Below are 277,387 nucleotides of genomic sequence, written 5' to 3'. Positions count from 1 at the left end.
GGCGTTTGAAAATTAAATCTTATGGGAGAGAAGCACTTAAAAGTAGTGTCCACCACCCAGCCTGATCGCAAGTGGAGGGTCAGGACCCACCTTACCCTGCCTCCCCGTCACCCACAATTTAGGCCACTGAATTTAACGCGGGTGTACTCAATGTTGATAAAACACATACAGCGTAAAACGAGATTGCGTTAGGCGAGTTCATGTAAGTTCATATATGATTCAAGGTGCGGAAAAGCGCAAACACCAAAAAGGACACGAGAACGATATAATCAGTGGCGCTCTGTTCCGTGTCATGATTGTAAAACAAATATAAAGCATAGAAAATATTTAATCCATATGTATTACTATAAACATAACAGCGTTGTTCTGGTGTGATACACGGTATGCGAGAAGTTACAGATTAATTTCAGCATAAAGAAACATGTATGGCTTCATTGGGTTATTATGCACACTTGCTTTGAGCATGCTTAGTGTGACATTGAAAATTGCTGTGTCTCTAAACGTTGTACAAGTATTTGCATGCGATATTTTATCTAAACTCTACCGTAGGTCTGATTGGACCTATTCATCGCTCATATCGGTTCAATTTGAAGCATACTTGCGCACGGGTGGTGGGTGAGTGGAAGGGAGGTGGCAGTGAAGGGAGAAGATGGCACTATATTACTATCTCATCTCACCCTAGTCTGTTTCATACCTGCACTTAGTCTTACTTGTGACGCAATATTTTAATGTGACCAGACACCCCGAATGCTGCGTTTCAAGAACGCTTTACTTGCCATCTTTTGCCCAGGAGGAGGAGGAAGAATAAACTTTATTATAAGAAACAAGCAGGTTTAGGTGGCCGGGCCTAAGCCTCCCATGAGGGTTTTGCCCAGGAAAGCCAATTTTAAAAGACACTCCGCTGTGTGGGCCACGTCAGCGTCTCGATTGGATCGATAACCAAGCTTGTCTAATTTCGGACTCTACAAACAAGCCGGTGCAGCGGAGCAGGGAAAGGCAACGATCTTTGCCCCTTCTCCCCTACTCCCCCCATCATATCGAAGAACCCTGCACACGTTTATGGTCTTAAGCATCTGCAAAAACACTGTTATCTTACAATGTTTATCTAGAAACACTAAGTCTTATAATCAACAAGTGCGTGATGTTTTTTCCCCTGTAGATGCTTACGTGTACACAGGCTTGATGAGTACAACCACAGTCTGTCCTTCGTAGAACCAGCTTGAGCGAGCATGTTCAAATCAAAACCATTCTTTCATTATTTCTCACGTAGGGTTGGTAGGTAAGTAAAAAAAAAATTGAAGGATGCTTGAGCTTTGCCTTCAACAGTATCTGGAGTGTGCCGGCGTTAAGGCTATAGCATCACAAACTTAGCGACACCCTTCGCAAACTCAGCGGCAACCATTCGTCCCTCAAACTTAGTGACGCCGTGTACCAAAGCCACTACGAGCAACTAAATCTTACCCTCCTTCTCACCCTCACCTTTCCTCCTCAACTCATTAGACACGCTGGCATCGCTGGCGATCGCAGAGCTCTCATGATCGCATTCGACAACTTTAGCCTTGTTCAGTCATGACCTCCGAGATTGTACGCCGACTTGCGTGCAATCTCGGAGACCATAGCCCAGTGCACCCGGCAGCGCGCACGCCGTCTGGCAACTAAGACGAAGATGGCGGAGTGGTTGAATCTGCTCTGACTGTGCCGCCACTCTATGAGCCAATCTAACGTGCATTCCACACCCATTCAGATCAGCAGCCAGGATGACGTCACGCTTTCAGTGGATGTCGTACTGTAAATGGGTGGTTGAAAACGTGTTTGGCTGAGCCTCAGAGATCTTCAACGATTCACACCTGTAAAGCGTTGTAATTATTCACACAGTTTACTCGTAGAGCTTAAATCAGTCTGTAAATTTCCCCTAGGACTTTGTCTACCAGCCCAATGTGTTCGTACAAAACCAAAAACTGTTTCGGGGTCCCTTTACCGTGCCGCAAGAAAAAAAATAATTTGTGCGCGTAAGACTGGCGGTTTGAAACAATCCTAGAATGTCGACCGGATGTATGAATTCGAAACTGACATAATACTTCCTTTGCAAGTTCGCGATGTATCTACTAGGCGAAAGGTGTAGCGTGCACCTGCGCATATGCATACCTTGCAAAGATGGGCAACTTTAATTAACCCACTTGTTTCGCAATTCAACATGCTTCAACGCCTGGCACGAATTTACGATTCTCCCACGCATGATACACTCATAGCGTTTCTTTACGCAACAGTTTACGTTTAGAGCAACTCCTTGTCACGCAGAACACCTGGTTTTGGTTTGCACCCGTATCCTACATTTTTACTATTTATTTATGTGCGTACATGTTGAAGTGTCGCTCACGAACAACGCCAATTTTTTGCTCGCAAGCAACGACATTGATACCGACACCAGAATTCCTGCGGAACAAGCTCTTCAATGCGATCAGGTTCATCAATAACGTAGAAGCCCTGCAGAAGCGTGCTGTGCGATTCTTTTTTCCCCTGATTATTCCCATTACAGCAGCATGAAAAACTTTGTCGTTAACACTGTTCTATAAACTTTACCATCATCATTCTTTCCACTATAAATTATTTTAGTCACCACTAGCTATTTTCCCCCATCGTGAGCATACATATAAAGTCATACGTATAAACTGCCAGTCTTCACATTATGCTCATTCTTTTTTGCCACGCGCAATAACCGTGTGGAACACATAGCCATCTGAAATTGCCACGGAACACAACCTTAGCAAATTTCCGGATATCCTTCATGCTTAGCTAATCACCTAATCATAGTATGCTAATTTTCTTTTCTTGTCATTTGAGGTGGCTATCTGGTGAACCTGGTTGCTGTTTCATGATGTTTGTGTTTGAAAATGAGTTTCGTACATGATCTAATTTCTCTCCATTTATTTTACCATTTTTTTTTCAACTTTTGAAATGCTTAACAAAATGATGTCTGTCCCTCTCATGAAATGCCCTTTGGGGGTCTTCTAAAATTATTAAATAAAAATATTAACTTTATAATTCAAAAAGAATCATGTGAGGAAGAGAAGGACGGAAGAAGGAAGGGAGGAAGAGCGATGATGGTCCTTCGAACTGCTCTAGATGTCCAAACCCTTTGGTGCCTTGTCGACCCATCTGGCCTGCTCCAGCCCACTGTCCGAAGTTGTAGACCTAACAGACAACATTTTTTTTGTCCTACATGCATGTAACAAAAATTGCATTTCTACCCGGGGTTGAACCGCGGACCCGACGATTGTGAGGCGCTTCTAATGGGCACTTTACGCCACGGAAATCACGGAACTCGACGAGCTTGTGTGTTACAACACCGCATGAGATGTGGGCATCCTTTTAAAGACTGCGCCTTAATGCGGAAAGTTTTTCTCCACATTTCGACTGCAATGGAAAGTGCGAGTACCGGGAATAAATGTGCAGTGTGAGTACCAAACTCTACATTTGTACGTGAATACAGCAGCCTCAATAAGCTTTAGAGCAAGAAGACAGACAGACAGACAGACAGACAGACAGACAGACAGACAGACAGACAGACAGACAGACAGACAGACAGACAGACAGACAGACAGACAGACAGACAGATTGATGATGATGATAATGATGGGGATGATGACGATGATATGAGGGTCATGATACGGAGCACCTGTGTATAACATTGAAAGTACGCACGCCTGTTAAAAATGGCAACAATCATTTATGTGTGAAAAGCGGTTCTCTATATACCGATGAACATTGATGGGTGCAAGGGTATCTGTTGTCGGTAGCACAATAAAACGTGCTTTCTTTTGAGATCATCTAAATCACTTCACTGAACGAGAATATGGGGAACCATAAGCGGCTCTCCACATTTCTCACACAATTATATCGCCACCAGACAAAAGGTGTAAATGTGTTGAGTGATCACTCTCTATTTGTAGTGTGGTAAGTGTGACTTGTGTGTAGCCTGATCTGAATGCTGTTGGCCTACTTTCAAGTCTTGGCTTGATAACATGCAATCTGTTATTCGTTTGTCTATCTCATAGGCGCTGCCAGCACGCCCCGTGCTTCTGTCGTAGGAAAGGTTTCATGTAAAGTGCTGGGGCGGCCATGTGCAGACGCAGCTAGCTGGTCCGCCACCACATTCCCAGCGATCTCGCGGGGCCCTGGCACCTAGCACACAACGACATGTCGTTGGAAGCCATAGATCGTGCATAAAAGAGAGTAAAGTGATACAAGGACAGAAGTTTGACGTTTTTTCAAAGTTTTTGAAGCTCTTGCTACGGTCAGTGAGTCTGTGTATACAACCACGCGTTGCAGTTGTAATTCTTTGATATGCTTGACAGCCAGAGATATCGCATGCGCTTCTGCGGTGAAGATGCTTGTTTGTGGGTGCAGAATACCGGATCTGGAATAAAATGGGTCAACAGCTGCACAGGACACACCTTTATGAGACTTTGACGCATCTAGAAGGAATTCTGGGCAAGCGTATTTATGTTGCAGTTCGAGGAAGTGTGTGCGGATGTGTGCAGTGGGTTCGTGCTTGGTAACTTCCACGAAGAAGACGTCGCAGTCAACAACCTGCCACTGCATGCCACGGCGACGGATATGCTGCGGGAGCCACCAAACGGTGTCCTAGAATTAAGTGGCACGCCTGTTTCCTCAGCGAGGCTCGTCCCACGGAAAGAATTATAAGGTTGTCTCAGCGATGGACGGTTGCTGAACAAGGCAGTATTGGACACACCATTAATTGTGGAGTGACTGGGATGTTTCCTGCCTGCATTAACCTTGTGATAGTATATGACGGACATGTACCATCTCTGCAGATGAAGTGACCATTCATTTGATTCTACTTTCAGGCATTCCACGGGGAAAGTTCAAAAGGCACCCGTAGAAAGGCAAATGCCGAGGTGGTGGACGGTGTCGAGCATCTTTAAGGACGATGGTGTCGCAGGCTGACAGATTATAACACCGTAATCTAGGCGCGCGCTTACGAGGCTCCTATACACAAATCCATCGTATTTACGGTCACTATACCCCACGTAATGCGTGACAACACTTTCAAAATATTCATTGTCTTTAAGCGCCTGCGTTTATTATACTTTATATATGGATGAATGTTAGTTTTGCGTCCAGTATTAGGCCCAGAACTTATGCTCCTCAGACTTAACAGACAGACGTCCGCGATGCAGGTCAATCTTGCAGGGGCCGATGCAGAGCACTTGCAGTGGCCCTGGGTCCAACAGAATCGGTAGTCTGCTGTCCCTTTTGAGCAGGAGGCGGAGCAGTACAGACTGCTCCAGCTGGAGGCACTGCTGGCGCAACCGTGGTCACACTTGGAGTGAATCTCGCAGGCACCGAAAAACGTGGCGCGGCGCCCCGGCGCGTCAGGTCGGTGAACGAAGGATCAGAATGATTTTGTGCAGAAAACAGTTGTCGTGCCTGTTGAAATGACAGGCTGAATTTGACCTTGAGTTCTAATATTTGTTTCTCTTTTCTCCACGGAGCATGATCGGGAGTAGGCGGGGTGATCTCCTTCACAGTTAGCGCAACAGGTTTCTGAAGTGCTCTTGTACGTCGGATGCATGGCACTTGAAGCATCGGCGGGGATTCGGTACATAAGGTCTGACACGAAGTATACAGTAATCGGTTTCAATGGAGTCTGGGAGGTGTCCTTTTCCGAAGGTAATTATGATGTGCTTTGTGGGTTTGTCATCTGTTTGTCATCTCGCCTTATTGTTTTTCTTTGTACTTTTACTACACTCTGTTCCTGCCGTCTTTCGAGCAATTCACTTTTAGATAGCGCGAGGAAGTCATCATCCGATACGATACCACGCACTGTGTTCATTGACCTATGTGGGTCCCTAATACAGGGATGTTACCAAATGCTACGAGTTTCGAGAGCTTGTCGTACTGGGTCTTGTCGCGAACTTCTAGAAGGAGATCGCCACTCCCCATCTTCGTTACTTTGTAGCCTGCCCTGGGCCAATTTTATCTGTGAGAGTTTTCGAGACAATGAATTGTGAAATGGATCGAACTGTTTTCTGTTCGTTCTGACTGTGCATTACGTAGTATTTGGGGAAGGTTTGTTTGGGCTGTGCAAGAAAGAAGCTTTCATCGGTGCGCCACCTTTTCAGGAGACGATCAGGAAGAGTGGGAAAAGGGTTTTCCATAGAAAGCATTTAAAGTTCGGTGGCGATAATGGCCACCCACCAGCGATTCCAACAAGGGGACGCTACAAGGTTGAATAAGGAATACTTGGAGACTCCAGCCATGCATCACCGCTAAAAACAAATGTACCTGTCCCAGGCAGAACAACTACACAGAGTTAACTCCTGCCACCAGGAAAACAAAAAGTAAATGAAAAAAGTAGAAGAAAGAAAAGAGTAAAACAAAGATAAAGGCGAAGATGTAGGGAGAGCGAGAGAGATAGGAAAAGGCGACTGCCAATTTCCCCTGGGTGTGTCAGCCCAGGGGGGTCGTCTACGTGTAGGCACTGCGCCGTGCTCCCGACCGGGTTGCAGAAATTAGGTGCCTTTTCTTATCTTCTAACCACTACCACCACCACCACCACCATCTACGTGAAGCCGAGGCCAAAGTCTTGCCTCTGCCAGGGGGGCCTTAAAGGTCCAATCACCCAGCGTCAGCTCAACGATCATCTTTTCTATGGACAGGCTCAGCCACGCACGGCTAGGCGTGGGAGAGGTCGAAACCCCCCTTAGCTCGAGTCCGTGGTGTCGCTACACACCAAACGCCTGCTTGCGCAGACGCCCCTGCGGGGATAGATAGATAGATAGATAGATAGATAGATAGATAGATAGATAGATAGATAGATAGATAGATAGATAGATAGATAGATAGATAGATAGATAGATAGATAGATAGATAGATAGATAGATAGATAACCTTATCAACGTCTAGCGATTACACCAGCGTTTTATTCGGTAGTATCGCGCATTGTTTTACAATAGTATGGAGGACATTCTTAACGCCGCGTGGTGGTCCTTCTGGGCAGCCTTAAGTTGTGGTACTGGGTGTTGGATTTTGTTAATAGAATAAAGCTTGTCTTCAGAATGCTCTTGAAGCTTTTCTTGGAAATAATTATACTTTCATTGTATGTAATAATGATCCCACCACGCGATGCTCCTCATAATGGCATCGCAATATCAGCACATGAAACCTGCTAACTTAAAAAAAAACAGAAAAAAACTATTGTTTCCGCCCGGGATCGAACCGGGGACCTTGCGCGTGTGAGGCGCACGTGATAACCACTACACCACGGAAACAACCACGACTGAGATGCCATCTAGACTGATGTAAATGATTTGAACAGAGTCTAAAGTTATCTTTGAAGTCAAAGGTAAGTACAATGGGGGCATAATTAGGCTAGTTGGTAATCCATCTTCAACAAACCACGCAAGAGCGCAGAACGGAGCAAATTGGAAACAAAGGTAGGCGCTGACATCCATCCAAATGAAGATTTATTGAACGCACAAGTGTACGTTCCCTGACAAGGCCACGTGAGCCCATGCAACCGGTGATGTGACTAGCGTCAAGAACTTAAAGAAATAACTTGACAGTCGTAACAAATTTTAGTTTGAAACCGCACAAAGCAACAAAAAGGAAACCTTAACGACTTAATTTAGGTGCTAATTAAAACAGGCACAGAAGGGACGAACACGATGAAGCTACGAACAACACGTCCAACTGAATTGTGGCGACACTAAGGGCAAATACTCAGTCGACGTTGATTCCATAAACAGCCGTGCAGAAACCTCGAAGTGCCACTTTTATGCCAAGGAAACGCCTATTTTGAAAGAGAATCACGTTTTAGTGGTCCGCATCGCCTTAGCGCACTTCAAGTCACCTGCCTAAAAGCGGACCGTTTGACGTCACAGTTGATATGCCAAATGTTGCAGGCTTTTACTGCGTGGCCGCCGACACTAGTAGCAGTAAGGCGAAAGTTGCTACAACCACAGCAGCAACAACGGCCGTTGAAAACTTTTCTGGTTTCTTGGTTGAAGTGGGCCCCACTAGATAGCACCATTTATCCAGCTATAAGCCTAACCAGGCTAAAATTCCAGTTTTGAACCACTCGCGCCATTGCCAGGAGGTTCTTTTTTGTACGAATGAAACAGAAACTGAGAAGCCGAGTTTTGTTACGCGTTGTAACGAGAGGTTGTTTTAATTTACTGCAGCTGGTTGGATTACCAATGATCGATTGTTGTCAGGTGCTTTGACGTCATTAACACAATTTTAAAATGTCCCATTCGAGGTGCATATGGTGTCGTACATTTTTAATTTCTCGATTAGTACAGCACTGCTGTTGACAATATTCACATTTTAGATGTTTCCAAACATTGATCTATCACTTTGACAAACGCTGTTATTTGAATTTTGCGTCCCTTTAAACCATAAATAAATAGACAATAGAGCAGGGCGTCTTTGAACTTCTCAAGTTTTATACAGCTGAAGCCTGGTGTGTGACCGATGGCGGCAATGCTAACGGTGCTTGTTTCAACATCGGCATTCGCACGCATTTGTTTTGAGGCCTGGCCCCGTACGCAAACCTTCATGCGCGATAAAGCTCGACAATGAAGCAGTTTAGTTGGTTATCTGATGTGCGGTGGCTACCGCCGCTGTTCGAACAACCGTGGGTCTACGCTTTTAACTCGTTTCGAAAGCACATCGCTTTGTTTCACAGAACTGCGTGCGGCCGCTTGTGTGCGTGGCGAGTGCTGCGCAATGTTGGAGGTTAAATGCTACAATGGACTTATCAATCATGTTAAGTACATTATATTGCAATTTTATTGATATTCCCAGGTTCAAGCCTGGGCATATCCTCTAGAATATTCATTCCCTACCTCTAGAATATTCACCTCTAGAATATTCATTCATACTCCGCCTCTCCAACATGCATGCCTCATGTTGGCAATACAAGTTTTAAAGCTGTAAATTGATTGATTGATTTGTGGGGTTTAACGTCCCAAAACCACCATATGATTATGAGAGACGCCGTAGTGGAGGGCTCCGGAAATTTTGACCACCTGGGGTTCTTTAACGTGCACCCAAATCTGAGCACACGGGCCTCGACATTTCCGCCTCCATCGGAAATGCAGCCGCCGCAGCCGGGATTTGAACCCGCGACCTGCGGGTCAGCAGCCGAGTACCTTAGCCACTAGACCACCGCGGCGGGGCATTAAAGCTGTAAATTATTTATGGTCTCTTTTTATTAACAGGAATAGCAAAAATGTGTGGCGCCGCACTTCAATATATTATTATTGGGTTAAGAATGGCAGCAACGTTGAATATTCGATCCAGTTCGGAGTCGTAAATGGGTTCCTAATTTAGAAACATTAATACGATGGAAAATGTGAACTTTACTACTATGTTAGATTACACGAAGACATTGCCTCAACCTAGTTTATACACGTTAAATGCGTAGGCACTGCCTCATCCTGATTTGCACGAACAGCGAGCATTCACCACTTCGCCACAGTCGATCACGACGGAGACGTTATGGTGACGGGTTTGCAAGTCCACCTGCTTCACGGACGAGAGCCACGATGGCCATGCGGTCTCCGTTGATAGCTTCGACCGCGCATTCAACAACGTGGCCTGCGTCGTACACCGCCTCAACCTCGATGAGACACTGCGACGTTTCGCAAGCTTTATCTACATACTTGCAGATAGTGCAGAAAGGCACAATGACTGAAACATAAAAAAACGAAAAAAACCCACCCGAACAAATAGCATTGTACGGCGGAAAATGTGATAACAAGCGAGAACACACACAGTTTCACTTTCTTATCCGCAAAGCGGTCGATGGCTTCGGCAGCTTCGGCGCACTCGTTGGCCATCCGGGGGCATTTCCTGGCCCTGTCAATTGGGTTGCAACCGAAACAAAATTATAATCTCACTGTAAAAGAGTAGTTGAAGGCGTTCGTTGACCATCGCAAGGCTGTTACTTGGGCGAAGTTTCTGTCGGGAGCAGACGATCTGCGAGACTGCGTGCAGGAGCTGCGGCGGCTGCAAAGCAGTTAAATGTGCGGAGTCCTCAAATTGTCGTCACACGCGAGGGGGCGCCACTTCAAAATCTCGAGGCCAATAGCTGTCTTTGCTAAACTTTCTTCGTTCTGCCACACGCACTAGCTGCTTTCCATGGCATTAAATATGGTTCATTAACATGCTACGCCACCATATGCCAGAGCACCACTACATTGGGGCGCTGTGTGTCTCAAGACGCGTTCAAAGCGTGCAAAAAATGGCGCATACTCGTCATCCATTGTTTTAAGTGAGTGCGTAAGTTATGTCATAGAAGCTTGCAAGGACTTTCTTGTGCATATTCACCGTCTTTATTCATAGTGACCGAAACATGGCAGCCAATCGTGCTTCGAGGGTGTTGGTTAACTCTCACCACTCTTGGTTCTTGAATGTGTCAGACGCATACTACAGCAGTGTATTTGCGTTCTTTCTCGACCGCAACGCAGAGAGCTTAATATTAAGCCTTGAGTCCTTCCGCACAACTCCACTGACACTGGGACAGGTGAAAAAGTTTTATAAAGCGGTACACTTTGAGGCAAAGCATGGATGGATTCATTATGCTCCTATTTAAATGAGTACAGACAACTGCACATGCAGATACATATACAGCCGAAAGTGGGCGTTGTGACGGCTGTCATCACAACAAGCAAAAATAGAAAGCACGAGATTATGCAGGCCACGACAGAGAAACAATAGAAGTTTAGACACAAGAAAGTAGCCAAGAGTGACCGATAACAGAAATGGCGAGGCGGCGCAGAGTCGGCACGTGCACACATACGCTGAGATAGCGGCCAGATAAGGATGGGGCCCACACACAACAGAAATACAGTCAGTCGGCGGCCTCCTAGCAACGCAAAAGAGTCAAGGTCGTCTCAGGCTTTCAGTCTGAATTGCTTTGTGAATGAAGAGCCGACGTACACACGCTACAGACAGCAAACTTTTGCTGATAAATGCACTCGAGCCTTTATATTGTTAGCTGTTTCCACACAGTATGTTTAATGTTGACAGAAAAACCGCAGTGTAAAGTTCACAGTTACCTATTAATGACGCCAGTCACTACTAACGCGGTTTCACCAGCCAACATAGACATAAGCTACAAAGGTATTTTGACATGCAAAACATTATGTGCAGGTTGCTGTTGCACAATGTACAGATCGTGTGGGCCAGCATTAAAAAGTGGCAACTACATTTTTTGGAAACATTTAAATTTGTGCATAGTATTAAAGGAGCAACGATCTGTATTTTCTACTGAACCTATAGAGGTCTAATTAGGTGGTCCATAAAAATTGGCCTTTGCACTATGAGCGAGAAGCAATTGCTTGACGAGCAAAGTTTGAATGTGAAGTTTTGTGTTAGTCATCTGTACAAGCCAGCTCGGTGTACACAGGTCTGCGTGGAGATGGGAAAATGGCAGTGAACCGTGCCCCCTAGTCTGCTAGAACTACAAACAAGTAGGGCACAAGTGCACCTCTAGTGCCTCGTATCACATGGACAGAGACGAGTGGAGGAGATTCACTGTTTCAAAGCACTTCGCATTAGTGTGTGCACACTCTTGAGAAAGATGCATATGAACATGATGCAAAAATGAAAATAGACTACACACGTACAACGAGAAATGAGGCTGGCACTTATTCTCATCTAGGCTTGCTCAGAAAAAACCTAGTGATGGATATATTATACAAACAAACTGGTCAAGAAGAGCATTTTTCAGACACTCCTATTGCACTCAATGAAGGTGGCTGAGGGATACAGATAATTTCACGCTTCTCGATCGTTTACGTATCAGTTTTGCTTGCGAATTACTTTGGTTGAATATTTATTTATATATTTATTCAAGAATACCTTACAGGCCCAAAGCCATTGAGTAAGAGTGGTTACAGTGAAAATCAGAAATAAACCTATAAACAACAACACTACAGTGCACGATAATAATAACGACAAAGCACTTTGTAAAAAAAATTAACAATGCATTCAGTCATTGCAATTCAGCCGTTAATAAAAAGCATATCAAAATAACATGCATCATTTCACACTATCAAAGAGCTTGAAAGTTGAACGATAAAGGAGAAAAAGAAATGAAAAAAAACTTACAACGAATATCGTAAAAATTTTATTTCAAGTTTGTGTCAAAATGAGTCAGGGTTATTATCAGAAGTTATATCATCGGGAAAATCAGTCCACATGCAGATGGCTTGCAGTAGTCCTGATGTGTTAAACACGTTTGTGTTACCAAAGATGCGGGTGAAGCTGAGATGATTATGTAACCTGCCTGATGTGAAGAGGGGGCATTCAAGCTGTAGTGATGATGTCTTGCTACTGTAGATGTACTTATAAAACAGATATAAGAAGGACACTTGATGATGAACATATAATGGTTGTAGTTGATGATCCAGTTTAATCTGAGTCATACTGGAATAACTGCAGTAGATACTGGAAATGTGACGGGTGGCTTTGTTCTCAATAGTTTCAAGCATATTGTTTGATAATGAGCGGACGGACGCCAAACTGACAAGTTGTATTCAAGTTCTGGGCGGACAAAAGTTAGGTAGGACAGTTTGCAAACGTTAGGCACTGATGAAGGTTTTGGCACTAATAGCCTAATGTTTCGGAGGCTTTTACAGAAACAGCAGTAATGCGTTCAAGCCAGAAAAATGTTGGTGTAAGGTGGATGCAGAGATATTTGTAGGAAGTTGCGTGGGAAAGCCCATCACTCTATATACAAGTAAAGTTAGAAATGACTTGTTTATGTGCAAAGGAAACAACTTCACATGTACTATTATTTGGAGTCATGAGACAAGTCTTACACCAGTTAGAGATAATGTTAAGATCATCTTGAAGAATGAAATCACTATTAAGCCAGTTTATAGGTATTTAGAGCATGCAGTCATTTGCAAAGATTTTGATATTTGATGATATGTTAGATGGGAGGTCGTTGATGTAGATGAAGAAGAGTAATGGGCCAAGAACGTTCCCTTGTGGGATGCCAGAAGAGACATAGGAAGAAGAAGAGCAAGAATTATTAACGGTTGTGAACTGTTTGCGAATGAAACGAAAATTTCATAGCCTAGATAAAGTGAGGGAGTCTAATCGGAGGGAAGATAATTTAGAAGTAAGATGGCAATGGGTGACACGGTCAAAGGCTTTGAAAAAGTCCAGAAATATACACTCAGTTTGCAGGCCATTATTTATGTTGTAATGAGTGTCAGTAGTGAATTATAGTAAATGTGTTTCACATGACATGCCCTTTCTGAATCCGTGCTGGTTAAAGAAGAAGACTATGCTAGTCTCGAGGTGGCTGTAGACGTGCAAAGCGATTATGTGGTGAAGTATTTTACAACAAAGACATGTGAGTGAGATTATATTGTAATTTTTGAGTGAGTTCTTATCTCCAGACTTAAAAATCTAAATAACTTTGGCAATTTTCCAGCCATATGGCAGTTTTCGAGACAACAGCGACTGTCGAAGAATGTGGTGTAATGTAATAATAAATATGGGAATGACATTGTTTTATCATCTTAGGGTTGATATCATCAATGTTGACTAATAAGGATACCTTATTTTTGTTTTATTACACTCGTGAAACCATCCACCATGATTTCAATGAGGTGCATGTATTGAAACTCGTATTCAGCGATATTTGGCACATTGGAACGATCTTCCCAGCTAAATGCGATCAGAAAAAATCACAGCATATCCACGGAGTGAATGATGATGAGTGGATATAAAGCGTCCGTCCATCCATCCGTCTATCTGTTCGTCCATCCATCTATCTGTTTATCGACACATGGATGGATGGATGGATAAGGCTGTACCCTTTAGATCGGGCGGTGGCTAGCGCCACCAAGCCGTAATACTTAATGAACTCAAAACTATATTTATTTATTTTTTCCTTAAAAAGTGAGTTTGAGGATTCGTACTTTGCAGTGAAGAGTTTATTTTCACTCGTGCCTTGACTTTAGAAACCAATCAGATAACCTCCTTCTAGTTAAGTCTACTTGCTTTTTAAAGTCTATTTTGCCCTCCCGGTCCCTAAACCCCAGTGCTTTGAAAAACTCTGCGCCATCATCCTGAACTATAGGGTGAAGCCCTTTACAGAACATTATCAAGTGCTCGGCCGTTTCTTCTTCCTCTCCACACGCACTGCATACTGTGTCTACCCCTGCGTATTTGGCCCGATATGTCTTGGTTCGCAGTACTCCCGTCCTTGCCTCAAAAAGTAGAGAACTACCCCGAGTATTATCATAGATCCTTTCCTTGGCAATTTCCTGCTTAAAAGTTCGATAGATCTCTAGTGCGGACTTCTTAATCATGCCCATTTTCCACATGTCAGTCTTCGTTTCCTTCACTTTCTTCTTAACCGATAGTTCTTTTTGGTTTGGCCACCTGCTGTTTTCTAAATATTTACCAGTCAACTTCTTGGTACGCTTCCTCCATTTTGTATCGACATTCTTCATGTACAAGTAGCTGAAAACCTTCCTAGCCCAATGCTCCTCCTTCATTTCTCTCAATCTCTTCTCAAATTTTATCTTGCTGCTAGCTTCCCTGTCCTCAAATGATGTCCATCCCATATCACCTTATACTCCCTGATTTGGTGTATTCCCGTGAGCTCCTAAAGCAAGCCTACCTATTCCACGTTGCTTAATTTCTAATCTTGCTTGAACTTCTGATCTCATGCACAATACCGCATTGTCGAACGTCAGCCCAGGAACCATGACCCCTTTCCATATTCCTCTCACAACATCATACCTATTGTAATTCCACAGTGCCCTATTTTTCATCACTGCTGCATTCCTGTTACCTTTAGTCGTCACGTATATTTCGTGTTCCCTCAGGTACTCGGTCCCATTGCTTATCCATACGCCCAGATATTTGTATTTATCTGTGATCTCTAGCGTGACGTCCTGTATCCTAAGCTCCCTACCTTCGTTGTCATTGAAAATCATGACTGCTGATTTTTCCTTACTGAATCTAAAATCAAACCTATCTCCCTCATTACCGCAGATGTCCATCAATCTCTGCAAAACTTCCTTGTTGTTGGCCATTAGCACTATATCATCTGCGTACATTAATGCTGGTAGTGCCTGATCAATAAGTTTTCCTTGTTTGACTAAAGAGAGGTTGAAGCCCAGCCCACTTCCCTCTAATTTTGCCTCTAATCCTTGTAGGTACATCATGAATAATAAGGGTGACAGGGGGCACCCCTGCCTAAGCCCCCGTTTTACCTCTGCAGGCTTGAATTCCTGTTTTTCCCACTTTATAACTACCTTGTTACCTTTATTAATACCCTTTAAAAGATTAGTGACTACATGTTCCACGCCTAGTGTGTCTAGTATTCCCCACAATTCCTCTTGAACCACGCTATCGTACGCTCCCTTGATATCCAAGAATGCTAGCCACAGGGGCCTGTGTTCCTTTTCTGCTATTTCGATGCACTGCGTCAGTGAGAACAGATTGTCTTCCAACTTCCTGTGTTTCCGAAACCCATTCTGCAGTTCCCCCAGCACCCCCTCATCTTCTATCCATGCCTGCAGTCTTTCCTTTATAATCTGCATCGCCAGCCTGTAGACCACTGATGTCACTATTATAGGACGGTAGTTGTTTATGTCAGCTTTGTCCCCCTTTCCTTTATAGATCATGCTCATCCTGCTGAGTTTTCATCCATCGGGAAATTCACCATCGATTATTATTTTGCTCACTGCCTCTCTCAAAGCCTGCTTAGACTTCGGACCTAATGTCTTTATCAGCCTAATTGGACTGCCATCTGGGCCTGTTGATGTACTACTAGGAACCCTTTTCTCAGCCCTTTCCCACTCTCATTGTGAAAATGGAGACATTGCACCACTTGATTCGTCCTTGTCTATTGTGGTGCATAAAGTACTTCTTTGTTGAAATTTTTCTGTCACCCTTGCTCTTATATATTCAATAGCTTCGTCCCCTTCTAGCCTGGCACCTTGGGCTGTAGTTATAAAACTCTGCTCTAGGCTCGTCTCATTTCTTAGGGAGTTTACAAGGTTCCAAAATTTCGCAGCTGCCTTTCTTTTTTTTTATGTACTTCTGCCAGTCACTGAGCTCCCTTTCTTCTAATCTTTTCATTTATCAGAAGGGATGCAGCCCTTCTACAGCTTAGAAAGGTTTCCCATTTTCTTTCAACATCATCTGTCGGTTCACCCCGCTGCTTAGCATGTCTGTGTTCCCTAGAGGCTTCCTGACTTTTTGCTATGGCTCTCTTAACTTCCTCATCCCACCAACTTTTGGGTTTGTGTCTTCTTTTCCGGGGTGACTTGTTACGCGTCTTAGCAAGCTCTAGCTCAAAGAGTCTAATTAGATTCACGTATGTCCACACTGTCTTATTATCCTCCGTGATTACTTTCTCAATTTGTTTAGTGGCTATTTCAATTTGCCTTTCTGAATAAAAATTTTCCTGTAGTTGTTCATCTTGTCTTCTTCCCACTTTCACTGCTCTTCCAAAACTTAGCTTGATACGTTTGTGATCACTACCCAGACTTCTGGAGCCACCTTCATCTATGTGCATTCCCCTGAGCTTATCATACATCCTATGTTACATCAGTGCATAATCTATCGTCGACTGCAGCCTTCCTACCTCCCATGTTATTTGCCCTTCACACTTCTCGGTACTGTTGCAAATGATCAAATCAAGCCTTTCACACATGTCCATGATCATTTTTCCTGTCAGGTCGGTATACCCACCTTTATCTTCTATGTGCGCATTCATGTCTCCTAGTATAATTATCTCACACTCTCTTCCTAACTCCTGAATGTCCTTTGATATACACTCTACCATTGCCTGGTTTTCCTCTCTGGCCTTTGCTCCCGTCCACAAGTACACGAAACCAAGGAGTGTCATTTGACCTGCCACTTTCCCTTTTAGCCATAAATGTTCCTTGCACTCCTGCTTGACCCTTTGCCAGTCTGTACTTTTATGAATGAATGCCCCAATACCACCTCCCTTTCTGCTGCCTTCTGTTCTATTACAATATTCTCACGCGTAGTCCGGATTGTTCGGAGGTTGTTCCATGTCCCTGAGATGTGTTTCTACCAAACCCGTATACCATCGGCCTCTCTTCCCTTAGCTGTTCTTCTATCTCTTCCCACTTCAGCCTGTTCCTACCACCCTGCATGTTAATATACCCTATGTCTGAATGGGCTCGGCGCTCGTGGCTACGTCTATTTATGCCCCAGACTCTACCTATCTTAGACATTGGTGCCACTTTGGAATCGTATCTGTCCATAACACCTGTCGAAGAGTCTCCCTGGCTGTTTTCCTCGTTACTATCTATCCTGCACCCAGAAGGGCTCGCTTGCCCCCCAAAAAAAGCTACTGCGCGTCCTGCAAGTCACCAACCCACCTCATGACCTAGTCGCCCATCGAAGTGAATTCTGTCTCGTTGAAAACCACCCCACCTATGCACCTCTGTCTCGTTGAAAACCACCCCACCTATGCACCTCTTTGTTTATTTCCACCACCTCAAAGCCTTTCTCTCGACTCATCCGCCATATCTCTTGGTTTGCGTTGACAACCGCTCTTTGCAGGTTGCTATCCGCACAGGTACCTCCGGTATCGTGCATATCACTACCTGTACCTTAGCCTTAGGAGAAGTGGCGCGCATGTCATCGACGCCTTTCGCCAGTGTGGCTGCTAGTCCTGCTGTATCTTCATTTAAGACATCGTTTAAACCGCCTGAAATTATACGAGGTTTCGTCTATCAGCTGTAGTTTTGAGTTTTGCGCTCGCTTGCCTCATGACTGCTTCAAGCTTGCGTCCTGGAAACGTCCCTACTGCAACCCTCTTGTCACCTCTTACCCTCTCTGATGGCTTCTGTGCATCGATTTAAATTCGAGTCCCCGGTGATCATCACATGCTGTGACTTTTCAGCTGGAGCGTCCTGCACCTGGGGGCTACTTGCACCTGTGACGCCGGCTGCTTTGTCCCCTCCCAGCCCCACCACTACCTCGCTGAAGCTGGGCCTTGCGACAGTTGAACCGGCTAAACCTGTTTTTTCGAACTTGCTTGTTCTTCCTTCTTTACCGTTCTGGTTGCCGGTTCTCTACTGTTCTCTCCGTAGGCCGCTTCTTTGTTCAGCTTCGCTAGTGCTTCCTCGGTGGACTTCAGTCTTTCTCCTATTGCCCTCGTTTTCTCTTGCTCTGTCGCCAACGCCGTCTCGAGCTCATCGATTCTCACCAGCAGTTCACTTTGGGCAACCATCATTTTCTCCATTTTTTCCTCGACCTCACATTGCCTACACTTCGCGTCAGCCTCTTCTCCATCTGCTTCTATGCTTGAGTCCACTTTCAAACCCACTCCACATCCTGAACACTTTACAGTCTTTTTAACCATGTCTTTCTGACACCAATTGTCCCTATACTCGATAATTAGTAAACTCGAGCCGTGCACTACGAAAAAAAAGAAAGTCTAAGTTCTACTACAAAAATTTGCGTGTTCCATGTACGCGCACCTCCCCCACGGGGTGGCAAAAGAAAGAAAAAAAAAATTCAAACACACACACCCGCACTAACTAATAAATACCTGGTGACTGGCCCCCGAAAAAGCCGTACCATAAAATTAGTGCTACGAAGATTTCAACCGCTGCCTTATAATTATAAAGACAAGCTCAAAACATGCAAAAACACTTATCTGCGCAGTCGATCCGGAGCGCTCGAAAAATGGCGCTCACATCTCGAATGATGTGAGCGCCATCTAGAGAATATTTCGCGTACAAGGGGTGGCTACGGCAGACAACTACAGCCGACAAGCCGACGCTTTAAGAAGCTTTGATTGATATGTATGGTTTAACGTCCCAAAACCACCATATGATTATGAGAGACGCAAGAAGCTTTGCCCCTAAAAATGTATCAAAACTAGCAAAACATTCGTAATCTTAAAGTGTAAGATTATGTTCATCAAGTAATTATAGCTGGTTAGAACCGTGGTCAGAGGATATAAGGCAAGAAAATTTTTGGGATTTTTTTTTTTTTTTGCAAAAGAGAGGGTACGACGTTTTTGAAATATTTGTCCTTAGCATTGCATATTGTTGTATAAGTCCTCTTCTATTTCTCATTCTGTGTGTGTTGGCCTTTCCCACTGTTTTATCATTTTGATACACCAGCTCACCTAAATTTCCAATCTGCCTTAAGATCAGTATATTGCAGAACTTGATTGAGCATCACACATCCGTCATCATTTTTCCTACCTTTCTGCATGTACTGAGGAAGCTTGTCTTGTTACTCTACTCCAGTGCCAAACATGCCTCTATTATATACATTTGCTCTTCAATTCTCATAAATGATAAACATCACCAGAAGGCAAGTTTCATGTTTGTGATGGATACGACAACTTTGCAAACGTGTCTCTGAAGAGCTTTAACAAAGATATTGCAATCAAACTTGCACAGAGCACTGACAAATTCATAAATGTGGAATGCCTCTAATGGCCCCTCAATGCAAACTGTATCAACGAAGCACGGCCCGTCTTGCACGGCCAAACTGAAGTCACTAGTCTAGGACACAAAACACTATCATGAAGCTTTTTTATCAAACAGCGTGTGTACTAAGAACTGGGAACGCACTGACAGATTTTGCGGTAGGTTAGTCTTGGGCAGTGAATAGCTACTGGTAACCCATCACTTGTAACTGGTTACTTTGTTCAGTAACTTGTAACTGTAACACAGTTGCCTTTTACATAGTAAATGTAACAGAAAATATTGTTACAGTTACTTTTGTTTTTGTAAAATGTTATCCAGCAGCAACACTCGTTAAAGGCAAATGTTAAACACTTTCACTTGGTCGAACTTTCTTCTTTACTGTATACTCTCCACAATAGGGCTCCCCTCAAAAAGATGCCGCTAAAAGGAGCATGTTCAGTGCGAAAGACCGTATTTGGTGTTCACTTGTAAAATGCATGTCATAAATCAACCATGTTGCTACTGAAAAGCTTTCCAAAGTTCACATCTCTTTTTTAAGAGAGTGGAGTGGTGATGGGAAGCACATATATTCTATTTGTCACTTGAGCATCAAGCTCTATTCTCGGTATACTGGTGGAGCATTCCTTTGTCCCGAGGCTCCGAGCTAATCATGTTTAAAGTTGGCTGAAAAACAGCAGTGAGAAATGGCTGACAATCAGAAGACCAAGAAGTAGCGAAGCAATCTTTTAAAACTTATTTGTAATTGATTCTCGTAGATCTGTCTTCACTAAACAATGAGTAACAACATGACGAATGCTTCGCCTTCCGTGCAGGAAAATTGAGCAAACATCAATCAGTCTGTTAGTCCCACATGTCCTTAAAATGTTTTCAAAAGTCTCCCCCCTCCTCCCACGCTCTTTCGCTTCCATTCATGAGGCAGCATCATCTTATTGCTTAGGTCAAAGCTATACCCCGTCCAGCAGCGTTCAACAAGCTCAGTCTATCAAAGCATTGCATAGCTGATTTAGCAAACTTTCCGTTCCTGGTCCTTTCTCTATCCACTGCTGCCGATTTCACCAATGTACTTATGTTGCTTTGCAATCCCAGCATCACACTTGTAGATGATAGAACATTGATTGCCTAAGGGTGTGTTGTCATTGGGACTTGGGGAACCCATGTCCCAATGGTTTGTATGCTCAGTGGATGCAAATCTCTCTGTACAGGGTCTGGTACACCTTGAAGAATATAGGGAATGGAAGTGGACTTCATTTTGGCTCGTTACACTTTCCATACCTTGTTGTACGTTTTCATTAAATTAATTCTATCACTTGCTAGCATCTATTACTCATTTTATACGGTAACAGAAAAGTAACTTTATTACTTTTTCCAGGTAACTGTAACAAGTTATTTTTGGAACCTTGGTAACCGTAACAGGGTTACTTTTTTTTAGCTGAGGTAACTGGTACTCTAACACTCTTACTTTTTACTGGTAACGTGCCCTTGGTTGCTGTAGGTATACCGAGGTGTTACATTATTACGTTGATGGTGCATGACAAACTTCTAGGTAAGACTAGATCTGACAGAAGACTGTGGCAAGCATGCCCTTCTTGTCTATACAAACCATAAGTTGCTGCAGCCGTAAACAGCACTTAACTATAGGAATGCCAACAGGTGTGCCTTGTATTCCAAGTTCAATATCTAAGTTCAACTCTTGCTGTTTACCTAACTAGAAATGTAGAGTTTCATAGCACAAAACTAACTAAAGCTACAAAGCTTTCTCTATTGCTCAAAGGATAAGCAATAGAGAAATAGGGACAGACAGGATGTGACACCTGACCTACCTATCTTTTTTGTACTCTGTGTATTGCGAGTTCAATATCTGGATTCAGCTCTCATTGTTTACTTAGCTAGCAATGTAGAGTTTCATGGCACAAAAGTAACTTAAGCTATGTCATGCATACTGCATTATGCTTGATGGCATTTAGACAAATTGAGGAATAGGGACAGATAGGATGAGACACCTGACCTACCTATCTTTTATGTATGTTTTGTATAGAGAGTTAAATATTTGTATTAAACTCTTAGTGTCCACCTACTTAGCGATCTAAAGTTTCCTGGCACCAAAATAACTGAAGCTATCTCATGCGTACTGCATTATGCCTCATGGTTAATAGAGAAATTGAGAAATAGGAACAGATATGCTGAGATAGCTGTCCTACTAATCTCTTTTGAATTTTTTGTATAAGGCGAGTTCGATAGCTGAATTCAACTCTTAATGTTTACTTAAAATGTGTAGTTTCATGACACAAAATTAAATAAAGCTGCGATGCATACTACTTAAATGATAAGCAATAGAGGAATAGGGACATACAGGATGAGACACCTGACCTACCTATCTTTTTTGTATGTTTTCTATTTCGAGTTCAATATTTGCTTTGAACTCTCATTGACTGCCTAGCTAGCGATGTAGAGATTCATGGCACAAAAATAACTAAATCTATGTCATGTGTACTGTATTACACCTCATGGCTATTAGACAAATTGATGAATAGGGACGGATAGGATGAGATACCCGTACTACCTATCTATTTTGTATTTTTCTTATATAGTGTCACGTGCGTCCCGCGAAAAAGACGAAGGCGACAGCGCATACGCGCATCTGCACGCTTTTATGCAGAACGCAACAACGAGAAATATGAGGAACTTTCTCTCACGCGGTTAACAAAAAGACCGACCCGCTGCTGTTTTCTCAGCATCTTCGAGTACGACCTCTCTCTTGACGTCGCGACACTGGTGGAGGTGCTGGAGCCTGCAACCTGATGCAAGAAAGCGTTGTTCGGGACCGTACACCCAGTCCGGAGCCTCAACGTCTTGTTGCGACTCCAGTACACCGATTCAGCCGGCGCCTATTAGGCCTAAGCCCAGAACTCTTGACGGCATCTCCTGTTACCAACATGGCGGCCCCTTCAGCGTCTGCGAATCTTCCCCTGGCCCAGACGACTCACCCTTACCAGGTAACTTTTGAGACTCCTCGTGTTAACGAAGTCTTCCGTGGAGAACCGTATGAAGATGTCGAGGACTGGCTCGACCAGTTCGAGCGGACCGCTGTGGTGAATCGTTGGAGCGTGCAAGAAAAACTTGGCTGTGCCTACTTCGCAATGGAAAATAGTGCTCGCACATGGTACGAGAACAGGGAGCCTACTTTCCAAACCTGGGACAATTTCCGCCAAAAGCTTCTCGAGACGTTCCTGAGTGCAGACCGACGGGATCTCGCACAACAGATGATCGAAGCCCGCATGCAAAAGCGGAACGAAAGCGTGGCCATGTTCGCTGAGGATATGGCCCGCCTATTTCGCCGCGCTGACCCTGACACGCCCGAGGCAAGGAAAGTTCGTCATCTGATGCGGGGAGTTAAGAAACCGCTTTTCGCCGGCCTTGTACGAAATCCACCAACAACAGTGGATGAATTCATCAAAGAGGCGACTGTCATTGAGCGGGCGCTCCGGCAACGATGCCGCCACTTTGACCGCCTGCCCGACCAAACGCCTGTTGGTGCCGCCGCTCAAAACGCTGCCGTTTCCGAAAACTCTTTACGGCAAATGATTCGACAAATCCTGCGGGAAGAGCTGCGGGCCCTCGGCCTTCCATCTACCGATCCCCCAGTTGCTTCTGTTGCAGAAATCGTGCGCCAGGAACTACGGCAAGCCTTTCCCTCACCGGCGCCACCACCCGAACCACATCCACTGACCTATGCTGATGCCGTCCGCCGTCATCCACCTGCCCCAGAAGAAGCACCCTTTCAGCCACAACCCGTTACCTTGCCGTGGTGGCAGCGTGAACCTGTGCGGCGACCACCAGTACGTCGGACCGACTTGTGGCGCACCGCCGACCGTCGACCCCTTTGTTTCCACTGTGGCGAACCAGGCCACATCTCGCGCTACTGCCGTCATCGAGAAACCCGGTTCGGAAACTTTTCTCGGCCCGCTTCTTTTTATTCTGAAGACCCTCGTGACCATGGTGCTGATCACCTACCGACCAACCAAGCGTCTTCACCAAGTCGTCGCTGGCGGTCTCCCTCACCTGCACGAGGTCAGAATTCCCCGAATTGCCAAAGATATGCGGACGCCTTCAGAAACCGCTCCCCAAGCCCGTGCCAGGGAAACTAACTACCGCGACCTCCGGGGGCAAGGTTGCCAATTGCCGAGACGCCAAAAAGACCCCCTTGCCTCTACACAAAGACGACGTGACGACGGTGATGACGAAGACGACAACAACCACGAGTACTACTGCCAATGAATTTGTACGTGCCGACCTCAGCGTTTTTATAGACGGACACCACGTAACAGCACTGGTTGACACTGGTGCTGACTTCTCTCTTATGCGACAAGAGCTCGCCGACCCCCTTAAGAAGGTTAAGACGCCGTGGAGTGGGCCAAGCATAAGGACAGCTAATGACGCCAACCGGTAAATGCACCGCTCGGCTCGTAATCGATGATTCGAACTGCGTCGCCACTTTTGTCATTTTACCGGACTGTTGTAAAGAGTTGATTTTGGGTATGGATTTTCTGTGAGAGTACGGTGCTGTCATCAACATCCCAGAATGTATCGTCACCTTTTCCGCCCATCCTTACGTCGACGCCACCACTGAAGAACAACTGCAACGTTTACGTGTAGCCGATGATGTGATGCTCCTGCCGAGATCTTGCTGCCTTGTGTCGGTGTTGTGTGAACGGCCGTGCCGTAATGAGGCGATAGCGGAGCGAATAGACACGCTATTGCTTACGCAAGGTGTTTCAATAGCGAGAGGCATTCTGGCACTAATTGATGGGCGGGCAGAAGTCCTCATCACCAACTTCAGCAACGAGCCTCGTCACATCCAGAAGGGCACCGTGATTGCCTACTACGACGACGTGGACCAAGCCAGAGATTGCTTCGCTTTGCAACCGGACGAGGCGACCATCCCAGCCTCGACACCTTTGTCTGTCAACATTTGCTCAACCCTGTCAGCCTCGGAAAAACAGCGCCTACTAGAGCTGATACACCAGTTCAAAAATTGTTTTTCGTGCACGTCGAAAGTCAAGCAAACACCACTGACCCGGCACCGAATCATCGTTGAAGAAAATACGAGACCGATCCGTCAAAACCCATACCGTGTTGCTCCGAAAGAACGTGAGGAGATCCAAAAGCAAGTTCAGAAGATGCTCCAAGTAGACGTAATACAGCCTTCCAAGAGTCCCTGGGCATCCCCGGTGGTATTGGTTAAAAAGAAAGACGGCAGCTTGCGTTTCTGTATAGATTACCGCAAGTTAAACCAAGTAACGAAGAAAGACGTCTACCCACTGCCACGTATAGATGACTCTCTTGATCGGCTGCGGCATGCACGCTATTTCTCATCGATGGACCTGCGAAGTGGATATTGGCAAATAGAGGTCGACGAGAGAGACCGTGAGAAAACTGCTTTCGCGACGCCCGACGGTCTTTATGAATTTAAACTGCTTCCATTCGGGTTATGCTCAGCGCCAGCCACTTTTCAGCGTTTAATGGACACTGTGCTATCAGGACTTAAGTGGCAGACATGCTTGGTTTATCTAGACGACGTTGTCGTCTTCTCAGCTACATTCGAGAAACACCTAAGTCGATTATTCGCAGTTCTAGAAGCTATACGTTCGGCTGGCCTGACTTTAAAGCCAGAGAAGTGCCATTTCGGTTTCAACGAACTTTGCTTCTTAGGCCACGTGATCAGCCACGAAGGTGTTCGACCTGACCCGGGCAAAATCAACGCTGTCGCAAAGTTTCCCGCACCGCATGACAAAAGAGCAGTGAGACGCTTCTTAGGCCTCTGCGCTTATTACCGACGATTCATCGCCAACTTTTTGTCTATTGCGGCGCCTCTGACGCGGCTCACACGAGAGGATGTCCCCTTTCTTTGGAACGAAAAGGAACAAACAGCGTTCAACGAATTACACCAACGCCTCCAAACACCTCCGGTTCTGGCGCACTTTGACCAGGAAGCGCCAACAGCACTTCACACCGACGCAAGCAATGTAGGCCTGGGTGCCGTACTGATACAATGGCAACATAACTCCGAGAAAGTGATAGCCTATGCCAGCAGAGCTCTCTCTCGCACGGAAGAGAACTACTCGACTACCGAGAAAGAGTGCCTTGCCGTGGTTTGGGCGGTTCTTAAATTTCGACCGTATCTGTACGGCCGCTCATTCAAGGTCGTCAGTGATCACCACTCGCTTTGCTGGCTCACTAACTTGAAAGACCCATCCGACCGTTTAGCACGCTGGAGCTGTCGGCGTCAGGAGTTTGATATGACCATTATTTATAAATCAGGAAAGAAGCACACTGACGTAGACTGTCTCTCGCAGTCACCCGTTGAGCCTGCCGCTATTAATGACGAGTCTATGGACGCCGCATTCTTGGGAGTCATCAACGCGGCCACTATCTCACAAGAGCAGCGCCGTGACCCTGACCTGCTTTCGCTTATCGATTTCTTAGAAGGACGACGGGAAGACGTGCCGCGAATTTTTGCGAGAGGAGTGCCATCTTTTTGTTTAAGGAACGATGTCCTATACAAGAAAAACTTTTCTCCCACCGGCAGCCCATGCTTGCTCGTCGTCCCTGCATCACTGCGAAAAGAAATTCTGGAAGCCTGCCATGATGAAGTCACCTCTGGTCATCTCGGTTACACTCGAACATTGTCCCGTCTGCAAAACAGTTACTACTGGCCTAACCTACCTGCTGCTGTGAAACATCACGTCCAAACATGTGCCGACTGTCAAAGACGCAAACCACCACCCGGCAGGCCGGCAGGCTTATTACATTTCGTTCAAGTACCAGCAAAGCCATTCGCCCAAATCGGAATGGATTTCCTGGGCCCATTCCCAACTTCTACCACAGGGAACAGATGGATCATTGTCGCCACTGATTACTTGTCTCGCTACGCAGAAACTAAAGCCATGCCGAGGGCCACAGCAGCAGAAGCGGCTCATTTCTTCATAGAAAACGTCGTCCTTCGGCATGGTGCTCCAACAGTTCTCATCACGGATAGAGGAACTGCGTTCGTGACAGAACTTTTGGAGTCGGTTCTCAGGCTCAGTGGTACAGCTCACCGGAGAACAACCGCGTACCACCCACAAACGAACGGACTAACAGAGCGGCTTAATAAGACCCTCGCAGACATGCTCTGCATGTATGTCGACACAGAACACAAGAACTGGGACGAAATCTTGCCTTATGTGACCTTCGCCTATAATACTGCCCGGCAGGAAACTACCGGAATGACGCCGTTTAGTTTAATACACGGGCGCGAAGTCACTACAACGTTGGACGCTATGCTGCTGCACGAGTGTGACGACACTCACGCTGACGCCGAAGAATTTGGTCAGCGTGCCGAAGAAGCCCGACAGCTAGCCCGCGTGCGTATTTGTCACCAGCAACACAAAGATGCGAAACGGTACGACCTACGAGCGAGTTCAACAGCTGGGTTCGAATTTTATTGTGTAAACACATTGTGAGGACGAACCATGCATTTTTCATGATAACAACTGAAGCATTAATATAGTAACTTCTTTAGTACGTTCACACTAGTAATCCCCCAGCTCAATAAAAAGAAGTTCTTGAAGCCGATATGCGAAGCAGATAGCTAAAGCACATCACAGATCAATTAAATAAGATTTTATTTACCACTTGATACTATAGGTACTTCACTCGAGAGATCAATTAAATAAGATTTTATTTACCACTTGATACTATAGGTACTTCACTCGAGCACTCAGCCAAGCTATGTAGTGTCACACTGCCTCATACAGTCTCTTATGACCAAACCATCACAAATGTTTCACAACACTAACACTCAGCCAGTAACCATGACGAACGGTTCCAGCTGTTCATCGGGAGGCAGCAGTCGATTAAGTTGATCCAGCTGCTCGATTGTTTTTGCCAATGCACTCTCCGTCGTCTGCAGGAGGTTTGAGAGTTCATGCACCTTCAGCAGTTGCTCCACGTACTTGCCAAACTTCTTTTGTCGCTCTGTCATCATCGTGCTGAGCTGTGACACCACATAGTCAATCTGCAATGAACAAGACCATTCGTTGCAACATACCAGTGCCCAGCAAGGCATTCAACAACAGAGTGTAACTTGAATGCAAATACTGCACAGTAGAACCTCGCTATTATGTTGCTTACCATTACCTGTACATAGAATTACGTGTGCATAGAAACCATTATGTGTGCATAGAATTCATAGTGCGCAGCCCACCAAAGAGTGTACAGACATCCATATATTAGCAGCCCCTTCCCGCAGATCCTTCACGCAATGTTCTTATCAAATACATTGCGGCCTGTTTCTGTGCCAAGTGTGCGGAGGAGGAACATAAATGAGTTTTGTGATCACTGATGTGCTCAAAGATCAAGATCACTGATGTGCTCAAAAAGTGTCTGGTCCAGGGAAAGGTGTGAAAGACATTCCAGATTTCATTCAAGGACTTACTCTAGCCATAAAGTGATGAATAAGTTATTCTCAACAAGAGCTATGTGCTGTGCCTTCATTGTCACCTTTACCAGTACTTTATCCCAATTTTAAACAGCTTTGCATTATACATTACTAGCTACCCTGTTTGCTTTATTTTTTAAGGATCCCTCAAAAATATTAGAGGTGGTGTTCTGCATTGCAAACTCAGTCTGCTTGAAACCAATCTTTTCGCTGTATGCTGATATACTATGACACTGGGGATTGCCCCCGGGTATTACTAAATGTAGGCATTCTCATAAAAAAAATTGCAAACAGTATGGAAAAGGCAAAATTGCAATTTATATTTTCTTTTGTTGGATTCATTATGAGAGAGTAGTAAATTACCCTTAAAATGATATTGACACGATTGCAAGACTCAGGCCTAAATGATATAGTCTTCTTGCTACTATTTCTCAACTGGCACGGAAGTGCATGACTCGTGCACTTAATGGTTGCCACCATGATGTAGGGTTGAGTTACGTTGCCTCAGAGATGTACGTGCACTCCTTATTTCTGAGGTAAAACTGGAGAACTGTGCGTCCAGTCTGACCTTTGCAATGTGTCCCATTAAAAGTAAGCTAAGATCCTGGCATTTTCTTCAGTCTCATAATATAAGAAAGGCTACTGTTTCAAGTTTTTATGTGACGCTTATGTTTAGTTTTATTCACATTTTCCATGGAGGCCCACGCTCTCCACAATGTGAAATTAGTTTTCATGAGGTCTGAAATTTCGTCACAGTCGACCACTAATACAGTCCAGACACACACTTAAGAAGTGGTGGAAACAGTGCCACACGCTCTTCATACATGCAGATGTGACACTTAACTAGTAAAAGAAATGTTGCTGATGATATTTAAAAATATTCTTATGAGATAAACAGTAGAGCATTTTTTCTACTTGTTTTCCTGAGAAGCGGTGGAGCAAAGTCTGCTGTAGAGATTCTACTTTTATATGTCACACAAGAAAGTGGTTGTTGCAAAATTTGCTTGCGGCGATGTAAGTTCTAGTAAAAGCGATCATGAGCTTTCGAGATATAGCATTTGTTGATGCCTGCCGAGAGCACTCTTTTTACAACCTGCCCAAAAATGCTTTGACGTTAACTTGATGCCACAGTCTACCTCTAAATGCTGGTATCCCAACTGGGGAGTTACAAGACCTGAAACCCTGTAACAATGACACGAGATATAAAAAGCAACCAGTATTTTGCACATGTTTCCACTAGCACACAGTAGCTGCTGCAAAAGCCGTAATTAATCAAGCCAGTGAGTCAAGTCTTGTCTAAGTGAAGTGAAAAGTAATTTGTAGAAAGTGAAATTCAGTAAGCTATTCAGTGCACTCTGACATTAACCAGTATGTAGCTCACCTTGGAATTAGAAGGTAGAGGCCTCTATATGACAATGAAGCTTCACAAGCTAAAGATGCCATGTCAAAGTTGGACAAAGGCAAATATTAGGCATAGTAGTTGCTCAGTACATTTGAATTGTTATCATTTAACTGCCTCACGAATAAAATATGTGGCATTATCTCCTGCAACATGTTTGCTGACTGTTCCTTACAGAGCTCTGCATAAAGTTATTGAAACCACTCATAATGATATCAGTTTGAACAACATATTGTTTGAAACAATAAGAGGCAACTACATTGTGAACTTCTATGAGTTTTCTACTGTATGTTTACTACTTACGGAAACAACCACACGCTGTATTATGAGTTATAACAATGAATTCTGGCTGTTGGGTGTTTATGCCGCACAGCATAGTGACATTATGGCAGAGCTGACATGAAATCCATTAGGGTGCGAAAACTTCTATTGAAAAATGCAATTTGAGTGAAAAGTTGAGCCTTCGAACCATTTCAATGTCTACAACTTCAGATGTTGCACATTGGCTCTAAAGGACTTGTGGCGATCCCGTGAAAGCACCCAAACTTGCAAGCATCTTCGAAAAATCGGCAGCTTTGTCATCAGTCACTCGTGATCACCTGGAATGTTCATTTATTGTTGAGCTCATTGCTGTGAATGTGGATGACTGGCTAAGATCTGTACAGCTCCATCTTTCACCCCCAGGACGTGTCTTTTTCCTGAACCTCAATATATGATTAAGAGCCCCTACAACTTTTTGACTGACTGTACATCATACGAGGATAATAGAGAGCTGCTGCCCATTACGATTTGATATCCAGCCCCTCTGTTCTGCAAACTATTTTCATTGTGTAAGTTTTCTTTTCCCATTATCAGATCATCTGGTGAGAAATCATCCTAGATAGAGATAGTACTCTTGCACATATTCTATAGGCCCAACAGCCAATGGTGGATATTTTTTACATTGTGAGGTTATTAGCAGTATTTTCATTCGATGCACACTAAGCTTCAACCTTTGCACATAATGTCCTCACTGATATGTTGAAACTAGGGCGGTGCGAATATTAAAAATTTCAAATAACAAATCAAATAGCGTTCTATTCGATTTGGCACTGCAAGCGAAAATGGAACATTCGACATACTGAATGTATTCCCGATACTTTTGGAATAATTAGAACCAATGAAAAACCCCGAAGGAACAACACATTGGAAGAGCATGATGATATATGGTGTTTTTTGGCGCAAGGGCCATTTGATGGCCAAAGAGCGCCAATTCATGCGACAAGGAATGTGGACAATGATTGTGATTAGCGGCTGTATAAGGGCCATAAAATTCCTCGCGGTAAGGCGGGTAAAAACATACAAGTAATAAAATCATGACCATGCCGTGAAAGGTGTGTGTGGTGTGAATAGATAACAAAAGATGGTGATAATAAAAAACGATGGTGTATATGTATGGCATTAGCACAAGTGCCTCACTGGTTCATACCCTTGCGTGCAAGGGCCGTGAGGCAAGTGCTTTCCTGTGTAGCCACCGCAGCAAAGACCTCCCTGGAGAGGTCGTGCTACGGGATGCCCGGGTATATGATATGAAAATTACGAATTTCTTTTAAAAACGCTAACAATGATTTATGACTAAAAAGCGGTTCCCTACCAACGAACATTGCAGGGTGTAAAGGTATATGTTGTCGGTAGGGTAATGGAAAATGCTGTTTTCTTATAGTTTCTAAGTGTTTACACTGGATTAACACGTGAAGGACGGTTAATGGTTCACCACATCTGTCACACAATGGTGAATCGCCACCAGACAAAAGATAAGTGTGTGTCGTGTATATGTGTCCTATCCTAAGTCTCGTTAGTATAACCTCTGTATGACGCGATTTTGATACTGGCAGCCAATGACCAAGGTGTGGCTTAATAATGTGTAGTTTGTTTTGTGTGTGTGTATCCCACTTGCTCTGCCAGTAGTCCCTGATGTTTCGTTTGAGAGACGGCTTAAGATCAAGGGCCGGGATTAATATGGGTGTAGGGCCAGTGCTTTTGTGGACGGATGCAGCAAGCTGATCCGCCCTCACATTGCCTTGGATCTCACGGTGCCCTGGCACCCAGCACACTACAACATGTCGGTTGAGTGTGTAAAGTGTGCATAAAATGGAGTAAAGTGAAACGAGGACAGGGTTTTTTTGTTTTTTAAGACTATGCAGAGCCGTTACCGCACTGAGGGAGTCTGTATAAATTACTGCTTTTTGTATTTGTGATTGTTTGATGTGTTTAGCTGCCACAAGTATCGCGTAAGCTTCCGCTGTGAAGATACTTGTGCCTGGATGTAGAGGGCCAGCATCCGAAAAGGAAGGGCCAACAGTAGCGTAGGACACAGAGGAGTTAGTCTTGGAGGCATCTGTAAAGAACTCAGGACGTGTGTATTTGTGTTGAAGTTCCAGGAAGTATGTTCGAATATGGGCAATAGGTGCATGTTTTGCTACTTCTAGGAAAGACACATCGCTGTCTATAGTCTGCCATTGCCACGGTGGCGGGTATGCTACAGGAGCCATTAAACTGTGTTCAAGTGACACTCCAGTTTCTTCAGCTAGACCCTTCAGGCGAACTGAGAGGGGCTGCCTCATCGAAGGCCTGTTTTGAAACAGAATGTAGCTCGACAGATCATTAATAGTAGAGTATGAGGGGTGCTTCTTGTCTGCTTTCACCTTAAGGGAATAAACAAAGGACATGTAAGTTCTCTGCAGATGAAGCGACCACTCATTTGACTCAACATAAAGGCTTTCTACGGGGCTGGTGCGAAAAGCACCCGTAGAAAGGCGGATGCCCAAACGGTGTACGGGGTCCAGCATCTTCAAGGCACTTTGAGTAGCAGACTGATAGACAACGGCCCCATAATCTAAACGGGTGCGAATGAGACTTCTATAGAGGTTCATGAGGCATTGCCTATCACTACCCCACATAGTACGTGACAACACTTTTATAACGTTCATGGCTTTTAAACATTTTGTTTTTAAATACTTGATGTACGGTACGAAGGTCAACTTGTTGTCCAAGATTAAGCCTAAGAATTTATGCTCGGCTTTGACGGTGTGATATGTGTCGTGCGCGAAGCTTCAAAGTGCGCGCCATACAAAGTGCGCGCTTGAAGCAGACAACGACGAAGGTAGCACGAGGGCGGAGTAGCGTGGCGGCGAAGGTACGAGAAGGAACGAGGAAGACGGGGCTCTCGACTCGGCCGACCTGCCACGTTCTACCTGCCACGGCCGTGCGTCGCTGACGTGCTGCGGCTTCAAGGCATCCTGTGCTTGAGGACACGCGGAGCTGTCGGGCTACGGGCACGAGTTCCAGCAGAGGTGTCCGGCCGGGACGCGGCCGGTGGTAGTGCCTGGTCTACCGCGCCAACTGGTCCACCTGGTCTACCGTGCGAGCAACGCGGAGCTGTCGGGCTACGGGCACGAGTTCCAGCGGAGGTGTCCGGCCTGTACGTGGTCGGTGGTGGTGCGTATACCCTTCAAGTTGCCGCCTCGTCTACCGTGCGAGCAACGCGGAGCTGTCGGGCTACGGGCACGAGCTCCAGCAGATGTGTCCAGCCGCGACGTGGCTGCGGGGGCGGAGCCTACCCATCAACTAGTCGCCTGGTTGACCGTGCGGACAACGCGAGCCAGCTCAAGACGTAGCAACGAACCTCGGTGAGACCGACCTCATGTCTTGTGTCCATGTTAAAAAGGAGGGACGGTTAGTTTAGGACTTTGATAGTTCACAGAGACAGTGAAGGATTCTTTAAATAGCCTGTCCATGTTATGTGTGTTCGTTTTTCGTGTGTATAAAGTGTGGCGTACAAACGGCCTCGTCTTTTCGTGGGAGTCTGGGGCGACGGCTCGGACACCCATTAACTAAGAACCTGCACGTTGCTATAACACCCACTGCAATGTAACACTGGCGTCCGCGACAGGACGAGGCCATTTGTATCGCTTGAGTCAGGCTGACGATTAGTGAGGAAAAGATGAGCTCGACAGATTTAATGGCGTTAGCCATGCGCATGGGTTTGGAAGGTGCGGAATTGAAAACTTGGATTGATGAGCGAGAAGCTCGAGCTCGTGAGGAAAGGGCGGCAGAAAGAGAGGCGAAGAAGGAACAAATGCAGTTGCAATTACAAGTCGAGGAGCAGGCCCAAAGGACGATCCAATTGCGCCTTCAACTGACTCAGACTGAAACCGCCAGAGAGCCTGTCGGGGCAGACATAGGTCGATCATCAAGGGTGTCTTCCAACGTCAATCCTCATAATTTTATACCAGGATTTGATGAAAACCGGGATGACCTAGATGCGTACTTAAAAAGGTTCGAGAATGTGGCGACAGGGCAAGAGTGGCCTAGAGACAAGTGGGCCACGGCTCTGAGTTTGTGCCTAAGCGGAGAAGCGCTAAAAGTGTTTGGTCGCCTATCCCCTGAAGATGCACTTGATTACGAGAAAGTGAAACTGGCTCTATTTCAGCGATTTCGCTTCACAGCGGAAGGGTACCGTGAGAAGTTCCGGCACAGTAAGCCTCAAGAGGGAGAAACCGGCCGGCAGTACGCTGCACGATTAATGAGTTTTTTCGACCGATGGGTGGAAATGTCGAAAGTAGACAAAGAATACGCGTCAGTTCGTGACCTGATTGTAGCTGAACAGTTCATCAGTAAGTGTCATGATCGAGTGGCGCTCTTTTTGCGTGAAAAGAATTGCCGTAAACTTGAAGAAATGGCTGAAGCGGCAGATCAGTTTTTAGAGGCACAGCGACAGTCTAACCTGCTTGTTTTCCGAGAAAAGGCTGAAAACGGCATGGCTGTGAAAAGTGGGAGCACGACCTCAAAAACTTCAGTGCAATGTTTTGTTTGCAACAAAATCGGCCATAAAGCCTCAGATTGTCGCGCTCGGACGAAGCAAACTTACTGTGGGCATTGTCGTAGGGCAGGACACGATACCCAAGTTTGCACCAAGAAACCCGCCACGTATAAAAAGGCTTCATGTATATTGTCCGAAGAGAACTCTAAAGACAATGATAACGCATCCGGCGGCGGGCCCGAGAATAATGTGTCGGGGGCAGTAAACACGCAACAAATGGCAACGAAATATCAGATGCCAGTTCTCCAGGGTCTCCTATTTGGTAAGCCTGTCTCTGTTCTTCGGGATACAGGAAGTAACACGACGGTTGTGCGACGTTCCCTCGTGCCCGACGAAGGGCTGACAGGAGCTATGACGACAGTATTTTTAGCCGATGGGAGCAGAATAAAAGTTCCCGAAGCAAAAGTGGAGATATTTTCGCCCTATTTTTCTGGCACGGTGATCGTTAAATGCATGACTTCCCCATTGTATGACGTCATCGTGGGAAACGTGCCAGGATCCCGTGATCCCAATGATCCAGATAGCAGGTGGAGCGAGGGACTGTCGGAAAGGAAGACGAAGTCTAAAAGCGTCAAGGAGAGATTAGGGGTGATGAAAGCAGATCGCTACGAGAGACCAATGATCAGCGTAGTCAAGAATTCAAGTACTTCGTTGGATTCGGTGAAAGCAACCGCTTTGAATATCAACCAACGAATCTTCAAGATTGAGCAGGCGGAGGACAAGAGCCTAGATCTCTGTAGGAACAAAGTTGGGCAGGTGTTTTTTGGGAGAGGATCGACAGAATATTCGTTTGTTATGCAAAAGGGAGTTTTATATCGCCATTATCGATTATCCTCCGGCAAGATAGTACAGCAGGTAGTTGTTCCTCGCAAACTGCGGAGCCAAGTACTGCAGCTAGCTCATGAAAGTCTGATGGCGGGCCATCAAGGCATCAAGAGGACAATTGACCGAGTACTAGGATCATTCTATTGGCCAGGAGTTCAGGAACAAGTAAAGAGATACGTGCGATCCTGTGACATTTGCCAAAGAGCATATCCAAAAGGTAAAGTGGGCAAGGCGCCTCTGGGCGTAATGCCGTTGATCGACACCCCCTTCGAGCGAGTGGCAATCGATATTATCGGTCCTTTAAAACCTGTGTCGAGAAACGGAAACCGCTACATATTGACCATGGTGGACTTCGCCACGCGCTACCCGGACGCGGTGGCCCTGCCAGCAATCGATTCGGCGACAGTAACAGAGGGCCTGGTGGAGATGTTCTCACGCGTAGGATTCCCGCGTGAAATTCTATGTGATCAAGCATCTTGCTTTACTTCCGAACTGATGAAAGAAGTCAACGAGTTACTGGCCATTAAGCACCTCAGTTCTACACCTTACCATCCTATGTGTAACGGGTTGGTGGAACGATTTAACGGTACGTTAAAACAGATGTTGCGGAAGCTCTGCCAGGAGGAACCAAGATCCTGGGATCGGTTGCTTGCCCCACTCCTTTTTGCCTATCGTGAAGTGCCTCAGACCAGCACGGGATTTTCTCCCTTCGAACTTATTTACGGGCGTGACGTCAGAGGACCACTTAGTTTGTTAAAAGAATTATGGATTGGAGAACACATCGGCGACGAGGCGAAGACAACTTACGGATATGTATTGGATCTGCGAGATCGTCTTGAAAAAACACTGCAGTTGGCTCATGAGAACTTGACACGAGCAAGAAAATCACAGAAGCAATACTATGATCAGCGAAGCACGAAACGTCAGCTTGAAGTAGGCGACCGGGCCCTTATTCTACTCCCTACTACGGAAAATAAATTACTCATGCAATGGAAAGGACCTTTTAAGGTCACAGGGAAAAAGGGCAGTCATGACTACTGGTTGGACTTGGGACGTGACACCAAGTTGTTCCACATCAACATGTTAAAGCGTTACGAGGATCGCGAACCGGAGAGGTTTACACAAACAGCGTCATTCGTAGTGATGGAAGAAGAGGAGGCAGATTCACCTATACCAGTTTACACTATTGACCAAGGGACTGGGGTGGAGACAATTAATATAGGTGAAGGGCTGGCTGAAGAGGAAGCTGCTGAGCTCCAGCGGATTCTGACCAAATACCAAGATGTGTTTTCCGAAATGCCAGGAAAGACCAATTTGCTGGAATGCCCGCTTCGACTGACAACACCGGATCCGATTTGCACTCCGCAGTACCCACTACCACTGGCGATGAAAGAAGTGGTTGAAAAGGAAGTTCGAGATATGCTCAAGCTCGGGGTGATTGAGCGATCCAATTCGCCATACAATTCCCCCTTGGTGCTAATTAAGAAGCCAGATCAAACTTATCGGACATGCATAGACTTTCGTCGCATCAACGAGGTGTTGATATCAGATGCGGAACCCATACCACGGACGGATATGATGTTCGCAGAGGTTGGGACCAAGAGGTTTTTCTCGAAATTCGATCTTACCAAAGGATACTGGCAAGTTCCACTGGAACTGGAGTCGAGATCGGTAACCGCATTTTCAACTCAGACCGGACATTACCACTTTATCTACATGCCATTTGGAATCAAAACTGCGTCTGCAGTGTTCACGCGTTTGATGAGAACACTTCTCCAAGGCCTCCCGAACGTAGCGCATTATATCGACGATGTTCTCATCGCTACTATGACATGGAAAGAGCATTTAGACACATTGCAGCAATTCCTGCACAGAGTGAGAGAAGCAGGATTGACTATCAAACCCCAGAAATGCGAAATCGCTATGACTTCCGTCGTATTTTTAGGCCATCGTTTAGGAGGAGGGACCATCCGAGCAGTGGATAGTACTGTCGAGAAGATTGCCAATGCACAAAAACCTCAAACAAAGAAGCAGCTTCGATCGTTTCTTGGATTGGCGGGATATTACCGCGATATGATTCCCCATTATGCGGAGAAAGCTCAGCCTCTCACCGAACTAACTAGGAAAAAGGAGAGAAATAAGATTCGTTGGAATCCTGAAAGAGAGGCAGCATTCGAAACACTTAAGCAAGCCCTTGCTTCTGGACCAATTGTAAAGGCTCCTGATCCGGAGCGAAGGTTTGTACTTCGGTCGGACGCATCTGACACCTGCATCGGAGCGATATTAATGCAGGAACATGACGGATTGTTACACCCTGTATCTTATGCAAGCCGCCAGTTGCTGCCCCGGGAAAAGAATTACTCTACCATAGAGAGGGAGTGTTTGGCATTGGTATGGGCGGTACAGAGGTTTCACATTTTTTTGTATGGGAACCAGTTTGTTGTACAAACAGATCACCAACCTCTACAGTACTTAGCCCGAGCCAAACACTTGAACAGTAGGGTCCTGAGGTGGAGCCTGGCATTGCAAGAATACTCATTTAGCATTCAGCATATAAAAGGGTCGGAGAATACCGGTGCGGACTTCATGAGTAGATTGTGAGCCAAGAGTTCGGACTTCATGCACTGTGATATTGGGTGTTGGACACTCAAAGTATGTCAGTGTATTTAACGGTGTTCTTGTGTGTTTAGTAAATATTGGACCTCGACAGGTGAACTATACAGAGGACATATACAGTGAAGGGGTTTACAGACCGCGCACGTGTCAGCAGTTTTTTTTTTTTTTAAAAAAAAAAAAACTCATTTAAGGGGGGGCTTTTGTGATATGTGTCGTGCGCGAAGCTTCAAAGTGCGCGCCATTCAAAGTGCGCGCCATACAAAGTGCGCGCTTGAAGCAGACAACGACGAAGGTAGCACGAGGGCGGAGTAGCGTGGCGGCGAAGGTACGAGAAGGAACGAGGAAGACGGGGCTCTCGACTCGGCCGACCTGCCACGTTCTACCTGCCACGGCCGTGCGTCGCTGACGTGCTGCGGCTTCAAGGCATCCTGTGCTTGAGGACACGCGGAGCTGTCGGGCTACGGGCACGAGTTCCAGCAGAGGTGTCCGGCCGGGACGCGGCCGGTGGTAGTGCCTGGTCTACCGCGCCAACTGGTCCACCTGGTCTACCGTGCGAGCAACGCGGAGCTGTCGGGCTACGGGCACGAGTTCCAGCGGAGGTGTCCGGCCTGTACGTGGTCGGTGGTGGTGCGTATACCCTTCAAGTTGCCGCCTCGTCTACCGTGCGAGCAACGCGGAGCTGTCGGGCTACGGGCACGAGCTCCAGCAGATGTGTCCAGCCGCGACGTGGCTGCGGGGGCGGAGCCTACCCATCAACTAGTCGCCTGGTTGACCGTGCGGACAACGCGAGCCAGCTCAAGACGTAGCAACGAACCTCGGTGAGACCGACCTCATGTCTTGTGTCCATGTTAAAAAGGAGGGACGGTTAGTTTAGGACTTTGATAGTTCACAGAGACAGTGAAGGATTCTTTAAATAGCCTGTCCATGTTATGTGTGTTCGTTTTTCGTGTGTATAAAGTGTGGCGTACAAACGGCCTCGTCTTTTCGTGGGAGTCTGGGGCGACGGCTCGGACACCCATTAACTAAGAACCTGCACGTTGCTATAACACCCACTGCAATGTAACAGACGGACAGACGTTGCCCGTTCAGTGGAATGTCAGGTTTCGAGTGCATGCCTCTCTTTCGAGAGAACAAGACACACATGCTTTTTTGTGGGTTAAGTCGAAATCCGTTTTCATCTGCCCATTTGGAGACCTTATTTAAACCAAGCTGAACCTGCCGCTCAACAATGGCCAAGTTGCATGACTTGAAGCCAAGCTGAACGTCGTCGACATATGTACAATAGAACATATTGCGGGGAATGGACAAGTGCAAAGAATTCATTTTGATAATAAAAAGTGTGCAACTAAGCACGCCACCTTGTGGCACGTCTGTTTCCTGGACAAATGTTTGGGAGAGCACACTGCCCAGACGGACACGGAATGTCCGGTTTGACAGGTAACTTTCGATTATATGAAACATTCTTCCTCGCACACCAAGGTGGGACAGGTCTCTTAGAATTCCGAAACGCCATGTTGTATCATACGCCTTTTCGATATCGAGGAACACAGAGAGAAAATATTGTTTATGGACGAAGGCGTCTCTGATCTGTGCCTCGATACGAACAAGGTGGTCTGTGGTGGATCTACTTTCTCGGAACCCGCACTGAAATGGGTCGAGCAAATTGTTTGTTTCAAAGATATGTACAAGTCGGCAGTTTATCATTTTTTCGAATACTTTGCACAAGCAGCTTGTAAGTGCAATAGGCCTATAACTTGAAGCTAAAGAAGGGTCCTTGCCCTCTTTCAAAATGGGAATAATAATAGCCTCTTTCCAGGAGGTAGGGATAGTGCCAGAAAACCAGATAGCATTGTACAAACAAAGTAGGGTTTTTCGTGTTTTGGCTGGTAGGTTTTTTAACATTTCATACACCACACGGTCAGAACCTGGGCAGAAGTACTGCAGGAGTTTAGGGATGTTCGGAGCTTCGCTAGACTGAAAGCTTGGTTATATGCCTCGTATCTAGTGGATTTGTGTTCGAGTTTCTGCTTTTCTATTCTTGTTCTGTATTTTTGGAAAGTGTCAGTATAGTGGGACGAGCTGGATACCCGTTCAAAATGTGCCCCGAGGAAGTTTGCCTGATCTTCCAAGGTATCACCTTGAGTGTTTACGAGTGGAAGTGTGTGTACTTGTTTCCCTGCTATCCTACCGACCATGTTCCAGACTTTAGCCTCCTGTGTGTATGAATTAACCCCTGATAAAAACTTCTGCCAGCTTTCTCTTCTGGCCTGCCGACGGGTTCTCCTGCCACGAGATTTTATTTGCTTAAAGCTCTCAAGGTTTTCCGCTGTCGGTGAGTTGCGCAGCAACCTCCATGCCCTGTTCTGTTCCTTTCGCGCATTACGACACTCCGTGTTCCACCATGGGACGTGTCGTTTGCCGGGCATTCCAGATGTTTGCGGTATGCACCTGGCTGCTGCGTCAGTTAGAAAAGCTGTGAAGTACTTCACAGCTTCATCTATGTTTAACCTACATATGTCTGTCCAACTCAAACGTGTAGTGTTATGGAACTGTTCCCAGTCTGCTTTGTTTATCAGCCATTTGGGAACGTGTAGAGGACCTTCATATGTTGTTTGTGAACTTAACACTACAGGAAAATGGTCACTACCATATAGATTATTTATGATTTTCCATTTGAGTAGGGGTAGGAGTGAAGGTGATACGATGCTGAGGTCTATAGACGAGTAAGTTTTGTTGGCAACGTTATAGTATGTTGGCTCTTTCCTATTCAACAAACAGGCACCGGAAGAGAAGAGAAATTGTTCAATAAGACGACCTCGTGCATCACAGCGAGAATCGCCCCACAGTCCACTATGTGCATTTAGGTCCCCAAGAAGCAAATAAGGTTCTGGCAGTTCGTCTATTAAAGACTGAAATTCACGTCTTTCAAGACGGTGGTGGGGAGGTACATACAAAGAGCAGATGGTGACGAGTTTGTTTAAAAGTACCGCTCGAACAGCCACCGCCTCAAGAGATGTCTGGAGTGATAAATGTGTACACGCTACTCCTTGGTTGATAATAATGGCTACGCCACCGGATGACGCCACAGCATCATCTCGGTCCTTTCGGTATATGACGTAAGCGCGTAAAAAATTTGTATTGGAGGATTTTAGGTGTGTTTCTTGTACACACAGCACTTGAGGTGAGTATTTGTATAAAAGCTCTTGTACGTCGTCGAGGTTCTTAAGCAGTCCTCTGACGTTCCAATGTATAATTTGTGTGTCCATATTGGAAGTAAAGTAGTGCTGTGTGTACGTTAAGGGTGTGACTTGTTTAAGCTGAAAGGTCAAGCTCAAGTACCAGGGCCATTGTCAGGCCCTGTTATGGGCTTTTTAGTTTTCTTGGCGCGCTCCAGAGAGCCGCGCCGTTCTTTTGGCACCAGGGGTGCCGCCGTATCCATTGCCTCCTCGGAGGCACTGGATGCCCGCTCATGCGAGCTGGTTTTTCGAAGGTTGGGCCTCGCCTGGCGAGGTAAGGCCTTGAGACCCGAGGACCCTGGAGTCCCTGGTCTCTGTTCAATAGTAGGCGGAGTAGACTCAACTACTGCCGCCTTGGGGGCAGGCGCCACAGCCAATGGCTCGCTCTGCGCAGGCCGCAGGAGTGGCGAGGGCTGGTGCGACACTGCCCTCAGGCGCATCGTATCAGCATATGTGGGGCCATAAAATGGCGACACTCTTTTTCTTGCTTCTTTAAATGTAATGTTTTCTTTTATCTTTAAAGTGATGATCTCTTTTTCTTTTTTCCAGAAAGAACATGAACGTGAGTACGCGGCATGATTTCCACCACAGTTCACACAGTGTGATGGTTCTTCGCAATTGTCAGAATTGTGGCCTGACACTCCACATTGTGCACAAGTTTGGTGACCACGACAGCTTTGTGAGCCGTGGCCATACTTCTGGCATTTAAAACAACGACGCGGGTTAGGTATGTATGGTCTGATTGACGTCTTTGTGTACCCTGTTTGAATACTTTCTGGCAGATTACTGGAAGCGAACGTGAGTATCAGGTGTTTCGTTGGTGTTACCTTGTTGTCTCTTCTAATGGTGATCCTTTGTACATTGGTCACATTCTGACCCCTCCAGAAGTTCCTCTTCAGTCAAGCCTAGCAAATCAGCATCAGATACTACTCCACGGGTTGTGTTCATCGATCTGTGTGGCGTTACAGTGATGGGAGTGTCACCAAAAGTTGATAGATTCTGTAGCTTTTCAAACTGTTCTTTTTCTCGAACTTCAAGGAGGAGGTCTCCGCTGGCCATTTTGGTAACTTTGTACCCGGCTCCAAGAGTTTCTGTGAGACATCTGGCTACTACGAAGGGGGATACAGTTCTGGCTTGCTTGCTGCTTATCTCACTATGTATAACATGAAAATGGGGGAAGTTTTCAATTGATCGGTTGAAAAAGCCTAAGTCTTCGGTGCGTACACGCTTTAAGGCGGTACGATCACTTAATAAGGGAAATGCTCTATGCATGCCAGTTTAATTTTCTTCAGAAGCGTTGGCGGCCACCCACCACGGAGCCCAACGAGGGGACGCTACAAGTTTGTGGATGCTAAAACCTGCAGACGCCAGCCGTACAACGCAACTATAACCCAATGCACCTAGACCAAGGTAGGCTATTTGCACAGGGTTAACCCTAGCCGCCAGGAAGTTTGGAAGTAAACGGAAGAGAGTAGAAGACAGGACAGATAAATAGTAAGAGATAAAGACGAAGATGTAGGGAGAGAGGGATAGGAAAAGGCGACTGCCGATTTCCCCTGGGTGGGTCAGCCCAGGGGTGCCGTCTACGTGAAGCTGGGGCCAAAGGGGTGTGTTGCCTCTGCCGGGGGGCCTTAAAGGTCCAATCACCCAGCATCAGCTCAACCCCCAGGATCCCCCTTTCCCCGGACACGGCAAAGCCACGCACGGCTAGGCGTGGGAGGGAGTAGAAACTCCCCCGTTAGCTCGGGTCCGTGGTGTCGCTACACACCAAACGCCTGCTTTAACAGGCGCCCCTGCGGGGACATTGGAAGAGCAAACAATGCTTTTTGTTAGAAAGGGAAAAAGAGAAGCAGCCGTTTGTCGCACGAAGCCACAAGGAATTCCATACGGAGTTCTCTGGAAGAGCAGCTTCTTCATTGCCGAGAAATTCGTCCTGGTCCGGGGATCAAGCCAGGGTCCAACGCCTTTCTGGGGCGGTCTCTCTACCTATTTAGCTAATCAGAAAGCCTAGTTTTATCAGATCAAGAGAGAATTCATCAACGATTCGAAGCCCATGGCCGTAAGTAATGCAAATGAGTTCTCCAGAGACTCGCAAGGTGGCGAAATGATTGAAAGAGGGAAACAAAATTACCGAATACTACATTTGAAAAAAGAAAATGAATTACTTTGTTGTTCTATATGACCTTCACTCGTGTACTGTTTCGCCCATAACTGATCATTTAATGATTCTGTGATCAGTCATGTTTCATTTTAACATAAAAAAAATGTAATGATAGGCTCCAAATGTGTATGCATTTAGAATTTTGTGGTGTCCTTTTTGAGGAAAAAAAAGTTATGCTTTTGACAGTGGTTCTGAAACGTCACATGATAGACGTCTCGTCGAAAATTACAGAGCCTTCACCAAAGTCAACCGCTACAGTCATATGCCATACACTGGGGTTAGGTCGTGACATAGGACTATGTGGAAAGTTCGATTCATCCCATGGGCAATGAAGCTCGCTCTCTTTCGGAGATAACTTGATAAATCTGCAGTGGACTCTCATTAAACAGAACCTGAAGGGACCAGAAAAATATGTTCCATTTACGAGGAATTCGGTTTACTGAGCTATGCTGCAGAATTCAAGAACGAAACCCGTCTTGTCCGATGCACTTGTTCCATTTAGAGAGCACTTCCATTTAACAAATTTCTGTTTATTGAGCTGTGAGCATTCTGTTTACAGTACTACAGACAAATAATCTTAGAGGCCTCTTAACATGAAATTCCAAGCTCAGTTCCCCAATTTAGGAAACAGCTGAAAATGTATTTGTTTCATGCACACTAACTATAAGAGTTACTTTTTCTTCCATTTGATGTGTACTTTATGTTTGGTGTTTTTTTTATAAATATTTAACTGTTCTATCACTTGCTATTTCTTTCTTCTCTGTTTTATACTTTTTGCTTTGAGTTGATTTATCAACATTATACTATTTCATGCATTAATTTGTACATTTGTCTACTATAATTTTCGTTTGACTGATATCATTCGCTACTATTGCTATGAAGTCTTTGCTAACACATTGCTTTTGTACAGGAGGTCCCGATAGAGTCTCCTGACCATGGAATTTCCTTCTGTATACTTGACTAGGGAATCTGCGCCTGTGATTGTACCCAACTTTTATTATTATTAAGAGACGCTAATGTAGGTGATAAATGGGTATAAAAGACACCAGTGTGCCTACAGTAAAATAGGTGTTGACAAAAAAAAAAACCATGCATAGTACTCTGCTTATGAGAGACACCTTATATAAAAGAAAAAGATTGCTGCCCAGTGCATGTCTTTTACAAAAGGGTTCAACTGTACAAAGAAGTTGCATACACAAGCTAGCCACCGCCACTGAAGGGGATATTGAGTAGCATGATCATACCTCTCGAATTCTCGCCGCCAGTGCATTTTGCTCAGTGCTGACCACTTCGGCACACTGCCTCAGGTGCTCCTGGTACCGCGAGGCCAGTCGGTTGACAGCGCGATGGTCTAGCCTCTCTCCCACGTCGCTGTCACATATGATGGGGCTGTGAAGGCTGCCCTTGAGGATGGGCCAGAACTGCGGTACAGACTGACAAAAAAGATGGAGAGAACAGCATTATCAGCAGGCGAGCGTTTCACGATTTTCTGTCTGTTCAAGCTGGCTGACAAATAAAGATGAACAAATTCAATTATTACAAGGGTGTCGTAAAAAAGGCAGAACAGGAGCAGCCCACATCTAAAAAAAGAAGAAACCCCACAAGTGTTGAAATGAAGAAAGCTAAGCATAACGTAAATCGATCGTTCTTTAAGATACCAAAGGCAATTTAGATATATACTCGATGCTTCAAAAAGTAATAAAAGGGTAAACTTTAAGTTTATTTTTCATAAAAAAAAAGTCACAGCTTTGTCGTAAAGATGAATTAATGAACATGATAGCAACAAATGGGAAGGTCATGCACAGAATGGCAAGCAGATCGAAATGTGCCCTGCGTTTCTCACGCACAAATGATGCACGAAACATACTCACAGGTACAGATGAATGCGAATAAGCGTCTCAGTTGTTACTTCACTGTGTCTGAAAGTGCACCCTTTTTGCGAATGAAGACTGTACAATGATTGCAGTGACCATTGTGTACCCGGTAACTAAACAGAATCATTCCGGTGAAAGCCCAAGGCCAGCGAAGACATACGATTATCCCCACCATGAGATAAGCACATGCCTGATCATCCGTCTTGCCCCCTCTCCACAGGGCAAAGTACACACGGGAGATGAGAGTGCGCGCCACCGCGTCGTGACGATGTGGCAATGCACGCTCATTGTGTCATCTTGCTGGTTATGCTGAAAACATGATAGTTTTTCCTGAGATGCCCGTCACAAGGAGTAAGTGGTAGATATAAATAGCTTGCAATTTGAACGTTGAAAGAGGTGCTCCTTCGTGGCTCAATGGCTAATGCCTCGCACTCACAATTGAGAGGCCGCCCGTTCGATTCCACGTGCCAGAGTCTTATTCTGGATTATTATTCTTTCTTGCATTTCCATATATGTAGATACATATACATATACACTGAGTGATGGCGGCGCTGACGCCGGTTGAAAAATTTAGCCGAGAGTGTACATAAAATCGCTATTGCAATAAAAAGAGGCCAGGTCTTTAGGAGTATTAAAATTTTGGCAGATAACATCTACCGTGGGAATGGATCTTATGAGAGCATGCGAAGAGAAGGTGACTGAGGTGTAATTTCTTGTTCAGCAAGACGTTATGGAATGATAAGTACCAATGCTTTACGCAAAGACATACCTTAAACAGTGGCATATGTTTTGTATAACCACTTGTTTAAAGTTACGTAACAATGCTGAGAGCAACATGAGTATTGCCAACACCAGAAGTGGTAAGCTGATATGTAGCTTTTGTGCTTGAGAGGATGGTAGCCCTGGACAGTGGTACATAAACGAACTTCAGTGCGTGGCACTTAGATATTAACCCAAAGAGATGCCTGCATCACAGGAGTACGTATTCAAAGCTTACTGAATCATAAAGCTTCCACTGCAACCACAATTGACATTTTACAAACATTAGGCCTGCATAGGATCTTCATTGCCATGCACAATGCTTAGGTTTGATTCCTGCTGGGACCCTGATATTTCCAATGTTGCCGATGTGAGTTTTTCATAACGCTCTCGCACTTAAAGTAACAATGTCTGTTCTTGCCATTCTTGTTCTTGTTCACCAATTGACCGTGGTGCATATACACTATGGGGGATCGGCCAAGAATCGAGTGGTTTTAAAAATTATATTTCAGATTTAGAATAATAGAGATATAATAGAAAGATTACTGATAACCTGGGAAGGTGTGGTGCTTGATCTAACGTATACAATTATTTAAATAAACGAATTTATTCTTAACGTTGGGTAATAATCTGACTTTTATACGTATATAGTTTTATAGACACGTTAGGGTAACGAAATGGATTAATTAGTCAACCTATTAGTTTTATCAATATAGTCCCGGACGGCCACGCATACTGTCCCATTGGAGAACCCAGAAATGGAAGCTCCAAAAGACAAAATGACAGGCACAGATAAGTCAATATCAATACTACATAAAGGTATTTCTAAAAGGGTTTTTCGTAAAGTGTTAAACGGCCTGCAGGTCAAAAAGAAATGATCTATTGTTTCAAGTTCATCACAGAATGCGCACAGAGACAAAGGTGCCTGAGAAGACCTATGTTTATAGAAATATAGATTTGGTACCGGGCAACGCAGCCTTTTGATAGCACCTTCTTGTTTACGAGTGCGGCAAAAGTCTCTTCACCAGGGATATAATAAATGACGATATTCGGTAGAGTATGTTAGTGCTGTATCTCTAAAGACTTCCTGGGTAGATACAAATTATCTATCACCTGTGGCCCATACCCGCGACCCAAGGTATACGGGCATGTGCCACATATACCTTGAGGAAAAAGTTAAACGACTTAGGTGACAGAACTTTCATGTTATTTTTGTCATGACCAATCAGACAAATTTGTCAAACTGTTACCCATCCTAATTTTAATGTTGGTCCACACCAAGTTAGGGTGGCTAAATATCTATACATAGAGAGATACATGGGTAGAAAGACAAAGACATCAGTAGAAACCCTGAAAGTGCCTGAAGTTAACTAAGAAAATGCACTGGTAAGCATGAGTATGCCTTAAAAAATTATTACATGCTTTAGGTACACAGCCCCTTCGTTGCTCAGCTTGTCGGTGTCTTCTGTCATCACAGTGTGTCATGTGATGACAGCCTATAATTAAGTAAGCTTCATGTGGTGACGTCATTCCATCCGGGCATCACGACAACACAAGGTCGACGAAATTTGTGATGCAACCATGTAGTGGCGAAGCACTTTAGGGTCTCGAATTGTCGGCATTTATTGTCGTCACATCGTGTCATGTAGTCATGGTTTATACTAAAACTGGTATGCACCAAAAAAATTTAATAAATCTTACTACTGATCACCGGTCCACTAAAGGTGAAGAAGACAACAGATCAACAAATAACCGATGACAGTGGAGCTAAAACATCTTTCCCTACATGCTTCACTCTTTGCCAGTTTTTTTAAAGCTAGTTGCGGTTCTTAAGCCTGTTTCACAAGCGAGGGATTTTGCTCCGAAAGCGGAGCGGCAGCCGGTGCACGAAGCCAAAACAGGTTTCTACAGTGACGACTAGTCGCTGTAGTGAAATTCTCCAGAGTTGGAAAACTTCGCTCCAACAGAAGCGGCAGAGCGACAGAAGCGGCAGAGCGACCAGTGATGTCGTTTCTTGGAGGAGAGTGTGGCTTTTAGATACCACTGAAAACAGTGCCTTTCGCGGACAACACCGCCTGCCAGAGTGGTGGGCCTCGCGCAACAGCAGCGGCGCAGGTGAAACGAACGTGCGTCCACAGGTCCTCCGCTGCTCTGCCGCTCGCATGTGAAACAGGCTTTACTGGGCCCCGATGTCATGGCTCGTATGAGCTTCTCTTCATGTTCTCCTGCAAGATATCATAAAGTTTACATGGCCACTCTGCTAGGTGGCTGTGTTAAGCACAAGCAGCCATTTTGCAAGTTTTTTTACCTGATGTCACTAGCCCAACTGGATCATGAAGTCAACAAAATTAGCACTGTAGCCCAGCATCACACTACTGTTGATGTCACTAAGTGCCCCAGGCAAAACGTGATGTTCATGTGAAGACTGAATAACTAATCAGCATTTCCCAAGTTTTTTACTTGTTGACAGCGTCTCTGTATACAAGATATCCGTACGGCGGAGTAAAATCAGCTTCGAAAAGTGGGGTTATTACACAATTACGTGCTATCTATGTGGTGTTTCATGGCAGATGTTTCTTAAATTGGCAGGCAATGTATAGGAAAGACATCTAGTGGCCTGTTAGGACCTGTGAAATGGATAGTAAGGACCTAAAAAGGAAGCTGAGAACAGCAGAGAACTATCTAAACAATGGATTGAAGACGTATGAAATGGAATCAGCTCGTAGAAGATAGGGTCAAGGAGAGGTGGTTGGAAAAGGCCTTACTGCAATGTACAATATTTACCTACTAAAACAGAATGATTTCGGACTCAGTAATTCACTTACTTTGGTTTCCACTACCCCTGATATGGGTTTTAGGCATAATTTTGACTCGCACGCGTTGATCAGAGCCAACATTATATTTAGAATCAAGATTCACCTTGACAGGACGTGGTTATTTCAAGCTATAATTTGCACGTACCTGTTGTTTCACTAGAAAAATTGAACGTTGCACTTGGATTTGTGAGCACTGTACATTGCTGGGGATGATTATGTAATTCATTCAAATGGAAAGAGAGGTTGAGGTGCTGAACTTTTCCAACGTGAGATCCATAGGCATGCCCAGGGTTCCCCTTTGAAGGAAGCGAGTGGGGGGGGGGGGGGAAGGTCCATTGTGATGCCCCCTTCTCTTTACTATGTCTATGTAAGAGGCTGGCTTTCCACCCCCCAGCTCCGATGACTGAAAAGGTGCCTCCCCCCCCCCCGTGGGTAGGGTATGTCTATGTTGAGATCCACCGCCATCTACTGGCATATTATGTCCAAATGAAGTAGGACAGCAAGGGAGCTACCTGGAAGGTCATGATGTTTCCCCCATATAAATTTGACATTTTGTTATTTCGATATATACCACACAAGTAAAAACATGCACGAACAAATATAAATGGAGGTTCAAAGCATACTGCTGACATTGATAATGGTGCTCTAGTTGCAGTGCTGCTATCACGTTATGATCTACAACTTTTTAATTTATGGAGTTTTTTAGTATATTCCTTCATTAACTTCTCTTTTTTGCTGCACAAAACAGAATAACGCAGAAGTGGAAGAACTCTGAACTTCTCTGCAAAGACTTATGTGAAAACAAATCGCAGAGATAGCGTGTTTTACAAAGGCCAGACAAATTACCGGCAATAAGTTTTTGTCGACGGTCTGACGACGGCCGTGGTTATCACAATGGAATAAAGCAAGCATTGACAATGGCATAAGAATGGCTACGCATGCCTTATTTCTTCTACACTTTTCTGCCCCGCAAAGTCATATGCCCTTTCAATCGCGCAGCTAAAAAGACAAAATTGAAAGTCCCTTTACATGGAGGGCCCAGGCAAGAACCGATACTCTAGTGAGACACTCATTAAATCACCCTGATGTTGTGAGTTGATAGCATGTTAGTTAATGTTTAATTATAAGGTGCAAATAAATACCTACTTATCCTGAACTCAGTCATTTCATACTTTCTTATCAGAAAAAATTGTATATTAAGCTTGAAATACATGTGCAGTTTGTCGTGGGTTATACTAATTTTGACCAAATGAAAATTACAATTTCATTATTTCTCTCACAATACAAAAAGTTGAATGGCTCATTGAATATGAGAAATCCTAGACTGTCGGCATCATTAGGCAGCCCATTTAAAAGGGTATGAACATGAGCTAGTTTATGTGGTTTCATAATGGTGAACAGCGTGGACACACCGGACAAGAAAGACTGACAGGACTTGGCACTAGTGAACAACGTTAGCATACATTTAGTGGGTACAACTTATGTCTACTTGACAAGGACCTTCCTTTATTTGTACCTGTGAAATAGACACAAATTTTACCTACGCAATAAACACTCATGTTGTTGGCCAGTACCAAGTTCTGTCAGTCTTTCTAGTCCCGTGTGTCCATGCCGTTCTCTTTTATGAATTTCAAATGTTCACTACATTGTGGCTTACCGCTGGGTCACGGCCCGTGTTTCTTCTATGAAGCCACAATGTTATGAGCATGAATCTGTTGGTTGATGGAAACACTTCTTTGCACTCCTCGAAGTGCTCTTTGAGGACTCTAATGTCACTATTCTTACCATCATAGGTTCATTATTCGAAGGGAAAATCAAGAGTTAAGCACCATTTTTAAGTATTGCACCGAAATTCACGCACGACACACAAATTTCAAAGTGTGTTGGACATTCTGCAAACACTGGCTTGATGAAACGTCATGAAATGTGATATCTTAGGTCTCTGGCCCAACCAGCCATTATGCTTTTTACCAATTAGGAGTTACGTAGGCTTTACAACACAACATTGAAATTTATGACGTCACAGCATGTGAAGCAGGAATTTCAAGGTGGCGTCGCCTCCGGCATTATCATTTTGCGTGTTTTATTGCTTATCAGGTCTCTTCGAGGCGGAGTGATTCTGGATCTATGAAAGGGTAATTTACTGATGATAGAAAAATCGTTTTAATCCTTAGCGTCTTTTTAAAAGCACTACTTACTTTGCAAGCACAAATCATGTCCACATATCTACAAATTTGTAAAACAATGACCAGGTACTGTTCTGTCATCACTTATTGGAATACATCTGGTCTTTACCTGCAGCTTGATGAGGTCCTCGTCGTTTTCCACCGTCTGAGCATCCACGCTTCCCTCCTTGACAACCACGATGCTGTGACCTGAAGTGCCCGCATAGGAGTGAGGTCGCGGTTTAGGCGAAGGTCGCGGCGAATTTCGCAAGAGGTGCGCCGGACTCTTGCTGCTGAGTTTAGGGGAGTCTTTGAGAGGAACAGCGCATGCGGTTACCAGTGTTGCCAGAAGCAGGTGAAGAGAAACGAGCGAAGTAGCAGCATGAGAAAGACAAAAGAGGAAGAAAGCGTTAGGAACATGAAAGCAGGTATTATCAGCAAATATCAATAATGGAGGGGGGGGGGGCGAGTTGGTGGGAAGTTCCTGATATAGCTTTCTCAAGCGGCCTCAAGCACAAAAATACCCAGGCCTGTACAAACACCTTTTACATCCTCACGGAACTTGTTCCAATACCTGAATCACAAAATTCCTTTAATGAAAGCTCCTTGTATTTATCGTTTCTAACAACTTTATTATGTTTGATGAAAAGGTACTGAGATAAGCTTCCGCTGAGTTATGAACGAACTAAAGTTTTGTTGCAGTTTTTTTTTTGTTGTCATGTAATGTACACCCTCCCAATTTTTGAAATGCTATCAATAGGTCTTTACTGCTGAGTCAATCACTGTCATAGAATGCTATACAACAGTGCCGCACAAAAAAAAATGGAGCCTGTGCATGATGAATAACTGGGCAAAAGTATCTTCTGATCATTCTTTTTTTCCTATGAACTCAACTTCTGCATCTGATATCACTTGAAGTTTTTTTTTTTGCATGATACCACGGCATAACAAAAGGTAATGTTTTGCTGCCTAATCGTAATGGAATGTGATATGCCTACCCACTGGTTGTGCTACTTACATGTTAGTCTTAGATTAGGTGGCAGTCTCCTGCCGTATGTTTTTTGGGATAAATGCCTAGGTTCATCTTCAAGGCTATTGAAGCAACCGATTCCCAACAGCATTCAATGAAAACATCCATAGAAGAGCACCGACTTCCATAAAAAGAAAAAAAAGAAGGTCGAGGCTACAAGCTTGCAATCCACCTTTTTAACTGCTTCAGCTCAGTTTTGTTCAAGTTGAAATGCTGCACGGTCCCGTAAAGGTCAGTGTCTGACAAAAACAAAAGCTACCTTTACGTTGTGCAGGCACACAATGCACTTCTAAATTTTGCAACATCTGTGACATCTTGTGCACAGCTGTGTATTTACCTGTAAAAAGATCTCAATGGCAGTATTGTGTTTGCCGCTACACTAAATATTTGCACCAAGTACAATTTAGATGGCTTATTATAAAAAACAGTTTGTCTACTACTGCTGAGCTGCACGTAAAAGATAAAGGCAAGAGATGAAAGACAGAGCAATGCATGGAATCAGCTTGGCTCTTGAGTGACAAGACATCATCAAGGCAGGAAAGGAAGTGAATCTGAGGGCATTGCTACAAGGCTGCTCCTTGAATGCGGGATGTCCAATAAAATTTACATGTAACCATCACCAAAGGAGTTTTTTCAAGCATGTTTAACGAAACACTAAAGAGCAGCAATGACACACAAAGAGCAGTAATATGCAGCAATGAGATTCATAAACTGCACTTTGAAAACTCTAATGCCATATGTCTAACTCTCATAAGTTCATCATTAGCGGAGAAAATCAAAGTTGAAGTTTCCTTTTTCCATTTCGCACCTAAATCTTTACGCATGACGTAAGAAATTTAAAAATCTTTTTTCAGTATTCTCGTAGCATTGGCTCGATGACATTTTCTGAAACTTGAATAGTGAAGCCTACGGCCCCAAGATGACAATGTACTGAATTTTTATCGATTGGAGGCTACTTAAGACCCAGTACATGCCTTCAAAATTTCTTACATCATGGTGTTTGGTGCGTGAATCTGACTGTGGCATTGTCACATGTTTTTTTTTTTCATGTGTTTAGTCGCTTACTAAGTGTCCTGTCCTGGTACAAGTGGTGTTTTTGGGATTGTCAAATTGTACTTTACAAAGGCAGACAATTATTTTGCTATTTATTGTCCCTTTAAGCAGTTCTAACTTTTACATAATTCACCTGGCAGCATATAACCACCTGGCAGCATATAACGGCGAACAAAACAGCATCTAACCCTTAATAAAGCAGTACAAGTGAATTGGACACTTCTGGATTATATCAGAGCCATCCCAAGCCAAGTCGAACCTAATCACATGCATACGAACTTTATCGTACTTGTTGAAACTGCTATCAGGCCTTATCAACCTCGCTCCATTCAATTTTGCTTCATATATGTTTGCATGTCTTTTCTGCACCATTTCATGTGCTTGGAATATTGTCAAGCTTAATTGAAGCCATGTAAGCCTTTATCTAAACTTATGAGTCGTCAGTTGTTTGCATGTATGGATTTCTTAGCCATGAATGGGGCATGTAACTATGACTCGGCACTCATATATCTGGGTGCAGTGCATACGCCAGTAGAGCACACAAATTGTCATTAGGAAGTGTATACTGTGTCACACTTTATCAATGGATTATTATACTAGGAGAGTCTATCGAGATTGCCTTAGAATAATAAAATGTACTCATTGTTAGTAAGACATGGTAAGTCACTTTGAAGGTATCAATAGGGAATAAAGGTACAAAGGTAGTGTACTAGCGTTACACATGATCCTAGCCATCATTTAAGAAAATATGTGCTAGCATGGGGGTATAAACAAGCCTCGTGAATATGTGATACTCGAACAAGACATAATCATGGAGTGAATGACTCAGTTTACTCATGCAAGTCGTACAGATAGAAATCTGAAACTTTAGAACAGCACAGATTAGTGTGCACCACTTTGTTCCTGCCTAATTAAGAACAGCACTGTGACAAAGACGTAGTTGTTACTATTGTCAAATTATAACTGGCTGTGATAGCTTTGCAGGCCTAGCTAACTCGCACTGTCCAGACATAATGCCCCATCAGAAGAGGAAAAAGTGGCAGCAAGCTATCTATACGAGATGAAACACACGGTCATTGACCAAGCATAGTCAAATAATTTGATGTTTCAGAACCGAACATAGGTTACTTATTCACTCTTGCATATGGGTTCCCCTTTCAAGCCCTATGCAGTTTTCAAACGTCAGACCATTTCATCGGACTTGCTCACTCAGAATGTTTCATCTCATCCAATGCCTAGCCAGACGAACTTTCATCAAACTGTTGACTAAGCTATTCATATCTCACTGATAGTATGACACAGTGCGTAAAGCTTACGTCAAAGTCTCATAAGAACATACCTCCGATCGGGTTGTTCACCGTTGACGAGACGTAGGGGACGTCGGAGTCCGAGCTAATTGAGGGGCGAGGTGAGGATGCCTTGGTGTGGCGGCCCTTTCCGACTTTCAGGGAACCGCCACTAGAGTGACTGCTCTGCTCCAGTCCCATTTGCTGAAATGACAATGGTGATTTGCTGAAACGATACACAAATATCCAATAAAGTAGATGAAAAGACGACTGCCGCTGTAGCTCAATCGGTGCAGCATCAGGGGCCTTAGTCAAAGGTTGCAGGTTTGGTCCATGCCAGTGCAAGTTGTCTTTTCATTCACTTTACTTTCTTCATATTTTTATCATAATTACTACAATTTGCTCAAAACTGTGCAATTAACATCCCCCATACCTTCCTTTCCTTCACTGGTGGTTTTCACTAAGGTTGTATTAACAAGGAACACGGCCTTAAAATTTACTTCTTGCATTCAACGGTATCGTTAGTGATTTCATCGAGTGCCTGCACATTTAATTCTTTCCGAGTTCCCCTACAGTTATGGGATTTCAATGATGATTCTAAGCCTATTTGTTGGCGGGTAAGCTTGCTAAGAAAATTTACTGCCTGTGTAGTGGAAGCGGGCCCACTAGCGATTGAAAAAAAAAAACATCAAAACAAACCCGCCGGGGCACTTGCATAAACTGAGCGCAGAAATAAAAAACGCTTTACATTAAATCGCCACTGAATGAGCTTCACCCCGGCCTGTGAGCTGCTCCTCGTCAAACCGGTATGCCTTCAAGCCGAATAGAGGTCATGACTAAGACAAACAAGCACATAATTATCAGAGCGAGCATCATGTTTGAGAAATTATATATTGCGCGATCTGTAGAGGCACAATTTATGAACAGTTACTTTATTACTATTCGGGCGAATTGGTGAATATTACAAAACCAGCAGAATATTAAAAACCATACTTATCTTCCAGAAATGAAGAATACCTTTTTAGATCGCACTTAGGATGTAGATACAGATGTTCTTAAGCTTTACAACATACCTTTTATGAAAAGCAAACACTGTTCGTGGCGGTGGTTGTACAGAATGTCATCACTCATCTTGCATGAATCAGTCAGGTGTTTCGAATACTCCACGGGTATTCCCTTATTTTCCGGACATGTCCAAATTGACTGGCAACAACTGCTTTACCAGGTTAGTAGACAACCTATGGTCTCTTCGTTTTGGCTGCACCGGCTGAACCAGTTCAAAGGGTGCAGCACCTTCGTCCTCGTTTTGCCGGAGCAGCGCGCGCCCTCTGTCGCACCCTCTGCACTGGCTCCCTCGTTTTGTCTAGGTGTAAGCCTAGTTCCTGACGAGTTCTGTACCGGCGTGCACGCACTCCAAAGCAGGTGCAGAGTAGTGCAGCATGGCGGGCGTCCCCCCAAGGCCAGAGCAGACGACGTTGCAAATAGTTGTTCAGGGCGTTCAAAAGGAAGTTAAGGCACTTCACAATCCCGACGGGTCATTTATGACGGACGCCAACGGTTACGTCTATGAGGCATCAGGTAAGTCAGGCTGCATGCATTGCCAAAAAACGTGGTTAGCGGCCAGGAGTCGTAGTCGGTCAGCAAACAGCCTCGTAGCATTGCTTATGCTATGTCGGTATTTTTAATCTTGGTTTTCGCCCTTGCAGACGGCAAGCGCGTTACGTTGCGGTTCATGGCAGGGAATCGTGAAAATGACCCCCCTCCGGCACAACCGCCGACGCCTTCTCCTGCCTGCGACGGCGACGTTGACAGCGATGGGGCTTTAGCCGCATTTCCAGCAGCAGCCGCGTCGGCTGAAGATGTGGAAGAGCTTTGGAGCGCCCGAAAAACAAGGTTATTCATCGCCAAATACTCGGAAATGAAGGACTTGGTGGGAAAAACCAGGGCACTTCGGTATGTCATCCTATGTCCAAAATTATTTGCAGCTTTTTATTATTCCGTTTCACTCTAGGCAAGCACCAACAAGATAAGGGCGCATGAAGTTCACAATGGCGATGGTTATTGTTGCCTACATTTTACTGCCAGCAATTTACATTTTACTGCCCCCCCCCACTGAAAAAAAATTTTGGCTATGCGCCTGACTGTGACATATACGTTTACATATACACACAAACAGTATGTATAGTCACGCACATATATACACAACGAAGGCATTCGTAATGTTTCATTAAGTCAAGTGATCTTCAAAAACAGCGACGGTGCTTTTGTGTTGGGCATTGCACAACCGCTGTCTTGCCGAAAAGGTGCAGCACCTCCAAGCTCAAGCCATGTTGCAAGTGTAGTGCTGCCTTGAGAATTTGCACTAGAGGGAATTGCATGTTGTTATTCTGAGGCACATCTCTAGCAAGTCTCGCCCTGCAGTCCTTGTGTCTTCACTGTCTGTCCGCATTTCTCTCGCACTGCCACTTTTCAAGATGGTGCAGCTCATTGTTAAAAGAGATATGCTTCTTGACACGTGCTACCCTATCTTTGAACCTAGACTGCGCCGTCGTGTCAGCAAACAAGGTTGCGCAGCTGCATGTTTTACAATGCAAAGACAGGTTAGAATATGGCTGTCTCCTTAGTGAAGCTTTATGATCCAAAAGAGTGATTTACACAATGTTCAACTTCTCCAACATAATGCTTCCCGCACAAAAAGAACGTTCGCAGTTATCAGAAGTGTGTGAATAGTGAATTTCGGAACCTAATCAAGTAAGAGTCAAATAGTAATGGCACCAAATAGAATACAAATAGTAATTGAATACTGTTTGAATAGTAAGTAGACCATTTTCAAAACAGCCTTAGAACAGAACATTTTATTTGAAACAAATAGTCACAAACTTTCGACAAAGGCCATTACAGTCAGTTTGAATCTACTCAAAATACCACAATTACGAAAACTAAGGTAATCTCGTATGCAGCAGGAACTAGAATATTCGTAACATTTTGTAATTGTAGGTTCAACTACGGCATTGACTAGCGTTATCAACGTGAGACTTTGTCACCTCACTTTAAATAAAATTGGGACACAAAAACAAAACAATTTACAACCAAACATTGCAGATACAACTAAATATGTAACGGAGCAGATCAACCCGTCATCACAACATGGCCTGCGCACTAAAAGCGGATAACAATGGGCGTTGAAATTTACATCTGCAAGAACAATTTACGCAAACGCAAAACTTGTATCTGTTGCTAGTCGTGAAGCTGCAAGCACTCGTAGTTCCCACCTTTGGTTATTACAAGACGAAGACAGGAGCTGATAAATGCGATACAGCTAAAGTGCAGTAAAAATTGAGCAAGAATGGAGCTTTCAGAAGCGCATTCATTCGACAATCAATATAGTGTAGGTAGTCTTGCAAAAGCTTGGGCTGCGTACAGGTCACATTAGGGATTGAAAGAATGACTTGTAGCTGTTTCGTTGTTTTGGGGTTCTCCCGCCAGTGCCGATTATTAAAAGAATATTTGTTACTTAGAATATGTGCAATTCGATTCGACTTAGGAACCGAATACAGTGCTGTTTGATTCATTATCCAAAATTTTCGAATAATCGAACATCCCTAGCAATTATCCCTGAAAGCTACACATATGAAGTACTAAGGAAAGGTTCATGTGCTACTGCAAGACTTGGGTCACGTTACGTCGCTTCCTTCTTTCCTACTAACTGTGCTTTGCTTTTTTGTTTAGCACAAGAAGGCTTCTGTGGAAGAAGTTGGCTGAGGCCATCAATACGGAGTTCTTGTGCAACGTGACTGCCACACAAGTGGAAAACAAATGGAAGTCGCTGGACAGAGCATATAAAAAGTCAAAAAAAGACAACAATTCTTCAGGTCACCACCGTGTGAACTGTGAATATGAAGAGTAAGTTACGATTGTGTCTTCATATCTTCAGTGATTCTCATAGTGTCTATTACAGAGAGCTGGCAGAAGTCTTGGAAAAAGAACATAGTGTAAATCCAAGGCTGCTCTTGGAGCCTGGAAAAACAATCCTGCCTAGTGCAAGTCCAGAGTAAGTAAAAATTACTTAATTTGTGCTGTAGCCTGGAAATGACATGGCACCTGTACAATTACTTTCAACAGCACCAGCATCACTGAAGCACCTCAAGATGCAGCAGTCCCAGTCGAGTGCAACACAGCATCCAAAGTTCGGAGCAGCACAACGCCAAAAAGGAAGCGCCAGAGTAGGTCCCAAGTCACGCCGCTCTTGGAGGCATTAGAAAAAATGCAAGCTTCGAGAGCTAAGCAAGAGGAGGCAGCAGTGAAACAACTGGAGGAAAGAAAAAAATGGGAAGAGGCAAAGGCAAAGCGGCATGATGAGCGCATGCAGCGATTCGATCGGTTGATCGACGTACTCTCAAATAAGGACGGGTTATTATATGGGCAATAAACTTTTATAACACTAGCAGTGTCTACTCCATCTAATTTGTTAAAAAAAAACATTGCTTCTAGACGCGGCACCCCACTTCGCAAAACATTTGCACACTGAATAAATCGCGAAGCAAAGATGAACTTCTAGCACTGTTCCTTTGCAATGAACTCTCGCAGAGACTGACTGTAGCCTGGCAGACTGCAATCAAAATCTCCTTCACTTTCATCATTGCCCACATCTTCTTCTTGGGGAAGCGTTGCAAGTTCCTCAAGGAAGTCCCTTTCATCGTTGCACATGTTGTGTAGCACACACGCAGCCATAACTATATAGCAGCACTGTTGCACACTTTTTGCATCAACAAGGTAGAGCCTCCTAAAACGCTGTTTAAGCAGGCCGAAGGTGTTCTCAATAAGCACTCGTTGTTGACTGTGTCGTTTATTGAAGCTCTTTTTCCACGTAGGAAAAGAACTTCCATTGTCCTTGAATGGGGTCATGAGCCATGGCATCAGTGGATATGCACTGTCACCCAGTATATAATTGTCTTCACATTCCTGAATTGCGCGTGCAAAGAAGGGGCTCTCCCTCAGGACACGGGCGTCGTGAACCGAACCTGGAAACCCAATAAACACGTTCAGCAACTTGTTCCTGTCGTCGCAGATTCCTTGCAGGATTATCGAAGGCCACTTTTTCCGGTTGAAGTAAGACTGCGTAGATTCGCTTGGAGTGAGTATCCCGATGTGTGATCCATCGATACAGCCGATGGTGTTTCTTGGGCCCTTGCCTTTACTTTTGGCGAGGAAGCCGTTCTTTATGCGGGTCACTTCCGCGCTACTAGGCCAGCAAATTATCTCATCGCTAATAGCGTGTAAGAAGTGAACGACCCGTGTCACACAAACATGAACAGACGACTCGGTAACATCGAATTTGTCGCCTATGGCGTACATAGATATTTGTGAGCCTAGGTACACAAGCGCTATGAGGCATGTTTTTTCGGCACTGATTTGTTGGCGGCCTTGCACTGCCCTTGGGTAGAAGGCTGAAGTCTTGAACTTGGCCCTGAAACTATCAAAAGTCTCCCTGGACAGCCTGAAGAGGCGCTTGAATTCATACTCATGGTACCTGCCGATAATGCTTTCGTACCCGGGTACACGGTTGGCATCGTCGCGCACCAACGCGCACGCGACCAAGATGCACGCATCGTCGTACTCATCGTCGCAGTCACTGCAAACGGCACCGCTGACGGAATCGTCGTCGCTGCTCGAGTCCAGCAATTCCATCGCAGTCACAAGAAGTGCCATCACGGCCGTGTATTGATCGGACAAGGCGGCGGAGGCGGCTATTTTAGGCTTACACTACAAGGTGTTCTCCGGCCTGCACTCACGTCAACTCACGCCTTCGTTTTGGCTGTAGCCGTCGCGCGCTAGTGTCGGCTAGTGCCGAGGCGTGGTTGAGGCTGCACCTGCACTTGCTCGACCGGCGCTGCACGCTCACTGCACCGCTTGGCACCGCTTTTTCTGCACCTGCACTTTTCTGAACTAGTGCAAGCCAAATCGAAGATTTCACCAACGTTTCAACCAACGCCTCTTAGAAACAACCATCGGGTGATTTCTTCCAGTGGCACCACTTTCGGCAAGCGCTGATTGGCTGGTTAAAGAAATCAGGACATGCACTCACTTCCATCACTGGATGCGCGTGATTCTACGTGACGTAATGTGACATTGCCACCGAAAGTGAGCGTCTCAGAGGCCTCATCGTTTTATGAGCACAGTAACAGGCAGCTGTCAAGCGTCGGTGACGAAAGTGATACGACGAGTGATACTTACGATTGTTTACTGCTTCAAAGGAATATACAGAGTTCCGTCACTCGCCGCGTAGGTTGAAGGGCGTAAAAAATGGGAGCACAGACTTCTTTAGACGAAAGACGTCGAATAAATTCGAATAACTTGAGGGAATCGCATCAACAACATTACCAAAGATAGCGCAGTACAACTACAACATGGACGCCGCCATGTTTGCTGTCATTGTTACTAGACGAGCAACACGATCCCGCTAGATCTGACTATTAACCTACCGTAACGACGCGTCAGTGGATTCATATAGTGGGACAGTAGCTCTTGTAGTTGCATGGGTACGCTATGAGCTATGGTAAGCTAGATTGCCTGAGTTCTGGGTATCACTCACTTTTGCCTTACACGTAGCATCCATAGGATGTGCTTAGCATCCCTAATACAACAAAATACCGCAGGGAGGTCAAACGTTGGGGAGGTCAGTGTCAATAAGGTTGATAACTGGGCTAGTTGGTGAATAATCATTTTGACGTAAGGTTAAGTAGCACAATTTCTAACATAGACAAGAGGGATGTAGCGAGTGTCGTGTCCTTTTTATCACTCTTGTCCATGTTAGAGACTTCGTTACTTAACCTTACGGAAAAATGAGTTCGTTGTGTGCCACCATATTTAAGTAAGGGCCGTACAGAGACTTTATATTTAAGTATTTAGGTAGAGTGCCTTGATTCATGTTTTATCCCCCTCTATTTGGAAAACTCGGCGAAGCAACACCATGAACTGCCATGCCTACAGACACTCCGCAAATCAAACGCGGAACTTCTCCCCACTTGACCCTAGTGTGGTTGGAAACATCACTAAACATGGTCGTCGGCAGGATTCTTCATGGGGGGTGAAAACAGTATTGCATCGTGGCTGGGGAAGGGGGAAAACACTGTGTAGCCTAGGGAGGGCAAGTGCCCCTTTTGCACCTACCTGCTGACCATGAATCTAAACAAAGAACGAGTAAAAAGGGTGGGTTTTGTCCCACGACGGTAAACGTCATCCGGCTTGCTTGCTGTGCCTTTTATGAAAACACGGCGCTGGCAACTTTCCCGTCAAAGAAGCTATGTCACACTGATAACGCGCATTGGGATAATCAGGGTGAACAGTGGAAGTGCCTCAGACAAGCTGGCTGACGTTTCGATAGGAGGACCTATCTTTGTCAAAGGCACCTTGTGATCCTTGGCGTATTAGCTCAACGCCTCCTACAGGAGGCGTTCAGCTAACAGTACAGGAGGCGTTGGTTAGCTTTAAGGGGGTTAGTAGTGACGTCATATCCTGGTGATGGCGCTTGTCCCTGTTGGCAATTGCCGTCTGAAAAGAAAAAAAAACTATAAAGCAGAGGAATGCAGTGCTCGCTTCATTTCAAGTTAGGTGGTAGTGATTGAAAATGTTCTCAGAAAGTGGAAAAAAGAAAAGAAGAAAGAAGAAGCACGCAAAGTAGGAGGAGGTGTGCAGCTAAGTGGCACACAGCTCCCGCGACGCGCAGGTCACGGGATTGAGTCCCGGCTGCGTTGGCTGCATTTCCGATGGAGGCGGAAATGTTGTAGGCCCGTGTACTCAGATTTGGGTGCACGGTAAAGAACCCCAGGTGGTCGAAATTTTCGGAGACCTCCAGCATGGCGTTTCTCATAATCCTATGGTGGTTTTGGGACGTTAAACCCCACATATCAATCAATCAAGAGTACGAATACATATTTTAACATACGTGGTAGATGGTTGTGCCGAAGCACAATATATGGTGGTGTTTCGGCATCACTGGGGTGGTTAGGGTATAAAGATTAAACAACAGCAGGAATCGTTAAGGAAATAAAAGAGCTAATCAATTAAACAAACGCTAGTTAAAAAGATAGCGAAACAACCCTTTGGCAGCAGAAACTGTTGTGAGACCGTTTGGCAATCGTGAAATTGCAATATCAAGCACGTTTAACCATTCATATACAGGACATAACATATTGTGGAACAGATAGCGAAAACATGCGACTATATTAAGCTATGATGCGGCTCAACCCGCTATTTGATAAGATGTGCGTATATCCTTATCGCATTTGTCAGTACTCACGAAGTGTTCGAGAAAGCTAGCGCGCATGTCTATGCGTAAGATAAGTTATATAATTGAATGATAATTGTACCAAAGCAGTTACTTGCAAAAGCTCTAGCTTAAATGCCAGTTACCGGCAACATGATTCAATATACTATCGCTGCCAGTAATAAAAGGCAATGCTAAAGGGACTGACAACTGTCCAGAACATGAAATGAGATGACTGCACAGATGGAAAGATTGTTCCTTATAGTGACTCAAACCAGCCCCGTCTTTCTAGTGAGAAGTGGATTTTTATTTTTATTTCTTTATTGAAAAACGCGAAAAATGACCTGTGGCGTCTCTGGTGGCAAAAACATAAACTATCATGAATGTCCCGTCACGTGACCATGCGTTAAAGTACAGGACAACAGTTTCTTGATTACTACTAAAATAGTGTTTGATTCTTTATAGCAAAAGATAATATTTTATAAATGTATACGTATAGTAGTACACATCAAAGTGGCGCTGTCTTTGCGTGACATATGCGCAGTTCCGTTTTCGATTACTTGGCTTGGCGACGCGGTACAAATGCATGGAAGATCTATAGAGCCACACCGTCTCATTGTAACGGTTGTTATTTTCAAAAATACTTGCAAAGCGCAGAACAAAAGTGGTTAGGCATAGTTCCAGGAAATTCTGTGAAATCCTACGACAGCATGCATAAACCATCAGAAAAGCTACAGGCATTGCTATCAATACTTAGGGGTGTGCGCCGACTGGTCGGCGCGCCGCCGCCGATAGTTTTCGCCGCCGCCGCCGCCGCCGCCGACGTTTTTCATCGGCGCAATCGGCGCGCCATTTATGCGCCAGTACTGACTTTTCACAGATTTGTCTTCTTTTTCATCGTGATTTATAGCTTCGTTTCACATTTTATGTAGCCAGTAAAAACCAGGCTTCTTAGTTATCTTCATCCAGCTTCAGAGACCGAGAGTACCACTATGAACAGCGGAACGAGTTCGACGGCCGCTGCATGAACTGACATGCTGGACAAATTGACAAAAAATAAATGTAACAGTTACAGTAAAGCATAGACACTGCCATCTTAGGTTTAGAAGCAACTTATCTGTTTTTTGTGTCGTAATTAGCTATGATTATGGTGATACGACGTTGAATGTAATGGCCCAGCGTTTTGATGCGTGCGAGTTCGCCATAGCACAATTCGAATATTCATACGGATAGAAAACGGCATCATTATCAGTCCAAGATGGCAGCCTATAATTGTGCCCGAAACAGGGCGTACATAAAGAAAAAATGAAGTGGTAGCAGTGCAGCACGAATGCAGCGCGTTAGATGAAGGGAGGAGGAGGAATAAATGAGGAAGGACATGGAGGTTAGGCGTTAAATGAAGAACTACACAAAACCCCAAAGGATGAAATCGAAAGGGAGAAGTTTAATGGAGATTAAAAGCGTCGAGGCATAATACATGCTCGAACCTACTCAGGGTATATCAGCACCTGTCCGCGGTGTTAAAGTTGGTAATTTTCGAGGATGACCACTTATATGCAGCGTCTGAACATGCTGCAGAAAACATTCACCATCTGTTTTATTAACTTGTCTGTTTGTACCGGCTTTTTAAGCCATTGGATACCCGGGATGAAGATGCCAAGGCAGTAAGATGGCAAGAGAGAGAGAGGAAGGCTGCGGGATTAACCATATCTTGGCATCCGGTTTGCTGCCTAGCACTGAGGGTTGAGAAATAGGGGCAAGAAAGGGCGTGTAGAGAGACAGAAAAGAAAACGCATGTGCACTCAGGAGTAAGATGGCAAACTTAACAGAGTATTTATTACATTCTGTAATGACAGGGCGAGAGGTCTCTTGCGAATGAGCTGGGTGGCTCACTATAAAGTGTACGTTTTGACTTAATCAGGGAATCGGTCCAGAATGCGCTGTTGAATTACGAGACACACACACCATTTCTGACGGTGCCGCTCACACTCGCTCAAGTCAAGGTCTTTGATTAGGGCGTGGCCACCACACTGCACCTGTGACACCAAGAAACCATTGTGGTCGTCTCGTCGAACGTCTTATGGTGTCGGAATGCCACCTCACTTCCCGGCTAAGATGGACAGTACATGGCGGACAGCAGGCTGGCAGCCCTTCGGTGACTTGTTTGATGAACAAAGAACGCGGCCCTCCCCCGTCGGCCCAGGCGCCGCGCGTAACAACGGCTATCCAGTGGTGAAAAGAGGCGTAATAAGCTTATCTGAGACCACCAGTTTTAAAAAGAAAAAAACAAAATTTAAAAAAACTTGCCAGTAGACAATTTACAAAAGACGGCTGGATTCATCAAAAATGCAGAGACCGACATTTGAGCGACATGTCATATATGACATAGTTCAGCAAACTGGTTTTCATGACGTAACTTGAATGGACCTACTGGCACTGGGAGAGGTTAAGAATGATTGTCACTGACAGATGTACTTCTGTTGCGAAGGTAATGCTCAGAGTCAACCAAATAAAATTTAACATTATATTCAAGTCTTGATAAAAAAACAAGTCAAGTTAGAAAGCTCCTCAGGTGGCCAAATAATAAATTACTTCACCATACTTTATGAAGAAGTAATTTGCAAATAAATAATGCAACCGCTGTTTAAATGACATTCAATGGCGTGACCGCAATCAACGGTGCGTCGTCGCTATAAAACGTAAAAGTTATATGTGGACACGATCGGGCGAATGCGACAGAGAACGAATATGTCACGTAATAAAAGCGATGTGATGTTGCACATTTTCATATTTACAACTACGTGCCCTTTTGCTTGCTCGTGATGTGTTCGAAAGAGCTAGCCAAGTCTCAGGTAGAAGTCAAGCAGAGTAGCCGGGGCTGATAAGAGCAACGTTTATGTTCACTATTTACACACTAAAGGTAGCATCATGGAAGCTTGATGAGAGCTTCTGAGAGCTGGTTCAGAGCGTCTCGGTGCTCGCGTTTTAAGCCGTGATCTTCCTAAAATTCTCTGCAGGAGAAAACAATAGACAGTTTGCAATAATCTGCAAGGCAGCTTTTCTGTAAGGTTAGTTTTCCAACCATAAGCTCTCGTTCACAGACTGCTTTTCTCGCTCATTTTGTTTTTGCCATTCACCTTTTTGAGATCTTGTGCTCGCGTGCCTTAGCTGGAATTTGAAGAGGTGACATTTTGTTGTACTCACGTGCATTCGCTGGAATTCGAAGAGGTAAAGACACAATGAGAGAGAAAAGCAGTCTGTGAACGATAGTTTTTGGCTAGAAAATAAACCTTACAGGAAAGCCGCCTTGCAGATCACTGTAAATGGACAGACTGCATGTCCATTCAGTCCAGGGCAGTCTTGTCTTGTCTTGTCTCCTAGGAGATCTTGGCTCATCAGGGCAGTCCAAAGAAATTGTCGTCTTCATCTCCGTCCCCCAAATGGTGGGGGTAGTGGTTAGAAGAAGGCGCCTAATTTCTGCAGCCCAGCAGGGAGCACAGCGCAGCGAATAAAGATTAAAAAAAGAGAAGGAGAAATAGAGAGAAAGTCAAACACTGCCTTCTTTTCTACCCAGGAAATAGAAAGGATGCACGTTCAGTTCGTCACACGGCGAGAGAGAAACACAACGTAGGTCGTAATGCAATAATACGCACAACACAGCACAGTGCGATAACGTTGCATCGCACGAGCAGAATAGGGCCTGCAGCGCTAGGCAGGCTAGGGCGTGGGGGAGTGAAAGACTTGAAAGCACCACAAAGTGTGGGAAACATACCTGACGACGAATACCAACCTCTCGGCTAATTATTCAGCGCGTCTCGTGGCACGTCGAACAAATCAAGCTGCCTGGATTTCCGACAGCTCTTCCTAGGCCATCAGTCAGTCAGGCGTGTCCAAAGAGTTTTTGACGAGGGGAGCCAACAGCCCTAAAGAATTCGAAGTATGACTTTCGTGTTGTCGCCTCTTTTGGCGCACCTCGAGAGCGTTGACCCGGAACAAATCAGGGTAGGTGAGGTGACTTTCCGCGAACCTTACCTGCTTTCCAAACCAGTTACTGCATGCAAGCTTCCCCTGAATGGATGAATGTGTGGTTGAAAAAAAAAGAAAAAGACACTATCTTTCCTTGCGAGACCACGGCTCAGTCCCTTGAAGGGAAAGGGGAGAGTGGAGAAAATAGTTTAGAAGTAGGTAGGAGGAGAAGGTTTGGAAGAACGTGACGGTCATGGCTGCTAGAGCAGAAAGAGAATAGGGGCCATCGGCAGGGCAGTCCGAGTCGTACAACTTGGAAATGTGGAGCTGCAACCATGTACGCAGATACCTATGGTCATTCCCACGAAAAAAAAAAAAAAATCTGGATCACCTTTCTTGGGCAAGAATACAGAAAACTAGCTAAACGAGAAAGCTAAAATAAGTAAAGAAATAACCGATAATCTAACCACCAATTGTCACCACAGCTGCGGATGGAAAGAAGCAAAAACGTAATCCGCGACCTCGGCACCAGCGGCTACGCAGAGGCATTTATTCGCAGAATACTGTGTATAAGAAAAGACACGGGAAACACGACACCAATGGCGCCGCAACGACGCCGCGTGTCGACCAAACTTGAGCTCACGGAACAGCGAACGAAGCGCAATGGCAGAACACTGCGAGACCACTCGCAACAAGTTTGCCCCATACCAGTCCCAATGGCATGGTGTAGAGCTCGTTGCGTTGTTTTGTAGTCTTTCTGCATTCCTTGAAGTGCACAAAGAGCGCGAAAGCTTCGGTACGAGAAACCTGAGCGTGGAAACAACTTTGTCATCAAGCCGTTTGCAGTGTGTACTGGACGAACGCAGTGACGGGTGACGAACGACAGGAATTCAGTTCTTATGCGCTTCAAAAATGACTATGAATAGAAAAGTTTTTGAATGGGAATGAAAAAATCATCAAAAACATGGGTGTTGCTATGTCGGTGCAACAGAACTGCAAGCCTGTTGGAAAAAGATGGCAGCAATATCTCATAAAGAGACTGCAGAATTAAAAGCCTCTCTGATTGCCGAGAAGTAACAGAATTCTTCAATCACGTTACAGCTTGAATAAATTGATTTCCACGAGTGATGAAGGATCACGTATGGCATGAACGGTGCGTTTCTGCCTCCTTCCTTCTTGAAATATGGCCGCGACAATTTTCATAATAACCTAAATTACGCAGCCACTGTTTAATTGGTAGCAAATGACATGACAAAACCCATTATCTGTGTCATCGCTACATTTTAACAAAACTTGAAATCCTGCCAGATGGCGCATTGCTATCGGGAAATTTCGAGCGCAAACTAATGCCTCCACGCGACGTTCACAAGCACCCGTCCTGTCTCTCTCATTCTTGTTAGCGCCTTGTTTGGCGCTCACAACTTTCCAGATCACCACATTTATTCAAAAAGAAATTGAAGTGGCATCTCAAGGCACAAGCAGTTCAACGAATAAGAGAGAGAGAACGGGCGCTCGATTGCTCGCGAATCATGCTGTTTTCTCGTCTTTGAAGCCACATTAATAATGAATCCGGAGCTTAGCTCTTATTCTCCGTTGATTAGGTACATAATCATAGATCAAGCTCAGTGTGGATTCCGATGTCATGTAATAAAGGTGACCTGGAGTGGCACATGTGTCACAACATGCTGCAGAACCCAATTTCATGCCTTTGTACCATCATGCTCGTTTAATACGAACGTTTGTAGATTGGACTACAGAAACAACATGAAAAGACCAAGAAATATTTAATTCTTCCGTTCGTTAGTAATGTACTTCGTTATGCGTTTTTCTGTTCTCTGGGAGCATATCACGAGAGTTGTGCAGCATGAATGAACATAAATTGCTGTTTCTATTTCACCACAGTCGTTGAACGGCGTACTCTATAAACGCATCATCTACAATAAACTTCGTGCCAGCACAATGCATAAAATGCTCAATTACATCGCCAAAAAAAAAAAAAACGCGGATTTCACCGAAAGAAACTCGTAAGCCTCGTTAGATATTCAAACGTCAAATTTAGAAATAGCACTGCCATGAACGAGATTAACTCTATGGTCAAATTTCACTGCAAAAAGCGCTCGAATAACTGCACCTTGCAGGTATGCAATATACATTTCATGAGGTTTTAGAAGTGTGGTGACATTATTAGCTAAGGTTACATTGTTTTAGCGTTGAATTAGCTTTTTAGTCACGTTTACTGTGCTTTTAAAGTTAATATTTCACCTCATCGGTAATTTAGTGACGTCATTTCATTTCCACATCTTTAAATGAGAGTTATGGATAGTTGATATCCAAGCATTTCTTTAAAGATATGTGACTGGTGTTTATCAAAGGACCAACCCTAGAACGAGTGCCGGGGAGGGGAGGGGGGGGGGAGATACGAACAGTTTATAATTTGAAAAATAAAGTTTTCGGCTTTACAAGCCAGAACGTCAATACGACACCAAGGCACGCCACAGTGGGAGGTTTTAAATATTCGAAACCATCGGTCGGCAAAATAAATAGAGCCTATACATAGACTCTCTCAGTAAATAGGCTTTTATCTTAAGACTCAATATAGGGCCCAGCCTATAGCTGAAATTTCAGTCACATATAGGTCACCAAAAATATTTTTCTCTCGAAAGAATTTTCGTGATAGACTGATTTCAATGGAGTAAATCAGCCCGACTTTTTTTTCGAATACACCTGAGATAGTCGACAAAAATTAGGACGTTTTGCGGGGAACGACCGATCAAACTTTACGTCGATACCTATCACTTTTCGTCTCCACTGTCTCTTTCTAAGTTCATGTTATTCCTTTCTTGACATTCAACTTCACAGTATTTTAACAAATCCGCATCATATTGGTTCTATAGAAGACAATAGCTTGTGGTATACGCATCTTAAACAAAACTTGGCCATGCACTTACGCCCCATCTCACTGTTTTGTATCAATCATTTCAGCGTTCTCATTTCACTTACGGTAGTGCCGCGTGGTTGCGACGTCAAAGAAGATGGTACGTGGGTTGCTCAAGACGACACTTTTTATTGAGTGAACATGTGCATAGGAAAGTGCAAAGTGCTCGAAATTCGCGCTTTACACAGATAGCGGTAATCAGAGCATTTGTCGTTGGTAATATGATCTGCGCGAAGGTACGTCGCCATTTATACACGTAGCATCCATATCGTAGGTGTCTCAAGCTTATCAGAAAGTTCTAAAATAATCTAGAGTGTTCGCAGACAGCCAAGCGTCCTTTGCGCAAGGCAACTGATTAATATGTGGTGTTTAACGTTTCAAAACCACCACATGATTATGAGAGATGCCGTAGTGGAGGACTCCAGAAATTTTGACAACCTGGGTTTCTTTAACATGCACCCAAATCGCAGCACATAGGCCTACAGCATTTTCGCCTCTATCGAAAATAAAGCAGCCGCAGGTGGGACTTGATCCCGCGACCTGCGGGTCAGCAGCCGAGTACCTTAGCTACTGAACCACTACGGCAGTGCCTTTGCGCAAGACTGTGACATAAAAATACAAGCGAGCGTGGCAGTATAATAATGTTGCGATAAAATTTCAGCAGATGCAACATGTTTCAGTGTGGATGCCATTTTCATACAGAACCGTCATCGGGTGGCCACGCGTTGCACGGTGGATCGACGTCTTTGGGTATTTTGAGTAGGCTAAATTTCTACCTAAAACATACGGCGTGACGACAGCACTCTCGTTGACTGTAAATATTAACGAAACGAAGTGCACTCTTCGGTGGGATGATATGCATATCATTAAGAAGCTGTTGTGTATTTCTCAAAGGTCGAGATCATCAATGGTCGAGCAACCCTTCTGGATGAAAGGAATATATTCATTTAATGTTTTCAGCCAGCCTGTAGACCGCAACAACTAACGGTGTGGGCCGACATCACTCCTGTAAGTCTATTTAGTGATGTATCCGTTACAGTAAAAAGTAACTAAATACCTCACTAGTTACTCAAATAAGAAAAAGGGGAACGTTTCACGGCTCCACGTTATATAGATACATAAAAAGGTAACGCATTACCGTTACCGTAACCGAAAAAAACAGAACGAATGTTACCTCTGCCGTAGCTCCGGAGTCATCAGTTTTAATCAATGTGTCTTTGCTGCAGAAACACACAATGATAATTTTAAATCTCAAATTTATGTTTCACACATACTAACCCAAGCAGGGATTATACTCGAAATGTTCAATTAACGAGAATTATTTGTACAAATGTACTGAACCTTAGCAATGTCATATAGAAGCTTATTGATGCCTGCACATGTGATGGCTTCTGACTCTGCAGTGACACAGGATGAAACCATTTTTTTTTTCATTGGAGCATTATACACAAAGTGAGGTCCAATAATCCACGGTATTCATGAAGAAACTATCACTGAACTCTCAAGAAATTTACAAATATCGGCCTTTTCTTGATCCTTCAGCACCTCCAATAAAGCAAGTCTAAATCGCCACTGTTGGATCTAGCCACCGGATCGGCCCGCCGCGCGCCAGTAGGCAATCCCGGAGGCCTACATTGGTGCCTTTTTATTAGAGGGGGGGGGGGGGGGGATCGGGAGATGTCGTGGGGAAAAGGGGGGGACACTTACAAGTTTGTGACACCAGATGTGCCTTGCAGAGACTTAAGTCTAGAAAAATCACGTCTTGCAACACACATCTTGCAATAGCAGCCTTTTTTTAATATGTTGTAGGTTTTATTTTTGATTATATAAGAATTCAAATCATGCCTAGAAATCAAATATACAAAAGAACAAAGGTTCCCAGAACTCGTAATTGCATTGTTCTATTGTGTCTTTTCCGGAACAAGTCGAGAGTGGCAGTTGCTATTTCGATTTCTCACACATCTGATGGGTACTGAGCACGTGAACACGCTTCAAAAAAGCATTGAAAAGTTGAATGTTTTATACATACTTATCAAGCATTCTTATTTGTGACGTTTTTAAGAGAAATTTTAATGGGGCCCACTTGCAAGGGGTGTTCCCCTCCCCTGACCAAACACCAAGGGGTCGGGGAGTCAACGTTCTCTGCAGGCGTGGTCAACGGACGCCCAGCTCATGACCAGTATGGGCTGTCTATCTGAGCAAATATTGCATTTGCTCTCATCTGCACATATGACCATCGACAGGTTTTTGTCTTGGGGGGATGCGAACCCTTCTTTACTTGCATCACGACTGAGGGAGTAGGTCGTGTTGGTGTCGCTAGAGTGGGTAGCAAGTGCTGGTGGAGCTTGAAGGGTTCAAGTGTCCTTTTTGCACCACCCACCTCGCCCACGCCCATGTCTACACTTCATTCATTGAACACCGCGCTGAGAACTAGTTGAATAAATGCGCAGATTTGTTTCCTTCCGCATCCTATACCGCTGCATAAAAAATTCTCACATTGCGAAAAGTAGGTATTTTGATTCGTTTGAAGGAAAGTTACATTCAAAGCATGACAGATACTCAAAAAAGCGGTTTCATGCAATCGTAATAAGAAAACTTGAAGCAGACGTGCTTCTTCTTTTGTGCAGCGTACAATGTAAAAGTAAGATCAGATCCGGAAAAAGCGAAATGAGTGACGTGTGTCACTGCTTGCTCATTGTTCAATGAAAAAAGGTTTCATGAAGTATGACGTTGCCAACAACAACAACAACAACAACTTAAAACAACATCTTAAATTAAAAAAAAGCAAAGTGCTGCACATTTACCGTAGAACATGGACATAGATTGAAATACGCGTTATTTTTACATGAAAGCGAAATAAAAACTATTTTACAAAACGCTTTGCATTCATCGGGATGTCGACACATCTGTGTAGTGTCATTTATGCTATTTGGATTAAAATTCCCGAATTTCAACTAATTCAGTAACCTGTGGCAGAAGAGCCTTTTGAATTTTCAGTTTCGGTTTCTACGCCGCCGACGCCGCCGCCGCCGACGAAAATTGGCCGCACGCCGCCGCCGATGAAAAAACCGGCGTGCGCCGACAACGCCGCCGCCGCCGACTCTGTACGACCCCCACGCCGCCACCGGTCAAAATCGCCTCGGCGCACACCTCTGAGTACAACTACAACAACCTGGACGCCGCCATGTTTGCTGTCATTGTTACTAGATGAGAAACACGATCCCGCTAGATCTCACTATTAACCTACCGTAACGACGCGTCAGTGGATTCATATAGTGGGACAGTAGCTCTTGTAGTTGCATGGGTATGCTATGAGCTATAGTAAGCTAGATTGCCTGAGTTCTGGGTATCACTCACTTTTGCCTTACACGTAGCATCCATAAGATGTGCTTAGCATTCCTAATACAACAAAATACCGCAGGGAGGTCAGTGTCAATAAGGTTGATAACTGGGCTAGTTGGTGAATAATCTTTTTACCGTAAGGTTAAGTAGCACAATTTCTAACATAGACAAGAGGGATGTAGCGAGTGTCGTGTCCTTTTTATCACTCTTGTCCATGTTAGAAACTGCGTTACTTAACCTTATGGAAAAATGAGTTCGTTGTGTGCCACCATATTTAAGTAAGGGCCGTACAGAGACTTTATATTTAAGTATTTAGGTATGGTACCTTGATGCATGTTTTATCCCCCTCTATTTGGAAAACTCGGCGAAGCAACACCATGAACTGCCATGCCTACAGACACTCCTCAAATCAAACGCGGAACTTCCCCCCACTTGACCCTAGTGTGGCTGGAAACATCACTAAACATGGTCGTCGGCCGGATTTTTCTTGGGGGGTGAAAACAGTATTGCATCGTGGCTGGGGAAGGGGGAAAACACTGTGTAGCTTAGGGAGGGCAAGTGCTCCTTTTGCACCTACCTGCTGACCATGAATCTAAACAAAGAACGAGTAAAAATGGTGGGTTTTTGTCCCACGACGATAAACGTCATCCGGCTTGCTTGCTCTTCCTTTCATGAAAACACGGCGCTGGCAACTTTCCCGTCAACGAAGCTATGTCACACTGATAACGCGCATTGGGATAATCAGGGTGAACAGTGGAAGTGCCTCAGACAAGGTGGCTGACGTTTCGATAGGAGGACCTATCTTTGTCAAAGGCACCTTGTCATCCTTGGCGTGTTAGCTTTAAGGGGGTTAGTAGTGACGTCATATCCTGGTGATGGCGCTTGTCCCTGTTGGCAATTGCCGTCTGAAAAGGAAAAAAAAGACTATAAAGCAGAGGAATGCAGTGCTCGCTTCATTTCAAGTTAGGTGGTAGTGATTGAAAATGTTCTCAGAAAGTGGAAAAAAGAAAAGAAGAAAGAAGAAGCACGCAAAGTAGGAGGAGGTGTGCAGCTAAGTGGCACACAGCTCCCGCGACGCGCAGGTCACGGGATTGAGTCCCGGCTGCGTTGGCTGCATTTCCGATGGAGGCGGAAAAATTGTAGGCCCGTGTGCTCAGATTTGGGTGCACGGTAAAGAACACCAGGTGGTCGAAATTTCCGGAGACCTCCAGCACGGCGTTTCTCATAATCCTATGGTGGCCTTGGGACGTTAAACCCCGCATATCGATCAATCAAGAGCGCGAATACATATTTTAACATACGTGGTAGATGGTTGTGCCGAAGCACAATATATGGTAGTGTTTCGGCATCGCTGGGGTGGTTAGGGCGTAAAGACCAAACAACAGCAGGAATCGTTAAGGAAATAAAAGAGCTAATCAATTCAACAAACGCTAGTTAAAAAGATAGCGAAACAACCATTTGGCAGCAGAAACTGTTGTGAGACCGTTTGGCAATCGTGAAATTGCAATATCAAGCACGTTTAACCATTCATATACAGGGCATAACATATTGCGGAACAGATAGCGAAAACATGCAACTATATTAAGCTATGATGCGCATCGACCCGCTATTTGATAAGATGTGCGTATATCCTTATCGCATTTGTCAATACTCACGAAGTGTTCGAGAAAGCAAGCACGCATGTCTATGCGTAAGATAAGTTATATGATTGAATGATAATTGTACCAAAGCATTACTTGCAAAAGCTCTAGCTTAAATGCCAGTTACCGGCCAGTAATAAAAGGCAATGCTAAAGGGACTGACAACTGTCCAGAACATGAAATGAAATGACTGCACAGATGGAAAGATTGTTCCTTATAGTGACTCAAACCAGCCCCGTTTTTCTAGTGAGAATTGGATTTTTATTTTTATTTCTTTATTGAAAAACGCAATGGCCTGTGGCGTCTCTGGTGCCAAAAACATAAACTATCATAAATGCCCCGTCACGTGACCATGCGGTAATGTACACGGAGAACAGTTTCCTAATTACTACTGAAATAGTGTTTGATTTATCATAGCAAAAGATAATACTTTATAAAAGTATACGTATAAGCTTGCGTTAGTAGTACGCATCAAAGTGGCGCTGCCTTTGCGTGACATATCATTAGCAGGGGTCTGAGACAGGGATGTCCTTTGTCCCCGCTGTTATTCATGCTGTACATGGTGAGTATGGAAAAAGCGCTAGAAGGTAGCAACATTGGTTTTAATCTGTCACACAAACAGGGCGGCATGATGATTGAGCAGAAGCTTCCAGGTTTATTTTATGCGGACGATATCGTCTTATTTGCGGACAGTCGAGATGATATACAGCAGCTGGCGAATATATGCGGAAGGGAAGGTGAAGCTCTTGGACTAGGATTCAGTGTAACGAAGTGTGGATTGATGGTATTCAATGATCCCTGTGATCAGACGGTGTCCATACAAGGCCAAGAAATACCGAGGGTAAGTGAATACAAGTACCTTGGAGTATGGGTAAATGAGAGTGATAGATACATGGAGGTACAGGAAAAAGCCTCGGCAGCAAAAGGTAAGAGGAATGCGGCAATAATGAAGCACAGAGCGTTGTGGGGATACAATAGGTATGAGGTGCTTCGAGGTCTGTGGAAGGGTGTAATGGTTCCAGGGCTTACTTTTGGGAACTCAGTGGTGTGCATGAGGGCAGAGGTGCAATCGGGAATGGATGTAAATCAAAGGACTGTGGGACGCCTCGCGTTGGGTGCTCACGGGAAGACGACAAACGAGGCTGTAAAGGGCGATATGGGGTGGGCAGGTTTTGAGGCGAGGGAAGCGCAGAGCAAAATAAGGTTCGAAGAAAGGCTAAGAAATATGAAGGAGAGTAGATGGGCAGAGAAGGTGTTCCGTTATTTGTATAGGAAGAGCGTGGACACACAGTGGAGAAAAAGAACTAGAAGACTCACTAGTAAATATACGGCTGGTATTGTGAGCCATATGTCAACAAAGAGCGTTAAGGGAAAAGTCAGGGAGGCGGAGAGGATTTACTGGATGGCAGCTATGGAGAAAAAACCGGCTTTGAGTAACTACCGAAAGGGCAAAAATGAAATAAGGAGGGAGGCATTTTACGATAATTCAAGGGGAAGCGCTTTACTGTTTGAAGCGAGATCGGGCTGCCTTAGAACGCGTAGTTATAAAGCAAGATTCAGTAAAGAAGAAGAACAATGCACATGCTGCGGGAAAGATAAGGAAACGGCGGAGCATGTTCTGATTGAATGTGGAGATATCCACCCAGGTGTACGTTTGGGCACGAGCCTACAGGAAGCCTTGGGTTTTAGGGACAACAATGGAAAGCTGAACACACCCGCGATTGAAATAAGTAAGAGACGGTTAGAGTATTGGTGGCAGAAAATTAGAGAGAAAGGACAAAAATAAATATTGGAAAAATAAAAGATGGACAGTGTGCCGTAAATGGCAGAGAACTTAAGCTGAAAATTTACCTTTTTTTCCATTAAGATAGAATTTATCGAAGTAGAGGCATTAGGCCAACATAAAAAAAAGAAAAAAGGTTTTTTTTTTTTTTTTTGTCGAGCCTGGTGGCATACTTGTCACCACCCCGTTATAAAGGGGACGCTCATAGCATCCATCCATCCATATGCGCAGTTCCGTTTTCGATTACTTGGCTCTAGCGACGCGGTACAAATGCAGCCACACCGTCTCATTGTAACGGCTTGTTCTTTTCAAAAATAGTTGTAAAGTGCAGAACAAAAAGTGGTTAGGCATAGTTCCAGGAAATTCTGTGAAATCCTACGACAGCATGCATAAGCCACCAGAAAAGCTACCGGCATTGCTATCAATACTCAGCGCTTCCGGATGAAAAGGCACTAACGTGTTCAGAGCCTTTCAGATCGATAAATACTGCTTATATATAATGAATACGAGTTCTTGGGATTGGGTACTGCAGCTACGATCGCAACGAAAAGTAAGGTGTCTTTCGCGCAGGTAAACAAAAATTGGATCCAAAAAAAGTCAGTTGACGGTCCCTTTAGGTTTAAGTCGTGAGTTTCATAAAGGGCTCGTTTCATGTCAACATCTGCTCTAATTGTTCAACATAAGATGGGGTGGGTTGAGTACAGAAATTATTTGAGCGCAATGGGCGAATGTTTTCGTTCTCAACGGATTATAGAGTGCTGGAAAACAACCGCGGTTAACATGGCAGTATATCATGCGGATGAAACGGTAAGCCATTCATTGCACTTGGAAGGTTAACTGATGGAAAGGTAGTTAGACGTGCATACTTTCCTAAACTACACACAAACGCGAAAGCAAGACACACGTGAGATGGCGACGTTCTGCTGTGATGTCACCGTTTCTTGTACGCTCACAACTGGAATACTCGCCAAGTTTTCTTTGAGACAAGTCCACCTCGGACATAGACTTTGGAACTCACCTTTAGGAGGCCACTGATGTTGCCAGTGTACTTTATTTCATCCTGTAGTATCCGTTCATTGTTTGTTACCAAATAGAAAAACAAAGTCACAGTGATTTGCGCTCACGTGAACAGTGTAGGACAAACTGTGTGTAAGATTTAGAACTGTCTAAAAAGGGTAGGAAACATCGATTACGTTTCATACCTCAATTGTCTAAAGTAGATTCCTGCCATTTTTTTTTCGCTGAATATACATTAAGACGATGATGGCAGCTAAAGCTGTGACACTTGACTAACGGGAATACAGCCAATGAAAAACGCCGTCTGATATTGCAAAAGATACTGAGACGTGCTATGGGAGGGTTGTAAAAAATGAAAAGGTGTTTAATTTTTAATTCATTATCGGCTGAAATAAAACAAGGCTAACTAATTTTTCTGAGTTTTGTTGTATCACTATCAAAGAAAAGCAGGAATAATGCTAACTTGACCCTTAGTTAAAAAAAAAAGAAACACTCGACAGTTAGTGACAGTTATTTTATCCGCGATGCTCGATAGAAAGGCGGTCAAAAGTGAAGGCGTGGTATATACAGCAGTGGAGACTCACGAACAAGATCTTCGTGTATTGCGCTCGCGATAATATTAAAAGAAAGTCCTGAAGGTAATAGTACGTTTATTATTTCGTGCTAAAATAAAAAAAATGGTGACTGTTAGAGCAAATCTAGACCCACAACAATATTTGCGCTGTCATCTTTTAAAGCAACAAAAATAAATAAAAAGTAATATTTGCGATCCACAGGTGGGTAATATATACAAACAACACTGTAACAATTTATATAAATTGTACCTTTCAAGCAGGCAAAATCAGTTTTGAGGTTTACGCCAACGCCCCTGCAGAAACGCCTGATTTGGGTTGACCGTGTGTTAACTCCCGGTACTAATTTTCCAGCAGTAATTCTGCAGAAACGCTGTAACCACAGCGACGATTTCCCATAAGCTGTAAATATTTACATTCAATTTGACCCTGTGAAATAACAGATGCTCAAAGGGAAACTGCTCCAATTTGGAAGAGGTGCCCGGTTTGAAAATCATTGTATTTTAGAATAATTCTTAAGAGACAGGATTGCAGTTTTCTCTGAATGATACTGGTGCCATATCTCCCTATTATTGGAGTAAAAATCAGCATATGTTGACAACCTCATATAAACTAACACAATCGTGTGAGCAAGGGCATGTTGAAACTTCAAATGTCTTAATTAGGGAATCATCATTTATAAGGGTATAGCGCACCACGACAAAGACACAAAAAAAGAGAGACGCACACACACACACAGCGCTATGATGATGAACCCCTACTAACTAGCGCGGCAACGGGTCTCAGTAATTGGGGAAGCCAAAGTCAGGGTAGTTTCTTACTACAAATAAGACAGTACAAAGCAACGGCCAATAAGACAGTGCTTTATTTTTTTCACTTCATTTCCTTTATACGTACCTAACAATTCTGAATGATCTCAACAGACGTCGACGTAGTCACATGATCCTGTCACGTGTAGATGAGAACACATTAATGACATCATCATATAAGTGACGTCACCAACAGAAAAGTCTCGCGGACTCTCGACCAACTTGTGAGCAACGCGGGAATAAAACACGGTCGCACCACACTAGCCTCCTCGTCGGCGTCATTCGAACCCCGCGACATCAATAGGACGCCGCGCTGACTACGCATTTTGGCACGGTAGCACATTTTTTGTTGCGATTGCACGTGCACAGCACAGCAAGCACGCAAAAGTCGTCGACCTGTAGACACATACACGGAGAAATATGGATATTCCTTTTTTTTATAAAGGCGTTCAAGATAATCTAAGTAATTGCTAAGATAAGATTGACATATATGTGCACCTTGCTCATCTTGCTGAATAACAATACGTCTTCCTCTCCTTAGAATAGGTGTCAAAAAATGACACATTCATAGCGACATCAATTCAAATATGACAATAATTCATAATTGCGCATGAATTATTGTGTATAAGACAATACGTGTTAGTGCATACAATATTGCGGATTCACACTTTGAAACTGATAATCATCTCCTTCTGCTAATATCCTTATCTCAGGTAGCCTAACACGTCTACTTTAACTGCGTTGAACTAAAAAAAATTGTGAAGGGTTATGCTTGCTTTTTAAACATTATACATATTTTTGTCAGAGTCTTTTTTCTAATGTTTCGGTAGCAGTGATGCGAACTCGATTGCAAAGTTTGTTAATCCTGATTTCTTGTTCCGTCCACATCAATACGAATGATTCTCGTGTGTATTTTATGGAGGCGGAAATGTCGTAGGCCCGTGTGCTCAGATTTGGGTGCACGTTAAAGAACCCCAGGTGGTCAAAATTTCCGGAGCCCTCCACTACGGCGTCTCTCATAATCATATGGTGGTTTTGGGACGTTAAACCCCACAAATCAATCAATCTCGTGTGTATTTTGTGTAATTAATCCGGTACGCAAGTGTTCAAAATTACTGCGTTCTCGTTGAGGAGTGGTCATCCGTAACATGCCGTAACATGTTCCAAAAACACTGTTTTCAGTATCTCGGCAATATCGTGACAAAGAAAAAGCGATAAGGAAACCACCTGGAAAGCACGTTTCGAATACTAACGCGAAAACGCGCTGCCTTGTTGACGAGATAACGATAGGTGGACTCTACGGACGAGCGTGCGTGTCTGAATATTAGCATCTTATCTCGTCTTTATCTTGCGTACCTGGGGTGTTCTAATTCCGGCAGAAACGATAAACGGCGGGACGCTATACACGCCGAGCACGTGGATGACCGTTACCATATAAAGAAGTCGATCTAACAGTTGCGGTATTTCCCACAGGTTGCTGACAACGGGCATGGATGCACTGTAGGACTCTCGAAACATGTTTGGTATACGGCAGGGAAGCCGCGAAATGATGAGCGTTCAAAGGTTGATATCTTGTGTGAATTTAAGTGCGTTTATGAGAGCAAAATATCTGCCAAAGCTTCAATAACGAAATGATTATAGGCGCGTGCTGCGCTCACGAGGGGAGTCACCTAACGGGGGAAGGCTCAAAGTCTGCCTCATACATTGGCATATTATGGAGAGAGCGCTGTTAATCCCCCCCCCCCCCCTGAAGGCCAACTCGTTCTGCGCACGCTTATTGAAATCATGCATATTTCAGTCACTATTAGGCGTGATTTGTGTAGGCTTTGTGTTTAGAAAACGTTGTTGACAACTTAGAGTACTCGGTACTCTTTACATCAAACGTGGATATGAATTCATACATAATACGGAATTAAAGCTAGTTTTCACTTCGTTTCGTAATTTCAAGTCTCAAGACGCACCAACCAGACCAACTATTCAGATATAAAAATGACTGATTTCACCACAAGATATGCACGAACATAAAAAAAAGGCAAGTGCCAACTTCCAACTCAGCCCCGACTTGCAACTTCCAACTGAGTGTGAACTTGACTCTTGTCCCGTTCATGATTTCAACTTATTTCTTGTTGTGCCGTTCCTATGACGGGACTGTTGGCCTAGCTGGTGCATGGTATGGCAGGACAACTGCCTTCCAGATCCGTTGGAAACCCCGCCGCGGAGGTCTCGTGGCTCAGGTACTCTGCTGCTGACCCGAAGGCGAGGGGATCGAATCCCGGCTGCGGCGGCTGCATTTTCAATTGAGGCGAAAATGCTGTAGGCCCGTGTGCTCAGATTTGGGAGCACGTTAAGTAACCCCAGGCGGTCAAAATTTCCGGAGCCCTCCACTATGGCGTCTCTCGTAATCATATGGTGGTCTTGAGAGGCCCGTGTGCTCGGATTTGGGCGCACGTTAAATAACCCCAGGCGGTCAAAATTTCCGGAGCCCTCCACTATGGCGTCTCTCATAATCATATAGTGGTCTTGAGTCATTAAGCCTCACGTATCAAGCTCAGAAGTTGCCACTTGCCCTTCCCTACTTGTCCCGTTTTTCCCATTTACGTATTTGATGTCTATTGTTTACCCTTTTCTTACCGTGTACTTTCTGTCATGTCGTTCTTAAATCTGCATTGTTAAGCTAGTTGCTGCATCGTATTACAGGACGAGAACCAACTTCCGACTCTGCAACTGCCAAGTTTCAACCGGGATGGAAGTTGGCACTTGTCCTGCCCTATTTGTCCAGTCTCTTAATTCCCTTGCATTTCCTGACACGTCACTCCTGAGTCTTCACAGTGTCCCAGCTATCCTAGGAGCGCGGATTATTCCCATAATCGATGCATCTGAGCCATCCTTGTCACGTTAGCTTACTTAAACTGATTGTTCCCGTAACATTCCTCTTTAGCCATACCATAAGACTTTAACAACGAAATTATGAAACTTCAAGTAACCTTTGAGCGACTAAGACATATCGTTCAGCAAGACGAGCAGGATACCTACTTAAGAGACAGGAAGGAGCGTCACGTACATGGTATGCACTTTACATGTAAATACAATAAGAAAGAGGAACTACACTACCGGCGCCTCGACGCAAAGCAGTTTCAGCAGGGCTGTTGCGTGCGAGACGTTTTGATCGCGTCATTGCTCGAGTCCTCTACGCAGGTCAACGACCTCAGTAGAGAGAAGGAAAGAAATTACACCTTCGTTGTAGGCCAGTTTTTTTTTTAAACTCCCGCCCATACAATGTAGCAACTACGTAGCAAAATACAGCGTTACAAGCGAGAATGATGCGGCAGCTACGCACAACTTTTTTTTTTATTCTATATAAAACTATAAACAGTCTGTGCACGCGTAAACGCTCAGTATGCAAATCTACGTCCACTACAGCACGAGCGGCGACGGCGATGACGTCATAAGTGGTACACGTGTACATGTATAGAGCTGGGGCGTGAGCACCCCGGATAATGTGATTCACGCCACCGCCGAACGCCGTAGTAATGAGACAACACTCTATGTTAGCGTATGCAAAGCACTTGAAGATTCGGCGAAGAAAATAATTACCCTAGCGACGGTTAGGAGGAGGGCCAGCTCTTATCGGTGTAAACGGCACGTGCTATAGCGATGGCTGCATTGGGATACTTTTGTAATAGCCCGCACAGTTGGGAACACAAGATCTGTTAAACTTGAATAGAAATAGGCGAAATAAATCAAAATACGAAATTATGTGAGCTTTCGGCTAGACCAGTTGTGTTAAGCCACTTCAAGGAAGTGCCCAGAAAAGAGATGGGAGCAAAGAAGGAAAATAACCCTATTTTGGTCCTGCGGTACGCAACTGGGTGGCGCAGCCAGTCGCATTCTCCCCAGAAGGGGGAATATCTTCATCCCTCGAAGTAGTCCGTGATTCCATTTTGCTGTTCAATGTAGTTTTCAGTTTGTGCTTACAATTTGCCAGCCTCAGGATGGCAAATAAATTATAATCAATTCCTACCCGTTCTTTCGAGAAATTGTGCCTGCAGCTATAAGAACACTTCAACTATCATTACTATCATTAGTATCAATCAATCAGATGGTTCAAATGAAGACGACCTCAATAAATGTCTGTTATTTGAGGAAATATGGTGCGCAGTTCGTGAACACTTCTAGCACGCCTAGCATGAATAAATAAGTGAATAAATAAATAAATCATCTGCAGCGATGAACACCTTGTTACCCCACTCCCTAAAACGCACCCTTGACCTATCCCGTCACAGCAGGCCGACAAGTGCACAGCAACAAAACTGCGCAGAGTAATCCTCAGCGTTACAGCTTGACTGACAAACACATATAACCACTGAAACGATACAGCTTAAGCTCACATATTCGTAAGGGCTTGTTTTGAACAAGCAATAAAGATGGGTGGCGTTTCGTTAGATGATGGTTTTCGGTGGCAAGGAGGACAGCCGTGCCAATCCAATGATAGCACGAAAGCAAGGTTTCCACACGCCAGTTTTTTTACGAACACTACAATTACCGCTTGAAAGAACCCATTTCCAGGCTGTTTCAACGGTACTCTGAATTTAAGCGGCAGAGACGTATTGTAATCATCGTAGAGCACTTGAGGTTCGTGCTTGAAAGTTGTGGCATTTATATTCAGATGACATTTACATTCACATTTCAATAAAATAGTTTTATGTCAACAGCTAGGACAACCCTTTAAAACATTGATAATGAGAAATTTCCGGTTCACTCCTCGTTTATGTTATTCCTACTTCGGGCATAAACTTTCAGATGGGCTAATCATAAAGACAATATATATTTGAACGTGTGAAGGCTCTGCTTCGTGCATCGCAATGGCTCGGCACGGTTTGTGACCGGACAAACGCTCTATCTCGCAATGGCTTTAGATGTATACATACAGACATATCTGGCGTGACGTGGGAAAGACGGAAATATGTGTGGCGTTTACATTCAAATTGAGCCACTTTGTCTTGTTTAGCACTGTCGTTTACTGACAATGTAGTGAAGAAAAAAACACAGGTATTTTGGCGACGAACATTAACACTTGTCAAGTTCTGTCAAGTTATGAAACAGTTCATAAGGTGGTTTTGAATACATTACAAATACACAAGTGTCACAGCGTCGTTATGACCGTTTCTACAAAATGTATAAAAGACCCGTACAGTATTTCTAAAATTCAAGCCCATTATGTGCAGTAAAGTACATATGACCGTGTTTGGAACAACAAATATTGAAACAAACAAATAGACGCCTTCATATCTGCTTGAGGAAAATATTTTCGATGTTATGTTAAGGGGACAACAAATGCGAACAACCGTTTGAAATGAGATGAAGGTTGGTGATTGACCATGTCTACAGTGTCCATATTATATATACAGCACAAAAATTTAGTGCACTGAAAATTAAGGTGTATTAAGCAGATCATAAGCGACACTGTTGGAAAATTCTAGAACACAAGCCTGATGACGTATGACTTCGTTAAAATTATTCATAAGTAGTCAGGTTACCTATGATAAAAAAGAACTTTTCGTTGCATTACAAGACAAAAAAAACGATGAAATCTTTGCTTTTCAGTTTGATTTATGCAATAAAACGAAATACTTGGCGCCTCTTTTGAGAAAGACGTATGTTTTGTTTTCCGTAAGTTATGCCCCACTAAATCCTTTTGCAAGGCAGCGCCAGCTGTCGGGGAGTGCTGAAGTGGCTGATTCTATGTCAGAAGGTCTGTCTCGGAGGCGGGCAGTTCGAATTTCCCAACTGTATGGGGACAATTTAATTGTGACAATCTGTCAAGCTAAACATTTCACTCGTATGGACCGATCACTGCGAGATTTCCTGCAAGCAGTTCACGTTGACTTAGTGATTACCTTTAATGCCCCTTTAATAATATGGGCGAAAAACAAAATCAATCTCTTAATAACAACTAAGCTGCTACTCCGCATTGGAGGCCTTTTTTTCATGTTTTTGAGGCGGCCAAATTAAACCTTTGTCGTAATTTTTTTCAATAACTATGATAATCAGTCTCTTTAATAACGAAAGAAATGCAAATTGTTATCGACTAAGAGGTGGCTAGGGGCCACACGTATAGTTATCGATTAATCACTATTTACATAAATGATCCACGCAATGTTCACAAAGCAGCGTTTGGAATTCGGTGTATCCTTTGTCAAAACTAACGCCACAAGTACAATGAAGATGTGAAACAGTCACTGAGCCCATAGAAAAACACTAATAAACGGGAATGCTGTAGGCATCGCGTTTTGCTAGGCAAACATTGAGGAAGCGGTTACACAGTGACAAATGTATAGCTGCGAACGTACTCAACGTTAGTACAATATACCTCGTGATACAAAACGGAGAGAAAATGCCCCTATGCGTCTACGTAACAGTGATACCGTCACTATATAATTAGACGTTGTCTAATACACACTCGCGCGGCAGCCGGAAAACGAACAAGCATGAATGAACGACCTATATAAAACGCTTACGTATAGACTCCTCCTTAAACTTCTACATGTGATAATACCTCGAAGAGAAAACACTTTGTAGAGTAGCTTCTACTCGTGATCGCCAGACGGTGCTCTTCCTATAGGGGCACCGCCTAGCTTGAGCCAAACAGACGGAGATCTTGGGGCCCTCTTAAAAGGCATATGCGAGCGTCTATCGAGTATACAGAGACCCCGAGATCCGTGGCGGCTCCTTGCGACTCTAATCAGTCCGTTCGTCGCCGACGTTCGAAGGCAGTTACTCCGCGGAGGTGAGATAGATAACGTCGCTTTGCCGATCACTTTCTACCGGAAGGCGGACTGCTACCTGGAGTGACGCGAGGCGTTATCTGTTAAGTGAGATAGTGATGTTTATACCGACAAAATGCATTAAGGCAAAGCTACTGGGGTCAGTGTGCGTAAAACTTTGATTGGTCTGAACGCAAACCTAGACAGTAACGATCGTAACGTTTCAGAGAGACACCCAGAGTTCACGAGATAAAAAGTTCTACCTGAGGCAAGTCATGTCGCGTGCATTTGATATTCGCGGTCAGGGCAAGTATGCATTCGTAAATTCGATACTTTTGTGTATTTAGCAAGTCCATCTGAATTTTAAGGTTAATTAGCTTACATCATCATCCTCATAATCAGCCTGACTACACCCCCTGTGGAGCAAAAGCTTCTCCCATGATCCTCCCGTAAACCCGGACTTGTGCTTTCTGCTACACGTTGTATCTGCAAACTGCTTAATCTCATAGGCCCACCCCCCCCCCCTAACTTTGTGTCTCCCCTTCCTGCATTTGCTTTCTCTGGGAATCTTGTCTGTTACCCTTGATGACAGCGGCTATTCTTCCTACGCGCTACGCACCCGTATTACGTCCATTTCTCCTTCTTGATCTTAACTATGATATCCTTAAATCCGGCTTGTTCTCTGGCCCACTCTGCTCTCTTTTCGTCTTTTAAGGTTACACTTATAATTTTCCTTTCATCGCTCTCTGCGTCGTTCTCAATTTAAGCTGAACCTTATTTGTAAGCACTAAGGCTTTTGCTCCGTAGGTAAGTCCCGGTAAGTCCCGTAGTTATTTCACTCTCATGGTTCGGCTGCGCAGTTACTACCTGTCCGATGTAGACATATTTCTTTACAACTTCCAGCGTATCTCTACCTGTCGCAAAGTGTTGTTTTCTGCTGAGACTGCTGCACATCACTTTAGTTATGAGCATATTAATTTTCATATGTACTTTTCTGCTTTCCACGTCTGGCTCAGCAAGTATCAGCTGTAATTCATCCCCTGAGTTACTCATCAAATTCAACATCATCAGCGAATGGCAGATTACTAAAATACTCTCCATTAACTCTTACCCCTTATTCTTCGGAATCTAGGGCCCTGAAAACCTTACGTAATCACGCGGTGAATAGCATTGGAGAGAGGTGTTTCCTTGTCTTACACCCTCTTTTATAGAGATTCTGTCACTTTCTTTAGGGAGAACTATAGTGGCCGTGGATCCACTGTATATTTATTTCTGCATGATTATGTAAGGTTTGTCAATGTCCTGGTTCCGTAGTGCCTGCATTACTGCTTATGTCTCGACTGAGTCAAACTCCTCCTCGTAATCTATGAAAGCTATGAATAGGGGTTGGTTGCATTCCGCGCATTTCTCTATTACCTGATTGACAGTACGAATATGGTCTATTGTGGAGTAGCCTGTACAAAATCCCGCTTGGTTATTTGGTTGATTGAACTCTAATTTCACCTTAATTCAATTAGCGATTACTTCTATAAATAGTTTGTAGCGAACGAACAGTAAGCTTATTGGCCTGTAATTTTTGAAGTCCTTGACGTCTCCTTTCTTATGAATTAAGATAATGTTGGCGTTCTTCCAAGATTCTGGTACCCTTTCCGTCAAGAGACGCTTCGTACATAATGTGGCTAGTTTTTCTAGCTCAATTTCTCCTCCATCTTTTAGCAGGTCCGTTGTTACCCTATTCTCACCTGCAGCTTTGCCTCTTTGCACTCCTTCAAAGCTTTCCTTACTTCTTCTGTCGTTAATGGTAGGATGTCGAATTTCTCTGGGCTAATATTGCTTCTTATGATATCATTCTGTTTGTCTCGGCATCTGTAGAGCTCTCTGCAGGACTCCTCCGCCACCCTAACCATTCTATTCATATTGACTATGGCATTGCTTCCTTGTACCTTAAGGCATACATGATTTCTGCCTGTTAGTTTACACGCTGTCTCTATTTAATAAAGAAGCACGCTGTCTTCATGAAATAGGGATGTCATACCACACCAATTTACATGTAAGCAAGTCTATTCGAGATTTTGGCTTGAACAGCAAACTGTGTTGATTTACACATAGTTGGCATTTTCAATTTAGTGTATATTCCCGATCGTTATGATTTTGTTTTGAAGGTGATGGGAAGAGTACTGCTTGTTATTACCTGTTATCGTTTAGCCGAAAAAAAAAAAGGAAGCGCTGCGTTCGAGATTCTCTTAATCAGCTTGAATCATCGAGCTTTGTTCACAAACGGTGACTCGACGTTGTTATTTAAATATGAACTTCACAATTACTATAGTGTTCAGATGTACGAGGTCCATTCTGCCGGCCATGTCACCTTTTGTCCCTAAGACGAGAATAGCATAACACGTTTTCTTCACTAGATGATAACGTCGGGTCACTCCTAAGCAGGTCGAGTTCAAATCGAATAGTTAAACAGCGTACACACACTGAAACGTTTCACAACTGTTAGTTTTAGTTAGAGATGAGAATCAGAAACGCCGGCTCAGTGCTATCACCTGTTATCGCTAAGGGGATACCGTAAAAAGGCTCTTCCCACAACGAGATAAATTTGCGAGATTTCGGGTCCCTCCTAAATAGGTTCAACTTCAATATGGTTCAACTGGAATAGTTGAACTGTTCGTATCTATTCAAATATTTTATGATCGTAGTGGTTCGGCTCGAAGGCGAGAATGCCAGTGCTGGTATAAGCTAAGAAAAACAGACAGAGACATCGTGAGAGGCTCTTCTCATCAGACGGTGATGTCGTACGACTCCGAGTCACCCCTGAGCAGGTACCGGACGTGGCCCGCCGTGCGCATGCGCAGAGCGGCTGGCGAAGAAGCCGGCGGTGGCGGTGGTGGCGGCGGCAGAAAGAAGGACGGTGGCGGCGGTCCTGCCGACGAGGCCACCTGGTGGTGATACTGGCGGGCTGAGCTCGCCGCTGGTGACTCGAGCATTCCCAGCAGGCCCCGGTCGGTGGTAAAGGGCTCCCGGCCGTTCGCCTTCACGCGCCGAGTCTGCAGCGGCATGGTGGACCGTAGCGTGCGCCGCTTCTGCGACAGACACGCGGCCAGAACGAAGGGATAGGAGGTGGGCGGGGAAAACGCACAAGCACAACTATAAATCATTCGAACGCATGCCCAGGTTTTTCAGTCGGATAGATAGGAGGGAGTAAAAGTGGGTGAGACTAAGCAGGTGCACGTACGGTTCGCTACCCTGCGGTATGAAAAGAAGGCGTTGGCGGAAAAAGGAAGAAAGAGTGTCTTGGAGAGAACAGTAGGGACCTTGTCAATGAACGTTCCTTAGGCGTGGCCAGAATACCTAATGAACTGTTGTAAATACCCAAAAAACTACTGCCAAGTGATGACGCTTTTGTTGCGCCCCCCTCCCCGATGCAAGGGTCCAGAAAAGAGGTGATCCTTCTCTCTAAAACGAAGAGAGAGGGAGAGGGTAAGAAGAAGCCCTGGTACAGCTGTGAAGAGTCCGGACACAAGCTAACTTTCAGAGAATCAGATAGAGGAAAAGTGCAGGGTGGGAAACAAGAGGCATGTCCGGTTTGCTACCTTGTGCTAGGACAGATAACACGAAGGAAGAAAGGGGCTAGAGAGGATTCCTTCTTGATGAAAGGGATGACTTCCTCTTTGGACTTTGACATGAGAGCATGAAGGCTGACGATACTGCCTCGGCAGTGCATATGCGGGTTGCCACGCGTATCTACCACCGCCAAGACGGGTAATGGCCGCATCCAGGGAGCCATCCTTAATCAGTTGTTTATAACTTTTCGTAGAAGGTTTCCTGGGCCTGCGGATAGCAGATCGAATGAGTTGCATTAGGCAACAGCTGATCAGACAGAAGTTGCACGTAAGTGTTCATTTTTGAAAACTCACAGCGCAAGAAGGACGCAGACGAAGTATACGACAACACGAGCGCTGACTCTCAGCTAAAGATTTACGAAAGGAAAGGCACGAATATTTACACAGGTTAGCCCGCTTCGACAGAGCAACTACGCATGTGCAGCAGAGTAATCTACGTGATATCACTTTTTCAGGACACGTGGAGCATACACACGCATAAAAAACAAAAAAAGACTATCTACACCTAAGTGTTGCTGACTTAGTTCTGAACTTTTTCATTCGCACTCACTGCAGTGTTGTGTGAAGAAATCGTGAAAATTATGTCATGCGATGCGTATTTCATTGTTCGTCCAAGACGCTGTGGGCTGTTTCGACATTGCTACGAAGACGCTTAAGTACCACGAAGTGCTGCCTACTTGAAATGATAAAATGGGTAGTCACAGTTGAGTGTTGGTTCTGAAGTCTCGTGGGCATGGTCGTACTTCATAGTCAAGATGCACAACTTCTTGACGTCACTACTTGAGGATAACGTTTCCTCGACAAATGAAAAAGAAAGAAACGAAGCGAATGGAGATGCAATACGCATTCCGCAGCCAAGAATGAAAACCATATCTCTATGGCAAGACAGATAATACGAGCAGAGGGAGTGACAGGCCACCATGGGGGATAGGTCAAGTAATAAAGGAAGATGAAATGATAAGAGTGCGTAACTCTAAAACCGAAGTGGCGGGCTTCTCTAAATGCCTGTAGGCCTATTAGCTACGCAGTCTCTAAGCTCTACGCCAAGACGTTGGAAGCTTACCGGTGTTCTCGCGTAAGGAGATAGAAGAAACAATGATTGAGCAGTATTTCGCAGTCGGCGCCCGTCACACCCTCTGTCGTATGAGTGCTGCCGCTCTGGATGTGCCAAATCGCTGTTTCATCTAGAGTACAGTGACAAGATGGGGTATACGGGGACAGCTTGTTATGTTTGGCGCTAACCACTACGCCTAGTAATGAAAAAAACTATGTCGGATAGAACTTAGGAGGCGCGAAGAGGCTCAGCTCAGGTGCTCGAAGCGCGGCAGCCAATCGTCACGTTGACTAAAGGCCTGACCGAACGTACGCGTTAAAGGGCGTCAGCGCGTAGCTTCTGCTAACAGAGAGAGAGAGAGAGAGGATGCACAGTTCTGCGTAGCCACGCGCTTTCTCTCTCCATAGAGATAGGTCATGGCGTCGCGTCAGAAAGCTGCGCGCTGACGCACTGGAACGCATACGTGTGGCCAGGGCTTAAAAAAAAGTAGTAGTTCTGCTCATGAACATGCCAGTTTTATCAGCAGGAGAGGCCACTGGCCGTTCGGCTTATGACGTCATCCTGAAGAGCAACCCCATTGGTGCATGCTTATGCGCATCCGCCCTCGAGAAGGAAATGCCGCACACTTCCAAAGTTGTATCCGACTATAGAACAATGTTGGCAAGGTTGCTCGATCTTATGAATCTCCCCACAAGTAGCGTGTATCGAAATCCACACACGCTATTGGACAAAATAGTGAAAGTCTACTGATTGTGGCGCCACCTGTAAGCGAAACAGCGAGCTTGATGAACGGAACTTTTGTGTCTTGCATTAGGCAGGGCCTGTAGCCGTGACGCCGTGATGAAGCAAGTGGTGTGGGGTGTGCGTTCTGTACAGGATGCTGCGACCACAAAGCTTCTTGATCACTCTTGATGGTACATCTAATTCTCGTCGCTGTAACTCGCGCTGTGAAAATTAACATAGTGGCGTATAGTTATGTTGGCTGTCAGGGAGGAGGAGTTGCTGCTCGAAATTGTAGCCCCCTCCCCCCCCCCCAAATTTTCAATTTTTTTGTGTTTATCCACATACAAACACAAGCACTAATAGACGAGAATGTTTGTTCGGAACACTCCTCTCCCTCTATCCGAGAATTGAATGTTTCTGGCTGCAGTGAAGACCTCAGCAATAGGGTGCGTTTTCTGTTCCCATCGCTTTCAGGTGGCGCGTCGGTTGGTTAAACCATGAACATGTGTCCATGCATGGGCAAGTTCCACTTTCGGAACAGACCTTAATGACTCATATGAAAAAATTATTGTGATGATTGAGAAGTGGCATAAATGAGCTTTAATTGCGGCCCTTGGTGTCGAAGGAGCAGCAAAGATAAAATTTTAGATGAGCGCGACAGACGTTCCTAGGCATGATAAAGACACTGACATGCGGGAAAATGACTTCATATCGTTAGTTTGTCAACAGCTACGTGAAATTGTGTGCTCTTGTTGAACAACGAGCAAACAAAGAAACCGTGTTTACGGACACTATAGTTGCGTTGTAGGTGAACCCTATAAGTGGGCGTAGCGATGTTTGCCAATTGACAGTTCTGTAACACATTTTTCTAATTCGGGCTCACGTTTTTTTTTGCACAACTATTTTGGTGAATTATCGGTTCATTGAGAGTACCAGTCAACGTGCAAATGAAGGCGGAACGCTAGCGGCAAAGATGGAATTGAATTCCTGTCCAAACTTTCTCTGGAAAGACCTGTGCTGCCCAGCAATATAATCCGAAGCAACTAATGCCGGGATGAGCTACCACGTTCACCCTATGAACTTATATCTACTCAGAGTCGGTCTGAACATGTGGCATGTTATGTCCTTAGGTTCATCGTAACAGCCATAGTCGAGTACCAAGTACTCTAAATCGTTAAACACTTTTTTCTAAACACCGCAGCGACGGGGCAACCTGCTGCAGTCCACGTATCGGGACGACTCACTGCTCTCTCATAGTTGAGTTAAACACTCTTCTAGACACAGCTCTCCCATATAGTAGAGTACCGAGTACTCTAAATCGTTAACCACTTTTTCAAAAGCAGGGTAATAGGCGTGATGCATCACACAAATAAGGAAGTGTGTAAACCACTTCTACAGGACGGCTTTAGGCTCTTTCATAGTGGAGTACTAAGTATTATAAATCGTTACCCCCCTTTTCTAAACCATTCTTGCCAACAGGACCTCACCAAGTGTGAGGCTCACGGGATGGCTTTTTGCTCTGCTATTGTAGAGTGTGTGTTTAGAAAAACAAGGTTAACTACTTAGTACTTGGTACCCAACTGTGGGATAGCATATGGCCGTCCCGAAATGAAGAAGTACGCCACTCGTGAAGAGTTCTAGAATAAAAATTGACGGAGAGAGACCTAGTACTCTAAAATGTTATCCACTTTTTCTAAACACAGGGAATATGTGCCACGTCGATTAACGATGAAGCTGTTGTTCGTATGCTTGTGTGCACAAGGTTGGGCAGTGCTTCGAAGCCTTCTCCTTGAGCTTTTTGAAGAGATAGGGACATAGGGTTATGCCACTAGATAGAAATTTCTTCTAAGACATCGTGTCTTTATTGGAGCTTTCCTACATCAAAGATGCATGATGATGGATACGGCCATTTCGTTAGTTATCACCGAGATTATTGAACGCAAAGATCACTAATCGGCTTCGTAGCTATTGCAGCCCGCCGTGGAGGGTTGCGGGTTCGACTGTGAGCTTCAGGTTTCGCATTACAGCGTAAGCATAAGGGAAGAGCGCGTTTGTTTTGGGATTTGAATAAGTAACTAAAAAGGATGAAATGGAGGGATCTTTTTTGCTCTCTATCACGTCGTTTTCAAAAGCACGAGTGTTGCTTATAAACATGTAAGTTGGTCAGTCAAGAGTAATAACTACAGCATTAACATAAAAGCACTACGCGAAATCGGCTCTCAGTAAGCTTAGTCACATTTTTAAATGCGCGTATATTTATATCAGTGATAGACTGAGATGAATCGGACGCAAGTGACACACACAGAGGCTGCACTTGGAAATGTTTTACTAGAAATAATCGCAACAAAAATGTCAGCAATAACAAGTATGAAAAAACTTAAGACAAAGAGAATGAACGTAACAGTGAACACAAACATAAATACGAACATAAGAAATTTTGCAACAGAAAACTATAGGAAACTAGGAGATAAAGGCTTTTTTTTTTTTCGCGTAGACGAGTCCAACTGCAAATGTGTGGGTTTAAGAGCTTCCGAGAAAAGTACTCAACCCTAAGTTATGAACACCTGACCTTTATGCGTAGGAGGTATAAAATTATCATTCTTGTCAATTTCTTTTAGTTGATGGGCATTCATGTGTTTCATTCTGAGCTCGGGTACTACAAACGCCGTTATTCAAAGCTTACCGCTGCCTTTGCGTGCACTCAAGAGATTGTTTAGTGTTCTGGAAGTGCACCGAGGTATGCACAGTGACGAACCATGTTTCAGAAGTAGCGTAAATAATTCCAATGGGTTGGGAAAAGACATAATAATCTCTTCATAACCCGAACAGTGAACTACATCGCTAAATATATTTTTCACGGTGAACGTAACATATCTTAAGAAAACAAAGGTCACTCCTTCTTTAAGAGCTCTGACTTGCCTAGTAAATGCCACTTTTTAAAGAGACACTTGAACTCCACTAGGAAGTTATTAAACTCTCTTCACAGGGTCGTCAGACACAGAAGAGAGTCAACGTGCTTCCGTAAACAGAGTCGTATACGTGGCAAGCCAGATGTCTGAAAGAAAAGCCAAATGACTCTTTTTTTGTCTTTAGGTGCACGTGATTATGTTATTAGAGACTGACGTTATCCCCGTCCTGACGACATTTCAGGAAGTGTGGCGTCATTAATTAGAGAGAATGGTGCGTTAGAGCCGTTTTACTGCCGGAACGACGCGGAAGTGCTATGGCTTTGAAACTCTTAACGAATTGAACAAATAATTTGTTTGCTGTTTGCATTTACTTATAAAAATAGGGAGTATTTTTTTCCTGAACTTGTTATGCGTAGGACAGATCGGGTCACAGTGTTAAACTATGTTTACGAAAGAAACGGAAATACAGTCGTCTGCAGAGTAACAGGTGTTCTGATAAAGCTATATAGTGTGCAGGCTTAAAGTAGAATAATCTCGTGAAAATTCAGAGCTGATTGAGGGTGGACTTCGTAATGCGGAAATCAAAATGGCGGCATGGTTACAAATAGGACGATGCCTGCAAAATATACGTTACAAGTCTGTTGAAATTCATGAAGTCTTATAGAATTTAGTGAGAATTTGAAGGTAGCGTTGTCACTGTGGGTCTTCTACACTCCACTAACATTAAGGGCTGAGCAGAGCGCATTAGAAACATAGAATGGCCTTGTATTTATATTCAGCATTCTTATAGAGTGGCAGATGTCTGACACCTATTCTTCACTGCCGAAAAACGCATGTTCGCAATGTGGTTGTCTCTTTGACCAGTGTCGGCCTCTCGACCAGAATTTTGTCCTAAATATAGCTATAAATGCACAATCACGTGATACTTATCAACAGTGTGCTTAAAGATGATGGGTGCCTGAGGTTTCGGCTTCGCACTTGGAAGACGGATGTTCCCAGCATTCTTGTCTCCTTGTCCAGAGTCAGCGTCTCCACCAGAATTTCGGCTTGGTATTTTGAGCGAGAAATATATCGTGGTATTCGCTACAACTATACCCATCAAATAGAATACGCCAGATGTTTCGCGTTCGCAGCCGGTGATCGGATGTTCACAGTGCTGTCGTAACTTTGGCTATTCTTCACCTCGGCTAGAGCTTTGAGTTAAGCCTCGCTATAGGTGTAAAATAATGTGATCTATACCATTAGCGTGACCAGAAATTGCTAGTTTCCTAGCGTCTGCGTTGGACAGCCGAAAGACGGCATTTGACAGTGTTGTGGCAAGGACTAGTGTCTGTGTTTCGACCAATACTTTGAAGAAGTCTCGCTAAGAATGTAAACTAACGTGATTCTTGTCATCAGCGGCTGAAGCTTGAAGTTCCGGCTTCGAAGCCGATGGACGCGTGTTCGCAACATGGTCATCACTCTGACTAGAGTCCATGTCTCGGCTAGAACTTTGGCTTAGGTTGAGACTAGAGCTTCGTTTCCTGGCTCGTCGCCTCCTGCGTCGCCTTCTTGTTTTGGCCCCGGCATTGTCCATCAAACAGGACTCCGTGTTGGTCCCCACAGTTCTCGTTCTAGTCGTGGCGAGCACGTCCAGTTTCTTCCACATTTGCGACAGCGACTGCGCTGGTGGCGACGGCTGCTCCGCGAGCTTTTCCTTGCTTCCTTGTTCACGGTTAGGCCTAGGACTCAGATCGTAATAGGCTTCGGGGTCCCAGTCCTCCCACTGCTTCGACACACCCAGGAATACGGTTGTTCACAACGTAGAATACAACAAAGAAGAGAAAGAAAGAAAAAGAATGAAATAATGTCAACAAAAGATGTAACGAAACGGAACAAAACGAACTCAAAGTTAAGAAGGGTTTTCGAGTGCGTAAATATAAAACAAGGATGCCTATCCACAGCAATTTCGTCTTTCGTTCACCGAATGTTCCATATGAGGCATCGCTCACAAAAAGCTACATGCAAGATAACAATGTTGAATCTGGCATAAATCCTACGCATAATATTCTTTCACAAAAAAAAAATTCAGCACGAGTAACGATTTCGAAGGATTATGTAGAGTTGCACTAGAGAAGGACAGCAAATAATTAGTATTACTTCCAAGGTCAAGTTCCACCAGTTGCTTTGCTTACCGGGCCAAAAAGTTGCAGTCGTGTATAACTGTGTGTCCTACAACCCTGATACGCAAAAGCAGACACGCTTATTCCCACCTGGCTTCTCTATTGCACAGATGGACACTTACGCCAGATTGGACCACGACCGCCTGCCAAGTTTCAATGCAACAGTGATAACGTGAAAGGAAATGCTACTGATCGAACGAACAGGTGTGTATACTTTTCCTTTAGTACTGATAGGTCTGCGGTGTCAATGCGTAAGTTTCCATGACAAAGTTAGCAGTTGCCATTTAACGCGTTTCACTTTCTCGTCGCAAACGATGCGAACTATGGAATGCTGGCACCTCGTATTGCGAAATACTGGGGAAACACCCCGATAAGGCAATCAGGAGCATCTGTCTAGTATTGTCTGAGGACCACTTAAGCCTATCTGTGTATGTACCATACTTGGGGGCTCACGAGTCTTGTAGAGTGTGCATGGGAGGGGGGGCTGTATGTTATGCTTACCTCAACAGCTCCGCGCCACTTGTCGGCGGCGTGCCTGGCGAGCTCGAGCCTCCGTTGCTTGCGTGTCTGGTGCTTCTTGTACACGATCTCTATCACAATGAGCCCTATACCACCCACGATGCCGGCGCCCACCAGGATGAACACGCCTGTGAAGAAGCATGCCGCACACGTGTTCGTAAAGTAACACTACCAGAAATAACAGAAAAAAAATCAATTTCACAAGAACGCCAAGAAGAGGAACAGGGAAGCTTCCGCTGAGAAATTCGAAAACTGTGAGTGGGTGCGGCAGCCGACGTATTGAGAAGTGACACGAACTCGTTGTTTTTGTTGCAGTTGTTGCAGCATTGAAAAAGACAAGTTCAGTTGTCGAAACATTGGCTCCAGCACACACACATCCTGTTTTCGAATTTCCCATCTAGAAACTTGAAGGATACTTTGTGAGTTGCATAGTGTGTTCGGCGAAAGCCTGTTGCCATTCGATTGATGATGGCTTGTATTGTTTCGTTATTGTTTTTGTTTAATAATTTATTGCACTCTCTTAGCAATCACGTGACTGCTGAGAGAGTGTATGGGGGAGAGGCCTCAGCTGGCACCATTCCAGGGTATGAACCGACGGATGGACGCGAGTAATAGTGATTAAAAGTCTCCGCCCTAAAAAAAAAACAATATTGTGAATAGAAAATATTGGCATCTGCAATGTATCAGTCGTACGTGTTCCAGAGCAGAATAAATGCAAAAAAATATGTTAGCGGGAAATGTTTCTTGCTATGGTTATATTCGGGACATGACCGATATTGAAAAATAGCTACGCGAAAATGCATGTTCGATGACTAACAAGAGTAGTGTTTGGGGGCAGCTCTGTTGCAGAATTAATTGCGCATGAAGAAGTAATTTCAGTTTTTTTATTAGGTGACGGTTACAGTATATCAATAAAGAAGCGGGCAGCAAATAATACACGCGAAGAAAAAAAAATTGAGGAGAGAATGCTTAATCAGTTTTGCTGTCCAAGCATAGAACTGGTGCGGCAGTCAGGAGAATTACAGGACGTGGCAGAAGGATGTCATAGCCGAAAGAAAACAAAAACAAAAAGTGGGCCGCTTGGACAGTGCTACCAGGCTTGAAAAACAGTGTAGCTCGTGGCCCGCCTAGCCTTATCAGTAAGGTATTCATTGGCAAGATATTGAGTGCCGTGAACATAACACTGACGTCTGGATTAGCAATCTCTTAAACACTAAGCCTATAGTTACTCCGGCATTACTTATGAGGGTCATGATTAGCAGGCATCAGTATGATAAAAATTAGCACGACAATAAATGACAAGTTCATGATTTGCATGGGCTTAACAACTACTTAGATAGGCTGGTCTTAGCATAGCTGGAATTAATCGGTTGGACTATATTCCGGTAACGTGCGCGAACGTCATTGATAGGCAGAGTTTTCACTACACACGGCGCATTCTAAAGCTGAACATCTTCACTGTAGAACAATAAAATACCAGGAAGTCTGGAACAGTTGTTCTTATCACTTACCCGCCATGTTGGTAAGTCCCAGTGTTGCCGGAGTGCGTTCATTCTTGGTTTCGCATTTTTCGCCGTCGCGGATTATCCATTTGCTGTCTAGCTGCTCCATGTAGCCACCTGGATTACCGGGAAGAAAACAAATGCAAAATACTCACGAACGATTACGACTTCGTTCTCGTTCTAGTGAAAAGTCCGTTTATTGTGGCTCATTTCTGTTTATAACAATATCAGGTGTCTTACGTGCTATAGCTACAGTCTGGTTATGACGCTCACCGTATCTAATGGCTCCATAAAATTTTGACCATTTAGTGTTTTTTTTATAGCGCGAATTGATATCGCACAGTACAAAGGCCTCCAGCGTTTTACCTTCATCGTGATGCGACCGCCGTGTCCGAGATGTAACTCCTGATCTTTGAGTCAACGGCCGAGCAGAACGTCAGTGTGCCACTGCAGCGGACTTTCCACGTCTTATTTGTGATAACGACAACTGTTTCCACAGAATATGTAATGAGAATGAATAGTGGCGTTTAACTTGCCAATATAGAGACACGATTATAAGGCACGCCTCAGTGGGAGAGTCCCGATTTATTTTATACCTCATGTGGTTATTTATTGTAGACCCAAATTAAAACACAAAGGGGATTTTTGCATTACAATCGCATCGAAATGCGCCCGCCTTGGCAGCAAGTCTTACTCACGCTCTTGCACTTAGTAGTGCCACACTTTATATGTGCTAGGCCTTCATGACGGGGTCCTTAAAATAAGTTAAATGAAATTAGCTTGAAAGAGCAAACTAACGCATGCAAATATCTCAGTTCGTAAATTAAAAATACACCTGCGTGGAAGACTATGTTATGTAAATTTTCTCTATTCAAACATGGCCAGGGATTATAATCACTCAGCAAAATTCGTTCGTGGCTTAGTTTTTTAAGAATCTTAAATACTGTACAGTACAATTTGAATACAAGGCAGAGAAATAACACTGACTCTCTGAGTCCTTTCACTGATGCAGAAACCTGTGCATCAGTGTTCTTTACCTGCCCTGCTTTCAATCTGCACTACGAAGTATATCAGAAAGTCAACTACGAATAGGTAATGACAGTATGTGCTCTTCGATCGCTCGGCGTTTAGAAAGAAAAAAAAAACGTGGGACATAACAAAGATAAAAACCCTGCGGGCCTGATGAGGACTTGGTTGATCTTGGTGTTTCGAGGCTACGCCAACGTTTCGCATCTTCAATCTGCACGTGGCTGTTCCACGTCTTGTTAAGGCATATCAACGTGGCCCTCGGTAGTAGTGGTCAACTCCTATGGCATAGCTCGGACGTGAAGACACGCTGAGAAAGACCAATGCAAACTCTCTTCCCCCACCCCACAAATGTGGCCCAGCAAGCTGGGCTTGTCGTATTTTCACGATGTTAGAGCAGATGGGTTGCGCGCAGTGTCAAGGCGAATGGGCATAGCCAAGCTCTGATGCGCCGCGGTGACGTCATGGCGCATGCGCTGTAGCACGCAGCTGGCAGGAGCTCGGCCTACCCGTGCATGGGCTTGCAAATCGCAAAACAGGCGCGAAGCTAAACAAAACTGTGCCATCAATTGCTTAATTTCTCACATCGGATGCAACGTTATGGAAGCTAGCGGGACTCCTTGCAATAAATGCACTGCCATTAAGAAAAAGTTCAGTGATTTTACTACCCATAATGTTATTTTTAGACTGAGTAATATATGTAGAATATTTGTGCCTGGAAAATAAGTAAAGCCCATGACAACCGTCCACACACGATTGTCATTGGGTTTTTCAGGATCGCTGAAGGTCTTTGTGATCTCACATTGTGTGGCCTCCGTGATTAGTTTCGACAGCGCATACTAGAATTCAATCGTGCAGGTCTTGTTCACAGCGACGATATCCAAGCGTAAGACGCGCGGAGCGATACATTTCGCTGACCGAAAGTCTTGCTTAGCTTCCACAGCGCGTCGCCTGATGTGTGAAACGGATTGTAGGCGACGCGCGGTGACCTCATTGCCGCGCGGAGTTTTTTGTTTACGACAGACAAAGCAACGCTTGACTTGAACAGCTCGAATGTTGAGAGAGGGAAAGTAAATAGGGTGTTTAATCACGTGACTCACTCTCGTGCATCTCGAGCAGCGTGACTTAAACAGCTCGAATGTTGAGAGAGGGAAAGTAAATGGGGTGTTTAATCACGTGACTCACTCTCGTGCATCTCGAGCAGCGTGACTTAAACAGCTCGAATGTTGAGAGAGGGAAAGTAAATAGGGTGTTTAATCACGTGACTTACTCTCGTGCATCTCGAGCAGCGTGACTTAAACAGCTCGAATGTTAAAAGAGGGAAGGTAAATAGGGTGTTTAATCACGTGACTCACTCTCGTGCATCTCGAGCAGCGTGACTTAAACAGCTCGAATGTTAAAAGAGGGAAAGTAAATAGGGTGTTTAATCACGTGACTCACTCTCGTGCATCTCGAGCAGCGTGACTTAAACAGCTCGAATGTTGAGAGAGGGAAAGTAAATAGGGTGTTTAATCACGTGACTCACTCTCGTGCATCTCGAGCAGCGTGACTTAAACAGCTCGAATGTTAAAAGAGGGAAAGTAAATAGGGTGTTTAATCACGTGACTCACTCTCGTGCATCTCAAGCAGCGTGACTTAAACAGCTCGAATGTTGAGAGAGGGAAAGTAAATAGGGTGTTTCATCACGTGACTCACTCTCGTGCATCTCGAGCAGCGTGACTTAAACAGCTCGAATGTTAAAAGAGGGAAAGTAAATAGGGTGTTTAATCACGTGACTCACTCTCGTGCATCTCGAGCAGCGTGACTTAAACAGCTCGAATGTTGAGAGAGGGAAAGTAAATAGGGTGTTTAATCACGTGACTCACTCTCGTGCATCTCGAGCAGCGTGACTTAAGCAGCTCGAATGTTAAAAGAGGGAAAGTAAATAGGGTGTTTAATCACGTGACTCACTCTCGTGCATCTCGAGCAGCGTGACTTAAACAGCTCGAATGTTGAGAGAGGGAAAGTAAATAGGGTGTTTAATCACGTGACTCACTCTCGTGCATCTCGAGCAGCGTGACTTAAACAGCTCGAATGTTAAAAGAAGGAAAGTAAATAGGGTGTTTAATCACGTGACTCACTCTCGTGCATCTCGAGCAGCGTGACTTAAACAGCTCGAATGTTAAAAGAGTGAAAGTGAATAGGGTGTTTAATCACGTGACTCACTCTCGTGCATCTCGAGCAGCGTGAGCGTGACCTTGTCGACCCAGAAGGAGTTGCGTTGCAGGCCGATTCCGTACCCCGAGCGACCGAACTGCTCACCGGCCGTGACCAGGTCGCAGTGCTGAGCCGCCTCGAATTCCAACCGGGAAGAGTCCCAGATGAATGCATCCAATTGGCTGGGTTGCGCCACGTGGTCACGAGGAGCAGTTAAAAGAAAGAAAGATGGAATTAATGAAAGGCTACCACTTCCGTGCACAGTCTTCTGTGCGCAGTCGATTATTTTCCTTGAATGCTGCATTTGAAGGCGGGTACATGAGAGTGAAAGTTTCTCATTGAGGAAGAATCTCATACTTGGCAAGGCAGGGTTCACCAGAAAATAGTAACACATACCTTTTTTTATTTGAGTTTACACATCAAAAACGCTTGTGATCCAGAAGACGACTCACTAAAGGCTTGTTGCGACTCCGATCTATCGTCATTTTATGTTGTGGATCAATATAAACCGACTATAATACCTCTACCGACTACACTGCTCGCCGTTTGTTGAGACATGCTGAGGGAAGTACGCAAATCACCGAGTTATAAAACTTCTATAGTGATGCTTCAGAAAGGTGTTCAAGAGCAGGAGGATTATAATGGACAACAGTTTACTGCAAGACACAGACATATTACCGACTTTCGTCACCTCGCACTCTATTTTGTAACCTATGCGTACGAGGGATACTGAAGTATACAGACAGTCTATGCACTATTTATACTTCGTTTCGGACCAGAAATCCCAAATCATGAACCACCAACTATCCCAACTTTCTCTTCCAGTTACAGTATAAATTGCTTTCATTTGCTGAGAATCGCAGTTGCCGGCGGCGGCGAATTAGACATTGATTTGTGCTGGCACGCTCGAAGCTGTGCCTCTAAAGATTGTAGTACCTTGCTCTTGTGATTATTGTATCACGTGTTCCCCTCTCTAATTGTTCGCTTTCACAGACTCTCATTTGAATTCATAAGGGACGTTTAAGTAAGTTTAAGTGGTCAATAAAAAGGCCAAAGCAAAGTTCATATAAGTAAACCTAGCTTGTCCGAAAAGGATCGTCCATGACATGGTTAACATTTTGTACGTTCGGATTGCTTCCAGTACTGTCGCGGCTGTTTTGTATGATCAGATATTAACTATTATGGTATACCCGCTTGTTCTCCGCTACTGGTAAACCCTATATTTCACTGCTGGGTTGCCCATCGACCCGCACTACCACTAGGTATACACTTATATCGAGTGGACCCTCTCGCTATATATGCTACGATTCATGAATTGGGACCACTCAAAAAGTTTTGCTTGGGCCAAGGATGGACGGGTGTTGTGCACCAGTGCGCGAAGTTATGTGACACACTAAAACAGAAACAGCTATACGACTACATTGCGTAGGGCGTTCCATGGGGGAGTACTGCGGTATAGTGACTCACTTGTTCTTCAGGGCCTCGATGCCTTCTTCTACGGTCTCGTAGTTCTTGCCCTCCATGATCCTGTACATGTTGGACAGCTCCACCTGTCGCCGGAAGTACATGTCCACTGCGCTCCCTTTGACCGTGGCGTACGTGAAGTTCTCCGACGGATTCCGCAACTGCAGCGTGGATGGGGAATGAACGAATCAAGACAAGGAGGAAGCACACGGCTTAACGCTCAAACAAAACTTCAATTACACGAATTTCTAGTAATATAATTGTTGGAGCTTAACGTCACCAAAACCACGATATGATTACGAGAGATACCGTAGTTGAGAGCTCTGGAAATTATCACCACTGGGAGTTCCTGAACGTGTACCTAAATTTAAGCGCATGGCCCTGAAGCATTTTTGCCTGCATCGAAAATGTGACCGCCACTGCCGGGATTCGATCTCGCGACCTGCGGGTCAACATTTGATTGCCTTAGCCTATAGACCACCGTGGCGGGTCAATTATTTGAATATAGGGCACATTGCAGAGCACTGGCACTGAGATGTAAATGACGCTAGATGTGAACTGGTAAGCTCTTTGCACTGTAGATTTTCGATGGAGGCGAAAATGTGAGAGGCCCGTGTGCTCAGGTTTAGGCGATCGTTAAAGAGCTTCAGGTGGTAGAAATTGCCGGAGCCTTCTACTACGGCGTCTCTCACAATTAAATCAGGGTTTTGGGACTTGACACCGGAGGTATTATTATTATTATTATTATTATTATTATTGTGCAATCATGTTACTTGTAACTTATTACACACACATGAATCCCATCACGCATCATTGTCGTAATTTTACTACATATACACAACTTTTAGGCTTGTTTAGAGCGAGGGATTTTTGTCCTATACACAGCCACTCTGTCTTCGCAAACGTTGGTCACGGCCAACACCACATGAAAGACATGGCACTATTTGGCCACTTATGGCTCTTACGGCACGATGTTTCACACGAGCCATATTCAGCCAGGATTAGCCGGCACAAAACGGTTACAAACAGTGTGGGTAATATGCGAGTAAGTGCGCGACGCGTATTGCTGATTGTAGCTGAGCCAATACGGTAATTCCAGTATTTTGCGAGCACCGACTATAGCGTCACAGGGTCGTGACGTTTACGAAGTCGCCAGTCGGTGAGTTCGAGACTAAACATTTGATTGGGGCGAACATTTGCCCGGTAAGTGAAAACAAAAACAAAGTACAAGCGATACACGCTGTTCATTGGTAGCGGCAAAGAGAGAGTTGGCCGCCGTTAAAATGACTATCGGCAAGGCACATCTGCATGGATACATGCTACATCAAAGGTTGCGGTGTTATTGCTGGCACTTGCGAGAGCTCTCAAGAAACAGGCATTGCAGTAGCGAGCAACAGCCGTCAAAACGGTGGAGGTTACTTGCCCTTGGGTCATTGATTCCGGATAGTGAAGATTCGGGCTTTTCTAAGACGAGGAATGCTGCCAGGTTGGCAGTGTAGGAGGCTACCACAATCATGGCAAATCCAGCCCAAACCATTCCCAGGACGCGGCCGCTGAAGCTTCTTGGAGTGCCTGCCAGAAACGCAACAACATTGATGAATACCATGACAGCAACCAATGATTTAGATGATGATGACCATGATCATATTCATGACTAATGTTCACTGCAGCGCGAAGGCTTCTTTAAGCTAAATCCAGAAAACCCAATTCTCACGTTGTGTACTAGTATAATCCTTCACTTTGGAAAGCTTGTAGACGACTCTCTTGCTAAGCTAGACTACGCATTTCTCATAAAATAAGTGATTGCACAGTCTCACTCCTGCTAGAGTCTTGTATACGAACGGCTGTTGCGTACTGTAGGACACATCAGCGCAAACAGCACAGCCAAGTTTCTTTACAATAATTTTCTGAGGAAGCCTTAGTGGTTATTCCATGGTGACCTCCATGGTCAACGTTCAGTTTCAGGAGGAACGTACCTTCAGCAATACCGCTATTGAGCAGTACTCCCCACGCGAACCAGATGGCGCTGGACAGGTTGAGCGCATCTTCCTCAGTTGCATCGCTGTTTGGGAGCTTGTATCGACCGAAGGGGCTGAACCGGTCGAGGAGGTACAGCGCCAGCGCCACCACGTGAACGGACACCATCACCAAAATCCATAGCGTCTTTTGGAAAGGCTGAAGAAATGACGCCAGTGTAGAACTCTTGTCTTGCTGCGAGAGGGCATGAAACAGAAACAAACACAAGTGGTTGCTTCTTTTGCTTTGAAATTTTGAATATCTGCGAATTCGGACGTAAACACTTCAATGATATTTCAGGGTGCTTCATGGTAAACTTAGAGGTTCAATGATTTCGAACATTGCAACATTCCAGATACTAAGGGCCGGGGTCAGAAAACATCAGTACATGCTTGACTTGGACTACGACCCAGTAAAAAGGGCAAAAACTGTCCAAAAAGTGAAGCACTTTTGACAATTTTTGTGCAGTGTTATTGCACATCACTCCAAAACACATGCCGAGGTTAGAAGGATTTTTAAGCTACGCCATTTTCTGGTTAACCTCCCTGCCTTTCCCTCATTTTATTCTCTCTTAAGCTACGCCTCTGGCAACACTGCTGATGTGGTTGGTGACTGAAATTCAACATTTGTAGCGTAGGATTACCTCAATCTGGATAAAGTAAAGAAGAAACGGGGGGGGGGGTATAAAGGCAGCGATGGTAGCCAGTCCAGAAGGACCGGTATGCTGCCCCCCCCCCCCACACAAACACACACACACACACACACACACACACACACACACACACACACACACACACACACACACACACACACACACACACACACACACACACACACACACACACACACACACACACACAAAGGAACGGCAGAGTTATAAATACGGAGAAAGAGAGGGAGGAGAGAGCACACGCACATGAATCCACACTATAGAGTCATCATAACGCCATAAATCTATAACCATTGGTGCAAGTCTGTTGCCTTTAAGAAGTTGAGCACTCTCTTTGTCACCTTCACTCACGATGAAGTCTCAGAACGACATTACAGAATGGTTTCCGCCGTCATTGTTCTCTGATCTATGTGAACTAGAGTGGCTGCTATTGGTTTTGTCTGCGCAAGGTGGCGGGGACTGTTAAAGATATGCTGTAATGTCTCCTCGCTACCACAGTAGTCACAAAAAGGGTTTTCAGCCATTTCGATTCGAAAGGAGAATGACTTCGTGATACACACCCTCAGCCATAAGCGGCTAAGCAGAGTGGCGTCCAGTCCGAAGGAGAGTGCCACCTAATTAGTGAAACTGACATAATTGGAACGTTTATAGAAATCTGCTCAGAGAGATAGCTGATAAGGGGACGTACATATGTGCCCGCTATAAACACGAACATTGCTGAAATTATCGCTTCGAAAGGGCAACCATCGCAAATCATTCTGCTAGTTTATAGGCCGTTTCGGCAACCGAATCTTGCGCAGTGAGCCTGGAAACAATATTTAAACCTACCTCACGCAAGTTTGAGCTCCCCTACTTGAAGACGAATAAGCGGTCATGTGAATAGCCGCTAATGGACTGTACTACGTGTAGAATTGAATGATAACGATATTATAGTGTCAAACTAAATTGACACATGATGAAATAAAGAAGAAATAACCGTTCGCATATAACCAGTGCACGCTATACCTATAGTTTTTATCATTTCCGTCTATGAATGTTTACATTTATGATTACCGGTGGGTGTTATATGTGGAAGTGTTTTTACAAGCAAAACGTATGTGAGCAGAAAGTGAAAATATCACTTAGTCTGTTGTTTCGTTTGTGTGCTTTTAGTAGTGTGCCTAATTATCATAAGCCCCGATCACATTACCAACTACCAACTTCCCCAAGTTGCTGTCCTCCTGGGCGATAATGTAGGCGCGCAGGTGCACCAGAATTACGCCTGCGTCGTCAGTGTCGATGGGCCGATAAACTCACCTTCTTTGCCAGGATGGTGATGCCTTGGTATTTAAACGGTTTGGTGAAGTCGATCTCCATCGACCTCTCCGGTGTGATGGTGAGCGGTGCGATGATCATGTCAGCGACTCCGCGCACCAGGTCACCAACCATGCCGGACCAACGTTTGTAGGTCGATCCGTTTACCTGGCAAGAAATGCAACAGTTTTTATCACATACTGAAGCGTAACCGTTTGCAGTGTGAAATTGAAAAAAAAAACTGTGTGGTCCCAATAAAATCGGCCTCAGATAAAAAACAAAAAACACAAGGAGGGGCAGTATTGAATATCTGAATTTACGCTAGATAAACGGCATTAGTTTGTGCAACTCAAACCGGAAGCACAAACCTGAAGTAAGGGCTAAGCTGACAATGAGTTAATTGAAACAATAAATAGTCAGCTACGGGTGTGTTTTTCTGAAAGTGGGACCTGGATGTATATGTACAGCCACGCAGTTTTTTAACCGGAACAAGCGAGCATCGACCGTCCAGTCGATAAGGGGCGTTTAATAGAGCACAGGCGAAAAATAAACGAGGATACGTGCATACCTGCAATGAAAAGTAATCTGCAGCTGTCTTATGGAATAGGGTGTTCCGAAAACAGGACACCAAAGCACCCGGAACAGGCGTTTAGAGACTAGACAGTGGATGCTCGCACATTCAGGTTAAAATAAATGGGCGGCTCTGTATAACACGGGAAGTTAAAAAAAACAGAAGCGATGCTAACATTGGCAATGCATCCTAATCGAAAGCACACTTGATGCAACTGCGTACCCGGAAATCACGTTACGGACTTTACAGAACTATTATAAGAACAGTTAGGTATGACCTGCCAGCTTCTTGACGGAAGTCGGAGGTGACGTCTAGTTGGTATATGTAAGTTGGAGAGGACAAAAAGGATGTCTAAAAATAAAAAAAAAATGCTTTACAATATGCTATGCCCTCGACTACTGACCCGAAGGTGGCAGGATTGAATGTCGGCCATGGCGGCCGCATTTTTGAGGGAGGCGAAAATGTGCGAGAACCGTGAACTTGCATTGTGGTACACGCTGAAGAACCTCTGTGGTCAAAATTTGCGGAGGCCTTCACTGCGGCGTCTCTCGTAATCACATCATGATTATGGAACGTTAAACCCCATCCATTATGCATACGATGCTATGTGGAGTGCGACGTCGTGCTGCCAATTCATTCCTCTCGCGCTGACCGTCAAATTGGGAGCGAAGTTGTTTAAACATCTGACCAAGTGTGTGCCTAGGTGCTTGCTTTATTTGTAAAGAACAGAAGATACAAGGCGGATGTGTTGTGATTGTGCATTGCTGAGAAGGCCGAGGACCGCATTCTACGACTACCTTAATCTCTAAATCATCTTCTGGCTAAATGCTGGCTATAGCCAGGAAACTAGGTGCAATATGACCGTTTTCCTAGATATACCTAGCACTTTTAGCGGGATCTCATTAAGAGTGTACTGCAGTTATACCGTCGTGCTATACAAAGAGCGATCCACACCTCTGGCTGTGAAATTGCCTCTTGCGTACTTACGAAATCAAATGTTCCATATTGGCCGTCTTGGACTTGATATAACGTGTACGTAAAGTTGAGTTTCTGGGCAAGGCTTCTCAGGAGATCCATGCAGTATCCTTCGCAGCAGTAGGGATAGGCAACACCTGAAAAAAAATTGCAGAAAAACGTTATGGTAAAGCCAGCGCAAGAAAATGTTGTTTGCGGGTAAAAGAGACAGTAAAGGACACAGTGAAATCTGGTGTTAAAGGTGCTAATGGCGCCCAGCTGGAAGGAAGTGCCGAGCAGGACAGCGAAAGAGGAGTGGGTGGCTCTAGCACAATTGGTGCTTGAATTGGCTTAAGCAGGGCCTGCCATTCGTCCTTTCCAGTGAAACACACACACACACACACACACACACACACACACACACACACACACACACACACACACACACACACACACACACACACACACACACACACGCACGCACGCACACACGCACGCACGCACGCACGCACACACACACGCATGCGCGCACGCACACACACACGCACGCACGCACACACACACACACACACACGCATGCGCGCACGCACACACACACACGCGCACACGCACACACACGCACACACACGCACGCACGCACGCACGCACACACACACACACACACGCACACACACACACACGCACACGCACGCACTCAGAGAGAGAGAGAGAGAGAGAGACAAAGTGTCACAGAAATTTGCACAAGATCATAAGAAAAACACAGGATAACCACAGCTTTCCCAATGGGTGAGACCGTGGCAATTTTCTTTGTACGGATTGTATTAGGGAAGTCTTTGTACTACAAAACTTGGCTTGCCCGTTGAATGGACAGCAATCGCTAGGCAATGGACACAAAGAAACATATAAAAAAGAAAGAACCAAACGCATCACGAACGAATATTTTAATGATGTCATAGCTCGTGCTTTGAGCGCCCACACATGTTGATAAAAATAGGAGTATAAAGACGAAGCTAATGATAGGTTTCGCGAAAAGTAAGCACAAAGTATTCCAAAAGAAATTATAAGGTTGTGGTTGGTTGCTCAGTTTTAGGTTCTTCTACGAAGTTTCCTGCTTGTTTCTTTCTTTGTTTTGTGACAAAAAAAAAAAAAGGTCACGACGTACCTTTTATCTAGCGCTAGAAGAGGCAGAAAACCATTACTTTTCTCGAGCACTCTATTCTAGGCGATAAAATGATCCATCGCTTCTCAAATCAGGACCGATGCCGCAGCGTGGCGAGAGGAAGTAAAAAAGACTAAAGGCTGAAAGTGGCGCTAAGTGGTGAGTGGCTGAATAATCAAACGTGTATAACGAGAGAAAAAAAAAGAAATGGAAGAACAACGTGATGCTTAAAAAAAGAAACTTGACGAGATAAAATCACACTGAAAGAAGCACAAAGGCCGTGCACCAACATGTGGATAGATATCCCAGCTTTGCTACTTCGTAGATCCAACCAGATACAAAGAAAAAAAAAAGGTCTCTCAGTAATGAATGGAGCGGGGCGAAGAATAGGGGGAATTAATTTGGGCAGACAACGGCTCTGACGCCAATAGTCGCCGCTCTGCGCGCAAAGTGAGACGAGGTAAAAGGCACAGGTGAAACCGCAGCAAAAAAAAAAAAAAAGAAAAGACGAAAAAGAGATGTGATCAATCTGGCCACAGCTTTCCACTGATGGGATGCCTTTCCTTTTTTTCTTTCTCAGCCTTACGAGCGCTCGGCATTGGTTTACCTGGGCCATTTTTGTTTCGCATCTTTGGCGCAACGTTTATTGTGTTATTGCTCCTGACAGGTCGTTATTGTTTTCTTCGTGTATTACTCTTTCGGAGGCCCTCTCTTTCTTGCCATCTTGATTGTGTTTGTACTCCCTGAGGCCCTCAGGTGGTGAAGACTCGGAAGCATTTTATTTGACTTCTATTTATATTTTCCTTTATCTGACGGGGAAGCAGATTTAGCGTTGTTTGGCCTCTTGCGTAACCGACGTCGCCATTGGCGCTGTGCGCCGAGCATAAGGTGTTTCCTTTTCCGCTTGTTCGGTACGAAACATCGGTGTTAGCAGAAGAGTCAGCGCCGCCTTTTAGGGGCGAAGCACCTGATGGTGAGGCTTGTCCGATGTCCGTAAGTTACGGCTACATTAATGGGGTAACGTTCGGGAAGCGTACAGTAGTGGGAGACCCAAACGCAGGTTTAACATCAGACTAATATCAATCGTATTTGCGGCAAAACAATGTAAGACACCTACAAGCACAAACATTTTATACCACTCGGCTCCTTGAACGATGACAATATGAACCTTAGGACCTAGCTTTTTCGTCGGCTCTCTTTGTCGCTTTATTTCACTCAATATACATTATATGTGGCAAAGCTAGGGTAACATATGTGACTTCTCCCTTCCAAAAAAGGATTAACGATAAACTAAGATATATCATAATTGAGAGAGAACAATATAGAGCAGCTCCAAGCAAAAACCCTTTATGATTGTCGGTGACTTCAACGTAGACATCAAGGACCTTAGGACCTAGCTTTTTCGTCGACTCTATATTTCGCTTTACTTCACTCAATTTACATTATATGAGGCAAAGCTAGGGTAACATATGTGACCCAAAAATGATAACGATAAACTAAGATACATCGTTATTGTGAGAGAACAATATAGAGCAGCCCCAAGCACAAGCCCTTTATACGTGTCGGCGACTTCAACGTAGACATTAAGGACCTCAGGACCTATAGCCTCGCCAACTCGTCACGATTCGCTTGGTGGAGATGTGGGGATTTTTCCTTGATCTTATGACGAACACGTGTATAATAATAATAATAATAATAATAATAATAATAATAATAATAATAATAATAATAATAATAATAATAATAATAATAATAATAATAATAATAATAATAATAATAATAATAATAATAATAATAATAATAATAATAATAATAATAATAATAATAATAATAATAATCAGCCTGACTACACCAACAGCAGAACAAAGGCCTCTCCCACGTTCCGCCAGTCACTGGTTTCTGCACTTGCTGCAGCCACTTTATCCGTGAACTCCCTCATCTTCCCATCTAAATTTCTGTCTCCTCTTTGGGGATATGCCTTATCTGGGACTGCAGCCGGTTTCCCTTAATGAGCAGTGGTTGTCCTGCCCACGTGTATAATCGAACGCTTTGAAGCTAAACGACACAAAGCGTGTAACAAGTTTGCACTATGATGTACTTCTGTCAACCGACTTACAGGAAACAAATTAGGGTAGCTTCGCACTTCAGTGTTGCCAAGCCTGTAGGATCCCTTAAATATCCATATTTAGACAGTCTATAGATTTTCTAGACCTATACCTAAATTGTCTATAGCTAGTCTACATTCCTTTTTGTAAGGGATGTGTGGAGCTGTGCTCCCTTCATTGTTTCTCTTCAGTTTTCCTCTTTTGTCTTTCCTTTTTGTCATTCTCACTTTCTTGTTGTTTTTTTTTCTATTTATTTCTAATCATTGCTTACTATGTCTCTATTTCTCTTTTGCTCATTTCCAATTCCCATTCCCAATTCCCTATTCACTATTATTCCCATTTTCTCTTTCTCTCTATTTCTATTTACCGCTTTCGTCCTCGTCATTTTTACTTGTTTTTTCATGCGTTACGCCAAGTGCCCTCGTTGTTTTTCTTGCCGACGATGATAAATGATCATCATCAAGGGGCTAGAAGAACGAGAGGAAGCACTCTTCATTGGCATGAGCGCACGGTGAATGTGCTACACACGAAGCGTTACAACAACAGGCGACCACAACAGTACAACACAGTACACGACTGCGTACGACGGCCCCGCCACTATAGAAGTGCTACGCGCTTAAAAAACAAAACACGAAGAAGGAGCACGAATTGCCACCAACAATGCTTATATGCGTAAAGAGACGCGCGCTAACTGCGATGGGCATGTGCAATGTGCCAGTTATCTATTAACGCCTTGCTCTTCCCATGTTGAGTTGAACTCATTTGTTTCTTCCCGCAGAAATTACATACATACATACATACATACATACATACATACATACATACATACATACATACAAACATACATACATACATACATACATACATACATACATACATACATACACATACATACGTACATACATACACACACATACATACATACATGCATACATACATACATACATACATACATACATACATACATACATACATACATACATACATACATACATACATACATACATACATACATACATACATACATACATACATACATACATACATACATACACCACCCACCGCAGTGATATAGTGGTAATGGTGCTCGACTGCTGACCAGCAGGTGGCCGGATCAAATTGCGGCCGCATTTTAGATGAGGGCGAAAATGCTTGATGCGCTTGCACTTAGATTTAAGTGTACGTAAAAGAACGAACCGCAGATAGCCGAAATTTTCGGAGCACTTCACTACGGCGTCTCTCATAATCAATTCGTGGTTGCAGGACGTTCAGCCTCCCCATCTTATTACCAGTGGCGGATATAGAGGGGAAGAGGGGTGCGGTAGGGGCGATCGCTCCCCCCCCCCCCCAAAGTCTGTCAGCACCCCCTGCCCCTCTATTCAGTGCTTGCCATTCACCTGCTATCACCGGTTAGGAGAAATGAGTGAAACCACTGTGAGCACACATAAACAGTATTTATGACATTACAGTGTTTTTGTGCTAGAAAAAACAGAAAATAATGACCATGCCCGCCTGTCAGGTGTTAATTGAAGTTACCCCCCCCCCCCCCCCCCTAAAATGGGTGGCTGTATTCGCCCCTGCTTATTACATACATACATCACCATGTACACGCCCTGAGGTAATTGAAATTCGATTGTTAATTTTTTTTATTTGGATGAGTGCCTATGAACAGCCCTCAGAGCCCTGGTGATGGTGCGCCTTGTTAAAACCACACGGAAGACTGAGCGCGATACAGCGCGCAATCGTAGAAGAAATACAAACGTCAAAATTCAAACAATGCAGTAGTCAACCACACGTGCACGCGAGAAAAATACACCGAACGTCACCAAGAACGTGCACTGGTACGCGAATACTCGAAAGGCAGGCGGGTGCATTCGTACCGTCTGTGCTGTTGGTCCATGGACAGAGTATCTCGGATGGCAGGCACTGAGACTCGTCCGCGACAGGCCTCACCCACACAAAGGGCCTCTCGGCGATGGTGGCGACGCGCAGGTGCTTGGGGATCACGTAGCCCAGCGGCGTCTCCGTCTGCCGCCCGGGCCAGACCACCTTCTCCAGCTCCAGTTCGAGCTCCATGCTCATGGACCACTGCGTGTGTCAGTTCAGTTCAGTTCAGTTTATTCATTCATTCAAAATACAAAATTCGTAGAATGTAGTATGCAGACGAGGGTCCCAAAGTCAAGCGACTGCAGTAGGACCCTCGGCTAACAATAACAATAAAATTATTAATTATAAGAGCACGTAAAATACGCAACACATGTGAAAAGTAAACAGTGAACTTACATAAAATAACATCAAGTAAACAAAAAAGGCAGTCAGAATGCGACACAAGAACAATAGTAATAAGTTATACAAGTAAAACATAATCATGCCATAAAGCAATAACCTAAATTTGCAAAGTCTTTCCGATTTCATGCCCGGATACATAAGAATCGTTAAGTAATCATCGTTGTCAACCTAGTTATGCAAGATGAAGTTTTTAAGATCACGTTTGAATGCATGAAAAGATGACGATGATTTTAGTGTATAGGTGTCTCCGATTAGCACTTTAGAGACGTTGGTAATGCTCATTTTGCGACGCCCCGATTCGAAATGTCAACGCCGCACACTGATGTTGGGGACTTTCGCAGTTCTACGGTTAAAGTCATCGTCGTCACCTCCATGCAACATATCTCGGGACTGGTCGACCACCCGACCTTGACTGCTCGATTCCCGGATGACAACACCACTCATTACTTGACTTTATACACGAGGCTACTTTACACGTGTACTTTTTAATGAAAGATGTATGACGCCTAAGGGTGTTAGGGCAGACATTGAAAAAAAAAAAAGAAAACGAAAGCCTGCCATTAGCAGATTAGTAGCCTTGCAAACTGGCTTCAGTGCGATACCAGTGTTACACGGACACCTTTGATCGCAATCCGGATGGAACTACAGATCCAGATCTGCATCAGGGCCGATCTTGACTGAGATCGGTCCGGTTCTGTTGCGTCCATATCTTTAATCATGATCAAGCTCGATCGGAATCAGAACAATCGCACTCAGGCTCGTGCATCACAATTCAGCTTATGTGTGTGCCAACTACTTGATCAAGGTTACTGTGGACCATGTAGCAGCAGCCATGGCTAATAGCCATTAATAGCGGGGACACTCGCTGCACTGGTGATTGCGGCTAAACCCGGTGCTTATCAAATTTACGCGACAGGGATTGGCTTCATTCTGCAAGTTTTGTATCGAAGCCAATCATAGATAAAAAAAAAAACGTGATCCGGATCAGGACCGATCACACAAAAAAAGTTTTACACCAGTGTTGAAAAACAGATCCACATCGGCTCTGATCGCCATTAAGAAAGCATGTACGACGCTATAATAATATCCAGCGATCGTATTTACTCGATTCAGTCGAGATAATGTTTCGTTTCAGTGGGTATTTAACGAGAGAATGGAGATTAGTTTCCTTGTACACCAGTGCGTTTATAGGGGCATCGGTCCGCGTTGTAACTGCGGGTACACCTTTCCCTTAACACAGTGAGCACATCATAAGACATGCAGCCGGGCAAACTTACTTCTGACAAGCCTGCATTTGTCGCTGCTTTTTTCTGAATCAACTCTTGCTAAGCGAGCACGCGGCATCTTTGAGCCATTTACACGTCATCTACCAAATGGAGTGGAAATATGCTATTTCCCACACATATATGGAGCCTGTAAGATTTGGTAAAGAGAATTCCTGTACACCTTCAAGACATTTGGTGCAGACTATTTGTGTATGTGTCACTGCAAGCGATTCTGACCACTGGGTATTCATCAGAATTGTGGTATGAGATAACTGAATGTTAATATTGTTAGGCCGGCGCAGACAGCCAGGCAGGACGAAGGGGTAACTATAATCGTGTGTCCACTTGTTAACCGTGACCCTTCGTCTTGCTTCGCGCTGCACTGCCTTATTGCAAGCGCTCGTTCTCGTATTATCAGCAGTGTCCGTTATTCCTGCTGAGCGTTGTACCACCTTAAAGCAACACTAAAGAAAAACAAAGACTTTTTTCTATTGGAAAACTGCACTTTGTAAACTCTAATGCCATATGTTTTGCTATCATAAGTTCATTAGTAGCGAAAAAAAATATAGTTGAAGTTTAAAACTTGAGCCGTATCTTGTGCGTTACGCGAAAATTTTCAAAATGTATTTTTTCGTATTTCCGCGAAATTGGCTGGATGAAATTGTCTGGAACTTCATATGCTTGATTTATGGCACTCACAGATGACAATGTATTTCATTTTTGTTGTTCAGACGCTATGTAGAACCCAGTAGACACCTTCAAAATCTATGACGTCGTGGCGTTTGGTGGGGGAATCTCCAAGACGCGTCTCCACCCGTATTTTTCTGTTAGCGCGCTCTCGTTCACCAAGCGTCGTGTAAGAGAAATGCTTTCGGGATTGCGAAACGATGCTCCACTAATACGCCAGAAATCGTTTATCTCTTCGGTGTACATATAAAGAGCCTAATGTCACTCGACGTCTCGGTGTAGCGACCCTGGACTCACCTTGGAGAAGACGTACTGACCTACTGTCTCGGTGTAGCAACCCTGGACTCACCTTGGAGAAGACGTACTGGCCTACTGGCACGTGGCTTCCACGCACCACGTTGAGAATGTCGTAGTCGCTGTCGAGTCGGTCACCCTTGTCGTCGAATCGAACGCGTCCTGTCTCCCCGCGAAGCAGCTTCTGTTTCTTGAGCAAGCTGTCGATGCAAGGTATTCGTTTAGTAGTGCTTCCGCGGGGGGCTGCTAAGTAAAGTGATTCGATCCATAGAGCAGCTGAGATGAATGGCACAGTTGATCAGTCTCTGACAATCTCAGTTACCAAGGATTCAAGATGGTAATAGGAGAACGTTCTTATTAAAAAAACTAAGATATATAAGCACTATGATTCAGCTTTCAGAAGTGGGCCACTTCAAGCAAAGGAAAGTACTCGTTGAAGATTGTGCGGAGCTCTTCCCACACCCAGATAAACTGAGACGAACGACACAGCTGATCAGCGTCTCACACAGTCTCAGTGGATCTAGGCAACGCATTGTGTCACTTCGCAGAATGTCCGATACGGTAATGGAGGAATGCCCTCCTTAAACAACTTAAATGTATGAGCACCAGGATTCAGCTTTTAGAAGTGGGCCGCCACCAGAGAAGGAATTTCTTCGTTCAACATTGGACGGGGCTCGTCACTACCAATACGACTCTCATTCACTGAGCTCGTTATGGTCTAGTATAATTAGCCCTTGACGAATCAGGTAGAAACAGTCGATTAAGCTTCTAGAAGAATATATAGACCCTGTAGCGATCGACAAATGATGCTACTTTCTAAATGTGTGGCTCCATCAGAATATTGTTGTGTTTGTTTCGGACAATCTCTTTCCAATTTTTAATGGTTTTTGAATTAAGGCATTCAGCGACGAGCTGGCCGACCAGCTTTGGGCCGTCCGGCAAGCTGAAGATGTCGCCCGGGTGCAAGGACTTTGAGCGGTCACCTGAGGCACTGCCATCATAATCAACGGAGAGTGGGAAGGGACAGGGGTTAATCCCCTCTTCCCCCACCTCACTCAGTAAAACTGCCGGACTTTAAATAAAGTCTATTCATTCATTCATTCATTCATTCATTCATTCATATCAACCCAAATATAAAGAACCGATTTGACATGAACACATGGTATCAAGCAAGTGGAGTAATGGTCACCTAGTGACTGCCTTGACTGACATCTCTGCCATGTAAGGTTGGGCATTGTTTTCCTAATTATATTTTTATGGTAACACATGGAAGGGTTACGACTAAGAGCTAAGATTAAGTGAACCGGCGTAGTCTACTAAAAAGCGAAAGTGTGCAGACCTCACAAGCTTGAGTCCAGACTCCCAGGAGTTTCCAAGCATGCTGCAGCTTATGTTGGGCTGAGTCATGTTGGGGTCCTTCTGCAGTTCTTTCAGGGCTAGGGCTATCACCTGCACACTGTCACGTATGTGGGCTCTCTCGTCTGATGCGTTCACTAGCTCTAACCCCAGCACTCCTGAAACAGATAAAAGATGTAAACAACTCAGTCATTTGAATATACGTGATTAAGGTAAGGGTATGTTGCTGTGATAGCAGCGGATGGCTAATGCTATCATTGTAAGAGTGAGGGTACTTTATTCACAGTAAGCACAGTACAGAGCTCACTGCAGGGGCAAGGGTTATATCAGACAATCAACCAACCACTACCTCCAATAATTGTCATAAACAGCCAATATAATTTAGTGCTTCCAAATAGCATTAGCCAGTAATAAAGTTACACGTCTAGATTTGCCGAAACCGGAAAAGACAAATAACAAAGAATATTACAACAATTTAAAATCTATAGTTGACACCTATGTCTCAGCAGTGACACTGATTAATTGCAAAAAAATGGTTCAAGAATTGAAATGTGGAAGCGGTTCCTCAGATTTCACACAGAACGGACATGCAGAAACAAGGATAACTCTTGACGTACCTGCTACAAAAAATGTCAATAAGAAGACTATTGAATCAGTTGAAAAATATGCACCTCTAGGATGAACATTAACTGGAGAACGTATTCACGCAAACTAAATTTGCAAAATAAAAGGGATAGCGTGTTGCACATACGGCCGCCATTCTCAACTAATTATCGGTAACTTATCCGTTTTATTCACCAGAAAGTGCAACTTTTCTGTATGTTGCCAGTTATTAGCACACAGCTCTCCCATAGTAGAGCACCTAGTGCTCTAAATCGTTAGCTTCTTTTAGGGGCGAAGCTCCTTATAGCGGCACTCGTTCATCCCTCGTAGTCGTAGTAGTAGTGTGTAACCAGTCTTCCATTTTGACCTCCAAGGTGGTGCCGGTGGGAGATTTCTTCTGTGCGTTGTTGAACAATAAAAAATTCGCAGCGTGCGTGTTAACTAAAAGCCGAATTCTCCTGTCTCTCAATCCCCCTTAGAAGCCATTGGTATGTACATTGAGTGCTATCTGACAAGAAAGGGGTTGCTACGTTATACTCGCTGGGCGTAACCTCCTTGGTTTTAGAAAGGTTTATCGAGCGTTGGGCCGCAGTGCCATGAATACAGCGAACTAGTATATATTATGAACTCGAGGTGGTTAAAGGTGGGAAGTAGACACGAAGCGCAAGTCGTAAGAAAGTGTGCGTGTGCCTCCTCTTGTTCAGTCCTTGGAATATCCGCTGGATGACGGTGCTTCTATATGAGGAATATATGATGAAAAGATGCGAGATGGTGGTACTTGGAGTGTTGAATAGGTGGACGAACGGACACACAGACAGATGCATGGACGGACGCACGGATGGCTGCACGGACGGATGAACGCATGGACGGACGCAGGAGCGGATGCATAGACGAAAGCAGGGACGGACGCACAGATGAACGTGCGGACGCACGAACAGACGCACGCACGGACGGGCGGATGGACGCACGGGCGGCCACACAGACGCACGCATGGATGGACGGAAGCAAGAACGAATGGACGGACAAATGCTTCGCTCCACTCTCCATCATTCACTCCGTGGATATGCTGCCATTTTTTTTCTAAACATGCAGTGCTAACCATGCTTTCGGGTTTGTATTGGTCCTGCCCTCACGGGAGGCAGTCACAGCGACGTTCGATGTCGTGAACGTGGCCACGTGTCACGGCGTAATTTTTGCTGACACGTGGCCTCATCAGGCGTGAGGAACACGGGAAAGCTTGATGCTCTTCAATAGCAGAGTACCAAGTACTTGAAATTGTTCGCCACTTTTTCTAAACGAACACGACGAGTGGGGCAGAAAGCTGGTGAATGACAACGAAACACGAGAAGAATCTAAGGATTGTCTAGCGCGCAATTAAACGAGGAGTGATAGGCGTAACTGTACGAGTGAAGAGGGCAACAGGGTGGTTGAGAGCACAAACAAGGACATCCAACGAGGTTATCCTTGCAGACTTGAAGGGAAACAAAAATGAACTCTGGCAGGTCACGTAATAAAAACAATATGTAAATGGTCCGTGCGAACGTCGGAATCAACACCAACACATAAGAATGGTGGCTCAGATTAGTGCACAGCTGGGTGGAGTGGCCAGACAGAATTTTAGAGGCATAAAATGGATCAGGGCACAGCGAGTTCAAGATCTCTGGATGATCCCTTGATCGGGCTATTGACGTAAGGTAGACTGTTCCTGATGACGATAATGATGAGGATGAAACTGAGCTCGTTGTTTGAGTATACATAGCGGTTAAATTTGGTCATAAGTTATAATCAACATCGTCGCGGGCGAGACCCCTTGGTGCACAAAATTGATGGAAGATGCTCGGGGGCACAATACTTTATATGTGTACATGCTGAAAGGTCATGTTAAACTAAAATATACAATTAGCTTGACGGGCAGAGTCATTAATATAGCTGAAATCCTGCTGTATGACGGAGTGAAAAGTGTATGCGCAAGCAACAGAAATAATTACGCTCGATAATCTATCCGTGATCTTCGCCTTACCCGCACTTGTGAACCTCTTGTGATGTATGCACAGCAACTTTTTTTTCGCGTTTTCGGCTTCCTCCACTCCACCTGTTCTATTCCCATACCGTTTAAACTATGAGAGTGCGTGCTATGTTAAATTAGAAAACCTCGCCAACTACAAATGAGGGCTCTTGGGACACAGTGGCGCTTGCTTGCTCGGCGTGTTTGAGAATCAACATTCGTCGTAAAAATGGATTTATTTATTTATTTAAAAGTACCTTACTGGCCCCATGGAGAGCATTGAGTAAGGAGAGCATCACAAAATAAAAAAAAAACCAAAGAAAGCAAATACATGAGTGCAAAAAGCGTATAAAATAATCACGTGATGGCAATGCAATACAAGAAATATATTTAAGTGGCAAGGGTTACGTTACATTGCGTTACGGCAAGGGTTACGTTACCAAAATTGTGTATCAACGTAACCACCGCCATCAATGTCAGTTACATTTCTTGTTTTGGTGACCCTCTGTTTTACATATTCTACTAATCTTCCCGTGTGTCCACTTTTACTCTTTTCAATTTTGTTTAATCCCCCCGTGCCAGTGGCAAGAATATAGCTACATCAGAAGTGCCCTTCAGTGACTATTGCAAATGACTTTTGTCCCTGTCTTGAGGAATTTCATTATTGTTTGGTCGAATAATTTACGAGTGTTCTGGAAGAATCTCACCATCGGGCACATTCGGTGCTCTGAGGGCTTGTTCAGACACAATCCAGACATAGCCGGGACTTGTCATATTCAAAAAGGCCACTTCGGAATATATTCCCGTCGCATCTTCTGCACTGGAACAGAAATGGAGGCATTTGTTTGGTAAGCTGTCAGGGCTCGCGCAGTTCACTGCGCAGAAAAAAAGTTTGGGGTACTTCTGGATTTGTAAACGTCAAAACGTATTGCAGGTTTATCAACGTGAAGCTTTTTACTGAAGCTAATTTACTGCTTTTAAAACTTTGCGAGTTCTAAGTTCCTCAGGAGTATTATTCAGTTAGTGTTTTTGGCATTATTAATTACAAGAGTTATCATACGACTTTTCCATCATTTTCTGAGAACCACGCGCCTTTCAAAAAAAAAAAAACCCTTACTAGGCCATACGCGACAAAATCACCCTTTGTTTGCCGAGACATAATTCCATAATAATTTCTTTTGTTATTTTACAAATCGCAGGACTTCATGCGATATCGAAATTGTTCAGTCATCCTGGCTTTATGCCTTGACTACGAATCGCTGTACAATTGTGTAAGCCTTGGAGGTTTGTCAAGCTGTAATTCTGCTGCAGCCCATTGCTTATTCGAACCTAAATACAGGTTGAATTTTTTGATACCGCTATGCAGTTATGAGACAAATTGTGCAAAGACCTTCGAACAGCTTTGTATTAGTAGAGTTTCGTCATAATCTGTATTGAAACGCAAGTACATTTAAATTACGTTTCATTATTATGCGTCTATCGTGGCCGGTTAAGACACTTGGATTTTGTAACTTCGTAGTGTGTTGCGATTGTTGATAGTGACATATTTGAAAGTTCATGTGTTTAAATACACAACGTGTTTAGGGTAGCACGCGTTCAAATACGCCAAGCACTGACTGTGTTTTTCAATGTCGAAAACGAAGCAACAAAATATTTCAGTAGCTTTCAGTACGGACGCCAAAGTCATTTAGCCAATAGCGCTCAGAATGAAACACCAACATAGCCTTCACCAGTGACTTATATTCAATCTTTAACCGTGAAACCTTAGTTATTGGGTAACTCTCTGTACTCTGTGAGTGACATAATATGGACGCGAAATAAACGTTTTATCTAAAGGGTCTTTCATCCTTTATCTGATGTCTTTTCTTTCTACTTTTCATGACGCGAGTGATTGGTGGCCACTATACATGTGTTAGCTGGTCTGTTGCATTAAGTCATTAGATAACTTGATAATTACGCTGGGAAAGCCGATTGAAAGCTATCTTCTCATAAAATACACATTTAGAACAGTTATAGAGTGAGGATTAATTTGCAAATTAGAAAAAAAAACTAGAGATATCCAAATGAATAATGCCTTCAAAAACTTCAATTATGTCTTTCACTACCAATCGTTTCGTTTGTTTTTTCACCGAGTGCATTTTTAATAAAGTTTTCCAATAATTAATAAACAAATATTGCTGCTGGGTATTGTTCATTACCGATAATCATCTTTTGAAACCGGACAAACTAAATATTCCTGAAAGCCTCTGGCAAATTTGTTTTGCTTAGCCTTGAAAGCCAGCAGCTAAACCCCATTGAGCGGTGTAGCCTAGGTAATTAGTTTGATCGTCTCGGTCATGGGAAATTACCAATCCTCATTTTAGTTAGTGAATGTCTGAATAATGAATGGCTATTAAATATACTGAAGCCAGCTTATGGGAAACTCACGTTGCGTAGAGTACAAACACCCGGCAGTGAAGTTCCTTTGTTTCTTCCAGCTCTTGCGTTATGTCGGTAATGCCTGGTTCGTATTCGATGACTCGTTCGAGCTAAGACGAATAGAACGGGAAGGAAATGAAGTTATCACAAACAGCTGGCGTATCCATATGAATTCTATTGCCATACGGGAAAAGAGATGTCACTATGCTATCAGTCCATTTGATTGCTTCGAATATTCGTAACGAAGTCTGTACACCCTTACAAAGTACGACATTGCCAGGAATGGCTGCTTTTTCAAATAGCCTAAACTAGAATGAAGCAATTTGTAATTCAACCATGGAATACTTTAACGTGGAAAGGACTTCCGGGTGCAATCTTTAGCGCTAGTAAAAACACCCTATTAAAAAAAAAGGATAGATGCTTGCGAAAAGATGTTCACCGAGCGTGCTTGTTCGAATGTGCCGAAAAACAAATCTGAGCTGCATAGATCACAGGCTCTCTGGTGTTATTTATGGCCAGTTTTACTGGTGATCTAAAGTAAATGTAAAAGCGTATAGATCAACGAACAATGCTTTATTGAAGCCGCGGTAGTCTGGTGGCTAAGGTACCCGGCTGCTGACCAGCAGGTCGCGTGATCGAATCCCGACTGCGGCGACTGCGGTTTCGACGGAGGCGAAAATGCTGTAGGCCCGTGCGCTCAGATTTTGGTGCACGTTAAAGAAACCCAGATGGTCGAAATTTTCTGAGACCTCCACTACGGTGCCTCTGATAATCATTAGGAGGTTTTGTGACGTTAAATCCCACATATCAATCACTCAATGCTTTATCGAAGTTGTATAAACAGAAATAGCTAGAGCACCTCTGTTAGGCCGGCTGACGTTATAGGTGGATCTATCTTCTACAAAGAAGCCTTGTAATTTTGTTATCTTCACGTGAAGTTGCTATCAGAAGCTGTTATTAGCTGAAAAAGCAGATAACGTGTACTGACATTGGATTTACGGGCCTGACGTCAATTACCACGCCTCTTGACACTAACACTCCTAAGATGTCAATGTGCCCTTGACAAGGGTAGGCCCAGCATGTGAAACGTTGCTCATCGTGTCTGAATCCCCTTACTTCGGTTCCCCTTATCTTTGAGAAGCTGTTTAGTAGTGAGAGTTTCAACCTATTCATAATGAAATAATTGGATGCGCAAACTAACGGGACTCTTGTGTCCCGTTGGTTTGCGCATCCAATTATTTCATTATGAATTTGTACCAACTAGCCCGCCTGTCAACCCTTCTTCGTTTGAACCTACGCCGTGCGTATACCTTGATGCCCTGAGGCTCGGCTTTGTTTTGGAATCGTCCCAGCGTAGCACGGCCGTCGTTGTCCGAGCTGTGGATGAAGACCACGCAGCGGTACTTGAGGAACTGCAAGAGCTCTACCCATACGTCGGCCTGTTGAGAATACGGGGGCACCGTGCGAAGGAACGTCCTGTGCAGGTTCTGGAATCCAAAGGGAGGACGACGAAAAAGTAGAGTTGTGTGAATCTTGTGGAGACAGGCGAAGATTATTACAGGTGTACATATTGCGCACTCAAAGGTCGAAACTAGCTCTTGCGCTATCGACACCCACATATTGCCGTATTTCCTCCTCAAGTTTTGTTATCACCCCGTTCCGCTGTCAGTAGTTCCCAGTGCAAACAGCGCCTACCATATGCACGTTTGAGAAGCTTCGGGACCGCAGTAGATGATTTTGTTAAGATTACGTCCACTTCGGGAACATCACAGATTATTCTGGAACCTACGTGGCTGCTAGCGATAACGCTATAGAATATTCGATGGCAAGTGTATAATCCTACACGTTTCGCCGCTTGGCAGTCAATCGATGACCTACGCACCGCTCGCCGCTATCAGTGCAAGCAACCTGCTGTAATCTGAATCTGACTTTCCGTTTACCGGGCACAGGTTCACCCAAATAAACAGCTTTATCTGACCATCCAGCCTCCTGACTGCAGCCACGTTATGGCCCTGTGACAATATCATTGAGGTTTCGTATGACACTCAATACTGACATAACTTGTACATTTACAGGCGGAACTTGAATAGGAAGTGAAGTAGATTTGCGTGTATAGCCAGCAAGAAGAAACTAGTACATGACGTTTCTCACATCTCAATCGAGATGCGAGTGAAATAAGGTGTTTCAGTGTGGCGATCCTCTGAGAACTTCAAGAACAATAGGCAAGTGAATGAGGGTTCCATAGTCACTGTACACGATTGCTGCCTCATTTTACCCCAGTGTGACCACACTGACCATTTGCGAAAGGTCAGTGATGCGAAATTCACTCACTCACTCACTTTGTCGGAGAGGGAGCTGTGCCTGGAGCTGATGCCGATGACAGGTACGTTGTAGAAGCCGCACGTGTACGACACGGCGGCGGGAGACAGTTCGCCGGACACCGGGTGACTGATCACGACAGCAAATACCTGCGAATCAAATGGACGGCAAATAAGCGCCTAAAGCTCATTGGTGGAACTGCATCACTCTCAGTGGTCTCTCACGGAAGACTTGTATAAGTGAACTATGTTACACGTCAGCCTAGGGAATGTGTGCTTTGAGCTGCATTGAATAAAGTAATGTGTACACGAACTCGTTTCCCTTATTTGTTTCTTGTGTACCTATCGAAACCTTCGCCTTGATTTGAGGCTGACACGTACATCACTCTACAGTCACGGTCACTCCTCTTTATTGGCGTACGCAGCTAGAGACGTATTCACCATTGCAGAAATATGGGAATCGTCAAGATTGACCTTTAAAGAGTTCCATGTTATAGGAATATCCTGTCCCTAATGCGTTTTGCAACCACATAGTGCGTACTTTTTATTGTACGGTGCTTCTCGAGAAGTTTAAATTGTGGATTACAAAAATGTATTTTACGAAGATGAAAGTGGCTTTTGTTAGTGAAGCTTTCGAAAATGGCTGCATTCTATGTAAAGTGTATACCATGCTTCAAATCTGGAGTAACTATGTGCTCAAAATTATTTCAAACTTGCTATGCAATACTAATAACAATTAACTGTTTAACGTCCCAAAACCACGATATTATTATGAGAGACGCTGTAGGGCAGGGATCCGGAAATATCGATTACCTGGGGTTCTTTAACGTTTGCCTTAATCTAAGCACATGGGCTTCCAACCTTTTCGCCTTCATCGAAAATGCAGCCGCCCGGTTTCAAGGAAATGCTCGCAGTGTTTCGTATGTCGTTTGTATTGAGTGGCTGCTTTAAGCCATGTAGTCGTTATAATAATCACATGTTTTGACGGCCTATGGCACTGTACCTTTGTACCGTGCAACATTGTTGTCATATTACATTTCTTATTGTAATGTCTGCATACATCAAACGTGTGTTTTGAATCATTAATTTTATTTTCACTCCATTTCAAGCAGAGGAAGTTATTTTAGGGGCGAAGCTTCTTAAAGCGGCACTTGTTTGTCCCTCGTTGTAGTGCAAAACAAGTCTTACGTTTTGACCTGCAAGTTGGTGCCGGTGGGAGATTTCTCCTCTGCGTTGTGGAACAATAAAAAATTCACAGCGTGCGCGTTAACTAAAAGCCAAATTTTCCTGTCTCTCATTACCCATTAGCAGCCATTGTCATGTACATTGAGAACTATCTGACAAGAAAGGATTGCTACGTTATACTCGCTGGGCGTAACCTTCTCGGTTTTAGAAATGTTTAGCGAGCGTTGGGCCGCAGTGCCACGAATACAGTGAACTAGTATATACCATGAACTCGAGGTGGTTAAAAGTGGGAAGTAGACACGAAGCACAAGCCGTAAGAAAGTGTGCGTGTGCCACTTCTCATTTAGTCCTTGGAATGTCCGCTGGATGGCGGTGCTTCGATATGCGGAATATATGATGAATAGATGCGAGATGGTGGTATTTGAAGTGTTGGCTTGATGGACGAACGGACACACAGACAGATGCATAGACGGACACATGGATGGCTGCACGGACAGATGGACGCATGAGCGGACGCAGGGGCAAACGCATGGACGAACGCAAAGAAGGACGCACGGATGGAGATGCGGACGCACGAACAGACGCACGCACGGACGGTCACACAGACGGACGCATGTACGGACGGAAAACAAGAACGAATGGACGGACGGATGCTTCGCCCCACTCTCCATCATTCACCCCGTGGATATGCTGCCATTTTCATTTACTGTTCTTCCAAGCAGACACGTGGTTGTGTGGTAGAACATTTGCTTGCCACGTGATCGACATTGGTTCGGTCCTCAATGAGAGCTGAAATTTTCATTTTTTTAAATTTTATTTGGATCTTTCTTAATTTTTCGGTCAGGGAGAAGACGGTGGTTTTTCTTTCTCAGCCAGAGACGTCAACGCCGGCACCGACGCCAGCACCAGAATTCCTGCGAAACGAGCTCTTACACGCCACTGCGTTAAAAAGGCGAAACACTTAGTGCGGGACAGACACATACAGTGCAGACTATCTTTGAATGTTCCATCTTTTTGCGCTAGTAAATATGTGTTTAACGCGAACCAACTCTCTCAAGCCACCGTTTTAACTACGACAGTTCCTGAGAGGCGTGGAACTTGTTACTGTTGAGACGGGGGCATAGCTAAAAACATCTTGTTGTAAAGAAAATACAGACAAAGCAGGCTAGGTGACTTCTTAATCGCCCTCTTTCTTAGGGGAATCTCACTAGGGTCCTCATTAGCAGCATAAACCTAGAATGGGGGTGGAGCTTTGATTTAAGGCTAGTGTTGGAGAACGAATGCATAGATATTAAACCTGGCTTGACCGTGCTCTTTATGCGAGATAAAAGCCAATCGTAAAAAAAGCCGTCCTGCGCTACACATCAAGCACATCTTCAAAAGCAAGCTTCGACATATAATGAGACATCCTCTTGAAGACCTGTGATATCTGTCTAACTTAGCAGTTGGTCTGAGCAGCAGCGGCATAGTTCGGTTATTTTTCGTAAGAAGCTTTCACTGTTTTTTTTTTTCATATAAAAACGGCACATCGCACGTGAATGAACAGAAGAATTGAGAAGCATTTGGTCTCTGGAAAATCGGGGTCTAGTGAAGCTTTATGTCTGCATGCCTGGCATACTTTCTATCTATCTATCTATCTATCTATCTATCTATCTATCTATCTATCTATCTATCTATCTATCTATCTATCTATCTATCTATCTATCTATCTATCTATCTATCTATCTATCTATCTATCTATCTATCTATCTATCTATCTATCTATCTATCTATCTATCTATCTATCTATCTATCTATCTATCTATCTATCTGTCTGTCTGTCTGTCTGTCTGTCTGTCTGTCTGTCTGTCTGTCTGTCTGTCTGTCTGTCTGTCTGTCTGTCTGTCTGTCTGTCTATCTATCTATCTATCTATCTATCTATCTATCTATCTATCTATCTATCTATCTATCTATCTATCTATCTATCTATCTATCTATCTATCTATCTATCTATCTATCTATCTATCTATCTATCTATCTATCTATCTATCTATCTATCTATCTATCTATCTATCTATCTATCTATCTATCTATCTATCTATCTATCTATCTATCTATCAACTGCTTCGTTCTTCCATGCCGGAAATCAAGCCTTCATCGCCATGCTCAGCAGCACACGCTTCAGTTGGTACAGGCAACAGCGACGGTTATGCAGTCATATCTATGCAATAATGAAACTCGCCAACATGGCATGGCTCGTCACTTCGATAAAAGATTCAATTGCCATATCAGGGACCTCTGATTGCTGATAAGCTCATGGTCTAGAAAAAAATATGCTTATTTGTAAACGATGTCAATACGCATGCGACCAGCGCACCTTCGAGGCCGCATGTCTTTGCGACTGCAGCTACCATTTCTTTTTTTTTTTTTGCGTACTCACGCAGAAATTCGTGAGTCATAAAGGTGTACCGCTGAAAAGCTTTGGTATGGAGCTTGAGGATACGTACCTGTGAGGAGATGAGGTTTTCGCAGACGCTCTGTGCTATGCGTATGGGATTTGAGTTCATGTGGACCGTCTGTGCGTAGAGGGTGATGCCGTGCTCGGAGACGGCATCCTCTATGGCTTGCGCGAAGTAGCTGGTGCTATCTGGAGGGTTCACCACGGCACCGATGTGGAAGATGGGCTGCGCCTGCTGCCGCCGCCGGAAGAGGGCGCTCACGGACGGCGGAGACACTCCTGCCGCCGCGATAGAGCTGCGCGGACAAAGGAATACGTTAGTCTTAACGTGATCCTTCTTCCGGCGAGCAACCTTGTGGGTAAAGATTCCAACGTGTATCGCACACGACAGAGGAAGTTGCTGTTAGGCTAAATATGAGGCGATTATTCGCAGGAAACCTAAAGCTCATGCGGAAATCAGTTTACTTTGAGTAAAAGCCCGTGTATACGTTCCAGAACACATTAACTTGGAAAGTGGGCGGACAAACTACTAACATCTACTCATGTCGAAAAGTCGGCTCTGGCACATCTCTTGTACTACTACGCTGCTGATTCAAACTCTCATCGTCACGTGACCCAGACGTGTGTCGTTTTACGAAAGTGAAATTGATACGGGACGCCCGTGCCTATTCGCCTCTCCTAATAACAAAATCGTAGTGCACAGTGTTATTTGAAAATTGTTGTAAAGATGTAGTGGTGCCGCTCAGTCCTAGTGCATATTGGTACTAGATATTGGTACACAACAATGGTGCTGCTCAATGGTACTGCTAAATAGTGATCTATAATGGTGCTGCTGAGTGGAAGTGCACAATGGTGCTACTCAATGACAGTTCACTTTGATACTGCAAAATGGTTGTGCACATTGATAATGCAGAACGGTGGTACACAATAGTGCTGCTCAATGTTAGTGCACATTGGTAATGCACCATGGTGATGCACAGCAGTTCTTCTCCATCGCAGTGCACATTGGTACTGCAAAATGGTGGTTCCCGATGCTGCTGATCAATTGTAGTGCGCATTGCTACTACACAATGGTTGCACACAATGCTGCTGCTGAATGGTAGTGCACATTGGTAGTGCAAAATAGTTGTGTGCTACCGCACAATAGTGGTGCACATTGGTACTGCAAAATGGTTGTGTAGATTTGTACTGCACAATTGCGCGGCTTAATGGTAGTTCATTGGTACTGCAAAGTGGTTGCCCACAATGGGGCTGCTAAATGGTAGTTACTGCACAATAGGGGTAAACAATGTTTCTTTTTAATATTGGAAGTTTCTCATAGCTTTATATTTGTAATCGCAGTGGAATAGAGTTTAAGTGCTTGTGCGGCACTTTGCTGTCGTCTAACTTTTCATTTATTACTTGATGCTACTACCAAACTATGCGATGTCACGATTACACAGCGACCTATAAATAGTGCGTAATAAGCACGTTGTTTTCCATTCGTTCTTACGGCTCAAATACTATGGTGCCACATTCGTGCATGTGTGTCTGTTTTAATAACGACGATGTTTAAGTACGGCGTGAGGTGTAATCCATAGACTGGAAGATTTTCGGCGAGCGATTACGTCACTTCCAGAACGCATGCGCATCTGGTGTGACGTCACGTGCAGCCAACGAACACGCACGCCCTTTCTGAGTCCCTTTCTACATCATCGTTGTCTTCATCGTCTGCTTTGCTTCCAAAATACGGTCGCCGATTTCTTCTGCGCGGGGTGCAATAACTCTGATAAGTGAGACAGCGAGCGCAGAAATAGGGAGAGAGAGAAAGTAAAAAAAAATCAAGCAACGTAAAAAGGAAAAATTTACTCGCGAGGCGAGATTTAGACACGCGTATACCCGTGGTCTGAAGGCAAGCGTCTAAACCACTTGGTTATCAAGGCACGCTAGCAGAGTATAGTATAGCCTTTTGGAGTATAGCACAGTACGAGCGTGTGTAAGGAAAATGAGGGTGAGGAGGACATATGTGAAGAGAAGGAGGAGGGGAAAAGAATGAGAAATAGCCAACTGTAGTTTTGAAAATGAAAGAAAGAAATAGGGAGAAAGGAAATTAAGGTGTTAAGGAAAACTAGTCTGGTTGGGAATTCTCATGGCCAAAGGTAAAAGGAATACGTCCGCTAAATACGACAAGAAGTTTAAAACGACAGACGTATTCCTTTTACCCTTGTTTAGCGAATTGGGTGAGCAGAAGACGGAGAGAGAAATGAGCAGAGGAAGAGAGAGAATCAAATAAGGAGAGCGAAACAAAATAGAGAGCGATAGAAAGAGGTAGAAAACAAAGTAAGCGATAAATACGGAGAGTGAGAAAAAGGGGAAGAAAAAACAGACAAAAAGTAAAAGACATACGCAGCGAACAGAAATTAGAGAGCAAGAGGAAGTGAAGGAAGAAAGGAAGAGAAAGTTTCCTACACTTGCAAAGACGGTAACAGCTTCAACTACCTAGGTCGCAGCAGCTTCGCTGTTTCCCTAGTATTGCATCTCCCGCGAAAGCTATCCTAACTTTCTTTTTTCCCTATTTGCAGTCTACACTGGCACTCCTAATAGGGGTGGTGGCAAAATGATGAGATCACCAAACGTGCTCTTCCTGAAGCGCCGAGGCTTGGGTATCTGGCCTTCCACTGACACAGGCGCACAAGTTAACGACGAGAAACTGCCGCTTCTCCTTGCTATGCGCGTGGTGACGGCGTCTTCATGAGATCTATGTTACTACGCGTTACCTCACAGTGGTGCCCCCGCAGAGGGTATACGATAAAGTATAGCATTGCTTTCCACAACTGCTGGCTATTCTGGATGTTCCCAATATGCGTTCAAACCTCGTCGCTTTCCTAATACCGTTGCTACGTTGGGTCGCTGGTGTGAGTTTCCAACGACACAAAGGTTTGCCGACTTAGGTTGAAGGAGTTTGGAGCCACACACTCCGTACGGTGGCTCAGTGTAGAATGTCGTCCGCGAAGGTATTGCTTGGGCCTCTATTAATTGAGATTGACCATCAATGGCGAGTTCTCGTGGGTGGAAGCGCTGCCGCTATTGTACAGACGCCTGCTAGTTACTCCGAGCTGACTGCCGGACATAACAAACGTGTGTTGAACTGAGTAGGCTTTCTTGAAATATAAACAGCGTGGATAGGTGAAAACATCATCGGGAGTACGAACAGCACCACCATTCCTGCGGCAAAGCCGCAAGCAGCATGACAGATTTAGTGTTTGCACTGGCTTTCCTTCCAAAGACGTGCATTTTTCAAAAAAAAAAAAAGAAAGCTTTGTGCAAAATATAAACACGTGAGTGCAGTTGCGATGTTAAAAAAGAAAAAAACTGCTGCTGTTCCCGTTTTTTTTTTCAAAAGTCACAAGAAATGGCCTTTTATATCACCTGAGAGATTTTTATTTTCTTTATTTATAAAATTCCCTGTAGCGCCTCGAGGGCATTATTTCAGGGGGGTAACACGATTAATCACGTAAAAGCACATATGTTTACACAAAGACAAAGATAAAAGAATGAGCTAATAACAAAGCGGTGTATGCAACAAAGAGGCGACATACGGAAAATTTGCATGTAAAAACATCTGGAACTGTGAAAGTGTTTTACAATTTGCTATACCTTTAGGAAGTCGGGCGTCACGTTCTTCATTTCATAATGTTTAACAGGATCTGGCGATTCTTTCGAAAAATTTCTCTCGATGCCGGAAAATGACTCTGAGGTTCAATTTGGTCCCAATAACCGTAACACATTTGAAAAAGCACACTCAAGGTGCAATGCAATGTATGTACAAGTGAAAAAATAACAAGCGGATGATGCGCGGATTATTAATTCGCGAAAAATGTCTCAGCACTAATACTCCTTTAGGTTCGCCACGCTCGCTGTAAAATAACGAGTCTGTCTCCTTAGCTAACGAACATGTTTGTGTCGGTTGGTTAGGGAGGTGCGATCTCCGCCCAATTTTTCAATTTCGCTTGCGTATATGTAGGCCTACACATTCCCAAGAAAACACACCCAGGAACACGGATAAAGCATGGTCAGACAGCCTTTTCCCTCTCCCCGAAAAACTTTCCGGCTGCGCCCCTGGTCTGGCCCGTACGTTAACTCAACCGCACCTGTCCCATCAACCATGCATGTTTTTCGCTATAGTGACGACCGAGGGCACGGGATATTACATTCTCAGAATGGCTCAGTTCCCGCCTTTTTCCCTAAAAAGCTGACGTCAGAAGCATGTCGTTGCTTCATTTTTCTTTTGCGTCATTACCGCAGCTTGTTACCTTTCGGTCCTAAACAACAGCCCCGCCGTGGTGGTCTAGTGGCTAAGGTACTCGGCTGCTGACCCGCAGGGCGCGGGTTCGAATCCCGGCTGCGGCGGCTGCATTTCCGATGGAGGCGAAAATGTTGTAGGCCCGTGTGCTCAGATTTGGGTGCACGTTAAAGAACCCCAGGTGGTCTAAATTTCCGGAGCCCTCCACTACGGCGTCTCTCATAATCATATAGTGGTTTTGGGACGTTAAACCCCACATATCAATCAATAAACCTAAACAACAGGAGAAGGGACGGTGACACTTGCCTACCTCCCGACAGGGAAGAATCTTGCGCACGCTTATGGACCATTCAGTATTCAGTGCCAGAACTTACCGCGTGAACACACTTGAATCTGCTGACCTTTTCAAGAATTGGGCACATCTGGACGTGCCGCCATTTCTCGGCTTCAGGAATGGCAGCCTGCCATTCGTACTGACGCAACGGGCGAACAATGAGAAATAGGTGAGAAAAATTGTATCTCTTGAAGAAAGTGATATATCGAAAACTATTCCGGGTTATACGTAGAAGAGACCCCCTAGTACACATTGGTGAAATCGCAGTATCGCCCTGCGAAGCGTGCGGCTTCTCAGGGCAGTTTAGCACCGTCTATGGAACGTTGTGGAAAGCCACGCCATTTCTAGTGCCGCCCTGATGTTGTCAGATTATTCAAGTAAGATTCTGTTGTGCAAAACCGGGCTTCATTTGTGATAGATAGCTTCTTTCGTCAGATATGATTCTATTTCGCCCATTTCCCATTCAGTTACGGCGTGGCCTCCGCAATCGGCTGCCGGCGGCAGCCGATCGCGGAGGCCACGGTTATGGCAAGCAACCGTTGCAGCTGACGAGAGATGGCGCTACGTGCACGTGTCTCGAAATCCTGGTCATGTGAGTCCCTATTCGCGAACGTGGCTGCTCAAGGGCCTGTTCACACTTGCGACCGTAGCACTGGTCACGCGACCACTTGCGACTGGCCACCAAGAAGCGACTCAAGGCTGCAGGTGTTTGTCCGTGAGTTTAACTTATACCCACCGCCACGCAGCATTGCCGTCTGCTGACACTGCTGTTGCTCCGCGCCCCGCCGCGGTGGTCTAGTGGCTAAGGTACTCGGCTGCTGACCCGCAGGGCGCAGGTTCGTATCCCGGCTGCGGCGGCTGCATTTCCGATGGAGGCGGAAATGTTGTAGGCCCGTGTGCTCAGATTTGGGTGCACGTTAAAGAACCCCAGGTGGTCTAAATTTCCGGAGCCCTCCACTACGGCGTCTCTCATAATCATATGGTGGTTTTGGGGCGTTAAACCCCACAAATCAATCAATCTGTTGCTCCGCAAAACAAGCCGAAACCGCGATCCTGCGCATCTGATTGATTGTAGCGAGTGCAGTCGCGGGAATGAGAATTGGAGCAGCGAGTGACGGAGCTGAAGTAGTCGCGTTGCCACCAAAGCGGCCATTCGCGACCAGTTGCTTGGAGATTAAAGGCCGAACCCCATAAACGCGAAAATACACGCGACAGCGACGAGCTATGCTATGAGCGACGAAACAGGGCGTTCGCGCGACGTGTGACGTAGTATTTTTCGCGCGATCGCTCGGTTCGCGCGCGATCGCTCGGTATCGCCCGGAAGTGCCGTGCTGAAAACTCCGGAACGGGATGTACATAACTGACGTACTGCCGGTTTTCTCCGCGTGCCGCGAAATCACCACCTCCTCTCCTGCTCCTTTCCGTCCTAGTCACGCGTGCACAGCGAAGAAATAACGTAATGTTTATGCACGTGCACATAGAAGAAAGTGCTGCAAGGCAATAATAAACACTTTTCGTTTCATTACACAAAAAAAGATTTTATTTTAGGGGCGAAGCTCCTTAGGGCGTGGGCTGTGCGTCCCCTGTAGCCTGTATGTAGCCACCTCTAGTTTAGTTCTTGCAGTGTTCACTAGATGGCGGTACCATCCCCTGTATGTAGCCACCTCTAGTTTAGTTCTTGCAGTGTTCACTAGATGGCGGTACCGTCTCCTGTATGTAGCCACCTCTCGTTTAGTTCTTGTAGTGTTTACTAGATGGTGGTACTTGTAGCTGATGATGAAAAGATGCAAGATGTTATAAACTAGATAGCGGTACTTGTAGTTGATGAAAGACGCGAGATCTTATAAATAGGAATGATGTCACATATGGCGCGTGTCATTGGTTGAAGGCAATCGTTCGATTTAGTGCGGCGACGTACGCTAGGGGGAGCGATGTAATAAAATCGAGTGGGCAAAATGTACAGAGGATTCATGGTTTACCAGGTTTACCTCCGGAGCTTCGCCCACTCATCATCATTCACTTCGTGGATATGGCGGAATTTTTTTTAAATTGCATACTGCTCACTACGTGGTTATCTTGGTACGAGTAGACGGCCTCATGCAGGCAATGGTGGAGTTCACTCGCCGAAGCCGTCGCGTGAATGGGGTTTGCCTGCGCTAGCGACTGTGCGCGCGAAGGAAATCTACGTCCCATCGCTCGTCGCTGTCGCGAGTATTTTCGCACTTATGGGGTTTGGCCTTAACTTGGTGGCGCGACCAGTTCTAGTCGCCGCTGTGAACGGCACTTGAAGGTTCGTACCTCTGTGTGGCGACAAGCGAGGCGAGGTGTAGGGTCAGCAGCAGTAGCAGCAACCACACGGGCAGGCAGCCCCGTTGTTTTGTCCCCCCGTTTCTGCCCCTTTGGCGGAGTGTCGAGGGGGCGCCGCAGGTCGAACGGCGCCCTCGGCCAGCCATCGGAAACCGCCGGCCACGCTGCGAATCAGAAATCCAGTGAATGGGTCAGTATCCGTGAAACTGAATGGAATTCCAACTAAAGTGACAGGAGTATTTTACTGACGTTCCCGGATATCTTCGCCATAGCTTATTGCCGGGCTTGCTACTCCAGGTCTGGGGGGATTTTTGTGACACACATACCATGACCACACATACACCTAAATAATACAGGCAGTCACAAAGATACATGTAATATACACAAACAGTAATTCATAATGTTTTGCTAAGGTGGCTAGTCCTGAGAAACACCGACAGTGTTCTGTATTTCTGCGTCGTTCTAGCGTTGCTTTGCCACGGGCCAAGAAAGTATACTGCTAGTTGCTAGCATACTGGTTATATTAATGACTACAGCGACAACACCAGAAATGCGTTGGTCCCAAGTTCGGCCCCTGGACCAGGACTACACAGCGCTTTCCTTTCTGAGAGATCAATGTGAATTTTCTCGTGACTTTAAGCTATAAACGGGTGGTAGTAATTATCCCATTCGCATTCCTCGCGCCATCTTGTGCGATGCCGCAGAACTCATTCGCAAGCTAGACCCATTGTGACTTTTCGAGCAGACAGTGCTATCCTCGTCTTTATGATCACTGCACGTCACACCACGCATATGCTTGACATCGTCATGTTGACGATTTCATAGACTTCTACATGTAGTCTTAGAATAAAGAAAGTGCCTTGAGGTTCAATATTTGTTACTGATATTTCTACGCACTCACACACATACATTACACCCAATTACATCACACTACACAGCACTACACACAACTTCAATTATGAGTGACGTGCAGTCATGAAATGCATAAAAGAACCAAGTGTCAAAATTTTGCTATTTGCTGCTTCTCCCCCTTCCATCACACACACACACACACACACACACACACACACACACACACACACACACACACACACACACACACACACACACACACACACACACACACACACACACACACACACACACACGCGCACACACACACACACGCACACACACACACACACGCGCACACACACACACACACACACACGCACACACACACACTTACACACACACACACACACACACACACAAACACACACACACACGCACACACACACATACATACATGCACGCACACACACACACACACACACGCACACACACACAAACACACACACACGCACACACACACACATACACTCACGCACACACACGCACGCACGCACACGCACACACACGCACGCACACACACACACACGCACGCACACACACACACGCACACACACACACTATAGACACCACATGAGACCGCACCACACATCACATTACTTTACATTGGCCACCATTCAAAACAAGTTCGACCAACATACGAGGACGACTTAAGTGAAGAATGCTCTCAAGGAGCAATTTATAACGACATGTGGAAAATAGCCGACTCAGAAATATATAAGCGCCGAGTGCCTGACAATGAAGACAGCAAAGGTTCTTTGAATCCCGCTAACACCCACCGGAGGGGACGGTGTGTCGAGCGTATATGGAAATCTAAGGAAGCGACGAAACAAAAACAGACGTTATAGGCGAACGCTTCAATCCTGGATCGCGCTGCCAAACAATACGGATCGGTTTGTTTGACCCGTCCCTGGACGGTTGGCACCTGAATGGAGCGGCGCATAGGAGCGCACGTTGGATAAGCAATATTCGCTGTCCGTGTACCGAAAAAAAAAAAACATTGCGACCCTACACCCACGAGAGTCAGCGAACGGTGTGCACACTAAAGAAACAAAAATAAGGAAGAACTAAATAAAGAAAGAAAGTAAGAAAGAAAGCAGGCGATCTTTTCATCGGAGTGCCATGCCGGATTGAGTTGTTGGGAGAACAAAAAAGCCGTTGGGTAAAAAAGGTCACGATAAAACAAAGCCTATGGAGGCAGCTCCACACGGTGTACAACAAGGAAACGTGAAGGAGACGAAAAGGGCCTAGCCCTCTGTTGTTTCTGTAATACGGTGCACCATCGAGAAAGAGACAAGGCTGGGTTCTCTTCAATGCAAGGAGACTACTGTAGCCGCAGGCTTGTCTTGTGTTTGGTGTATACGGTTCGTGATACGTGGCCAGCCGTGATTGTGTTAGATGAGAAGAACTGTGTACGCCAACGAGTTCGCCCACTTCTATAGCGAAGACTGACCTTAGATGCGAAGTGAGCTGCTTGACTATGAGCGTTGCTTCTTTTGCTATAGAAAAGTAGTGAAGTGTCGTTATTGGGAGATCGCATGAAGTCGAATGGGGTTTGGTATAGTCCTAAAGAATCAAGTCGCCTTGCGGAAACAGCAGCATTTACGAAATTCTTTTTGGTGTTCAGCCACTGCTCAATATTTACAAAAGAAATAGTAATGTGGTGTTGCATTGTACTGCGCTCGCACATCTCGTGTGCTAAGTTTGGACATAATTTGTGCCGTTTTTAGTTCAATACTGTTTATGTTCCTTAGTAGCGACAAGGAGTAGCCAGTGTCGCCATAAAGGCACCAACCCCTGCTATTAATCAACTTAGTAAAGAATGAGTTAGGTGGGCGTTCAAGTCAAGAAGGATATAAAGATAACACAGACTTGCGCGTGCTATCATCTGAATCGGTATGCTCAGGCAGAAATGAAAGTACACAAAACAACTTATCTGCGTATGCTCATACAGGATTTTGTGTATTTTCTTTCGTTCCGCAGTGTGCCTTTCCGGTCGACACTCAAAGTGACATGCTGCGTCGCACTGAACATAGGCAATAAGGAACACTGAATCAATTATTAACCAGTTGCCTGAAGAAGAGTGAGGAATATTCTTAGTTCATCAGTCACTCCTAGAACACAATTCGCATGCTCGTTGGCAGGCTCAAATAAAGATAAACTCAGCCCGTACAACAGGCGCTAAATGGTCTATGCCTAGTACTCGCAAGCCTTCAGTAGGCACAGTGACTCTTCAATCTATAGTGCAACCTGGTGTGCCCAAGACCCTGCGTTCAGTGCTATGGAAGCAGCAGTGCTTTTTGCATGCTCCAATTGCTTTAGTGGTGAAGCTTCTTAAACCGACACGACACCCGTTCGTCCCTCGTCGTAATACGTAACATGTCTTACGCTTTGACCTGTAAGGTGGTGCCGGTGGGAGATTTCTCCTGTGCGTTGTTGAACAATAAAGAATTCGCAGTGTGCGCGTTAACTAAAAGCCGGATTCTCCTGTCTCTCGTTCCCGATTAGCAGCCATTGGCATGTGCATTGCGACTATCTGACAAGGAAGGGTTGCTACGTTGTACTCGCTGGGCGTAACCTCCTTGGTTTTAGAAAGGTTTAGCGAGCATTGGGCCGCAGTGCCATGAATACAGTGAACTAGTATATACCATGAACTCGCAGTGGTTAAACGTGGGAAGTAAACCCGAAGCGCAAGCCGCAAGAAAGTGTCCATGTGCCACCTCCCGTTTAGTCCTTGAAATGTCCGCTGGATGGCGGTGCTTCTATATGGAGAATATATGATGAAAAGATGCGAGATGGTGGTACTTGGAGTGCTGAATAGATGGACGAACGGACACACAGACAGATGCATGGATGGACGCATGAACGGACGCAGGCGCGGATGCATGGACGAACGCAGGGACGGACGCACGAACAGACGCACGCACGGACGGGTGGATGGACGCATGGACGGTTACACAGACGGACGCACGGACGGACGGAAGCAAGAACGAATGGACGGACGGATGCTTCACCCCACTCTCCACCATTCACCCCGTGGATATGCTGCCATTTTTTTACTACCCATCTTTTCCTCCCTTAATTACCTTCCCCCAGAGTAGATTAGCAAACCGGACGCGCGTCTACTTGGCCTTCTTGCCTTACTTTCCTTTTAATCTACCTACTTTCCTTGCGTTTTGCTGTCTTGATATCCTGCCTTGTGTCCGTATTTGCATGCCTACTTTATTTTGTAATACACCCATCCACGTACAATACGTACTGCATGGCGCCAAATGCCCATCCTGGCTGCTTAGCCTTGAATCTTTAGTTACGTCCCTATGCCGGTGATACCCCTGGGCGCAGAGTATCCTGAAATACTTATTGGAGGAAACTCTGGTGCTTAGACCGTTCACCCCCCATGCGAAGGATACGCGGTACATGGATTTGCCTACTTTTCATGCTTCCGGCTTCGATCGCAGTTGTTGCTTTGTTTCCTGCTGTGTTTTTTTTATTTTATCGGATACAAAAATGGATCGTCGTGTACTTGCTGAACTGATTTGTATTGGCCAACCTAAAAAAAATATGTCATGGTATTAATGTACTACCACTGAAGTTTGATCAACTGTCTCTCACGAAAAAGGTGCTGCGAGCCACCTGGAGCGAGGTGGAGCCGAACGAATGAAGCTTAGATAAACCCACGTACTAACCATCGTTTACAGGCTGGCTGATGTACCATAAGTTGTAGCTTTAGTAGGCACTAGCGCCAGATTTCTCTCTAATGTATTATTAGGTAACTATAAGGTTCTCGGTTCTTAGCCTCATCAATGACGGCCACTGTAATTGCGAAGCTGCTCGATTAGTCTTTGCCCAAAAAATGTTGAGCCCAATAAATGTTGATTCATCATCGAATAGTCTATCGTGAACTCGCGATCTGGCATAATTAGAATGACGAGGCAATCATAAAAGTAATGGACACGTAAACCCTGTCTGTATACATGCACGCCTTATGGAATACCACAATGAAAGTGAAGAAGACATGAAACTCAATGTTATGTGAACTTCCCGTATTAAATTGTTTACAGCAATAATTTGCTTCGAGTATACGAAGTTGATGATAATCATAGCTGAAATGCGGGATCATTCACTAAAAGATGCATTATCTCCGCACAGTTCAAGAAGTGGCCAGCAGAACTTCGTGCAATTTATGCTCAGTAATTGACGCTGTTCTCACAAGCCGCAAAAACAGTAACGATGACCGTAACTAGGAAAAAACGCATTCTAAATACGACGTACTCTATAAACGATCATGAGCTTGGCAGAGTAGAACAACACAAATATTTGGGTTTATTAATAACTTCCGATCTACGATGGAATTTGCATGTAGACTCCGTTTGTGCTAAGGCTAACAAAGCATTGTGGAGACTTCGGCGAAATCTGCACCATGCTAGCCCGGAAATCAAATGCTTGGCTTACAAGGCTTTCGTACGGCCGATTATGGAGTACGCAAAGGTGGTATGGGATCCGTACACAACAAGTAATCGCACTAAGCTAGATAGAATACAAAGATTGGCGTCACGTTTCATATTTAACAAATACCAGCGCTACCACTCCCCAACTCAGCTTTGCAAGCTGGCCCACCTTGAACCACTAGAACAAAGGACAGAGTATGAAAGACTTAAATTACTCTTTTTAATCATTAAAGAGCAAGTAAAAATAGACAAATCGAAGTATATGTATATAAAAACTGGGCAAACGTCAAGGCACCGGCATAACATGTACATCCCCCCTCCCAGATCACATAACGATTGTTTTAAGTTCAGTTTCTTTCCGCGGGCGATCAGTGAGTGGAACAGGCTGCCGAATTCCACCGTCTTATCAGATTGTGTACCTTCTTTCTTGAAGGGCCTAAAGGATGTCGTGTATAAAGACGTATAGTTTATATTTTGCTTATTCTATGTCCTCAAGAGCAGAGTGCTTTGGCTATTTCTTGTCTTTCATTGTCATGTATAATAGAAGTTGTATAGGGAGTACCTATTTTTCTGTATGTATATTGGTTTTTTTTCCACCCCTGTTATAGCCCAAATAGGGCTGACAGTATAATAAAATGAAAAATGAAAAATGAAAAACCTACTGAAACACTAGGATACAATTTAGGCTCCTAAAAAACAGAGTACCGCAATAGACATATCGTTAAAGCATCGAAGCTATATCACGTATGCAGTGCCTCTTGGTTCTGACTCTAGCCCAGTGGACAGCTTTATGCTCTCCCATTGTATATTACCAAGCACGCAAAATTGTTGACCACGTTTTCTAAACATCCAGATCGTATACCCTTAACTATTTATTCGGTTGGAGGGACGACTTTCTGCTCTCTCGTATTAGAGTGCCAAGTATTAAAAACCATTAAACAATTCTGTAAACACACATGCTTCTAAAACACACCAACTAGAACCGTTCTCTTGATTTAGAAACGTTACCAGAGTTTGATGACGAAACTTTGGCAGTTAGTATCAGCTATAGCTTGGTCTGCCGCAGACATCTTTGCTTTACTGGTTCCAATATGAAACTGAAATCTCACATTGCAGCTACTCCTTTTCGTGATTTACGTCAAATATTCTGCCTTGTACCTTTCCTTGTTTTCTGAAAATTATGCCTCTATAAAGCGATATAACTTCGTTATCCTCCCTTTCATAACAATGTACAACGTAACCATGCGTTATTGCAGATTTACCTTTCTAAACCAGTGAATGTACCAGTTTGTATAAGCATCGTATGAGACTTTCTTTCTCACTCTCTCTTGTTGTTATTATTGCAATAGTAATTATACGGACAGTCTCGGCTGACTTTCGGTGTCACCGCCGCCACCGCTGTCATTCACGTTTATTATATATACGGGAAGGATGCGCTAGCCTTCTCTGTCTACAAAGCGAACATCGCCTTTCCGGCCGGGGTCGTCTGCGCGCGCGCTTTTCTAGTGAGTGAACAGGGGAGAGGGGGTGCTTATGTTGGCCGCACTATCGCGGCAACGATCTGGGTTCAGCTCTTGCCCCCTCCCACATCAGGCGGGAGCTTCTACAGGCTGCGCTATCAACACAAAAAACGGTGCCAAACGTGTACCTGGTGCGGCCGTTCACATATAGATGTGCTCTACACATAACTGCCACCAGCGGAGACACACGACGTTTTGCTCTTAGTACCAGCGCGCGCTGCCCACGGGAGGCGCTTCTCATGAACGCCTTCACAACGCACGAGCCTTGTTTTGTCCATCCACTGGGGGCCCCGCCGCAGAAACCTTGGTTACTGTCAGCAAGCGCATCTTTACTACAATTACTATTGCTCCTGAAAATTCTATCCTTGTTTCGTAAAAAATTCAAACACGTTGCCATTGATTTTACTGCGTCGCCCTTTTGGCGAAGCTGTGACTTTTTTGTGCTTGCGAAACCACAGTGTCGATATTTTGTAAACACCTGCGCGGAAACGCATTGCACGCCTTTTTTTCTTTGCTTCCCCTGGGTTTTTTAGCAGTGTAAAAAGACAACATTCCTTTTTTGAATGTAATAATAATAATAATAATAATAATAATAATAATAATAATAATAATAATAATAATAATAATAATAATAATAATAATAATAATAATAATTGTTAATATTATTATTACAATTTAAAGTTCGAAACGAGATGCCATAGCGGAGGACTCCGAAAATTTTGACCTGCTGGGGTTAGAACGTGAACCTAAATATAAGGTCACGGGCCTCAACCATTTAGGCCGCCATAGAGAACGTGGACAGGGTGGTGTAGTGGTGATAGTGCTCAACAGCCTTGATCCGCAGGTCACGGGATAGAATTCCGGTCACGGCCGGCGCATTTTCTATGGAGGATAAAATGACTAAAGCCCATGTGCTTAGATCGATATACAATATTTTGCTGCGACATTACTTAATGCCCAGCACAAGGCTCTTAAGGGATCATAAATGAGAATGATGACTGCAGAAAAACTCGCACGACGCTGCACCGAATTACAGAGTCAACAGAAGGTGAGAACAGGAACGATTGTGACGCGGGAAGAAACGGTGCTAGAGATTGTGTGAAAGGGAGGGGGTGGGGTGCGGAACCTCTGTAGACAAGGGACAACAAGGAATTGTGACCAGCAAACCGCGAGCCAAAAATCGCCATTGACGGAAAGCCTCAAACGTGTACACGGAATGGGACGTGACCCGGAGACAGCGACGATAGGAGCGCCATATGTCTGTGGCGGCGGTCGCAATAAGAGTCGTGCAGCCTACTGAGGCTTAGGCGAAGCGCTCTGTGTTCCCGTTTTCTATACCCTCCCGGAGAAACGGTCGGGAAACGCGAACGGCGAGCAGGGACCTCTGGCGGGACCCGTCGCTGGGGGTGAAGGGGAGGAGGGAGAGAGTGAAATCTGCGCGTGGATCAGATCCCCGAAACGCTGCTCCATCTCTTGGCGACTAGGGCGTGGTACGAGCCACCACTGATGCGTTTGTTTGCCGGGTAAAGAAATCAGCGCGCCTGTTCGCAAAACGCTGGCGTTGGCCGGCTTTTGACGTGCCAAGTAGTGTCTAAGAGTGCCACTTCCTTTTGGTTGCGAAGTTTCACGACCGGTCTCCTGGATCTGTCGTATTTACGCACGTAATGCGAGCACCCTTTATGTGTCTGCATACTACCGGAATTCGCTTGCGCAGGCTTATGTAGGCTGTGTGAAAACATGGCCGCAAAGGCGTATTTGCAGTCTTTAAAATACCAAGGCTTTTGTGTAGGTGACTGTTACTCGCGTTTCTCTGCTTCAGTCTCCTTTTAGTGCCCCGGGGCTGAAGATGGCAATTTTTTGAGCTATTCTTGCCAATTTCTGGGGCTGCTTTGTTTCCGTGAGCTAGAAACTCCTATATTTATTTATTTATTTACAGAATACTGTCAATTCCCCATGGGGATGATTACAGGGGTGAGCATCACCGTCACAACTTTCGACGTTTGAAACAAGAAAAAGCAGAATAATAAAGAACACATAATCACTGAACACAGCAGTACGGCATAGAACAATCATACATAGTTATTTGAACGATAACCAAGTACGAAGTACGCCAATGATACACCACCAACAAAAAAAACAGGAGTCGAGAAGAAACGAAGCACAGAAAGAAGAAAACTGTCACGGACAGCCATTTTTGGCGACACCGCGTCACGGCAATTAACGGGCGCCGTACTCCCCGACTGACCGTGAGAACGGCGGCGCATGAAAGGGAGCCGAGAAGTGCAGAATGGGGTGCTCTTCTTAGAACTTCGCCGCCGACAGTCGACCCTTTTGTAACTGCGGCGGCGTCTGCAAGGTCGTAGAAGGCCGCGGTATACCCCGAACAAGGATTAGACTACGAGACGCACCGGCTGAGAGCCAAACGTTTGACCGTTCCTACGGGGAAAAGCGTGGGAAACGCTCTGGTGGCCAAGCCGTATGACAACAACCCGACAGGTTGTCACTCTCGCTAGTTGAGGGTCCCCTCCCAATTAAAAAAGGGGTGGGGTCAAAATATTTTTGGGGCGGAGTTTCCATAAATTAAACGCACATGATTGGACCCATGTAGAGGTCTCTTGTCCCCAAGGAAGAGAGCGAGGAGACACGAGCTGGATTTAAGCGCAGGAGTTTGCCCTGCTAGGCAGACTAGTCGCTGACCAAGATGGTGTAGAAACAGATCAACAAGCATCTCTTCTAGAAGTTTTTAGTGTGGCTCTGTATCGGCTGGCCACCTAAACTTAGCCGTTCGTCTAGTTGTGACGCGATATTAACGTCTGCAACGTAGACATCGGGACTTCGCCTCGAGTTAGCTCAACCTGCTCGAAGTCACCTGCAAGCACTAGCCTCCCGGAGCCACCAGCGTTGCAACACCGCCGACATCGCAGTCGTGCCAGAACTCTCTTCGACTTCTCGCATCCGATCGTCGGGGACACAACGCTGCCGGTCATCACACGTATGCCTTCACCTGTTTATATCTTCGAACTTTCTACTCCGTCGTTCTATTCTTGTTAGTTTGTGTAGTTTGTAATAGTGCTCTCTCGTAAGCTGATTTATTGTTTCTGTTATATGTTTCTTTAGTTGTATCAAGTGTCGATGTATTTTGTTAGTTGTATTGAAGTGTTGTATTAGATCCCGTGTGCTGAAATATCACTAGAGTAAAGTTGTTTTGTTTTCTCACGTCTCTGATCTCTTCACTGTCTCTGCTTGCGTACGGAACGAACCGACCTGCTGTCATTCCCGTCGCCGACTTCGCGCTGGCGACGCTAGAGTGGCAGCTTGTAACAAAAACACAGATCGAATATTGTTATCAAGGAACCGTATTAAACAATAAATATATGCAGACAAGTGTTTTAGTATGACAATTGGAAACAGGAAGGACTGCGTGAAGAAAACAGGTGATCACTGTACATGCTATCTAGGTTAGAATAGATCAGTGCCTTCAATTAGTTTCATCAAGTTATCTAATGTTAGCTGCTGTGTAATGACTGGATTAAGTGTGTTCCATTCTCGAATTACGCGCGGGAAGAATGAATAGGAAAAAGTAATATTACTAAATGAGTATTCTTCGAGTTCCCATGCAAGGCTTCGCCTCGTCGGTCTGGTATCACGAAAGCTCAAGTAAAGATCTAGGTTTATGCAGAATGATCTGTGTAAAAGTAGATAAAGAAATTTGAGCCGGAAAACCTTTGCACGACTGTCGAGGGTGGCTAGACCGGCACGATGTAGTAGAGCAGTAGGTGAGTCGTTGCGCCCGTATCTGTTGAAGATAAAGCGCACTGCTTTCCGCTGAACCCTTTCCAGTATAGCGATACTATTCACAGTGTGAGGGAACTACACACTGTTAGCATATTCTAAGACCGGGCGGACAAATGTGACGTAAGCAAGAAGCTTCGTTTCATGTGTGGCGAATGACAGGGTTCGTTTAAGAAGAAATAATGTGCTCATCGCTTTTTTTGGACACTTGACGCACGTGCTCTGTGCAACTAAGATAAGATGAAATTGTGATACAAAGGTATTTGTACTGGTTAACCCTTCGTAGTGGCACAGTATTAAAATGGTATTGAAAATCAAACTTGGACACCTTGTTGGTAATGGACATGAATACAGTTTTGTCAATGTTTATAGTCATTTGCCAATCAGCGTACCACTGAGCTATTTTGTTTATTGAATTACTCAACTTCACCTGATCATCGTGATGACGTATTTCATTGTAGAGCATACAGTCGTCTGCAAAGAGTCTGAGTTTAACGTCAGCGTAGTTATTTATGTCATTTATATATATTAGGAACAAAACTGGAGCTAGTACAGACCCCTGCGGGATGCCTGACAACACCGGAGCTAGGTCAGAAGTGTGGATGCCACGCTGTGCGTATTGGTAACGGTCAGTTAAGTACTTAGTTATCCATTGGAAGATGGGGCCATCGCCTAACAAGTGATTAAGCTTAAGTAGTAGTTTAGGGTGCGAGACGCGGTCGAATGCCTTCGAGAAGTCGAGAAAAATTACATCAGTTTGAATACGTTCATTTATGCTGAGAGACAGGTCATGAAGTGTTTCGACGAGCTGTGTAACTGTAGATAGTCCTGATCTAAAGCCATGCTGGTTGGAATGCAGAATGTTGTTTGATCCAATAAAGCTAATTAGAAATTTTAACACAATATGTTCAAGGATTTCGCCACTAGTGCAGGTGATCGGAATAGGCCTATAATTAGAAGGACTAGCGGCATTACCTGATTTAAGTATTGGAGTAATTTTTGGCATTTTTTCATTCAGCTGGAATGCAGCAATCTGCCAATGATTTGGAGTATAATAAATAAAGATATTTACTGACTGGTTCTGCATATCGTTTAAGGATGCCATTTGGGATTTCGGCTACTTTTTTTTTTCATTGATGCCTAGAAGCTGCGACATAATGCCAGCCTCTGATAAAGAAGGCGTGCCTAATAATTGGATATCCTGATTATAATAAGCAGCATTCATGTTCACAGTGTCATTATCGAGTGTAAAAACCGAACGAAAATAACAGTTGAAATCGATTTTGCTTCGTCTTGACCGTCTGGTGAAGGTCGATTAGTTATTTTTGTGTTCATATATTTCCAGAGTTTGTGGGGAGAGTTTTTAATAAACTCATTCAATGTGGACCCGCAGAACTTCTGTTTCGCGTTACGCACCTGGTCCTTGAGTGATCTAGTATGTGAGTTTAATATAGAACGGTAGCCTGGAACATTCCGGTTTTTGTTAGTTTTACGCAAACTCTTGATTTTGCCTTTAGTATGGATTATTTCACGTGTGATCCACGAATTGTGTTTTTGAGTTGATTTAAAAGCTATTAAGACAAAGTTCCGCGTACAATGCATGACATGGAATTCGAATTTCAGCCAGACCACATCAATGCTAGAGCAAGCATCAGAACAATGGTTAAAAAGTTCAGTGTACTTGTGTACAAGGTACGCCATTATAGCCGCACCATTGGCCTTGTTAAATGCGGGTATTTCTTTTAATTGGCCACGTAATTTTGGTGGGCTAATAAAGGGCAATGGGCATAATACCATTTTCTGATCGGATAACCAACCAAGTACGTCTACTCGAGATTCATTTGTAGGAAGGCCATTACTTATAAAAACAAGGTCCAACATCGAGGATGACGCCCCCTGTACTCGAGTTGGGACTGAAACAATCTGCTCGAGATTGAGGTCAAACATAAGATCCAATAGGATGCTTTGAGGTTTAGATTCAGGTACAAAAGAACACCAGTCAATGTCAGGAAGATTAAAGTCCCCGGCTAGCACAATCGAGCCCCCGTGCAAATTCGAATGCATGTAATCAAAAAGAGATTCAAGATATGTACAATCGGCATTGGGGTGCTGGTAGAACACGCCCAATCGCGATCCTGTATTGTAGGTGCACATTGCATCAAAAAGCTTCAACATTTTCAACGTCTGGCATAGCTTAAAAATGGATACCTTCCTTGAATAGAAGCGCAACACCCCCACCACGTGATTCCCTGTCTTTGCGCACTATCACATATCCGGGAGGCACAATGTCCTTATAGAAAATGCCAGAATGTAGCCACGTTTCCGTGATAGCGACAATATCAGGGGAATGTGCGAGGAGTATAGCTTCAAGCTGATCAACTTTATTGACGATACTGCGAGCATTCAAGATTATAAGAGTTGCCGACTGCGGCTTAGCGTTGCACGTGCTTCGCTTGGTGCTTGTTTTTGCATTAATGTCTCCTTGTCGTTTTGCTATATATATGTCCCAGTAATGAGTAACAGCTCGGTTGTTATTCGTTCCTCTGAAAGCGTGCGCCCTTGTCCACCGTGGTTCAGCAGTCGTTATTGTGCTCGGCTGCTGACCAAAAGGTCGCTGGTTCGATCCGGGCTGGGGCGGTCCCATTTCAATGAGGGCAGATGTCATTGCACGTTGCGTTGTCATTGCACGTTGAAGAACACGTCATGGTCGAAAAAATTTCCGGATCCCTGCACTACACCGTCTCTTATAAATCATATCGAGCTTTCGGGACGTAAAATCTTCGAAAGTTGTAATTTAGGCGCGCTCCTTAATTAAGGTTAGTGTGACGAAACTTTTTAAAAATGCAACGTAAAGACGACATAAAATGTCGTGCTCTTACGCTGAGCTCTGCCAGCCTCGACAACGCAGCACGAATTTAGAGAGGTGTGAGTCAACAAGGGCCCTTGCGCTAATGGGGAGAGGACAGCGTGCGCGCGCCTTTCACGTTAGCTCCGGCGAGATTGAGAAAATTGAGTCCGATCGCCTCCGCTAGCCCACGGTAGAGGGCGCTGCGAGAGTCCTGTTTCGGCTTCAAGAGCGCCCGCTATTGTAGGACAAGGGTTTGCCGTTGCGTCCCCGTTCTCTCCATCTACTTCACTGTCTCATTCTAAACACGAAATCTGTGTAGAGGACCGAAGCATCCGGTTTGTACGCGTTGAGACGACATATGTACTCTGTAGCAAGCTTGACAACGGGGCTAGTTGGTGTGGTTCGTTTGTTGTGTCTCGTTTTTCGTCTGTATTATAAACCAATTGAGAGAAAAAGAAAACTGGGTGAAGAATCACGCTTTCCGTCCGTCAGTGCGATCGGAAAGCCCATCACGGGTGCTTTCAGATTCCACCGAGGAAAAGTGTCTATTTTTCTGTCCATCGTTGGCATCCGAACGCACATCATGCTTGGGTTCAGATCCCACCGAGACAAACGGTCAATCTTTTCGTCCGTCAGTGGGATCCGAAAGCACATCACGCCTGGGTTCGGATCCCAACAAGAGGAAGGGCCACCCTTTCCGTCCTTGAGAGGGATCCGAACGCACATCACGTGTGAGCTGAACGCCGACTAAATTTCAAGGCCGAAAGGCTGCCGCAGTGACGTCAGAAGTTGGGGGCCCAGTTGCCCAACTGAGAATGCTCAGTAAGACTTTTTATTTCACATCTTTTATTCGGCCCAATCAAGCCGCAGCAGCTGCGAGAGCGGGAGCGTTGGTTCTCCTAGGGGTGGTGGTGGTGGTGGTGGTGGTGTTGCAGCAGGCGGGGTTAGCCTGGCCTGCATGGCCGGCAATTGTTCCGCCTGAGCATCTCCTTAATTTGGAAAATGTCACCACGTGTCAGACAGCCCAGTGTCTCGCAGGAAGACCAACAAAGTTCGTTGCACGTTCCTCCTAGTTGCCGCGGGTCCTTCAGGAAAGATGATGTCATCAACTGTCCGGCGCCCATGACAGCCTTTTCGCAAGGTGCGGATCATCGCTGCTCTTTGCGCATCAAACTGTGGGCAAAGCCAAATGAAATGTTCAATATCCCCGATGTCACCACAGAAGGCACAGAACGGGGAAGCGTATCTCCCAGTCTTGAATGACCAGGCCGGGGTGTATGCGGAGCCGGTTCTAATGCGGTACAACAGCGTCGCTTCTTCACGAGAAAGTCCATGAATTACACATGCTTGGTGTGGAAACCTGTAGATCGCCTTGAAATGATTGCGTATCACATCTTTGTTGTTCTGGTAAGTCTTGGGAGTTTTTACTTTCGGAAACGATGTACGTGCTTCGCATGCAAGGGCATCAGCCTTTTCATTGCCCTCAATGCCAACGTGGGATGGGATCCACTGGAACTTTATATTAAAACTCTTGCCATTTAGGTGTTTGATTAGTGCCAGAGATTGCCTGGTGAACTTTTCTTGAGGTAGGCCACGATGCAGTCTTTGTAGCGCCGATTTGGAGTCCGTCAGCACTACAACATCTCGTGCAGAAAAGGATCGCAGTTTTCGCAAAGCCGCCGTGATTGCAGCGCTTTCTACCGTTGTGGACGAAACCACGCGATCCAGGCGGCCCGACCATGACACGCCCAGGCTGGGTATGCAGAAAGCCGCTGCGCAGCTATCAGTCTGTGTGCACACTGATCCGTCGGTGTACACTTGTAGGTGGCAACGGTACATGGTGCTCAAGTGGTCCAGCGCAAGAAATTTTGCTTCCGCGGCTGGAATGGTGCGCTTCGCTGGTAGATTGGGTACGCTGAAGTTGCACGCAACATCCACAAAAGACCATGGCGGGTCCATAGGGCGCCGTTTAGGCAGTTTCAAGCCTAAATATTGAAATGTGTTTAGTGCCGCGTTGAAATGTGAGGCAGTTCTTGCTCTTAGCCGCCGGAGAAGCGCCATGCCTGCGAAGGACTCGCCCAGTCTTGACAGCTGCGTCAATAAGGCCTGAGACGCCAAAAGGCGGAGCGGAAGAGACTCGGCTTGATTGGTGACCTTCGTGTTTGAAGCCGCCTGAGGGACTCCCATCGCCAAGCGAAGACCCTTTCTGTGCACTGCCTCTAGGCGTTCGAACTGGCTTGGTGATGGTGATATCAGGGGCAGCTGATAGAGAATGCGGCTTGTTATAAGCGCATCATTCAATTTAAGCATGGACATAGGATTGTTGCCCCAACGGACCCCTGCCATGCGACGAAGAGCGTTGATCCTTAGCACTGATGCAGTTACTATACCATCAACCGCACGTCGCCATAATAGCTTGTTGTCGATGGTAATGCCCAGGAAGCGAACACTTGTTGCACAACGAATTGAGTGGCCTCGAATATTCAGCGACAGACGTGTTGACTTCCGTCGCACTCCCGGGAAGAGCATGAAGGCCGACTTTTCCGCTGATAAAGATAGGCCAAGTGTCAACAAGTGACGCTCAATGATTGAAATGGCGCTCTGTGCTATCCGGGCCAAACGTTTTTGCTGGTACACTGAGATCCAAATGCAGATGTCATCGGCGTAGATGGATATTTTAACTGCTTTCAGAGCTGAGTGCAGAGTGTCGGGAAGCCTGGCCATGGCAGCGTTAAAAAGCAAGGGAGATAGAACACTTCCTTGTGGGACGCCGAGGGAAACGCGTCTCTCTTCGCTCGTTACATTTCCAAGCTTAACACGGACACAGCGGTCTCTGAGAAATTCATGTACGAACCGAAGAGCATTTCCCGACACACCCATGGCTTGGAGCCCGTTCACGATGCCTGCCTGAAGCACACAATCATATGCCTTGGCAACGTCCATGAAGACGGCGAGTGTCGAGAGTCCGCTGACGCGGTGGTGTTCGATGTGGCTTAATAGGTCGAAAACACTGTCCTGGGCACTCAGTCGTGGGCGAAATCCGGTCATACACGGTGGCCATCGTCTTCCTTGTTCAAGGTACCAAGTTAATATTGTACATATTAATCTTTCCATCAACTTAGATACGCATGATGTTAGAGATACCAGTCGATATGACGCGAGGCTCGCAGGATCCTTTCCGGACTTTAGGACTGGCACCACCCATGCTGTCTTCCAAACAAGTGGGATCTCTCCCGTGCTCCAGACATGATTAAATATGTCCAAAAGAGCCCTTTTTCGCTCATATGGTATATTTGTCAGCATTTGATTGCTGATCAAATCGGGACCCACGGCACAGCGTCTTCTTAATTTGCTAAGTGCCATATCCAGCTCTCGGAAGGTGAATGGCGTATCCATCGTGTGGAAAAACTGGGGTGACAGAGGAATCGCCGCTCCTGCTGGTCTACCATGTATGTACACGTCTGCGAAATCCTCTGCAAGGGTTTGCAAATCTATCCCTTGTTTCAAAGCGAGTGCTTCGAATGGCCTGTTTGTTCGGATCTTCCCAGAAAGACTATTTATTACTGCCCATATCTTTGTCAAGGGCGTAAACGTTGATAAACTCTCACAGAAAGCGGCCCATTGATTTCGTCTTAATTTTTTTGTATGGCGACGAAATGCAGCGTTTATCCTGTTATATTCGGTTTTCGCAGACGGATTTCCTTTTGTTCTCATTATTTTCCGCTCCGCTCGTCTACGTGCTGCACAGAGGTTCTTCAATTTCAAGTCTGGAGCAGGAAAATGGTCAGGCAGTTTCAGCAATGAAGTTGCTGATCGCTTGCTTTGCAACATATCTGCAAACAGCTCACCAGTGGATTTGTCCAACACTTCTCTGTAGGTGTCCCAGCGTGTTACATTGCAGAATTGCCGACCAGCAGTTCGAAATCCCAGGATATTGGTGAAGATGGGGAAATGGTCGCTGCCCATCTTGTCTGGAGCCGTGGTCGATGATACCAGAAGGTCCGTGGAGTGAAGTACAAGGTCTATTGCACTCCATGAATCAGGTGGCCTGAAAAATGTAGGTTTACCATCGTTCGCCACACATAAGTCGGCAGCATCTGCAGCTGCTAGAAGTTCCCTGCCTCGAAAATCTACACTCTTATCTCCCCAGAGTGGATGGTGCGCGTTAAAATCACCACAGATTATTCGAGGAGCGGGACATCGAGTGCAGAGGTCCTTTAGGAAAGTCTCCATAGAGACCTTTTTTCGTGGGCTTATGTACACCGATACCACACTCAGTTTTCGGTTTCCCAGACACACTTGCACAGCAGCGACTTCCAGTGAGTTGGAACAGAGGTCTTGCACTGGTAGGGTGACGTGAGGTATTTCCCGCCTTATGTATATCATTGCGCTTCCATTTGCAAACGACGTTATGCTCGGGTTGCCGTGTCGGATGTACCCTGGGAGCGTCCTTGCATTCGGTAGACCGGCTTCGGAGAGGGCTAGAATCGGTATTGGGATGTCGCGCAGGAAAAGGTTGAGTTCGCACAGGCGTTTTAGAAGACCGGCACAGTTCCATTGCATTATTAAGGGCACTTTTGAAGGACGAAATAGACCAGGTGGGCGAGACAGCGCCATTATTCTACTGTGTGTTTGTGGAAGCAGAGCAAAGTAACACTGACTCTAGAGCCAGGACTGCTCCCAACATATCCTTCGTTGAACTCGCAGGCATCTTAGCGACGTGTGAACGCAGTGCTGTGAACAGAGCGCGAATAACGTGCTCGAGGTTTTCTTGCTGTTGGCTTCCAGATGGTACTTGAGATGGGCTCAGTGCATCAGCGTAGGTGCGCTTGGCGGGCTCTTTCGTGATACATTTCTCACCAGCGTTGAGCACTTGCGTTGACTCAGTACCAGCTCTTGTCGGATTTAGGCGTGGAAAATTTCCTGCGCACTCGTTATCCGAAACGCCAAGTTGTGGCGCGCCGGAAGTCTTCTTTGTGAGCGATGGTTCGTTCACAGTCTTCGGGCCGAGGACAAACGTCTTATTTTTTCGCTGCGCAGCTGTTCGTGCTGGACATCGGCCGTAGCTAGCTGGGTGGTCGCCGCCACAGTTTGCACACACAAGTTTTTCTTTACTTGTACACGTCTTAAAGTCATGAGGCCCCCCACAGCGCTTACACCTTTGTTCCCCACGACAGTGCTTGGCAACATGTCCAAAACGCTGACATTTAAAACAGCGTGGTGGCGTCTCCACGTAGTCTACCAGCTCGTGTCTGGTGAAGCCAAGGTTGATTTTCTCTGGACGTTCCGAATTGGGAGCGAATGTGAGAACTACAGAGTCAGTGCGCCTTGATTCCCATTCGGTGGATGAGGTTTGGACTCGTCGTATGATCCTTCTTGCGTGGTATACTCCCTGAGGTCTCAGGTAGGTTAACAGCTCTTCGTCCGAGTACCATCTTGGGACCCCTTTTATAATGCAGGTATTTTTCATGTAGCTGTGTGGTACACGGGCAGATATGGCAAGACCGCAGATAGTGTTTGTCTCTAGAAGCATATTAGCTTTATGTTCTGTCTCTATATCCAAAAGCAGGGCTCCCTGTGCTGTGAAACGGCTCTTAACTGGGGCTCCACCGAGAATCGTTTCAATTTCCGAGTATAGGTGAATAGGATTCACTTGCCTCAAGTTAGCTCCTTCGGATGTTGGAGCAATTAAGAAAGGAATGCCCACCGTCCTGTCTTTGCGATGTCGTACAAGGCGGAAACCACCCTCGTCCATGTCTTGATCTGTGAGGTTCGCCCCGTTGTGATCCCCGACGACAGTTGATTCGTCCTCTGATTCAGCGCTGTGTTGTCGCTTACAGTCAGGTATGCTTGCGCAGACCAGCTGGTGCTTCTGACCTTGTGTCACACCTTGGGAGGTCCTGGCGGCGCTCTCCCTGATGCTTGTCTCGTTTCTTCTAGCACCTTTCGACGCGGCGGGCTGCGCAGCACCCGTCGGTCGCCGATACGGCAGGTACCTTTTCGAGTCGTCCGACGTCTTGAGCAGTGCTGAGCCGTAATATAAACAAAAATAAACGATAACAGCAGACAGAGCTACTTAGCCAAGCAGCAACAGCTTCGTCGTCTTCTTCCTCCTCGTTGGTTCTCCTAAAACGTGAACGAAACACAGGCTTTCCGCCGTGTTCGCGGCGTAACTGCCCCCCCCCCCCTTTGACATCACTGCGGCAGCCTTTCGGCCTTGAAATTTAGTCGGCGTTGGTGAGCTCCCCTTTCTATCTGTCAGTGGGATCCGCAAGCACATAACGTGTGGGTTTGGATCCCACCGAGAGAAAGGAAGAAACTTTACTGTTCGGGGCATAGGTGAATATCATTGCAGTATAGGTAAGGAATTACAAATAATGTTCCTCGTGCTTTTCTTGGCTTACTTGTTTCTCGGTTTTATTGGTTTATTATACGTAAAACCAGCCTTTTCTGGTATTTTTCTGTTTTCTTTTTCTGTGAGTGTTATTTAGCCGCTTTATACATGCTGCAGCTAGTAGATAATACAGCCCAACACAAAAGATGGAAGGTTTATTCGTATCGTTTACCTCGAGTGTAGCCTTCTCTACACTTTGTGAATAAAAACTACAGATGACGGTCCTGATCTTTTCTTCAATGCTAGCTTGATGTGGCGGCAGCTATACTACATACTCCGCTCACCGCAAATGCAGAAACTCTGGGTAGCCTCGATGGGATGCTTAGAAAAGGTAAGAAAATTCAGGTGCCTATATATTCTACCTTTGTACATAACGGTAGGTTCCATCGACGTGCTGAGGTGCTTGTAGCGACCTCATGGTGCGTAGGCCTCGCACAGCCTAAAGCTTGCCACCACGCTTTATGATCACGTGACAACTGGAACGGCAGCTGCAAAACTGCTTTCGAGCCCAGAACTTTCGCGGAGGGATGATGAATAAAACAGGTAGTCGGCGCTTGCCTTTCTTGTGGTCCCATCGTATTTGAAGGAATGTTCATTGTGTCACAGTCAACATACCTTAAGGCGCAATCACCCAAGACCCAAAAATGACACACTTCTGTACCAGTGATGTCATTCATGGCGTTTCTGGAGAAAGTTGCATGCTGCGCGCTGTAGGATACGCTTTAAAGAGCGTATCCGACAAGTTTTGCATATCGTACATTTCTTTGGATGCGCTCTAAAGAGCTGAAGAGTCGGACGGCTTCTTCTGATCGGATACGCTCACAAAAAGGCGTTCCAACTCACAAAAGTCTTTTTTTTTCTCACTGTTATCACTTATGTTGACTTGGTTTCTTTTCTATAGAATGCATTTCGAACATTTTATCAAGCCACCTCACCTCCAGCTATATTTCCAGTTCACCCAGTGTGTCTCCACTGAATGTCGGCTTGCTTTTCTTTTCAAAACGTATGGCCTATAAGGACATACAGACTTCGGAGCTTCACTTCAAAAAAAAAAGTACGTGAACACGAAGCAACCAGCGTATACTGTGGAAGCACAGCGGCACTGAAAAATCGTCCTGTTTCTCGAGCTCATGTATTCTTTCAGCGACAAGCAAGACAATATTACACGGACATGCACTGGGCTTACTGGAAAAGCCATGAACTGCTCTCCGAAGTATGTGTGTCGTAACGGGCTTTGAGTGAACGCTGTGTTCGAATTTGGTTGCAACAAATTTGGTCTCGAGTGTCTCATGCACATGATTCGTCTTTTCAAGCCAAGTGGGTGCGTCCGCACGTCGGCACACCGTGAACAGAACTCAACGTTTCTCTGCCACCTAAGCTCTCCTCAACCACTCTCTGGCCAATAATCTTTCCCTTTTTTTTTATTTGCAATACCCTCAGGGCCAAACGGCATTACAGAGGGGAGTGGTTGCGAAAGAAAAGACTAAAATTTTTACAAATGCAGTGGCGAATCTTACATCGAGCAGAAGATCTTAATTATACAGGTTTGCTAACAGGCTTTATAGCAAACAAAAACGCGGCAATGATGAGAATTACATCAAGACAGAAAAAACGACAAGAAAATAAATACTGTACAGGAACAACACAGCATCGGGCAATACAATACTTTGTTGGCTGTAATTACACATAACTAGCTAAGACACTTTTGAAATGAAGGTGATCTACAATGGTTGCCGCTTATGCGGGAAGCCGGTTCCAGTCCTCAGAGGTGCGAGGTATGAAAGACTGAAAAAAGGCGCGAGTCCTGCAAGAAGGCAACCTGACCTTATGGGAATGATCCAGCCGGGGTGAGATATAACTAGGAGGCAAGATAAGACCGTCCCGCAGCGATGTGTGATGAAACAGCTTGTGAAACAAGTGGAGCTATATTTGCTAAATTTTTAAGCAAAAAAAAAAAGAAATTATAAACGTAGAGAGACTAAGCGATGCGTGACTGTGACAGGAAGGTTAAAAAGGCGAACACTTTTTTTCATTTTATTGTTATCGTAGAAGGATTGATTGATTTGTGGGGTTTAACGTCCCAAAACCACCAGATGAATTGACAGACGCCGTAATGAAGGGCTCTGGAAATTTCGACCACCTGGGGTTCTTTGACGTGCACCCGAATCTGAGCACACGGGCCTACAACATTTCCGTCTTCATCGGAAATGCAGCTGCCACAGCCGGGATTTGATCCCGCGACCTGCAGGTCGGCAGCAGAGTACCTTAGCCACTATACCACCGTGGCGGGGCTATCATAGAAGAAACGAAATTGTATTGCGATTATTTTTTGCTGAGATATTGTATTTGTAGTTTTCTACTGGATCGAAATGCCTCAGTGAAGTTTTTCCTTCTTTTTGGGGGGCTTTTTCGAAACGTCCAAATTCATCTACAGTCAAGCGAAGGAAACAGTTTGCTCGTATTTTTCTCGAGGTGTCCAGGACTGCTTTTCATAGCTGCATGTGAATGCCACCTTTTTCGTTTTGCCTTTCAGCTGGAAGCGAAGTGTTTTGTCAGCATTCTGCAATGCTCACCCATTATGACCCTTTAGATTATGGAAGTTACCGATGAACCTTAACAAGTACGTGTTCATAATATCAAGGAACTACATGACGTACGTTACAGAGTATAACATCGCTAAAAACGATATGGCGAACGATGGGTCAGACCGATTTTCATGGGTCACGCTTCTTTCCAACGACTATTGTTCCCTATAAAACAAAACTAAAACGCGATATCATCTTTAACAAAGAAACGTTTAGAACACTAATGGCTTGAAACTGTAAATGTAGCATGAACTTCATCTTGCGCAGTCCTGTAAAAAGTCACCAGACGAACATCACCTTTTTTGCTGTAATTTTGCCTTCTCATGTCACGGTTTATCTAGCTTTTAACACTACAAAAAGATGGGTGAAAATTGCATCGTATGTTGTGGGTTTGAAGTAGGCATAATGCGTTTTGGTATCTAGAATATTTGCGTAAACCAGATTGCTAGTTTCTTGGAGCGAATTATTTTATACGTACACTGTTACAATATCGGCTATAAAGAGCCAACTTATGGTCTCGATGCTAACGAGGTTAGTCTATATTAAAAAGTAGCAATGGAGATTTCTCATCAAATACTCCACGTAACCCATACAAATCACGAGATGGAAAGATGATCATAAAAACTTAGTGCATCCTTTTGTCCATAAAGTGTGATAGTCTATGATGATAGTCTATAATAGTCTATGATGCAATGGCTCGCGAAAGCAATGGTGTAGTCGTCTATTAGGTGGAGTGTAAGATTGCTTAGGACCGTTTAACTGGTCACCTAAATCGCAATACGTCGCAGTTTTAGCATACTTCCCACGACGAAATTTTGTTTCCGCAAGAGGTAATTGAGCATGCGGCTTCATCTTTCGTTGTGAAACGCTACGGCAGGCTTAGTATGCCAAATATCATTGCTAAAACGCGTCGCTGTATTTGTATCCGAAAACTTTGAATAACGATCGATGGCGGCTTCAGCTCGCAAGTGTAGCAGCGGTTACATCTACGGTCTTCCATCTTCTTGATGAGCGCTGCACATCGAACCGTTTGAATCACCCTGGAAACATAAGTCTCTGAACCGTTAGCTGCGTGCCTAACGAGCCAAATCTGAATCCACAGTCTAACGCGGAGGCACGAGAAAATTTTGTTATATTCATTGTCTCACGTTCTTAGTTCTTTAGCATAGCAGAAAGACCCTTACTGCAGCATTGAGTACGGGAAACATAGTGAAAGTTATACCGCTGAAATTGAAAACAGGGGAAGATCCGATGTTTCGAGGGGAAAAAAAACACGCTTAACGTTATGCAGTGAAAAATTCCTAAGTAGGATTCTGGGAATACGAGAAAACAAAAGACACACACACACACACACACACACACACACACACACACACACACACACACACACACACACACACACACATATATATATATATATATATATATATATATATATATATATATATATATATATATATATATATATATATATATATATATATATATATATATATATATATATATATATGTATATATATATATATACATGTATATATATATGTATATACGTGTATATATATATATATATATATATATATATATATACATATATATATATATATATATATATATATATATACATACATATATATATATATATATATATATATATATATATATATATATATATATATATATATATATATATATATATATATATATGGGTGTGTTATAGAGCGGCGTGTGTGTTTTTAAGTTTTCAAGTTCAAAGGTAGCTGAGGACGTTGTAGTCTGCTGTTGTTCTACTCTTTATCACAGTTTCCGTTTACTGAGCTGCTTTGACAGTTTCCTGAGTCAAGCACACAATTCAGCCCTCCCAGGGAAACACACACAAAAAAAGACGTAATTACTTTCGCACACCTCGCACCCAGGTTTCTTGGAGAACGCCTTGCTTTCCTTACTTCTTCGAGAAAGGGATGCTCGAAACGTGGAGATGCGAGCGCGAAATCTAAAACCCGTCTCCAGATGAAGATCGAGACGGCTCGTCGCACAGGGGAACCAGAAATTCGATTCCACCAGATGGTGCGGTTTGTACGTTTTTCTTTCTTCTCCTACGTTCTGTGGCGCAAGAACGAATAGCTCGGGGTGGTTAGAAAGCCAGGTTGAACGCAGGCTGAAAGCTAGCCTGATTTCGCTGTACTGCATTGCCACCAAGCCTGGATTAACTTTGAAAGGCAAGAAAGATGAAGTTGAAGGGATGGATAGAAGAAAAGAAACGTTAGCCAGTTCGAGGCTGACTGTCTGCACAGTGAAAAGTCAAAAAGTCACTGTTTCGCCGCGTGGGCAAAGCAACGAATGCAATAGAAACAAACTGAAATATTATGCAAAGTAAGGCGAGTGACCAACTCGTTTGGATTCAGATCTTGCGTAAAGCTATACAGAACGCTTGCGTGAGAGAATACAGCCACTTCAGGGAAGGAAATCGGTTTTCCTGCTGCCTGTCGTCTCAACGCGAGGTCGGTGGTTGGAGCGCAGGACGCACAAGGGTATAGGAAGCCTCTACTGATGCCTGTCGAGCCAGTGCACCCGACTGTGCCCTTTTATACGAAGTTTGCAGTTTCTGCCGGAGCGACGCAGCTCCCCCAACGGCGCTTCCTCATGCTCCTTCACCTAGCGGAGCCGGCCTGTGCGTTTCATCTCTGCTTGAGCCGCACCTGTCTGCAGTCTCAGCATTTTCTCGCTCGCATACAGAACGTATATACGATGTGCGGCACGATGTTACCGATCTAGACTCTAGGCGTAAAATGAACGTGATGGCGACAGCGACTGCAGAAAAGAACCTCTATTGTTCATATAACAACTACCGCTATAATAAAAGAAAAAGAAAACGTGCCACACTTGGTTCTAGAATGCCAGCGCCATGCAAACCATGACGTCCAACTGCAGCGCAACCAAGCCCCAAGAATAAACGACGACCACCTAATGGAAACGTGGGAGGCCAAGCTCGTCCTCGAGGCCGTGGAAGACCAGCGACAACTCGTCGCCACGACCAAGAGGGCAGTCGAAGCCAGAGGGTTCCTGGACTAGGGAACCCTCCCACCTTACGGTGATACCGGGCCTCACCTGGAACACTATTTCTAAATAAACGTTTATTTCTTTCTCTTACAGATGTGTGTAAAATGCAGTCGTCTCCGCTTGGCCGACTTTCTTGAAACGGGAAAGCTCGTGGTTCACAGAGGACTTTGGCTTCGCCAATTATATTAGGAGAAGGAAGGAAGGAGGGACAGGGGGGTTAGCCAATTATATTAGATGGTTGAATCAAGTGAGATCTGAATGAAGGGGACTAAATGATGTGAGAGGAAAAGGGAACGAATCGGGAATGAAGTGGAATGACGTGCGTGAATAAAGTTTGCGGAGTGGCGGGAGTAGCAGTGGGAGTAGCGATGAGTTGTGGGAGTTGTCAGTGGTGGGTGTGAGAGGGAAGAATGGCACGTATACGCAGTGGAATATACCCCCTTTTTGTGGCACATATTCGCTTGCGATCTCCGACAACACCAGTCATGAAGGGCTCGAATAAGAAAGGCTTCGCTTCTGAAAAGTGAAGACGTCAAATGCCTGCGAGAGGCCGTGTTTTCACTGTTTGCATGATTGTTTAGAAAAAAAATGGCGGCATATCTTCAAAGCTATTCAATTAACTTTAGTTTATTGTATTGACAGTTTGTTTACCTTTATAATAAATAAATCCCCAATATCGGAGGTGATAACCAGTGTAGGTCTCAAGTTGAATGATAGCAACTGACGTCTATGTTCTAGAAAGCTTTTCGTGATTATTCCCAGAAGAGGGAATAAGTGCTCGTTCGAACATGCTTGGAACAGAAGCAAGGGTTTCACTTTTGGCTGCTTGTGCTACTAAAATATAGGTTGAACCTTCTGTCATTGGAATTGGTAACAAAAAAGACGTGTCCTTACAAGAGTAGTTGGATATTTACTGTACATCGATATAAGAGATCTTGCTCGTTCTGTGTTGGTGTGTGGCAGCTATATAGGCGCCGTTTATTGTGGGTGCACCCACGTTTACGTGTGGTGGTCATTCATGATCAATGTTTAAAAAATCCTCGTGGTAGCTGTAGTAGTTTATGGTGAGAGCGTAACCAGGTAGAAGTGGTGGAATAGCCAAGAGAGCGATGCTATTTGGATCCAGAAATTCGGCTACAGTCGCCATCTCGCGGCATATTAAAGGGTGATTGGACACCAAGGCTGGACTAGAGAGAAACACAACACGGTTTGTGTCTTGCCTGTAGGTTTGGCTTAATTATTCTCGGGGCAAGCTCAAGCGGGAAGACAGTGTTACAGCCATGTGAGGCAGGTGTACGTCACAAAATTCTTTTTGCAAGGCATGGTTGCTATGAATGACGCCAATGCTTGAACTAAGGGTGGCACTTTGCGGTGTCGACCTTAGCCCAAGTGCACAGCTAAGGCGCCGGTACAATTTCACTTCTGTCGGAAACTCACCGAATTGAATGGACGCGTATAAATGATACTGTCGAGGAGGTAATCCTAGATTCACTGTTACGATACATAACTTCTCTTTACCGCTCCCAGAGGGTGACACCACCCCGCCCAACAAAAGTGCTGAAAAAGTGTGAAATATGAAGAGCGCATTTGTAAGGCCTCCACAGTGCGATCATGGCCCAATGGATGGCATGCCCGGTATCTGTTCTCGTGACCCACAGATCGTAGCTTTGACGCCTGTTGACGTAACATATCTTATTTGCCAGTCGATTGTGTGCATTTTCAATGTCACTTTTTTGACGGAAATACGTGACTTGAAGTCTTGGTGGATCTCGACATAAAACGTTTCGTGTTAAAGCTATGAACAATTCACCATACGGAATGCTACTCTACTAGGGGAGTGTGGTAAGCTGTTACTGAGTTCACCTTGTTTAAGCGTTGTATTTAGTACAAATTGTGAATCATTTAGTAGCTGTATGAAGTTACTGTGTGGGAGAATTGAGCCATCCCAGTTGTTTAGAAGCTAGTTGTGAAACGTTATTCCTGTGTCTAAAGTCTACTAGAGTGTGCGAAACTTCACCAAACGCTAGAAAATAACGCCATTGAGTATACTTGAACGCATCATCATGACTCTATTGTGCAAATCTCACTGATTGCTGCTTTTGCTAGAACTGTGTTGTCGGGTTTCGTCGGCACGACGGCTTTGACCCTCTTTCTGTTCATTAGTGATGGCAAAGGCTCAATGAAATAGCACGTACGACCGAAACTCGCATTTGGGATTCAATTTTCGCAAAGTCGGAACTTTGCCAAAGAACACTATCTGTGATGGCGTCGCTGAACTTTTCGGGATGGCCGAATAAAGAACCTCGCGAAAACAGGACACAAGGCGTGAAAGTCGGCAAAGTTCCGAATTTTTCGCCAAGTCAGCAAAGCTACATCTTGACGAAAGTTGAATGCGAAACTCGCGTTCGGCATTCAATATCCCCGAACTACTAACTTTCCCTATGCGTTCAAGCTGCCATATCAGCCGTGTTTTTAGGTAGGTCCTTCATTCGGCCACCATAGAATATTTCAGTGACATCTTAACAGAAAGTGTTCCTCTCCACTAAAAGAACGGAGAAGGAGTACGTGTGACTTCTATCACGTACTCCTGACTTATCACGTAAATTACTCGCTTTGAAGGAGAGTGTTGACTGTTTTGTGGGTCACGTGTCTTTCCGAATTGAGTATTATGGCCCCAAGGAGAGCTGAAGAGTCTCTTTAAAAAGTGCCACATACGTGGCAAGTCATATCTCCCGAAATAGAGTTAAATCACTTTTTTTCTCATGTTTGTTATGTCGCTCCGCTGCTGACCGCAAAGCTGAGGGTTCGATGTAGGCCGCGGCGGTCACATGTCTATTAAAGAGAAGGGCTATGGAGACGTACACGAGTGCTGTGCGACGCCAGCCCACACTTTAGGAACCCCAGGTGTACGAAATCGACCGGAGCTTCTCTCTATCGCAGCATGTTTTATCGCCTGAGTCGCCATGACACATTAAACGTCAACCAAGCAACCATATAGTATTTGTAAGTTTTTAGGTTGCTGATAAGGTTGAGAGCTATCTTAATTTAAAAGTAACCAATATTATCAGTGCTTGTGTAAGATAACCTGATTTCATTGAAGCGTTCGTAGCTGTGACAAACCAGCCAGGTAAATTTGACAAGTTTAAGACAGCATCATAACTGTTATGGGTGCTTTTTTTAAATTATTTTTTTCGGCGTTGTTTGTGTGTGTCTCTATTGCCTCAAATTGAGAAACCATCCAAGGACACACTAGAAAAGCCAAGCTGTTAAGGTCGGTAAAGCTAAGACTCTCGTCCTACGTGTACGGAGACCCAGTATCAAAATTCAGCTCCAAGAATAATTTATTTTTTCTATTTCTTCACTGCGATTTGCTTTCAGTGACATAAAGATAGACACGCCTATGTGGTTGGCGAGCAGCAACGATAGTCAATTCACAGGCTTCACCCATTTAAGGGGGAAAAATCATCTCATCTTTCACAAAAGTTCGTTCTTTATTTTCCACTTTCAGTGTCTGTCTTTAGGTGTAGCTCGCTAATTGTTATTTCAGAAAGCCTCTTTTTCACTTTTTTTATTCGGCAACTAAAATAACATATCGTGCCTCATACACTCTTGTTTGTTTACGACAAAACAAATTAGGGACCCCACGACGGTACCACATCGAAGTAAATCTTACCATCCCGGAAATATTTACACTAGACTTGAACTAAAGAAAAACATGAACTTGATTACGTTTGACGGAACGTGGGATTGCGTTTGACAAACTGTTTTGTTGCCGGGAAAAGCCGAGGAAAGTGTTTTTGATTTCCCGCTTCGCTCATTTCACGTGGCGAGGTGACTACTTAGGGCAGCGCATCATCCGCATCCGTAATTAAAGAAGCACCCAATAAACGCAGGCGACGATCGATAGAAAAGAGAAAGTGAATATAAAGATGAACGCTTTGCCGAGCTGGAACGCTTGGCTAGCTCTAGCGAGAATCCACAACAACATCTGGTGTGGAGTGCACGACGCGCAGGTTATTTGCGTCTCTAGTGGCAGCGTGGCGCTCGATTATACACGCATCGCAAGAGAGTAAACACAGCACAGCAGAACACGTTCGAAATGTACAGGAAAAGAAACAACAAACGCGGCGAACAAGTGGAAATATAGAGGACATAAGCAACAAGCCCACAACTTGCACACAAACATCGCAGGAAGCAATGAATTCCCGGATTATTTTCAATTTATTCTAAATGACGTCGCATTTTGCGTCGAGCGTGGCCCCAAAGGGGCACTGCTTGTGGGATTTTCTAATTAAGGCGGGACAAAGGTTCATTACGTGAGCTGGCTTTTTGTATTATCCTGCGAACCGCTACCAAAGTTTTTGGTAACCGTCAGCCAGACTGAAAAAGAGAAGTGGCTTCCAAATGTTTACCTGTTCTGTGTTAGGAATTACATGGACACTGAAAGCGCCCTTGCTCCGCCAGTGCTTCTGTCGCCATGATGGTCCCTATAAAATCCAAATCAGCAGATAAATGCCGTAATGCATCGGTATACCCAACCACCAGTGTGGAAATTTTTTTTAGAAAGGTTATAATGAGACTTTGGGAGACCTACACCAGTTCGGTGGTCATGGAAATCAGTCGTTGTCTTGATGAATACGAGTTATTATATGTCGAAGCACTGGCTGCAGCGATGACAAATTGTTGAACGGCGAGTAAGTTGATTCCTCTATAAAGGAAAGCATTCTTATCCAAAGCTTGACATCATAGACACTTTCAAAGTATTCATCGCTTCAATACTTCATTTTCCCCTATTCGAAAGTAGCGGGATCGAATCCTGGTCGAGGCATCCGCATTTTCGATTGAGGCGAAAATTCTAGAGGTTTGTCTGCTTAGATTTATGCACGGTAAAGATCCCCGAGTGGTAGAAATTTCCGGAGCCCTTCACTGCGGCGTCTCTCATAATTGAATCGTGGTTTTAAGACGTCCATCCCCTACAATTATTATTTAAATCCATCTTGCCCTCAACATTGTTCTTTTCTGAATTAAAATTTAGCGATGGTTCACTCCATATTAGCACACACAGAAATGTAAAAAACGTGAATGATTTAGGGATAGATTAAATGAAGCTTGATGGGTTATCTTAAGTTTCACACACAAAGAGCAGAAAGAGAGAGCGAGGAGATTAAGACAGTTACGAAAGATAATTATGTGCTATTTCGTGTATATTGCTATTGAAAACAAAGTGATCAGTATCATTGCGCAGGCCAGCTCGACGAACATAAAAAGCAAGTACTAAATTGATTTTTGGCTTTCATTGCGGTGTTATGAAAGCAACACCACTATGCTCAGCACAAAGAGAAATAAAAAAAATGAAATTTGTGCTCTAAGCCCGATGGGTGTCCATCGAAATATTGAAGCTACCTTTATTGTGGTACCTTTCATTCAGCCGGCTTGTGCACATCGGCGAAAGACCAGTCAATAATTTACAATAGCCGTTAATTTTTCTTTTCGTCTGAACTATTTCATCGCCCTTTTTCAAACAAAGAAATATCTTTTTTCTTTCTTTTTTTTTCTTTCGCTTGTGGAAAAAAAAAGTTCATTATCAGCTTGCGCTTGCACCCGTTCACTTCTTACCGGGCCAGTTCTCACAGCTTTTATGCCCGCGCAATCGTTTCGAAAACTGAACAGCATTCAGAGAGAGCATGTCGGATTTTCACGTTTCCGTTCTCCCAATTTATTCATTCGTATTAATTGTACGTTTTTCTATTCCGATCTTTATTGTCACGATCGAATAGGAAAAGTACGGCCACATCTAGGCGGGAGCAATGCATAGCGCGCGGTGTTGCATTTGGTATCGTTATTTTTACAATCGGAACACTGCATGTGAACGGGAAAATATTTATCATTCTTTATGACTGTACCGGCACATGTAAACCAGCCGCGCTTTTACTTTATCATTAACGACTGTTGAATGCCGTTCATTAGTGAGAATCCGTACCGGTTGTAATTAAACGCAATTCTGTTACGCAGAAACCTAAATAGAACAAGAAGAGCTGTCTGTTTTCGTTTGTCGTAGCGGTGACACTAGGAAGGTAATAGTTGAGACAAGTTTGTGAGTTCGCGTGGAACTGCTCGTATTTAGTGAATTTAAAACCAGCACGTTCGTGTAGTGTTGTATAGTTCTGCCTATATAGATGGCTATCGAGATAATTGAATGTAGGAGGAGTTAATAAAGGTATCATCCATTAGCACAGTCGCAAACGCCGGTAGGTCACTGTCGTATGTTTAGCCCTCTTAACATATTGACACGTTCCGTCTTCACCGAATATATATATATATATATATATATATATATATATATATATATATATATATATATATATATATAGGCAGGCATGGTGGTTGAGTGGCCGTAGCGTTGCATATAGTCTAGTAGATCCTCCGTGAGCGGTCACAACGTGGTTTATTTCGACGTTTCGGCCTAGAGTCTGGCCTTCATCAGGCCAGACTCTAGGCCGAAACGTCGAAATAAACCACGTTGTGACCGCTCACGGAGGATCTACTAGACTATATATATATATATATATATATATATATATATATATATATATATATATATATATATATATATATATATATATATATATATATATATATATATATATATATATATATATATATATATATATATATATATATATATATATATATATATATATATATATATATATATATATATATATATATTGAAACAAAAGGAACAGAAGACACACCCTCACTCGTTTGTAGATGGAAGCCACCAGAAAATCCATGGGAAAATTTCTCAGAAAAAGGAAGCCTCCTAGTCAAAAAATTCGCCTTGGTCTAGGGATTCGAACCCGCGAGCAACGTCTTTTCGGGGCAGTCGCTCTACCACTTGAGCCGACCAGGAAGGTAGCAATCGACAGCGCGAGGGCGTATTCGTCGACCACCCGCAGCTAATAGACGCAAGTTTTGGAAATAAGTTTTGCTGAAACCTGCAAGGTAGCGGAAAGGTTAAGAAAGGGAAAGAAGACAACCACCTGTATGTAGCTCGAAACCAAAAAGAAATCCAAACAAATTTCTGTGCACATTTTCGTACTGAATGTAGCTCTTGTGGCTTCGTTCTGCAAACGTGTGGTTGCCTTCTTCAAGTTCCTTTCTTAACCCTTCCGCCACCTTGCGAGTCTCGCAGAACTGATTTGCAAACTATTTTAGTCATATAATTAGTAAACGTTAGTGCAAGTTGCACTTAGCATAAATTCTACGGCAAACTAGTATGAAATTACTGGTCGCGGTTCCAGCGAAGAGCTAAGTTCCTCAGCAATGTGTGCGAGTGGCTTAGTTGGTATTCCATATTTTACAGCTTAAGCCCCCCCCCCCCCCCCCCCCAGAAAAAAGAAAAAGTTGACTTCGGACTGAAGAAACAATGAGGACTAGCCTTTGTCCTCGTTGTTTCCTTCGTCCACTCTGTCTACCTTTTTGGGAGCTTGAGTTGTAAAATTCCCTCAGCGAAACAGGAAGGGAGAGCGTGGGCGTTCGCATGGACATTGGAAATAGCCATTAGGTCGAATATTTTATCAGAAATTAACATCACTTGGATGTCAACGGGACGTCTCTTCGACAGCGAATAGAGGATATTGCCGCCAGCACGTAGTGGGTTGGCAGCAAGAGCGGCTCAAAATCTGGAGGAAAAAAGAAGATCGCGTTCTTCTCTGCTCGAGAGCCAGCCACGACTGACGCATCGTCCTAGAGCTAGCTACCCGGTCGTTCAATAAATCCCCCCAGTACTTGTGACTCATCGTGACAAACTGGTGGAAGGTGCTGGGTAGCCTCACGGATGCTGCAGACCCCCCCAGGAAGCCGTAATACGAGCCCAGTGCCAGTCAACACTCCCGTGCATCGGACCAGCCGCCGAATCAGGGGATTGCCTCCGGAAGTCAACGATACTGCTCCCACCACGTCAACAAACATGACCAGCACTTCGGTACAAACCTTGGCAACCAGCATGGGAAGCACGTCGCCGAACCGCTATACGTTGGAAAGCCCACGGGCACCGCCGACGTTCCATGGTACGGAGCGCGAAGACGTTGAGGACTGGTTGGCGGACTTCGAGCGCGTAGCCAACTTGAATCAGTGGGACGACGCGGCGAAACTGGGTCGTGTCTACTTCTATCTCGAAGACGGGGCTCGCACGTGGTATCAAAATCGGGAGGAGCAGCTGACGACGTGGCCCGAATTCTGTCGTAGACTTCTGCAGACATATGCCAGCACTGACCGCCAAGAAAGAGCTGAACGAGCTATTCTTGCCCGCGTCCAGTCGCCAAACGAAACTGTGACCGCGTACGTCGAAGACATGACGCGCCTCTTCCGACGGGCCGATTCAAGAATGACTGAGGACAAGAAGTTGCGTCACTTGATGCGCGGTGTCAAGGACCAGCTTTTTGCCGGCCTCGTGCGAAGTCCTCCGAAGACGGTCGCGGAGTTCTTGTCCGAGGCCGTGACAATGGAAAAAATGCTGCAGCAGCGATCCAACCAATACGAAAGGCAAGTCAGTGGCATGTCTACTGCCGACATTTTCACCGCCACTAGAACCAACAACGACTGTCTACGTGAACTTATCCGTGATATAGTACGTGAAGAGTTACAAAAGGCTGGTGTAACACCTCATCCTACAGTCAACTCTATTTCAACTGTGATCAAGGATGAGCTGCACCAGGCCCTCCGGGACACCTTGCCTCATGATACAGCTGTGCCAGCTCCTGCTGAATACCGCCGTGAGACAACCTACGCGGAAGCCTTGAAACGCCCTGCTGCAACGCCGCCATTATTCGTCCATCCTGTTCCTGCTGTTTCACTACAGTCAGCGCAGCACATACCGTACTACGAAGGCACGTACACGCCACCGCCCCTGCCCTTTGTCCCTGGTGCTTCTGTCGCCCATCGTTCAGTGCAACCAGTTCAGTACATCGACGATCGGCGCACGTCTCCTCGAAAGTCTGATGTTTGGCGCACACCTGATCGCCGGCCTCTGTGCTTTCACTGCGGAGAAGCTGATCACTTGTACCGCCAGTGCCCATATCGCCGTCTTGGGCTTCGCGGCTTCTCTGCGTACTCGCCGCCACCCCGTTACGGTCAGAGACCACGCGACATCCAAAACTACCTCTCCCAGCAGCATGCACCACCGTCTGCCGGGCGCCAGTCGCGCTCGCCATCACCGAGGCGATTTTCATCAACGCCCCAGCGGTATTCTACCGCACGATCTCCCAGCCCCCGCCGGGAAAACTAGCCGAAGCGACCTCTGGGGGCGGGGTCGCTGAACGTCGAAGCGCTGAAGACCTCCTATTGACGCAGAACTGTACAGAAACTGGTCCGACATCACCTGCTGCTGCAAAGGATAGCCGGCTTTCACTCGACATAGCAGTAACAATTGATGGTTGTGTAGTTAATGCGTTAGTGGACACCGGCGCAGACTATTCCATACTGAGCGGGAAACTGACAACGCAGCTGAAGAAAGTGATCACACCATGGCATAACTCGCAGATTCGGACAGCTGGTGGCCATGTCGTTACTCCACTGGGTGCCTGCACAACTAGAGTACAGATTCAAGGGTAAACATTCGTAGCAAGCTGCCTTGTTCTACGTGAATGCTCCCGTGACGTCATTCTGGGAGTTGATTTTCTACAGGAAAATGGAGCTATCATTGATCTGCAAGAGCGCCGCGTCACGTTCTCAGCCCAGCGAGCAATCAACGTGCAGGATGACGGAATGCGTGTCGACGTACTCCGTATTTCTGAACAGAGCGTGACGCTTCCTCCCCGAGCCAGTGTTCTAGTCGACGTAACATGCTGTGGTTTGAGCGATGGCGATGTGGTGGCCGAGACAAATTTAGAACACCTCCTCCAGCAAGGCATATGTGTAGCGAGAAGTGTAATACACGTTCGTGACGGCCGATCTGAATTGCTCGTTACCAACTTTAGCAACGAGCATCGACACCTTTTCCGTGGCACTTCGATAGCGTTTGCCCACGAAGTAGCAAACGTAACCAACTGTCTCACGTCAGAAGTAGTGGATAACGCAGACACATCAATGAGCAACATTGACATCAATCCTGATCTGTCCACCGATAACCAGACTGCGCTGCGAGCGCTCTTGTTTGAGTACAGGTCTTGCTTCGCAAGTTGCTCGAAGATCCGCCAGACGTCCATCACTCAACACAGGATCATCACGTACGAGGACGCACGCCCAATACACCAGCACCCCTACCGCGTGTCGGCTAAAGAACGTGAAGCGATACGTACGCAAGTTCGCGAGATGCTTGACGATGGCGTTATCGAACCATCCAACAGCCCGTGGTCATCTCCAGTCGTGCTTGTCAAAAAGAAGGACGGGTCGCTACGCTTCTGCGTCGATTACCGAAAGCTTAACAACGTGACCAAAAAGGATGTGTACCCGCTACCGCGTATCGACGATTCGCTAGATAGACTTCGTCGTGCCCATTATTTCACTTCTCTCGATCTCAAAAGCGGGTACTGGCAAATCGAGGTAGATCAGCGAGACCGCGAAAAGACAGCCTTCGTGACTCCAGACGGCCTATACCAATTTCGAGTACTCCCTTTCGGCTTGTGTTCAGCGCCGGCGACTTTCCAGCGAATGATGGACACTGTCCTCACAGGGCTGAAGTGGCAGACTTGTCTTGTCTACCTTGACGATGTGGTGGTCTTCTCTGCCACGTTCGAGCAGCACCTTCAGCGCCTGCGCAGCGTGCTGGAGGCTATCCGATCGGCGGACCTCACACTAAAGCCACAGAAGTGTCACTTCGGCTATAAAGAACTAAAGTTTCTTGGACATGTAGTTAGCGCCGAAGGAATCCGTCCCGATCCGGACAAGCTTACCGCTGTTGCCGAATTACCAGCTCCTGTCGATAAGAAAGCCGTCCGGCGCTTCCTTGGTTTGTGCGCCTACTATCGCCGATTCATTCATGGCTTTTCACAGATAGCAGAACCTCTGACTCGTCTCACAAGGGACGACACACCGTTTGTCTGGGAAAACGAGCAACAAGCAGCTTTTGATGAGCTGCGACAGCGCATGCAATCAGCGCCCGTTCTCGCTCATTTCGACGATGATGCTGACACGGAGGTCCATACCGACGCTAGTAACATTGGGCTCGGTGCAGTGCTCGTCCAGCGTCAAGAAGACATCGAAAGAGTGATAGCCTACGCCAGCCGCTCTCTATCGCGTGCTGAGGCGAATTATTCCACTACGGAGAAAGAGTGCCTCGCAGTCGTGTGGGCAATCACCAAGTTCCGCCCGTACCTTTATGGTCGTCCCTTCAAGATAGTGACGGACCACCACGCCCTCTGCTGGTTGGCAAGCCTGCGCGACCCTTCAGGACGGCTAGCACGGTGGAGCTTGCGGCTGCAAGAATTTGACGTCACCATCGTCCATAAGTCCGGCCGTAAGCATGAAGACGCTGACACACTGTCACGCGCGCCCCTTCATGTCGTCAGTCAGGAAGCAGAGGAAGACGAAGGCTTCCTGGGCGCCATTAGCTCATCAGACTTGAGTAAACGGCAGCGGGATGACGCAGAGATTCGTCCGATCATCGATCATTTAGAGGGCCAGGACACAATTATACCACGTCATTTATTCCGCTCGTTGCCGTCGTTCTGCCTTCGAGATGGTGTGCTGTACAAGAAGAACGCTCGTTCGAACAACCGTGCCTACCTCCTGGTGGTTCCTCGAGACATGCGAGACGACGTCCTCTTCGCTTGCCATGACGAACCCACATCCGGTCATCTGGGCTACTCACGAACACTTGCCAGAGTGAGTGAGAGGTACTATTGGCCAGGACTTTCGGCAAGCGTCAAGAAGTACGTGAAGAGCTGTCGGGAATGTCAGCGCCGAAAGCAACCATCTGTTAAGCCAGCTGGTTTGCTTCAGCCCATTGAAGCACCCTGCACGCCGTTCGACCAAGTCGGCATGGACATTCTCGGGCCTTTTCCTATGTCTGCGGACAGCAACAAATGGGTGATCGTCGCGACCGACTATTTGACACGCTACGCTGAAACCCAGGCGATCCCACGAGCCACGGCTTCCGAGGTAGCACAATTTTTCATGCGCCACATCGTGTTACGACACGGTGCTCCTTCCAGTGTAATAACGGACAGAGGGACGGCATTCACGGCGCAGCTTACGGACGAAGTTTTCAAACTGAGCAACACCAGACACCGAAGGACAACTGCGTACCACCCGCAAACCAACGGACTTACTGAACGACTGAATAAGACCCTCGCAGACATGATCTCAATGTACATCGACGTACAGCACAAAACATGGGACCGGATCTTGCCTTACGTGACCTTCGCGTATAATACCGCCGTGCAAGAGACCACGCGATTCACGCCATTTCGGCTTCTCTACGGCCGCGAAGTGCAGACCATGCTAGACTCAATGCTACCGTGTCAGGACGAAGACGAGTTGGCAACAGACGCCGAAGAATTCGCAGAGCGTGCCGAGGAAGCCCGGCAGCTCGCGCGACTGCACATCGGCCAGCAACAGCAGGCAGACGCACGACGCTATAATACCCGCCACAGAGAAGTGTTTTACAGCCCCGGAGATCAAGTTTGGGTGTGGACGCCCGTCCGCCGCCGTGGCCTTAGTGAAAAGTTGCTGAGCCGGTACTTTGGCCCATATAAAGTGTTACGCCGCGTCAGTGACGTGAACTACGAAGTGGCTCCGGACTCAACACCCCATGCACGGAGCAGGACACGGCTGAGGCCGGACGTCGTTCATGTGTTGCGCATGAAGCCATTTATTGCGCGTTGTTCGTAACTTTTCCTTTACCGTACAGCGTTCTTTGTGTTTTTTGTTTATTTTGCGAACTTACTTTCTCGTTCATTGACGTTTCCTATGTTGGCACGCTCTTCAATTTTTACTTTCACTTCATCCGAATTTCCATTTTTTTTTCACGTGCCTATGTAGTAGCATCGCGGTGCTGCTATGTACTTTCCTTTCCTCTTTTTGGTACTTGTTGTTTTTTTTTCTTTTCGGAAGGGGGGATAATGCCGCCAGCACGTAGTGGGTTGGCAGCAAGAGCGGCTCAAAATCTGGAGGAAAAAAGAAGATCGCGTTCTTCTCTGCTCGAGAGCCAGCCACGACTGACGCATCGTCCTAGAGCTAGCTACCCGGTCGTTCAATAAATCCCCCCAGTACTTGTGACTCATCGTGACAATATTATGTGATAATGTCATCTATCTTGTGATCTAAAGTGAGTCGATACCGGAGGCAATACAGTACAAGCTGAGGTGCTGGAGGCTTGCAGTCCTTCCGATCTTGGAGGCAGAGCAAAAGCAGGCTAAGCACAAAGATCTTCTGGAAGGAGCATGTAAACGATCAATGCTTCAACTGATAAATAAGAATGTGGCTAGTAGCTAATCAGAAGTTTAGCGACACACCGAGAGTGTCTCTTTCATAACCCTCTGTCTGTTACTGAGGTCGCTCTACTTTGTGTACGTGTGACTATTTCGTCCTATCGTTTTTACTTCCTTTAGTGAACGGCATTGGCGGACATGTTGCGCGTAAGACGTCTTCGAGATATGTGCTCAGATGCGGCAAAAGTAATTTAAAGCTTCGAACTTAAAGGATTACAGTGGGCACTTAAGGTAAGTCCGAAATAATTCGGTGATGTCGCTGCTTTCGTGTCTTTTTTTTTAGTTTTTGCTTACGGAACGCCCAACCTAGCACAAACAATAAAAAAACACAGAGTGAAATAAACAAGCAAAAATAAGTCGCGAGTTTAGGAAAGCACGTAAAAGCAAAATAAGCGAAGTGGCCACTCAGGTGGCGCTGTTGCAGCCTTTTTGATCCGATGCGATGAGGTCCCCTCGAGGCTGCGAAATACTAAGAAGGTACGCAGACAAAATAGAAGAAAGGAAAAAAAATACATGACCTGGAAATATAGCAATTTCATGGGAAGGAACGGAGACAACGTTTTTATGACACCAGCACTCGAAGAGAGCAAAAAATATCTCACCAGTGCCCCCCTCCCCCCAAAAAATCTTTAAAAGAAAGTATAGGATGTGCACGGTCACGTTATGTATGAACTGTTTGTTTCTTACTTTCTGATTCTTTATCTTAGTAAGATTCAGTTTGGAGATAAGAAAGGGGGATTGGAGAACGTTGGTAGCGAAGTGATGGATTTGGGAGGCTTTGTACGTCAAATCACATAAGACGACTCTTTTCTTTTTTTTTTTTTGAAATTCTTATACGGGCTTATAAAGAAAACCTTAAAATCTCACTGCAGACGTTTAGGAAAGATAAGATTGCTTGCCTTTTTTTTTTACTCATTCGAAGTGCAATATAAAAGTGGCGTTTCAGAAGGACTTTCTGTGTAAGTGTAGGAAACACTTTATAAAAAAAAAACTGCTAATAAAAGCTCACAGGCTCCCTTAGGTATCTGCGTCAGCGGACTCGGTGAAAAAAGCCATATTATTTTTCTTCTATGCACGGAGGAACGAAAAAGAAAGAATGGAGCATGACGTCACACGATTGAAGTCCACCGTGTCGGCCCAACACGTGATCAAAATGTCAGAGTATGTGGTAGGCATAGGTAGGTAGGTAGGTAGGTAGGTAGGTAGGTAGGTAGGTAGGTAGGTAGGTAGGTAGGTAGGTAGGTAGGTAGGTAGGTAGGTCCCTTGTTTTGCTGTCTGTAAAAACTTCAGAGATCGCGGGAGGTTGCTACACACGACATTCTTCCACAACTCTCTCTGCCTAACAGAGGTTGGCCTCCTGGACGTCGGGTTTCATGCTGCGCAAGGAAGCCTGCAACCGCTCCTCATTACTTATTACTCTTCGGAGGGATGGCAAAGGGGGCTGCTTAGGGTGCCCCCACATGATGTGAATAATATTTGATTTTCTTGCGCATAAATATTCACAAGAAGACGATGGGTAAGGAGAGGGGTACCTTTACCCCTCCTTACCCATCGATGCCAGTCTACCTTCTTCATCTGAGGTAGACTGGCATCTTTACCTCTCCTTACCTTCTTCACAGGAGGTGAAGGAGGTAAGGAGAGGTAAAGGTGCGAGTCTACAGCTGTCGCCACAGTACTTCGTGCTGCCATGGGGGTTTTTGTTATTAGTGGCAGTAAGATTAAATTGTTAAACGACCGAAGCAGTACTGATTGCAGATGTGAAATAATGGCAGGCGATGCGACGCAACGAACGTTGCCGTTTTCGAGACGAAGCTTACATTTTTTTTACCGCCGGCGCCTTGACCGTAAGCCTTCGGACACTAGCGTGAGCCGCCGATGCGCGGGGGTTCGTATAAGAGCGGTGTCTTGTTGCGCAGGATGAGTCGGAAGGAGGGCGAGGGTTGTTTTGGACTTCCTACGCGCTCAAAAATTGTTGATGGTCGGTTTTGACTCTATGATAGTAAGCGAATAATTTGGAATGATGAGGACATATACGCCATCAGTAAAAATACACTGAAAAGGCTGTCTTTTTGTGGGACAAAAGCAATCGCGATCCGGCTTGCTTGCGCCTCCTTTCTTGAAAACTCGGCGCTGACCACTTTACTATCAAGAACGCTATGTCACGCTGATATCTTGCATGTCTTTTGTGAACCTAAAAGTGCCGGGCGCGTGGCAATAATGCAAGCAACGAAACACAAGATAGATGACGATTATTGTTGTGGGACAGAAATGCACCCTTTTTGCTCAATTTTTCTTTAGAGTATAGCAATGGCTGCTTCCTCCGCCTCTTCAGAACAGCAAACAAAAATAGAAGCAGCACTGGCTTTTTGGCGTCGTAACTTCGCAGCTGAGATAGTAAAAACAACGACCGGTACAGTATTTGGCAGCATCGATGTATAACACTTTTTTGGGTGTAGTGTATCGATTTTTCAAGAGTTATATTGCACGCTGTATTCGCCGCTTCTGTGACGCACAGGGTGCATGCTTGCAGGGAGCGGCGGAATGTGTCATTCATGTGTATGCCGCGCTTCAGAGTGTGTGTTTGGTTTTAGCGGTTGAAGTTGACCTGATACTCGAGAGTTTCGAGTATGCATCTTCCGGTGTGCGTGTTAGAGAGACGGGCATATTGTGGGGTTAAGCGCTCTTAAGCGAGTTTGGTCGGGGTGTTGAGTGTGGCTGTCTCCATGAGTCCATCGGTGGACGTTCGAATGGGTACCGTGAGATAGAATTCGTAAATCTTCCGTAACAGCGTCTCCGCGTCATTTTATTCCATTTTCAGAAGTGACAGACACGGGACATAGTAGGTTACTTTTTTGAGGACCAAGGTTTTGTTTTGGTACTCTTGGAGGCGTTCCGTTATTGCACCTCCTGGGCGAGCCGGCCAAGCTACGCCATACAAGCGTGTTTAACTTAAAAGTTACCATTGAGACAATATCTCTCACAGAAACTCTTCGTTAAGAAATGTGATTATAGTTATGATGTATCTAGTCCAGATCGTCGTTTGATTCGATAAACTGCGTCCCGTCTCACGTCACTTTAGATAATTTGCGCAAAATTAGCTCGCAGTTTCTTTTTTACGTTGATCTAAAAAAACACTGCTTCTGGAGGCCCATCTTCGGATAGGATCTTTCGAATCAATACAATAAATCTACCGGAAGTTTCAAGCGAAAGAAAAAGATACGGGCGCAAGACTTCTCCCCGTGGCTAGGAAGCCAAGTGGGAAAAGCAGCAGCGCAGTAACCCCCCTTCTCCCCTCCCCCTAAAAAAAACTGGGAAGAGAGAGGCATTTCTTTCCCAGAGGCACATGGAAGGGAGCTGATGGAATCGAAGGGCATGCTCGCGTTCTCGGTCCATCGGGAGGCCATTTCATGTCCCTGACGTGCACTGAATCTTGTATGAGCCACCCGGGACACGGGTACAGAAATATAGAAGTAGAAGATGTACATGGATGCGTGCATGAGAGGAGGACGGCTCGTGTAGTTGGAGGCGTCCCTCTCTATTCCAGGGAAAGGGGGCGGGGGGTGAGATGCGACGAGGGTTTGGACATGCGCAGTCCGGCATCTCGCTACCATAGACAGCTTCTTTTCTTATAGCGGCAATCACTCCACCAGCACTGATATCGCGCTTCTGGGAAACTAGCATGGAAGTGTGCATGTGGCTATATGGCCGAGGGCGCGGGTGCGATGCCAATCAGCGGCCGTTGCGTTTCGACGGCAGCGAAACGTTAGAAAACCTGCACAGTCTAGCTACGGCACACGTTCAAATGGTATTGACACGCCATTATTATTTGGGGGGAATGAAATAGTATTTTGCTCTAAACAAACGCCACGACTCCAAAGAGGTCCAAAAAATTGCTATGACTCCAAAGAAGTCGGACTTTCACTAGCACGACTGAAAAGACGTTAAATTCAGCGACTTTTTCGCTAATTTACCACCACTACCTAGTAAGAATGCCCGCGGGCGCCAGATAACGCGTAGAGCCGCCTCCCGCACGGTGGCCACCTGGGAGAGGATATATAGGAGGGGCTTTCTGTTGAGAGAGGACATAGAGGTAGAAGGCGCTGCAGTAAAGGAGAGCTTCGCTACTTTCTGAATTTATTGGTTTTAGTGATTAACAACATAGTGTCGCCAGTGCGATTGCAACGTCACGTGACAAAGCGGCGCAACGATTGTTCAGAATCGCCGCCGCCGAATAGTACGACACTCTTGAGAGAGGCATTGACGGTGGCGAGGGGCACCTGTCGCGAGCACCAGAGGGGCAAATGGGGAGGATAACCAGTGGCGAGGGGTGCAAGAGGTGCCAAAACGTGTTGTTTTAAGCGTTTTCTGTCCACGGACGCAATGCGCCATAACATAGTCGAACACAACGTCGCTTTAAGTATGATGACCCGAAATTTAACGTACGCCTTCCTTCAAGGGCCTCATAGATTCGAGTGAATTCGGTATTCCCACATGCGTAAGGGGATAACGACAAATTCAAGAAACAGTGTCCAGAAAAAAAAAAGCACAGAAGCAGTATGCCGTGCATGGAAATCGTTTGCAAGGCAAATCGCTCGTACTGCGAATGTTTCCGTGAAAGGCTTTTATTTTACTTTTTACAAAGCCAATTTTCCTTTAAAGTTTAGGCGCTTTTTTCATTGTCCCTTTCAAGCTAGGGGGCCTCAAATTCGTTCTTTTTGCAAAACGACGGCGGACGAGATTGCTGAGCCACACATAAGGGCTTTTCTTTAAGGTCCGTTCGCTTCGGTTCGTGCGCTGAAAGCATAATCGTTTCTGAGTTTTAGTCGCGCGCTGCCATTTAAAGCTCATACCACATAGTACGCTATAACGTGAGACCTATTTCCCAGAAAAATGTACCGCGTACCTGGTGGTGCACATGTGAAAAAAAAAAGTGTGCATGAACCGTGGCTCTTTCTTTTTTTCGAATTTCTCGCAAAGGTTTACAGAAGGAAGAGAACTTTAGCAACAATATATAGGGTTTTTGTGCCAAAAGCACGATAACACATAAGGTAGCGATTTCTGACAACCTAATATATCTACACACGACATCTATCCGAAAATAATCAGTTGTGAAATAATTTATTGATCAGTACGTTTTGTTGAGGTTTTCTACTGCATTTGCGTGATGTGTACTACCTCGAATCATTTCCGCACTACTGTCGTATGTACGTGCACGTCACCAGGGTCTTTGTTTAGCCTTGGCGACCCTCCAGTTTTGTCTGGTAAGTAAAAATTATATTTGAAGTAAAAAAAAAAGACACGCTTTACTGGAGGGTTCCGCCAAGGTAGATCATCTGTTGCTTTTTAACATGCACAGAGATCGCAGAGCTCACAAGCGTCTACCTTTTTGTCTCCATCGTAATGCAATCGCCACAGCGGCGAACGTAATAATGAGGTGCGGGTAAGAAGCCGAGCACAGTAAACACTGATCTACCGCGTTGGACCAGAGGAAGAAAAAAAAAAAAAACTCTGAAGACTCCTCTCCCTTTCTTTGTTTAGAAACAACATTAATCCGAAAGTTGCAGGTTAGGCTACTCGCAGCACAAAGTTCTCTCAATTCTCTCTCCCTCACTTCCCATCTATATCGCGATTGCTGCACAACACTTAAAGCAGTACACTTAACGTGTTCTACATATCTTCTTTGGTGCCATTATTTCAGCTGATTCTCATTAAGGTTGTCGCAAAAGTTTAGCGTTTTTACACTTCCAAAGTGATTGATTCCATTCGCAGAAACGTTGCACTTACTGAGGCTATTATACGAATAACAGGTCGCCGACTGTGTGTAGCCGATGCCCAAGCCACGTAAGTCTAACTATTAGTTGCAAGAACACAGACGAACATTCTTGTTTCTCTTCGAAATACTCCCGGTCAGGCATTTACTTTCGCTTTTGGTAATGCTTATAAAAATTATTCCTGATATATATATATATATATATATATATATATATATATATATATATATATATATATATATATATATATATATATATATATATATATATATATATATATATATATATATATATATATATATATATATATATATATGGCTGAACAGAGTATCTTTTATTTTTATACCATATGCGCACTATGAATGCTCTATGTATGGTGTATGTAACTCCTGTGTTTCGGTCCGACGGGAATCTACGACAACGACGGCGTTATTGAGCATTGTGTGAGCCTAAGGAGCTTCGCTCCTAAAACTAAATAAAGAGGGCGCTTGCCTAGTGTTAACAAACCAACCTCCTCTTCAGTCTCTAGCTCCTCTGCTCCTGTTTAATTTCCTTTTTTGGCGGACTTGACAACAAGAATAAGAATTTGGCCGCGTATCTGCTCACTTCGCTGCAAATATCGTTGAAAAAAAACGAAAGACTTCAGCCTGAAGCCGCTGCGTGAGATATGGACGCCATCTGGCAGTAATGTGAGAAAACGTAAACTTGTGTAGAAGGCTAAGCTATTGGTAGGTGGCAGCACCGAGTCGTCTTGGACAAGCATAGGAAACACCCGCTTTTTCGTTGATAGCGTCGCATTGCGTAATGTAAGAAACACTAGGGTCTTTAGAATCACGTATCTACGCACCTTCTTGTAAAAACAAAACTCATCACCTGTTACCTACATATTGATGTTGCACCTCAGATATGCGTAATATTTGCTTTTTTAGATTGACAATGTTCCCAAATGTGAACTCAGCCATCCTATCAAGATGGGTGGTGTTCAGGAAGAGGTTAAACTTTGGCTGGGTGGCTGAATCATTTGAGAGACAGACAAACAAAAAGACAAGCAGACACACCGGAATTTCTGCGTTCAAGTATCCCAAGAAACACTACACTCTTTAAAAAAATCACCAGGCCTGCGTCTGAATCGCAGCAGAGTGACAGCGAAAGCTGGAAGAGCGGCCTTTCTAGATTGCAATGTAAACTCCCCTTGGGATGGCAAATTATGTTACTTGCAAGCTGCCACCTCACGCCATGAATGTCCATCTTTGTCAGGTAGTGAGATATCCCTTACGCAATTTTTCTTCATTTTTGCGGGAAGACGAGGTAACTGCCACACAGTATGCACACTAGCGACACGTCAGTGAAATCTTAGGGTAACATAAACAAACATTTTTAATATAATTATCGCATGGCGTCATCCTAATATGCCCGGTAATTCTGACCTTTGCTTTAATAATTCGCCACGCTTTAACTCACAATTTGTCTTCCGGACTGCATATATTTCACAATTACCGGTTTCCGTCACTTCATGCGCTCGCCAGCAATGAGTCAACATTCTTGCCCACAACCAGGTTAAATAAATAAATATTTACCGATTGAGTGCTTGAATAATGTTGCCCTTACAACAATGACGCTGCCAGTAATCGCTATGAGATCAATCACGAATTCTATAGTAGAGGTGGGGTCCATGTATATTTTGTTTCTACTTCCTTTTTTCCGACCTTCAGCTTTGCACTACTCGTATATATCAACGTCTTATACACCCCGCGACTCACGAACAATTAGTCTAGTTACCGGGAAAAAAGAAATGCGCCTAAACATGTGCAGCCATTACTTATGCCTTTCAGAAGGGAGACAGCCTTCGCTGCGATAAATAATAAACATTCTCGGCCGTTTTCTGTATCACCGTGTCCTCGTGGTTGATTAATGATCGGAAGGAAGTCGGAATACCGCGTTCATATCTGGGACTATAATTCATTGTGACGTAAAAGAGTGAGCGATCTCTCGCTCATGTGCCGTTAAAAACTTGCTGCCTGCTTTTTCGTGTGTGCCTTTGAAAAATAATGTGGAGGGAAAATTGCCTCTCGTGTAGCAAAAAAATAATGTTGCGGATTTTTTCGTAATATCACTATATTAACCTTTGGATACAGCAACAATGCAATACAGAATTGACCTGCTAAAGCCTCATTGGGCCTGAAAGGCAGAGCCGATAGGCAGCAGACAAAAGGGATTGATTCTACCGTGATCACACGTATAATGAAAATATCTGGGGTTTTTCCTCTCAAAACAACCACATGAACATGAAATACGCTGTAGTGGCGGGCTTCATGTCGTTGTATTTCGCCTCTAACGAAATGTGACTGCCACAGCCTTGATCAAACTCGCCACTCTTGAATCAGCAGTCGAGCACCCTAGACACTGTTTACCGAGACGAAAGGTCACACGAAGGTCACACAACGAAAATGAAACTGAGGCTGCATGAAGAAAATAAAATTGATGCCGATACATATCGCGTGACATGCCATATAAAACAGCCCCTACTTTCATTTTTTTTTCAATGCCAGTGAAAACGCGCTTCTTTACCATATCCGTCAGTCTGGCTTAGTTCAGCGTGTGGTCGTAATGTGATGCGACAACTAGGGTAGGGCTGCTTTCGTCAACCGTGCGTCCCAGTGGAGATGCGATAGCAGTGTTTTTTTCTCCAATATCAGACGTCGTAAGCACGTCTGATATTGGACGTTTGTCGCCAACATTGGGAACACGAGGAATGCAAGACGCTGTCCCAAAGAACTGTACCGAACTTCTCAAAAATTATTTCGTATGATTTTTGTCATGAGGCACCACATAATGGGTTCTGTCCGCCATGACCGCAAAACACACGCGAAGGTTATGCGATGTGTCAAACATACGCACGGGGAATGAGCAAAAAAAATTGTTCATATAATGACAAACGTGCATTCAACGGTATAGAGACTGCCTTACGCTAGACAATGTGTGTTTAGAAAAAGTGGTTAATGATTTAGAGTACTGGGTACTCTACTATGGGAGACCATAAAGCTGTCCCGGCGGCTGTCTCCCTGATGGTCAGAAAGCAAACATGTGCTTCCGTTCACAGCTGCGCATATTTTCGCTGTACAAAATTAGGCATTTTTTCAACTACCATTTGTATCTGAGTGACGTGTTTCTTTCATTATAATTAAACATATATAAAATCGAAAAACTTAATCAAATTTATCTTTTTTGGGGGGTTCTTCGCGGAAGTCACACCACTTTTTATGCTTCATTTGTGGTGATTATTTGCTTTATAGCTCGCTAGCAGCTGCAATTGTGAACAAGGGTAATATTGCGCTCCGCCGTCTTGAGGACCCCGGGCCCAAAATTGTTCAGGTGCCTGTTCGCAGAAGCGTTTCAACTGCGCGTCGGAACGATGGTATACAGCATCCGAACGAGTGGTATGGTTCGGAAGTGTCGACTGCACAGCGTGAACAAATTCTTCCTTATCAGAGACCAATCACCGAACGTTTATGGGCCCAAGTTGGGACGGTTCATGGCGCTTGCGACATACGCGACAAAATTACGCAAAAAGTTCAGGCCTTACGTTTCGGAAGCGAAGTTGTGATGGTCTTCACAGCTTTCTCGCGTGCTATGTTTTGCGTGTGGAAATCACGTACAAAATAAATTTTTTAAACCCAAAAGGGCGTAAATGGGCTTGTCCCATGGACAACATCCTAAAGGTATTAACTCAGCACCTACCAAAAAAGGGTGATTTTCCATGCACCCTTAGAATAAGGTGTACATGTGAAAAAACTGTAGGGTGTTACAAAAAACGCTTAAAAAGGGTGCCTTCAACGTCTTTCACTTTTTAACACCCACTGGGGAGGGTGCGAGAAGGGTGCGCAGGGGTGTTGAGTGCTCATGGCAGGGGTTCCAGTGTTCTTTTAGTGTGCAACAATAGATATCAGCATGCACTGATTACACAGTAGTTGAAGGAAGTGGTCCTGATTCTTGACTGGCATGGTGTGCCAGCCGTTTAGCTCCATTCAATGCGAAAGCATTCAATGCTTTCGAAGTTGATTAATAGGCGTAAGGTGGGCAGAAATATATACACGTAAAATCGTGCGTGAACTTCAGCCACACACACACACACACACACACACACACACACACACACACACACACACACACACACACACACACACACACACACACACACACACACACACACACACATATATATATATATATATATATATATATATATATAATCACTTCTCTTCTGTATATATATATATATATATATATATATATATGTATATATATATATATATATACAGAAAACTGTTACAGAAAGCTAAGCCTTGCTGCCCTTGACTTGTACTCATTTATTAGGCAAATAAAACTCATTTAGTAGACGGTGCCATTCTTGTATACTATTTTCCGTCACACAATTTTGTCACCAGACGTGTGTAAGATGTTCACGTACACGTATACCAGAGACGCGACACCTCAAATGTCTAATTATATTTTTCAGTTTCACTTTATTGACAATTCTCTCAAACATGCAGTTACAGTGGTTTTAGTCTATAGTCTCATTTAAAGTAAACGTGCCCTAGCTTATGAACCAAAGTATAGGTGAAAGTTTTTGCAAAAGCGACGCTAGCGTTACTTTTAGCCACTCCACCCTAGCCAACGTGCACCATCGGCCTTTGCCGCGTTTAAATATTCATCCTCCCGAATTATTCAACATTTTGAATGCTACAGCTATCGTGAGTGAAATATAAGTAATTAGTTAGCCTTTTTCTTCCTTACGCGTTTGGCTATGTGCAGGAAAATCATTTCGAAGAACACGGCTACACAAAACGAGCGTTAGCCAATGGGATGCGTCGGTGGTGATTCAACGGTTGTTGGTACTTAAAAAAGAAGACAGAAAACTCTGGAGACTTCAAGAGTAAACATTGCCTAATGCAAAGGAAAGAAAACGAAAAAAAGGTAGAACATCAGCCAGGCGCACGCCGTGCCTCTTTTGGCCCTGTTTTTCTGACAACGAGAGGTCTTCCGTAAACTTCTTGTCGCTGCTCAGTATTTCTGTACTTTTTCTATCTCTCCCTATCTAAAGGGAGGCAGAAACCGGTGTGTCATTTTTCTTCCGCAGTCACGCCGTAGCGATGTCCGACTAAAGAGCACTCGGTGGAAGTGCGGTAGAGCCGCATCACGTGCAACGGAGAGGGAAGCCATTAGGGAATGGACGCGGCAGAGACGGCGGCGGGAAAGCAGGGAGTAACGATAGGAAGATGGTTATAGGCTCGGTGTTCGTGCGCTTTTGCGAATGGAACGTCCTTCTACGTTCCTGCAACAGTTTAGACGATTGTCGAGAAACCATGGTTTCAGTTTTCGCTCGAAAGAAATTGTTTACGACGGGGGTTTAAACGCGTATGTTTCAAGCCTCACACTGGCAGCCCTGACTGATGTACCGAAAAGCGTACGTTTATTTATGCGCGCTGCAGCAAATTACGACCGAAGTTATACGCCCTGCGAACCTTAGCCAGAGCACGTTTCTGCTACGGTAGCACAGCTCGTAGCCTCGTGGCCAGTGCACGGTATTAATGGATTCTTCCTGTTCAGTCACACTTTCGCGAAGGATGGTAGCTGCATGAACCTGGCGCTGCCTGGCATCAAGTGTGCGCGTTTGTCAGCCGAAGCTTCTACTCAAAAGCCAAGAGCGTAGAGTGTAGAGCGGCTCTGAACACCAAGATGTGCAACAGAAGTGCGAGAAGGAGAGTGATATGCATCCGCACTCGTTTCACCTCGTTTACGGACTACATTTGGACAGTGAGCGCAGGGCGAGAGGTGGGGAAGAGTGCTGGGGAGGGAGAGCTCTATTGAAACTACCATGCATCCCCCCCTTCTCCTGTTTCCCGAATGGGGAGCCCTGCACGCACCTGTGACACCAAGAGCCGTGATGCAGATTTCGCTACATTGCAGCAACTGCATTCTGCGGGAAGATAGACGACGGGAATTGTTGAAAGGCGCTGCATTTTGAAGCAAAAGCTTCACTGGCATAATCCAGCGAGATTTCCTGGCTATTTCCGCTTGTCCGTGAAGCGAAAAATGCACGCCGCGTATAAGGGCGTTTTACCCTAACCTAAAAAGTAGCGATTTTCAAACAGAAAATTCACTCGCAGCGAGAAAAAAAAAAAGCAGTTCGCTCCCATCACAGCGGTAAGCGGCGACCTTTTAACACTGTTGGAAAATTTTCGTTCTGATCGCAGCGGCGAAGTGATTTTTCGGTCGAGACCCGTCGAAGTAGGGCTCGGCCGCCCAAGCTGTCAAAAGTACGTCAACGTGTCTGTTTTGGTAATGACTGAAGTAGTGGATTTTAAAATGGATTTATATTGAAATCTGTTCTCAAATATCGAAACACGTATATTCATTGTTACCGTTTATGGAGACTTAATAATATCATAACGCACAAGTCACTACAATACATTTGAAAAATTATGAAGTGTCTGCCACAAAGAGCGGCGGCAAAAAACATTGCTCGTCATGACAGTCGCAGAGCGAAAATCGTAGAGCATTTGCAGTCCAGGTGAAATGAAACCACCTTTACGAACAGAGCGAATAGAGCGAACGGAAAATATTTTTCGCCGCAATCTCGGCAGGTGAACCAGCTGTTAATAGCCCCGTCCACCACTGCTTCGACCTTATAGTTAACATAACAGACACTATAGGAAAAGCAAGGTCGGAAAATCTTTAACCACAAAAGCGCTGACATCTTGGAACGCTGCCATTGTTGTCATTCAACTGGAATTGAGTGAAAGGCAGGGAGTTCAAGCAGAATTGTAGCATCCGGTTCGCCACCCTGCACCAAAGAGAGGGTGAAGAAAGAAGAAGGAAAACGAAAAGTCGACGAAGAAAAAAGAACAAGATCAGGAATGATAGCCTCTTCAGTAGGCCACTACCACGCAAAACGTTCACTAAGGCATTGACTGATTTTTAGTGCGAAAACGGATCTTCTCTGAATTCGATCACTGACTGTTCTGTCAAGGTTCTGTCGCTAAGGCGGGCTAACGCAGCAGCTAGCGGCAGTCTGCCCACGCTGTAGCGATGGCAGTGACAAAGAACGTGCTCTATCATGTCATCGCTGCCGCAATGATCGCAAGCAGCACTGTCCTCCATGCCGAATCGGAAGGCAAAAGAATTGGTGAAAGCGACACCAAGCGCTCAATCTGTTCAAGTGTTCCTCCTTTGTTGTGTCCTTTTCTAATTTAGTGCAACTTTTTCTGTAGAAATGAAACCAACTAGCGCATCAGGATGTTCGGAGACCAAGCCAGAGTCGGCTAAAAAACCTTTGTCTCAAGACGAGACGGAGGCCAAAGTCGACGAGACAGGTCCAGCCTATGCAGTCGCATGTGCCGTAAACTTGCTGTATCCCACAATGATTTTAAATTTTCATTAGCAATCTGTCGCATTTTCATGGAAGCATCAGTACTAGAGAATAGGATGGAGGAGGAGGAGGAGGAAAGTTTAAGCGGAAAGACAGGGAGGTTAGCCAGTTCTTAGACCGGCTGGCTACCCTGTGCTGGGGAAAGGGGTGAGGGGAATGAAAGATGTTAAAAAGAAATGTTGCGAAGAGAGGGAGAAATTACAAAAAAAAATGCGATAGAGGAAAGGCAACATCAATGAGTATAAGACACTAAAGTCTGTCTCTGAGGCCAGTTGTCCGCAAAAAGCGCAGCAAAGCTTTCAAAGCCTTCTGGGCTGAGGATGGGCTCGGCCAATGACCCAGAATCCTTTGTTCCGACAAAGGCCGATTGTCTAGTCTATCCAGAGCTGCAGTGAGTTCTTGTCTTTGCACGTTGAAATAGGTGCACTCACATAGAAGGTGCGCGATGGTTTCTTCGCAAGTGCAGTAAGTGCATGTAGGAGAGCTGGCCATCCCGATGAGATAAGAGTATGCGTTCGTGAAAGCCACTCCAAGCCACAGGCGGCATAGAAGAGTCTCCTCAGCTCGAGATATCCTTGGGGGAAGACGAAGCTGCAGATCGGGATCCAAGTTATGCAGGCGCGCGTTTGTGAAGTCTGTCGAGTTCCACTGTACCAGTGTGAGGTCACGTGCAAGCGAACGAAGTCTTGTAGCTGCGTCGGTTCTTGAGAACGGGATGGCTGTGTATTGGGTACCATCGTGTGCAGATCTAGCGGCCTCATCTGCGCGGTCATTGCCATATATACCGCAATGACCTGGTATCCACTGATACACTATGCTGTGCTTTTTTTCGGTTGCTTGGTGATGAAGAAGCCTTATTTCAGCTACTAACTGCTCATTAGGTCCATGGCGAAAGGGTGATATAAGACATTGAAGAGATGCCTTCGAGTCCGAGAAGATCGACCAAATTCCCGAAGGTTCTTTCACTATAAACTCCAGAGCTGCACGAATGGCTGCAAGTTCTGCAGCTGTCGATGACGTCAAATGCGAGAATAGGATGGACTTTTCTACACCACCTTCGTGCCGAAATCGAGCAGCTTCATTGCCATGCTCGTTGCCCATATATGCTGCAGAGTCGAGGAAAAAGTGGTGGAGCAGATTTTTAATTTCCAGCACTAGTTGTTAATGAGGCCCCTGGTGTATGTCGTATGCCTAACACCGGAGTGCTGCCTTGGAGTCCGTGAACACGCTCCAATTCTCGTCTTATTTTTGATGGTGAATCTCTCAGTCCACTATGCAGAATTTCAAGTTAGGCAGCTGTAGATGTTGTTTGGTGGGATAGCCAAATCTTCGTGGTGTCTGCTGCAGGAAAGATCACCGACCCTGCAGACCCATACACTGTTGTAGAAGCGTCAGTATATAGATGAAACTAAAGCTCTCCAAGTAAGCAAGCAAGTAAGCCTATGTATTATACTATGTGTTGTGTATGATTGCTGATACAATGCATTTCTTCCTTCCTTTCTTTCTCCATATTTCTTTCTTTCTTTCTTTCCTTCTTTCTTTCTTTTTTCTTTCTTTCTTTCTTTCTTTCCTTTTCAGAACTTTCGCACTGACTTCAGTGCCTGCAAATTCCCGCGGCCACTCGCAGAATCACTTCGCTCGCATTTGATATAGCAGCCATAAACTTCCGTCGAATTTCCAGGCACGCATCGGGTCTTGAATGCAAACGCCGATTTATTTGATCGGCAGTGCACAGAAGTGTTGCCAGAAAAAGAAACTAGAACATAAAAGGAAAAAAAGTAAGACAAAAAACACCGATACGGAATGGTGTGCGCCGGAGATTGACACAATTGTTGGGGCATTTTTTATTAAGTTTGTTCATTTATTTTTCTTTCTTAAACGGCCCGCGTGTCATTTGCCCGGGGGAATGATGGCGTTAGCGATCGACGGCAACGTTCGGCGCTAACGTAAATGTCAGCGCTGTGTTCGTCCTCATTTCTTAGCGCGTAGTTTGTTTTTGGCTGTTTGTCAAAAAGTGCAATGTAGTGATAGCACGGAGCAAAATTTGGTGGCGGTCCGTTGCACTATGGATTACAATAAATTCACCTGGGAATCTCGTACGACGTAGCACAATATGTTGAGAAACGTTGCAGCCTATCGTTTTGTTTGTCAACGTGCATAGATAGATAGATAGATAGATAGATAGATAGATAGATAGATAGATAGATAGATAGATAGATAGATAGATAGATAGATAGATAGATAGATAGATAGATAAATAGATAGATAGATAGATAGATAGATAGATAGATAGATAGATAGATAGATAGATAGATAGATAGATAGATAGATAGATAGATAGATAGATAGATAGATAGATAGATAGATAGATAGATAGATAGATAGATAGATAGATAGATAGATAGTGTCCCCTTCTGGATATTGCAGCGATTCCCAGGATCGCACTTGCGCAATATGTGCAGACCACCACTTTGTGAACTGCGCGCGCATCAATGAGAACGTAGAGAAGCTTGCGTTGCATCTGTTGCAAAAATTGTTGCGTGACTTTTGAAAGGAAAATCGCTCTTTCATGGCAGATGGTGCGGAAACTACTTTAGAGCAAAGTCAAGACAAGAATTATGATGAGCAATGTCATGCCATCAGCTCCGCTGTTTAACCAGTTTTCTTATGCGTTATTCAACGAATCTGCTTGAATTTGTATGAAGCATGCTTGTCTATGCAGTTGTTATGTGCTCCTTAGAATAGAATAGAATAGATTAGTTTATTCCGGACATAGTTACATACAACATAAAATATGTCCACGAGGCGAGGCAAATGCAGACTCGTACGTCTCCTGACGAGGCCTTCACGCCGGACTCACAGGTTTCGTTATCCGTTGCTTCATGAATTTCCTTTTATATTGTAAAGGTATGCTTATTGTTCACCTCTGCGAAACTGCGCTTGTGCGAATTAGTAGTGTGTAAAGCTATTTCGTGAGGCAGAGCACCTCTGTTTTTTTTTCCCTTTCGTCGAAAACAATTTTGTCTGAAATAAAGAGCTGGAATGAATGAATACATGTATTCATGTTACATGAATACATGTATTCAAAATATTTTTTTCTTTTACCAGAAGGACTGTAGGTAATAAACAGCTGCTGGCGCATTGCGCCTCGTGCTGGACGATGCATTACGAACGGCCGTGATTCAATAAGCGCTAACGACTGTCTTTGGGTTAATTGCATGGAAAAGAAAGGTAAACATCTTGCAGAGGGTGCTCATCAGACGCGAAGGCTATCTAAACAAGAAAAAAAACGAAATGTTACCGAGCTAGAGTGGATCCTGATTGAAACAAGACATCCTTATTGTATGCTTTACACGGCACAGCGATTCGGAGTTCACTCTTGCGAGGCTGTTTCTGGATTTGTTCTTTGTGACATGCCCCGAATGTTGCTAAAGTGGGAAGTGAGAATTAAACAATCGAGGAGGTGAGTGATTGCCAAGGTGTTGTATTCTTTCACTTCTGCCTAGTGCGACGTGCTTTAACAAAGCTGGAAATACTCAACGCAGACCGCCTCTGTTTTTCTTATGCGTCCTCCAAGCATTCACTGCTCAGTAGCACTGAAAAAAAAAAAGAATGTCCAATGTTATTAATTTCAACACGTGATATAAACATTGAAAAGCAGTATTTTGGTTCGGACCGTCCTATTATTCAACTATTGACACGCACCGGCACAGAATATTACTAGTACTAACCTGTAACACGAAAATTAAGCAATAAACATAATAATAATCAGAGAGATTGAAATGCACGTTTGAAAACATCACATTTCGTTATCTCTCTATACAGAGTGTAGCGAAATCAGCCGCAGCGTTTTTACACTTGTACAGCACGCAGCTAAAGTGTGGATACAACGTAAAGCACACACAAAGGAGGAAGTAGCTGTGTAAAGCTTAACAAACAGCTAAGCGGGTCGAGTTTGAAGGCCGAACATGAGGTTCTTGGCTAATGCTAGGTGCTTCCTTCTCGGCGTAGACAAAGTTGAGTTGGACCGCAACCTGTGACGTACCATGCAAGAATACTCCACCGCCCTCCACCGCCGGAACTTGTGTGAAAAGATGGCTGTGGCAGGCGCCCCAAGTAGAAGCCCGGGCTTAACGTTGCTCGTGCTCGGCTCACGCCGCCACGACACTAGCGCAGCCGGCAGACTCGGCGGGGTGGACAGTCTTGGTCGATTGGCGCGGCTCATAAGAAACAGCGCAGAGGGGGTTTTGTGGACACACGACGTCTTACGCACAGCTTTACGAGCCTCGCTCTTCATCATTTATCTATCTAGCGATATGTCCTGTACACCATTCTAGTGATTCCGTATATTGTCTTCTCATTCTTACGGACATATATGGAATCCGGATGGATTCTACAGGGAAATATATGGAATTATTGGAATGGCATACGGAGTGTTTCCCACAGGCAGCGTCCCGCTGTTGGAGCGGATCTGTGAGGCTATGTTAAGGAAGCGCGGGGTCGGGATTCACTCTATCAGGCACCGCTGCCGACGCCAGCTGCTCACACGAAAACCGTCTGTTCTGCCTATACACCATTCTAGTGATTCCGTATATTGTCTTACCATTCTTACGGACATATATGGAATCCGTGTAGATTCTACAGGGAAATATATGGAATTATTAGAATGGCATACGGAGTGTTTCAACAGGCAGCGTCCCGCTGTTAGAGCGGATCTGTGAGGCTACGTTAAGGAAGCGCGTGGTCGGGATTCACTCTATCGGGCACCGCGGCCGACGCCAGCTGCTCACACGAAAACAGCCTGTTCTGCCTGTGAAATCGTTCAATTATTCTTTATTAACTATCCTCACAGTCAACTGAACCTTTTTAGTAAACTTATATTCCGATATCACTTGTAGTATTGTAAATCATGACTTATTCGCCACGTATTCTGTGCCACATTCGTTTATAGCATACTTCACTCGAACAGTCGCGAAGCGGAAGTATACGTTCTTGACCATTCGTGCAAGGATGATAAAGAATTTTGTCGCTCGTTGTTCCAGCCGCTAAACAAACAAAAAACGAAAAAAAAATCAGCTTCACGTCTGTGAAAGTTGAAGAAGTGCGTAGCACGGTGACGAAGTGGTTCCCGTTCGTGGAGTTCCCACTGCTCCGTTTTCCAAAACGTTCATGACGTTAATGTTTGAGGTAAGCTTGTCGAGTTTCTCCGGTAGAAGCAGGATCTGGTTAGAGATGTTCCCAAACTCAGTGCGCAACATGCGTGCTATTTTTTTTGACGAGCTTTATCGTCTTAATGCTTGTTGCGGCAGTTCACATGTGTTGTCTGCGGCGAATTCCCCCCTGGTTGTTTCTTCCTTCAGATGTAGCCACTAAGCGTCGCCAAAATGCATGCGGAAAGAGCAGTCGTGCCCTCTGCGAGGTGGTGGCGTCCTCTCTTGCGCGACGCACAAAGAAACCACCTGTGTCCGAAGCATTTTTAGCATTTTAAGGTAAAATTGCGATTACTTAAATACTGGGTATTGCTGTTATTTATAATACTTCAGACCCCGTTTGTTTATTTTAACCCAGTTGCGAGATTGTTCAAAGATTCTGTTGTGTGCCTGATTGTAAGCGTGACCATGTTACATAACATCTAGGCGGGGACGTCAAGCTAGAGTGCTAAGGACTTGACATACTGAACGTGGAAAATGAACTACACATTTGGAAATACAATTTACGCAAACAACAGACGGGACGGGCTCGTAGTCCGGGGGGTTATCTTATTCCCCCTTCCCCATTGCTAAAATTTTTACACAGAAGGGTGTTTTACATTTTTAGATGCGAGGCAGCTTATGGTCGGGGCTTGTCCTTTGTGCGTCGTCGTAGCCACACTATCACTCGGAGCGCCCACCAGATGGCTCTGCGGTTGAGTGCTCGTTTAACTCCAGAGCATGCTCGGGTATGAGTGAATACGGCTAGCGGCACTGCGATGCTCTGTATAATAATAAAAAAACGCCTGCTCTTCTCTCTCACACACACAGTGTAGTAGTGTGCATGAAAACATGAGAATGGGTGCGGCGGGACTATAGGGCTCGCCAAGCGGCTGTATAGGCGACCACAAACGTCTAAGGTGATGAATGAAGAGCACCTAAATAAATAAAGCCGACCCATGGCTGCTTCGCATACTACTCGGGGTTTCTCCTACGGGAAGGTGTGCATTTTTTTCTAAAATAGTAAAAGTCTCCAGCAAGATGCCTCTCCCCCCTCAAAATAAATTGCGGGCTATGGGCGCAGTGGAAGATGTTGCAAGAATTGTCACACCAGTGTTTTATGGAGAGCATAAAAATGTAGACAACACCAAATATGAAAACGTGTTAAACTAGGCAGCTCAATTACGACACGGGAAATGCAAGATGAAGTCCAAAATTAGCACTCAGGCCGAAAGTGTGCAAACGAAAGAATGTGGTTTAGTGAAACCTTACTTCTTTCTACTTTTAATTCTTCATTCAGGTATTTGTGCATGTGAACAGACGCCTACTGGTGCACTCGTTCGAAATGCGCACATTACCTTCGTTAACTCTACGCGCATTGCACTTTGTTTTTATGTCGTCCTTCTTAATATAATTTTCCCTTGAGCGGAACAGGCCCACGTTTTTTTTTTTAAATTGAGGCACGCTTTGTTCCCAAAGTGACCGGTGGCGCTTTCTCGCTGGCATTCCCAATGAAGGCGGGCTTTTTGTCATTATTGTTTTCGATTAGGACATACAAAAACTGTACAATTAGCATCAGCGCCCACGTACAATTAGCAAATGAATTGAGCGCGTCGAAATGCCTCGTGATTGGGCTAATTGAGAGGGACAAGAGAGAAAGATGGTTTGCAAATAAAACACAAGAATCGACCAAATTAGGCTAGAACCAGGTTGCGTACGAAACTATTCGTACGTAGAGGCTCGGGAAATGCCAAGGTACTTCAAAACACACGCCCGTGCTGTAGAAAAATGAACAAATAAAAAAGAGTGGCGCTCCCATTGCATCGAGTCAGGATGGCTGCGGAGAATTCACGCTGAAAACAAAACGACGCGCATAGTGATAGAAACAGGAGAACAATACAACATGCCCGACGCTGCACCTTTTAGGAGGCTTCCAGGGCTGCACGAAAACGCACTTAGCGAGCACTGTAGAGCAAGCAGCATACTAATCTGGTCCTATCAGCGCTTCTGAGACAAAGATCTTACGTCTGCATGCATTGGGCCGTAGGTATGTGTTGTTGTCGTTCTAGTCGTTATTGTCGTTGGGGTCGTTGTTTCTGTGTTGTTGTTGTTGCTGCTGCTGTTGTTTGTGTCGCTGTTCCTACTGTTTTGTCAATGTTGCTTTTTTATGCGAATATTATTTTTGTTCTTCTTGCGTCTTCTTTGTTGCTGTTTCAAATAAGACAGATTGAGAAGTTCAGGCACCTTACTTTGCGATAAAGTCTGAAGTTCTCAAGTTGATCTTTTAAAAGTATAATTGTATATCAACACAGATAGCTATTAGTTGCACATATTGTAATACAAAGATTTATTAAACTTTTTATTGATAAATAAATTCCTCGTGTTTTATAGTGTAATGTTTTATAGCGGGCTGACCTGTGGTGCTCCAAAATGTATTTTTTTGTTTCTGTTTTCCTGTGTTGCGTATACCCTGAAAAAGCATTACTTGACATTCTCGCATATGTTAGTGTAATTCTTTTGTTGTTGTACTTTCTGTACATATATAGGTACCTCTTCTTTTTCGTTTTTTTATGGTACCACTTCTAAAGGTTTATTGCATTGCTCTATTACGTAGTGCCTCTAGGGGGGTGTGAGAATTCCAAGTAAATAAATAAATAAATAAATAAATAAATACTCTACGAACACTCTTACGGGTCTAACCTACGCTGAGAGATTTCAATGTGTTACACATAGTGTATCAGTCGTTGAAAGACCCATAATGATGGGTAATGTTTGATACTACTGTAATAATTATTGGCTATACTTTTGACCAGCGTCTCCACACGTTAGCCAAGCGGTGCAGTAGTATGCAATGCGCACCCACCTTCTTACTACTTGCCACTCGCGAGTGTCCCCGTTCTTCTCCCTTCACATCGGGGGCAAAGACGCTAAGCGGACGAGCGGTCCAAGCTAATATGCTTAACACGAAGACTATACCGCATCGCAAGTTCGGCACGAGAGACAAGTCAGCGGCTTCGCTCTCTTACCGGGCAGCGACAGAGCTACACAAAGCAGCATGAACCAATTACAGTGAATGCGACAAGGACAAGCGCTAACCTTTGTACAGAGTACCGTTGCTTTCAGCGCTCCAGGCTGATTTCCCCGGTGAGTCTGGGGGAACGTTGAACGACAGGTGCCGAGGGACTGCCTGTTGCCATTGGTTCCCACGTTGATATTTCTAAGCCTTCCCCTGCTGCGGCTGGGGGTTTCAATGTATTTAGTCGAGCCACTTGTGCCAGTAGCGTATACCAAAGAGTGGTTAATTTCCACAGGTGGACGTGTACGTCGTATTGTATACCCTCTTATTCAACACACGTGATTTGCTGGGAGTTTTCCTACATAAATGCTGTTAAAGTGGTTGTTTGTGTGAGTTTATAAGGCATACCTCACATGAAAAGCGGCGCAAAAACATAGATTTTATTCTCAGAATACACGTCTAACAATCAAAGATCGAAACAGCTCGGAGTCACCAAAGAAACAGCGACTGATACAACAATGAATATCATGATGTCACAACATCTTGATCAGCTCTTAGAACAAAAATTATAGGCGCAAAAAGGCAACGCAGTCAGACACGCTCTATATTGAAGACAGTGGAAATACGTCACACATACTTACCCGCGTATTCTCAAACAAGAGTGCGATCGTGGAACGATTATATTTCTGAAGCCAACTCTTTTCGTGCTTTTGACGCATGCTCAGTGGTCAAAACGACGGCCCTTCCGCGTTATCAACGCGATCAGCCAGCCGCTAGTAGTGGATGATAAGAAAACTCTAGCTTAAAGCTTCACTCCGTGATTGCGCGCCAAGCCTCGACTGGAAGTTCGTCCTTCAGGGGACCGAATGGGGCACAGTGCCGCTGCTCGAATGAAAACGACACCGCAAACCTTAAGAATCACTGAAAGGGTATGGCTGATATGTAGTGGCTTGTTTTGCCTGTAGACGGCGCTCCCATCGACTTTTTCAAGTCAAAGTCAAGTCTTCACTTTGACTTTGACGAAAGGACATTCCAGAAATACGGGGTTAGACTAGATATTATTTTTTTTCCTTTATCAATTTACTTTCAAGTTAGCACTCTTGTCGTAAACACTGTCGTCCAGTATGAAAAGGAACTGGTGATAGCGTGGCCTGCGTTGTGCGGCGGCTGCCTACATAATCATCAACCGATAGCCGAAGAAAAAAAATGTCGGCTTCTGGTGTCACCTATTGGCAAACAAAATAACGAGTCACGGTCGTTGGATGAGCGCTGCTAGATAACACTCCCGCTCCGGTGTGATAATAGGCACTGCCATCGAAAGCGGGTGCGAATTCATCAGTCGTCAATTGATGATGCCGTAGGCAGCCGCCACAGAGCGCAGGCCACATGCTCGTGGGTTCACTTTAGTAATGGACGAAAGTATACTTGTTCCTCGCTTGAGTCGCCTTTCATTTGCGATATGCCTCCTTTAACATAAATAAGTTTTCGATCATCAGTAGCGTCATCTGACGTCGTCGCAGAAACGCTGAAGAGGTGTCACAAGCCGAGCGACCTGTTTCATCAACAAAGGGAGCAGCGTAATACTTCTCGGTTTTGCAGCACTCGGAAGGTGAGTACACTCTTTATTTTTTGTTTTTGTGCACACTGTAGTTAAGCCACCAACAAATGACACCGACAACCACTAAAAATACGAAAAAAAAACACTAGGGTGTTATTTTGTGCTTGCATTTTCGCGTAGTTTCGGCACAATCCGTGATACGACTAGCCTGTACGCGTGACGTCATAACGCACAGAGGGAATCACATTGTCAGTAGAGCACTCAGCCGGTTCCTTCAGCTGTCGTTTTCGGCAGGAATATGCAAGGACTGATACCGCAATAATACCTTACAGAGTCGTATTGCATGCAAGGTCGGCCGCCTTGGTGAACTCAGTGGCTCGGTTGCTCGGCTGCTGATTCGCAGGTTCGATTCCAGCAACGGCAGTCGCATAATGAAGGAGGCCAAATGGTAGAGGTCTGTGTACTCTGTGACGTCATTGCAAACCCAAATGAGGGCACTGACATGAACTAACAGAGGAGGAGGTAAGGGTAACCCTGTCGTTGTTTTCTTCTCCGAATACATCTGTGGGTTTGTGCACCCTGTTAATGTTTTATCATCAACGTGAAATTCAAGCGGAGCGGTGCCGAGGTCCCGTGTTGTCGCGTCGTGACGACCCTCTCCTCGCGAGGCTAGAATATCCGTCCGCTGGAAAATCAAGTACTATTTTCTCTCTCTCAATATCCGGAGGGTACGATAGAGTTAAATAGAAGTGCAGGACTTCAAGTACCGGTAAAAGTGAAGCTAGCGTTTGTCCTCTTTTTCATCTTGGAAATATGCTCTTTTCATGTGGTGCCCCATTATAGTTCAAAGTTTTGCTATGGTCTCGCATAAGTGCTTTGGTCACGTTTTACTCAGTTTCTGACAACAGGATATGGCAAGGAGCATTGATGACTTGATCTCCAATAAAATTTGCGAAATATTTCATAACTAAACGAAAAAAAAAAACCTTTTGAGCAGCACCTGTCCCGAAAGTTTTGCCCTAATAAAGACCAAATTAGACAGAGTGCTATTCATTACTCTGACTTTCGGAAACACGCACTCATCTTAAACACAGAAATTTTTTAATTGGTGCGATAAAGATTTTCCACAGTCGTGCTCTTAATGCGGGTGTGAAATCTGTTTCTTCCTGCTATGCTCTGGCTGTGCCCATTTAACATGGGCTCCACTTACACAACGCGGTCAACTTGTGTGAATGAATGCGCAATCCGAATCTGGTCCAACAACTCTAGGCCATCTGGAGGGTTTCTACCCACGTTGGGTGTCAATACATGGAGGAGCAGCCATCTACTTGACTACAAAGGTCTCTTGCGTTTCTGTAATTTTGTCCCTCGTATTATAATGTAAACACTGGGCGAAAAGCGGTTCTGAGGTCGCGACAATAGTGGCAAGAGCAGGACCAGCTATCAGGCAGCGCCGCAAAAGCAACCAGTCAGGCAGCTACAGCTCGTGCCTCGCGCAAAGCTGTCGATGTGGCTGCAGCGGTGACATTCGTGTTCACTGTACAGTATGCATATTCAACTCAGGGAAGGAAAACAACTCGTTCTTTGGATTTGCTAAAAGGTAATGCTTCGCCATGCCCGTACTAACATGGCGGCTGCAGTGGCTATTTTTGAGTAGCATGGCTTTACTCTTAGGTCATAACTCCTTTTTTCGGCCAGCTTTTCAAAACCAGTTGGGAAAGTAAAACCTGCGTGGCTTACATCAAACTTTCTAAAACTCGCTTTAAAACGCACTTGTTAAAGTGTTTAATAAACCTGCCTTGGAAGGTACCCTAGCCGCAACGCAGTATCCAGCGATGAATCTTCGTTCCTTGATGCCTCCGTGTTCCTCTCGCTTTCCACATCTATTCCGCAAGACATTGGTTGTGCTTATGACCTCCCACATAGTAACCGCAAGGTGGCTGTACACGATCGATCCGGGGAGTGCATCACCGTTTCCGGAACGGGCTCTTGTCGCGAGCAGCACCAACAAAAAAGAAATATGGCCCAACAAAATGGCGTCGTAAAAGCGTCAGCAACGTCGCCGAATGGCGCCTCCTCGTGCGATGCCGCGGATGCCGGGCCACCTTCTGCCACGAAACGGTGGCGCGATAGCGGTTATAAGAGTGTCGTCCCTGCAAGTGTCATGCTTCCGCGGGAGGTCATTAAGACGGCGACCGACGCCTTGTAGCGTACGCTCATTAAATGGTGTCCCCGAGTACGGCGCTTCTGCCAGTGACAAGTCTTCCTCTATAGCAGCGAAGTACAGGGGCACGGAAGAAATAAAAGATGCTTATTTCTCCGCACATGTGTCCCCGAAACGACGAGATAAATAAAATTTCCACCATATTACACTCTGCAACTCTTAAATTAAATAAAGGTGCTGCCCAGATAGTACACGTGCGGTGCCGAGAGTATACTTTCAAGACATAGCTAGCCGCCTTGTGCGAGACACTCATAGGTTACTATGAGATAGTCAGTGGCTGGCTTCGTTTCCCAATACTCAGACGCTTTTTGCACTCCACGTGGTGTGGCGCTGCCTTCGGTATCGCCCCTTGATCAAGTGACAATTCCATGTCATGACGTAATTTTGCGATATCATCGTATGGCTTCGTGATAACGTCGCAAAGACTTCACAAATTTATACATCGCTATTTTTTTATGTAAGAACAGCTGTTGGCCACAAGATTCGGATAAGTCTTGCTTATGCAGGGAACAGGTGGACCTGAGTAACATTTGGTGGACTTGCTTTCAGACGTCCTTGCAGGGAGGCAAAATAGATAATGATGGGAAGTAGGAGGCCGTAGTGCTAAGCCCGGATCCGAAAGAGAAACTGTGGGCCGTCCGGCTGCCCGAAAACGCCGCCAGGAACCGAAGGCTACTGGCCCCCGTTTTAGGCGGGGACCTGTTCACCGAACCGCTGCACCCAATAAAGTTGTTTCTCAAAATTCTGATTTTCTACATTTTTAAATTTTAATGTATTTCAAATTATACATTTATGACCTACTAAATGGTCACGTCATGATAGATGCCATCAATGCCATAGGTAGCATGGGTTGAATTTTGTCTTATAGAGTTCAGATTTCAACCTATGAAGCTTAAATTCGTCCTTATAAAATTGTATTGAGAGATTTCCTGCTTCACGAGAGAAAGAGGGAGAAACGAAGGGAGGCAGATAACCTAACCCACTTGTGTGGTTAGCTACCCTATGCTTTGGAAGGAGGAAAAATTCCGGCAGATCCGAGGCATCGTTAGAACCTGTATCATGCGTAAGGCCCAGTGAGTGGCTGCCTATGTCATGGGAACCTGCTATGCGCCAGATCTTACGAAATGTGTTGGTGTCCTTGTGTATGCATAGCAGTTCTGTGCTTGTTGGACCTTACTAGGTGCGTCGACAACACTGGTGTATAAAGGGTATACGGTCAGAGCCAAGGTGGGCACTGATGTTACAGCGTAGACGCCACCTTAATCAAAACGAAGCGCGAGCTGTTCTTGTTGGGGTATGCCTGCAGAAAGAAGTGCATACTTAAGGTTTACTGCATTGATAACAAAGCAGGTAGCCTACATTGAAACCCCATTTGGCCGTAACGAGATGTCGCAACGAGCAGGGTTGCCTCTAGGTGGACTTCAAAAGGCGCCAAAATTAAAGCCAAAAGTTGTCAAAGTAGTGCCCCGTCATTCAACATTATCGCCTAATATGTAGCCAAGTAAAACAGCAGCGGTAATATGAACTATTGCTGAGTAAATAAATCGTTTTGAATATGTCAAACCATACATTTAAAGACAGCCAGAATAAAGTCGTGGCGCCAACCACAAATTTTCGTTGACAAACGGGTCGAAAAGTAGCCTGTTTGGTTCAAAGCTGCCACCAAAGGCAACCCTGGTAGTGAGCCTCCGATAAACCGGTCAACTACGTGAATATGCCGAAATGCACTAAACTGAGTCGCTCGCTGGATTCCGTGCCGACCGGTTGTGCGCTCGCGCGTTCCGTGCGCTTGCGACATTCGGCGTCAGCGTAGCTCTGGCCGACTGGGCTCGCCCTACGTCACCTCCTGCCGCCGACGACCTTCGACGACAGTGTAGCTCTGACTTGCTGCACCTGCTCTACGCCATCTACAGACGCCGACAACATCTCTCGCAAGTGTACCCCGTCCTCGGACTCCAGTGACCGTGCTTCCATCTTTCCTGTCTCTCCTATCCCCTCAGTTTGTTGTTGCTTCTTCTTCCTCTTTTCTACACCTTTACTTCTACCCTTTTTATCCCTCCTCACCCCCATCCCTTGTGAGCTCTGTGGCGGTGTCGCTCACTGAAGCAGACAATAACGGGGCTCACTTTTCTCTTCCCTTCTCTTTCTTAAGAACCACTCACACTAAACGTATAAAAAATTCGTTTCCCGGTTTTACGTTGAGAGCTGTATTAGTCTGCGTTGTGCAGTTTTGTCTAGTTGCAATAATAGTAGAGGTAATAACAGTAGTAGTGGTACTAGTAATACTAGCCGCAGTATAGTCACGCAATTCACATCTTCATTCAAGGGAGCCTATAAATAAAGACGACGACGTTTGAAATCGGCATGATGGCGATGCTCTAGATGGGAATGACGCTGATAAATGATGGTGCGCGCGACTACACTAGCCGATCACCGACACTCTTTCTACAGCTTTGCTGATTGTCTGTTTTCTGCGTCGTTGAACGGGCTGAATTTCCTGTTTTTTTCGTTATTATCGAATGGGACATAAATCGAATAGTTGCTCTCTCCAGTTACTGGCAATTGCTACAATTGTTTACTGGGGGAAAAAGTGATCGAGAATTTGATTGCATATCGTTTAGCGAGTCCGGTTCATGGTCATTGTAAAGCTTGCATCAACCAAAATATCACCTAATAAAGAGAGACTGGAAATGTACGATTACATCACGTGCCTTTTGTTTACCCTGAAGACAATAGCCGCATTGTGCCACAGCACCCGTAGGTCTTGCATTGTGCTCCCTCCCGACAAAGACAACAAACACAAAGAACATACGACACGCGCCTCCCACAGACGACCTTCACGCGCTGGTGCAGAAAGCACGCAAGCACGAACGACGTGGAGGAGCATGCGCAGTGGCCGGCCGACGACGACGGCGAACACACGCACGCGCTGTCACGAAAACCAAAAGCGGTCGAGTGGACACACGCAGGCGCACTGCACTGCGCGAGCGACGGAGCGAACAAGCGAACGACCTCCGTGGGTGTCCCATATATGCGGGACATTATTCTTTCCCTCTTTCCCTCGTCTCTCCTTCCGCTCCTCACGAACCCCGATTCGCGGATCGTAGCCCGCAGCTCCCGCTGGCATGAATCCCGTCCGCTTTCGCAGCGATCCTTTCGTAGCGATCGAGCAACGGATGAAGAAAATAGGGATAAATTTTCTTGGTTACGCATTTCCCGTTTCCTTTCTTCCTTTCTTCTTCCCCTTCTCTTCGACTACTATTTATTTATCAATATTTGTTAAAGTACAGTGATTCTAACTCCAGCAAGACGCCCACGAGGTGACGCTACTGTTCTGTGCAGACAATGTGTGGGTGTCGCGTCATCCCTATGCGTACGGGCCCCGCATGGCCGACGCCGCCACCTGCGTACCCTACGCAGATAAAGGGCAGATTCGACACGTCTTGTGCGACCGCCCGGAATATGGCACACGAACGCAATCTTTTTCTAATAACACGAAGGCACTCTCTTTCTAATTTCGCAATGTAAGCCAAGCTTACATTGTCAAACTCCTCGTTTACACCATGGCTGTTGTGCGTCAAGGAATGAATTGAGGATGTCAGACAACGTCGTCGCCGGGCATGACATCGGCATCCTACACTCAATTCACGGAGCGCCAGGTCGAGGTACGCCTCGACCCCTTAGAAATCACCCTTTGGGTTTTCGATCACCCCGCGAATCAAACCCGGCACTTTCCGCACATGAAGCAGACGCTAATTTAACTTCCGCTGAACCAGAGGTCACTCGTTCGATGCCGGCCGTGGTGGTCACGTTTCTCTAGCCTAGGTGGATTACTGCCACAAAAAAAAAAAAACGACCGCAATAGCTTCGTGTTTGAATTTCGCACTGAAACGTGAGCACGCGAGCGTTAATGGGACGCTAGAAATTCAAAGCTTACATTTCAGAGTTGGTGCCTAGATTTCATTTACTCTTGATATCACTATGGACATGTTTCTTGAACACTCATGTCAAATTTTTTTTTTCAGAAATGATGCATATATGAGTGACGAAAGTGAGCTGATATTTTGTTTACCCCCTCCTGCCGTGCTCCAGTCTTCAGACCGGTCCCGACCCTTCTGGAAACTAAATTTTGTGACTGTGACCCGTTAGCTAAGGTGAACGTGAGACTCCTGATTTCCATAGCTATAAGCGACGCCTGTAAGGCAACATGTCGCAACGCTAGCTGTCGTCTACCCATAGTGAGTGAGTACTAGGCCAAACTAGCAAGGACGTGTCCACCTCCAGGCAACACTGGCCATCATTTAACCATCATTGTCCTAGATGAGCAACTTTAAACTAAATCGGCAGTATGCGAGTGAACGTTGTAGCTTTATTCCGGGGTAGGATTCTGATCGCACTTTGTTACGTGATATGGACGTCCAAAAACATTGCTTGCTAAACATAAATTGCAAATAAAATAGGCATGTGAAACGACAGGAGCATGATAAGGGAGAGAAAGAGAGGGGAGAGCAAGTTTTGATTAAAGAAACTGCCATCTGCCTCTGCTGTTTCTTCGCGTTGTCTAAATAAGCGTCTTCTCGTGGTTAAAAATAAGCGTCTTCTCGTGGTTAGACTATTGCCGTAGGAATCGTGACATCGCAGTTTACCAATAACAAAAAGGCCGTGTGTATTCTAAGCTTCAATTTATATAACGAATCCAATGCTTCGAAGCCAACATATCCCAACACTACATTTGCCCGTTATAAGTAAGCACTAGACAAAATTAGCAATGACGTGTCCAACACAGGCAGCACTGGCCATCACACAGCCGACGTTAACCGATATAAGGAAGTCTAAGGTGAATCGGCAGTATGCCTGTGAATGCAGTAGTTTAATTTGACTCAGGATATCAGCCGTACTCTGTTGCGCAATGCATATGAATGAGGACGCCCAAAAAACACTCGCTTCTGAAAGTGCAAGAGGAGAGAAGAAAAAAAAAAGAAGGAGAATAGCAATGGCGGAAATTGCCGCCCGCTCCAGATTGATGTGCCACATTTGCCGCAGTGTGTGCGCACAGGCCCTTGGAAATGACGCTCTCACTAAGTTATTTTCTTTGTGTGTGTGTGTTTCCCGACTCTCAGCTTTCGAAAGTGTCTCGCATCGAAGCAGCCGTAGCGAGTGGGCTTGCCTGTCTCATCGAGCGGCTTCGCGACGAAGCTCGGAGAGACAGTGCAAGAGGAGCCCGACAACTCGGAGAGTGGGAGGAGTTGCGGAATGCAATATTAGCCCAACGTCGTTGCTCGCTTCGTTACGACACGCAGCACCATTATTTAGGGAGAATAAGGAAGGACTTCTGGTGAGGAGCTTGCAAAAAGTTTCCTAGCTTGATTGTATATGCGCTAAATTCGGAAGGCAGCGTTTTGTCCAATCACGCACTGTAATCGTTCATGATATTTTTTCGCCTAATTCAGCTCAACTCATGCTTTGCTAATATTTTATTTAACAATGAATGAAAGGAGTAGTGACAGAAGGCTGCTACCGTGAGCAGCTTCACTAGGTGTGTGCCCCGTACAATGAGAGCAATGGAAAGTGTGTGAGGATGTACAGGGGTGGGAGTAAATGAGAGAGAATAAATTGACAGGAAATCAGACAGAAAAGTGAACCAGAATTGTAGCATTTGGTTCGCTACCCGGCAGTAAGGTGACGGAGAATGGGTCAAAAGTTCCCGGGCCACTATCTCATGTATTTCTATGGAAGTGTGGCTTGGGAACTTTTGACCAGGGCTGTACATCAGAGGCTTAGCCAAGGTGGAGAAAACGGGGGGGGGGGGGCTTTAGCTCCCCTGCCCCTGAACTTTTTTTCAGTTTTACTTGCGTACGCATAAACGCACACATGCAAACGCACACACGAACATACATAAAGTATAGTATAAAGTATTTTTGGCTATACTTTTGATGTACATCACACACTGATACACAAACAAACACGCACACAAGCACGCACGCGCACACCAGCCCTCACCCCAACAAAGTAACAAAATGAGCCACTGAAGATTGAAATGTTACATGTTGTGGGTACATTCTACAACGGTACATTAAAAAGAAGCTTTGTGTTAAGCGGCTACAGTAATATGCAAAAAATACCATAAGGTAAATAAAAAAATCACGCAATGGTAAAAGCAAGGCATTTTGCAGAACTCAATTGAATTATAGGGAATTTTAAATGTTACAGTGTCTTTGTAAAACCAAGCCCCGGACAATCGATGACCATGTTCACTCGTTCAATGCCATCGGGGCTGTGCGCAAGTTAACATGGCTTTTGTTGGCAAATTTCGGCTAAAACGGCCCCATTTCTGCCTATAATCGCCGACTGTCAGCCAAGGCTGTCAGCCAAGCCAAGTTTACTTGAAAGCCAACAATTCTGCATCATGTGACTTGAGCACAACCATTGCGTACAGCCTCACTGCTGTAACGGTACGCCGGTGTCTCCTCTGGTTACGGCAATGTTGAGGTCAACAAAGTAGGGACAACTGCGAGGCGGCACGGCCCACGTAACTGCCTTCCGTTTCTACACACACCCTGGCAGAATAACAGCAAGCACAATAAGCAGAAAGCGAAACAGCCCATGTTATTGCCCATGAATTTCTTGATGAAAACAGAACGGCGAGTGGAGAGCACACAGATATAAACAGAGTTCTCAATAGAGTAGTAGCAATACAACAAATTTGTGCTTTCTATCGAGTTAATAAGGACACTTTACATAACAAAAAAGAATTGATCGTGTAATATATCCTGCTTAGCGAGACTCAGGAACCCGAAGAGGCAAAATATAATATTCGAAGTCGCCTCCACCTCCCCGAAGGGAATCGTAACGAAATGCGAATGCGTTTCTTGCGCGGAGAGTACACGGCGTAGTAATTTTAATGGCGTACATTATTGACGAGTCAAGGATTTGTACAGTGAACATTTATTTACGCATTCACCAACCAGAGAACGGTCGAGAGGGAGGCGTGCGCTTCGCTCCATTTATATATACGTACGAGCAGGGAGGATGAGGTGCAGGGAGGAGAGAGCGCGAACGACGAGAGAAGAAGCGGTGAAGCGCTGCACCTACCTTCTCCTGCACTTTCTCCAAACACGCGGGAGCTCCGTGGAGCTCCCGCGATGCGAGCGCCCTCACACACCAGCGTGTGCTCCTCCTTTCCACTCATTCTTCGCTACTCTGCCCAGACCACCTGCTCCCGGTTGCTAGGGGTGAAGTAAGGTGGACGCGCCCGCAGCTATTGCTAAGGGAGAGGAAGTGAAAGCGGTGTGATGACACCTGCCGGCACGTGGACACCGACAGACGCCTGACATGCCCCTACTAAGAAATGCATTCGCAATCAGAAAAAAAAAAAACGTACGACAGCTGTACTGCTGTGACACCTGAGGAACTGTGTTCACGCAGCTACCGGGGCGTCGATGATGCTAATCTTTGAGATAAGCATTTACAATTTCCCTAGAACGAATAGCCTCTTGTAGAGATATTCGGAAATTCGTTGTGCGACGTGTGCGCTACTTTTCGCAGTTGTTTATCGAATTCCTGCTGTTACGGCACCTGTTTCAAGCGTTGTTTGTAGCAGATTTGGTCAGGTTGGTCACCCTAATAAATGTAAAGACGCAAAGCTGGCGAGCCCCACAACGGTGTTCTAGTGGCTGAGGTACTCGGCTGCTGACCCGCAGGTCGCGTGATCAAATCCCGGCTTTGGCGGCTGCATTACCGATGGAGGCGGCAATGTTGTAGGCCCGTGTACCCAGATTTCGGTGCACGTTAAAGAAACCCAGGTGATCAAATTTTCCGGAGCTCTCCACTAAAGCGTCTCTCATAATCATATGATGGTTTTGGGACTTTAAACCCCACACATCAATCAAATCAGTAAAGCTGGCGAAGCGTCGGGGATGGTCATCTGGGCGAGGTGGTGGTGCCCTCTCTTGTGTGTATAGTAGCGCTGCTCAAACACAAATCAGTAAGAACTACGACAGTTGTTAGTTCACACTCGTCTTGTGCAAACGTGTGTGTTCCTTGATAGCATCCTTTCTTGTGTTTGAGCAGCGCGCTGCAAGTGCCTGGCTGTGACCGTTGTCAGTTCACGCTTGTTCCATGTGTGTTCTTTTAGTGTGTCCTTTGCGCTTGAGCGGCGCGCTAGAAGTATAAAGCTGCTTGTCGCTATTCTTGTGACATTCTGGTTCGTACAATCACGTTCACTGCATAGGCCTTGCAGCGAAACTGTGCCCCTTTTTTTGTTGGAAGCCTCCTTCTCCTCTTTTCTACCTCTTTTACTTAAAACAAATACACCCAGTTGAGAGACAAAAATGCAAAAGCGCCCCTTTGTAATTGATCACTGATACATTTCCTTCCGCCCTTCCTTTCTTCCTTCCCATTGGTAAAGGCCTCAGCAGCGGTTCACAAGGAAGAGAATGAAGAAGTAAAATAGCATAAACAAGAGCAGCTTTGAGGAGGGCCGACAATAAGGCCGGAGCCTGTCCTGTCAGCTCGAATAACAGGTGTCTTTTTTCTGGTGCAGTGTTGGAACTATGAAACATTACCCCGATGACCACAAAGACGTCTGGCCCGCGAGAACGCAGCGGAAGCAAAAAAAAGAAAAAAAGGAAACAAAAACAAGACGGGGAAAAAAGACAGGCTTGTTGGGGTACAGGTATTCTAAAGATTTCTGCTGCAAAATGATGACGATAAAACTGAAGCGGGACAGAAGTCAGCGGAGCTTGATAGCAATCCTCTGTCTGTCGACATAAAGTGGCATTAGAATTTGATTAAGATGGCAATGATGGTGATTATAAACAGAAAGTTTTAGAACAGGAAAGTGTTAAAACAGGTTTCAATAGCTTGCATTTCGAAATAAGCCTTAGAAAATTAGGGTAAAAATATAGTTTTTGTGTAGCGATAACTATGCTTCTCATTCCTGCGCTAAGGGCTGGCGGCAGACAGTGTGCGTGTTTGTAAGAGGCCCCCGCGACGGCTTTATGCTCCCCCATAGAAGAGCACCTAGTACTCTGAATTGTTAACAACTTCGTTAACACAGTGCAACTCAGTATACAGTGAAACCCGATAAAGTGCTTAGCACAGGTACCAAGCAATTCCAGTTTGTAGAGCTGTGAGAGCTCGGTTTACAAAAGCGCTGACCACGTCAGTGTTTTAGGTAAGCGGTTTCCGAAACACGAGTAGAACATCGTTGGGGAGATACGCAAACTCGGTGTATGACATGCGCGCTACTTATTTATGAAAGTGGAATCTTGGTATTGCTGGTGCGTAGTAACACTCGCAAGTTTTTTGAGCGAGCGAACATAGGAAATATGGACAGGTTATTTTTTTTCGGTAAATGATACCCTGTACTGCTAAATGAAAGCCCGAATTCTCTATATTAAATATCTTGTGGTCTTATTTCAATACTTTCTCTAGCACTAATTTTTTTCAGATACTTTAAACACGTGAGAAAATCTAATCCCAATTTCCTAATCTACTATCAGTGTAGAGAAAAAACACGTTCGCCGGTAGCAGTATCGTTGTTGCTCGACTTTAAAACAAAACTGTACGCAGTATTACAAGCTGCGACTTATGATATAATTCAATCTTTTCTCTACCGATATTTTTTTTCCCTACATACTTGATTGACGAGTGTGAAAATGTATGCCCTGTTTTCGAAGCGACTGTCATTTCATAGAAAACCCACGCTCACCAGTAGAAGCATCGCTGTTGCGCAACACTAAAAGCCAAACTACACGTTTTAACACGTTCTTCGCCTGAATTTCACTGCAGTTCAGTCTGTCAGTGGCTTTTTTTGTAGCTCCGCTTCCCATTCAATTTGTCAATAGTTCGTTTCCACATGAATACCTGCTGTTGCGAATGCGCTTATTAAAATTGGCTAGCGAGTACGATTCTCTTAACGGACAACCTGCCATGGCACGTTATTCCAACGAAGTTATCCGTAGATCAATTCTGTAATAAAATTCGCCGTAGCGCCATTCTCTAACAAAATTGGGTGTGGCACACTGCGCGCCTATGCAAATTTTGCTGCACAACACCTATCCTACGAAATTTAACGTTGCCGCCACACAAATGGCCCCAAAGCGGCATCCTCAATTACTTTTTTTTTCTAAGACTGGCTTTCAAAACAACCGAGACTGCACGGAGGTTCTCGTCGCTGTTGCCATGGCAACGGTCGGTCGTGGAGGCCGTTTCGATGCGAAAGTTAATCTTGTTGGAAGAAGCTTTGTTTTTGTTCTCTGAATCTTCAAAGGGCACAAAGGTCTCTTTGAAACATTTGCACAAAAAATAAAAGAAATAAAGCAGTCTTTATTTTGTGAACGACATTGCGTTGTCACAGAGAATGGGAGAGGTAGTTTATGTCTGGCCTTGTCTTATTGGCGCTGCTGGAATGTACAAAAAGAAATAGGAAGAGAAATTGAACTTTGTTTTTAGGTTGCGTGCATGGCACCGAACGGCAACGTCAGCCTACGATCTTCAGCTCAAACTTCTTTTGTGCAGATATCTGCGAAACATGTAGCTGAAGAATAGCTGTTTGCATGCACCCATTTTCAGAGAAATAGGCACAAATAATTTATAAAAATAATTTCTGATAGGCCTTTCGTTCCCGTATTTTAAATAAATTTATTTCATCAACATCATTTTTCTATTTCTTTCCTTACCTTTCTATCCCATTTCGCATTCTCCAGTACAAGGTAGCGAACCGAAAATTTTCCTTCTGGTTAATCTTCAAACTTTACGGTCAACCTCATTATCTCTATCTTATTTTGCGCGCAGAACACATTCAGAGATAGAGGCAGATGTACTTGCCCAGAAACGGTAAGGTAGACTCCTGCCCTCCTGAAGAGAAAATTCAGATAGTCATCAATCCCTACGTTTACCCAATAGAGTAACAGTTCTTGATGTGCTCCGCATTTTGTAGAAGTGAAGGCAGCGTCAATAGTTACTATACTCGCCACTTGGACTGCGTGGTTGAAACGGCAAATGATTCGTTCTCCAAATACACTCACCTGGCGTCACGCGCCAGGTACATATAAACGCAGCTTACGACACGAACGACCTCAACCGAGCGAATTTTTACGAAAGGGAACACTGGAGCGCGTGGCCTGCGCGCTCCAGCAGCTGCTGGCAGCGCGTTCCAGTGGGAGCGAGAGTCACCTTAGCCTCTTTTAGCGTCATCTCGCGGTGAGCAAAAGAACCATTCATCGCTCTTATGGAACCAGGAACAAGATTTCAACCTCCTTCCCTTTCACGGCGATTACCGGCCTCTGTGGCGATCTCGCCGCTGGTGCCATACCAATAATGACTGCTTGTTCTGCTCGCCGCGAGATGACGCGAAGAGAGGCTGTGGTTGCTCTCGTTCCCACTTGAACGCGCTGCCAGCAGCCGCCAGAGCGTGAGGTCCACGTGCTCTCGTCTTACCTTTCATAGAAAATTGACAGTGTACTTTGGCATTGCGGGAAGCTGTTACGCCTGGAAGTCCACACCGAACGTCATTGACTCTGCAAAGGCAATCTATGTCAAGGCCAGTGAGTGAGCCCGCCTGACGCCATCTACTCAATGACGTCATCAAGCGGCGGCGCCGGTCTGTCTTACGCAACGCACGGCGAGCTTCCTCAGCCCACGGGCTCGATGAAGCAAGCGGCGCCATCGAGTCTGGCGATTCTTACGCAATGCATGGCAACATCACTCCTTCTTGGGTGCAGCCCAGCGCAACGGCTCCCGATTTGAGGAAGCTGACGCCACCAGCGGCGATTCCGATCGGACGTTGGTGACGTAATGGATGACCCGGGGCTTATATAAAAAGCCAGGCGGCACGTCGACAAGCAGCCGGCCTATGCGCCAGAGGGAAGCCGACGTATGCGTCAGAGAGAAGACATCTCGGCTCTTCGAGTCCCTAAGCTGTCGGCCCTAGTGCCGAATATGTAACGTCTCTGTTTCTATGTTGTACATAAACCTTACCTTAACTCACCATCGTCTTGTCCGCTCGTCTATCAGCTTTGAACAGCAGCAGCCGCGAGCTGAGGAACACACGCTACCAAACGGCTGGTGACCTTGGCGGCGAGTTTCGGAGCAGTGGCGCCTTCGGGACCGTGTTGGCGTCGCGCTTCGTAACAAAACGCACAGGCAAGAAAAAAATGCGCACTCGCCATTTGCGCGGCAAACTTTTGGCTCGGCTGTTCCGTTCGTCTCATTCACGAACCCGCTGCACGTTATTGTCTTCCTCTCCATGCACGCGTGCATGGTTTGCAGCTTTCATCAGTGCAACAGCCTTTCCCGCTCACACACGCAGTTGTGGCTGCATTTTCAATGGAGGCGAAAATGATGTAGGCCCGTGTGCTCAGATTTGGGTGCACGTTCAAGAACCCCAGGTGGGTAAAATTTCCGGAGTCCTCCCCTACAGCATCTCTAAAGTTCATGTGCTGGTTTGGGGACCTTAAAACCCACATAGCCATCAATTAAATCGCACACGCAGTTGATCACATGGCTACCAACAAAAGCCGCGTGGCCAGAACATGCTTCACAAAACCCTGGACACCATGGCGACGGCACTAGCATGCACGGATGTCTGTCAGCGCTGCTTTCCTAATTTAAACGAAAACTGTTTGGAGATGAAGATCAGAGGGCTGTTGTGTGCTACATAACAGAACGAGTAAAAGAACGGGTAGAAGGACACGTACACAAAAAAGTGAAACAGAGAAAAAGTGGGCATTACAGACACAAACGAGTACGCACGGCCAGCTACATTGGCTCACTCGAATAGACCAAGAAAGCGCATAGGCGTACGAATGCGTATCCGTATCTAATTCGGGCGATGATCCGAGAACATGCGCTCGCAATCTCACACGCGTTCCGATGGAGCATCCTGGATCTACACTGCAGCGCTAAAGCTATAACCACCGCCCCGCCGCTCTAGTGGCTAAGGTACTCGGCTGCTGACCCGCAGGGCGTGGGTTCAAATCCCGGCTGCGGCGGCTGCATTTCCGATGGAGGCGGAAATGTTGTAGGCCCGTGTGCTCAGATTTGGGTGCACGTTAAAGAACCCCAGGTGGTCTAAATTTTTGGAGCCCTCCACTACGGCGTCTCTCATAATCATATAGTGGTTTTGGGACGTTAAACCCCACATATCAATCAAAGCTATAACCACCGTATTCTAGCACGTCCCTTCACTCAATGCTTCACCTTGACTTGAAAAAGTCGATGGGAGCGCCGTCTTCTGGCAGACCAAGTGACTGCATATCAGCTGTAATCTGCAGCGACTCTTGAGAAGCGCAGCGTGAATTTCAGTCGAGCAGCGGCACTGTGCTCGACTCAGTCAACTGAAGAATGAAATTCGAGTCGAGAAACATTTGTGAATACGGGGGTGAGACACAACAGCGTCCAAAACGGCTGCAACTCTAGAACTATTCAAAAAAGACAGTCAGAAAGCAACAGCTTTCCACACGGCTGCGTCCTCTTCTACAGAGGAGTGGAGAGATTGCGCGTATAGTATCGACGAATTCCATCGCATCGCACGCTCGAAGAATTTTCGACCGGTGGCGCTTCAGCTATCAGCGTTGTTCCCCTTCGCCTGGCGGCCTCGCGTATGTTTCGGATCGAATTTTCACTCATGTAGACACCGCTGCCTCGGAAAGTTATGTAGCTCGGTCATCCTTCACACCTTTTCCGTTCCACCGGGCGAGCTCGGTTCAACGTTATCATGACGAGCGTGAAAGCATGCAGAGCCGGGGGCGCGTTGATAAAGGAAAACTCTTGAATTTCGTAAAACACATCGTTCTCGAACCCACCTCTCTCCCTCCTACGCATATGCCGCGACGTTTATCTGTTTCTTTACATTCATATCCTTTACCGTAGTGCACCAACGCAGAGTACTGTGCCCATACTTGGCATCCGTGGAACAGAGGAGTGGAATGACACTCGTGGGGCCCGCACACGAGGACGAAAAAGCTCTCAGCACACTGAAGATAGATTTATAGGTTTCCTTTTGTTTTCTGTTTTTGGAGTGAACTAGGTTAAACACAATGCTTTGTGCACAACGTTTGTGTTTTATTTTGTTAATTTTGTTGTTATGCGGCCTAAAATGTTACTATAAAGCTAAGTTGCACTAAAAAAAAGCGGGCAGAGTCTTGCACCAGGCAGGCACACTTTTGTCCCAGAAAGAGTGCACGGTGCAAAACTGAGCACGCTCTTTCCGTATAATTGGACCCTTCGCCTCCATTATACTAATTTGGGTGGGACGAGTTTTGTAAGAACAAAACTGTGTATATGGGTCGCAGTTTCGAGCCGTGCTCTGGTTTTACTGCTTGCTTCGAAAAGCCACCCAAGGCAAATTAGTATAACTGAGGCGAAAGCCCCGCATGCCTCCTCAAACACAAAAATCGGTCGTCGCTGGTGTGAGTGTCTGGCGGCATCGGCGTCATCACGAACAATGCAAGAAAGCACCGTCACTTGTTGGTATCACCATATCACGTGACGGCGACGTCACGCATAGCCAAAATTTAGAGCCGATATAGTGATAACAACGTCACACGGCAAAGTAGTCACGTGACATTGTCACTTGGTTAATGATGGGCTGATCACGGTGACAGTGCGAAACCAGGGGAGCAGCAAAAAGCTTGCAAGGCCTCCGATCTTGGAGGGAGTGCAAAACTACTTTGCCTGCAAAAGGCTTTCATAGGGGTGAAAACATGGCCGCGCCACTGAAAGTGTTTGGCGTCGTGGTATGCCGTGCACAGGCCAAGCGCGTGCGCTTCGAATCGGTCACGTGACCATCGTGTGCTCTGTAGTTCGCTTGTTTCGAATCGACGCTTTCATTTGCTTGAGATTCGTGTCCTTAAGGTTCGATGGCAATGTATCGGTGCCGATTTGGGAGTGTTTTTGAGAAACCTACTTTAATATTCATTGCTGTATGCTTAGTGAGTAGCGCTCCCGCAATCTCGAAGTTCATAGATGATATTGTCACGGGGTCGTGACGTGGCCGAAGACAGGAGACTTCGTGTTGGGATTTAACTGTTTATTTGGGCGAACCTGTGCCCGGTAAACGGAAAGTCCAATTACAGCAGCAGTCTCGCACAGATAGCAGTCTCGGACTGATAGCGGCGAACGGAGCGTCGGCCTTCGATCAACAGCTGACAAGCGGCGAAGCGCGTCGGCATTTATACCCTTGCCGTCGAATGTTCTAGCGTTATCGCTGGCGGTGGCGTAGGTTCCAGAACAATCTGTACCGTTCGCACAGTGGGCGTGATCTTATCGAAATGATCTACTACAGTTCGGAACGTTCTCGAAAACTGCAGGCGCGGTTTGCGCTGAGAATCGTGTGGTGTTTTGGGACGATAACAAAAACTTGCGAAATGGAACAACCTTTGGAACAAAAACTTGGAACAAAAACTTGGGAAATGGAATGTTAGTTGTCTTTTATCTTTCATAGATGGCGTCACATGACGTGCGACAGCTGCGGGACGCGCTCTTCGGTAATACGCTCTCCGGCATAACCGGACGGACTAAAAACATCTAACAAGATGGCTTTTATGTTCGCGTCGTCTAAAAGAAGTGGGTAAACGACGTTCTGGGTGTTTTTGTGTTTTTTTATGTGAGAGCTGATGCGGCACTCAGTTTTAGTTGTATCGTCATGGAAATGTATGCATTAAACTTGAGAGCAAAAAAATGGGCGATCCCTAAGGTTCGCCTTTAAGAGTTGAACGTGATAGTGATATCCTGTTCCTAGGGTGTACTTCAAACACCTGGTGCGTGAAATCTTTTCGAACTTGCTATGCACCCACTACGTGACCTTAAGGGAACAGGCGCAGTAACGTGTGTGCTTTTTGTTGTGGGTGAGCGACTTTACATTAGCTCATTGTGATACTTGTTCTGACACCCGATGACAATGTTCGCTTGTACCACGCATTATTACTGCGATATTTCATGTTGTATGGGGAAGCATGTATACTAGACGCGTGTTTTTGTAAAGCATGAAAGTTACTTTCGGGGCATTTCGAAGCAGAGGAAGTTATTTTCACTGTATTCACAATCAGACACATGGCTCTGTGGCAGGACAAGGACTTGCCACGCAAATTACCCCGGTTATATTCCCACTCGGAACCAAAATCACTTAATTGATATGCGTTTTGCTGGATTTCTTGGTCACGCACAAGATTATGTTTTTTTATCTCACAACCAACGACACTGCAGCACCAACGCTGACAGTGAGATTTATGCAAAACGAGCTCTTCAAACGTTATCGCGTTAAAATCTATGCTGGAGGACATGCCACTTTGGGAGCTGGAGCTTACCGACTGTATACCAATCATTCGCGCACATCGAAAAGCTCTGTGCATGGTTGTGGTTGTAAGGGAGAGGAAAAAGGCACCTAATGTCTGTCTGCCTGAGGGGCGACATGGCGCAGTGCCTTATAAGGGTGGGGGGAAGGAGGGATAAAAAAGAGGGAAATAGATGAAGAAATAGAGAGGCAAGCGACGGAAAATAGAAGGAGATAGGAAAGTGGGGATCCGGTCGAAGCAGTCCAAGGGCGGGGCACCACAATGCGAGAGCTGCACGGCGTCAGGAGACCGCGGAGGGCGAACCAGTCGGCGGGAGCTATGCTGGCGTCGGAGATCGCGAGGGCACGACCGTCCAGCTTGAAATCCTCAGGGCGAATCCCAAGCTCTGTGCATGAGAGTGTATGAGTGAGTGTGTGAGGGAGTGAGTGAGTGAGTGAGTTAAAGTGAAAGGACCCTTGCACGTGCACTGAGCCCGGACGAAGTCCTGCATTCACTGCAAGAACCCGTGAGCCGCGGCCGCTCTGAAACAGTTTTCGTGTCTGCTTTTTCTTATTCTAAAACCATGAACTATTACATGTGCACACCATGGTACAAAAAGTGCAATAACGCCTATTCGATATTCTCAACCGATTGGAAGAGTTTTCGTCTCTTTCTCTATTTATTTAGCACCGAGTTCGAGGAGAAAATGCCCTTTTCCACCCTTGGTAGGCCAAGTCTAGTCACCGTGGTAATGCTAAGGACTCTCTCCACTCCACGAGAAAACAAAAAAAAAAAAAAACACGAAGGGGAGCTATTGTCAGCTTTATTGTGTCTAGCTGGGATAGAAGTTCCGGGAGCAGCTGTCAACGGGCGGTCTACGTATTAATTATATGCAAATGTATTCTAGTCCGCCTTCAGTGTTTCTTCGGTTGCCGCAGATTCTTCGCCGAAGCAAAAAAAAAAATCATTTATGCACATCGTCACCGAGGTAGATTAGGGCTCTTTATCATAGTTGCCGTTGCTTTGCTTCAAGGTATCTTCTTCTTAGCCCCGTTTGGCGACGAAAAATTTCACTTAGTGCCATAACTATTTTCTTGCTTCTTTCACGCTTCGAATTTTACTATGCGAAAATGTTTTCATTTATGTCAATACTAAAGGCTGTGCTCATAATACCAACCCACTTTTATTTTGCTACAACTTTGGCGATAATAATAAATGACGTGGTTGCTTAGGCTACATTTGGATTCAGTTCAGGCGCCTTTTCAAGTCCAGCTAACGAAAAGCCGGTTTGTTACTCCCACACGCAGGTGTCATAGAACAAAACTGTAGCCTGCGTCTACGTCCAGAAGGACCGATGCTTTGTAAGTGGCGGTCTCGGTCCCGAATGTTTAGAGACAAGTAGTCCTGAAAAAAAAAAAAAGGTCATTAACCAGCGATGTGCGAGCGTATTCGGTTGAGCTGTGAGCACTTCTTGTAAGCCCGTTCACAAACAAGCCTTTTAAATAAATTTAAAGCTCCTTGTCATAAAACAGAGGGAATATTGAGCATTTACGCGTGGTTCACTATATCTAAGTTTTTCACGCAAACTTTGTGTTGCCATGCAGCATATTATAATACAGGCACCGCGTCCTATAGGACGCGGTGCCTGTATATCCTCTCCTGAACGGTCCTCAAGATTTTCCATTTCCGTTTTTACAGTTTTTACAGTAGAGATGTCATGGTCAAAATTTGCCTATTGTCGTATGGAGGGACTTATTGTCATCAAGGATTGGCATGCGCCCTATTTTCGCCCGAGCATTTTTGTACAAATGTTAAGCAAGAGAACCTACAAAGTTCGGCTCCTAATCGGTGTTTGCTGCCCATGTGTTTCTTTTTTAGTTTTTACTGCACCAGGGTGGTTGGTAGTGAGCTTTAGTGAGACTCTGTGGTACATGCGTACAATAGAGCTGTTCTATGTCTGTAAATAGCGGTAGGTGCCGTCAACATAATGAGACGCTTGTAGCGAAGTCGCGGAGCATGGGCAGCCCAAAGCTCGCCACTGCCCTCATTCGTCGTGTGACAACTGGCACATCAATTGAAAAGGTACCTCTGTGGGAGCGTCGTACCCGGCGCGCTGTGCCCGGACTTGGTGGCAGCTTTGCAGCTGCTGTACCAGTAGTAACATGATAATGAAGAGCAGCGGCGAGCTATTGCTGCGCTGAGCCCTACCCACCGTGACAGCGCCTACCACTGTTGACAAACATCGAATATGTCTATGAGAGTTCACAGCAGAGCTGTTAAGGTCAAGCGAGTGAAAAAGAAGGCGAGAGAACAATTACTGAGAAATATAGAAGATAAAATACAGAAAGTAAGGAAAACTTCATGCGGATTGGGTTCGTTAGCAGGTCAGGTTGACAAACTAAGCAACTAAAGTCAACAAAGTAGCTGTTTACTAAAAACGTCTTACTCCTGGTCTTCCTATACTCCGGCACGAGCCTGATCAGGCAGCCTGTCTCAGGTCCACCTGCCTGGCTCAGACTGGCCGAAGAACAGGTGCCATATTCCTGGTCATTCCAGCTTTTACCAGTTGTAGGAGTACTCATAGCATTACAAACAGCAATACAGCACTTCCGTGCTCTTCGGGCTAGCGGAAGTAGTGTGGTATAGTATTAGTTGTACTTTTAGCAGAATTACATTCGTAAACCTGCGATTTTTTATCACGCTCAGTGCCTTAAGTGTATACCGCATAGGTGATAACGCTGCATCGGCAGTTGATTTGAGGACTGAATTGTTATCGCACTTACGTTTACTGGTGAGTAAAAAACGAGAGAAAGATGCGGTGATGTCTGATGCAAGACACCATGGTTTTATTGATGTGTCCTTCGACAAATTGCCTGGGCTTTTTTTTTTAAGTTCTGGCGTGCTCACCAAACTTTCATTTTTACCAGAAGCAGTACCAACGAATGATATCATGATGGTGGATGAAGCGACAAAAAAGTCACGTGGTCGTTCACTAATTTGCCTTAGGTTATTGAAGGTGCAACGCATATCTTGTTTCTTGATATTTTTCTTCATCGTTCGCTTCATTTTCCATAGGAATGATGAATAGTACACAAATTTGTCTAGTCTTTGTAGTTTTGGCTCCGCTTGGCTTTGTGGGGCTTGGAGGTGCTTTGTCACGAGACGACCATTCGCAAATGTTCAGCAGTTGCATTTCACCGACTTGACCTATTAGGCTCACCAATTCAAATCGGCTCACGACGGCTCATAACGGTCGGTTCTCTTATTCAAAAGAAAACCAAGACCCAGCAATAAACAAAGCCACCAGTGCATTCGAAGCCCACACGCACGAAGACAAGGCAAATTGATTGATTGATTTGTGGGGTTTCACGTCCCAAAGCCACCATATGATTTGAGAGACGCCGTAGTGGAGGGCTCCGGAAATTTCGACCACCTGGGGTTCTTTAACGTGCACCCAAATCTGCGCACAATGGCCTACAACATTTCCGCCTCCATCGTAAATGCAGCCGCCGAAGCCTAAATGCTGGTCGCGGGATCGGTACTTCGTGTACTACGCACCCCTCCCACGGTGGCTGAACGACCCCAACTCCAGAGTCCTCTCTGGTTGACATTAAGAATCTCTACGGCTGGCCACACACATATTGGGAATCTGCTGCTTCTGGATGGCTGTAACGAGTAAGACACAGAGACTTGAAGGTGGCCGACGTGGCACCATTCTTGACACATCATTGGGAAGGCGCTAACCGAAGCGGAGCCGCGGCGACTGCTGTGTCGTGCATGGTCCTGTTGGGACCATGAGATGCACGAGAGGCACGGCGTGGTGCCGGGCAAATGATTGCCATGTTAATGGGAGACGACGATCACGCCACGACGAGGTCATCAAACGATCTTTTACATCCCTATGCGTTGAATCCAGGAACGTCAATGGTCGCTTTTCGAGTTCGATGAAGCTAATGAGGCTATCGATAAAAACAAAAAATTAACACTGTAGTTGATTATTGTAGCACAATATTCGAATGTGAACGTACACATCACTTGATTGGAAGGTTTAAAAAAAATGTGAAGGCTGAAACGTAAGCAAATGAAATAATTCTTCGGAGAAAATCATTCAAGTTAACATGCGTGATATATTGCCTGCGGCGCTGGCTTAATGACCTTAAAACGGAGGCAATCATTCAGTGAGATAAATCACCAGCTTCGCGGTAAGTATGGAAGCTGAGAAATGAGCCAGAGCAATATATAAGTTGGGGGGTGTTTAAGTGGTCATAAATATTAGGCTCGTGGTTGTAATCTCGGCACCATTAGGATCATGGAGTTGGCGTGGCCGCTTGTAATTATACCGGCAATGTGCACATCAGATCCACTTGCAAATAATTTTTTTTCACAGATAGCCAGCTGCTAAGCACCTGGTTCAATCCACGACAAATTTTACTGTTATTTCAGCGAACATCTCAAGTGCACTAAAAAAAAAAGCAAATCATGCAGATTTCTCGCACAGGAAACAGTGAATTGTAATATTTCGGACACAAAGAGTTTTTTTTTTTTTTTCATGTGGGAGCCTTTGCGATTTCGCATAATATTGTCTGAGGGCCGTTTGTCAAAAAACTCATTCGGTTTCTTGTATTGATACCAGATTTCACTTAGATATTAGGCGAAAACGTATTTCTAATACGTTCAAAAGTCAATGACATTTAGGCGAGATAAGCCTAAAAAAACTTGGGCGAAATATTTCGAATTTCGGAGATAAAAATATTGAAAAGTTTTTTTTCAAACACAAGACGAAAGAAAGAAGAGAAGCAAAAGTCAGTTGAATGGCCACACGATTTCGCCAAATGCACTTAATTACTTCCGAAAGGTTCATCATTTTTTTTCTTCTCAGTCAATTGCATTCATGCCGCCCGAAAGCTTCACCAACCAATCTCGTTTTTGAACAATGTGCGCGATCGCCCCTATTTGAGCAAGCGACAACGTCATGAGAAGACGTCACATGTGACGTAACCTGTAGCCCAATGAGGTCACAACCTAAGTGACGTCATCGAATATTTAAACGGAGTTGGACATGTGACGTCACGTGTGGCTGAGGATGCCGCGTGACTTCCTCTGCAAAGCATTCTGCATCTGCTGACCAAATATTGAAATGAGAAGATATAATGATGTCTCCAATTTCGCCGACTTGTGGCATCATCACATGATGATGATATTTTTGCGTCACCCGCGCCGACGCTGCCGACGCCGACAGTCACTCTTCGCATTTAATGACGCATTTAAGATCCCCGAGCTAACAAATTTGCACACAGTTATAACCTCGTAGTTCTCGCTGAAGCAACTTCAGGGCAAAAATCTTTCAAGTTACAACAAGAATCACCCACGCGTCAGCTTCTGAACTTATCTCACCTTACCTATGAAGGCACAAAAAACAAAAGGACGCCTTCCTTATGCATGAACACAGTGAAATCATTACGATTATGCAACTTTATTACTTTTTCTCTACGTGGGATGTAGTGCCCGTTTGGTCCTCTAGTAGCTCTTCTGCAACAGTCGCGCGCCAGCTAGTTTGAAGCGCGAACTTCTCGAAGTTCTCCAGATATTTCGCAATGTACTGTAAGACCAAACTTCTTGTCCTCAAACTACATAATCATTACAACTCTTTCAATCACTGCACCACTTGTTAGACTTTTTTTTTTGCTATGCGGCGTCTGCAAAGAGCTTCACAGTTGCGCTAAAATAAGATAAATTGAAAAATGATGTGATGCAAATGAGACAGGAATGCAATCACTGAGGCAGAGCCTGATGCAAAGCAAAGAAATAATAACAGCCTTCCTCTTAATTTTTTGTTTGTTCCGACGTGACGAGCTGTTTCTTTTTCGTCTTCATACTTCGTAGGCTTGAATGCTACCGGCAGTAATACAGGCACGACTGGAGTGGCATTGTTAGCCCCCGGCGCAAGGTGCCACGTTAAAAAAGAAAGAAAGAGCAATCGGAAGAATGTCAGTCTGATAGCGACAGCTACGAGCTCTTCTGTCAGTCGTCTCCATTCACAATAACGACGTTTATGCTTCATCGAGTCTTTTTCTTTTATTTGTTTACGAACAAACTCTCAAGCGCTCACATAGCGCTGTGACGTCTCCTATTTAGCGTATGGCTCGAAGAACACGCTCAAGAGACAAATGAAAACTTTTTTTTTATTTTGGGTTTTAAAGAGACTGCCTACCACTCGGAAGAATTCGTCCGGCTGTGGCGAAAGTTAGAAGATAGTTCGTCACAAAGGACTATATTTTTATTCTGGTGTTAAAAGTCAGCACAAAATGACCACTAGCGTCCACAGAACAACATGGCTAGCGTCAACACTATATAGCGTCAACCGAAGAACATGGCTCAATCTGTTGATAGGACATGGAAATTAGCCCACGTAGAGTCATTTTGCCTAAAAAGCGAAGTTGTATAACTTGAAACTTCATTTTGCGCACTCGAGGCAGCTTTAGCTTGCGGAAGAGAAGAGGCGCCTGCTTGGCGCTGTCAGCGGTGTGTTCGCTTGCCTGCATGCCTGCCCGCAAATTGTGAAGATACTCGGGCACTGCATTTACCGCCACTCATAAGGATAACAAAAAATGTCTGCGTGCTTTAAACGTCCCCTAAGGTATTTCTTCCATCTTTAAACAAAACTTGATAAAGCCTGGAAAAAGCGTATGCCGTCAGTTATCGACTTTCACGGGCAGCACAATCGCTGTCGCTTCTGCCAACCAGTGTTGTGGGCATTCATACCACCGATGGAAGAAGAACGAACGATGATCGAAAAATTGTATTTAAAGAAATTCTACACACTTTTCAGAGAAACCGCTGCAAGGCTGAAAACTTCAGATATATATGGTACGCGTTTTATTGCAACACAAAGCGGAAAAGCACGGTAGAGAACCCCAGGTGGTCGAAATTTCCGGAGCCCTCCACTACGGCGTCTCTCAATCACATGGTGGTTTTGGGACATTTAAACCCTACACATCAATCAAAGCGGAAAAGCAATGGAGGACGGTACAAAGCCCCCCTAAGAAATAAACTCTGCCTAAGAACATGCCTTTCGTTGCATTTAGTGGGCTCATCTTTATCTGTCGATTATTTTTTTAGGTAAAGCAGATAAAGTGTGTCTATTGATCACTATTTTTGTGACTACAATTTTGCCATGACCAAGGCCTTGTCTGGGAATGCAGCTCAGGATCAACTTTCTCTCCGTACTATCTTCCCTACGTAAAATAACTACCCTTCTTCCATATTTATTCATTACGAGCGCTTAATTATTAAATATTTGCTAACGTACTCATTAATTAATTGTGTGCTCACTCTGCACATAACTTTCAGAGTGGCCACTAATATTGACAAGATGAATGAAATATAAACTAAAATATCAATGACGCACTTCGTAAAGCCTGCACAGGCTTCTCTTAGAACGTTATCTGGTGATCCAGCCAACGCAGCGAAAAGATGATGTGTAACTCGCTAAGTAGAATATGAGGAGTGCAATTGGTGAATAGCGTAAGACGATGCAGTACGTAGACATCACGTGCATCTCTTTCGTACGGGGGGTAGGCACTGAAGTCATGTATACCGTCATGTTGTAGCGCAGCAAGCACAGTGAAACGCCGTGTCTTATCTCCGATGATTTTATCTACAAAATCACGTTAGAGCGTGCGAATTGAGCTGCGTCCAATCTTGTAGGTCATGCTATGTACGTTACGTTTTGTTGCGTGTGTTATGTTTTATTTTAATAAAATTTAGTGGGGCTTAACGTCCCAAAATCACAATAAGGCGATGAGAGACGCCGTAGTGTGTAGGGCTTCGCAATTAGGAAAACCTCGAGTTCTTTAACGTGCACTCAAATCCTATTATACACGGGTCTGGAGCATTTCCGCCTCCATCGAAAATGCGGCAACGGCGACCGCTTTTCGAACCCACGGCCTGCGGGTGACCAGTTTAGCTCCGTAAGCACTAAACCACCGTAGCGAGTAGATTGCATTTTAGTTCACACTTTATGTAAATTTACGATTGCTCACTCTGTTGTTTGGACTGGTATGTTATGTTTGTATGTGATGCATCATCGACATAATTTATGTGCCACTTTGATTCATATGCACCTCATTATCTCATTCACCCTTACGGAAGATTCCTGCAATATACGCGGATTTACCCTGCTTCCGAAATCGAAGGCATTGCAAGATTTCTGCACCTCATCTGGCTTGGCATAGATTCCACGATTGGTGCACATTTGAGCAAGCAATATTATCACCTGATTACGTCATCACGTGACGTCAAGATGACGGCACATAGTGATATCGAATGTGAATTTCCGAATGGAATGCGCTCCCGGAAGCAGTGATACAGGCCAAAAATTTTTCCCAAGCGCTCCAGGAAAGCATCTGTCGCTAAGTATATGCATTGTATGGTCTGCTAGGCCTTGACCAATCTGCATTGTACTCCTTTTTATTGTTATTATTTTTATTCTTTGTATGTATGTGTAACAGTGTTATGTGTATTGCCAATTGCCCCTCCTGCTTGGGCCACAAACTGGCCTGCAGTATTCGCAATAAATAAATAAATAAATCAATCAATAAATAAATAAATAAATAAATAAATAAATAAATAAATAAATAAATAAATAAATATCATAACGCGATGACCACTTATCTGCACCGTGGCGTGTTTGCACCGACGTCGACGTTAAATTTTCGCATTTGGTGTGAAAATTGAGTTGACCTTGATTTGAAATTGGCTTGAACTCGACTAGCCACCGCCTCAAAGCAACGCGTTTAAAACGCATTTGTGTTGCTTTGGCACTGCCTAAAAAACAGCGCATTCCAAATGCGTTCTTGCTGAATCGAAGGCGGTGGCAAGTCGAGTTCAAGCCAAGCGACGTTTCTTAATACGGGAGCAAGGCTTTAGCCTTAAAAGGCGGTAGTGAAATGACGTCAAGCTAATATATCCATACATTGTAACATGACGTTGGCGCGAACGTTCGGGATTAGCCACCAGACAGTTCTTTTCATTTCGCAAGTCTTGCCCAATGCATAGTGGTCTTTAATCAAAAATACACATAGAAGTTTGCTTCGCGTATAAAATCCACTAGAGAACAGTGGTGAGGTCCAAGAATCTAGCAGTCAAATTCGGTAGGTTGGCCAGCCCTGAAATCTCTTGTACGGAGGTGACGATGACGACTTAATTGTAGACTAATACAAGTCCACAGTAATTGTGAGGCAGTTACATTCTGGATTGGGGCGTCACAAAATGGCCATGCTGTGTCAGACGGGCCTCGGTACTTTCGCGCCCAAAGGGTGGTCAGGGATGGGACAAGCGCCCCCCGAAGACGAAGCCCGTGCAACGTAACCTCCTCTAGGCTGGTTAAACCAACAGGGAGGTCTGACCCAAACTGAGATATAAGAGCTGGCGCGGTACGTCTGAGGATTTCTTTTTCCCGGAGCATCTGTCCTTGAGCGTCCCCGGGAAAATGTGGTAGCGAGTGCGGTGTAAATTGGGGGTGGGTGGCCAAATCAGCTTTGACAAAGACCAGCAAAAGGGCACGTGGAACCCGCAGAACACGCATTTGCACCTGACAATATCTCCACAGGGTCCAACAACTAGCCTCCCTGTCCTTCCTCTTTCATTCCTCCTCCTCCTCCTCCTCCTACATACTTTAAAGAGGGAGATGGCTGGAGAATGGGAGAGAGGGGGTTAATATCCTGCTTTTCAACCAAACCACTCCACAACAACTAAAGGACTGGGAGCACGCGCAGAAAGTTGCTGCAAACGTCCGTGACTGAAACGGGGCGAAAAGCTAATTACTCGCCCTTGCAAGCACAGTTTCCAGTGGCGGCGTTACGAAACGCCGTTTCCTCGAAGACGACCCCCGCCCCAGCCGTCCTCCGCAGACTCGATCAATAATTCAGCCGGATGGTGAAATCTTCGACGTTGTCGCGTTCAACGCGCCGTGCGCATCTGGAGACTTCGTCCAGAACATGGTCGTTTGGCAGGACAACGATAAGAACGAAGCAAGCTACGCGCGGACTGGACGCGAACGGCAGGCCAGCCTAAGTCGTTTCAGGTGCACCATCCTGACGCTTCGTGCTGAAGCCGGCTAGCCATCCTAATGAACTCGTACGCGACGGAGGGGGTCCATCTAATGAATCCTGATGAACCCCGTAACCCGGAAGGCCATTTCAGGTAGGCGCGTTGGGGATAAACGTATTTCGGGTGTGTAGGTCTCTAGGCTGTGGTCAGTGCGCTGATGGAATTGTAGAAACCGAATGCGGACTACCGAGAAGCGCGACAAAATGCTGAGAGCTGATGTCAGTGATGGATAATGATGAAAACTGGAAAACTTGTCATGCTAAATACCGAATCTACTCCACTACTATATATTGCTATATCTGCGAATTCTTAGAACAAGGTGGCATTTATTAAAGTTTGAAGCAAAATAGTAAAATGCAATTGTTATCTTGTACTCAGCCCTAAATATATTGCCATTGCGAATATTTTTTTTAAAAATTCTTTACACTTTTGTGTAATTGTGTAGAAATAACTCCTTTCTTTCACAACGTATTTCACATTCTGTGTGGTACTTGTGATCTAAAGTGTTCCTGGTTTCTCTTTTTTATGTATTTTTTTCTGCTATGTGTGATTCCTGTTGATAATGTTATATTTGAAAATGCGTCGTCATGATACATTTTGTGCTGTTAGATTTTGGTTTTCTCACTCAAAAATAAGTGCTATACTTTTATGCTTCTGAGAAAATCTACAGGCGTAGTTATCGAAGTCGCAATGAGGTAGTCTGCCCTTAGTACCTTCAACCAATGCAGTAGTCGTCTAAGTAAACTGAATTAAAAAGAACTAACTGTGTGGAAGAAGACGTCTTGCGAAAATTCATGCTGAATGGAACGCGGGTTAGTGTGATTACATCTCTGAAGGGAGTATATAGAAAACGCTCTGTTTTGGTGGCAAAGGAAACTACGTAATTTACCAGCCCTCTAGAAAAGCTTCAAGTATTCGCATATATTCGGACATATATTATTAACGCAAACTGAGACGTTGTTTTGCCATTTGCAATCATTTGGCCAACGCTGCAAGATGTTTTGAGCGTGTACAGCCAAGAGGTGTACAGCCAACGTGGACAGTGTTAATGACTTCAGGATGAAGTACGTGAGTTATCTAGAAAACACTTTTTTCTGGTATAATACATAGAGATATATAATTTTAATGACGTTTTGACGGAAATGCGGCCTCTATAGAAATATCCAGTTCGCCAGCCGAAACGTGAGAATATGTGTTGTCTTTCACAAATCTTTATTTATATCTTTAGGTGAGTATCCAGAAACTTTCTTCTGAATGTATGTATTGCATGAACTTGACGGTGCACACCGTGGAAAGGAAAATGCTTTCACTAACGTTTCGGCCGTGGCACGGCTTTCGTGTTATTCTGACGAAGACCGTGGCACAGCCAAAACGTTAGGAAAAGCATTTATTTTTTATTTTATTTCTCTTTTTAGTTATCTTTTCATCAACTTTTTTTTCATATTTACATTACAATTTGGTCTAATGTCTTCCCCTATACTTTCCATGGCATTACTGTCTGTTATATCTCAATATTATTGTGCAAGACAAGAAAAAAGGAGCCTTTGAATACACTTATTTTATTAATTCATTACGAGGGTCTCTTACTGGCAGACTTGGTGCCTTTAGGTTGTATACGAGGGGCTATTGGTCAGCTGCCCGCTCTTAACAAGTTCACGTGCTACGTGACGTCGAATAGGCTCAAAATAGTGTGCCACAACGGCCGCCAGGGCTACTGGTGGCGCTGACTGATACTCCCACTTTTATATTCACATATAAACCCAATAAATTGGCTGTGGGGATGGCTGACGTGGTAGCTCAGTGGTAGAGCATCGAACGCGTTATTCGAAGGCCGCAGGTTTGGTTGCTGCCCACGGCAACTCAACTTATCTTCTCACCCACTTTTCTTTCTTCGCACTTACATTACAGTTCCATCTAGTATCTTCCCCTATACCTATATTTTCCTTGGCATTATCGTCTGTTAGGTCTCATTATATATATATATATATATATATATATATATATATATATATATATATATATATATATATATATATATATATATATATATATATATATATATATATATATATATATATATATATATGGAGGTATGAATGAAGTTTAGTGTGAAGCGAGGGTTGCTATGCTAGTTAAAGGACTTGGCACACACACGAAATGGCTGTGTTGCTGAAAGGTATGCTTATGGCAGTGCTAACGACTGAAACTGCATGCACAGAGTGGTTATCGCATCAGAAGTGATTTGTACGTTAGCCCGAGACTTGCTCTAAGTACCTTCCTAATTACCTAGCACAGCAGAAGCTAATGGATCGCGATGAAACGAACCCTGTAGCGTTGGCTTTATGAAAGTATGAAGAGCCGCAAAACCATTGCTAGAATTATGCTGGAAAAAGCGCTGGAAGCTGTACAGTCTCTGTACGTCGCACAGCGCATCATGGTATAATTTACGTAACAAGATCAAAAGGGTAATTTTGTGTGAGGTATGCGTATTTCGTGTGTGATACGCATGCCGGGCCAACAGCGTGTCTGTGAACATTGATAAAGTATGCTCTGTAATTAAAGTGTGGAGATCTGTGCCGTTGGTATGCTTATTTCTTGCAAGTTACGTTCCATGTAGGGTAATTCCAAAACACGTGTATTGCATTGCAAAAAAACGTAAGTACCCCTGCTTCCTAAGTGTTGGTAGATTTCACTTCACTGGGCTGGATGCGCTACATGTCAGACCATTTGCCTAAAGGCATTACTGTCTTTGACGGGTGTCCATCGTGTCATGTTTCGTTAGCAGTTGGAAATTATTTTTGCCTATCGTATTGTATTCCTCAATTCACAAGTTGTTCGTATGCTTGCACCTAATCTTCCATCGTTTTGACGGGAGCATTGAATGTGTCATGAAATTTTAGGGGGTCTAGAGTGTAGAGACATAAAATGTTACAAATAAAACGGCATGTGACTGGAAGATGCAACTCAGTCAATAACAAGTGTAAACGAATCAACTACTGTTGTGAAACCAGTGACTTAAGTTTTTCAGTTGCTTTAATAGTAAGTTCTCCACGTGGTTGTTCTGACCCTAACCCTTAAAGCAATTTTTCTCTTACGGTAATGCAGTCAGATAGTATATTTCTGGTTACGCAACATCATATGAGCGGATCCCAACACATGCTTGCACTGGACTCTACTGCCTTTAAGCATAATCGTAGTGTTCCCTAAGGGCATAAAGCTACATGCCGTGTTATCTATCGTAAGCACTTTTGTTTCCCTAAGCACGTTCCTGGAGTAGCCATTATGAAAATTTCACACCGTTAAGCCATCACAAGATCGGGAACTACACAGAGAAAGAACACAGATATGGTGTGAAGTATAAAATAAATCATATTGTGAAATATATTTCAGTAATTAAAATGTGCTGCGCTGCACCAGTCGCTATAAAATATTGCAGAGGAAGACTAGGGTGAGACTTGAGTCAACACAGCTTATTTTGAAAACACATGTACAAATTGCAATGTCTATAAATTTCTACAGCAAAAGAACGTAAATTCACTCTTTCTTGCGTAAGTGTACGCAAATGCCTGAACGAAAAATTTCTGCAGTTTGATAGTTACAAGTAACGCATGAAAATGGCCCTTGAATATAAGCTGCAGCTGCACGAGGGCAGTTGTTTGAGCCAATCTCAGGCACAGTGTTATGACGTTATCATTCCGAAGCACACAGAGGTTATACAACAAAATTAGCTCTTATATAAACTCAATACAAGTCTTTCACGCTTGTTCGTTTGCTTGTCTCCGGCATTTTTTGGAAGCCGTGGGTCACTTGTGTCAGTTACTAAGTTGATGGATTTGTGATTGCATTTTGTGCGTTATCTTCAGCATTCTCGCCGATGACGTGTGGACGCATGGACGGGCTTCGATAGTGCATGCCTGAAGATACGCAGAAAACTCTTTACTTTTATGATATAGCGGAAGGGAGCAGGAGTACGTTGTGGAGTAGTAGTGATTGGTTACAGCAGGAGTGTAATAGAAGAAGCAGCGACAGCGAAAATCGAAATAGCCTGAGTAGTAGTGTGTGAGCACTGTTAGAAACTGGAGCATAGGAGCAGTGCGCATAGGGGGATGGGAGTAGTGTGAGTGGAAGAATAGGCAATATGATCGGGAACATGAAAACACTGTGACCAGGCGCATATTACCAGTATGAGCACCAGCACGGTAACGGTTTGACCTGGAGCAAAACAGCAATGCTAACAGGAGCATATTAGCAGTATTAGTAGGAGCATAGGAGCGGTGTGAGTAAGAGCGTAAGATCAGTATGTGCTGGAGCATAGACCTAGCAGTATTCATTTATTAATACCAGTAGTAGTAAGAGCAGCAGGACCAGTGAGAATTCAGTAGTAATAGAAGTAGGCGTATAATAAGGAATAGTATGACCAGCTTCAGAAGGAAGGAGTGATCTTCATAGGCCTGTCCTTATCAGCGGCTGCTCTAAATTACCTATAGTAGTGCGAGTGTGATGCACTAGGTGGCCAGTTCTCTTGAAGAATAAAAGCAGTAGGAGAAGGAGCATATGACCAGTGTAAGAGCAACGAGCAGCCGTAGTACAGAAGCAGGATCGTTGGGATAGTAGCAGTAGTAACCACCATCAGAGAATTGGGAGTTCAGGAGTAGAGTTAGCACTTTGAAATCGACTAGAATCAGCAGCAGCTGGAGAAAAGGTCCCCAACTTCGCTGTACTCTTCCTAGGCTCTGCTCAGGTGGCCTTTAGTAGTGCTGATGTAAGGAACTGGGTGGTCAACTGTCTTGACGAAGTCGCTCTACAAAAAATTCAATACTTCCCCAGTTGTCCTGTTTTACACAAACAAGTAGATTATGTTCTCTTCCTAAAAACTTTCCCCTCCCTCTCTATCACCATGATCTTGCAATCTGATAGACAAAAGCATTTGTTTGCCCATTTGGCTTGACATCCCCTTCTGCACCTACTGCCCTAGCCTCCCCTGAGGCTATGCTACTGCATCCACACGGAAGGGCTGAGATGGATGGCTGTGCTCCACGACTTTCCAAAGTGAAAGTACACATCAAGAACAGCGGCGAAAAGTCAAAGCTTCTTCAAGAGAGATACACGAATCAAATATCTTAATGCGGGATAAGCAAACAGTATTCTTGATTGTAATTAATCGAAGCGAGGTTAGCTGCAGTGAACGCGTACCCAAGGCATCAGCTGCACCTGTCAAGCTCGGGCCCCACTTATGACGCTACTGCGATGAATAACTCTCCTTTATTTTCTTTATTCATGACATGGGCGGCCCCGCAATTTTTTTATAGTGCAGACGCAGTCGGAGAACAGAAACCTACCGTCGGGTACAACCGAAGACTGATTGCTTGCTCAGCCCAAACACCTGTTAATACCTTGTGTAAGAGACTCATTGAAGATTGTTTTTTTTTTCGAGCCCTAAATATGTGTTTGTGCGCTTAAATACGTTCCGCGCACAAAAAAGACATTAAAGGTTCGTTGTTTCTGTCTAAAGTGACGCATTTGGCCCGGCATCGATATCATAATCTGAGATGGAATTCACCAGTGCACTGAAGGTTTTGGTGTAAAACTGGCGACGGTAAACATGCCTGTATGGGTACACCAACTATGTGATTCATGCTGTCTCAACAGTAGTCCCATCAACCCAGGACCCTCAATGACTTTGCTGCCGTTTAGCGCACCGTAAAGGGTGGAGTTTTCTTTTCCAAGGGACGGCTTTCAGCTCTCCCATAGTAAAGTAACGAGTATTCTAAATCGTTCACCACTTTTAAACACATGAGCGGGAGTGTCCACAGACTGAGGGCTTCATCAAGTGTGAGACCCAAGGGACGACTTCATGCTCTCCAATAGCAGAGCACCTCTTACTCTAAATCGTTGCCCACTTTTTCTGAACACATGGCAGAGTTGGTAGTTATTCTGAGCTTGTAAACGAATAGAAGATTGCGTAGACGGGGAACTGAGACACGGCTCGTCATAACTATTCCTGAATGGTTACACTGCAATAACTGTTGGTTAACGTTCCAAAACACGTCTACATGGGACGCCACTGCGGAGGGCTCACCAAATTTGGACCATCCGGTGTTCGTTGACGAGCGCCCAAGTCACAGTACATAAGTTCCTAGCATTTTCGTCTCCCTAGAAATTGCGGCCGTGAATTCGATCCCACGACCATCGGCTCTGCAGTCGAGCACCACAGCCACTACATCACCCTCACGGTTTGTAACTACAGTATTCAATATGGCATTTCACCAACCGTTTGCAGGTAGAAATTTATATACCAACAATTCACAGGTCAACATCATCGTGAATGCGATGATTAAGACAGTGCACCGATGACTCTGCCGCTTCAGCGACACCGACGTCTTAAGTTAAAATCTTCGTTTAGCCAGTGCAATAACGCGAGCGCAACCAACTGCGCGTGCATTCACCGCAAGTGGAAGCGTGCGAGAGACGTTGCGAACAGCTCCCGCGACAGCGCAAACTCCGGCCCGAAAGAAAGCAGCCTGCAACGAGCCATTGGCGACAACTCCGAGCCGCCACTTGCAACCTCGTTTCGCCCGCGCCACGGCGTGGACCTAGTGAGATCGCGTAGGACCGGCCCCACCGCGCCACTCCTCTAATCATCTCCCACTTTACCCCCTCTTCTAACTATACAGCTCGTCGTCGGAAAGTCTTCAGCATCGCGCTCGGCTTGGCGAAGATCATCCGCGAAACGCACCAGTGATATTCTAGACTGCAAGGGAGAAGCCAGGAGAGACGGAAGAAAAAGAGATGCACTCACGTTTCAGCCCGCCGTCGCTCAGGACATCTTCCACGTCCACGGGGTGAGCGCTGTGTGGCTCGTTTTTTGACTTTCTCCGCCGGGATGTATTCCCGGATGCGGCGTGACGGGGCATCCGCCGGAGGATGCGGAGAAAACGATCTCCCCTATCCTTTGGAAGGTCCCGCCGCCTTGCGGCGCTTTTAAGAACCAACTTAGTGACAGCCTTTGTCAACATTTCACAGATGGCGCTACGCACCTTGCGCCGGCGCGTTTTCACCACGGTTGCATGTGAAAAGTGACGAGTGTCGCAGTTTATGAAACGTATGCAGTGGCAGGGGCAGTTTCAGAGGAAAGGGGTGACAGTGTCCCCCTCCCACCTTAATGTTTCTCCCAACCCTTTTGCTTTAAAGACCACGCATAGTGAAAACGTGAAGTGCAAGGTATCAACCTACCCCCCACCCCCTACCCCCTAAAGACTTAATTATTGCGATTATTGCTCTATACAGTCTCCACCCAGCCCAGCAGCGTGGATAGAAAAACAAACACGACACTTCTCAAAAGTTGTCAGTATTAACTACACACCTCCCGGCTAGTACGTGTGCCAATATTTACGGCTAAACAAACCGCAGAGTCTGGCGTTGCTTGTTTCCTATCTTAACGATACATCTTTGCGTGCGTGTTTTGTATATGTCCACTTTGTACTTCAGAGCAAATGCACGGAATGATGACATCATCTTTTTTGCCTAGTGTTTTATGAAGTGGTCCCCTCTATTTGGAAAAGATAATGGACTCTCACTGTCCTGGAATTCACGAAACGGGAGTTATAGGATGTATTTGCTGATTGTGAACCATGCATTTACTTCATTGCTGTACAATATTAGGCGCAAATTGATTGAAACAAAGTTTTGTACTTTCCGCTTTCGTTTGGTTTTGCAAACCATTTCATCTCGCTGACGTACCGCACTTGTTGCGCCAGCAACACTTCACAAGTTCTCCCTCAACTGGCCATGTGGAGGCATGCTTGACATCCCCCTCCCCCCCCCCCCTTTTTCTGGAGGGGGGGGGGGGGGGTAGGTTACGCTACTGGTAGTATGGGTGAAGAGGGCGCATATGGCCCTGCCAACTTGATCGCCATGTTACTAAACTTTTGTTGTGAATATGCACAAGGCATGACACGAGCTTGTTCAACCGGCCATACCAGCGGTTTCCGTGGTGTAGTGGTTATCACGTGCGCCTCACACGCGCAAGGTCCCCGGTTCGATCCCGGGCGGAAACAATTTTTTTATAATTTTTTTTTTTTTTTTTTTTTTTCACAAATTGCGTATTATTGATGTTTCACAGGTGCTGGCCAGATACTTGGTCAAGGAACCTGCACACATACAAAAGGCACAAACTGTTTTCTTTGAGCATACTTCGATCAGTGCAACGAAAATTAGCAGGCTAGCTTAGCAAACACATTATTGGCCCAGTAGCAAATATATGAAGGTAGAAAATTTGTTACAGCCGAAAAGCAGCATTCGAACAATCTAATTTTTTCTCACCCAGTGCACTAAAATTTAGGTATGTTAGAACCATGAGTAGTCGAAATTAATGGGTTTAACCACAAATCTGTGTTTAGCAATCAAATTGTGGTTTCCGCAACACCCCGAATTCTAATTCCATCCCAAAATACTTGGACAAAAGACACAGTGAATTAAAAAGAAACGCTACAATATTCCAGAATGCCTTTTGTCAGTTATCATTAACAATGTTAAGCGTGGTTAGGTATCACTGTGATATATCACACTTGGTATTGCCAAAGTTAGGTATGATTAGGTATGACAGTAGAAAATTACTTCATTGCACTTACGGATTGATTGATATGTGGGGTTTAACGTCCCAAAACCACTATATGATTATCAGAGACGCCGTAGCGGAGGGCTCCGGAAATTTAGACCACCTGATTGCACTTACGACATTATATTCGAGAAGACAATGAACGAATGTATCAAAAACATATTAAAACAAAATAGCCAGTCAATATTACTGTGAAAATAAAATCATTGATTAGCTACAGCGTTATTGCAGTGCAAAAAGTTAAATTTTATGTGACTAACTGCAGATTACACAAAAATTAAACATGACATAAAACCTTAGGAAGCAGCTCTGACACATTCAGAGATGTGCTTTGTGCTTGCAATAAAATCCCACGTGCCAGCGCGGACATGTTATTACAAGTATTGAGAAATTGAGTTTGCAGTTGTGATTGACTGGGGCTGCTTTAACTTTTCAGTTATCAATGTCGTTGTCATTATTTACACGTACAGGTGCTGCAGAAACTTGATGCACGGGTTCAAGATATTAGGTTATTACCAGAGTTACGCGGTAAACGTTGGTTAGACCTTTTGTGTTGTGGGGTAATTTGCAGGACGCTATCAAATGTTACCAATATTCTGCAAACACAGTTCAATCACGAATACTGCACAAACAATATTTTTGGCAACAAGGTCCGGGAATATGGCGCTAAAATTTAAGTGAGTTGGTGTCGTGACCCAGTCGCGTCTCCCAGGACCCAAGACAGTTGTTTTCCATTCTCTTCTAAATTGTGGAATACTGTGGTATAAAATGTTTCATTGTATACAACATGATACTAATACACTAGGACCAACCTATAATTCAGGAAGTTGTGGTACGCTGGGGAATCGAATAACATGTCTTATACACCATCGTACCAAGATTCGACAATTACTACCGAAATTCTGGCTGGTTGCGGTGCACAGCAAAATGGAGTGACGTTCTATACAACATCGTGTCAATATTCAACTATTTCTATTAAATTCATTGGTACGTTGTGGTATGTTTTGGCATGGAATATCGCAAGCATACAATGTCGTACCAATATTAAACGACATTTATACATAAATATTTGTTGATTGTGGTACGTGGTAGCATGGAATATGACATTTCAGAGAACATCGTACCAATAATAAATGACCTTTGCCAAAATATTGGTGGGTTGGGGATGCGGTGGCAAGCGTAGGACATTGCATGGATCAACCTCGCACCAATATTTCCAATTCATAACCAAAATACTGGTAGGTTTTGGTATGCTGTGACATGAAATATGACATTTATATAACATCGTAGCAATATTACACAACCTCTACCTAAATATTGGTGGGCTGTGGTATGCGGTGGCATTCGATTTGGCATCGTACAGAACAACGTAGCAATCTTACAGGACCTCCACCAAAATAGTGGTGGGTTGTGGTATGCGGTGACATGGAATATGACATTCAATGAAACAACCTCACACCAATTTTTCACTGACAAATATTTACAAGCACTATAAAAATGTTACTTTCTGCGTCCTTTTCTCTTGTGCCTATTTATGTGTCATCACGATCAATTTGATACTTTACTTCATATTTATGTCGTTCGTGCAGTGAGGGGGGTTTACGATGTCAATCCGTAAGCACACATCATGTGCAGACACTGCACAAGCTTAATATTTGGTGAGAATGTCCAGCAATATGTGAACATTTCCCATAAATGGTCTAATGGGCCGTGGAGGCAATCGTGTGAAAAAAATATCATTACGAAAGTACACTTAATTTGGAAGCTTCATTTTATCAAACATGCCCTGGACTATTATGCGTACCAGCATCCAGTGGTCGCGATGGGGTAGTTTAGAACATGGGTTGGCAACCTGTGGCTTCCGGCACAACTAAACTGAACCATCGTAACTGACAACAGTGCAAAAAGGGCAAGGCAAGGAATATAAAGAAAACAGACGAGCTCTGAACTTGCAACTGAACTTTATTTCCGGAATGAATCATAATAAAGAAAATACACGTAAACAAAAGATTGCCAACAAATATGTATGTGCAATTTGAGCACCAGTATGTGTTCGTCCTATTCCATGTCAATTGTTGCGCTGTTGTCAGTATAATAAACCACCAACTTGCCCAAGTATTTGCTCTCAATAGTGAACTGGAACACTGTTTAACTCCCCTTCTCAAACTAGCCAATGAACACCTTCATGGCTTTCAGCGTTTGTTGGCGAAAAGCTTTCACATAATTTTTTGGGGAATCGACTAATGTTCAAAGCCAAAAGTTCACCAAAGGATCCAGCATTTTTCGGCTTTATAGCCAACAATAAACTTCCGGTTGGCTTGGGGCGAATTCTAGTTTGTCCATTGAAAAACATATTGCCACTAAGTTCTAGCGCCATAAAAAAGGTTGTCTTCATTCGTTGGCTCAGCTATTTAGCACCCCTTCATTGTACAAGCTTTGTTGCTGTAAGCATCTAGTCACAAACCTCACTTATTTTCTCATTTAGTTATGTGATTTTCAGGTGAAATAATCAAGGAAGGGGGTTTAGTGTTTCCTCTTTGCTATGCTAGGTTGGAAACTATGTATGAAAGAGATCCTGTAAAGCTTTCATGTTTTTACACAGTTGTAAAATACGATTTGAAAGAGACAACCAGCTGAGTAAACGTTTAGAAGTTATTTATTTATTTTTTTATAGATTTTGCAATAACACTTAACATACGAGACATATCAGGGATGCCACACTGCAGGCCAGTACAAAACATTGAAGATATAAGAACACAGTCGCATAATATAAGAGCAAAAATTACACAAAGAATAAACCAGAGTCACCTCCACACTGCAGATCAAAACCAAAATGCTATCGTATCCTGGATTGAAATACTGAAAACACTTAAGGTAAGAGAACGCAGATTCAATATTGTGGTAAAACAGCACACATGCTTAGTAAAAGTGATTCACAGATTGCAGATGAAAATAAAAGAGCTGTGAAGTATGAAAGGACTCTGAAACGGTTTTGACGATTTTCTACGAACTCATTGATCCGGAGGATGACGAAGTCCTAAAGGTAATTTAGAAACTGATTTATGCTCTTTGCATAAACTATGTTTTTAAGCTGTTTGCGTGACTTGCTTTAACGTTCTAAAGGGAGTTTAAAGAGGAACAGTGACTTGGTTTAGACTCACAAGCATACACTTTGAGAACTCTAACAAATATGTTTCACTACCATGAATTCATTATTAGCGGAAAAAAATAGAGGCTGAAGTAAATTTTTTTTTATTTTCGCACCAAAATTTCTGCTCGTGACATAAGAAATTCCAAAATGCGTTTTCGGTGTTTTCATGGCTTTCGATCGATGAAATTTTCTGAAACTACGTATGCTACGTGCGCCCACAGGTTACAATGTACTTCATTTTCATCGATTGGAAGTGACATAGGACCTATAGTAGACGCCTTGAATAGTTCTTACATCACGGTATTTGGTGCGCAAATTCGCAAGGTGGGTTTGCCACATGCATTTTATTTTTTCGCGTTTTCTTGATGGCTAAATGTTGTGTCCCCGTAAGAATCGCGTTTTTGGGATTGCGAAATGGTACTTTACTGATGCGAAACAAATTGTTTTGCTCTTTGGTAGCCATTTAAAGAAGCCAATTTCTGAGGCTCACTGCCGCTCAGAAAAACCCATTTTCATCCAACCACTCGTAGTACGACATCCACTGGAAGGGCGACATCATCCAGACTGCTGATCTGATTGGGTCCGCAATGCACGTAAGATCGGCTGCTATACGGTGGGGGCACCTGTCGGAGCAGTTATCAGTAATTCGGTGGCCTTTGTTTATATTACCAGACGGTGTGTGTGCTGCCGGGTGCATTGGCCGGGCTACGGCCTCCGAGATTGCACGTAACCTGTCGGCGTGCACTCTCGGAGATCATGACTGGGCGAAGCCGAAATCATCGCGTGCGCCCCCGATGTCAGCGTGACTTTTCATCTGAGGAGTCAAAGAACAGGAGTGAGAAGGAGGATATCATATAATTGTCTGTAGCAGCGTTGGTACACGGCGCGTCAGTGTATATTTATGGTGTGAATGGTTTAATGATGCCCTAGCCTAAACACTGTCAAAACTTTGAAATAACTGTTTCAGGATTCATTTAACACTTCACGGGTGAAGAACAAGTAGTACTGCCTATTCGAAAATAGTTCATTAGAACCTGTACTGCGGATTGGTTATTCCAGCGAAAAATCAACCATGTCTTACCACTGTCATCATAGGAAAGTGGGTGGTGTCATATATCCTTTCCAATGCACACTCATTGGGTTGCAAAAGTCAAAGGGAGAAAAAAATATTCGATATAGTTGACAATTTCCACAATAGTTTATACTGTGCATGTCAATATTTAAGAACATTTTATTTTCATACTCTCCGCCGGTCGGTTTACAGCGATGGTGTGGCAGCAATGAATACCTATTAGAGCTGGCACGTCAACTCTAAAGAAGTCTTCATCATAAAGCAAATGTTAAATAAACATGCCGCCAAGACGAAAGCGTACTTATGTTCAGTGATATTCCAAATGACTCATTAAGGATTTAGACTATGGGAGAAACAAGCAGCCGTTTCATTGGTAAATACTTTTGATGTGTTGATATAGCTCCTTCTCTGTCTTTTATACCTATCATCTGCCGAAGGAGGAAAGCTAAAATTGAATTTTTGTTTCTTGACACTCTTATATGTCCGATGTTTCTTACTTTTCCGAACATTATTCTGGAGCAGTCGAGGCCCTTCCCTAACTGAGAAAATGGGGGCAAACGCAGCTAGGTGCCTGCATGCCTGGCATATGCTATTTGTTTTTCTTCTTTTATTACCTTATTTCTTTCTTTCCATCGCCTTGCGTGATGTACACTCATAGCGTTTTGTTTCCGCCATGGAATATCAGTGGTTACAGCGCTCGGCTGTACACCCGAAGGTCGCAGCTTGTTCGAACGTGGCCGTGGCGGTCGGATTTCGATGGATGCGAAATGAAAATAGGCCCATGTACTGTTCAATGTTAGGGCACGTTAAAGAACACCGGATGGTAAAGAAAAATCCGGAACCATTGATTTCGGCGTCCCTGATAATCATGTCTTGGTTTTGGGATCGTCAAACCCCACATAATATTATTGACTTTTCTTCCCTTCCACGCGAGGTATCGGACCTCCACCCATGCAAATGCTTAGCAGTGCAGTACTGCCATCGCTACGAGAAACATTACGGTCCTGCATGATTCAATCGAACGAAACAATGAGAGTGAATAAATAAGCAGGACAACGTGAAATGGCAAATGACCTCAATAAAGAGATCACGCCGCCATACCACAAACGACTCATCACTGACAAGCTCGCATTCGAGAGAGTGTCAGTTACTTTTAAACGGCACCTGTAAAATACGCAAGTTATCAGCGACCTTCGAAGACCCTAATGTGCCTTTCTCGTGATGCCACGGCGCATGCACCCTTCCCCTAGCGGCAATGTCGCAAAACACCTCATAGTCTCGGAGGCTTTACTTCTAGCAGCACCGGCTTTCTCAGCCCGTACCAAAACCCTACCAAACAGCAGAGGGCAGCACAGAAAAATAGAAAGGGCGAGTTGAGCACACCTGCATCTCTGTGCACTGGTCAGTGCCGGGTTTGTCATTATTTAATAAATGTTAAAAAATAATTAACTCAAGGTTCGTTCGATTCACCTGCACCAATTGTAACCAGTTCACGGCTGTGCAAGCGAAGTTCAGAAATTGTGCAGCGTGAGTTCAGCGGCGCAGGCACAGTGCGACCCCCGAAACGAATGATGATGTGCCAACAGTGTGCAGGCCTTATTTCTCTTCGCTTAATTTACACCGTACAGCTAACACTGAACGATGGCGAACCACACATTTGGACAGTTTATGAGGCACGAACATATTGGCAAAACACACCGCGTTTGTAGAGGCAGGTATGACGCCTAAGCCACCTACGCCAAAGTGCTGCGTCGTCTGCTCAGCTGCACATGCAGCTGCACCAAGCCAGCACCGTCCGCGTAAGAGGTACAGGAAAATCTTGAACCAGTGCTGCACCTCTTCTGAACCTTTTGAAACGAATGACAGGGTTCAAAGGTCGTCAATGCTGCACCACTAAAACGTATGGCAAAGTGCAGCAACCCGTGAACTGGTTCACGTGGTGCAGGGGAATCGAACGGACCTTCAATCAATTTATTTACCCTTAACTTCAGGCACCTGAGCATATATGGAAAGAGAAAGCTCTTGTTAGCTTGACTAAGCATCCCAGCCGAGCAAAGTTTGGCAGCATACATGTTACAGCGTATATGAAAGGGCGCACATAAGCATAAACATAAAGAGGGCACACAATATCGATGAACATGATCTCCAAAATAACGCGACAACTACGCCCAGTCCAGAGAATGAAAAAAGTGGGAAAATACAAATAAAAACAAAAGTAATATCGGTCGTTATAGCTATCAGCTCACAAATAAAACACTAAGGTTGCAGCTACAAGAAGAAATATCAAAAGCCGCAACTTGTGATAGAATAATTATCGCAGTTATTCTCAACAACAGAACCTAGTAAATTGTGCGTGGTGTTCTCGTTTTAATCTTTTTCATGACAGAAACAGATATAGAAGAGAGTATCGGGCCAACTCGACTATATGTGCAGGTATTATTATACTATTTTTTGTTCAGAATTTGTACCTAGAACAAGGCATAAAATACAAAGTATTGAAAACGAGCCCTTTAACGCTATTGCGTTAAAACTGTTGCAACATCGGCAGCTTGGAATAGTTTTGCAGAAGGGTGAAATCTAGATACGTTGTAAATGACGCGTAAAAGATTTCTTTTAGGAAGTATACCGCCTTTGTCGCCAAATTCTGTAACTCAAAAAAAAAAAAAGGTTCGCTTTAAAAGGACAAAAGGGATTCCTTCATTCTGCGACACTACGGTTCCGCTACCTCTTTCGACTTTTGCATATGACAAATGAACTCTTGCATATAACACGCCTTCACTCTAACGAGTCGTTGCTGGGAACACCAATCAGTCTGTCAATAATCTAGTCAATCAATCAATCGATCAATCAATCACTCGATCAATCAATCAGTCAGTCAGTAAATCGATCAATCAGTTTAACGCGAGGAAAGTGTATAGAATTGTTGGTTATTAGTTAGCATACAAGTAGGAACCCAGAACCCATTGAAGTGCAGTCGGGTCCGATCTTTAACAGTAGTGATTTGCTGAGCTACAAGAAAAATATTGAGTAGATACGAGTGCAATGAAGTACAATAAATACTTACAATAGTTAGATAGCAATTCAAAAATGCATAATAGTACAACAAATCAAAGTCAAGTATTCAAGTATTCAAGCACAATCAGAATCAAGGTATTCAAGTATAGCTATTGTAAGTTTGTAGATCGCGAAGAAGTTGTTTATGGAGATGAAATGATGTGGGATCTGTGATTACGCTTGCGGGTGCATCCTGCATCAGATAAAGAAAAGAGAGAGAAACTTATAGTGCTTGTTTTTCTAAATAACGGTAAGAAGATTGCAAGAAGACGTTGGGAGACGGATAGTCGGGAAACACCGTAAGGAAGAGGGAACCATTGGCTGTCCAGGTTCCTGCAATCAACCGGGGGTCATTTGTAACCTGCAGCCTTTAGCCACAGGTTGCTGGTTTCTGTGTGCCTAAGCGTCTCTTGTACTTGTCTGCTGTGATGTACAGCATCACTCTCCAAGCCCGGCAGTTGCACAAGGAGGAGGTGAAAAATGACAGTATCAACCCTGACCTTGGTCTTCACCCCAGCGAACCTTTCACTTCAGCTTTACGTCACGTGATGGTACAATGCTAACCAAGTTGACGCTTGGCTGGCTTGTTGGTATATGTCAGTACGTACTAAAGCTAAGTACAGAGCAAGACAAGAAGAAAAAAACAGGAGGACGCTTGACATTCACTGTTGATGAACACGATAGCGTAGTCGGGCTTTTGTGTGCATCAGCTGGTCACTTTCTAGCCTGACCCTCAGTTTTAAGTGAACGTGTCGACCTTGAGCGTATCTATCTATCTATCTATCTATCTATCTATCTATCTATCTATCTATCTATCTATCTATCTATCTATCTATCTATCTATCTATCTATCTATCTAGCCGCTTAAGTTTGGGTGCTCTCGTGGTCACCCCCTTAACTTGGCGCCAACCAAAATTAGCATGGGAGGGTAAGATGATTTGACGAATATGACGCGCTGGCAAGACACGAATATTGTCACAATCCCGTCACGTATGTCGTCAAACACTTCCCTCAAGACAGTGGCACACACTCACGGACGGGTATGTGCTGCTGGTATGCGGGTATTTGCCACAAGATATTGACACTTAGTATCTACCCAGGAACGACGAGAACACGCATATGCAATTTCAACGCGTGAGCGTTAAGCAATACCCGACATTGGTAGCGTCGACCCAACGAAGGCATAGAATAAATATCGGTGTTGGGAAAAACCTGACATAGGTAGCATTGACCCCCGACGCATGCAAATGAAAAAATTCAGAGTCCCAGAAGAAACGAAACCCAAGCATTCTGCGTGGCAGTCAAGCATTCTACCACAGAGCTATGCCAGGTCTCGGAAATACTTTTCAAATCGACGCTATAGTCTTCATAACACGTCAATAGTGGTTGCAGTGTTGTTTACCTAATACAGCCGTCACGTTGAGTTTACGTCAATTGTAGCTATGTATCACGCGCTAAAGTTGATTTACGTAGCAGTGTCCAGGGCCAGCATCTTCGCGAACATCAGCGCTTAATATCAGCTTCTAGTGTTGCTAATACGCATGTTCCAGTTGACATCTTTGCGTAAGTGCAAACAGTGGGTAATATACTAATCTGCAACTCTTGAACGTATGTCTGTGCGTGCAACATTTGTACATATATTTAGTGTCAGTTCATGACGTGTCGCTCAATTAAACAAATGCAAGATGGCCTGCTTCCATTCGCATGCTTGGCGTAACGTCGATTCCCAGGTACGTGGAATCTGCCAAATTTTTTTTAGCGTAACAGTGACTGATTCAAATCATCCTGGAATGCCTGCTGCAAGCTGCTGTTTTGAAGATACTTGGCGTAATCTATTGACATCGCCTTGATGACTAACTCAGGGAATGAATTACAGTTTATTATTAGTGAACTGGAGACGCAAAGCAGAAAAGTAGGCCGAAAATTAATATGCACAAAACTAAAGTAATGTGCAACCGTCTCGGCAGAAAACAGCACTTCGCAATAGGAGGAGAGACGCTGGAAGTTGTAAATGAATATGTCTACTTAGGACAGGCAGTGACCGCGGAGCCGAACCATGAGAGGGAAATACCTTGAAGAATATGGATGAGGTGTATCACATTCGGCGAGTATTCTCAAGTAAAGAATGGTAATCTGCCACTAACCCTCGAGAGGAAGGTATAATATTACAGCTGGATCTTGCCGGTACTTACCTACGGAACAGAAACCTGGAGTCTTACAAAAAGGGTTCAGCTTAAATTGAAGATGATTTTCCGAGCGAAGGAAAAGAAAATAATAAGTCTAACCTAAACAGACAGGGAGACTGCAGAGTGAGTCGGGGAAAAAATTGGGGTTAAGGATATCGTATTTGACGATCAAGAAGAAGAAATGGACATGGACCGGGCACGTAACACGTATACGCAGGACAACCGCTGATCAATGAGGTTTACTTACTGTATTCCCAGAGTAGGCAAACGCACGAAGGGGTGAGAGAAAGGTAGGTGGGCGGATGACATTAAAAAGTTCGCAGGTATAACGTGTCAGCCAAGAGCACTAGATTCGGTTGGTTGTCAAATCATGAAAGAGGCTTTTGACGCGCAGCGGGTTCAGTCACGCTGATCATGTTGTTGACGACCCCGGGATATCGGCCGTGAATAGGATGGTGGCTTCAGTCACGAATCAATGAAATCGCAAAAAAAATACGTCTGAAATGAACAATTTTCAGCTGTAGCTAGTTAGCTTATAAAATTACAAAATTCAAATGCGGTTGCGCAGTTTTTTTGATGCCATAATTCCTTTTGCGAATCAGACAAGGGCCTAGTGCACGTCCGTAAGGCAACATGTGCACTTGCGCAGCTGCTTTCTTTGTTAATGTTTCTGCTGATGATACAATGATTAAGTATGTCTTACCGCTTTGTAATAAGTATGCCTTTATAACGCCCGCTTGTTGCGCTAAATTCCATATTCGGACGCGTGGCGTGATTTTACGCTTCTGGCCCGCAATATTGGATTCGTTAACGACACGGCCTTCTTAGATGGTATTTTTCCGTCTAAAGCACTGGTCCGCTTCAGACTGGGGTTCTTGGCTGCCAACCCATAGGTTGCGGGTTCGATTCCATACGTGGCGATCTCATTTTTACGTAGCAGAAATGCTAGAGGCGCGTCTATTGTGCGATGTAAGTATACGGTAAAAACGCAAGAGGGTCAAAATTTCCGAAGCCCTACACAACGTGATTCCTCGCGATCATAGTAATAAGAACTATAACAGACAACATACAAAAACGAGCCTTCCAATTTACACTTTCGTTTACTCATAAACTTCTAGTGGGTTCGGGACGTAAAAACCCGGATATTATTTTCTTCCGAAGTAGTTAAAAGCAATAGCGCACAGTTCTGTGTGCCCCGCCACGGTGGTCTAGTGGCTAAGGTACTCCGCTGCTGACCCGCAGGTAGCGGGATCAAATCCCGGCTGCGGCGGCTGCATTTCCGACAGAGGCGGAAATGTTGTAGGCCCGTGTGCTCAGATTTGGGTGCACGTTAAAGAACCCCAGGTGGTCTAAATTTCCGGAGCCCTCCACTACGGCGTCTCTCATAATCATAGAGTGGTTTTGGGACGTTAAAACCCCACATATCAATCATGCCGCAGTACAGCTTTCGCTGTGACTTCGCTGCGCGTTCCTCGCAGGCCTGGCTGTTTGTTTATTCCCGAAATGAACACAACTAACAACTTATTGCGCACGCATTTGGAGCATATGGTTCTTATATTTTGATGTGAATATAAGACGTTATTTACGGCAGAAAATTGAAATGCTGAAATGCTTGATTACATGTTCATTACAAATAATGATTGAAACTTACGCACAGAAAACGAATTGCTAGATATTCTTATTTGGAAAGTTATATTAAGTGCCTTGGAACAATGCCATTAATTATGACTCATCGTAAACAGTGTATCATAATTCGGCGCCTGAAGGCGTTAAAGGGTGACACTGCGTATTCGAAAAAAAAAGGCCGAAAAGGCAATCGCTGGCAGAAAAACGCACGATTCATAACTCGTGATGCCATTTAGTAGCGCGCGCCTCGGAGCAGCTTCATATCGTCTCTGAAGCATCTAGATCGAACCAAGCCTCGCATCACGTGAGCCATATTACACAGCCTGTCAGAGGCACTCGACGCCATCATAGAGCCGGAAAAAAATTTTTCGTAACGAGCCTAACGCTACAGCACGTGGAGGTGTTTCAAAAAGCCCAGGCACAATCATAAAAAGAATGAATGTGTAAGTTCCAAGCCGGTAGGCTGGACGACTACAGTTGAGACCAGCCACCGAAAACAAGTTGCGCCTTCAACAATCATCAGCCCGGGCCAGCAACCTTGAGGCAAGCTGTCGGTACCCGAAGACGTCTCTTGGACGGTAGAGCTAGGCGCAAACAAAGGAAGTCAAGAAGTAAGCAAAAGTTGCCAGGCATGATGGGGCTGGCGAAATCTCTCTGGCGTCCCTAAATAAGGCAAGCGAGACCGATACAACGCCTTCTGTTGAGAGCATGGTTTGCTCGATGGGCAGTGACGAGCACGAGAGGGGTGGCTAGTACGGTGTGTGGGCTCGGGCACAAAATGAAAGACGGCGTTCATCAGTGAAAGCCTCGGCTGGGAGCACAAATTACTTTTCTTCGGCACGGGGAAGCCGACAACGGCTTGGTGAGATCGTTCCCGCTCTTGGTTGGGCTTCCGACCATAAAGGAAGACGACTCCGATACGGAGATAAGGCACGAGGCGCAAGAAGCGGCGGCGTAGCTCGATATAATCAATCGCTTCAACCTGCGCTGTGACTGCCGCCTCACCTTTGTCTCGCCACTTTTTCTCTTTTGAGTGACGTCTCAATCTTCGTCCAGGGGGCGCGGCGAGCTCACGTGGAGCGCCATCTGGAGGGGGAATTACCGCCCGTGCCTCTGGCCCGGTTGAGGCGAAGTCGAGCCACTGTGGCGGCAGGGCCAACATTTCTTTGGCGGCATCTTGCGCATGAGACAGAAGAAAAAAGCGAAGCCACTTATAGTGACGAACTTTCGCATTATCCAGGGTGATAGTGAACGCAGAGGTGGTATTAGATTCCCAGCAATGTCTTGAAAGTTTTTTGCTGTTGTTGCTGGTTGCTCTAACTGGCTATCAATGGCGGGTAGGGGCCGTAGTGCTCAGTGCGGGGTTTTAGTGGCTTGTCTTCGAGCAGTGAGGGCAAGTTGAAGTAATGTGTCTGTATTCATTATCGGTGAACTAATATGGTGTTGCATTTCGAGAGAGTCATTAATGGGTGCACAAAGGGTACTGTGAAAATTGAAAAATATGGAATTAGATTGGGTTGCCCGTAAACCCACATCGTAAATACGGTCAATGACATGTTCGGTGTTGTCCGGCTGCAATGGTAAATCCTTGAAAGCCAACAACATGGCTGATTGCTGTCGGTGTGTGCGCACACAGGCATGCGTCACACAGAAATCAACATCGAGTGACATACCTGCTACAGTCAGGCTCAGCGTACTTGCTTTCACTGTTCTCACTTGTACTGGTTCTAAGTGAGAAGATGGGAGGTCAGTGGCAATCCGCACATAGAGAGCCTACTAAACTGTTCAGTTCTGATCAATCCATATTGAGAGATTGAAATAAAAAGTGTATTCGTTGCTACGCTTCTGTGTACAGCAAACTCTCACTAGCGGGAACTTCAAGGAATCCAAAGAATTAGTTCACTGAACTGAATGTTCACAAAATTGAATATTCATCAAGATACGACAAAGCATTGGGCGCAGGAGAAATCAGGTCACACGTGTAAAATGTAATTATTTTCGAAAATATTTCTTTAAATGTCATTTGGATTGGCACCCTCGAAACGCCAGAAGAGACGACACTGTCCAGACAGTCTACATTTCTCTCCACTACCTCTGGCATAACGTGCTGCGTGTGACACGAAGTTTTGCAACTTCCTAATATATTCTAAGGCCTCAGCTAGAGGTAGAAAACTTTAACCTGCCCCATTTGTTACAAATTTAACGACGCACTGTTCTTCTTTTGGTACCAGCTGAGACTTATGGACAGTCTGGGCTGGTATTTTGTCGTAGCCACCGCCGTCAGTCACGTATATGTATATGTATATACATGTATACGAGGAAGGATGCGCTAGCCTCCTCTTTCTGCGGAGCGAGCATCGCCTTTCCGGCCGCGGTCGTCTGCGCGCGCGCCCATTTAGTGAGCGAACAAAGGGCGGACGGTGCATCCCGTAGAAGCTCCTGTCTGGTGTGCGGGCACAAGGCGTGCGCCTATAGTTGCCTCGCTTTCGCGGCCACGATCAGCGCAAGGCTTGTGCCCCCACAGCAGGCGGGAGCTTCTACAGCTGTGCTCTCAACACGAGAAAAGGGGTGCCAAAAGTGTACCTGGAGCGGCCGTGTTTTCTTACACCACCGTTTCGTAGAGTTACGGGAGATGGGATCTCAATGAGTTGACTGCCAGCCTCACTTCGTATAGCACTGCAATTTGTCGCTATCACAGTTACTGATTCACTTTTTCGGTGAAAGAGATTTTGTGCAACCATCCCTGCCACCGTCGTGAACTTCACTCGACAACATGCGCACGAGTACACATAGCCACCGAGAAAGTTTTCTGAAACACAGCTAGGTATACAGTGGTTATGCACAAGGCTCTGTACTGTTTCTCGTAAGTTATTCGCGTTCATCTGTACCTGTGATTATATTTCGTCCGTCATTTGTGCCTGATAAACGCGGGGCACCTTTCGGTCTGCTTGCCAATCTTCGCGTGACCGTCCAATTTGTTGCTATCGCGTTTATTGCTTCGCCTTTGCGGGAAAGCTGTGACTTTTACTCAAGCAGTTTCTTGAAATAAATTGTGTATTAGGAACTTTGTCCGTTGCCCTTGAACGACTCGCAGCGAACTCACAGACTGCGAAGTTCTCCGTTTAAGTGACATTTTAATTGTTATGTTCTTGCAGGAAATGGTTCGGCCTCAGAGTAACCTCCTTTCTCTTGCGACAAAATTTATGCAAACGTGAGTGTGTTCTTTTTTACGCTTACACAATCGTTGTTCGATTTGCTATATTATGAAAAAATGACATTATTTTCAACAGTAAATTGTCGATTCACAAGCAAACCAACGAGCAGATGCTGATTCGATATCGACGTTCACAATACTTTATGTGCGCTATAATGATAAATAGAGGGCATAAAATTTGCCACGTTTGCGCAAAATAAAAACCCGAAGGTGCCCATTGCATACACCAGAAACATTCCCGTACACTTTACGCCTTTGTTTAGTAAACATTACGGATGAACGTCACAATATAAAAACATTCATTCAATAGGCTCATACGAAGGTCAATAGCAAGTACACTGGTCGTCTTGCTAAGCTAAGAATGAAGTCAACAAATATATATAACTTGGCCTCGCAGTGATTGCTTACTTGAATTGACTACTTGCTTTGATTCTGTATACTTTGGCCACAGCGAAAAACATACGGGGACAGAATAATTCAAAATTACACGCTATAGCAGATGAAATAGTGAAAATTGTTTCCAACCAAAAAAAAAAAAACAAGACACCTTTAATTCATCCTCAAAGTGCGTAACTGTTTCATCCATTCCAACAGTATGTGATAAATCATTGCTCAAAATTATGAAAATATTCAAACCTCGTCACAACTACCTGGCCACCAAACGTCTTCTTCAACCTCGCTCGGCTCCTTCCATTCGACCGCTAGTGTGCTTACAGTATTTGCGGGTTATACGCGGTATGAACTCAATAGCGTGGCGTATCGCTTCTCACAGGAAAGCGTCTGGCACTCAACGTTCATAAACGTGCACAGAGTATAGGTGACAAATATTGTTAAAGACACTCGTGGGAGGGAGTTGTGAACTTGTACGACTGGTGCATTTAACAAAGCGATAATATGTGCAGCGCAGCATGAAAAAGGACAGATGAAAGGACCCAACATTGGCATTTGTCCGTCAATTTACCAAAAACCATAATATACGTATGGACATGTCCGACTGTTTGCAGCCATTTGTTAAGATTTGTGGTTCCTGATTGTAAACATAAGGACAGCTATTGCGAGCGCTCATCGTCAGACATGTGTATTTACGAGGTTGATTGAAGATTCGGCAATTTTAAAAGACCTTCTAGATCTCCGTCACATTCATGAAGAATTTGGTTCCGTGTTCCCTCCGCATCAATATAGAGGGCAGTTTAAGTTTTTCTGAGATTACTTCGAAACTATGCCTTGATTCTTTTCTGTAACGATTAACGTATGCACGCAAATGCACATTCAGACAGAATGTCTCCATAAGCAAACTAAGAGAACCTGCTGCACTCTTATGCCTATATGAGTATAGTCTGATTTCACGTTGACATACACAATACGTGTGTCCCCCTGAGACAAATATTCAGGAGTACACTGGGAGGATCTGAGCGTATAGATTATTCTCTTTGCTGCATGCTGTGTAATGCAAAGTTGTTAGGAGATATTCTGTGGACTGAAGTGTTTTACTCATTTCGTTTTAGTACACACAACTCCAACGCAATTTCAATATCCTCTCTACCTCAGTCGTCTGCAGTGACACAATGGGCCACTCAGGATCTATTTTACAGTGAACGCCACTCCGCTTAAAGCGCCTTCGTGGAGTTCGTTTACTGTACATCGACCACAGCATGCTAACGGAACACTCCACTATATTATATGGTGGTGAAAGCCAATAATCTTGGGTTCCCTTTGCCGAGCACGTCGAGCCGGATCATTTGCCGGAGCCGAATGCGACGGTCCACGCTCTCCAAGTGGCCAGACAGGCAGAAAGCGCCGTCAACTCTTTATGTTCTCGCTGCCGCTTTCGCTTTGTCCCAGCTTGCCACAATCTCGGTTGTATCTACCTTTCCCTCTTCTTCACTCTCTGTCTTTCTTACTTCACCGCAGCGTGGCGTGATTGGATGGCGCTCGGGTTTCGATGACGGAAAAAAAGTTGCAACTTTGCAGTTTGGTTTGGTGTACTCAGGTTCTCGTGCGAGCGAGTGCAATGATCATACAACCATCGATGTGCAGTCACACGTATACGCCCACAAACTTTGACACGTGTATATTTTCCCTCTTTCAATGTTCTTACTTACCGACAGGGGAATAGCAAGAAATATTTTTGGGGGTGTGTTATACAGCGGGTGTTACATGGTCAAGAGAAAAATAAAGTAAGAAGTGAAGCTGCACCCAAATCATGTCTTATTCTCTATTTTCCGGAGGTTGACTTGTTTGGTTGACTGCAGTGTCGGCGTAAATGCGAAAACCTGTAAGAAGTTTCTCATGGCGTGGCGCGACAAAGCTGGTTGTATACCTCAGCTTGTCGTGTGCAGCACGCCGCCTGGAATATACAAATAATTCTCAAGGTCAGCTGGAAATCGTTTCATTTCCTCTTGGCGAACGATGTCATAAACCAACATGACCACGTCATGAATCCAAAGTTCACGGCCATTGGCTGAGCTGAGTCCCGGGCCCGTCACGGCATGCCGCTCTGTGACCTCGACCCCGTCTCCGCTTGCTCGCGATCATGCTGTAAGTTAGCGGCGTTACATCTTTTCTTAATAAAAAAAGAAAGAAAAGCGCAAGGTCATGATCAGCGCTGACCAGGGGGCGTATCTTCCTACTCCCTTGTCACCCTTTCCCGCCGCAGTGCATGGTCTAGTGCTAAGGTACTCGGGCTGCTAACAAACAGGTCGCGGGATCAAATCCCGGCTCCGGCGGCTGCATTTCCCATGGAGGCGAAAATGCTGTAGGCCCGTGTGCTCAGACTTGGGTGCACGTTAAAAAACCCCAGGTGGTCGAAATTTCCCGAGCCCTCCACTACGGTGTCTCTCATAATAATACGGTGGTTTTGGGACGTTAAGCCTATCGTACCAAACCACTCCCACTATTTTTTTTCTGAGTAGCTTTCAGCGGGCTGTGTCACTACATTCGTATACTCGATGGATTATACAAATTTTTTGATGCAGTTGATTCGTGGGCTAATTACTATCTTCAACGAGGCCATTCGACAAGTCCTTAGAAAAGTGTTGCAGTGCCTACTAAGAAGACCCATCCGTGACATAACATGCAAGCTAACAATAGGGATCTGTTCCCTGAAAACACCACACCTAATTATCTCACCTCATTTCTTTAAACTTTACGGGTTGGTCACGAAAGGCTAAAAGACTTCAACGCTGCGTTGAGATGGGTGCCGAAGTAGCTATACTGAGAAATTGAGCAGGTGTCGAAAGGGTCGCCACAGTACCGTATATACGCGCGCATGACACGATTGATTTCCCAGCACACTATACTCCGTTTCCTACATAGGGAGTAATTAGTGCTGTAGGAGTTCGCGAGAATTCTCGCAGCTGCTTTGGAACCAAGGAATAGTTCAGTTACTTCAACAGCTATATCAATTTCGTTGTTCGACTAGATAATAAAGGCAAATGTTTCGTACCTTTGATACAAACAGACTCTTTTGTTATACAGCTATCGATAGGTTCTATATCGCTTAGGATCACATTGTTTTCTTGTCCTAGACTCCTCGACTGGTTCCAGTAGCGTGCAGCCAGCGCCAATCAGGGAGGCCACGTTTACAATGATTAAATAAATGCGAGAGATGGTCGGCCTTACCCATCTTGCTGAGCGAACATATTGCACCGCTTCCAGAACGTTGCACCTGATGCATGAAATGGCTAGTAAGCGATTACTTCCCGATAACCAATAAGTAATGTTTCAGTGGTGCTGTTGCGCTTAACAATGAATCACTGAGCAAGAAGTCGCAGGTTTTTTCACCAGCAATGATAAGCTCTTTTACTGTTTTGAAGTCACCTGACAGCCAGCTGACTACATCTACGAAGCCCAAGTGCCGCACAAGTTCATATGAACAGCGTCAACCCGTAGCAAGCCTCCGGTGCCCATTTCACATGGGCACAATAACCACTTTTGCGATGAACTTTAGTTAGTCGGAGTAAGCTATGGTTAAACTTAATTACCGAAGTAAACTGCAGTTGGCGCTAAATCGGAGTAAATCGCCAACTCCTGATGGCACATGTCACACGGAAAAAGTTGTCCGTAGTTTGGGTTTTTGTGAAGCAGGTCACGTGACCCCGAATATGGCGATTAAAAACTCCCACGTTTAGACAGTTTTGAAGCGTACACTGACCAATTCACTCAAAATAAATCATTCATTCTGGCACCATGCAGCCCACCAGCGTATCCGATCAAGTGTTTGGCATAAGCAAGAACTGGTCCCTCAACTGTGGGCGAAGAGACGTCGCGTTGGGTGAGAAAACCAAGACAATCTGTCGCTTGATACGTTAGGTATTACTGTGTTTAGTGTGTCGTTTAAATTGACGGAGAGTTTTGCGTGGCAGTGTCTCTAATGTCGAGAAAATTCAGTTGACTCACTTTTGGGAGGACGTTCAGGTCTCCACTGGAGTTATGCTGCGTTCGACCACCGACGCAAATGCCGCCATTTTGGTCATTAGCATTCCTTAATTAGGTGGCCAACTTCAGTTAGACGCAACCACAGTTGGTAGGTAACTGCGGCTAGGCCTACCCTCTAACTACATGTAAATGTGGTTTGGGGGAACTGAGGTTTGCCGCAAATGAGGTTAGCGTGCGCTTGTAACTACAGTAAAGAACGATGGCACTGCAGCCACTTCTTAATTCATTCCATCGAGGTTTTAGGCAGGCGAAAGCACCGAATACCTCGTCAAACATAAAAAAATGACCATTGGCGTCAACCAACACGTACTCCATAGATTACTAAGACCTTTCCGATGGTTGCGTGATGACACCCCATCTCTCCAAGAGGGCGCTCCATAGGCGAGCGTTGCACTGGCTTCTACTGGTGTTGTGAGAATCTGTGATGGGTGCAAAATACTATGGCATGTATTTGAGAACATTTTCCACGCACAAGTGAATCATTCCACCCGTAGTTTTGCTCTTATAAGAAAAAAAAAACTATGTTACACCAGATAAGACTTAATCCTGCATGCGCAAAAAAAAAAAAAGGTGGCTTTTATATATGCCCTACACATGAAACACACTACTCGTAGATATAACCTGCGAATAGCTGTTCCTTAATAATTATTTAACTGTGGTATATGCATGAACTCATTCAGAAAAAGTAAGAAAAAAATGAAATGCCACAGTTATGCGCGTGAAAGCCCCTTCGGAGCCTGGTTTTGAATCTGCAATCGAATAAAATTAGAATTTTGTTCTTGACTAATTATGTTTAATTTCTTGCATCGCTCAATGAGAAGGACATGTTGACTGTCTCAATAACTTGCTACGTAACACGCTTGGCATATGAGAATGGTATAGTGTACATCAACATGCTGTCGCGATCTCACCGCTGATCACCAGTTGTTGTGATCCCGGGGTGCTGTGGTAGCGTGGTGTAGCTTCGGGTTGAGGAAACGACCGCTTACAAGATGGGGATACGAAAAAACAAACAAGGTTTATGGCACTATTTACAAATATTTACAGCATGAGGTTAAGAGTTCACAAACCACGAGCGTGGTGGTTAAACCTTTGCTTGGTTCAGAGCAACGTCCTGCACTCTGCGGCGCCGTTATAAGCCCTGTCGGGCTCCTCCTTCTTCAGTGGAACACCAATCACATACACACACAACAGGTAAGGGGTACGAGCATGCACGGCGCACGTGAACAGCCAATTTCGAGTCAAGATCACTGCACTTAAAGGTGGCGCCAGAGAGGCTCTTGCTCGTCGTGTATGTCGCTGGTCGAGGGGTCCCAAGCTTCGGACAGCAGACATCAAACGGTCCGCCAATCTGTCCGCTCAATTAGCAGGTCACTTTGAGGCGGCGGTCGCCGTTTCTTCAAAGGAATACGCTGTCTTTGTTGTCCCCTCTGGAACGGCTTACAGCTTCGTGGCGACCTGACGTCTCATCCGCCGGCTAGCCGGGACAATACCTGGCGGGCATAGGCATTCGGCGAGTCGGCGACTTGTTTGAGGATTAAAAGAGCGCCGCTCCCCCGTCAGCTCTCGACGCTGTTTCCAAGAAAACTGCGGTTCCAGGTGTGGGAACGCTGCCCGGCTACGCTTCTCAGCGACAGCATGGCGCCTATCGATGGCGGTCATAACAGCTTCCCCCTCGCCAGATGAGTCACGGAGGGCAGCGGTCAACACTGCTGCTCGCAGGGACGACGAAAGGGTCCGTAGTCGAATCCCAAGAACTGGCCTTCGCTTGTGGCATGGTCTGAGTAAATGTCGAATCTTCGACACCGTTTCTGAAACTGGACCACATGCACAAGCAAGCACTCGGCCCCCTTCGAACAAACCAAGCCAAAAGAGGGATGACAAACCAATTTTTCATTGCTAGCTTTAATAAAAAGCTCGCACTCAAAACTCTCAGGACTCACTTGCGCTGAGAAACCAAACGTGCTACCTTACAAATTTACATAATAAGATGCACGACAAAAAAAAACGAAAATATCAATTTTGATACATAAAGAGCATCCCAGAATGGTTTAGAAAGAGCGGCTGAGCGCGTCAGCGTTACCATTCAATTTGCCTTTTTTTTTTACTTAATGTCAAAATGATATTTTTGAAGAATCAAGCTCCGCCTCGCAAGGCGACTGTTCCTTGATGTCACGGTTTGCAGCCAAGTAAGGAGACACTGGTCTGTATCTACTTTAAATTTAGCACCTCCGAGATAACGCTGCAACTTAGAAATGGCCTACACAAGGTAAGCGCACTCCTTTCCTGAAGCGCAGTACGTTATCGCACGAGAGCCCAAACTCTGGCTCAAGTAGAACGCATCATACTCGTTGCCACTGTCGTCGAGACATATAACGGCAGACTCTTTCTTTTTGTCGCTGACTACTTACACGGCCCTGTCCTGCTGAGAGCATCAGTCAGGAACTCGGATTCAGTGAGCGCTAATTTTGTCCGAACGTCCGTCTTTGTTTACGGCCGCCCGTAATTGTCTACCACTGAGACATAAAGTTCACCAGCCTCCCGAAAGCTTAACCTACGTTGTGACCTAACGGTCTACCTTGATGTTTAGGGAAAGCTTAATCATCCGTTTATATGATCTCTTGATCAATCATTCTTCAAAGAAGACAACAACAAAAAGTGACAAACACTGCCTTCTAGCAGGTTAGTTTGGTTAGTTACCTGCCTTTGCTAACACCTTTGATTAAAAAACACTGAGTTCTTCTGAGCGCTTTCAATTATTCTCATTCTTACGGCGCTGCGAAATTCATGGCACTACTAACCAAAAGCTTAATCCTTAACAATTTGTCCAATTGCTCATCCTTACGTTATGTTGTAATTCTCTGTGTACAACACAAAAATAATCCTAGGTAAAAATACCTAAAAAGCAATTGCACAGGTTTTATGCCAAAACCGTGCACCAAGATTCTCAATGCGCGCAACGGCAACTCTACCGTGTCGCGCCAAGGTTAATCGATTAATGAAATCATTCGGTTTATGTTAATATCTTCTTCCTTAAATGCCAATTCACGCCATATCCACATGACAGTGAAGGCATGCGACATAACACTAAACCTATAAACACTAGAAAAATAACACATTTTCTTGGTTTTTACCTTTACGCAAATTTTCGCACAATGATTAAATTAATTCGATGCTGACTTTCAGCCTTTGGCTCGGTGGTTTTCCTTCTGAAAATTTTCCGCCGCATCACGTAACTTACATATTTAAAAGTACTGAAATTACACCTACAAAGTAAAACTAAGTAACCATACGAAATAAGCATGTGTTACTCAATCTGACCACCCCCTTTTCTTAACTAGATTCGCTTGAATCGCACACGATGGGGTCGTGGTCCCGGCAGTTTTCGAGCTCGCCAGAAGGTACAAAATGCACAAACTCTAAGCAGTGCGCTGCCGTCACACCTCAATTTCAACTTCGGCCTATTCCCCGCAGGAATTTGCAAGTGACGCCAGTAGCTGGTGGGGAGCCTGTGCCATTTCCTCTTTGTGTTCACCCCTACGCGGTATTTAGCCACTCTGCCCTTCCGACTTCGAGCCTTCGGGCAAGGTCGCTTTCCCGAAGTTGTCGAACGCAACCGCGCTTTTCGTTGGGGTAATGCACCTCGTTTCCCCCCTCTGCACCTGGCTTGCCGCTTGTACCTCTCGGAACGCCACCATGGGCGTTTCCTGGAACGGATTAACGGCCTACCCTCTCGTCTTTCTTGTGACTGAGTGGGGCTTGTCCTAGGCTTGCGCAGTGACGAATGCCTCCGCTTCTTCCTTTTTCTGCGATGTTTACAAACCAGCGCGGTATTATCGCTGAACTGCTGAAGCGTGGCGCTCTTGCTCTCATCAGCCACTGCGCTAACCATGCCTAAATTTGACAATGTCGAAAGGTCCCCCTGAGGCACGAAGAAGGTTTCCAGCCTCTTACTGGGCCCATTAGGGCTGCTGGCACCCTCTTCATCCACGCAAGGAGCGTCTTTCGACATCGTCCCCACCTGCAGACCGGCCACGGCCTCGTTCTCTACATCATTTACATGGATGCATTCGAGAATTTGCGGGCCATTTTCTGGCGCGATCACTGTTTCTTGCGCTTCATGACGCGCCTCAATTTCTGGCGCTTTGCGACGCGCCTCGCTTTCAGACTCCGGTGCGAGTCTTTCTTTCTTTTTGCTAATAGAAGTTCCAAATCTTCTGATTAGCTCTGCTTTCACAACTTCGTAGTTGTTCGCGTGCTGCTCACTGAGTCGCGCAACAACATCCGCTGCCTCGCAGGGCAGAACCGTGCGTAGCTTCTGAGACCAGGTGTCTCGCCCACACTTCAGTTCACTACACTTCCGTTCAAAGAGTCTAAGATACAGGCCCATATCCCATGATACCTCATATGGCTGCATGTACCTAGACATCTCGAACTCTGCCTCATTTTCGAGAAGTACTCCTTGCTGGCGTCCCAGCCTCTTACTCAATTCATAGTCTTGTTTGAAAAACTTTAGTTTGAGGCTTTCTCTTTCGTCTTCACTCTTTCCTTCCATCTGAGCTGCTCTTAGTTTTCTTTCGATGATGAGGTCCCATTCTTCACTTAGTTCCTCATCATCAGCCCCCAAATCATTAATCGCTTGAATGATTATGGGTTTTCGTGCCAAACCCTTTGTATCGATCCCCAACTCCTCACACAACAGCAACAAGTCTGACTTCTGCAGCTCCCGTAAGTCCATGATCGTACTGAGTGCTCGCTACTTCCAAAATAACTTTCCGAAACGGCGAAACTGAGTCTTTCGGCAAAGTTAACTACCAGTTCTAAAATTTTACCCTCTTTTAGAACCTGGTTCACTCAAAGGAAAAGCCAAGCACTCACTCATACGTGATCCATGTCTCGAGCCAGCTGCTTCTCCTGGGCCGACTGTTGTTGTCACTTGTAGCTTCGAATCCCACCGCTGCCACCAGTTGTCGCGGCTCGGGGTGCTGAGTCGTATCCCTCCTCTGCCAACCAGTTGTCGCGATCCCACCGATGCCAACCAGTTGTTGTGATCCCGGGGTGCTGTGGTAGCGTGGTGTAGCTTCGGGTTGAGGAAACGACCGCTTACAAGATGGGGATACGAAAAAACAAACAAGGTTTATGGCACTATTTACAAATATTTACAGCATGAGGTTAAGAGTTCACAAACCACGAGCGTGGTGGTTAAACCTTTGCTTGGTTCAGAGCAACGTCCTGCACTCTGCGGCGCCGTTATAAGCCCTGTCGGGCTCCTCCTTCTTCAGTGGAACACCAATCACATACACACACAACAGGTGAGGGGTACGAGCATGCACGGCGCACGTGAACAGCCAATTTCGAGTCAAGATCACTGCACTTAAAGGTGGCGCCAGAGAGGCTCTTGCTCGTCGTGTATGTCGCTGGTCGAGGGGTCCCAAGCTTCGGACAGCAGACATCAAACGGTCCGCCAATCTGTCCGCTCAATTAGCAGGTCACTTTGAGGCGGCGGTCGCCGTTTCTTCAAAGGAATACGCTGTCTTTGTTGTCCCCTCTGGAACGGCTTACAGCTTCGTGGCGACCTGACGTCTCATCCGCCGGCTAGCCGGGACAATACCTGGCGGGCATAGGCATTCGGCGAGTCGGCGACTTGTTTGAGGATTAAAAGAGCGCCGCTCCCCCGTCAGCTCTCGACGCTGTTTCCAAGAAAACTGCGGTTCCAGGTGTGGGAACGCTGCCCGGCTACGCTTCTCAGCGACAGCATGGCGCCTATCGATGGCGGTCAGAACAATGCAGAGTAAAAAACGCACAGACCCAACCATGCGTAATTTACGGGAATAAGAGCAAAGTGGAAGTAATTTTAACTATACTGTAAGAAGAAAATCCTCCTTAGCACTGTTCATTTACAAGCGATCTCTTGTAAGTGAACAGTGCTAACCCCACTGGTCAGTGAATATTCACGAGAAATGCATACTTCTCCATCGTTGTGTTGAAGTATTCCCATCATGTAAAAGAGTATTCTCTTTCGTCAAATACAGCTGTTGCAGCTAAGAACAAATATTCACATGCCCGAAATAGCAATGTTAGAATTCTTTACCTACGAATGCACTGTTGCCGTGAAATTCTTGCGTGGGATAGCTCGAAGCAACGCTTTTTTTTTCTGCGCGTCGGACAGAAAAAAACGGCACTGTGAAGAGGCCTGTGAAGAGGCCTGATTTTTAGAGGGTGTTGCGTCAAAGCGAAAGATTCAGAAAATCGTCATGACCAGAATGACGCCAGCATATGGCGCCACCATGACGTCACATATTGGTGAATTTCGTGACACCCTGACGTCCTAGTGATTCTTCGTAACGTGGTGCCATATACGATACGCCCACACCAAGTGACGATGCCATGCGATGACTTCATCATATGACGCCTCGTTAAGAGAACTCACTGTGACGTCACTATTGTGCCGATATATAGCGTCATCGTGGCATCATTGGTAACGTCATCACATGATATCCTTGCTTGTTGATAGGTCGGCCCATCGTTGAGGTGCTTGAGGGGCAGGTAGTTTGCGACGCGCCCGATCCCGGAGGCAGTTCAAAACCGTGCAAGGCGGAAGAAGTTTTCGGTGACTCAATACATATACCGAAAGGAACATTATAATGGTTTTCGCCTTCGAGTGATCTTAGACGAACTCGTAAAAAGTCCTTTTCAGTTTTACTCTAATAGCTCCGTAGGGTCATTAAACAAATGGACGGCATGCATACGCTCATTATTTATTTGTCAGAAATCACAGTGCTGTTAGTGTATTACTAAAGGAGGCACGCATAAATAACTGTGTACATATTTCTGTATGATGTATGCAAGCTGGAGATGTAATGAGAATAACATCGAGTAATTTCAGCGTCGTCCAATAGCGTTGGAGCTGGGTTTCCTGCAATGCATCGCAACCAAGCCAGCGGTTAATGGTACACACCCTTCATAATATTGATCGCAGCACGCATGTGTTTACTTTCCACGTTCCATTGGCTGAATACTGCCGACGTGTAAAAGGTGCATTCGCATGGCTAAGCAATGACCGAACACTTGAACACGTTGTCTTTACGGCAGGAACAAAATTGAAACGCCCGCCTCCTGCATGATTCCACCGATATTGCTACGTAGTGAAACGAATTTCAGAATCATAAATAAGTGGTTTCCTAAGGCAATATCAACCATGTTTATGCAAACCCCGATACAAGAAAGCACACCGGTGGTTGAGGCGATTGCTAGCTGTATTTGTTCTACAATGTCGTCAACTATTGCAGCACCACCTTATGCACACGCCTAAGGTGTTCTAAAATAAAATGGTGCTTGTGTAATGATTGATACACGGGATTTAACATCCCAAAAACACCATATGATTATGAGATATGCCGTAGTGGAGGGCTCCGGAAATTTCGATTACCGGTGGTTAGTTACGTGCACCCAAATCTGAGCACACGGGCCTATATAGCCTTTTCGTCTCCATCGAAAATGCAGCTGCCGCCGCCGAGATTTGTTCCTGCGACCTACGGTTGGTGCTTGTGTAACATGAGGTAATATTAAAACGTTGCCGCCCGTTAAGCGCTCTTCGTGCTTTTCGGGGTTAGTGCCGAAGCAGTAAGTGCAGAAAAAAAAAGAAGGTGATGTAACCTGACAACTCTGTCATACGTTGTTCTTGGCGTGTTTATAAGTATACCTCATTCTTGCAAGGAAAAGATATTTAAAGAACCCGTAAACCACGCCCGATAATTTTTAAACATTTCTAATAACGTGTGAATCGTGTACATAATGCCGCCACAATTAACAATTCAAAACATGGCAGTGCTATGCGAGCCGTGGGTGCCCCATTAATTTTAAGAAACAATCCATTCTCCTCTATCGACCTTTAAGCAGTGTTCATTTTCTCAATTGTTGGCGGTCACGTCATGTAATCGGCTTGCTATCTACAAACCTGTTTGTCAGCTCACATGCACGTGCGCATGCCGCTCTTCCCTCTAACACGGTGAGGAGGAACATTTAGCCAATAGAAGAGAAGAGCTGACAAACCAAGGAAAGAGAGAAACGAGCGAGGGGGTCTCTTTTGTATGATCAATGGCGTGTAATTCCACTACTACGGCAGTGTATCGTAAAATTCTCACACCTACGTGGTCGTTGTAGACTAGCAAAAAACCGCAACACCACTACTGATTTTCGATCTACGGGTGGTTTAGAGGTCCCTTAATATTGTCACGGGGTTGTGACGATGATGAAGAAAGAGACGGCTTGTCTAAAATGAAACTGTTTATTTGGCCGAACTTGTGACCGGTAAACGGATGGTCAGATTACAGCGAGGTGCACTGGCACTGACAGCGGCGAACAGAGCGTCGGCCATTGATCAACTGACAAACGCTCAAGCACTTCGGCCTTTACACATGCTCTTCTGCGCATTCCAGCGCTCTCGCTAGCTGCCACCTAGGTTTCAGAATGATCTGTAATGTCTGCATTATGGGCGTAATCTAAACCAAATGATCTACTACAGCCTTAAAGCTTCTTGAACACTGCAGGCGCGGTTTGCGCTGAGAATTACTTGCATCGTAACGGGGCAATAACAAAACTTGAAGGTAGAATGTGGCAATATGGAGCTTCACGACGATTACATCCAGCACTACCAAAACCATAGTTATGTATATAAAAATGAGGCAGCGACGTGCTATGGGTGATAAAGCTGAGGAAACAATGACACCTGGCGGCCTTCCTCTCATCCTCACCGTTATTTTTATTTCGGACCTGCGCGATTTTTTATTCTCTCCTTCGTTGATTTCCCTCTTGCTCCCCATCTCTTCCCTCTCTCATTCCTTGCTATCTACCTCGAGGGCGACCGCTAAAGAGGTCGGCGCTGCTGTTGCGGTGGCGAAGTAAACGACATCACGTGACCCACCTACGCCGTTGTCACCACCGAGCACTTGCTTGGAATCTTAAGGCAGTTCATTTTCCTGCTTACCGGTTTGTTTACCGCTCGATACAGCAGTGCCGGACGCAGTTGTGAGAGCCTATATTGTGAATGAGCCCTTCCAAAATGTCATGGCAGCGATATGATTGAGTGATGAATTTAAAATGGGCGATACAGCTCAGCGTTCATCCTCGGATGTGCATCTCGTTGATTGATTGATGAGTGGAATTTAACGTCCCGAAACCATCATGTGATTATGAAAGTGAGAGACGCCGTGGTGGAGGGCTCCGGAAATTTCGACCACCTGGGGTTCTTCAACGTCCACCCAAATCTGAGCACACGGGCCTACAACATTTCCGCCTCCATCGAAAATGCAGCCGCCGCAGCCGGGATTCAATCCCGCAACATGCAGGTCAGCAGCCGAGTACGTAAGCTACTAGACCATCGCGGCGGGGAATGTGCAGCTCACTAAGCGCCCACATTTCTTTTTTATTGCGATAGGAATTATGCGGACACTTTCGGATGGATTTCGCCACCGGCATCGATGTTATGCACCGTATATGTATACGTATTGTACCGAAGCATAGTGGCGCCAGCTCTGTGCCAGCGTGAAAGAAGACGTTGACGTCCGTGTGTGGCTCGTGCTTGCCGGGTTCCTGCCTGTACCAGCTTGTTGCGGCTAACGTTTCTCGAATAATAACCTGTGTTTTTGCGCAACCTTGCTCGTTGCAGTATCTATATATATATGAAAACGCAAGAAAAAAATCTAGAAAGAAGACTTCGTCACGTGGAATCTAACGTGCGACGTCCTGAATGCGACGCGTTAGCCACTGCGCCACCGAGTGGTACCTGGTTCAATGTTCAAACGGCAAGCTATTTATATCTACGACTTACCGCTGTTGGCGGGCATCTCGGGGGGCGAGGGGCTATCTCGTTTTCAGCATTATCAGCAAGATGACTTAATGAGCGCGCGGTGGCTCTCATCTTTCACGCGTACTTTGGCCCGCGGGGAGAAGGGCAGTGGACGATCTCTCGCGCGCCCTTATCTCCCGGTGGGGAGGATCATACGTCTTGACTTGCGTTGGGCGTGCACTAGAATGATTCTGTTGTAGTTACAAGGCGCACGAAGGTCACTGTAATCGTTGCACAGCATCCGTTTGCGAAGAGGGCGCGCGTTTTAAACACAGGGAACTAACAACTGAGACGCTTATTTACGTTCATCTGTACCTGTGAGTATGTTCCGTGCGTCATTTGTGGGTGAGTAACGCGGGGCACGTTTCGATCTGCTTGCCATTCTGCGCGTGACCTTCCAATTTGTTGCTATCACGTTCATTGCTTCGCCTTTGCGGCAAAGCTGTGACTTTTTTTTATAGCGTCCGGCCATCCACAAAGATTTTGCGTCCGGAATCGGAGTTTTCAAAAAAATATTTTCGGTAAGCATGAAGTTGTACTTCGGGGATCTGTACGCACAGAAATTTACTACTTTTTTTGGACCATGCTGCAAAGAACGACGTATTGTTCCCGAAGCAGCGAGATCGCAACAACCTTTCTGTTTGGCTCTTGGATTGCGACGGCTCTTGCAATGGCTCTTTGACTGCACGGTTGTGACACGAACTTGGCAAAAGGGTACAAGAAAACTCGAAGAGGGCACACTTTTCAAGCCCCTGCCTTTGCACAGCAAAGGCAGGGGCTCGTTGTCCGCTTCTTTTCACACACCTTGTGGCAATAGATGGCATACACAAATTACAGATTCGTGTAGCATTGCAGAAAATATCTTACGTGCATGCATAATTTGACGCGTGCGAAATGCGCCATCGGTATTAATTCTCGCGCATATTTGACGTATAACGCTTTACGTGACGCGGGCAGACAAGGGCCGGTACCGAGGGTACAGAGGGTACCGGGTAAACGGGAGAGAAGGGGGGACGTATGTGGCGTCAAGGGAGAAATAATGAAGGTTAGGCTAAGCGGGACTCAAGGAAAGAAGACGGAGGGACGCAGGCAAGGGCGAAATTTTAATAAAGTCGCCCGCACTGAGGTGCACACGCTGTCGGTTCGTGACGAGGGCCTGAAGCAGAATGAGAGCGCGCTCGCTGGCGCGGCTTCCTTTATGATTGAAGCGCTGACACCTTCGCAATATTGCGAAGCGGCCCGCATGTCTCCGGCATATCCGTGTGTATATGCAGCGTCATCGTATCCGGTGCGTTTAGCGTGCTTGGAATAAGCGGCAGCTGCAGGCGGCCTGTGTCGCCGGTGAGATACTGGCTCACAGCCTGCTTATGTACCCGAGGTGAAAGGTAAACGCCACGATGCGCGCAATTTCACGCACAGGGTTGTAAGGGCCTGGCATAAGAGAGGGGTCCTAAAAGAGAGCGGCTTTCGTGATGATATTCAAAGCCTTACCGGCCTCTTTTCGTATAGAATGTGGGTGTTTGCGCGGTATACTTATGTCCTGCTTTCAAAAAGAGAACACTTTTAAAACCTTACCGGTATGCAAGTTTTAATTTGTGTACACTTTCATATTGAGAATGACGGGAAGTGTACGTGAAAATAATTGCTTCACAGTTCAAAGCGTTATTATGTCACTAATGATCATGATATTGCACGCTGCAGGCACGTCGAAACCTCGATTTATCGCGATATGTTTTGGGTTTATTTTTGTAGCATATTCGTTAATTATTTGTTAAGGGAGCTGGTGCTGCACTTTGGGGGAGTGGTTCAGGATGACTTTTGCTTAGATCCCTTCCAATGCATTTGTTTCAAAGGTTTCAACGATTGATTGATTGATTGATTGATTGATTGACATATTGATTGATTGTATAGGTAAATCACGGCGTGTCAGGGGTGGAGGGCCCTCGCAAGTCTTCCCCTTCAGAATTTATCATTCAAGCACGATATTTTTTGAATTGCTTGTCAGTTAAACATTGCGCCTCGAATTGCTCTTTTTTTTTTGACGCCTGTTTATTCTGCTCTGTGTATACGTGTTCAGTATGCTGTTTAGTTACGTAAGATTGTATAAAAATCACAACCACCGTTCCACCGGTTTCGGAAAAGTCTCAACAGCGCTATGCCTTGACGCGAGCTGAAAATGTGCTAGTTCTCTGTTTTACTTCAAAGCATGATTTGAATTTATATATAGAATTTCCATATAAAAGATAAAACCTTGTTCACGTGTAGAAAAATGACCGCCGTGGCAACATGCATGTCCTCCTTGTGACCTTGCAAGATTTATGTCACTTATACGCACAATTGATTACCATTATTACTATAATAATAATAATAATAATAATAATAATAATAATAATAATAATAATAATAATAATAATAATAATAATAATAATAATAATAATAATAATAATAATAATAATAATAATAATAATAATAATAATAATATTATTAGTAGTAGTAGTAGTAGTAGTAGTAGTAGTAGTAGTAGTAGTAGTAGTAGCTGGGAGAGGAGAAGAATGGTTTGACTGAGACGACAAGGTGGCGGAGGCTATTCTCTGCTTCTTTTGCTTCTTCTTGTGCTTCTCGATCAATTTGAACTATTCGTTTTTCCTCTTTCGAAGACTTTCTTCGCCTAACGTGCTTGAGCGCTGCCTCCCAGATCGGCCCTTGTTTGACCAATAAGCGACTGCGTTTTAGGATGACGTCATCCTGCGACAATAAAGTTTTCGTGAGCCGCTACGTCAGGCGCTCCTCCCTACGCTCTATTAATTTTTATTTTTCACCAACAGTGTTAACTTTACCTACAAAAAATAACTATTTTTGCTGATATTTGGCACCATTGATTTATTTGAGCTGGTTTTCAGCCTTTGCACAGTTTCGAGGAACTGACTTCCCGCCACCTCCTTCGTCATTTTGAAGATGATAGTCTTTCTTGAGACAATTCAACGCAGAGATTTTGGTCTGTTCCTCTGTCTGTCTGTATGTCTATCTGTCACACAATTCGGCCCCCCGGCGAAAGTTTAAGCACTTCCTCAAGGCCCAGCCATGTTGATCTGCTGGTGGCGTTCATACATGTGAACATAGTCGATCGAAAAGCAAGAACTACGCAATTGCCTATCCAAAAGTGACCTTGTCGGAAGACTCTAATAATAGAAATCTCACATAGGAAAGCCTTGATTCACCTGGTGCCCTAACTGTAAACAGTTTTATCAGGTTCACTTGGTCACTACTTTTTTCTATTTTTCTTCCCCTTCTACTGAAATATTTTGTCCCCTTTTTACACCTATTCAGAGTAGCATACCAGTGATATAAAGATGCTGGCAAAAATCTATGTTTTTCTAATAAATATTCTTCTCTCTCTCTACTACGCATATTTGAAGTAAACATCAATACGTAGGTATTAGGTAGTGTGTTTCTTTATTTTTTATTGAATGGACGCGTAATTTTAAAGAACGTAGTGTTTATTACTACGCTACGCTGACAATGTTTCTTCCCAGTTTCGAGGGAACATACAGAAAGCCATGTGGCGTCATAGCACGATCATAATTGTTTGCAGTACACCGTGTTGGCACCTCCACCAAGTCAGTTTTGCGTTTAACGAGAAATCTGAGGCTTCTGCATTATTAAACGATCGAGAGTTAATCATTAAACCACTCTATTTTCAGCCTTACAACGCCCCACCCACCCACACGACGGGAACGAGGCGCAAGCCTAAGCAACATCCGGATACGAATGGGCATACGTTTTCAGAATACACACACAAACATACTTTCTCTGTTTTCCAGCGTACACTTCGGTACTTGGTTTGACAATTCAAATTTTTGAATAGCCCGCTGCATAACCATGTCTCGGATTCTCGCCACAAAAGAAGTTATTAAGGGAGTGCATTTTTCCTTCGTTACAAAATTCTTTATACATAGCTATATACGTTCAGCCACCTGGAAGTGCGTTTTCAGTTACTTACCCGGCGTAAAGTTTTAATTACATGGTGGACAAACGGGTACACGAAGGAAAATAATGCCTTCTAATTTTAACATTCTTATCCCATTCTTTGAGACTGCTGGTATTATCTCTTGCCACACTTTATTTCAGTGTTGCGTGCACCTAAAACAAACAAACTTTTTTAAAAACTTTAGTGAGAGGGTTGGCTGGCTTTGGGTCTTTACTAATGCACAAGGACGATGAATGCCAGAAGCAAAACAAGAAAGGTTGTTGAACTGCTCCACCAGATATTGCCGGGGAAACGTTAACGCTTTTATTGTTTTATTTGTTTTTTGTTGAATAATGAGCAAATCGTGATTTCGTTTTGCCCCAGGCTGCACCAGATGTTGCTATAGCAACATCCAATATTCAGTTGAAATGTGGGCCACTTACTTATCCTTCAGCTCTGAAGAACTGTAATAGCAGTGCGTTCCTCATATTACTGTTCTTCCTTTTCTAGTATTTTTCTGTCTACTTCGACCACGTTTACAGTATTTCAACCATATTATGCAACCACATGCCTAACCATATATATATATATATATATAGGGGAAGTTATTAGAACCAATGGAATGTAAATAAGAAGAAAGAAAAGTGGATGAAAAATAACCAACCGTGAGCAGGAATCGAACTTACGACCTTCGAATAACGCGTTCGAGAGCATCGAACGCGTTATTCGAAGGTCGTAGGTTCGATTCCTGCTCACGGCTGGTTATTTTTTCATCCACTTTTTTTCTTTTTATTTACATTCCATTGGTTCTGATAACTTCCCCTGTACATTACTTGGCTTTACTGTCTGTTAGATCTCAATAATATTGTGTTAAAACACGGAAAAACGAGCCCTTAGGTATGCACTTCTTTCCCTTATATATATATATATATATATATATATATATATATATATATATATATATATATATATATATATATATATATATGTATATATATATATATATATATATATATATATATATATATATATATATATATATATATATATATATATATAATATATATATATAGATAGATAGATAGATAGATAGATAGATATATGAACAACCTTCAATCAATTTCAATAATTTTTCTTGTATGTTTCCGTGTGTCTGGCTGTCTGTCTTAGCGAATCTAATTGAATGATATGCTAATTGCTCGCCACACTCGAACTTTCCGCTGTTCTTTTTCACCTGACAACGAGCGATTCTTTGCTCTGCCGGCCGTCAGAGCACGCGCCAGGACAGTCTCGTGCACTCTGACAGCTGTCGTGGGCGGTGGTACAGTTAGTTGCGTTCGCAAAGACATGCGTTCGGTAAACGAACGTTCCTGTGAGGGTGCAATCGGGGAAACGTCACCACGGCGCACCCAAGCCATCTCTCTTACAGCGTGCGGAAGCCAGCACCAGCTCGAATATGCGGCTGCAAAACAAGGGATCGTCAGGCAGCAGCCGTGGCCGTAGCAGGCCCAGCGTGACGCTCTTAGAAGCGAACGCACTGTTGGCGTTCATCATGCGCGTTTGGGCAATGGGAAGAAACAGACAGCTGAGGAAGTAACGAAGTGCAAGCTGGAGAAAAGAAAAACTCACTTTGCATATTCGCTAGAATCTAGAGTTTGGTCGCGTTCATTTTTAGGGGCGAAGATTCTTAAGGCGTGGCTCTGTGCATCCTCCGATGTATGTAGTAGTAACGGTGGCACATACCAACACCGTCTAAATTTCAAGGCCGAAAGGCTGCCGCAGTGACGTCAGGGGTTGGGGGCCATGTTGCCCAACTGAGCATGCTCAGTAAGACTTTTTTTTTCAACATCTTTTATGCGGCCCGATCCAGCCGCAGCAGCTGCGGGAGCGTTGGTTCTCGTAAAACGTGAACGAAACACAGGCTTTCCGCCGCGTTCGTGGCGTAACTGGGCCCCCACCCTCTGACGTCACTGCGGCAGCCTTTCGGCCTTGAAATTTAGTCGGCGTTGCCCATACCCACCCTAGAGTGGGTATGTGCCATTGGGGATGTGAGATGGCAGGTGGCGGTACTTGGAGTGTTCACTAGATGGACACACGGACGGACGGACAGACAGACTAGTAGACAGACGGACGGATGAATGGACGCGCGGACGTGTGGACGGATTGACGCACAAACGGACGTACAGACGGATGGACGAACTCACGGATGGACGCATGGACAGACGGATGGACACATGGATGGACGCACGGATGGTCGCGTGGACGGATGGAAGTAAGAACGAACGGGTGGATGGAAACGTGGCTGGGCTGACGGACGCTTCGCCCCAATCATCATCACTCACTCCGTGGATATGCTGTTTTTTTTTTTCATGTATGCCCTCTTATGGTGCTCAGCGATTGTATTTTTTCGCCATCACTTTTCTCGTGTTTTTGAAAGTGAAAGCTGTTATAAGACCGCAACACGAGCCATGTGTGACCCGGTATAGTTTTCCGCTGCCACTGCCGATGTCCGTAATCATTATCGCACCAAATAAGAAAAAAAAGCTCAGGAAGTGAAAACACCAAATACACAATTGATTTGAAACCTGCTCCACCACGTGCCATCCCAGTATTCAACCACAGAGCCATGCCGGTGCTTTTTTTTTTCTTTAATGCATGAAAATAATGCAATCAAACGCTGTCACATATATGTATACAATTCATCGTTTCAAAATTATACAGGCGCGCGCACTTGCGGAAGACACAATTTCATACAGTCCGACGAACCTTCAAAGTCCGATAACCAAACACACATGTCCAGAAGTCCAAGCCACTCCGGAAAAGGGTCAAAAGTCTCTACAACACTACGCACATTGGCTGCTTCTTCTCGGTAAATAGGCCTTGTTGAGCGAGGTGACTCATCATGTCTGTCAGTCATGCGGCTCCTCCATAATGAATAGAGGCCCAATAACATGAATAAATTGTATAACACATTATTTTTAAGGGACTTTTTGAACGGTTGGTACCTAACAACTTGAGCTGTAATAGGAAATTCTTTTTTGATGGCTCTCTTAGAATGTTCCAGAAATGACGTGCATCACACCAATAAGTGAAACATTGTTGGATTGTTTCAGGATCGCTGCACATTCTGTAATTTAGAGACCAGGACACGTATATACCTTTTTTCCATGAAGCCACGTCTTTACAGGTAATGTGGAGGTGTGTAGCTTAGATAAAAACGTTTCCGCTGCTGGCGATATACATAATTAAGCACATGGTAGACCACATTAAGACCAGTTCGAGATAAATGTTCCTGTCCGTGAACAGGTTCAGGAAAAAGGGCGCTGACAAGTGCAGCAGTGAGTGTAATTGTGTGTACATTGTATAGGCATTCAAAAGGGAATCTGGCTTTCAAAAACTGCATGGTCTCGACAATTTATTTCAAGGAAGACCATAGTTGGTACTTTTCAGCAAGTCTTGTCTTGGCAAAAAGAAAAGGAAGGTGGCAAGCAAGACGGTTCCGGAAGAAACGGGTGACATATAACCTTGATGTAAAAAAAAATCGCATCACCAGTTGTCGTACAAACAAATACAAAAACTAAGACCCCGTCCTCAAGCGGAAGAAAAAGGTTATTTCTTCGCGTGGCTTCCAATGAAGCACTCCAAACGAAGCAGGCAAATATCATGTGAAATGCCTTGATATGTATGCCAGAGCAATGTAATACTTGTAGAATAGAGACAAGATTTGATGCAAGAAAGATGCTGCATGCTTCAGTTCACGGAAAAATGGAAAGATTATGTCCCTGTCAAGTTAACACCTTTCGACGAATAGTGGTTATGGCGGACGTCCAGTGAGGGCCGCTATTATGGTGGTTATCAAGAGGCACACCAAAATAACGCATTCGAGCTTCATCCCAACAATTATTTGCAAAAGCTGAGGGAGTTAGCGCCCACGTGCGCAGCGAGAATCCCCTGGTTTTGTCAAAATTTACAATAGCTCCGGAAATTTCACAGAAACACGTAGTAATGTTTACTGCTTCCTGGACACTTGCTTTAACGCAGAAGAAGACAATGTCATCTGCGTAGGCTAGAAATTTAATTTCCTTGGCTTCAAGTCTGTAGGCTTTATTACCTCAATTAAGCAGAACACCTAGACAAAGTGGTAGCGAGTCTACTGCAAAGGTAAAGGCTAAAGCAGGCACCTTTGACACACTGATGAATTTACCTCTATTATACAAAAAGCGTGCGATTTATAATTAGTTTTCTGGTGCACCTTTTATAACAAATTGATACGCTACGGCACAGTACATCTCCTAACTGGAGATGTATCAGCAGTCAAAACAAGAAATCAGGTCGTATACCTTATCAAAAGGATTAGCAACGTCAATCTGAGAAAGAGCTTCCTGACTCATGCTATCACCAATGCACTCAAGGACTGTTCGCGTAACATTGGCATTCCTCTGTATAGAACGGCCTCTTATTCCACATGTCTGATGGGCACCTACACACTCAGTAATCACTGTTCGCAACCTGTTCGTGTGGATTTTGACAAATATGTTATAATCAATGCTATATAAAGAAATAGGCCTATATCCAGTTGCTATTTTTATTACGTCACTGTCTGTACTTTCCGGGAGTAAAGTAGTATGGTCCTTTTAAAAGGAAAGAGGAAGTTCCCCAAGTTCATAGGCTTCTTTAGAAAGGGCCTCAAGGAAAGGAAGCCCCGCCGCGGTGGTCTAGTGGCTAAGGTACTCGGCTGCTGACCCGCAGGGCGCGGGTTCGAATCCCGGCTGCGGCGGCTGCATTTCCGATGGAGGCGGAAATGTTGTAGGCCCGTGTACTCAGATTTGGGTGCACGTTAAAGAACCCCAGGTGGTCTAAATTTCCGGAGCCCTCCACTACGGCGTCTCTCATAATCATATAGTGGTTTTGGGACGTTAAACCCTACATATCAATCAAATCAAGGAAAGGAATGAGAACTTCTTGAAAAGCCGCGTAAAATTGCGCGCTAGGACCATCTGGATCTGGAGTTTCGTCTCGCTGCCAAATTATTCTTTCAATGTGAACCTCCTCCTTAGTTATTGGTCCGTCAATGGTGAGCCAATTATTCTCCTGTAAAGATGTCATTAAAGTGATCAATCGTTCGGCTTATTTTTTATAATCACCAGTAAGCTGAGCCGTGGTGAACAGGCTTTTGTAATGATCCTCAAATGCGGTTGTTATTCGCTGTGTGTCTGTGCATACGGAGCCATTTGTCTCAATTTTCTATCTCTGCTTGGAAAGTTCGTGTCGTTTTTCATACCCAACAGCTCTTTTATGTGAGCTCATCTTCCACGAAACGAATAACACGAGAACGAATCATTGCTCCTCTGCATGCTTCTGTATAACATTTCTGTATTTGTGCTCGAACTATATTTATTCCTTACCCGTACAGCCCCGGCTCTTGACTTTCAAAAGCTTGCAGCTTATTTGGTAAATCATAAAGACAACGTTTTTAATCTTTTCATCTTTCTGCTAGTTCACATGAGACCCTAATCACTTCGTTCTTAACTTTTTATTTGAAAATTTCTTATTTAGCAAATGTTGGCAGCTGCCGAAATCGGGTTACTGCATGGAGCAATTCTTTGAGTTTTTTTTTAACAAAAACATTCCTCATGCAAGAGACTTAATTCAGCTTCCCTGATTCTCTATTTAGCAGAATATTGTCAAATTTTCTAGGACCCCAAGAAATGGCCACAAAACAATGGTCTGAGTAGAATATAGGCTTTACAGCATAGTTGTGAAGGCTTGACCATAGGCTTGTAGACATAAAGACACAGTCGAGCCTAGCATGAGAGACGCCCTGAAAAGGCGTAAACCTCCATGAGGTAGGCGCACGCTTGCACACATCTATTAGAGTATGTTAGTTCATTTATTGTCGCAGTTTTTATTGTCGCAATCAATGGTTTGTTTATTATGAGTGATCCCTAGATTCGCAACCACGCCAACAATAGTATGGCAGTGTTGGAACAAATTCATATTTCTAGGAAAACAACGGTTGTAAGTGCTTATGAATGTTTTCTTGACTTCCTCAATGGCGTCAGTGCCATAATTAGCGATGCCACTTCAGATAACATATGCATACTCAAGTTGAGGAAGACATACTGTGGTGTACAATTTGTGGAGGGCTGCAGAAGAACGGAACTCTCGAGAAATTCTGCAAACACAGCCTAAAGACCGAAGACCTCGTGTAACAGTAAGTGTAGAGTAAGAAAAATACTTAGCGGACAGTAAAAAAAAAACACTAAGATCACTGAACTCATATACCTTATAAGGACACCATATTGACTGAGCATGGAAATGACACGATGAATGTTTCGCGAGATATACTCATGAATATGGTCTTTAATGTATTAAAAAGGTTATTGTTGTCACAACATTCGAAGAAAGAACACAAATGTGAATGCAGCAATTGCCAGTCATTAACTGAATGAATTTCCTTAAATACCTTATTGTTATCAGCATACAAGAGAAAAGAAGAACAACGAATTGCAAAAGAAACAACGGTAACGTAAATTAAAAATAAGAGTGGACCTAATACCGACCCTTGAGGAACTCTGCTAGTCACTTGGTAAAATCTAGACCTTCGGCAATTTACAGCAATATAACATGGCCTATTAAACAGATAGTCGAGCAGGAGATTCGCAACAGACGAGTCAACATCAAAGCTTGCAAGCTTAACCAAAAACAGTGAGTGGCTGACTAAGTCAAAAGCCTTGTTCAGGTCACAATTGACTACGCTAGTCTGAGCAATAGTTCAAATAATAATAATAATAATAATAATAATAATAATAATAATAATAATAATAATAATAATAATAATAATAATAATAATAATAATAATAATAATAATAATAATAATAATAATAATAATAATAATAATAATAATAATAATTATCCGCAGATCCCACGTACCTTGGGAATCGATATTATGCGAAGCGTGCGGATGGAAGGTGAGTGTGTTTATTTGTTTTTACTCAGCAAGACGGTATGAAGTGGTGCTAAATATATGTACAAATCCACGCACACAAATACGTTAAACAGCCACGTATGTTTTATGCCAGCAGTTTACAGTTGCATAATGATTCCAATAGCAACATGAATATTAGCAACACGAGAAGCGGTAAGATGATAAGAAGCGCTGGTGTTTGCGCTGGTGCGCGCGATGATGGTAGCCCTCGCAACACTGCTGCACAAATCAACTTCAGCGGATGGCGCCTAACTACAATTTACGTTAACGCGACCGGATGGCTGCATCATAGGAGTACATATGTGTAGTTTACAAAATCGTATAGCCGGTACTGCAACCACAATTGACGTTACACGAACATTGGTGTTGAAAATCATATCTGAGGCCTGGCGTGGCCTTGTGATAGAATACTTCATTGCCACACAGAATGCGAGGGTTTGATTCCTGCTGGGACACTGACATTTATTTTTTGCATTCGTGTGATCAACGCTGCGCCTGGCTGCTTTTTCTTGACGCTCAAGTGGTAAAGCTACCCATGTGTGTTCTCGCCGTTCCTGGGTAGATGTAGAATGTCTATCATCCGTGGCACATACCCGCATACAAGTGGCACATACGCACGCCCGCGTATGTGTCACTTCTTTTTGGAAAGTGTTTGACGAAGTACGCGATAACGTTGGGACATTATTCATGTCGTGACCAGCGCATCATATTCGTCAAACCATCTTACCCCCCCCCCCCCCTATACTAAATTTGGCGTAGCCAAGTTAAGGGGGAGGGGGAACATGAGCACCCTGACGTAGGCGGATAGATAGATAGATAGATAGATAGATAGATAGATAGATAGATAGATAGATAGATAGATAGATAGATAGATAGATAGATAGATAGATAGATAGATAGATAGATAGATAGATAGATAGATGCCGAAGGTGCTTGCAGTGCGCAAAGAAATGCTTCGTATTTATTACTATTACCAATAATACCTGGAGTTTCAAGTACCAAAACCACGATACGATTACAAAAGACGTCCTACGAAGCCTTCGGAAATTTCGACATGTAGTGTTCTTGAAAGTGATGCATTGCCTCCGAGATGCTGTGCCTCAGAGATTCTGTACCTCCAAGCTGCAGTGCATTCGAGGTGAAGGTCTTCCGCGATGCAGTGCCTCCGATGAGCAGAGACTCCGAGGTGCAGTTTTTCCGAGGTGCTGTGCCTCCAAGTTGACGAGCTTTCTGCACCTCTCGTACTTCAGTAGAGCCTCCAGACTCAGCCCACATTTGACCAGGTGACTATCCACGTCACGTAAAAGCAACTAACGTTATGACGACGCCGTAAAGAACGTTTTGGAACTGTGGCGTCATGATGGTGTCACGTTGTGACGTCCCCACGAGAGGGACATTTTGCATAACTTCGTGTTTAAACCAATGCCGATGTCACTGACTGTCACTTTTCGCGTTTGATGAGGCATCTAAGGCCTCAGAAAAAGGTTACCAGTTGCTTTTTTTCCCGCAAGTCCCGAATTACATCGTCTGTCTCTTTCTTTAAAGATGGACGTCAACTCTCTTTTTAAAATGTAACAATGATATAAGGAGCTCTAGGTCCCAAAACCACGATATGGTTATGAGAGACGCTACAATGGAGGGCTCCTGAAATTTTGACGACCTAGTGTTTTTTCAAAACCTACTGACATCGCTCAATACGCGGGATTCCACCATTTCGCCTCCGTCAAGGTGTGACCGTCATGGCCGGGATGAGATTCGCGACCTTCGAGTCAGGAACCGGAGCTCTTTTGAAGAGTCACACCTCCCTGTACTCTTCAAGGGTAGTAAAACGACTTTCTGAAACTGTTTGACGTCTGCCTTGAACGAGAGCCATGACTCGGCAGACCACCGAAGCATCAAGGCGGTGCGCCGAGTCTTCCAATATTCATCCCACCAGTGACAGAAAACAAAGTCCTCCTTATGGGCCAATGTACAGTATGGTACGGTGAGATGCATGGGCGCGTGGTGTGGTTTGCCCTATTGACCATGCGCTACACCTCGTTCAAGAACGTGGCTAGTACCATTTTTACACATTCAGCTATGCCAGTAGCTGTTTCAAGCTTGTACTATCGATTACACAAGAGCCAGCCATTTTTCTCGACTGATGTATCTAATGTACGCATGCCTGCATGACTGAATAAAATGGCGCTGCCATACAATATTCATGGATATCTTACTCGCTCACGTATCTTTCTGTCCTACTTCGATTGCACCCTCACTCTGTTCCTATCTCCTAACTCCTCCCCTCTTACAAGTTAGCCGATTGGAACTTCTGATTATCTCTTCTCGTCATATGCCTCCTTTCTCTATTTCTCTTCGAAGTTCAAGGGCCTCAAATTAAGCACTAATGTTACATTCGATCTCAGGAATATCCAGATAGAACAACCTGTAATTTCTGCAAGGCGCAAAACTAGAGGGGCGCTACCAGCCGGTCACATTGAATGTTACACCACAGGGAGTTGATTACCAACCAGAACACGCCCAAAAGCAATCAGATGCGCATTCAAATACCGCGCTGGCAGACAGATGATTGTGTGCACACATATACCCTCGAGTCAGCGGTCTGAAGGACAAACACGCCTAATCAACGCAGAGACAGACGCAACCGTAGACGCATTCTCATGTGCACACCAACGTATACTCGTAAGCACGCACATACAGCGTTCATTGACTGAAACTTTCATGAGAGGTGGCATGGTGTGTGCGTTCCTGCTTGAGGCACTATAGCGCTCGCAACGCAGTTCCGCCATCAAGCTGCATTGGTGTACGCAACCGGTGCTGAACACAACATTCCTACAGACACGTACGCACCCCCAAGCGTGCGTGCGTGCCTATACGCGCGTCAGTGTGGTTGGATGAGCAAACGTTGCATATTTCAGTCAGCTAGCTCTTCCTTGAGAATGCAAGTGCACAGCTTTCGCGGTCTCTCTGTTGATGAGACAGATCATAGAGGAAAGAAGGAAGCCACTGCCGGAGTGAAGCATTTCCTCTTACTGCGCCGTGCTCCCGACCGGGCTGCAGAAATTAGGTGCCTTTGCTCCTCTTCTAACCACTACCGCCACCACCTCCCGAAATGTGGACACGTAGAAGGGGATTGCCGGAAAGTGTAGAACGGGAGCGGAGAAAGAAGGGTTAGGAAAATTCCCGAAACCCCAGCTGCAACTCCGACATAGGAGAGACCGCTGTCAGTTCACCACGGCTCAGTTAAGTAAAAAGTGGGAATACAAAGACCGCGCGAAAGACGCAAACAAAGAAAAACGAAAGCCAGGTTTGAAGAAACATACTGGGGAACTCAGGTCGCCGACACGCGCGTTCTGAAAGGGAGGGAAGGGAAACATCTCTCATCGTACTGTTAAGACTTTGAGATGCGCGCTGCGTTATAGAGGCCGTGCAAGCGCGCTTAACCACGACGCCTAACATATAGCGTGCAAGCGCGCCAGCGTCGAGCGAAGCAACGAATAAAACTTACGCACTCTAGCGTCTCGACGTGCGTGAACGAGAGCGCCAGACGCGCGAGTTTTCCCTCGAGCAACACGGGACGAAAGGAGCGTACGAGCACTCGCGTGTCCTTTATTTTTATTTTTTCCACAGGGAAAGCGTTCGCGAGCTCTGTCACGCGGCGCAGCGGATGACCAACGAGTGAAAGAGGCAAGCGGAGATAGAAGTACCGGGAAAAAATGGGGAAAGAGGGCGCCGTGGAGAAGGCGGTAGAAGATGATTGCCAACGCTATTGTGGCGTTTCGTTGTGTAGCCATGGGACGTGGTACATGCTGG

General features: G+C 44.9%; 3 protein-coding genes and 2 non-coding genes across 17 annotated transcripts; 2 read left to right on the top strand and 3 right to left on the bottom strand.

Annotated features, from left to right (window-relative positions):
- Positions 1–7,222: 7,222 nt before the first annotated feature.
- TRNAV-CAC (transfer RNA valine (anticodon CAC)) lies at positions 7,223–7,295 on the bottom strand. The gene has a single exon. It is a non-coding gene; the product is annotated as a tRNA-Val (tRNA).
- A 19,845-nt stretch (positions 7,296–27,140) lies between these two features.
- On the bottom strand, positions 27,141–60,486 carry BORCS5 (BLOC-1 related complex subunit 5). Of its 10 annotated transcripts, none has more exons than XM_075871398.1 (5): positions 60,288–60,486; positions 54,107–54,279; positions 50,815–50,993; positions 44,315–44,503; positions 27,141–27,549 (listed from the first exon to the last, which is right to left on the bottom strand). In XM_075871398.1, the coding sequence occupies exons 2-5, from the start codon at positions 54,252–54,254 to the stop codon at positions 27,334–27,336; spliced, it is 732 nt and encodes a 243-aa protein (XP_075727513.1). In that variant the 5' UTR covers positions 54,255–54,279; positions 60,288–60,486; the 3' UTR covers positions 27,141–27,333. The 10 variants fall into 10 exon arrangements, with proteins under 10 accessions (XP_075727513.1, XP_075727515.1, XP_037272390.2 ...); XM_075871400.1 differs by having other exon boundaries at positions 54,107–54,257; XM_037416493.2 differs by having other exon boundaries at positions 50,815–50,894; positions 60,288–60,483.
- LOC142768895 (uncharacterized) lies at positions 55,745–58,497 on the top strand. Its single transcript, XM_075871396.1, has 4 exons — positions 55,745–56,006; positions 57,783–57,956; positions 58,012–58,104; positions 58,176–58,497. The coding sequence occupies exons 1-4, from the start codon at positions 55,786–55,788 to the stop codon at positions 58,480–58,482; spliced, it is 795 nt and encodes a 264-aa protein (XP_075727511.1). The 5' UTR covers positions 55,745–55,785; the 3' UTR covers positions 58,483–58,497.
- A 26,994-nt stretch (positions 60,487–87,480) lies between the features above and the next one.
- On the bottom strand, positions 87,481–232,317 carry Nmdar1 (glutamate ionotropic receptor NMDA type subunit 1). Of its 4 annotated transcripts, XR_012885525.1 has the most exons (20): positions 232,215–232,317; positions 134,865–135,037; positions 128,000–128,246; positions 124,350–124,478; positions 123,321–123,497; positions 122,020–122,120; positions 120,300–120,412; positions 116,968–117,142; positions 115,684–115,828; positions 112,974–113,181; positions 107,863–107,987; positions 106,308–106,472; positions 104,302–104,536; positions 103,749–103,897; positions 102,329–102,486; positions 100,871–101,043; positions 97,649–97,756; positions 96,120–96,265; positions 89,834–89,954; positions 87,856–88,230 (listed from the first exon to the last, which is right to left on the bottom strand). XR_012885525.1 is itself a non-coding variant. In XM_037416492.2 (19 exons), exons 2-19 carry the CDS (start codon positions 135,017–135,019, stop codon positions 87,928–87,930), a joined length of 3,012 nt encoding a protein of 1,003 aa, XP_037272389.2. In that variant the 5' UTR covers positions 135,020–135,037; positions 232,215–232,317; the 3' UTR covers positions 87,481–87,927. The 4 variants fall into 4 exon arrangements, 3 of the variants coding, with proteins under 3 accessions (XP_037272389.2, XP_075727508.1, XP_075727509.1); XM_037416492.2 differs by lacking the exon at positions 89,834–89,954 and having other exon boundaries at positions 87,481–88,230; XM_075871393.1 differs by lacking the exons at positions 87,856–88,230; positions 89,834–89,954 and adding an exon at positions 94,676–95,224.
- Positions 232,318–233,399: 1,082 nt separating this feature from the next.
- Positions 233,400–233,472, top strand: TRNAV-CAC (transfer RNA valine (anticodon CAC)). The gene has a single exon. It is a non-coding gene; the product is annotated as a tRNA-Val (tRNA).
- The last annotated feature ends 43,915 nt before the right edge of the window (positions 233,473–277,387 follow it).

The sequence above is a fragment of the Rhipicephalus microplus genome, chromosome 8, assembly GCF_043290135.1.
Source record: "Rhipicephalus microplus isolate Deutch F79 chromosome 8, USDA_Rmic, whole genome shotgun sequence".
In the NCBI taxonomy this organism is placed as follows: Eukaryota; Metazoa; Arthropoda; class Arachnida; order Ixodida; family Ixodidae; genus Rhipicephalus; species Rhipicephalus microplus.
Note: the sequence above shows the minus strand (reverse complement) of the source record. Positions and strands in the feature narration are given on the sequence as shown.

Coding starts and splice junctions, on each gene's coding strand:
- BORCS5 (XM_075871398.1), bottom strand. CDS start 54,254: ATGGGACTGGAGCAGAGCAGTCACTCTAGTGGCGGTTCCCTGAAAGTC. Junction 44,504..50,814: donor AGGACCTCATCAAGCTGCAG/GTAAAGACCAGA, acceptor CTTTTTTGTCAG/TCTGTACCGCAGTTCTGGCC. Junction 27,550..44,314: donor TGGCGGCGAGAATTCGAGAG/GTATGATCATGC, acceptor TGTTCATTGCAG/ATTGACTATGTGGTGTCACA.
- LOC142768895 (XM_075871396.1), top strand. CDS start 55,786: ATGGCAGGGAATCGTGAAAATGACCCCCCTCCGGCACAACCGCCGACG. Junction 57,957..58,011: donor GTGAACTGTGAATATGAAGA/GTAAGTTACGAT, acceptor TGTCTATTACAG/AGAGCTGGCAGAAGTCTTGG. Junction 58,105..58,175: donor CTGCCTAGTGCAAGTCCAGA/GTAAGTAAAAAT, acceptor TACTTTCAACAG/CACCAGCATCACTGAAGCAC.
- Nmdar1 (XM_075871393.1), bottom strand. CDS start 135,019: ATGGCTGGCCGAGGGCGCCGTTCGACCTGCGGCGCCCCCTCGACACTC. Junction 107,988..112,973: donor ATGGACCAACAGCACAGACG/GTACGAATGCAC, acceptor ATTTTTTTTCAG/GTGTTGCCTATCCCTACTGC. Junction 95,225..96,119: donor AGTGGCGCGGAGCTGTTGAG/GTAAGCATAACA, acceptor GGTGTGTCGAAG/CAGTGGGAGGACTGGGACCC.